This window comes from Rhinolophus ferrumequinum, chromosome 12, assembly GCF_004115265.2.
Source record: "Rhinolophus ferrumequinum isolate MPI-CBG mRhiFer1 chromosome 12, mRhiFer1_v1.p, whole genome shotgun sequence".
Classification (NCBI taxonomy): Eukaryota; Metazoa; Chordata; class Mammalia; order Chiroptera; family Rhinolophidae; genus Rhinolophus; species Rhinolophus ferrumequinum.
In genome coordinates, this window is record NC_046295.1 from 80,381,839 (window position 1) to 80,613,128 (window position 231,290).

At 50.8% G+C, this 231,290-nt stretch overlaps 5 protein-coding genes across 16 annotated transcripts in view; 3 read left to right on the forward strand and 2 right to left on the reverse strand.

The window, feature by feature from the left end:
• Positions 1 to 10,146: 10,146 nt before the first annotated feature.
• AK8 (adenylate kinase 8) lies at positions 10,147 to 125,174 on the reverse strand. Of its 2 annotated transcripts, XM_033123348.1 has the most exons (13): positions 125,040 to 125,174; positions 122,541 to 122,625; positions 116,267 to 116,316; positions 113,950 to 114,048; positions 107,078 to 107,146; positions 82,582 to 82,663; positions 82,000 to 82,071; positions 81,315 to 81,515; positions 77,996 to 78,127; positions 69,506 to 69,595; positions 51,692 to 51,833; positions 11,532 to 11,612; positions 10,147 to 10,450 (listed from the first exon to the last, which is right to left on the reverse strand). In XM_033123348.1, the coding sequence occupies exons 1-13, from the start codon at positions 125,121 to 125,123 to the stop codon at positions 10,213 to 10,215; spliced, it is 1,425 nt and encodes a 474-aa protein (XP_032979239.1). In that variant the 5' UTR covers positions 125,124 to 125,174; the 3' UTR covers positions 10,147 to 10,212. The 2 variants fall into 2 exon arrangements, with proteins under 2 accessions (XP_032979239.1, XP_032979240.1); XM_033123349.1 differs by lacking the exons at positions 82,000 to 82,071; positions 116,267 to 116,316; positions 122,541 to 122,625; positions 125,040 to 125,174 and having other exon boundaries at positions 113,950 to 113,962.
• An 88-nt stretch (positions 125,175 to 125,262) lies between these two features.
• Positions 125,263 to 135,848, forward strand: SPACA9 (sperm acrosome associated 9). 3 transcript variants are annotated; one of them, XM_033124115.1, is made up of 5 exons: positions 125,754 to 125,914; positions 130,945 to 131,125; positions 133,597 to 133,799; positions 134,452 to 134,596; positions 135,444 to 135,848. In XM_033124115.1, the coding sequence occupies exons 2-5, from the start codon at positions 130,982 to 130,984 to the stop codon at positions 135,453 to 135,455; spliced, it is 504 nt and encodes a 167-aa protein (XP_032980006.1). In that variant the 5' UTR covers positions 125,754 to 125,914; positions 130,945 to 130,981; the 3' UTR covers positions 135,456 to 135,848. The 3 variants fall into 3 exon arrangements, with proteins under 3 accessions (XP_032980005.1, XP_032980004.1, XP_032980006.1); XM_033124114.1 differs by lacking the exons at positions 125,754 to 125,914; positions 135,444 to 135,848 and adding an exon at positions 125,263 to 125,594 and having other exon boundaries at positions 134,452 to 135,431; XM_033124113.1 differs by lacking the exon at positions 135,444 to 135,848 and having other exon boundaries at positions 125,750 to 125,914; positions 134,452 to 135,431.
• A 4,562-nt stretch (positions 135,849 to 140,410) lies between these two features.
• Positions 140,411 to 179,553, reverse strand: TSC1 (TSC complex subunit 1). Of its 6 annotated transcripts, none has more exons than XM_033122544.1 (23): positions 179,415 to 179,553; positions 170,082 to 170,144; positions 163,635 to 163,820; positions 162,165 to 162,268; positions 160,982 to 161,134; positions 158,943 to 159,087; positions 157,447 to 157,601; positions 157,009 to 157,082; positions 153,854 to 154,029; positions 153,059 to 153,174; positions 152,634 to 152,745; positions 152,218 to 152,336; positions 150,853 to 150,922; positions 150,317 to 150,421; positions 149,470 to 150,028; positions 148,876 to 148,919; positions 148,077 to 148,243; positions 147,073 to 147,255; positions 146,095 to 146,205; positions 145,221 to 145,343; positions 142,433 to 142,620; positions 142,185 to 142,346; positions 140,411 to 141,748 (listed from the first exon to the last, which is right to left on the reverse strand). In XM_033122544.1, exons 3-23 carry the CDS (start codon positions 163,738 to 163,740, stop codon positions 141,226 to 141,228), a joined length of 3,495 nt encoding a protein of 1,164 aa, XP_032978435.1. In that variant the 5' UTR covers positions 163,741 to 163,820; positions 170,082 to 170,144; positions 179,415 to 179,553; the 3' UTR covers positions 140,411 to 141,225. The 6 variants fall into 6 exon arrangements, with proteins under 6 accessions (XP_032978435.1, XP_032978440.1, XP_032978434.1 ...); XM_033122549.1 differs by having other exon boundaries at positions 148,077 to 148,228; positions 179,386 to 179,471; XM_033122543.1 differs by having other exon boundaries at positions 179,386 to 179,471.
• Positions 179,554 to 197,225: 17,672 nt separating this feature from the next.
• Positions 197,226 to 202,420, forward strand: GFI1B (growth factor independent 1B transcriptional repressor). Of its 3 annotated transcripts, none has more exons than XM_033122185.1 (7): positions 197,227 to 197,370; positions 197,611 to 197,730; positions 198,151 to 198,288; positions 198,700 to 198,971; positions 199,582 to 199,719; positions 200,663 to 200,927; positions 201,599 to 202,420. In XM_033122185.1, the coding sequence occupies exons 1-7, from the start codon at positions 197,319 to 197,321 to the stop codon at positions 201,775 to 201,777; spliced, it is 1,164 nt and encodes a 387-aa protein (XP_032978076.1). In that variant the 5' UTR covers positions 197,227 to 197,318; the 3' UTR covers positions 201,778 to 202,420. The 3 variants fall into 3 exon arrangements, with proteins under 3 accessions (XP_032978078.1, XP_032978076.1, XP_032978077.1); XM_033122186.1 differs by having other exon boundaries at positions 197,230 to 197,370; positions 200,762 to 200,927; XM_033122187.1 differs by lacking the exon at positions 199,582 to 199,719 and having other exon boundaries at positions 197,226 to 197,370; positions 200,762 to 200,927.
• A 19,600-nt stretch (positions 202,421 to 222,020) lies between these two features.
• Positions 222,021 to 231,290, forward strand: part of GTF3C5 (general transcription factor IIIC subunit 5) — a 16,819-nt gene continuing 7,549 nt past the window's right edge. Inside the window, exons 1-4 of one of the 2 annotated variants that reach the window (XM_033123711.1) lie at positions 222,021 to 222,373; positions 224,534 to 224,753; positions 226,082 to 226,280; positions 230,913 to 231,108. In XM_033123711.1, the coding sequence (XP_032979602.1) occupies positions 222,221 to 222,373; positions 224,534 to 224,753; positions 226,082 to 226,280; positions 230,913 to 231,108 (768 nt within the window). In that variant the 5' untranslated portion in view covers positions 222,021 to 222,220. Of the gene's footprint in view, positions 222,374 to 222,529; positions 222,678 to 224,533; positions 224,754 to 226,081; positions 226,281 to 230,912; positions 231,109 to 231,290 lie in introns of those variants that run through there. The other variant, XM_033123713.1, reaches the window with a different exon arrangement.

The following is a 231,290-nucleotide window of genomic DNA, read 5'->3' on the forward strand; positions in this document are numbered from 1 at the left end:
GACCAGCTGGTTGGCCAACCCTCCAGGTAATCAAAGACCATGGTTTTTAGCTTCTTCCCATTTTGGATGCCCCTCAATTGCTCATATGATTCTAGCCCTTAGAGTTTAACAAAGTTGCTGTGAATATCCAGTGCTGTACATAATGGCAGTTTTGTAAATGTGAAATAACCTGACTATCTTGTGTTTTGTATGCAGAGCCACTAGTATTGTTATCTTGGCCACTTTTTTATTCAAAATAAATAAATAACAATTATTTGTATATCGTGTGCATATTTTATCGGGTCTACATGGACTGTGGCAAAGCTTAGAAACATCTTTAGGCCTGACCAGCACCAGCGACGGTAAGTAATGCCCAGGCATGAGCAGGGACAGCAGGCGCTGTGTGTGAGAAATGGCCATTAGCAGCTACTTCGGATGCCTTTGGTGGTTTATTCCAGAAAACATTTGAAGAACGTGAGGGGAATAATCAATAGAGCTTCACTAGCATGTTAGACTATGACTGTTGACATCAGTTAAATATACCTGGTGAGCACTTACACCAACTACTGGTTGCAGGAATTTCGTAACAACACACGTGTAACTCAGACCAATACTCCTGCTGAGAACAACCAGAAAAGCTTGACAAACACCAAACAGGATAAATAAAATGAAAAGCATCCCTGAACATGCCATAGTAAAACGGCTGAAAATCAAAGACAGAAAAAGTTTTGAGCAAAGAAAAAACCCAGTTAGCTTCAAAGGAGCAACAGAGATATTCAGCTGACTTTTTGGTGGTAACCCTGAAAGTGAGAAGGCGGTGGACAGCACCTTCAAAGTAAGTGCTGAAAGACGAGAATACCAAGCTAGAATTCTGAACTCAGCAAAAATGGCTTTTCAGAATGAGAGGAGAGACATTTCCAGACCAATAAAAATGAAAAACAAGGTGTCACCAACAGACCAGCACTAACTGACATTCTGAAGGGTGTTCTCAGGTGGAAGGAAGTTCAGAGGCAGCAGAATTCATGAAGAGAACTGCAAAGACAAAAGCGGTGGAAAAAGCTATGACACGGAAACAGTGTTCGGAGGGACACTTTGTGAGATAAAGCCTGACTCCAAGTCAGGAGTTCTGTAAATCCTCGGGTTGTTTAGAACACGTAAAACTGCCACTCCAAATGACACTTGGATAAGTCAAGTTTTCTCTAGAGTAACCACCTGAAGAATAGCAAGATCCTACACGCTAAGAGGGGGGGGGAACTGAACATTTAGAAAAGAACCCAAAGGGGAAGAAAAGAGGAACATAGAAGGAGATGGGAAAATGAAAGCAAATAGTAAAACAATAGCTGTGCACTTAAATATAACTATTTCATCGAATGCAAATGAACAAACTATTCAATTCAAGCAACGATTGCCAGACGGGTTTAAGAAAACACCCCACTGTTGCTTATAAGTGATAAATATAAAATAGAAGGATGCAGAAAGAGTTAAAAAGAGAATGGAAAGACATACTAACCAAAAGGTAGTTGATACTCCATTTATGTCCCCCAGCCTTCATGCCATATCAGTGTTATATATTTTCCTTTTATATACATGATAAACCCAACATATATAGTTATTTTGTTTTAAGCAGTCACTTGTCTTAGTTCAGGCGACCATAACAAAATTCCATAGGTGGCTTAAACAACAGGAATTTCTTTCTCACAGCTCTGGGAGCTGGGAAGTCCAAGATGAATCATGGCACCAGCAGGGTGGGTTTCGTTCTGAGGCCTCTTCTCTTGGCTTGTAGGTGGCCGCCGTCTCTCTGTGTGCTCACATGACCTCTTGGTGCACGAGTGGGGAGAGCAAGGTCCCTGGGGTCTCTTATAAGGGCGCTAATCCTCTAGTGAGGATGCCCTTTGGCTAAAGCAAAGGAGTGGGTCCTAAGTCAGTGAGAGCTCGGTGGTGGCTGTCCCCAGGCCAGGACCGACAGCAAGGAATTGGAGTTGTATGTGTCGATGCTGGGATTCCAGAATAGCAGAGACCCAGTGGTGGCAGTGAACTGCGACAAATACAGCTACACCACAGGCAAGTGGGAGGAGCCATGGGGTTCTCCTACAGGGCTCTGTGGCCCTGGTTAATAGACCAGGGGCTCTTACGGGGAGAGTTGGGTAGACAATGAGAGTACTGTTGGATTTTAACCAAAAAAGTGGGGGCCAGTGGCCTTGAGAACCCACCCTGTAGGCATTTCCCCAGTCCGAGTTCATATTTGGGATGGTTCTCTGACCTGTGGAGAAAGGGCCAAGCAGAAGCCCCTGAAACGGCTGCCCTGGTAGTAAGCCAGGAGCAGCTGTAACTCAGGTGGAATTATAAAGATTAACGTCGCCCTCAAAGACAGACTGTGGCGGTGCTGGTTGCCATCACGTCTCTGTCTAGAGCACCAGGCTGGCCCGGCAAAGCCAGATGGTCACCACAGAGGACCATTTAGAGTGGGCTACTCGAAACGTAATCAAGTTGTAGCTCAACTGCAGTTTGGTGTCAGATGGAATGTCTACTAGAAGAGACAGGGACAGCTTCTGGAAATTGACTGGTGGTGTATTGATGAGGCAAATGCTTGATTTTCTTTTTTTTTACTTAACTGGCTCAAGGTGAAACACATACTCTTTTTAGATTTTTTAGATTTAGACTTTTTAGACTTTTTAGATCTTTTTAGATTTTTTCAGCTCTATTGAGATATCATGGATATGCGTATACCACATCGTGTAAGTTTAAGGTGTACTATGTATCGATTTGATGCACTTACATGTGGTAGAATGATTGCCACCATTGTTAGCTAACACCTGCATCGCGCCACATAATCACCATTTCTGTTTTGTGATGAGAACATTTAAGATCGACGCTTAACAACTTTGAGGTATATAACATAGTATTATTAATTATAATCACGGTGCTGTACAATGCATTTTAAAAGATTTTTACTAAAATATAGCTAACATACAGTATTATATACCACAAGAAGTGACCACTGTAAGTCCAGCAACCATCTGACACCATACTATGCTATCACCATATTATCAACTATAGTCCCCTGCTCTACTTTATATCCCCATGACTATTTTGGTGCAGACCGTGGGCTTGTCATTCCACAAACATGCCAGTCTGTTATACACATAACAACATCCTGGGGAATATGTTAAGCCGGAGGTGACAACTGCTTGAATTTGGGGCACGTGTGTTGCCAGGAGGGAAATAAATAGTACAATGATTGTGGAGAGATCCAAGATGGCGGAATAAACACTGTGCCTGCGTCCTTCCAAGAACACGTTAAAATTACAACTAAATTATGGAAAGATCAACCTGGAGAACCATCTGAAATCTGGCTGAACAGAAGCTTTATAACCAAAAATATAAAGAAGAAGCCACGTTGAGACTGGTAGGAGGGGTGGAGACGTGGAATGGGCCCCAAACTTCCCTGGGGCGGTTGACAAACCAGGAGGGACACCTTGGCCACAGAGGTTCTCCCCAGAGGAGCAAGGAACCCCAGTCCCCCACCCCAGGCTCCTATCCCAGAGTACTGGTGCTGGGAAAAGGAGCCCCTGCAACATCTGGCTGTGAAAAACAGTGGGGATTCCAACCATCCGGGAGGGACGGAAGCAGCGAGAAACCCAGGTGTCCTCTTAAGCGGCCTGCTCATAGACTCTCTCGCTCGCAAGCACTCACCTTGGGCTCCAGCACAGCGACAGTGACTTGGGGGGCTTCTGAGGCATATGGGGGCAGATGGAGGTCTGTGGCTACAGGGGAAGGACTGGAGGACAGTCAGCATGTTCCCTGTGAGGAGTCCTCCTCCCGAGCAGCCGGCAGGCGGGCGCCATCTTTCCTGTGTTGAGCCCGCCCCCTACACTTACGACCAAATCTGAATCTGATTGGCCGGGTGAGCTCCACAGCTCTGCTCTGCTGACTCAGCTGGACCCCATCCCACCCAACTTGCACACAGCTGGAGGTACTTTCTCCTCGAGCAGCCAACCCCTTCCACACTGCACCCTTTCTTGGAAAACTACCAGAATCCATGGGTCCTAGGCGGGCAGTGACTGGCCTCAGTGTGCTCTGAGACTTTTGCTGAGTAGCTCCAGGCTCAGCACTGGCACCAAACCAGAGTCTACATTAGCCTGGTGACCACAACTCTTCCCACTCTACTTACTCCCTGAGATGCTGCTTCACCCAACTCACATACTACATGAGGTTTTATCAGGGGCTGAACCTTAAGGGAGCTGGCAGATGGCAACAGGCCTCTGGGTGTCCTGGCTTTTTGTGGAATTACCCCAGGCCTGGTACTGGTGGCAGCTGTCCTTGGTTTGCAGCACAGCCTCTCCTACGAGCTTCTAGGGTTAGCGCAAACAACCGCAGATCACTTTGTATCTCCTACCAGGAAGCGCTGGCCAGTCACAGGCAGTGGGTGACCTGGGCCTGCACCAGAGCCCCTCCCAAGAGGCCCCAGAACCAACATACTTGGAGGATGGCTTCAGATCACAGCAGAGCATCACCCAGTTAGCCCCACAGGTGGCACACACACAAAGCAAAGTCTCAACAAACCTTCTGGGGGAAATCCCACTCCATGTGGTAAGCCCCCCAACCGCAGTCCATAAGCTGTGGACAGTCAGCCAATCAGCCTGAAGGTCAATCCCTCCCACTGACATGCCAATAGCAATCAAGGCTCAACTACAACAGGAAGGTACACACAAACCCACACAAGGGACACTCCTGGAACACCTGGCTCAGGTGACCGGGGAGACTGTACCACTGGGCCCCACAGGACACGTATTATATAAGGCCACCCGGCCAAGACTGGGAGACATAGCAGATCTACCTAACACATAGAAACAAACACAGGGAGGCAGCCAGAATGAGGAAACAAAGAAGTGCGTCCCAAATGAAAGAACAGGAGAGAAATCCAGAAAAAGAACTAAATGAAATGGAGCAAGCAACCTACCAGACACAGAGGTGAAAACCATGCTTATTAGGACGCTCAGGGAACTCAGTGAGAACTTCAACTAAGAGGTAGGAAGCATAAAAAAGGACATAGAACCCATAAAAAAGAACCAGTCAGAAGTGAAGAATACAATAACTGAAATGAAGCATGCACTAGACGAATCACCAGCAGACTAGATGAAGCAGAGAATCAAATCAGCGATTTGGAAGACAAGGTAGCATGAAACACCCAATTGGAGCAGCAAAAAACAATTTTAAAAATGAGGATAGTTTAAGAGACCTCTGGGACAACATCAAGCATAACAACATTCTCCTCCGAGGGGTACCAGAAAGAGAAGAGAGAAAGCATGGAATTGAGAACTTATTTGAAGAAATAAAACTTTCCTAACCTGGCAAAGGAAATAGACATACCAGCCCAGGAAGCACAGAGAGTCCCACACAAGATGAACCCAAAGCGGCCCACCCCAAGACACACTTAAAATGGCAAAGGTTAAAGACAAACAGAGAATCCTAAAAGCAGCAAGAGAAAGGCAACTACCAATTTATAAAGGAGTTCCCATAAAATTGTCAGCTGATTGCTCAACAAAAACTTTGCAGGCCAGAAGGGACTGGCACAAAATATTCAACGTAATGAAAAGCAAAGACCTACAACCAAGATTACCCAGCAAGGCTATCATTTAAAATTGAAGGACAGATAAAGAGCTTCCCAGACAAGAAAAAGCTAAAGGAGTTCATCACCACCAAACCAGTATTACAAGGAATGTTAGAGGGACTTAAGACAGAAAAAAAAAAAAATCAAAATTATAATAAAATGGCAATAGCTACATATCTATCAACAATTCATTTCAATGTAAATGAATTAAATGCTCCAATCAAAAGAGACAGGGTGGCTGACTGGATAAGAAAACACAACGCTTACGTATACTGCCTACAAGAGACTCACTTCAGATTGAAAGACACAAAGAAAAGGGATGGAAAAAGATATTTCATGAAAATGGAAATAAAAACAAAACAAAATGCTGAGGTAGCAATACTTATACCACACAAAATAGATTTTAAAACAAAGGCTATAAGAAGAGACAGTGAAGGACCCAGTAATCCCACTTCTGGGCATGTATCTGAAGAAACCCAAAGCACTGCTTTGAGGGGAGCTGTGCATCCATATGTTTGCAGCATTGTTTACAATGGCCAAGATGTGGAGGCAGCCTGGGTGTCCATCAGTGGACGAGTGGATAAAGAGGGGGTACACACACACACAATAGAATATTGCTCGGCCATGGAAGGGAATGGGTTCTCGCCATCTGTGACAACATGTATTTTAATAATAAAAATATTTATAATACAATTATATTTGTTTTTTTAATGGAAGCATGCTCCGTGATCAGCTGACAGGACACTTTCTTTGTCATGTCTCTGAACCTTCCAATGTACCTCAAGACTCAGTTCCCAAGTCACCTTCACCTCCGCTAGTGGGTTGCCCAGGAGTCCTGGCCTCATTTAAGCCCCTCCACCCCCACTCCTACGGCCCCTCCCTGGGCACACCTCTAGACTGGTCCTAACCACACCACTGTGCCCACGAACCTTGTCTGCTGCCCGAGGCCAAAGTGCGGAGCATGCTGGGAAAGTATACGGATGTTTCAAGGGACCCAAGGGTCTCAGGAACCATCAGAAATCAGAAGGTCTCTTATTTTCTCTGTCATTTCTGTCACCTTGGTAAAATGTGGGCCTCATACGGGCAGCGATTTTGCCCTGTTTTCCTCTACTGTCCCCAATGCCAGGCACGTAGTAGGCACCCCATAAATACTTGTTGTGTGAATGAGGTGGGCACATCCCTGCCTCCAGTTCTGTTCTCTCCAGGTTAACTTCTGTGCTGTGCACAGGCCAGACAGACCCCCAATGTCCTCTCCCTCCTGCAAGCCACCAGAAGGTGCCCCCAGTTCTCTTTCCAAATTCCTGGGAGAGAGAGGCTGTTTGGGTCAGCTTGGAGCCACCATCAGGCCTACCCCTGGTCTCATCAGTGGCAGCCACGGGGCAGGGTCCTGCAGGAGAAACACCCGTGGAGGCTGTGCAGTGTGGGGAGGCCGTGGGGGAGACACCCCAAAGGGGCCTCTGCACCATCTGGGTTCTCACTGCCAGGGGAATGGAAAAGGGCGGTCCTGGTACAGGCGCAGATATACCCCAGGGTGACTCGCTGGCAGCCAGGGCAGGGAGAGCTGGTGGTGACAACTTAGGATAAAAGAGGCTGAAAATGAATCAAGGAGCTGCTTTAATGACAACACCGGCGGACGATTTGTTCCCTAGCAGGTTAATCAGACCTCAGTGAACTTCCCGCACAGACGCTGATCCGGAAATTAACCACACGTGGGGCCTCCGGCCACAGGGCTGGGCCTCTCCGGGCCGGGGAGCGCGACCTCCGCGGCGGCGTTTGGATCTGGATGCTAATCCACTCCAGTCCGCCGTCCACTTGGGCCGGAGTTGGAGGCCGGGCTCCAATTAGAAAAGCCTCGTGGTCCCGCGGCCCCAGCCAGGCGCGCGAAGCTTTGCTGTGCAAAGCAGCGGGAGGGGCGGCCGGGCTCGGGGAGGCGATGATTGCCATTTGCTCGCGTCGCGTCCTGGGCAGCGATCTACACGGGCAGCAGCGTGTCGGACCAACCCCAGCGGGCGCCGGGGCCGCCGCTCACCGAGGGGCGCCCGGGACCGCGCGCCCAGCGCGTCTCAATGAAGCCCGCGCTGTCCCCGAGTCACGGCAGCGCCAGAGCCCAACCAACCCCAGACCCCAGGAATCCGGCATGCCAGGGGCCGAGGGGGGCAGTGGGGCCGAGCTCCTGGGGTGCCGGCGTCCTGCAGCTGGCCGTGGCAGGGCTGCCCGGGAAGGCAGGGGCCCCGCAAGCCGCAAGCCGCAAGCCGAATGCCCTCCGCAACACCGACAGTGACAGTGGGGAAAGAGGGTGCCTTCTGGGTCATCACGTGGAGTTCTGGGTCCAGCAGATTTGGGTCCTGACCCCTCTGCTGTGTTGAACAGGGCAGTTCTAGACTCACTCAGCCCTTAAGACTTGTTAGAACCCCTTGGAAGGCCCTTCAGGGTCCGTGGGTATTAGCGCCTCTGGGCCTGCAGAGCCCACAGCACCCAGGAGTGGACGTGGAGGGACAGGACAGTGACACCTTAGGCTGACAGAGCTGATCCTTTTCCATGAGCCCCGCTTACCACTTGCAGCTTTGGGCAAGTTATTCAACACTGAGCCCCACTTTCCTTTAGGGATTAAAAACAGCACTGACCTGGCAGGGAGGTGTGGGAATGACGTGACATCGGTCTCCGAGCGTACACTGTGTGCCCTATTTCAGCCTTTCTATGTGGTAACTCATTTCATCCCACGGTACTTGCTTAGTACCGTCTAGGAGGCAATGACTATTTTGTTCTCATTTCACAAGGATCCCGAGAGGTTAAGTAACTTGCCCAAGGTCCGTTCCACAGCCCAGGCCCTTGTTGGGGACCCCCTGCTTCACAGAGGGTGCAGAGCGGACACGACTGCTCTCGGGCAAGGCGGCAGGTGGGGGAAGAGGAGGAAGAGGAGGGCTGATGCTGTGGGCAGCCCCGCAGTCCGTGGTCCACAAGGTCGGCATTAATATGTTAAATAATGTGTTAGGATGTCTTTGGCTAAGGATTCAATCCAAATGGTGTTTCACTGAGAGTTCCAGTTAAGCGAGGCTACGTTCCTGTCATCTGAAGTGACAAGCAGAGGAGGGGGGGACATAAGAGAGGTGACTTCTAGCCAGGCCGCTGGCCCCCTCCTGAGTCATGGTCTCCTCTGATTGTGGGGCCCTGGATACAGGTGGCCAGAGTCCATGCTGGGTACACAGCATGGGGCGTTTGCAGCCTGGTCTGTGACTGGGACTCCTCCTGGCGCCTCCTGGGGCCCGAGGACGCGTACTGGGCAGCACGCATGGTCAGGGGACTTACAGGGCAGATGCCCTCTTCCCTGTGGGGGGCTGGGAAGAAATGGGGCCTGGGCAGGGGAGGCTCCTGAGGGAGTTTCAGGGGTAGTACCCAGGGCCTGAGAAGGGCAAGGAGAGACGGCCGGGGGCTGCGTGGCCCAGCCCGGCAGAGAGGAAAGTGCAGAGGCTCGGACCACCCTCTGGAGAGAATGCCCGGCCAGCCCCGTGAGAACTGGCTGCAGCCGGCCTGGGGCTCCACCTGCCTGTGGCAGGGGCGGAGGCAGGAGAGCAAGCCCAGGGGGCTGGGCTCCCTGCACTCCCTGCTGGCTCCTGTGGCCGGTGCCAGGGGCAGATCTGCTGGCAGGACTCAGGGCCACCCCAGGCCAGCAGGCGATTTAGTCATCCTAGAGCAGCAGGACACTGGCTTCAGGTCTAGCCATGGATCTGAGTGACGTGGGCCAGTCCCTTACCTTCTGCGGCTTCAGTGTCCTCTTCTGTTGATGAAGGGATCAGCCAAGTACCTTTCTAATGAGGTAGAAGGAAATGAGGGCGGCGGGGGGCGGAGCTTATGGAAGAAGACCCTGTCAGCCTAAGGTGTCACTGTCCCATCATCCTTCTGCCATCCACTCCTCGGCGCTTTGGACTCTGCAGGCCCCAGAGGGGACATTATCCGTAGGACCTGAAGGGGGCCTTCTAAGGGGTTCTCGCAAGTATTAAGAAATGGCTGAGTGTGTCTAGAACTGCCCTGTCCGAGGGTAGCCACCAGCCACATGTAGCTATGTACATTTCAATTAATGGAAATTAAGTAAAATTAAAGCCATCTCGGTGGCACTAGCCACGTCCCAGGGCTTAACAATCACTTGCCGCTGTGGTTGCCGCTCTGGCCAGGGCAGAGAGTGCCCTCATTCCAGAGAGTTCTGCCGGCGGCACTGCTATAGAGACGGTGTTTTGTGAAAGCGTTTCTCGAGCGCTTGTCGTGTGCCATGCACTGTGCTGAGTGCTTTCTCGGCATCAGCTCACTGGACCCACAGCAACCCGTGAGGCAGGTACTGTTCCCACCCCACGTCGGCTGTGAGGAAAGAGGCTCCGAGAGCTGTGACATCCGGGGCACACGACGCGTCGGTGCCGGGCGCAGCTCATCCCAGGTTTGACACCCCCTCCCGCCGCACTCTGCCCTGCTGCCCCCCTGGGCTTCGTTTGTCCTGTGTTCCCAGAGCCCCAAACAAGGCCACCTGCAGCCACCTCACCTACAGGACACACAGCACTGCACCCGGCAATCTTTATTGGCTCTGCTGAGGTTCCAGACGCTAGGGGTGGGGGTGGGGAGTAACTATGTCCCCTTCAGGGGACTTTATTGGGCAGGGGATTAATGATCCCGCTCTCCAGGTATTCAAAGACCGTGTACGGGTCCTGGTCCCCGTTGAGCGTGATGGCCTGCTCGTAGAACTGCTCCAGCTCAGCGCACTTCCTATAGAACTGATCCGTCTGGAGCTTGACTTGTTCTTCCGAATCCTTCGGGTTCTGCAGGAGACGGGCCTGGATCTCCATGGTCGGAGGCGGCTTGTACATGAGGTGGTACCTACAAGAGGGAGAGGAAGCAGGTGGCCCAACGGCCTGCCCAGACGGCAGAGGAGAAGAGGGCCCTCTGTCCTACTGTTGACCAGCAGGTCACCACTGCCACCCATGGGGGAAGGATGCGGTAATACTAGGACAGAACAGAATAATACAGGAAGTGCCACATTCCTCTCTTTCTTTCATTGCTTCCTTTCTTCATCCTTCCAAACAATGTTTATTAGGCATCTGCTATAGGTCTGGCATTATATCTGCTATGACGACACAATGGCAAGCCAGCCAGATGTTGATGCAATGTTTATGGAGCTGAGTGAAATGGGGGAAGGGACACTATAAGAACATTGTGAGCGGAGATGACAGTGCCATAGACGGTCACTGCTGGGAGACCCCCGGGGCAGGGGAAGGCCATTGTGCTTGACACAGGTCCACAAAAGACTGTCCCCTGGCAGCAAGGGAGAGGGAAGACCTCAGGCCTATAGTTTAGAAAACCCTGGTATTTCCTTCCTGCCCCGCCTCACTCTACCTGGAGTGGCCTGGTCACCACGAAACGTGGCCTGGGTCCTGGGGAGGACGGAAGCTCCTACCCCTTGTGATCGAAGGGACTCTGATTGCATTTCGACATGAACACAGTGATAGCACTTGGTCAGACGTCAGAATACAGCTCAGGATGTGCTCCCTGTAACTACGGGAAGGCTCAAAGTGCACTGGTCCCCGTGGGGCTGTGCCCAGCCTCGCGGTGAGAGCAAGGCCCCGTCAAGTGTACAGGTGACACCTGCCCAGTGCAGCCATCTCACAAACTGGGGTCACAGCTGCCGCCCAGGATAGAGTGGGCGAACATTTCAACAACTGCAGAGCCTCGGACATTCATTTCCTGGTCACTATTCCAGAAAAAGAGCGTTGACAGATGCTGCCCAGAGGCGCTGGTTGGATGAAACCCCCTTTCTAGAATCTTCTGTCAGTAGTCACCAGTGTTGATCCGGGAGCAGTCCTGCGTGGCATAGGTCTGCCAGGTGGAGAGAGGAGGCTCCCCCGTGGCTCCTGGCCCCAGAAGCTCTCTGATGGCCAACTACCCGGAGTCACCAACAAACCTTTCTCCGGTGACAGGATCTGTTCTCCTCAGGGTCAGCCTCTCGATGATAGAATCTAATGGCACATTCAGGAAAAATACTCTGCGGGAAAAGAACAAGTACCATAATTAACAGGAGAGAACCCCAGGCTGGGATAGACTCTTGTCACCTGAGACCAGAGTCGCCATCAAGACCTGAAAGCGGCTGGAGCCTCAGAACCATCCATCGGGGGCTCCCGGTACCCTGGGAAGGATGCAGGCAGGGGCTTCCTGCCTCAGCTCTCTGTACCGGATTCAGGACAGCTGCCAGCCCCCATCACTCCTGGGGGATGGGACTTCCGGGGGCATCGTGCAGGTGAGCCGCAGGGGAGCAGATGACCTGTCCTTTGGGGAGGACAGTGTGTCCTGCGGAGTCCACAGACAGGTTAGAATCTCACCTCCACCCTGGACTTGCTGGGTGACCTGAGCCGCTAACACGACCTCTCAGACTCCGTTTCCTCACCGTGAAATGGGGCTAACAGTCGCTGACTGGTGTCGAAGGTCTCCTGAGATGAAGTGTGTGCCGAGCGTAGTGTGGTTTGGTCATTCTCGAAGCTATGATGTCTACTGGGGACCTGCTGCGAGAGTTCAGGCGCCCTGGCTGCCCGAACCCTCCTTGGAGAGGTGGGGTGGGTTGTTCTCAGCTGCCTTTCAAAAAGGAGCCCCGGACCCAAGGGACAGGACCTTAAAAGTCACGAGCCCAGCGGAAAAGACGGAGTGCTCCCTTGTGCCTCGGCTCTCCGACTGGGAATAATCTCCGACACCCTGGTTCAAATGGTTCAATCCCTCCTCTTTAGGCAACGGCACCCTTTCTTTATATAAAACCTGAGGAGAGATGTTCAGTCGGGTGCGATTTTGCCCCCAGAAGACATTTAGCACAATATGGGGACATTTTTGGTTGTCACAACTGGGGGAGGGGTGCCACTGGCTTCTCGTGGGTACAGGCCAAGAACTGTGCTGAACATCCTACAATGCCCAGGATGGCCCCGCCACAAAGAGTTTGCTGGCCCTTGACAGTGACGAATGTTAACAGTGCTGGGTCAGGTGAGCGTGCTGTCGCTCCCTCTGGGGGGGTGGGCAGGGGGGCGAAGGCCCAGGTGTGCATGGCTCCTGCCCACAGACTAACCCAGCATTAAAACATCCTGGCTTGTTTTCACAAATAACTTCTGGAATGTTCCATGGCTCACTTACTGCTTACTCATTCGCCGTGCCAGGCCGGCAGTAAGCTCCCGTGTTACCAGCCCCTCGTACGGAACTGAGATGTGACACTGAATAGAGCCGTCAGCAGTGACATCAGGGTTGGGTGACGGATGTGTGCAACCCGCTGGGGACGACATCAGTGACAGCAAACACTCCCTGTGCACCCAAAGCCTTGTTCAGTTCACTTTCAAGGGAGTAAACTCATGCGAGAGGCACCTCTAAGTGTAAGAAAAATGCACACAAACGAGATTTCCCACCTCAGTCTTAGGGTGGGAGCCTTTTTGGGATGGATATGCTGCCTCCTCCAACTCAGTGAACAAAGAAGCCCCTCACTGTCGTCCCAGGAGTTCACCAGGAGTGTCGAGTGGGCTGCTGAGAGGCCAAGCTCTGGTGGGTCCAGTGGGACACTGGTCCCCATGGGCCGTGGACCAGCCTCTGCGGCCCAGGTGCCACCTGCCAGGGCCAGAGCAATGGCTGACCCTCAGCCAGTATCCTGACACCCAGCACTACCTGGGAAAGACTTGTGATAGAACGAGTCAATGAATGTTTGGTTCCAAGGTCTGTTTCAACTCTCTGCCTGCTGCCTGAGTTGTCCACTCCAGCCAAAAACTGAGCTAACTGTTAGAGCTGACAACGCTGCTACAAGCCCAGGGTGGGAAGAGACCTCACACATGTTCCCTCATTCCCAGGGACCACTGGTATCATAGTCCCCTGGGGAGCCTGTGACTGCGGGATGCCGACTCCCCTGGCCCAGAAATGCTCCTTCTGCAGGTTCTGGAGGGAGCCCAATATTTCCCCAGGGACTGGACCGGGCGGCATCAGAAAACACCTGGGCCTGCGACTCTGCACCAGCGCCCCCTGCAGGTCCTGTGACCCTGGAAATTAGACACAGACTGTGGACTACATGTTTCCTGGGGTGGGGGTGGCGGTGGGGTCCATGCCTCTCATCAGATTCTCAAACGGTGCCAGTTCTTACAAGTGGTTATAGCCGCTGGTCTGAGTCAAAGCCTCATGTTCTCCAAATAGGTGAAGGACGCGGCCACGGCAGACCTCGAGCGGGTGGCAGAGTGGGGCTGCCCAGGCACCACACGCTGTCCTCACACCTTACATGTGAAGGCTGCTGCCTTCTGCTTACACGTGCCCACAGATTCACAGGCACCCAATGCCCGTCCTCCCTGTGACTCATTTGGAGTTAATTCACCCCAGGGCTGTAGGGCTGGGCCTGAGGGAGGCTGGGATGTGGCCAATCTGAGTGCCAGCTCCTCCTGGCCACAGGAATTGGGTCTGGATGCAGGCTGATCCAAGCCAGGCCTGTAGAGCCTGCCCCATGGTTTGCCAGCAGGAAACGGGCATCCATTTTGCTGGGGCTGCCAAACTGATGGTACGGGAGCCTACCTGAGAATGAAACCCATCCGAGAGAGCAGAGAGATGCTGAGAGACACCGGACCCTGGAGCAAGCTATGCCTGAAGCCAACCCACTTGACATGAAACTCTTCCTTCCTTTGCTTACACTGGTTTGAGCTGGGTTTCCTGCAATTGTTACCCAACGGACACCTAATATGTCTAGTTTCTCCAGTACTAGTCTTTGGAAAGTGTGTGAACTTTAAAAGAATGTGAGTCGCTGAGCCAAATGCTCTTTCCAAGGCCACTACCTTTCTTCTCCCTCTCTCATTTTGCCCACGCTGTTTGCTGAGGTTCACATCTGCCCAGTCGCCAGGAAGGCCCTCCCTGGGCCCCCCTGGAAGCTGCAGCCGCCCCACCACAGAGCAGGCCCAACAGTTCCCCCAGCAGCCTGGGCGCCGGCAGCCATGACACCCCACTACTTCCCCACACGTTCTCGGTAATGACTTCCATTCACAACGTGCTGCAAAGTAACAGCCACGAAATAAAACATGCGGGTGGGGCAGCGTCAACCCCGTGAGCGCAGGTGTTCCAACGAGCTTTTATCCTTTACACTCCGAACATGCTGGGCCCCCCATCGCACCCCCGGAACTTGCAAGGCCCAACAGCGACACCAAAACACGCTGTCACCACGGCTGGCGGCTGACGCTGGCACTCCGGACGCCAGTAGAAAGGAAGTCAGTTTGGGATTCCTGGTAATTGATGCTGCTTCATACACAAACAAGCCCCAGTTGAAAGATTTTTAACCACGCAGAGCAAGACCACTTGTCGTCATTCAAGCAAATGGCTTGTGAAAGGCTGGCAAGATCAGAAGCCTGAAGACACCAAATTGGTACTTGAAACACATTGTTGGGAAAAGCCTCGCTGGAGAGGAGCTGTGCGTCCACGCTGGAACCTTCTGATTAGCTAGGCTCATGGCGCCGTGGTTCGTGGGAGAGCCGGGGAGCGGGTGAAGTGCAGAACCCACGTACCTCTGTGGAGATACAGTGCCCTGGCCCGGCCCTCCTGCCCAGGTTTCTCTTTTATGCTCCTCATTTACAATAACACATCCCAGGAAAGGGAGGATGGTGAAAGCAAAGGATACTGAAAGCCTGGAGTGCTGGGCAGACACCGCCAGTGTGTGAGTCGAGCGGGGGGCCTGGACTCACCTGGGGTGGGGGCACGACTCACCTGCCACTTGGACTGCAGAACTTCAGGCTCGTGGCTCCCTCTCTACTCAAAGTGGGGTCTCGGACCGGCAGCATTGCACCGCCTGGGAGCTTAGCTCCACCACCCACCCGCTGAATCAGTCTGTATTTTCAACAAGACCCACAGTGGTTTGTATGCATGTGGGGGTGGAGAAGTGCCTCGCTGACCCCACCCAGGTGTGTCTGACATTGAGAATCATCTGGAAAGCACGTCTAGAATACAGCTTTCCCGGCACCCATCCCAGAGCTACTCAAACCAGCAACTCCAGAGGAGGGGCTGCTAAAACCTGCACTTGTAAACCAACGTGCACAAGCAGGTGTGGGAAGCAGGGCTCATCCTCCAACCATCAGGGAGCCCTGCGAATACCGAGGCCGGGGCCCCACCCTGAGAGATGCTGATACAACTGCCCAAGGGGAGGCCTGGGAATGGATTCTGAAAAGCTTACCAAGCAGTTTAGTATGTAGCCAAGGTTGAGAGTGCTCTGAACCAATCTGCTCAGGGTACAAGATGGGGAAACTGAGTCCCAGACAGGCCAGGACTCAGCCTCTGTCAGCGGGGGCAGGGATGTCAGATACCCAGTGACACCTGGGATCTCTTCATTCACTCTCATCCCGGGGTGCTGTTTGGGGAGCAAAGGAAGCCTTCCTCCTCAAAGGCCCTGAAGCTCGCCCTGATCCAGAGCTAAATTCACTGGAAATTGAAGGGTGGGATATTTCCTGGACCCATGGATAGATCTGACAGGTTGAGAGAGATGACATACAATAACTGACTAATTATGGCATCCAGTCCAGCCCAGAGGCAGGGGCCTGCCCTTGTTAGCCTCTTGGTCTCAACACTGAGCCTCCACTACGTGCAAAACTCAATACAAAGTACTGTGGTGTCACCACAATGACATTCCACTTCACACCCATTGGGATGGCTATTATCAAAACACCAGCAAATAACAAGCGTTGGCAAGGGTATGGAGAAAGTGAAACCCTTGGGAATATAACTGGTACAACTGCTGTGGAATATGGTATGGCAGTCCTCCAAAAATTAAGCATACAGTTACCATATGATCCAGCAATTCCACCTTCGGGTATAAACCAAAAAGACCCGAAGGCAGGGACTTGAGCAGATATTTACACACCAACATTCAGAGGAGCATTATTCACAGTAGCCAAAAGGTGGAAATAACCCAAATGTCCATCGATGGGCAGGCTGAATGAATTAAAAAAAAGTGTATATATACAATGAAATGTCATTTAGCCTGAAAAATGGAGCAGTCCTGACACATACAACATGAATGAAACTTGAAGACATTATGTCAAGTGAAATAAGCCAGACACAAAAGGACAAGTACGATTCCCCTTATATGAGTTCCCTAGAGTAGACAAATTTATAGAGACAGACAGGAGAACGGTGGGTGCCGGGGTCTAGGGGAGGGGAGAATGAGGCGTGAGTGTTTAATGGGGACAGAGTTTCCGTTTAGGAAGATGAGAAAGTTCTGGAGATGGTGGTGATGATATCTGCACAACAACAACTAATGCCATGGAACGGTACAGTTAAAAATGGTTAAAATAGTAAATTTCATGTTATGTGTATTTTACCATAATTAAGAAAAAAAGCACTATGATGTAGTTACTACACATTATGGTGAAGGTTGGGGGAAGGGGTGGCTCTCAAGCCTTGAAAAAACCTATAATTTAATAAAATTCAAAATATATACATGTATATAAATTAATAGATGGAAAAACTATGAACTGCATGGTGTACTAATTAAATCTACAGTAACTGTAATGTCATTGCCACGTAAACTCTTCCAGAAGAGGAGAGAATAGAACTAATTTTATTAGGCAGCCTTTCCCTGGTACCACAAACCAGACAAAGACTTTACAAGGAAACTATAGACTAGTACCCCATATGAATACAGACGCAATAGTACTCAGTAAGATATTAGCAATTTGAATCTAGCAATACATAAAAATAGCACATTACAGCTAAATGGGGTTCAGTCTGGGAATGAAAAGCTGGTTCACCACTCAAACACCAATCAATGTACTTCACCATATCTAAAGAAGAAAACCTATAAAACCATCTCAATAGTTGTGGAAAAAGCATTTGACAAAAATCTTACATCAATTCCTGGTAAATAATTTCCGCAAACTAAAATAGAAAGTAACTTCCTCGATACAATAAAGGGTAGTTATCAAAAAACTACAGCTAACATCATATTTAATGGTGAGCGACTGCCTGCTTCCCCCCTAAGATCGGAAACAAGGCAAGGATGCCCGCTCTCATCACTCCGATTCAAATCATACCAGAAGTCCTGGGTAGGGCCATAAGATAAGAAAAGGAAATAAAATTCATACAAATTACAAAGGAAAAAAAAATTATCTCTATTTGCAGATGACATGATCATCTAAATAGAAGTCCCAAAGAATCTTCAAAAAAGCTACTAGAATAAGTAAATTTAGTGAATTCACAGGGCACAAAGTCAATATACAAAAAAAATAAACAAATCGACTTTGTATATACTAGCAATAAACAACTGGCAATTGAAATTTTTTTTTTTTAAGTTCAAAATTTCAATTGCTTAACACAACAAAGACTTTTTTTAAAAAAAAAATAAATTTTTATTGGGGAATATTGGGGAACAGTGTGTTTCTCCAGGACCCATCAGCTCCAAGTCATTGTCCTTCAATCTAGTTATTGAGGGTGCAGCTCAGCTCCAACTCCAGTCGCCGTTTTCAATCTTTAGTTGCAGAGGGCACAGTCCACCATCCCATGTAGAAATTGAACCGGCAGCCTTGCTGTTGAAAGCTTGCGCTCTAACCAACTAAGCCATCAGGCCGCCCCTCTGGAAGCTCAGCGGCAGCTCGTTGTCTTCAGTCTAGTTGTGGAGGGTGCAGCTCACTGGTCCATGTGGGAATCGAACTGGTAACCTTGTTGTTCAGAGCTCGTGCTCTAACCAACTGAGCCATCTGGCCATCCAGCAATTGAAATTTAAAAGTACCATTTACAATAGTACAAATGTGAAATACTTAGGTGTCAAGCTAACTAAATTTGTGCAAGATCTATATGTTGAAAAACTATAAAACACTGATATAAGAAATCAAAGACTTAAATAAATGGGGAGCTATACCATGTTCATGGACTCAGAGACTCAATATTGTTAAAATGTCACCCCTCCTAATAGACCTATAAATTCAATGCAATCCTAACCAAAATTCTGAAAAGGTTTTTTGAAGATTTTGCACAAGTTAATTCTAAAATTCTATGGAGGGTGTTTCTGGAAGCGAAGTGGAATTGTGACAACAATGTTGAAAAAGAAGAACAAATTGATATCAAGTCTTACCACAAAGCTACAGTAATCAAGATATCATGTTAGTGAAAGGACAGACGCATAGATTAAAGGAATGAATAGAGTCCAGAAATAGACTCATAGTGATATGGTAATTTACTTTTCAACAAAGGTGCCAATGCAGTTCAATGGAGAAAGAATGTGTTTTTTTCACCCAACAGTGAAATAACGATGATAATGAGATGATGTTGTTAATCCTGACTCAGACCTCACACCATATACAAAATTTAAATCAAAATGGATATAGATGCAAATAAAAAACTTAAAGCTATCAAACTTCTAGAAGAAAATCTGTGTCACCTTGAGTTAAAGATTTCCTAGATATGACATCATAACCATGATCCATGAAAGAACAAATTGACAGATTAAATTTCATTAAAAGTCAATTAAAAACTTGTTCTGCAAAAGACATTAAGAAAACGAAAGATGTGCCACAGGCTGGGAGAAAATATTTGCAAAGCACATATCTGATAAAGGATTTGTATCCAGAATATGTAGAAATGTGAACTATATGAACGAGAAACGACAGGCACAGGGAAGCATAAATAGATCCCTTACTACCTTAGTACTTCCAAATTTGATATTCAAATTGGGAAGGTCGGATCTAGGAACACAGTTTCCTAAAAAAGGTTCAAACTGCCTCCTTCTTCCCGCTTCAGAGCCTGGAGGGCTTCACTGCACCTGCTGGAAGGCAGTGGTGCACCGGGCTTTAAAGGAAGACTTGGCCCTGTCACTGGGAGCCCCTTTGGGGGCCGGAACGTACACGCAGAGCGCACTCTTCGAGGCAGGCTTCAGTACATTGCAGGCGTTTTCTCTCAAGGCAAATTGGCAATGACTACCAATGAAGCAAGGAACCAGAAAGCACCAAGAATCACCAAGAAAAATGCAAAAGGACACCATACAGGAACACTTAGAATGTCTGCCCGTGTGTAATGAAAATGTGTGCCCACAACACAGCAGAGAGGTGACATGACGTAGCTGTCGGTGGGGCACTCCTACAGCTCAAAGAGAAGCACTTTCCACAGACTTGTCAGGACAAGACCTCTGGCGAGTCTGAAGGCAGAGAGCGTGGCCTCCGAGTCTGAGACGACCGCGTTTGGGGTGGTGGTGAGGGATGGGCACACTGCCAGAGGACGCTGATCAGAGGAGCAGAAGAAAGGGCATTTCGGAGACACGGGAGAGAAGGTGCAGGCGAATCACACAGACTTTCAGAACTAATGAATGAAAATCAGGTCACCTGCAGAAGGACACACACCTCTGCACACACTAGGGGTGAGCTATCTGAGGACAGAGAGCCTCGCTTCCTTCGGCTTTCAGGGCGGGCATGTGCTCAGTGCTAAATAAACATGCAGTGAACGGCGGCACGTGGGCACGGAGGAGGCCTAACTCCACCTCCGAGAGAAGCGCCCACGAGTCCCCAGGTCCTCTGGCAGGTCCCCAGGCCACAGACGCAGGCTGCAGACTCCCGTGACAGCTGTGGTGAAGACAGCACAGGAGAGCCCGGCGTGGCCGAGTCTGGACGCAAGCCGGCCCTGAGGTGGGGACAAGGCCCTGGCCAGAACTTTAAAATGTTTACGATGTATATTTTTTACTCTGACAAGAGTCCAATTTGCAAACTAAAGGCCAAACATCTCAACCTCATTTTAAAACCCCCCTGCACCGTGCCTCCTGTCCGCAGGTAGCAGCTGCCAAGTTCCATCACGTCCTGCCCCCCACTCCACTCCTTAAAAAAAGGGGGGCTCCCACTGGCCAGTTGTTTAAAACTGCACATAATTGACAGTGGCAGTCCACCTGGCTGGGTGTAAAATCTCCTCAGGGGCAAGAACACTCTCTGACTAGCACTAACTGCTAAATTAGCAAGCACTCCCCGCCCGTGGCTTAAGGAGAATGACCCAGGAATCAAACTCTTGCATAATTAGTCTTCATTTTAAAGTCATCTTAAAATGTCTGCCTCCTTCACCACCGGGAAGAAAGAGAATAATTCCTCTGCACACAGCCACCAGACGCTGCCCAGACAATCATGAAACAAAAGGTTGGAAGCCAGAAAGTTCTACAAACTTTTCCCAAAGAGAAGGCACATGAATTTAAAGCAAAAATGACAGTAGACAGTAGCAAGCGAGCCGGAGCTACACTACAAGACGGGCCAGTCTGTGCCAAGGCATGGTGTCATCTGTGCCAGTGGCTCTCAGCCCGGAGGTGTGGGGACACAGGGCACTCTTTAAAAACTCTGGCCAGGGCCTTCTCCTGGCTCTAGGAAGGCGCCGTGTCAAACTCTCCCCAAATGTCCTCTCCCCGACATCTCTCGAGCCACGCACACTCAGCATGTCCGCCGTCAGTACCGGCCACTCACCTTGGTGGAACCACAATGGCTCTGAGGGGCCACCAGGCACCCGCACTCCCTTGGTTGCCCTTTGCTCCGTGTCTGTGTTTGAGGGGCCTGGCTCCCTCCCCAGCTCACACCACCACGTTCCTGCACATCCTCGGATGCCCAGCGTCTTTTCTGGGCCCTGGCCAGCGGCCACACGACACCTCCCACCTCGTCCTCCGCGTGTTGTAGCTACAGACACAACCTGTGGACACAGGTGCCCTCTGACTGGGAACACCAATCAACAGTGGAGCACGCCTATGTGGACACCAGTTCAGACCCACGGTCTGCAACAGGCTCAGGAGAACATCCGGGCTGGGGAGCACTTTGTCACGGTCCCCTGGTGTGGGGACACCGAGAGGCTCCATGGACCCTCCGTCACGCGTGTGTGGCTCAGCTGTAAGGAGAGTGGCCAGCTGACAGCCTCCAGCACGGAGCATCTTCAGGGGCTCGAACCCTATGCTGTCGTCATACTTACTGAGATAGAATTCACCTCTTAAAGGGGAACAGGCAATGATTTTTAGTGTATTTACAGAGCGGTGCAGCCGTCAACCTGATCTCGGTTTTCATGACACCCAAAGGAAACCCCGCACCCACGAGCAGTCCCTCCCCACCCCCTGCCACCAGCCCACAGCAACCACCACTCTACTTCCTGTTTCCGTTGGTTCTTCCTATTCTGGACATTTCATAGAAATGGAATCATACACCATGTGGCCCCCCAAGTCTCCATTTAGGAGGAGAAAGGGGAAAAAAAGCAGTGCCGTAGAAGGTTATTTTAAGAATTAAACATGCTAATCCCTATAAAGCACTTAACACCCAATAACATGGACTATCGTGTGGGCCTACATCCGGGCATCACTTAGCCTGACGTGTTCAAGGCTCATCCGCATTGTCACAGGGGTCACAGCTTCAGTCCCTCTGTGGCCAAATGGGGTTCCATTGTGTGGATAAACCGCATGTTGTTGATCCATCCACCAGCTGATGATGGACACTTGACCTTGCTTTTGAGCAAGGTCATAGTCCTCTGGGGAAAGACAGTGCCAGGGTCTGGAATTCCTGCCCAGCGCAGCCCTCCCAGGGATTTGCTTTCACATTACTCTGGGTGTGTCTGTGAGAGTTTTGGGATGGGATGAGATGAACATTTAAATCGGGAGCCTGAACGAAGCAGTTGCTCCCCCCGAGTGTGGGTGGGCCTCAGCCAATCAGTCGAAGGCCTGAATAGAACAAAAAGACTGACCCTCCCTGAGTAGGGAGATGTCCTCCTGGCTGCCTTTGAACTGGGACGCTGGCTTTGTCCTGCCTTCAGACTTGAAGGTCTTCTGGCTCTTCCTGGCCTCCAGCCTGTCAGCCTTTGGACGAGAACCACACCACACCCTCCGCTCTCCTGGATCTCCAGCTTGTCATCTCACCCTGCAGGTTTGGGGACTTGTCAGTCGCCACAATCACATGAGCCGATTCCTTGTCTATTTCTGTATATACAGCGTACATCCTACTGGTCGGGTTTCTCTGGAGAACCCTGATGCATACAGTGGCAGAGCTGGGATTTGAACCCAGGCAGCTGGCGCCAATGTCTGTGCAGCAAGCCGCAGCGCTCCACTGTGAATTGGGGAGAAGTCAGGAAGGCGGCCGTGGCGTCCCCCTGCTGAGCACGAACCACAAACCCCAGACATGTGGTTCAGCTGTAGTTCTCTGGGCCTGTGCTGCTCAGTGTCCCGGGTTCAGAGCCAGCAGGAGTCAATGTCATCTTTCTCCACTTGAAACGCATCAGCAGAAAGGGATCCAAGGCAGGAAACGGTGCAGGTGCCAAGGAGGTGTGTGCACGAGCCTCTGCTCTCGGCCCCACCTGTCCCATCAGTACTGCTCGACAGGCAGGCATTTCCTTCAAGGACCAGAGAGGAGGGTGTGCAAGGTCTGGACCCTTGGGCCACGTAGGACACAGGTGCATCTCCTTGTCACCAGTCCCTGGAAGTGGGGAGCAGAGGGCGGGGTAGGTGAATTCCTTGCAAGGTTTCCTTTCTCAAAGGCGGTCTCCATCAGGGACAAATGCAGCATGAAAATCTGGCCCTGGTGAGGAGTTATGTAGGATGTCCCAGTGTCCTCAGCCACGCACCGTCTCTCCCCACTGTCAGAATCGCCACTCGGAACTCTATTTTTTTAAGGTGCAGCGGAGCAACTTGTGTTTAATCCTTTCCACAGCCAGAATTTTCCTCCATGACTATCTAAAAGTGTTTTACTTCTTGGCTTCAGTTTTAATTCTTTGCCTCTCATTAACCATCACCACCACCATCATCATCACCACCACTGCAAACCTTTACATACTACACGACAGGCACTTGTTCTAAGCATATTACACACGGGTGTTGTTGTCCCATTAAATCCTTGCCAGAAGCACACAACCCAGGTCGTGTGGTCATGCCCATTTCAAGGATGGAAACACTCAGGCCCCCATGAGGTTGAGTGCTGCCTCCAGGCTGGGTGCCAGGTCCGCCTGACTCTAGGACGCTCTCTGGCTGCCCTGCTACCTTCCTGTAGGAAAAATAATTTTACTCCATTCGCTGCAGTTGTCAGGGTATTCCTGAAGCCTCTGGTGAGAATCAGGGAATGGAAAGTGAACCCTGAAGCGATTCAGGAGAATGAGTGGGGGGATGGGTAACACCGCGTAGGCATCCCGGTCCTCAGCTGAGGTCCCCGATGGAACCCACCTCAGGCCCCTCAAGCCAAAGCCACAACCTCATCTGTGTCCTCTATCACCTAAGGGACACCTGGCTTTCCCCCCATTGGGACCCCCTGCTCAGTTTGTCTCCCCAGGGACGCCGCGCAAGCTTCCCCTCGGGGTTAAAGATAAATAAGCTGGATTCCAAAAGAGCCTTCATCCCCAACTGCAGCAGCCTTGCCTACAGAACCTGCCACCATGTTTGTTAAACTCACACTTTAATTATGCCCAAATTACGTTAAATCCTTGCATAAACATTGCGGTGGCCTCTTGCAAAGAATTTCATTACTCGAAGTTGGGCTGCTGCCAGAGCTCCCGGTTAAAAAGTAAGAGGAGAACAGACACATGCAAAAAGGATAGATATTGTTTTCAAAATAAAAAGGCAAGGTTATCCTTTGTCAGATCACCCAGGTGTCAAAGACGAACAGTCCCTCCCATTCTACAGACTGAAGGGGAAAAAATGCCCTTCAGCTCTCCAATCTAATAGGTTTTACTTCTCGAAAAGCCTAAATCCGTTTAAATATTAATAACCAGGGGTATTAATTAAGGGGGAAAAGTCCATCAAGAGAACCCCAATATGTTTACAGTGTCCCCGGGAAACTGGGAAAATTCACAATCAAGTGTGTAAATGTTCTAAAAAAGGGCCCTGAATATTTTATGAATATTTGTCATAAAACAGAAATAATAACCACTGTGCAGAGCTATTAGAATTAATATTTATGCTGCCCGCCATGAAATATTCATGGGGACAGAGAAAGGGGGGCCCGTAAGACAAGAATTAATTTACATTGGGCTCGGTTTACCCGCTGGCTTGATGTTTAAAGACGGTTGACAAGCCTCCGTATGCATCCGCCAGTCACTTCCCCCGCAGTCGGTGGAGTGCAGGGGGTGGGGATGGGTCCGGGCTGCTGACAGCTCACAGATTGAGTTTCTGACAGCCCTTAAAAAACCTAAACGGGCCCCCACCGTTTTTTCCTTCTTCCATTGCCCAAGGCGCTCTGTTCTGCCACCGTTCACCCGATCTCCCCTTCCATCTGCTGAAATTAACGAATTAATGAGCGCGATACACTTTACAGTGGGGCCCTATGAATGTTTACAGGCGATTAAATTATAATGCGGGGCGGCTGTATAATTCATGAACCAATTAAAGGAAGTGTTAGTTGATTTGATGGGATGAGGACGTACAAAATGCATTTAACTAATGGGGAGCCACGGGCTGCGAGGGCCGGCTCCCTCTCTCGGATTACCGCGGCTAATTGCTGCACTTTATGGGGCTGTCACTGATAGCCATGCATATTTCATTGTTCTCAAATACTTCAATTGTGTGCGTCCGTGTTGAGGCTGTAATACGGAGAAGCCGGGCCAAACTTGGCTGTAGTTACAGCGGCCCGGCCACGGCCGGCCGGCTTGGAAACCCGAGCTGGGGCGTCGGGTGTCCCCTGCCATTAGGTGATTAAAAGGGCTCAGCATGTGATCGGCTTTTGTTTTACCAACAATTCTGGATGCTGGCTACATGACAGTGGCCACTCCGGGGACCTGACCCCCTTTTGTGTGGGGGAGGTGGGAGAGGAACTCCGAAGCCTCCAGTATTGCCTACCGTGCCGCGTCCAAGGTGCAGGGGTCCCTCGGGTCACCCAGAAGGCCCAGGTTCCCCCAAGGGCAGTTTACCTGGGATGCTTCTGCAGCTAAGGGTTTCCTCCAGGCCTGACTTTGTCTGGCCGCACAATGCGGCCACTGGGGGCTTCATTAAACGTGGTTAGTGGCAAACTTGGACCCAAACTTGAAGCTCTGTCATCAGCATGTTGGCGCGTGCTTGGAAGGAAATCGCAGAGAAGAGCAAACTAACCCGCCCCAAGAAGGAGTAAGATCAGCTGGGAGCTGGAAAACAGAGCGTGCATCCGCGATGCTGTGTGCAGGACAGAGGCAGCAGACATGGCCCAGTCCCAGCTGGAGGACAGGGGTGGCTGGTTCCGAGAGGCCACCTTCATACCAACAGCCCCACTTCACTCTGCGAGGAGGGGGCCGAGTGTCCCCCAGCTCATCCCAGATCGCCCGAGCCCTGCGTCAATGAGCTGCCGACCTCAAACTTGCTCCTCTGTCTTCTAAATCTGGATTCCATACCAGCTAAACACACACACCCTGTTACACTTACACACACACACACACACACACACACACACTCAGTAACTATAATTAAAGCCCTGTGGTTAACACTTTCATTCTCCCAGTGGACCCCTAAGAAAATCTTTTGCTCCCACATTTGCACCCAGAGCTATGACCCAGAAGCCACAGGTTCTCCGTCTCTAAGATGAGGATGGCCGTAGGTGGGGAAGATTAAAAGAGCTAATCCATGTGCCTAGTACTTGGTCTGGCATGTAATGACTGCCCAAATTATTTCAGCTAACACCATTACCATGTGATACTAGCAATTTCAACTTGTGCCATTAAGGAGGCTAAAGTCACCACTTATCAACTCCACAAATGCACACAAGGTCAAGGTCGGCTTCCCGCCATCAACTGCACATTGGATGTCAAGTGAAGCCACTAGTGAAATCTACAAGAAGGCCACGGAGTCAGCAGAACCTCTTGTGACAAGTGCAGGGCGTCTCTGACTAGATTCAGGAGGAAAAGGTTGTAAGAGTCCAAGAACCTCAGGTGAGAAGAACACCCAAATGGTCATCGCTTCAAGGATGGAAGAAGGGCGAATTACAGATGAACAGAAAGAGGGTCGATTCAGCCTAAGATAGCTCCACGGGACCTACGCTGAAGTGCTGACAAGCAGTGGGTAGTCCGGCTGGATTTAATGCATCCTGGTTTAAAATAAAACCAAAGTATCATTTATCAAGTGCTTACTGTGTGAGACCGACTGTCCTAAATATTTTACAAACGTGACTTCATATCATCTTGTGAGGTAAACTTCAGTATTTTCAGTGCGCAAATGGGGAAACTGAGACCTAGAGGAGTGAGCACCTTGGTTCAGGAATTTCCTGAGCAGATACTTGTACATGTGCAAAGGCACATGGGCGAGTTTCCCACGGTTGAGTGACTTATTGTAGCAAAAATCTAGACACAACATAAACGTCCACAAACAGAGGAAGGCTTAACAAATCGCGGCATTTTCTGCAGCTTTTAAAAGAAATCAGGTAGCTCTAGGGTGCAGACAGTGGACAGCATCTAAGATACAAGCTTGAGCTTAAAAAAGAAGTTACCTAACAACATGCATCATATGTGCCTGTTCATGTTTAACACGAGAAATAAAGCTGCAAAGATGTACACCAAACTGGCCGTAAGGATTATTTGGGGGGAGGGATCAGGGGAAATAAAAGGGCTCTTTAATTGAAACATGTCTGCTTATTTTTGTTACGATGAGAATGTATTATTTCTATAATTAAGAAAAACACTCATGATAAAATCACGAGAAAAAGATTATTTTTAAAAAAGGAAAATTGTCAATTTTCAGCTAAAGGACAGGATAATGGTGAGAACACATGATTGGACCAGTTTCTCATGCAGATCACACGATGTGCAGAAGTATAGTTGTAATGAGCCTGACCCCCTGACAGCATCACTGAGTCAGCACTTCACTTCACAAGAGAGGGCGGACCAGAGACAAGGACACAACAGTGGCCACCGACAAGGACAAAGGACAAGTTCCTGTGTGTAGACGGCACCTCTCACCAGGCCTGCAGCCTCCCAGGTGCCCAGGTTCAAGAAGGATCAGGTGAGAATGTGGGAATAGCTCAGTGCAAACCAACGCCTCTTGGTTAGGGAATCAGCTTATCTTTGTTCATTCATTTATTCCACAGATGTTTACGCAGTACCTCCTAGGTCCTAGTTACCAACTGTCCCAGGTACCATGGACCTAGTGGTGAGTGGGCGGACACCTTCCTGCCCTCACTTAGCTAACTACGCAGGCTTAGACACATACGGATAAGGACTACCTGTCCTTGGTCCCTGGGGTTGATCCCGCCATTAAGAGATTAAACATCGTATGGAAAGACCAGCTTGTGACCAGCAAAGAGATGAGATACACGCCTTACTTGGTAAGTGTGATTGGGCAAGGCAGATGAGACGCTCCCTACCATTTTGGGTGAATCATTTGTCGTAAAGGACATGCACTTGGTGCACAAGGCGGTCACACAGGGTGGGCCAGCATCGGCCCACGCATTTGCCATCTTTTTATTTCCTTCACGACCTATTTCCTCCACTTCCTTTGCTTGCAGTATTGACACTCGGCACATTTTTATTGTTTCTACCATGGGCAGGCTTCTGGGGTGGCCCAGGCTCTGCCTGGAAGGCCCTTATGGGGCTCCTGGGTCCGTATGTGCCCCCACCCCCAGGCTGGCCTCCCCACCGCCTCCCGCGGCCTTGTCAGGCTGCCACCGTCTTCATTCCCTTCATGCATCTTCCTCTCCAGCATGGAGGCTATAGAGGCCGGATGGGAGACACCTCTGCGGACTTCCCAATGCAATTCAAATGACTTTCCAGAACATTCCAGCTAAGGGAAATCCCCTCTGAGCTCCACTCCAGGAAGGCCACTCTCAAATTTCCTCCCACATTTCTAAATATGAGAAGACGCTCTTACTTGTGGACTAGCAGAGACATAACTTCGGATTCTGCCATGTCAGATCCCGTCATGACACAGCCCTACCCCATGCGAGCTGCCTCCGAGAGGCCCCCTGAGACCCGTCCCCTCCTGACCCTGCACCTAACTTCACGATGCATTCAGAAACGCGTTGCTAATGGAAGCTAGGTACAAACTGCACCCTGGGCTTGGCTGCAACTGGAGGAAACTTCGATTGGGAGCGATAAAGGACAATTGCCCAAAGCCCAGTGCTATGGCCTGGTGGTGCCAAGAGAAGACTCCCCTAATTGCCCACTGCAAAGAAACCCAGGGTTAAACTGTTTATCTGGTGCTGCTCCTGGGTTAAACTTCGGAAGTGGACCTACCCAGGCGTGAAACCTGAGCTTCTAGATAAAGCTTTTCCACATCCGTGGCTGGGGGCACAGGGCTGCAATTTAAGACTTCTGGGTTTCGATCATTGTCTATGAGGTAAATCTATTATTCGAAGCCAGAAGCCTACCAGTTCTGGTGGAATCTACCCCAGGGCCCCTCCCTGCAATGCCCCTGTGCCTATGCGCTGGGCTGACAGCACGACTGCTCTCAGCGTGCTGTGCAGTCAGTCACTCCACGGGGCTGGGGCAGCGTCTGCGAACATGGACAACGTATTAGGTGGACGATGCGCGTAGTTAAGACCACATTTTTGTAGAGTATCTCCAAACAACGTCAGCACACATATATCAAAATGTTGATATGGGCTATCTCTGAATACCAGAAATATATACTTAGCTACATTTTCTAACTTTTCGACAATAAGTGGATGCCCTGTGTAAGGAAATGTTTGAAACATACATGGACAAAAACCCCACCCCTACCCCCGGCTCTCTGACCAGCTCCTCCGGGGCCTTCCCACGGCCTAGCCCTGGGGTATGACGGGGCTGGATGGGTCTGGCCTGGCTCTTCAGTCTCATCCTGAGCCCTTAGGGCCTCCCCGCTACCCCTCCGCCCGCCACCCCTGCTCTGCAGACCGGCTGCTCTGGGTCAGGCCCGGCTTCCTCCCGCCCCAAGTCCAGAGGGCTCCTCACTTCCTCTTCCCACGCCTGCCCCCTTCCTTTCATTCATGTCTTAGCTTAAACGACCCCTCTTCCTCCTCCGGAGCCTTCCCCAGCCATCGGACCTGCCCCCGCGCCCTGACATCCCCCACAGAGCACGTGATCTTCGTGGGTGTTTTTACTTTGCTCGCTTGGTTACTGTCTGTCTCCTCCGTGGGACTCTTCTCTTCCCTGCTGTAACCCCAGGATCTGGGACAGTGCCTGGCAAAGGGCAGCCCGCCACAGATACTTGTGGGATGGACAATCCACACGTGAAGGCTGCCCCCATTACTAGGTGTAGCAGCTGCCCAGCTGGGCTCCGGGCTGAGCACTGCACGTCGGGGAGTCTCATGGCGTGCCCGTGAGGAGGGAGCAGTATTATTCTTTGCAGCTTCTAGTGATGAGGAGTCCGACGTTCGGTCACCTGCCAGTCACCTCCCAGTGAGTGTTCAGTCCCGCTGGTCGTGGGCCCTCTTCGTCTTGCCTTCCATTGCCGAGACGCCCACCAGTGGGTGAGCCTGGCCCTGCAGGCCTGGGGCTTGGCAGGCAGCAGGCACTGGCCCTCTGCCTGACCCCAATGGCAGGGCCCCGGAATTTCTAGAAGGGCTTGGGGCAGTGGCCTGGTTAGACGTGCTCATGGACTTGTTCAGAGTCCCACATTCTGCTTAGCTGGGGGGTTGGGGCTCGTGGAGGGGAGAGGCTGAAGCCATCCTGGACCCCATCCAGGCATGGACATCCTTGGTAGGGAAGGGCCCCCGGGCATGGGCTCCCACTGGTGGCTCTGGGACTAGCCAGTTTCCATGCTGGAGGACCGGCGGTCATCCTCCCTTACGGGGCCCTGGATGGTGTGGCCTCCCTGCCTGCTGAGGTGGAAAGGGCACCTTTGCTGTGGTGGGACCCCCCCTCCCCCACCCCACCTTTACTCTCAGTGCTCATTCCTGCAGCCTCCCAGGGTGGCTCTAAGGTGCCAGTGGGGACAGTAGGCAGCATACACGGAAGCCCTCTTTGTCGGCTCTGAGTTAGGTACTATTATCAGCTACATTTTATGGTGCAGAAAAGGGGCCGGGAAGTGAAATAACTGGCCTCTGTTTACCCAGCTCACAAGGGGCCGCCAGGTCATGTCCCAGACCTTACACCGCCTTTTCTAAAGGCCCCGCTGCAGGCCAACTCAGTTCAGGGCGCTCTGAGAATCCACTCAGCTCAGCACTAACTCTGAGAAGGAAGAAGCAAGCATACTGACGCCCACCCGGAATCCCTGCAGCAACTGCAGATGGGGGAGCGCGACAGCGGGAAATGGAGAACGCCATGCAGATTACGTCTTTTTGATGTTTCTGAACTACCTCAGCCACAGCAGGCATAATGACGTGTTTCGGTCCAGGACAGAAATGGCTACTTGCACCCTAGCGCAGGACTGCAGGCACAAATGGGCACCGGTGATGGAGCGAAGTCCGCTTACTGCAGTGCAAGCCCAACGTGACACAGTGGCCTTTGAGATAAGACAGCTTGTTACATTTTCCCTGACTCACCAATGATTCTGGATGATGAAGTTTTCCTAGATCGGGAAGCATGCAAATGAGAAAACAGCATCTAGCCCCCACGCTCACCTGATTGGATGCCCAGTGACCAGAAGCCCCGCCCCCTTTCATATCCCCGTTTCCATCACCAAAGGTCAAACTTTCAATCACCTCCCGTTACTGCTGCCGCATCGTTGGCTGACTCGCTCCTGTGGCTGCTCCACAATGGACACATTCACAAAATGCAGCATTTCCTCCTCTCCCTTCCCCCAGCCATGCCTGTCTCACATAACGGTCCAACATTTTCCAACTTGATTCCGTTTTTCTCCAACTACTTAAAGAAAAAGGCCTTACGGCCAAAACATTACCGCTGGCCTGATTAGCCATGTGTTGCTGATATTTTTATCAGCATCTTCCCTTCTTCCAGCTGACAGGAGCGAGCACTCGCTGCCGTGGATATTTGGATTACAACTTGGTTATCTAAAATATTTAACAGGTTTTCATATTTTCCATGTGTCAGGGAACTGGGGCGCCACAGCTTCCTTGGCACTGCGATCCTTATCTCATCCAGGGTCTCTTCCCGTGGTCGCGTGCCCTGCCCCGTACCTCAAGAACTAGGAGAGACAGCTGTCAGTCAGCAGCCTCCAGCCCCTCTGAAAGGCAGACCTCCACGGGGAGGGGACCGTGGAGGGCAGGACCACGGCTCACTCATCTGGGCATATCCAGAGCCTGCACTGTGTGCATGTAACACTCACCACGGGCTCGAGAGTTTGCTGAATGAACGAATGACCTTTGTGGAATGACATCCACAAACCACCAGCTGGGGAAGCAGCAATCCCACTAGCAGTTGGGGTACAGCACCCCGGGATGAAGAGGACCCCAGAAACCTTCCCACTCTGCAGGCAGATTGCCTTAGACTTGCGGTTGATTGGTTCTCAAAGATTTCCAAGGAAAGACGGTTAATCATCAGGCTCCTTTGGGTTTTTTTTTTTTTCCTGTTATGGCCATTTTTACAGACACTACAAAAGTTCTTTTTGGCCAGACTCTGACTGATCCATTTAAATTCTGTTTCCCTCTCATAGAAAATACCCAAACAGCTGCTCACTCCTGTATGGAGAAGAATTATTCTGCCACAAAGAACCTCCCAGATTCTAAAGAGGACACTTCAAGGCCGGCACTGGGAACCCCTCGCCTTCCTCAGCATTTACAGAAAGGATGATGTTTGGTGCAGAGCCCTCTCCTAGAGGGTCCTGGGTGTGGAGCTCTGGCCCGGAAATCAGGGCGGGGGGTGGGGGGCGGGGGGAGAGGCCTAAAACCCACAAAAACATTTGTTAAGTAAACCATTCATATACTTTGAAACTCCCTGTTCTTGGAAACAAACTCCTTTACCCACCTCTCCACCAACCACAAATCCATGTCTTACCACACAGAAGGCAGGGGTGGGTGGGGATCAGCTGCCAGGGGCCACACTCCAAAACAAACTGAACCCAAACCAACTTCCCTCCAGAATCGCCGGCACCCTGCTGGCAGACATCTTTCTGGCCAGGTGAGAGGGGGGCTGGATTATCCCAGTCTGGAGCTCAAAATGTGTTTTTGTGGGCACCAGACACATACCACCTAATTTATTTCTCACCAATCCCTGGGGACCTGTACTGTATCATCATGTCCACTTTAGAGAATATGTAAGTGACCTCCCAAGGTCATGTGGCCAGTAAGTGGCAGAGAGGATTTGAACCTTGGCGGTCTGGGCCCTAAGCTGCCACATCTAGTATGTGGGGCAGGGTCTCTGTCCCACCCACACAGTCACTCTGCCCAGCCTCGGGGACCACAGCAGCTCAGGGGTTCTCCCCCCCGGACAGCTTCCCCATGGACGCCTGGCTGACTTCGGGCTCACTCGGCGCTGTGTACCCGAGGGCATCCAGTAGGCACCCCACAGGCCAGTCGGATCCATTCCCCAGCCGCTGCACCTCTGCCCCTAGATCAGATACCTGAAGGGCAAACAGCTCGAGGCTTGGAGTGAGGCAGCCACGGAGAGCAGTGCAGCTCTCCCTGTGTGTGCTCGTCAAATTAAGGTGTGAACGCCCACAGAACGGCTCACTCACAATCATTACCGACCCTACATACATAACTCACCAGATTGGTATCTAGAGAATTCTGCCTGGCTGATTTTTTCTGCTTCTCTAACTACTCCACAACTAAATGTTTCACAAAGCCATTTCCTCCCCAAATACTTACGTTCTCAAATGTTTATTAGCCTCTCTGTCATGATCAAGATTTTATGAGCACTCTACACCAACTGTGAATTAAATACATAATTTTGGATCCATCAAATGCCAGTTTGGTGCTATGTTTGTCTCTATTATGCCGCAGCAGTTGCCGTGGGCGCCCGGCGGGTGACAACTCAACGCGTTTGTCCAGGGGCAGCCAAGGTGACTGACATTTCAATCCAGAAGCAGCCACAGGGAAAAGTAGAGGAGTTCCCACTGCTCGCTGGCATGACTGGAGGGTCCGGGAGCAAAGGGCCCAGCTCAGGAGGGCTCCCTCCCGGCCTCTCGACCCACCCAGCTCTGGGCAAGGAGGGCCTGCTATCTTGCAGCAAATGGAAAGGACAGAAAAGACAAAAAGAAGGACTGTTCTTTCCTCTGATGACAGTAACAACTCTCACAGAACGACCAGGCTGTGCCCGGGGCTCGTGGGTTACCCCTAGTCCTCTCTGTGCAATCCAGGAGGAACAGTTCACCAAGCTGGAGAAAAAATGGTGACCGCTAGTGCTTCTTATTCACTTATTTGCCTAATTATTCATTATTTACATTTACCTATACGTTATTATACATTTACCTAAACATTGGAACCTGACAGCAACTTGGCACCATGAGCGCTATTAATAGTTCCACTTTCAAATGAAGAAACGGAGGCTCCAAGAGGGGAAGTAACGAGACGGAAGTGGAGTGACTTCCTGTGTCTGGGCCCTCGCCTGACTGTTCTTTCTGCTTGGAATTCACTTCCCTTTGACCTCTCTCACGGCCTCAGAGGTACCTAGAGTGGTATGTGGTACAATGAGTCATTTATTGCTCTTCTCCCCCTCTGAGTGGGGCTCCTACTCGGACGGGAGCTGGCCTGTCCGTCCCGTCCATTGTCCCAGCACATAGCATGTGCTCACTCAATATTTGCCAGCTGATGCTGATTTAAACTCAGGTCTCTTTGACTCCAAACCTCGTGTTGTTAACACTAAACCTACCACTTCTAGAAAATGTCATGGCAGTGCCAGCCAGTAGTCTGTCCCCAGGGGAACCGAGTGGGCCTGATCCCCGGTGGAGCTCTATGTCCTGCTTTCCTGGGGCACACCTGTTCTCACCAAGGACAGACGGACGGTCCTGGCATGTTTCTACCACCAGGCGCCAGGATGAGCAGCCTGAGCTAAGTCGGAGCCCAGAGTGTCCAGGGACTGGCCTTTCTAAAGGCTACACGTTGGGGAGGCCTCCCACCCCCCAGCCACCAGTCAGCTCCCTCACTCTGCGTTCCATTTCTCAAGGAGGCAGCATGGGCCTCATGAGAACAACTTTCTTTCATGGCTGGCCTTTATGTTCATAAGCCTGCCATGTTTTAGTTGTGGCTAGAGGCTCAAAGCACTAAAAATTGAAGTAACTGTCATTACTTAACTATGCTACATGTGAATCAAGAAGTAACTGCTGTGGGCAGTTACAACCATTCTTGAAAGAAAACATTTAGGCATATTTTAAATCCATCATTGATCCTAAGGGGAAAAAAATATGCTCCCTAAAGCATATTAAGGGATGCTTTTCCCTTATTAACTTCTCCCTTAAGTTTCATGGGAGAAGATATTTGCAAACAACACATCCAATAAGAGGCTAATATCCAAAATATATAAAGAACTTGTACAACTCAACAACAACAAAATAAACAATCCAATTGAAAAATGGGCAGAGGACCTGAACAGACACTTCTCCCAAGAAGACATACAAACGGCCAACAGACATATGAAAAGATACTCAACTTCACTAGCTATTAGAGAAATGCAAAACAAACCACAATGAGATATCACCTCACACCTTTCATCAAAAAGACAAATAATAACAAGTGTTGGAGAGGCTATGGAGAAAAAGGAACCCTCATACACTATTGGTAGGAATGCAGACTGGTGCAGCCACTATGGAAAACAGTATGGAGAGTCCTCAAAAAATTAAGAATAGAATTACCATACAACCCAGTAATCCCTCTTTTGGGTATCTACCCAAAAAATCTGAAAACATTTACCTGAATTAATATGTACCCTGATGTTTGTTGCAGCATTATTCACAGAGGCCAAGACATAGAAACAATCAAAGTATCCTTTGATAGATGACTGGATAAAGAACTTGTGGTATATATACAAAATGGAATACTATTCTGCCATAAGAAAAGATGAAATATTGCCATTTGCGACAATATGTATGGATCTTGAGATTATTATGCTAAGCAAAGTAAGTCAGACAGAAAAAGTCAAGAACCATGCAACTTCACTTATATGTGGGATATAAAACTGAAAATAACAAAGGAACAAGACAAACACAACTGATAGACACAGACAACAGGTTAGTGATTACCAGAGGATAACGGGAGGTGGAGGGAGAGGTAGAAGAGGGTGAAGGGGGTCAAATACATGGTGATGGAAGGAGAACTGACCCTGGGTTATGAGCACACAATGTGATATATAGATGACATATTACAGAATTGTATGCTTGAAACCTATGTAACTTTACTAACCTTTGTCATCCTAATAAATTTAAAAATAGGAAAAAAAAAGTTTCATGACGTCAAACATTTCCATGACTTGAGCATGTGCGTGGTGATTCGGCTGAACTGTGCCACAAACCTGGTGGCTGCAGGGGCCATCACTCACACTGCTGGCCAGGTGCCCTCTGCAGTCCTGCAGCATGGTGCCCCTACACTTAAACAAAGCCTTTGTTCCTTGGGTGTTCCAGCTGTTTCCAAAGGCTACTCCCCCTTCCGTCATACACTGCTTGACTCCCACCAGTAGAATTGGATCTCTGGGGGACTTTGGTAGCACCCATCGGAAATAAAAATGCAACTAGAATTCAGCAGTTCCACTCCTAGGGTTTTAACCTGTAGAGACAATCTTGTGACTAAGCGGAGCCATACGTCCAGGGCACTTACTATAGCACGGTTAGCAAAGTGAAAGAAAGGGAGCAGTCTAAATGCTCTTCAACAGGGACCTGGTTACATTCATTACTGTACAGGTACAGGCTGGAATACTACACGGTCACGAACAAGAACAAGGGCCAGAGCTCTTGGTGCTCTGTGAACGCATCGCAAGATACACCGGTAAGAGATAACCTAAAAGCAAGTTACATAAGGATGTATGTCCGATTTAACTCTTTGCAGTCGTGTAGTAGGTCTCCATCTACAGAAAATAAATACATATATTTATCTCTCCTAATGGATGAAGAGAAATTTTGTAGAAGAATACCCAATAAATTATGAACAGTGGTTGCTAAGAAAACTTAGAAGAAAACTTAGTATTTTGCCCTTTTTTTATTAGGAAATATTTTGATATATAAAAATAAGTGATGTAAGATGTAATCATTCAGGCCACCAATATTTACTGAGAACCTACTATGTGCCAGGCTTTATTTTAGGAGTTTGAAATATACCCTGTTTCCCCGAAAATAAGACCTAGCTGGACGATCAGCTCTAAAGCGTCTTTTGGAACAAAAATTAATATAAGACCCGCTATATTATATTATATTATATTATATTATATTATATTGTATTGTATTGTATTGTATTATACTTGGTCTTATAGTAAAATAAGATCGGGTCTTATATTAATTTTTACTCCAAAAGATGCATTAGGACTGATTGTCCAGCTAGGTCTTATTTTCAGGGAAACACAGTATTGGTGAATAAGAGAGATTCTTTTCCTAGAAGAATTTCTATTCTGGTGGATGCTTTCTAATATATATATCATATAAAATTAACCCACCAAAGAAATGTATCACGCCAATACTGAAACCCTCTGGCTGGTCCTAACCAATCCCATCCCACTGTCTATACTCACATTCGAAGAGAACCACCACCAAGAATTCATGGAACTGTGTATGTGTACCTGAACAATACATTGTTTAGTTTTGCTTTTTGGGGGTTATGTTCTTTTACAACTTGCTTTTCCACTTAATATTACTTTTCTATGATTTTTCCATTTTGACGTGTGTGGCTGTAGTTCAGTCACTTCCATCGCTGGATGGTACACCACTGTGTGGCCCTGTTGCGACTCACCCAGCATCTTCACGGTCAACAGTCTGTTTTCGTGTTTTGTGATTGCATTTGGTGCTGCCAGGAGCGATTCTATGCAGGACTGTCAGGGAGCGGAAGACTTTATTCTGATGAGTCAATGAATTTAATGGTTACAACGTATTTAACGATTACAGGACTATTTGGATTTTCTATTTCTTCTGATGTTAACATTGGTAAGACATTTTTTCTGAATTTATTCATCTTGTCTGTTTCCAAATTTATTGTCACAAAAGTGTTCATAATATTTTTCTTATGCTTAAAATTCTGCTCTGTTTATGGATATGTCCCCATTTTATTCCAAATATTGTTTACCTGTGCATTTTCTTTTTTATTGATCAGTCTTGCTAGAGACATGTTAATTTTTTTAATTTTAGCAAAGGACCAACTTTTGACTGTACTGTCATTTTGTTTTCTGCCCCCTGACTTCTGTTCATTTTATCTCTTTCCTGCCATTCTTCGGGTTTATTATTTTTCTAACCTAAGCCTGAGGTTCAGATCATTGATTTTCAGTTGTTCTTCTTTTGAGATTTATTTTTCACTGAGTATTCATGCATTTGTCCTTCAATCTCTGACTCCTTTTAATTAAAAAATAAAAATAAGTTTTTAATTCTGCATACCTGTTAGCTCAGCAATTTCATTTCTATTAATTTTTCCTAAGCAAATGATCAAAACAAATGCATAAAGATGTGTGTGTGTGTCAGAGACATAGAGGAAAATCTGAGGGTTGCTAGATGGGAGGGGGGTAGGGATAACGGAGAAGGTGAGGGGATTAGAAAGCACAGTCGGTGACCACAAGATGCCACGGGGACATGAAAGACAGCGTGGGGAATATAATCAATAATGTTGTAAAGATTTTGTAGGGTGTCGGATGGACACTTGTCTTACTAGGGAGACCACTTCATGGACGGTGTAGGTGCCTGATCACTGCCCTGTACACCTGAGGCTGAAGCTGAATAAAATAATAATCATATATATATCATGTATATATACATACACATATATATATATACATGATATATATATTTTTTTCCCCCACACGATGTGGAGTACAAGGAATAGAGTCAGTGGAACTGTAACAGCTATATATGATGTCAGAGGGGTAGTAGATTGGGGGAGGGGGAGTTATCACTATTAAAGGGGTATAAATATCTAACTATTACATTGTTTTGTACACCTGAAACTAATTTAAAAAATAAAAGGTGTGTGTGTGTGTGTGTGTGTGTGTGTGTGCATATATGCTTGTTGTTACATTGTTTCTAAAAGAAAAAACTGGAAACAAATGTCTGCCAACAGAGGGCATTTAAATACACTACAGCACACCTGGACTGTGTCACGCGTCATTCCCATGTAACAGTCTGCAGTGTGATACTACTATGCAAACATTTCAGGAGTTGTAGCCTTATGTAATGATAAAGATGTCCACAATATTTCATTAAGTGAAAAAGCAAGTTACAGAAGGATGTACACATGATTTTATCGTTGTTAAAAAATTCAATGTTTTAAAATGCATTGGAAAGCAATCTGGGTTTTAGTCCCAGCCACACCACTTGCATGGTTCCTTAGTTGGTTCAAATCATCTACTTACTAAACAGGGAGCACAATACAGTCTCTGCTCACGGAGAAGAAAGAAGCCCGGAGGAAGGCGCAGTGGCCAGCACTGTGTGGGGAGAAGGGAGGGCCACGGGAGCACGTGGGACGGGCTTCCGGCCGAGTTTCCCCAGGAGACAACATCTAAATACTCCAAATACAACCTCCAGCGGTTAATGAAGGAGCCGGAAAGGCAGGACAGTACTGTGCGCAGGGGGCGTAGGGCAGGGCCGGGACCACCAGCCCCACGCTGCTGAGTGACCTCACCCTCCAGGCGTCTGGCCTCTCTGCGCCCCGATGTTTAGGGGGTAAAATAAGAGACCTGAACTGATGATCCCGAAGGATTCTTCAAAGTCTGAAACTCTGCTGACATTCGCCAACTTGAAGGTTGACTCAGTGCTGAATCAAAACCTCTGGGAGAAGCTGGGCGCCTGTAGACAAAGGGAACCGTCTCCACAAACAGTCCCCGGGCAGGGCCCCCAGCCTGGGGTGCTCAGTAAATGTGGGAACGAATACATGAGAGGGGGGATGAATGACAACATGAGAGAAGTACGTGTTCGAAGAAGTGCATAGCAGAAGGGCTCGAGCAAGGTTTGCCAAGTGCCGGGAAGAAAAATCAGCAGAGCAGGCTCCCATCTCTCATTTCCTTCAAATCCAGGCCTTTCTGCCCACTGCCACTCGCCACTCGCCACGCCCGCTAGGTAATCGGATCGTTGTTAATTAATAAAGCTGTCAGGTGAACCATCGTCTCCGGTCATTAGTATCCTTACGGAAAGAGAATCCAGCCATCACCACCCCATCCTACCTACCGGCCTTGCAGCTCAATTAACTTAATGCTATGCAAATGAGAGGCTCTTCCCATCCTTAGCGTATAGCCCACGAATGTTAATCGCATAATTGGGCCTTCAGCAGGGTAATTAGACACGATTTCATCCATTAGTCTTACAAGGCTAATTATTGTTGAGAGGAGAGGGGGGACGCTCCCAGAGCTCCACACGAAGAGGGGGATCTGGTTGAAGCAAAAGGGACGGAACATGGCCAGGTACAAGGGCAGTCACAATCCACTGTCCCCACTCGCCTGGGGACAGGCGGGGGAAGGAAAAGGGGCCACTGGAAGACCTCAGGCGTGGGGTGGGACTGCGGGGTGGGCAACTGCTCACCTGTCCAGGGTGATGGGGTGGAGCAAAAGACTAGGCATCTAAAAGCAAAACAAATGAGACAACGGCCAGCCTGGAGCCAGGAGACCCGCTTTCCGCCCTGCTCACTGACGGGGTGACCTCAGGCAAGTGGCTTCGTCTCTCAGGCCTCAGGTTCTCTCTGCAACTGAGAGGTTGCACTAGATGGCCTCCACAGGCCTTGTGGCTTTGACTTTCAAGGACTGGAATCTGGGAATGAAAAAAGAAAGCTCAGAGCCTTGACAGCGTGCGGGTGGGGAGGGGGCCGATGGAAACCCTGCCAAGGAGTGGGAGCGGGTGCTGGGAGAAGCTGGGCTCCGTGACATGTGCCCTGTGGGCAGGCATGGGGGTCAGGTGGAGAGGCCTGTTAGGATGCTGTATTCGTTAGCTCGGGTTGCCATAACAAAGTGCCACAGAGTCTGTCACCTTGCTGAATGTGTTCTCCAAAATCCACAGGTTGAAGTCCTAACCCCAGGACCTCAGAATGTGAATGTATTTGGAGATAGAGCCTTTAAAGAGGTGATTAAATTAAAACGAGGCCCTTAGGGTGGGCCCTGATCCAATCTGAATGGTGTGTTATAAGAAGAGGGAATTTAGACGCATAGAGAGACACCAGGGGTGTGTGTGCACAGAGAATAGACCACATGAAGAGGCAGCAGCTGCAAGCCAAGGAGAGGCTTCAGAAGAAACCAACCCTGTTGACACCTTGATCTTGGACTTCCAGACTCCAGAACTGTGAGAAAATAATTTTGAGTTGTTTAAGCCCCTCAGCCTGTGGGACTTCGTTATGGCAGCCCGAGCAGACGAACACAGATTCCGAGTCGGCGTCTCAATCTTAAACTGAGCTGGTGGTCCCCCTCAGTCCAGACCTGCTCCTTGTTCCTCCTCCCTGATTGGCAGATGGCCAGTCCATTCTTCCCGATACACCAGCAGAAACTAGAGTTCTTCTTTCTCGTATGCCCGGCATCCAATCTGATTGCATTTCAACCGTGTCTGTTCTACCTTCAAAATACAGTCCGAGCCTGACAGCTTTGTGCCACCTACACGGACACTACCATGGGCCAGGGACCAGCACCCCTCCCCTGGATTATTGCCAATGGCCTCCCTGCTTCTGCCTCGTCCTCCTGCCTACAGTCCATTTCCTCTCAGCAGCCTGAGTAATCCTCCTCAAACATAAGTGAGATCCCATCACTCATCTATTCAAACACCTCCAGTGGCTTCCACCTGACTCAGAGGAAAAGCCTGATTCCGCCTGGGCCTGGAGGCCCATTTGCCTCTGACCTCGCCTCCCACTTTCTCCCTGCTCCATTGGCAACAGCTTCCATGATGCCCTTAACCTGGCCGAGCCCATTGCCACCCACCTTTGTGCCTTTGCACTTGCTGTTCCCAGGCCTAGAAGGCTCTTCCCCAGATCTTTGCCAGATCTTGTCCCCTCTGCACAAATGTCCTCTTATCAGAAAGGCCTTCCCTGGCCACTTCCTACACAACGCACCACCCAACACTCCCTTCCCACTGCCCATCTTCCCTATTCCCTATAGAACCAACATACGAGGTATCTGTTGGTTGTTTATAGCCTTTCTCACCCCAGCTGGAACATAAGCCATGTTATGGCAAGTGTTTTAGGCTTTGTTTCCTTTTGTGTCCCCAGAACATAAGCACAAGAAGATACTGAGGCGCAGGGAGGATAAAAGCTGCCCAGCCTCACACACCCTGTAAGGGGCAAAGCCAGGATTCCACAGCCTCTTGCTTCACCACTGTCCCATTTGGCTGCTTCGTATCACGAGAACAATGCAGAAGGTCCCATGAAGGTGCAGAGCAAGGAGAAGCATCAGGGAAGGCTTCCTGGAGGAGGTGGGGTTCCAAGCCAGGCAGGTCTCGACACATGCCACACTTTCCTAGGATTTAGAACCCACACTTCATGAGACCAAGGGCCAGGAGAGAAAGGAGGGGTAATACTGGAGCCCCAGATGGAGTCTGCCCAGGACCCATATGGGGGGGCGTGGTCGGACCCACCTGCCGGGGTTCAGGGAGGGGCCTGACATCTGCAGAAACCTCAGGGCCTGCAAAGAGGCACTGCCCAGAGCTTTACAATCTCAGAAAACGTAAAGCTGAACTTCTATTTGTGGAAGACTTTTTTAAAAAAGTTTTTTTTTTAATTAAAAAAAATGTCCGTGATATTTAGGAAGGAGAGCTTCCAGCTTTTAGACATCTGCCACCTGAATCTGGCAGAGGCCCAGGCTTTTAAAGCACAATGCCAGGTTCAACAGTTCAGCACTTTATTTATGCCTCTAAGGAAGAGGGAAAATTGAACTACACTCGGATGTGTCGCAAAGTCTCCTACAGGGAAAGAAAAACAAACACGATTTCTCCAAGTCATCTCACCATCTCCGTCCTCTTGCCTTTCTCACGGAAATGAATTTAAGTCAAAGGTCGAGTGTCGCGCCTGCCCAAAATGGGGGCGTCTCCATCAGAGCTGGACTCAAATGCCAACTACCCTGGGCGCTGCTCTGTTAAAGGTCACCTGTCAGTCTCCACCCGAGGAGCAGAGATGGCGCTGAATCTCTCGTCATCCTGTCCGCTGTCTTATTCACCACTGGCTTTGGCCCAACTGTAACCGGTCAATAAAACCCCTTGGACCCCTAGTGAGAGCTTAGAGTCCGAAGGGGGAAAGGAAATTGAGATGTGGTTGGCCAGGGAAGGTGGGGGAAGGGAGGGTCAGGCAGGAGGGGAAATGTTCTGACTGCAAAGGTTATCAGACGCTAAACTAGGAAATCGAGAGAAGCTGGCACTTTCTCCCAAAATCACATTTACTCGGAAGGTGTGCTAAGAGGAGGGCATGGCACACGGAGCCTGGAAATCTTGACTAGACTGCTCGAGATGGCAGGAAGTTCAACCGCCATTGCAGGCAGGACTGGGTGCTCTCAGAAAATTCTTCAGGAAAACATTTTAAATGGTTAATAAATAAACTGAGTTTCAACAAACCACAGCGGGACTATTAGAGTCGGTCCTGAACTATAATAACAAAACTTCTCACCAAGAAAATACCACGCAAATCCCTTGTCGTACGTATGCCCTGTTTCTTCCCAAAGACTGAACTCGCAGATCCTCACACACAGACCGCGTCTCACTCGCTCCCTTGAAGTTTCTGGCCACCCGCACACTGTGCAATGTGCGTTCAGCGTCTTCAGCTGTCCCCCTCCGCTGCCCGTTTGGGACAGTGAAGCTCAGTGTGTGGTGGCCCGGACTTGCTCCCTCTTTGGGAATTCACTGTCCTTTTATACACGACAGATCCTTGAGGCTGCAGGCAAAGAGTGCAGAGAGAATGCACATTTTTGATGTCGTGGCTTCCAAAGTAATTGCTCTTGTGCTCTCAGAGAAAGACGGCAAGTGGAGCAACAGACGGCCACAAACTAAGTTTTAACCCGGGAAAAAAGCAGCGCCGACCTTCCACATTTGCTCAGAATCATCCTCACCAGACTTTTTTCTTGCACAAACATTGGAAATAGGCGATAAAATGTCAACAGTCCCCAGGCAGGAAAAGAACGGGAGAACATCCTTTTTCCACTTCAGCTCTTATTTACTGAAAGATTAAAATGCCACAGCTCCGGGGGCTGTGGGCTGATGGCCCCGTTACCAACATCACTGGCCCCAACCTCAGCCGGGTGACCCCGCCATCGCCTCTGGGAACCACACCACACCTCGGCTCCACCCTCCCAAGAGCCTGCCAAATTCCCATCACTAGGTAGGATTTCTTTGTGCCACAAAGAAGCACCACTCGAGTTCTCAGAGCCAGGTCACACAGGGTGTGCTGTCACAGGGCATCCGTGGCTGGAAGAAGCGTGGTGGAAACTGAGCCGGTGCTGAAGGCACGGCTAGTAAGTCTCGGTTCCTCTTCTCCTGTACTTTGCTAAGCCCACATCCCTCGTGGGGCTCCCACACTCTGTCCGGGGACAGTCCCTACTGCCGGAAGCCCCCAAAATTATTTAAATTAGCCAACCCACAGAGAGCTTGCAAAACCTAGCTGAGCCCCCACCCTTGCCTTCCACAGCTCAGATGCTATAACCTGTTCCCAGGCTGCACCCCCACGTGGCCTAGCCTGCCAGCCGCCTCTCATTTGGAACTGTAAGTAACAAAGAGCCCTGCCTTTCACTTCTCTGAGTGTCACTGTGTTGTGTCCCATCATCAAAAGAATCCTTAAATCTTATAAAACAACAGGAACAGGAGATGAAAATTCCACATCTTTTCAAGACTGACTTCATGGCTCCTAGACAACCTGCCCAGCTACTCTGGTATAAACATGTTCCTGTTTGTCTGGCTCTGTGGCGTCTCCGACAAGAGGGTGATTTTGTCTTTGTCCATTTGCAGAATCAGTCTTCTGCCCCACGTGTCACCAGGTGACAAGGAACTACCCTCCTCTGACAAGACAGAAGAGATCTGCCTGGAGCAGGTGAGGGGCCAGCCTGGGCCACAAAACCTCGCAACTGGCATTTTGGCAGGAAAGTGGTTTGATCTGACCTTTCAGAAGCTCTGATCTCCACGGACAGGCAGGGAGTCCCCAGGATACTAGGAATAAACTAGGCTCCCGCATATGGAGCCCCTGGTGACCCCAAGTGCCGTGCCGAGGGCTTCTCTGGGTCATCTCATCTAATCCTCCCACCTGATGTCCTTGATGTGACTGTCTCTGGTCTTCAGTCGAGGACACGGAGGCACAGAGAGCCTCGTAACCTGCTGCTGGAAACAGTTTTTGATGTTTAACCTGTTGACCTCATCTCGGTTGTAGGGAGCATTTTCCAAATCCAATTCATAAGTCCTGCATGCACACATTTCCCCAGCAGATACACACATGAATCCAGCAAAGGGTGAGGGAGGAAGGGAGGGGTTATGACCCCACCTGACGGTTAAGGAAACTGAGGCTTAGAAAGGTAAGGTGCGCCCTCAGACCTCTTACCCAGGGAGCAGCACAAAACTATCTGGAAACCTTGGGGGCAGGAAGGACAGGTGCAAGAGAGATGGCTGCCAAATGTTGAAAGAAAGAGAAGACCCAGGAGAGACAAGGCGTGGGGCTGCCCCTGCTCCCACCCCAGCATATGCCACGCTTCCTTTTTCACTCTTAATCCCAGACACGTTGTTTAGACAATGGCTGCTTCCTCCAAAGTTCATTTGGAAGCTAAAGCCCTAAACCCACATATACCTCTGCCTAGAGGTGCCCAGAATGATTTTGGGGTCCTGTGCAGAAAGCCTCCCAGTAACTCCACCATTAGGAAGGGTTCTTGCGGCTCACCAGTCTTCGAGAAAGATCTTTCTTTCAAAAACAAAAGGCACCTGGGGAGCACACAGTTGATGATATGTATTCCGGCCCATGTCTGGTAAACCGTCAGATGACGGCAGCAAGGCAGGGTCACGCGGGTTCTATTAGCTCAATTAATGAGGAGTAAGATAAGGCTAACAGCCTGCTCGTCCGGCAGCTCGGCACCGCGCTGGAGTAATGGAGTTATTAACCTCAGTCAGCCACTGGATTCTGCTGCTGAGTCCAAGTCCATTTCCTCGTTCAGGCCTCCATTAATGGGCTGTTTATTATCCCTAATCCACACCAGGCTCAGCTGCAGAAATATGAGCGCTTCCAGGAAGGACCAAGTGATAACACAAAAGAGAGGGCGAGAGAGAGAGGGAAGACACCCTCTCTGCTTTGCATTTTAATTTCTCCTTGGTCCTGCTGCTGGCTCCTAAGAGATGACAGCATCCCTTCTCAGTTTGGGACACATGGGAGATGGCAAAGCCATGACCCAAGGGTTTCACTGTGCTGTCCCCAAGAACAGTGTCATTAGGAATTAAACAGGAACAAGCCTTGAAATCAAATTAGAGAGCTCTGGCATAAAAACGATATGCCAGTTCAGTTTTTACTAGCATGATTTACCTTCATCTTCCATTGTTTACATTTACCACAGTTGAAACCAAGAAATCAAACCAGCACGAGGCAGAATCATTTACCAACATGGTTAAATGCCCTGATGGCAGCTTTCCCATTTGCCTGGTTTCAAGCGGTCCTTCTGGACAAACGGGTGATTTTGTCTTCATCTATTTCATGGTCGTTCTCCTACGCTACGTGCTGCCAGGTGCATAAGGCACCACCTTCCCCAACTCTAAACCCGGGAGTTTTTCTTAGGTAGGTATTAGGATGGTGCAAAAGTAATTGCGGTTTTCGCAATTATTTTTAACCTTTTAAACTGCAATTATTTTTGCACCAACCTAATAAGAAAAGCAAACAGATTGCTATTAGATAAAAAATATTTTTAAAGAGCAGTAAGTTACTTGTACCAGCCCATAATGGCTAGATGCGGCCAGCCCTTCAGAGTATATATGCCATTTTAGCCTCCTTTTATGCAACAGGAATTCAGAATCACATGCATGTCAATCGTAATAAATGTTTTCACACTTCTTAACGTGTAGACAAATGGGCAACGTATCTGAGGGATGTGAGTGTGTAATTTACTGCGAGAGAATAGGAGAGAAGACAAACCCCATCCCACATTTTGAATGAGAGTCTGTCCTACCTGGGGGCGCTCTGTGTATTGGGGAAAAGGGGTCATACGCAGAACGAGCGGAGAGCGTCCCACTGTGTCCAGACAGCACTTGACAACTGTAAGTTACACCCACATATATTTCATTTACTTCCCCCAGCAGTAGTGCTGTTAGGTTAAGAGTAGAGGTTATTGTCCCATCTGACAGATAAGGAAACAGATAAAATGTAGCTTTTTCAAGCCAGCTGGGAGGGAGCAGGGCTAAATGTCAAGGGCATTGCGGAAAAGGTACAAAGGAACAGTGCCAAGAGCTGGGTTCAGGGCTGGTCTCTTCCATTAGCCCCGCAGCAGGGGACCCAAATTCTCCCAGCCCCGGTGCCTTTTACTGAGCAAGCTTACTTGATGGGGCTGTGGAACGGATTAAATGAGGTGTAGTTAGGAACCTAACTGGCACTCAGCATCACGGCTCTCGTCAGGATGATGATGGTGATGATGATGGTGATGGTGATGGCGATGGAGGATGAGGGGCAGGAGGGACAGGAAGAAGAGTGCCTCAGGGCCTCACGTGGGAGCAAGGCAGGACTGGGGCAGAGCACAGTCAGGGAAGAAGACGACAAAGGTATTCCTGTCAGCACCAGAAGCAGCCTGGACGGCCCATTCTGGACCAGCCTCGAGTGGAGATGGCCCAGGCGGGACCACCAGGGCTGTGCCCTAGGAAATCTCAGACGCTTCCAGACCCACAGAGGTGGAGGAGCGGGGCTACCCTAGGGCTGGGATTCCCATCCCCTTCAGGCACAGTACCCATGTTTGCCAGCTAGGGTCCTTTCCTTGGCTCTGCTCTCTGGCTCCCTGGAGGGAAAGGGCCGTGTGTTTAGCGAAAGCTAACGACACACCCAGCACCAACGGGGAGCCGTGTGCAGTGAGAGACCTGTCACTGCTTTCCCAGGGACAACCAAACGCCCTCGGGGCTCCTGTGGATGTGGGACACACAACCATCTGGTTTAAGAAATCATCATAAGTAAAAATTCAAAAACCACCACAGTCTCAAAGGAACTTATAGAGCAGCTTCCAATTTGCACAGAATAACCTGGGATACAAACGAGCTCATCTAAAATATCATCCTTGGCTGATTTCTTCAGAGTCCCCAAATTGAGTGCAATGGGATAGAGAAAGAGAGAAATATTACAGAAAACAACACTAATAAAATCCTGCTGCCACTCTGCTGACTTCCATTGCTACTGGCTCAGGCAGGGTCCCACCCTGTACCCTCTTTCCCAGGGGTTTCTGAGAGACGCAGCAGTGTTGGCGCTGACCTGGGCCTGGGCAGTGGAACGTGCCCTGGACCTTGTCTGTCAGCCCTGCAGCGGGCGCAGCCAGAGGAGAGGACGTTCAAGGCCACGGATTGCCCCGCCCCCTCTTTGCAGCACTGAGGGGAAGGAGAATACAAAAAACAAAATAAAACAAAAAAACAGTCTATCTGATACACTGCAAACCTCCCAACATCAATCAGAATCCTATACTCCCTCTCTATAGTGGACATTAATTTTAAAAGAAAATACCATGCTCCAAACTTGCAGCATGAAATGAATTATTTTACAGCCAGGCAGAGAGGGCAGATTTCTGGATGTAGCCTTGGATAGTTCTTTCTTTCTTTCTTTCTTTCTTCTTCCTTTTTATTTTTTTCATTATTATTACATTTTAACAAACTTTATAGCCCATTTTATTTGTTCTCAAATAACTTTTTCTTCTTCTTTTCGACACATCAATTACTTGGTTTGCTTCCCTCTCTGTGTGAAGCTGGAAACAAGAGATTGATACTGCTCAGCGGGATATAATTTAGTTTATGTGCCATGGCTTTATGAGGTACGAGTTGAGCAAAACATTGCATTCGAACTCGATCCATTTATTAGCTCTAAGAAGAGATTTATATTTGACAAGGAGAGAGTAACTTTGTTTTCTGATAAGCCAAAGAGGTCTATTTCTGTGTCCAATACACAGAGTAGCTTACCCTTCCCCAATAATTCTATTTACTAGTGCGAATATATTTTAATAATAAAATTGATATATATGTAAATTTATTTTAATCTCATTTCATCAAACCCGCCTAAAAAAAGAGCTTTTGGAGATTGTTTTCATATCTGAATTATAGATTTCTGTATCGTATTCCCAGATTGATTTGTAGGCTATAATTCTGTCAAGATTTCTTCCTGGTGTCAAAACCAGCAATACCACAGCTACCATGTTTTATAATTGGCACCACGACTGAACCGGAATCACAGCCCTCATTCAGCCCAGTGCCAGCCAGGTAGGTTCATTTTAGGATGTTTCTCTCTTCCTTAGCCTGGTTTAAACTTGAAGGTTTATGGCTAAAAATCACTTCCTGAATTAATCATTAAAATGTTTCATTGAAAACAAAGCTGGAGGAAATGGAAGATGAAGAAGGAGGAGGGAAAATATACCCTCAGTGATGCGAGAGAAATACAAAAGCGTGATGAAACAGCAGCATACGATTAAATCCACATTGTAAACAAACATCTTTTTTCGCCCTGCTTGTCCTCTGCCTGAGGGTCAAATAAATTAAATTGGCATTATTTACTAAGTCCTTAGAAACTGATTTTTTACTCCGTGGTGAATAGAGAAGTATTCGCTTTCAAGCCTGCCCTAAATCAAAGAGGTTCTTCACTATTCTTCTCTGTATGCTTTTGAATAAACACTGTGGTCTTCCCCTGTTGGTCTTGCGGTCCTGCCACCGTGCAGAGGGGCAATAAATAAAACAGGCAGTCTTTCCCCTAGGGTTCAGGAGAAATGAGCACTAGATTCCTGCCCCCAACCGTGTCAATGACCCCAGCCTTTTAAGTGACTGTTTTGCATTTTCCCGACACCTTTCATCTTCAGGTGGATGGTGAGTTCACACAGAAGCTAAGTATTGACACCAGAAAGCAGAGAGTGGAAACGGCCTCATGGCACTGCAGTCCCTGGAAATTCACCGGCAACGTGGGGAGTAGACAGGATAGTCAGGATGCCTGCTGGGCCCTGCAGCCCTAGAACTCAGCAGACCTTTCAGTCTTCCAGTAGGAAGCTCTCCACCCCCAACTCTAGGGAGGTAAGTAAGACAGAGTGTCCAACAGTGGAGAGCAGAATAATGCCACCCCCGATGCCCACCTCCTGATCCCAGGACCTGTGAGTATGTCCTGGCCACTTGACGTGGCAAAAGGGGCTTTGCAGATGAGATTACAGGAAGGACGCTGGTATGGTTAGATTATCTGGGTGGGCCCAGTCTGATTACCTGAGTCCTTCAAATCTGAGACCTGTTCCGCTCTGGTCAAAGGCGGGTGTGACCACGCCGGGGTCAGCGTGCTGGAGCATGGCCAACTTTGCAGGTGGAGGAAGGGGCCCTGAGCCAAGGACGGTGGGCAGTCTCTAGAAGCTGGAAGAGGCAAGGAGATGGAGTCGTCCCAGAGCTTCCAGAAAGGAAGGCAGCCCTGCTGACACACTGATTTTAGCCTTACAGAACTGTAAGGCAATGAACTGCGTTCTTAAGCCACCAAGTTCGTGCTAATTCATTACAGAAGCCATATGATACTAATATACCGCCTATTTGAAGACAAATGATTTGCAAACTATATCCGCATTAGGAAAAAAAGGTCCTAAAAGTAAAAGGGAGAGAGAATGAATATCCTTTGGAAGAAGAATTACTTATGTTAGGAAACAGAAGGATATTTTAGATAAAGCCTGATCAATGTGCTCAAAATAATTTAGAGAGAACACACTCTAGAAGAAATCAAAGAAAAGGTGATGAGATGACATAAAAAAGGAGATGAAAGAGAGCTGACAAAGTTAAGGAAAAAAAACTAAGGGAAACATAAAAAACCACTATAAAATGAAAAATAAATTAGAAGCAACAAGAAATAAATATGATAAAAAATAAAATTATCATGAAGGACAGATTTGAGAAAATACAGAAAAGGAAAAGATAAAATCCACTAGAAAAAAAGGTTTAATTATAGAAAACAGATGATAAACATCCAACACATACGTAATCAGTCTTCCTGAGTAAGAACACCAAGCAAATGAACCAAAAAATGTTAATATATGTACTAGAAGAAAATTCTCCTGAAATAATGTAAATGGAAAAGATTCATAATGTTCCAGAGAAAAGTAATAAAGAAAACCAAGACTGAGACATGGCCTGCTGAATGTAAATAAACAGAGAGACAGAGACAGAGAGACAGATGTCCTGTGAGCATCCAGACAGAGGAAGCACATTACCTATAATGGGGAAAAATCTCCAAAAGTATTGCAACTCTGAGGTGTCAGAGGACAGTATAGAAACAACATAGGAAACTGCAGGGGGAGGAATGTGTCCGAAGAATTCTTTACTTTGCATGATGTTTACAAAGAAAGATAACAGAAAGACATTCTCAAATATGCAAGACTTTAGGAAGTTTAGCACGCATGATCTTGACCTTGCTGAAAACGACCTCCAATACACTTCCCTAACCAAGTGCATAGGACGCCCCGTTTCTAGTTGGCGCCTCAGCTTCCCCAGGCCCACAGCCTCCATCAGCGCACCCCTGAAAAGCTTCCCTTTTCTGCTCAAATGCTCTCCTGCTTCTCTGCCTGCCTGAGTCTGGGCCAAACGGAGTGACGCTGGCCCACTCCCTTGTCAGAGAAAATTCTGACTTCATAGCCTTTGCTTGTTTTCATTTGGGTGGTCTCTGTTTATTTCCACAATAGCCCCAATTGTGCTGTGCCCTCAAATTCAAGTTAGTGGAGGCAGGAAAGCATATCCAACAAAATTCAACATTGTTTTGAACAAATGGCGCACCACTTGGGGAAATAGAGTTAGACTCGTACTGCATACCCAGGTCACAATAAACATCAGAGGCATCAAAGATTTAAATGTGAAAAACAAAACTGTCAAAATAGTAGGAGAAAACATCCGTTGCTTTGCACAATAATCCCACGAGGACGGGAAGACTGTTTGGTATGTTATGATTTGCTCCATGAGGGAGTTCAGGGCCAGAATGTGGTGACAAAGCCACATTCGAACCCAAGTCTGACTCCAAGTTCACAGGACACAAGCGAAGGCTCTTACAAACTGGACGCTGCCCAATGGATCTTGTCAGCTGAGCCCCAGGGATGGGGCCCCGCCCAAAGGGAATAGCTCACCTGTTGGGCGTGTGGTCCCTGCCGGTCAGCATGCGTGCCTGGTCCACGTCTAGCGGGAAGCCATGCAGCACCCAACCTCTCTGAACGCAGTCGAGTTGGCTCAGGCGCTGGCAGAGCAGCTTCTTGACGACGCCATCAGGAACTGCAGACAGAGGAGGACAGTGATGGACTGGCGCCCTGGGCACTTCTCCTGACCAGACTAGAAGGGAGGGAGGATCTGTGGCCCATGGGCTTCCTGGCTTTACGTGACTGTGAAATAAACTGGTGAAGAGTCGGGTTTAGGTGGACAAGACCCCTTCCTGGGCCCCTCCACAGGAAGAATGTGGCTGCTTGAGATGGTCCAGGGTGACCTTGACCTTCACCTTCCCTGACCTGGATAAGATAACCAGGCCCATTGGCAGCAGGCTAGTTCTCAGCCGTCCAGTAACACGTGGGCTGTTCTCCCCCAAAGATCCAGTCTTTGCAGCAAAGGATGTCCCCAGCTCCTGCAGAGGGTGTCATGCTCCTCAGATGGGACAGCACTGGGGTCCCCTGCTCTTGGCTAATTTGCGATCCACAGGCAACCCCGCCCCCCGCCCCCCGTCCTTCCCGCTCTGTTGGATAGAATCAAGCCCCCAAGGATCTCAGCTCCAGTTATAACCGGAGACTGAAATAAAGTCTTATGGAAAATGAGCTACTGAGAAGTCTCTTGTTTACATTACAATTGACATTTTCCTGAAATTCATCTCTCTCTCCTCAGATTCATTAACTGCCCTATGTTGCTGATGTACTGCGTTCTAGCAATTTGCACTGCATTTCCTGCACTTTGCACTCATTTTTCCAGAAATACTTGGTAAATATTACCACTATTTGCTGTGAATGTGGGCCCCGTGATGAGTTGGTCTCCCAAGGCTGTGACGATGGAGCATTTGGCGGCTTCTCTGGAGACGCCTGGTTCCTCTCCCACCTGCATGCTTGGATCAGGCAAGTGGCCCTAATGCACACATCTGAAACCTCCCCAAGGCCCCCGGGCTGACGGTCAGGTGAACACAGGACGGAGAGGTACAGAAAAATCACTAACATTGGCTTCCCCCATGGCCACGACATGCCGGGTATTCCCTTGTCGCCAAAGAATCATAAAACCTTATTCTAAGTCATCTGCCTTTCTCTGAATTTGTCCTTTCTCATATCTTTCAGCCTTTCTTCCCCAGCCCCCAGGAGAGAACAGAAAAGGGGTTTCACTCACTCGAATGAGAATTGCTGGCTATCTGACATGAATGTGCAGTAAGTAAGCCCATCTCTTGGGCGCTTAAGCCTGCTATGACTCCCCAGTGCTCTAAGGAAAAGAGCTGTCCCCTCCCCATGGCCAACAGGGCTCGCTCCTAGGTGACTCTCCCCCAGACCTTCATCTCCCCCGGACCGCACCCCCCTCCACCCAGAATGTCCTTCCCTCATGTCCGCCTGGGGCAGGGCTTCGCACTCAGCCTTCGGGCCCCAGAGAATGTCTGCTCCAAGGACGGCCCCCACCTGTGCTGCTTCGCTGTCATGGCGCCCTTGTTATTAACTCTTTGGCTAATTCCCCACGTAACGTCTGCCTCTTACAAAGGATGGTGCGTTCCGTGAGGACAAAGGACCACGTCCATGTTATCTTTCCATGGTGAACACAGTGCCCGGCACGTAGTAGGTGCGGAAGAAACACACAGGAGGCTGCCGTTTTCATAAGCTTCACTTCAACTAACCTAACATGTTAGAACCAGCTTGACCAGACTCGGCTGCCCCGGTGGTAGAGAGGAGGGAACATGGGCTGAGGGCACAAACATGTAAGCCCTGCCCGTCCAGGCCGATGGGACTCCAGTTGGTCACACAACCTCTCTGAGTCTCATCTCCCAAAAGAGAATGACAGGACCGGTCACCACGGGGTGGACACTACATACGATTCCAGGCAGGTGGGAACCACGCAACGAGGGTGACAGGTGATGTTCAGCGCAGGAGACGCACACTGGGGGGACACAAGAGCTCGTGAATATTTTCCTGTTTCCCCCACGGTTATGGCGTTCTGAGCACACACAGACTGCTGGCCCCCGGGATAAGGGACGGTCACCTCAAACACGCCTCGGCCACTAAAGACAGAGTGTCCCCTGTCCTGTTTCCATTCCAGGGGTTGTGCACCTGATGAGCTTCCCTCCTCTCCCGGGAGCGGTTTCTGACCCGGGCGGAAGCTGGGAAGAGCCCACCCTGCCAAATGCCCTCTAAGCTCCAAGGGTTACAGTTTTGGGGCTTCTCTCCCGTGCTACCTCCCACAGGGTACACTGGCTCTCCCCACATCGCCTTGGGAGGAACTGGGTGTGGGAAGCCCATGCTGAGATTACCGTATGAATAAATAATGGGTCTGTCTTTAAAAAACACACCAAAAAACCACAACAAAAGAAAAAAATGACAAAAGTAAATAAATACTGAGTCTGTCCCCTGATCCACAAATCTTGTGTTTTCTGTCAGGATAAATAAATGTACATTTAAAACAATGTAGGTGAGAGTCTGCCATAGAGCTTTTCATTGCAGGTCCCCCCCGCAATATTTACAGATATTTTCACCTAACACAGCTCGTCCAGAAACAGGCTTTTCCCAGGAATCGCTCAGTGGGTGGTTATTGCACATCGAGCTGCGCCAGGCGCTGTGCTGGACACAGGATACGCAGGAAGCGAGATGCCCAGGACCCCCCCACCCCCCCATAAGTCTGTCTAGCGGGGGCGGCTGGTGAGCACGGATAAGGAACCGCTTCCAGGAGGCGTAAATACTACGAAGAAAACAAACCGATGACAGGAGGCTGCTGGCTTGACCGGGCCAAGGCCGGCCTTTCCCCTTGGGCTGAGGTCTGGACGGTGAGCCGCAGGAAAACCTGGGGAGAAGCGTGCCAGCAGAGAGGACAGCAAGGCCAAAGGGCCCGTGTGGCTGGAGTCAGTGGGGTCTGGGGACGTGGGGGTGCAGAGCCCAGCCAAGCCTTCAGGAAGGAAGGAGACTGGGCTCACATGAGGCCATCTTGGGAACGGTCAGACGTTGGCCCTCAGTGCGTATTTATTGAATGAACACATGGGAGTTGATCTCAGGACCCGCATTGGAGAAACCGAGGCCTCAAAAGGTTGTGGCTTAAGTGACCGGTCCAAGCCAGTGTCTCTCTCGACAGGAAAGAAATCTGACTCACAGGAGGAATGGAAGACCAGATAGAAACACAAAGAGACTTTTGGGGGTTTTTTGGGAGGGGGATTGCCTGTTAAGTTGGCAAAGATTTCTAGAGGCAATTTCCCAATTTGTATCAGAAGCTAAAATGTACCTACCAATCCTGTTTGTAAGAATTGACACCTAAGATAACAGCATGGATGGCACAAGATGTTCATTCTAGTGCTGTTTATAGTGGTGACAACCGGGAACAGCCTCAAGTGTCACCAGTGGAGGGCAGGTTAAGCAAAGGGTGGGACCTCTGTGCAACTTAACAAATCATCCGTATTTATGTTAACTTGGAACGAGGTCTATGACAGAATGTCAAATGGGAAAAGCTGGTAAATTAATTGTATAATGTAGTCTAATTTACACACACACACACACACACACACACACACACACACACACACACGGGAGAGAAAGGTGAGTGGCCCCCACTGATGCCCCCAAAGTTAGAGCCAATCAGTAATGGAGCTCAGGGTCCTGGAGTTGAGAGACAGGAACACCTGTCAGTAGCATCCCGGCCCGAATGGCACAGGGACATGGAGATGTAGGAAGTGCTGAGGGCTTGGGGGGCGGGGGGGGGGCGGGGAGAGGAGGTGGGGTCGGGGGGAGGTCATGTTCCCAGAAGACTGGCGTAGAAGGTAAAAACTCACACTGATTCGGACTTGGAGCCAAAACCAAAGAAGCCCCTCTGTTTGGGGGTGAAGAAAACACGGCTGCCAAAGGAGCACTAGTCAATTGCGCGTCACTGATTATCAGCGCAGTTAATGCCTGTATTCCCACACCCACCCAGCCCCCAAAGCAGGGACCCCCATAAAGTCAGGCCCATTGCTCTATGCCAGCACCTGGAATTGGGCCGGCACAGGACAGGCACTTAATAAACTTTCTGAATGAGTGAATGAATGAATAGTACCGTTTCCCAAACCCAGAAGTTTCTTTGGTTCCTTAAACGCCTGTGTGCAGTTGTCCCAGACACCAAATCAGTTCCCGTGTGTTAAAAAAAAAAAAACCACGGGAGGCCCTTCCCTGGGTGACCCCTTTCATCTGCACCACAACCTACCCCTGAATTAATAGGCATCAAGAGGATACACGTTGACGCCTGGGATTTGTTTCAAAATAATCCTGTTGGGAGGAGGCTTGGGGTGGGGGTGGGGGGTACCTGAAGATTCACAACTCCATTCTTCTACTTTGTATATATGCTTAAAACCTTCCATTCAAAAAGTGTTTCTTTAAGAAGGAAACTGTTTATATGCCTAAAGGAGGTTGAAAGGCCACTGTGCGAGACCATTCCAAAGGGACAAAGGATGAAATCTCCTCAGGAGGTCAGCCATACTTGCACCCGTAAGTGGCTCTTACTTTGGGGGCACCTGGGTGTTGGGTGGAGCCTTCGTCCTCTTGTGACTCCCCCCACTCCCAGGAAGCCCTGCCCAGAAGCCTGGCATCACGGCTGTTTGCCCAGATCTGCCCTTCCGGGGTCACACTGGGAAAGCTGCACAGGCGGTCCCATGAGGCCGTTCACCTGTCTGCCCCTCACTGTCCAGTGTCAGTCTCACCATTCACAGGGCCTGGGAGGGGCTGCGAGGCTGCGAGCTACGGGGCTCAGTGGTCCCCCCCAGCATGAAAGACTCTGTGTGCGTAACACGAGGGGTCTCCTCTGTGTTCCCCTCGGGGTTGAGGTGAAGGGGACTGGGGAACCGCCGGCGAAGCCTCCAAGGCCACTGACCTTGCCGGTGAGCGGCCCTTCCGAGCCCGGGAGCGGGTCCAGGGCTGAAGCCCACCTGGATCTCCCGCAGGCTGTCCGCTCGGCGCCCTGGTTTTGCTGCTGGCCTTCCTTTCTGCGAGCTACTGACTCACCGCCCAGCCCCACGTGATCTGAGCAGCCTGTTCAGCCAAAACGCCTCTTCTTCACAGCAGCTCCGGCTGGCCTGCCGAGTTCTGCCGAAGTTTAAAGCCTCCCTGACAGTGCTGTCCATTTACCCTTTATCCTCCGCTCAGATAGAGATTTTCAGTGAGGTCTAAAGTCTTTCTCCATCGAGCCAGGTGCCTCAGGCTTGATTCCTGGGCTTGACAGTTAACATCTTAGCCTGCACACAGGCGACTGCCGAGGGCTACCTCTCCTCAGTGTCCTGTCAACCCTAAACTTAGCAAAGTGCAAGATGAGAACACCCTATTATTCCATGAGGCCACACCGCATGGTTTCGGGTCTTTTTTTCCCTCTAGATCTTCCATAAAAGAGGGCAGTCCTCACATCGACCTCGAAGTTATTAAAATCTCAATCCATTCATTTCCTGCTGCTGGGTGTGCTTGGCGCAGGGGTTGATGGGAGCCAGGTCACAGAGGAGAGGTGCCTGAGTCCCACAGCGATCCCACCAGGCCCCCACCTCACCCTGGGCACCTGGCCCACCCTCTGGCCTTACAGCACAGATCCCTGTTTAAAGGACCAGGGCCCAGGGCAAGATCCCTCCTGCACTACAGGACAAAGTGCCAGTGTGAGCCAGGCCACTCTGTGGTGCCCAGACGGGACTGCTCTTCCCAGACGCAGGTCTGATTTCATCCGGTCTTGTCCAGCTCAGAGGGCTGATGTATGGGCGCTGGGCGGGAGGGCCCTGACAGAGCAGCGAGGCCAGCTTCGGATTTTCTAGTGGAAGCGGAGCCCAGGGGCAGAAGGGACTCGCTCCAGGCCCTGCTCCGAGCCCTTCCTGCTCACCAAGCTGTGGCCTGTTGCCCACACCTGTGTTCCTGCATTCAGCCCACCAGTTAGGGCCCCCGACCTGGGCTCAGCTGGGGCGGGGGCCAGGCACGAGGGGCACTAGGCTGCTGGAGTTGGTCCAAAGCACAGGACAGAAGTGGAGCAAAGGAAACAGCTCCCTCAGCCGGTGCTTAAAGGTAAAAAAGATGCAAGGTTGATTGACAGACTCCGAACAAGCCATTTACCTTCCTACCACCCCAGGGCAAATGAGAAAAAGCTGAGCACCTCACCACACACCCCTGCACACTCCTTCCACACACACCCCTACACACACACCCCTACATGCACCCAATACACAGGCACCTACGTAGACACACTACGCACACACTCACACCCGTGCATTCACCTACAACACCCCTACACTACAAAGACGCATGACACACCACTACACACACACCTACCTACACACACACTCCTACACCTCTGCTTTCCTCTGCACACATGCACCTGCACACCTGCAAACACACCTACACACACTACACCACAAACACAATACACACACTCTATACCCCACACACATCTACATACCGTGTTTCCCCCAAAATAAGACCTAGGCAGACCATCAGCTCTAATGCGTCTTTTGGAGCAAAATTAATATAAGACCCAGTCTTATATAGTATAATTTAATAAAAGACCGGGTCTTATATTAATTATATTATATAAGACCAGGTATTATATTATATTATATTATATTATATTATATTATATTATATTATACTGGGCATTATGTTATACTATATTATATAAGACTCGGTATTATATTAAAATAAGACCGGGTCTTATATTAATGTTTCCTCCAAAAGACACATTAGAGCTGATGGTCTGGCTAGGAGCTATTTTCGGGGAAACACGGTATCTCACACACACACACACACACACACACACACACACACTCACGCACCCTGGGACTGCCCCTGTTACTTCTTTCCTTCTTCAAGTCCCCCTTGAAATCAAGGTCAGTGTGACATCTGTCAGGTTCATGAAGACTCAGAATTGGCTTCTCTCCCCCCTTCCCAACCTCCCAACACAGCTCTGGGTCCTGACCCACTCCTGAAGGGGGCCCAGTGGGAGCGCCTGAGGAAAGAACAGGGCTGGGGAGGAGGAAGAGGGCTTGCTTCTGTTTCATTTTCATCTCGTGCTTGAAAGAAACGGGGCTCCCAGCCCCACCCCCACACATCTATTCCCCAGAATGCTGGGGCCTTAGTCCAGGACACAAGTTGGGCCCTTTGAGGTCCCAACTTACTGTCACTGTAATTCGATGAAAGCTAAGCTCCTACCATTTCTGGAAGATTGTCACCCCCCGCCCCCCGGATGACTCCTGGCCCCACAGCTGAGCCTGCAAGCCGTGCTCGCTGAGGGAACCAGAAATCACGGGTGTCCTACAAGGACCTGCAGCACCCACCCAGGACCAGGACCTGGGCCGTGTGCCCTTGGTGATGCTGTTTGTTTATTATTTACTGCCACCTGCTGGTACATCATGGATACTGCGCCCTAAATGAGCACTTGAAATGATAAACATTTCTAAACCCTCTGAGATAATGAGGAGAACCGGGATTCTTCTCATTGGCCGCGCCCGGCAGTTCTTCAGGGGGAGCAAGCCCTGGATCTGGCCTGCCTCCTTGGTAACCTCTAGTCACTTGCCCCAGACAGGCCTCCGTCTCAGCGGGCCTGGGTTTCCCAGGCACAAGATGGAATAGATGTCTTCTAAGACTTCTTTAGGTTCCAAAAACCTGTATTCTAACATCTCTATTGCTTAACAATAGCATTTAAAACTGCTTTGCAGACAATGGTGCCTGGAAATAACAATCTTTTGGATATTGGATTTTTTTTCTAGTCTAGAAAAGTACATTATCCCTGGGGCTCTTACCAATTAGGAGCATATTCTGAGCTGCTCATCCCCAGGGAGCGGCCAACCCTCTTCCTGTCACTTCCGTCGCTCCCCTCTCTGCCTCATGTACTCGGGCAAAGAGCGAAGGTAAGACTGAGTGGCCCACACACGACTGACACGTCGCAGCTGCATGGCAGAGCCCCCCAATGGTGGACACTTCTGTTTGTCTCTCTAATGAAGGTTTAGATAGGAAAGAAAAAAAACCATTTAAAACTAGACATTCTTCCATAAAATAAGGGGTACCTCACTTAGCAAATTAATAAGGCATTTAATAAACATGCTCATGTACCCACACTCTGTGTAACGATTTGATAATTATTCTTTTCTTAGAACACATTTTTCCACCTTGCAGGGGACTCTGAAAGTGTGTGGGAAAACGAGAAGAGGTCAGCCAGTCTGTGTGTGTGTGGACTGGACGGTTTCAAAGTGCAACGGATTCACATGGACTGGACTCTGAAGCTCCAAGAGTTTAAAGAACATGATTTCCTGCCACTTGAATGAATTTGGGGCTCAGACGAGTTATTTCCCCCACATCTCAAGGGCAGCGAGAATGCCGCTGCCCATGTGATCTGTGAGAAGAAAATCCACAACCGCCGGGAAGCTGGGAAGCAACCATGAGCCCAGCTTCCTGGGATGGAAGACGCGATGGTGCATTCATTTAACAAGCATGTGAGCTAAGTGCTTACTGCAAACCGGGCTCCGTTCCAGGCACGTATTTGTTCCAATACAAGTATTAATTCATGTAGTCTTCCTAACAACCCCATTTTGCAGATTAGGAAACTGAGGCACAGAGAGGAAGTAACTTGCCCAAGGCCACACACTAATAGGCAGTGGGGCCCAGATGTAAAGCCAGGCCACCTGGCTCCAGGGCCACTTGCCCAGTCTCTGCTCATTCCCTGCCTTGCAGGCGAAGGAGTGGCGTGAACTCTGCCCCTGGCAGTTCCAAGCATCTCATTCCAGGCTCCAGGCATGGAAATGAAGGCTCCATCTTGGACAAACGAGCTCCCGCACAGGCAACAGGGAGAAGAAGCAAGGAACCAAGCTGCCACCAGAACTGAGAACCAGAGTTGGCCCCAGGTGAACTAGCCCAGTTATCTCCTGCCATTGGATCCACGCCGAGTTAGGCCCAAGTCAGGCTGGAGAGGAAGGGCCATGCCCTTTTTGAGATCCTGGCCCATGGAATCAGGAGCATAAGACAGTTGCCATTTTATGCCACTAGATTGTAGGGCAGGTGCGATAGGTGACTGGAGCACTGCAGGTGTGGGAAAATGGGCCTTTGCCACTTCCCGCTTACCAAGGGGACCTGGCACCCAAAGCAGGTAGCAGTCACAGAACAAGAATAAAATATTTTAAAAATCCAAACATGAAGCATGTAACCACTGCTACTACCATCACTTCTGCTACGATTACAACGATGACAGCTACTGGTACCGTGAAGGACATTAGTGAGTATCCATCCATTGGCCTGGCACGTGCCGTGCACTGCGCTAAACATTTTATAGACACAGTTTCAGCCTGTACATGTTACACACCAATGGCTTTGATACTGGGGAAACTCTGAGAGGCCAGGTGGCTGGCCCACGGTCACACGCCTGGGAGGAAGGTGGCAGAGTCTGAACTGGGGCTTTAAGTGCAGACCTCCAGCTGCTTCCTTGACTACCCAGGAGTCAGCACTGCAGGATTCCTCTCCAGAAACCCGCCACGCTGCCTGCTGCCTGCTATCACCTGTTCTCGCCTTTGTTCCCCCATGACCTTGAAGGGGGTCTCACCCATACAGAATACAGGCAGGGGAGGGCAGCTTCCGGGCCCAGATGCTACAGGGCGGGCCTGCCTGGTACCCCCACACCATGCCGTGTGCTCACTCATTCATTCACAAACATGAGCTGAGCTCCTGCTTTGGCGCTGGGGACGGGGGAGTAGATGATCGGCCAGGCAGACTGAGCCTGAGGGGTGGGGGGCGGGGGGGCGGGGGGGCGTGGACCCTGAGGTAGGGAGGCGTCCCAGAGGAGGTCCGGCTCACCTCCCTGGAACCCAACCATGACCAAAAGTGGGCGGTGAGATCAGAGTTCTAGAGGTCAAGATCACAGGTGGGATAAATCAGACGTGTGCATTCGAGGTCCAAGGCGAGAGGCGAGAAGAAAGGAGTCTCCCTGCTGGCCTGCCGCGACCCCTGGGCGCCACAGGATGGTGGCAGGGAGGGAGGATGGGAACAGATGGAACCGGGCACTTAATACTCTACACTACTCCCACACCTCTCCCCCTCCGCTCCCCTCCGCCCCCACCCGCCAATCACCTCCTCTGCCCCACGCCCACTGTCGCCCCCCACTGTCCCCTTCTCGCTCAGAGCGGTGTGACCGGTGAGAGCTGCGGGGCGTGGGCGCCACACTTCCCCCATCATCCATCACAGCTGTGCATGTTCCCTATGGAGAAGCCTAGTGCCACGTTCTAGCTGACAAAGCCCAGCCAGTCTCACGTCCCTGATCTGTTTCAGGGTCACGGCGACTGTCCGAGGCACAGGGGCTGCAGAAGGTCACCAGGGCATCCTCCCCGTCCACTGACTCCACTCACAGCTCCACGAGGAAGCAGCTGGTGTCAGCTCCCATCAGGGACACTCCCAGCAGGAAAGGGGCTGCAAGCTGCACAGGGCTTGGGGCGTGAGAGGAGCCGCCCAGACGGCTGCAGGGGAGACCTCCCAGCTGGAGGAGAAGGCTGGGCCCTCGGGGTCCCGCCTGTCGCAGCCGATTTCACAGCTGAGTGGGTTGAAAGCCACCGGGGCTGCCCATGAAGGGGGAAATGCTTCCAGAGCTCTGGTCAGAGAGAGAAGGACACCATGCACTTCTGGGCTCACCTCCGACTGGCCAGAAATGTCTGGATTTTGTTTCATTTCATTCTGCGATCTGGAACCTGACACCCGGCAAGCACATTTAGTCCAGCAGAAACATCTGTGGCCGCCCCTCTTTGTGACGCAGCCAGCTGGTAAGGACGGCACTAGGCAAACCCCACTCTGGCTGGGGACAGAGACATTTCATTGAATGGAAGCACGAATGAATCGAGAGCCCCTCCCTGCCTCAGTTTCCCCACTTGACAGGTCATGGAGCAAAAGCTCTGTGACCTTTTGGTGACAGACCTTTGGATGACGCCCAGGTGAAGCATTGTTTTAATAATGTAGAGAGACAACGCACACTTTTCGATGAAAGTCTAGTTTATAAAAAACAAGGAGATGGACTAGACTCTCTAGGGACAGGAATCTGTTGATAAATGGGGGCGCTGACCCCTTTTCTCTATCTGTTCGCATTAACAGGCCCTCTGACCCTCAGAATGCAACAGCTACTCTGAGACCTGCTGCTCTGTTGGGCTCTCTCGGCCACGGCCACGGCCACGGCCACGGCTCTCTCTCCCGCTGAAGACTCGTGCCTCGTTTCCATGAGGAAATCTTTGTAGCAGTCCCAGCAGAAAAGTCAAAAGTTTGACTTGAAAAAAGGAGCTACTTCAAAAGCATTGTCAGACCAAGGTGAGGGTTCCTTTAAAATGCATAAATTACAGGGTTATCCATTACTCAACCGATAGGCAGCCCTGCAGTGGGGGCTCTGGGTGGGGCACCCAAGAGACATGTGGGGACACATCCCAGGCAGGTAAACCGAGTAAAATTCACGTTGAATAAAAGAGTAAATTAATGTGTTTATTACTTACTGCTTGGAGTGTGCGTGTGTGTGTGTGTGTGTGTGTGTGTGTGGTGTGTGTAGAAAAATGAAAGAAAACTGTGGAGTTTTTTTCAATAATAAAAAGGGAGTTGCACTGCAGGGCCCCTAAAGCTTGTGAAAAATTAAACTCGACGGATTCAAACTGTCCTATTTCCACTTCAAAAGGGAAGAGGCACTGAGCTCTTCCCAACTTATCTTCAAACGCCCAGCACCCTAGAAAGTTTCTTTAAAAAAATAAAGGCCCCTGTTCCCCCAAGCACTGCACCGGTTACTGTACCCACTGTCTCTCCCTCTTCTAATTATACCCCTGTGAGTCTATTAATCAACTGGTGAATTATTTAGAGCGTCAGGCGCTGTCTGCAGCTAGTACAAACACACCACATGCAAAGGCTTGCTGAGCGGGCAGAGGTCCCTCAGGGGCCCCCTCCGCCGTAGACGGCTGGCAGCTCGCCGAGGCTGCGGCTGCTGAGAACAGGAGATTGCAGTCCGCTTACCTCCTCAGACGGGAAGCTTTACTTTGGCTTTCAACTCAGCAACTCTTTGCAAGTTTTTAACAAAAGCGAAAAGCTGGTCTATTGTCGCCTCTTTTGTGTGCATTTAGTGATGAGAATATTAATTCCCCCTAAAAAGGGAAGCACTTTGGCTGTGCTCTGATCCAAGCCTCCTGGGATGCCCATGCACAGAAAGCTCTGGAAAACGCTCGTAATCATCCCAATTTGGGGTTGGTTTGGCTTGTTTGTGCTACGAGGTCTGCATTTGCGGTGGGGGGGCCTCATTACCAGAAAGGGTGCAAACGAGAGTGGAAACTCCCTCAAATCTCCCGCCTCTTCGCCGGCTACCTGGGAAAGATACTGCTCTATTAGGCCATGAGGGACCCTCTCCAGACAGAAGTATCGGGGGGTGCAGGAGGGGGCACAGGTAACACTCGGTAATGATCCGTCTTCCACGTTCCCTTCTCCACGTAGCAGGACTTGCGCTTTTAGGGGGAAATTATTATGCTAACTACGAAGGTGTTTTCTCCCCTGCAAGTCAGTCTGTCTGGCGTGTGCACCAGCAATGGGGGCCTTCCTGTAATTGAAGAGTTTCCGCTGTTGGGAGGATGCTGGCCGTGGTGGGGTTGGTTGCAGGGGTGAAGTGCGTTAGTTGCTCATGGTAATTTGGCCAACAAGGAGGGTTGGCAGGTGTTGGGATGCACACTTTTCCCTTCCACCCACAGAAGGGAGACTAACCCCCCACTGCTGGGGACATGCCCTCATGGGTGGTCCCTGACCTGACAACCCCTAGGCGTTCTGAGTGCCACGCGGACAGATCAAGACAAGCAGCTCACACACTCAGAGCAAAGACTTAAACCAACAACGACAAGGCAGACCTCTGGCTGTTACAGTATCTTTCCCAGGTAGCCGGCCACCAGAGAAAGCGCAAGCTGCGTTCGAGAATGAAAACAACCAGCAGCGCTGGGTAGGCCACCCTTCTGTCCCACTAATCAGAACCGGCAGTCTGGAATGAGGCTGTGCCCACTGCCCGGAGCCACGGGGCTGTTTATGGCTGAAATTCCTGGGCGAAGGGCTAAAATGAACGGTGCACATTTCTCCCTCGGGGTGAGCTGAGGCCGGTGAGGAGGGCTCGTTGTCGTATTAAGTGAAAGCCGGGAACCCAGACACGCCAGTGGGCGCTGACAGATGGCTGCTTTCCTCGGGAAGCTGGAGGTCTCCAGGGCCGAGAACTCTTACCTTCCAAGAGGCCCTGGGGTAGGAACGAGCCCTGGGGAAGGAGCCGAGCACAAGTGGAGGTGGTGGCCGCAGGGAGTCGCCCACGATTTCAGCAGAGAATGAGATCCAGACGCTCCTTTACTCGATTTAGGGGAGAAGAAAGCCCATCAGCACACAGCGCCGTAACAGACAGGGGCAGTGAAGGCCATGAGCACCAACCATCGAATTTTACGTGTTGCACAAGCAGCTGAGACGTCGTTTTTCCAAAAGCCCAGCTTAGATTTTTTTACCTGTTTCGTACCCATGTACAGGTGACAGGCGCCTCCCAGCAGCCCAGCCAGCATGATCTCAGCCCCAATGTCCCTTATGGTCATGGAGGTGGCCACATAAGGACGCCGCGTGCAGAAACCCCGGGAATAAATTTGGTCCGCTCACTGTAGCTCGAGTTAGAATGAGTTTCGGAGGTCAGACCTATGTATTTCAAAGTCCAGGGCACCCAGGAAGCATCGCCCCACGCCTCTGTCCACGGTGCTGTTGCCAGGAGCCTAGGATCGAGAGATTTAGCACGAGCTAGGCGGGGCCCTGCAGTCCTTTGCCCAGTAAACGTGGAAAGATGAGAAAACAACAGTTATTAATTTTGCTGCTGATTCGAAAGGAGGTGTTGGCAGCACCCGTGAGGACAAAAAAGAACATAACTAAGTCTGCAGAGGTCACGACGGGGACGTTAACATCCTGAGGCCTCGTGAGGGGAATAAGAGGACGTGGCTCCACAGGGGCAAAGGATGACATCTGATCGATTCCACCGAGCGCGAGGGTAGCCGAGATGCAATAACAAAACCGTCCCGGGGGCGTGCAGCTGCAAGGTGAGTGGAGAGGGCAAGAGCCTGCCCGGCAGGGACCCCAGGGAGAGCCGGGACGTGGCGGAGGCTGCTGGCAGCCAGGAGCACAGGGCAGTGGCCCCAGAGGAAGAGGGCACAGGCTGGCCTGGGGTGTGAGGGTGGGTTTCCACACATGGTCGGATGCTCTGGCCGTGACAGCTGCCCATTCAGAGGTGCCAGGGCTCTGCCCCAGGGTGACAAGTCTCTGTGTCCTTACTAAGGACCTCTGCCCTTTAGTTGAGCTCCCTGAACCATGCAGACTTCTGGATTTTATGTGTGAAAACACGTGCAGGGCGCTGGCCAGTGCTCTCCTGTGTTCCCGGGAATGCTGCTGGCACTGACGGCACAGATATCTGAAACACGTGGAGGATTTTGAAGAGGGAAACCTGAGATGCCTCAATGGGCCCCCAAAAGAAAGACAGCAACCATCGTCTCCATCCTCCAGAAGTCCTGCCAGTGGGTGTGGCGGGGGCTGCGCTGTGCTGCTCTGGCATATTCAGGAGGCGCCTAACGATCCCAGGGCAGCGCAGGGAAGGGGACTTTTGCTGTCCCCTTGCCCTCTGCCTCTGTCCTCAGACAGGAGAGTCACTCATGGGCCAGCCTTGTCCCTCCAGCTCCCAGCCTCCAGCGGGCTGGCCCTCGCCCAGTGTAAGTGGATTCTCTTCCCACTTCTGCCTCTACTCAGCCAGGCTCTTCCAGGGGGAGGCCTGGGGCCAGTCTTCCTGTACCCACCTTCGGGGCATGGCCGTGTACTGGGGAAGGGGCCACATCTGCATCTTCATTGGCCTGTGTCTCGGCCTGGACTTAGAGGCCTGTTGGGAAGCCTAGCTGAGCCCTCGGACCCGTCACACCCTCCTTGCCGCAACCTCGGGGCCTGTCTCTAATGGGTTCAGAGTTCAGGGTGTGGGGAGCTGATGTGGCTGATTAGCGCCCCAAGCCCCAAACATGGCACAGTTCCACCTGGTGCCAGATATCGGCGTTCTGCTTTCGAGGAGCAGTGGGGCTCGGCCGGGCTGCCAGCTGCAGTCATTCAGAGATAAGCCCGGCTGTGGTTGGCGAAGCAGGCTTTCCATGTTCAGTCTGACCTTCTCTTCCAACTGAATTATGAGAATCATTTCCACTTCCTCCTGTTTCAGCTGGTGGAGAAGCGGGCCGCTGCCGACCTGGGTGGTGCCAGCCTCCTCCTCTGCCCACGGACCGCGTTGGTTTCTCTGCAGCTTCTCCACATCCCACTAATGAGACCCTGTTAGTGGTTACGAATGTAAATGCATTCTTTGTTGTCCCTGCGAGGTTGGGATTTGTGAAATGACAGAACTTATTGCTTCTGTTAGTTAGGTATGATATTGGCTGTTGTTGTGTCTTTAATTTTGTAGGAAATATAGAGCTACACAATCTAAGTAAACAAAAGGCTCTAGAGGGAAAACTTAGCACAAAGTGTTGAAGATCGAAGGTCCCGGTCTCGCTAACTTTACAGGAAATTGCGCGCTCAGTCTCCTTTGTAGTCACCAAAACGAAAAACAAAAACAAGAAAACAACTCTGCCTCTCGACCACCACTAGAAAGACTCATTGGGTTTATGTTAAGTGGCCAGAGAGAGAAAGATCGGAAGATGCTACCCTGCTGACCTTGAAGATGGAGGAAGGGACCTCTACAAAGTGGCAAAGCCAAGGAAGCAGCTTCTCCCGGGGGCCTCGGGAAGGAACGCAACCCCGCGGCTCCTTGAGGCGAGGACTTCTGACCCCCAGAACGGTAAGACCACACATTTGTGTTGTTTTAAATCACTAAGCTTGTTTCGGCGGCAATGGGAAATGAACGAGCTGGCCACACGCAGGGGGACAGGGCGTCCACGCATGCTGGCGGCAGGAGTGCACCTCAACACAGAATGACGGGTCAGCGGTGACCGGTCCGTGCATGGACCCTGACAGTCAGGGGGTCACAAGCCTGTGCAGGTCCAAGATCATGGAAGAAGAGCAAATTTGGAAACCACCTAAATAGTTACTTTTTGCAACTTCATTCTGAAAAGAAGAAAACCCAATCACCTCAAAAGTACCGAAAAGTTGCAAGGAGCGAGTCAAAGAGCTCCGGCACCGCTGCCGAGATGCCCCGACTGCCGACACTGCTGCGTGCCCTTGTCTTTCTCTCTGAGCCACTGAATGCTTGTTGGTGGACAAGCAGAGCAGTCATCGTCCAGCCGTGCGAGGGACCACTTCCTACGCAGCACGACTTACGATGATATGAACCTGCTGACTAGCTTCCACACTCACTCACTCCGCCGACAAACGTTCTTTAGGGTGCTGGTCACCCCCCACCCCCATAAACAGCAAGCCGGCCGAGCTGGAGGGAAGCTCTGCCTCAGGTCCCCGTTACTGCTGCTCTGGCTCCGTCTGCTGTCACGCTTTCCTAACAGACTCCAGGCACTGTACACACACCTCACACCCCGTCCACAGGACACCCTGAACCCAGGGGTTTCTGTCTCCATCTCACCGCTGAGAGGCCCAGGGCTCCAGAGGGGCCGGCTGCTCGGGGCAGCCCCAGGGTCTGAGCCAACAGAAAGCACCAAAGCTCGCACTTCATTGCACTGTCACCTGCTCCCTCCTGTGTCCCCCTCATTCTACTTGCCACGCAGAGACTAAGGGATGAGCAGATTCACACACTGGCCTTCCCCTGTGTACGTCACTGACTCTGGGGCACTTGAACTTGACCTCGGGGATCGGAACATCTTAAGGAGGGACTTGGGAGAGCCAGGCCAGGATGCCGCCCCCGGGGAGCTCTCTGAGCAAGCGGCCTGTCCTTCCTGCCTCCTCACCCACTCACTGGGTCCTGGTAGGAGAAGGCAGTGAGCATGTCAGCAGGGGGCGGTGGGGGGGGGTGTGTCCTGGTCGTCACACGCATGGCCCATTAGAACAGGGCTTCTCCCGGGGTCGCTTTTCTTCACACTCAGTATGCTTTCATGTCAGACTTGATAACAGAGCTTGTACTGACTACACAGAGGAGCTGTGGCACTTTACGCGAGAGGACGTGGGAGGGAAACGCACTGCTGAGGAGGAGACAGGGTCTCGAGGAGCCCAGACAGGAGCTGGCTGTGTGGCCACAGCTCATTGGCGGACTCAGGAAACTAGACTCGAATGATCCCAAAGGTGCCCTTCTGGGGGTGGGGGTTGGAGCTGAGGAACGCTTCCAGGTCGTAGACCACACGCGGGTCTGGAAGGATGTGGTCCAGGCTTCCCCGTCAGACAAGGAGCATCTGACCCTCTGAGGACCAATGGCCGGTCCATCATTCCATCTGCAAAGCTGTCTGGACCTTCTGACTCTGACTGGTGATTAAATCAGAATGTGTGCCCATAGTATTTTTATACCCCAAATAACAAAGGATGTGGGCAGGTCTGTAGCCCCTCCTGGCTCTCCTTTTAAGTGCTGTCGGTTACGGAAAGCAAACATTCTTGAAAGCCAGAACCATTCCCAACCATCGGGGATAACACTGCACAGCCACAAACCCCCTCACTGGGGACAGGCGTGGCGGCCAGAGGCCTTACCAGGGAGCAGCAACACAGCCTTTGCTTACTAGAAAGCCCTGTGCCCATTCCCCATTGTTTCCCCCAGTTTGCATTCCCAGGGGCTTGGCGAGCCTTGCAGGCAGCCATGTCTCTCCAGAGCCCATGAGGTTTTGGCAGTTATGGAAAAGTGCGGCCTACCTGCCATCTCCTTTTCGAAAAAGGGCTGGATGACCTCGCCATATTTTGACTTGTCTGCCACAGCCTCTTTCAACAGTTGTCCACAGCAGACTGGAGGGGAGAGGAACAGAAAGATACCCATTAAATTTTAAATCGAAGGAAGAATGAGAAATAAGAAACCCTAGTGCTGCTTGCTGAGGGGAAAAAAAAAGGTCACTGAAAGAAAATATGAAAGAGTTTTTTCTGCGTGTGGGTGTGTGTCCAAGTGAAAGTAAATATCAAAAAGGAGTTGGGAAATAAAAAAAGCTGAGGAGGAAGATGCAGAATGAAAAAGAATACATTTGGCAAAGAACCTGCTAGAAATGGACGGTGTGGGGAAGACAAACTGCAAAGCTGCCACCGCAGAAGCTCCTGCAGGCCCTGGTTTATGCCTGGAATCACCGAGCGGGATCACTGAGCGGGATCAGTGAGTGGGACCACCGAGCGGGATCACTGAGCGGGAATCTGGTCGGGGTTGAGGACTAACATTCAGGTGGAGAACTGCTAGGGCCCAAGCGACGTGCCCCAAGTGAGCTCACGCTCACATGGTTATTACGCAGGGGAGGGTGGGGAAGCTTGTTTCCATTACACCTGGTTGGCAGAGCGTTTCCATGGGACCCTGGGTCCACACACAGGTCCGTTTACAGAGCAGAGGGACTCCGGGGGAACACAGACAGCATACTGGAGTTCCCTGGGCACTGCTGCTAACCCCTTGGATGCCGTCCCTGCAAGCAGGAGCCCGACGGCGTTCCTAGACCCCCGCCATGGCCACACGCACGGGGTGTCAGGCAAGAAGTGTGGAATGAACAACTACAGGCAACCTTCTCCTTGGCTACGAAAGCCCTTCACAGCCAAAGCTGGAAGGTTCAAGCTGTGTTTTCATGAGCTGTTAATTGCACAATCTTTCTTTTCTTAACTTTAAGCCTAAGGAGTTTTCTTCCTATGTTAAAGAAACCAAAAAAAGGGAAAAAATCCTAAAATTAACTGAATAAAGTGAAGGTTTAGGACAACAGCCATCACCAAAGACTTCATCCACAATAATGACGTGCTTCTGTCACTGGAAATGACGGCAGCGACTGTACCCGGAGTGGTGGGCGGCTTCACTCGCTAAGGGCCGCCTAAGGAATACTAAAGGCTGATGGTCCCCGAGACTGTTCAATAGGACAAACCCTGTGTGAAACATGCTCTTACTCGGTCCTCGAGGCAGCCTGTTGTTTTCTAGATAAGGAAACTGAGACTCAAAGAGGTGAAGTCACCTGTTTGTTCCAGGTCAGAGCCAGCAAGCAGCAAAGTTGGGATTCAAACCAGTCTCTGTGACATTCAACCCTTAAGTTCCAGTTCTGGCCATGAAGCAGTCACAGGTATCATATTTACCTTCCGTCATAAAAAGCCATACAACTGAACAAAATATAGGAAGCAACTCTTTTCAGGCCCTGGACGACCGACAGCCAGGGCTGTGATGCTTGACAGAGTCCCACATCCATCCTAGATTTCTACCTATGGCCACTTTTCAAAACACGGCATAGGAGCAGTGGAACCCAAGCAGAGCAGCGGGAAACAAAGATCGGAGTTTGTGGCTCTGGGGGAGCTGGCATTTGTGGAACAGGACAGGGCAGGGCCGTGCAGAGAAGGGGTTCCGGGAACCTGCACGCGGTTCCCTTGAGTCTTTGGCCAATGCACAGCTGTGCATGTGTAGACTCCACGGGTCTGGTAGAGGAAGGCTCCTGAGAAGCTGGGAACTGAGTGGAGAGTGACACAGTGTGGGGAGATGCTGGAGACCTTGCTGAAGCCCCAGACATTTAGCTGAGACTGCAGGGAGGTGTAAGAATACACTAGCCCTGGAGTAAGCACACTAGTCCCACCTTAACAAAACTGAAAACAAGCCTCAACTGGATCAAATGGATCCTCCAGTACTTTAACTTCTTGTCGAAACTCAATGTTCTTAAAGCAGAAGAACATAAACCAGACTCTCAACAGTGTGAGAACCACAATGTCCAGTGTATAATCAAAAAGAAAGGACTTGAGATGCAACAAAAAGACGAATATGTGACCCGATAAGTAGAAAAAACAGGCCATAGAAATCAAATCAAGAGACAATACAGATGTCAGACTTAGCACACAGGACTTTAAAACAGCTATTATAAATATGTTTAAGACTTTAAGGAAAAGATAGTTAAAATGAGTGAACAGATGGAGGGATCTCAGCAGAGAAATGGAAACTGAAAAACAACCAGATGGCAATTCTAGAACTGGATCATACGGTATATTAAATGGAACTCGCCACTGCATGGACTGCAATCAGTGAATTTGAAGACAGGAAAACAGGCAACAGAAAGTATCCAAACTGAAGGCCAGGGGGTGGGGGTGGGGACTGGAAGACAGAATAAAACTTCAGGGAACCACAGGATAATATCAAGTTGTCTAACACACATGTAACTGGAGTTCCAGGAAGGGCGGGAGGGGAGGAGGCAGAAAAAATATTGGAAAAAAAATGGCAGGAGAATTTCAAAATTTGATGGAAAAAAATCAACCCACAGATCCAAGAATCTCTGAGACCCAAGCAGAATAAACACAAGGCAAACCACACCTTAATACATCATAGTTAAATTTCTGACAACTAAAGGTAAAGAAAAAATATTAAAAACAGCCAGAGTGTGGGGAAAGCTGCTGTATCTGTAGAGATACAATGATGAAAATAATCTCTGAGTTCTCATCAGAAGCAATGCAAGCCATAAGACAATGGAATGACATCTTTAAAGTGCTAAGAGAAAAAAAACTGTCATATAGATTTTTATATGCAGCAAAAACAGCCTTCAAGACTGAAGGTGAAATAAAGACATTTTCAGACAGATGAAAGCTGAGAGAATTTGTCACCAGCAGACTTTCACTACAAGAAATGTTAAAGGAATTTCTTTGGGATGACAGAAAATATCAGATGGAAATTTGGATCTAAACAAAAGAGTGAAGAGTGTTGATATGTGGCTGTATATAAAAGGCTTTCTCCCTGCATTTCTTGACTTAAAAAAAAGAAGACTATTTAAAGCTAAAACAATTGCAATGTATTGTGGTGTTTATAACATATGTACAGGTAATATGTATGACAACAAAAGCATAAAGGACAGGAGCAAGGTAAATGGAAATATACTGCTGTAAGGTTCTTACGTTCTACATGAAGATGTATAATATTAATTCAAGATAGACTGGTGTAAGTAAAGGATGCATATTTACTCTCTAGAATAACCACTAACAAAATTAAACAAAGAGACAAAACCAAAAAATCAACAGAGGAAATAAAATGGATTATCGTGTTTCCCTGAAAATAAGACCTAGCCGGACCATCAGTTCTAATGCGTCTTTTGGAGCAAAAATTAATATGAGCCCGGTCTTATTTTAATATAAGACTGGGTATAATATAATATAATATAATACCAGGTCTTATATAATATAATACCAGGTCTTATATAATATAAGACCAGGTCTTATGTTAATTTTTGTTCCAAAAGATGCATTAGAGCTGATGGTCCGGCTAGGTCTTATTTTCAGGGAAACACAGTACTAAAAGATATTTGGTTAACCCAAAAGTTGGTGGGAAAGGAGGAAAAAAGAACAGATAACACGACAAAAAACCAGGGTGGTAGACTTGAAACCACCATGTGAAAAATTACTTTAAATAGAAATGGACTAAACACTTCAATCAAAAGGCAGGAAATGTCAGACTGGATTTGTAAAAAAGCAAGACCCGGGCCGGCCCGGTGGCTCAGGTGTTGGAGCTCCGTGCTCCTAACTCCAAATGCTGCCTGTTCGATTCCCACATGGGCCAGTGGGCTCTCAACCACAAGGTTGCCGGTTCAACTCCTCAAGTCCCGCAAGGGATGGTGGGCTCCGCCCCCTGCAACTAAGATTGAACACGGCACCTTGAGCTGAGCACCTCCTGGATGGCTCAGTTGGTTAGAGCGCGGGCTCTCAAGCACAAGGTTGCCGGTTGGACTCCCGCAAGGGATGGTGGGCTGCTCCCCCTGCAACTAGCAACGGCAACTGGACCTGGAGCTGAGCTGCGCCCTCCACAACTAAGACTGAAAGTTCAACAACTTGAAGCTGAACAGCACCCTCCACAACTAAGATTGAAAGGACAACAACTTGACTTGGAAAAAAGTCCTGGAAGTACACACGGTTCCCCAACAAAGTCCTATAAAAAACAATAAAAAAATAAAAAAAGAAAGACCCAACTATATGTTGTCTACAAGACACATATTTAAAATGTTAAGACACAGACAGTTCAAAAGAAAATGTTTAAAAGTTAAACCATGTAGACACTGATCATAAGAAAGAGTGGTTATATTAATACCAAAGTAGACTTCAAGAAAACAACTATCACTAGAGAGGCAGAGTAACGTTTCCTAACAATAAAAGCGTCATTTCATCAAGAAGACATAACAATCCTCAGTGTATATGCACTTAATAACATAGCTTCAAATTATATGAAGTAAAGACTGGCAGAGAAATAGACAAATCCACAGTCAGTTGGAGATTTTAATGCACCTCTCTCAGCAACTGAAATAATAAGTATAAGTATAAGTAGAGAGAAATCATTAAGGATACAGAAGATTTGAACAACAATATCAAACGTCTTATCCTAATTACCGTGTTTCCCCGAAAATAAGACCTAGTCAGACCATCAGCTCTAATGCGCCTTTTGGAGCAAAAATTAATATAAGACCCAGTCTTATTTTATTATAAGATCGGGTCATAATATAATATAATATAATATAATATAATATAATATAATATAATATAATATAATATAATAATACCGGGTCTTGTATTAATTTTTGCTCCAAAAGACGCATTAGAGCTGATGGTCCAGCTAGATCTTATTTTCGGGGAAACACGGTAACATTTTAGAACAGTATAAACAGCACTAGAATGCATATTCTTTTCAAGGGGAATTCACCAATATACACTGTGTGCTGGGCCTTAAAAAAAGTATCAATAAATTTCAAAGGATTGAAATCATATAGGGTATGTTCTTTGACCACAATGCAATTAAGTTAGAAATCAGGAAACAACAAAGAAAAATCTGGAAAATTCCCAAATATTTGGAAATTAAGCAATACACTTCTAAATAATACACGGGTGAGAAAAGAAACTACAAGGGAGATTACAAAATATTTTGAGCTGAATGATAAAACATATTAAAAATTTGCGAGATAAGTTCCGGTCAAGATGGTGGAGTAGAAAGTTAATGGCAACATATTTGGGAAAAGGGTAGAGATACCTAGAAGATGCTACGACATGATCAGGTAGTTCTGCTTGTAGCTGTTTTCATGTCATAGTCTGTGTTCCTGGTCCTATCTGCTGCTAACAAAGAGTCATTCTTGCAAATAAAATAAATATTATATTCACACACACACAAAAAATGTGAGCTGAAGCTAAAGCTGTGTTTAGAGGAAAATGTATAATGTTAAGTGTTTATATTAGAAAAGAATGCCAAATATATGGTGATGGAAGGAGAACTGACTCTGGGTGGTGAACACACAATGTGATATATAGATGATGTATTACTGAATTGTACACCTGAAACCTGTGTAACTTTACTAACCATTGTCACCCCAATAAACTTAAATTAAAACAAAAAGAATGGTTTAAATCCCCTGCCTAAAACCATCTCGCTCTACAATGGTCTATGAAGAAAACCCAGTAAGTCTCCTCTCTCTAATAATTCAAAGTATTTTGACACCAAAGGCTTTAGACACCATCAGACGGGGAACTACGTGGGGATCAATCCCACCCCACTTTGCTCACTCCCCATCCCCCACCCTGACAGGGCCCAACGGACCCCTAAGTCCCTTTCTTATTTCTTTTTTCACATTTGCCCTACCTGTGTATTCAATAAAGTGCATTGCATATGGCAGGCACTCAATGAGTAATATTAATATTTTAATAAAATTCTTCACAGTAAAATTCATGTTCACTGCAAAAAAAAAAGTCAGAATTGCATAATATACCGCTCTACAGAGATGAACACTTTGGTGTATGGATGTTCCTCCAGATTTTTTTGAGCAAAGACTAACATACTTTTTTAGTCTTTGAACAAAAATGAGACCGTCCCCTGAATACCGCTGAGTAACTTGCTTTCTGCCCTCCCTCATTTAACAATACATCACGGACATTAAGTCGCTCTACAGGTTTCTTTTTAACAGCTACCTTGTACTCCATTGTATGGGTTTATCATAACCTACTTAATTAACCGTCTTATGAACAGAGTGTGGGGTTGCCTCTACTTTTCATTACACACCTTTCACATCTCTTATTGCACAAAGGAGTGTGTCAGAAGAATACAATCCTAGGGGTGAGATCACTGGGCCAAAGGATTTGCAGTTAGCATTTCAATCAGCAGTGGCCTTTCTTCGAAAAAGATGCGCCCGTTTATGAGTGTATTCCCGCCAAGTGTAAGTCTGAGTGTTTCAGTAGACGCCGTTGGAGTGAATGGGGTGGGTTGTTTGTTTGTTTGGAGCTGTTTTCCTGGGACTGGGAGGTTCATATGTGGAGATGGGGACCCAGCCAGGGACCGGCCATGGGGCAGGTCCCAGAGCTCTGGGTGCAGACAGGCCTCTGCAGACACTCACACGCCTGTCTCTGTCAACAGCAGTCCCTTAAGTCGGTTCACTGAAATCTCATGATGTCTTATATTTATCAAGAATGCCTTTGAGTAATACGAACTTTCAGAGTTTGTCTCCAAATGCTCAGTTATCGAAAAGGGCCCCCAAAATGGCTCTGGCCACAAAGCAAAAACCACGAGGAGCTTTTCTATTTTCACTTTTGGAAAAATCTAGCCTGGTCATCTCATCTCTTTGGGATTGGTGTGCCGAAAACAATTTCAATGAAGACGCGCGCTCTTCCTGGATGAGCTGTCTGCATAAACAAAGTAGGACACGGTGACCCTTGTGTTCCACCAAGCCCTGCTGCTGTTTCAGACCCGCCCTCTGCCTTTCAGGCTCCGCTTGCTCTAACTCTTCACGTGCCTTCACATAACAGTAAGTGCAGGAACCTAAACACACACGTGGGTGCAGCTACAGCAGGCTGCGGCTCGTTCCTAACAAAGGAGAGGGAAAAATCAAAAAAGAGAAGGGATGATCTGAATAAGGGGTTTTGTTTTTGTCTTTAAAAAAAACCAAAAACTGGAGCAAGGCAAACAATTTTTTAGCCTAAAGTATCGACTATTTTCCCATACTAATCAAATCCGAATACCACTATTGAGTATTTGTAGTAAAATATTAATATCACTACTTTTAGCATTTTTCCATACTAATCAGAATACCTGCTCAGTTCTCTATCTTCATTTTATGGGTATGATTTTTGTCATTAATTCCTGGCTAGTCTCAGTGGCTTTGGAATTTTAAGTTGCAGGGGACCTAATGGAAAAGCATTTTTATTCAAAATTTGATCCTTCGGAGTTGATATATACCAGGGGTGCCAAAAAAATGTACACAAGTGGACACTTTGGTCAGTGTCGCTCAAGCAGTAGTTTGCCATCATCAGAAGTGTCTGCACACTGATGGGAACCACTCTGAGCACCTCTTGTAATTGCAGAAGTCACAGGTGACTTGTGTTCATCTTTTGCTATCGGTATATGTTATTACAATTTTAATAGTTTTCGTTTCTTAAAATGTGTACACATTTTTTGGCACCCTCTGTATATATTTGTCTGTGTGTATACATGTATATTTGTATGGTGTATATGTATAATTTGGGGTATATATATGCATATTTATATATTTGGGGGTGCAGGTCTCATGTTCCTTAGTAAATAAAGTGCGGTTACTTAGGCTGATGGAACACTGCAGGGGCGGGGGGGGGCAGTGCCTTTAACTCCCTCCAGCCGGCTGTGTGTCTGCTACCGCTCCTTCCTCCTTGCCAGGCCTTTATCCCCCTGAACACAGGCTGGCATCTAAGACCGCCTGGAATCACCCCGGGAAAGACCTGGAGAACTGATTGCAATATTCTCCTCCTGGTAAAATATTTATTGAAACCGTGCTGAGCAAGAAGTCTTCCTCTGGTTCAGAAATTGTCTGCCTGTAAACACGCTGACCTGGGTTGGGGAGCCAAACGAGACGGGAGAAAACAAATACATAGCAGATCCGTATTATGCAGCAGCGGAGGCTTCCAGGAGACTGGAGGGAAGCACGTCTGGAGCAGAGCACAGAACATCACCCTTCCAGAGGATATAAAGATGATAACTAGAAATCATTCCGGCTCTTTGGGCTGCGGACATGTTTTCTTTGGCTAATGTCTTTATGGCAGTATTCTCCAGGAGGAAAAAACCTTATCCTTGCAAAGATGGACTAACTGAAAATTGTCAGAGCAGAGAGCAAGAGAGAGAAGCGATGCCACCCTCCTTCTCACCCCCATAAAACAGGACAGTGTGGGAGGGCAGGGCAGCCTCTGGAAGCAGGGCGGCTGCCGGGCACTCACCGTTGACGAGGCCGTATTTCTGGGCCAGGAGGGCAGCCTGCAGGCTTTTCCCACTGCCCACGGGCCCGCAAAGCAGCACTCTCGGGGTGAATGGGGCGTTTGATTGATGGTTGGTCTGGACGTAGGTCAGAGCTGGAAAGAGAGAACGTGAGGATAATAAACCTGGACCCTAGAGAAAGGGAAACCGGCCCCACAGCACCTGCGCTCGGGTTCGTCTCACACAGGAATTATTCCTCGCCTTTACAGCTCCATGGAAACCCAACGTACCACTGCCGAGCAGGGCGAAGCTGCGGGGGAACTGCTTAGCTTCAGGCCTGGCACCAAGGCAGGAGGGGTGACGAAATGCACAGCAGCCACCCCCCGGCACTGCCCTGAGTGCCGCTAACACCGTGCGGGAATCTGTGCTTCCCTCCCTGTTGTGGGGGGCTGGCTCCGGGACACAGGACACGCACTCTTGGGTTGTGGTATTTCCCAACTGAATCCGGCTGAACCTCTCGCCTGAAGCCCAGGACCAGGCCAGCGTCCTAGTGGCAGAGACTGGCTTTGATGCCCTCATTGGGCCACGCGGGGGCCCAGCACGCGAGGACTTCTAAAGGACTCGGGCACTGGTGGAGAATAATTTGCAGCTGAGCTCTGTGACACCAACTTTGTTGTGAGTCTCCAAAGAGGCAGCCATCCAATAGGTCCCGGGAAAGGGCAGGTGCAGCCGCACAGGCCTGGCCCCTGGTGGCCCTGGCATTTGATGAACAAAGAAGGGGGCACACAGGGGGAGCGTCTCCAACACAGGCGGCCACAGAGAGTGGGGCACTAGATGCCGAGAGCTACTGAACATCAAACCAGGTCACCTCCCACCTGATCATGGAGGGGGAGGGGGTGTGAGAGTGGCTGCAGAGGCGGTTAAGGGACAGCCACTCGGCCCCTGCCAAGGGGAGCTGCCCGCCAGCTGAGCCAAGGCTGTGCCCGTTCCCCCGCTGCCCACATCAAAACTGGGTCTGCCGCCCCAGCCCACTTCCTGCCAGGGACACAGACCATCCAGCGCCAAAGGTCAGCCATGGGTGGCCCTGTGGCACCTTCCTGCCTTCAGATGGATTCCACCCTGGGCAAGGGGCTGAGCCAACACACGCCATCAGGAACCCAGCTGCCCTGAAACCGTTGACAGGTGCAGCAGGGTGGCCCAACTTCACACTCCTGATATTTGGAGCCAAGCGGTTCCCTGCTATGGGGGCCCGTCCTGTGCATTGTAGGATTTGAGCAGCACCCCTGGCCTCTCCCCACCAGGGCCCAGTAGCCCTGTCCCAGTTCGTGACAACCACAAATGCCTCCAGACATTGCCGACTGTCCCCTGGCAGGGACAGGGACAAAATCAAGAACGTCTAGGATATGTATGCTCGTTGTGCAGGGTTTGATCTCTCAAGTCCTGGGGATTTTTCATCGGAAGGATCACCAGGGATACCACCGTTCCCCTCTTCTTTAGAACTAAAGGCAGATAAGGTCATAGACTGTCTATTCAAGGTCATGATAATCACTCTCATCACTAGTACGTATAAGCGCTAAACTAAATACTCGACAGGCATTATCTGGTTTGCTCTGTCGACATGTCTCGTTCCCACTCACAGGGCCAGGGCAACTTTCCCAAGGCCACTGCCATGGTAACATCTGCACCAATGGGCGTGACCTGGAGGAAGCGATGCAAGCAAGGTTCCCTTTCTTCTCAGACCTTCCCATGATCAGCATGTCTGAACTACAGGCAAGGCAGCCTGCTTACAAATGATGCTTCATTTACAGTAAATAACTAAGTTAATTAGAAGTAATGATCCCCCAGACAGTCTCGACATCTAGTTATTCTTTTTAAAAATATGTGGTTGCTAGATGCACTGCAGACAGATTAAAAAAACAACAGAGAGAATTTTGCATTCCAATTTTCAATTTATCTCTCTGCATTATTAATTAATAATAATTAATATATTCAGATGCACATTTTTATTTACAATTCCAGGCATGAATTCTTTATGAACGATCATATGAACTTTTAAATTTAATTAAATAATTTGGAAGTAATTAATGTGTAAATTCAGAATCATGGCCTAAGATAAATGCTGTGGTTGTTTATCGTCAGAGTGTAATGCTTGCTACTAAAGACCCTTCCAAGATGCAAAATCACTGGAAAATTGTAAGCCACCCATTCATCCTGGCGTTTTTTTAAAGTAGCATCAGTTTCTAGACACCCCACCGGTCAGGTGGCTGACCTCTGGCGATGCTCCTGTGATACTCCAGAAGTTTCTGTGCCGTTTCCGGGCTCTCAGGAGAGCAAAGCTGCTTGTACAAGTGCACAGGCAGGTGGGGCCGGTGGGAGGGCCTGCCTGGGGAGCTCAGGACCACCGCCCCACCAAACAAAGCTTCTCTTAAAGAGACTTGAGAGAATATACCCAAAAGAGCCCATGGAAACTGCCAAGCGTCGTAAGACCCTGGTGGTGTTTTTATCATGTCATTTACCTGGCATTGCACAGAAGGGGTAACTGGCCTTGGAGACAATGAAAGCTTGGCAAGATTTTGAAAAGTTCTAATTCAGCTGCTTTGGGATAGAATTACTGTCACTTTCCCTGGCCTTTTGGACAGGCTGTAGAATCATGATGAGAACAACAACGTCTGGCTTGTATCGAGCCGTTTCTCGGCACTGGCCACTGGGTGTGCAGCTGCGGACACACGATTTGCAGAATCCCACATCATCCTCCCCCAAGCCTGGGCAGGGAGGCAGGAGTTTTGTTCCCATTTTGGGGATAGCAAAACTGAAGCTCCGAAGGGCTAAGAGGGTTGCCGAAGGTGGCACAGCAGATGTGGTGGGCTCCAGATTTGAACACAGGTCACCTGGCTCCAAAGTCCTGGGGCTCAACTGACACACACACGCACACGCACACCAGCCTGCTTTAGCCAATTTTTAAGTGGCTTCACGACACTTGAGTTGCGTTGTGGTTTTTTGATGTGGTGGTGGTGGTGGTGGCAATTTGTTGCTGTGTTTTCAGTTTTTATAAATTTTCTCTTCCTTCTCCTTCACCCTCAGGGCAACGCTTCTTGCTGCCATGTCCGTCCCACCCTTTCCCTCGAGTCTGCTCACCCCACCCACCTCACGGTCCAATCTGCTGACCACACAGAGTGGAGACTGTCAGCCCGGCGCTCCCAGGGGCCCCGCAGGGAGCCTGGACCATCTGTGACTTGACTCCCAGGCTCTTGGGCACACCCTGGACACTGGCACTGCCGGATCAGGTGCCCCCGGGGTGAGGAAATCGAAGTGCCTGGGGAGTCTGCTGCCCACAGGGCTTACCCTGGTAGAAGACGTCCACGCACGGCTGGTCAGCACTGATGACTTTCAGGATTTTGGGGTACAAGGGGAGGATCCTGACAATGTTCCTATGATGTTCCAGCAATTTCTGTGCTGTCTCCAGCTCCGAGATGCCCGCGGGTACCACCAGTCGGTCCTGGATTTCAGATTCAGGGGGCCAGTCAAAGGTGGTGTGATAGATCTCTGCAAAGACAGAGGGACGCAGTTGGGGTCACCTGCCCAGTGGTGGGGGTCTGTGGTCCTGAGGCCTGAGCCTGCAAACCCCGGGGCACTGGCCACCCCACCAGTGCAGGCTGCATTCAGTTCTGGGCCTGCTGGGACGTCACTACAACAGTCACAAGACAACGATGACACTCGGACGATGGGAGGGGCAGCGCAACTTTCTGCGCCAGGACTGTCGCAGGCGCACACCTGCACTGTCACTGCATCCTCCACACAGCAGTCGTACCCTAAGTTACGTCTCGGTATTTTCATCCCCATGTACAGATGAGAAAACCGAGTCTCAGAGATGCTGGGCAACCCAGCCCACGTCACACAGCTGGACCTGGCAGAGCCCGGCCCACAGACCCAGGTCCACTTGCCGCCAAAGCCGGAGAGCAAGTGGTGGGAGGGATGCTCTGAGGGGTCCCTGACGCGCCACAGGTGGGGGGGGTGAAGATGGCCGTACCTCCAGTCTGAGGGTCAATTCTCTTCCCCAAGTTCCTCTCAATGAGGACCGTGTCTGGAGCACTCAGGGCGACTGTGCAGAGAAGGAGAGAAGGGGAAGCAGGCACGTCGGGCAGCGGACCCAGGCATGAATCCCGTGGCCCAACAGCTCGCCTTATGTTGCCCTCACTGTGTAATGACATGAAAGCAGCGCCCATTTCCCATGCCTGAGAGTCTTTCACGGCACCAGGACACAGAGGACAAGCTCAGGACCGAGGACAGCGCACACCGACCCGCGTGGCCGGCGGACAGTTTTCACAGCGATAAACAACGCCGCGAGGGACACCTCTGTGCACAACACTTTTGCCACATTTCAGATTATTTCCCCAGAAAGAGTTTCTCAGGGGTGGGGTTCCTGGAACAAGGAACCACCAGGGTCAAAACAAAACCCCACTTTTCTAAGAACAAGTCCCACGTGCATTCAGCTCTTTGAAACGTCTGTCTGTGCTGCCCTCCTTTTTCCCCTTGGGCGGTGCCAGGGCTGAGGGTGGGAACCGGGGAGCCGGGGGCTGCAGCTCTGGGGGGCCCTGCGGGGGCTACTCACCGACGTGTCTGGGGATGATCCCGAGGCTGTGGATCATCAGAGCCTGCTCCCGAGTGGCAGGAATGCCGTCCAGAACCCAGCCCTGGGCAAAGAATTGGAAAGACGCTCATCTGGTTTAATGCTTTTACGTGTTCTTGGAATTAATAAAGGAATCACATAGCTTTACAGAAAGACTGGAACTTTTAAGACAAAAGACAATGAATGCTTCTGAGAGCCACATCCACCCAAAACTAAAAATTACTCTCATGTTTATAGTCCCTTCTGAATTTTACGTTCATGATGATAATCAGAGATGATCATTTATGTCCTGACTTTTCGCACCACACATTTTAGCGACCACAGCGTCTTTTCATATCAGCCCGCCTCTCCTTTGCCCCCATTTTAATGACCACACAATATGCCCACCGACTGAGGTGCCATGGTCCCATGGCCACGTCCCACAACTGAACGTTTCAGCTGCTTGGTCACTGCCCTAAATCGTTACAATTTCACGACCATAAATCATACCACGAGGAACATCTTCGTGCATATGGCTCTTTCCACATTTTGAATTATTTTCGAAAGACAGTTTCGCAGGTGTGGGATTCCTGGGACAAGGAACCACCAAGGTCAAAACAAAACCCCACTTTTCTTAAGAACAAGCCCCAAATGCAACATGAAGAGACCCGAGTTCAAGTTTCTGTTCTGCAGCCAACTTGTCCCAGGGCTGAAACCCCTCGCTCGGCCATCACCCCTTCTGGGAACAGCTCAGGAATTGGTTTGGAAGATTTATTTTTATTAACTCTTTAAGTCCAATTGTGAAAGTCATACACGACCATTGTACACCATGTGGAAAATGCTGAAAAGCTGAAATAACGACGCAAGTCCACTGATAACACCACTGACCTGAACTGACCACTGTGAACATTTTGCTTCTCTCCTTCCAGGCTTCACGTACAGACATCCCTTTTCCCCGAGGGCGGGGGGAATCACACCATACGTACTACTTCGTATGGTCTGCTCTTTTCATATAACAAAAACATTTCATGAACATGTTTCCTATGTCACAAAATGCTCCTCTCCTGGAAGTTTTCAAAGCTGCCGGGCATCATTCCATGAACGAACCTGCCAGCTGTTAACGAGACCCACTTGTTGTCGTTTCATTTCCTTCCAGTTTCTCACCATCATAAAAAACATGCTGTACGAACATCTCAATACACAAAGAATACCCTCAAGATAGATTTCTAAAAGTTGATACCTTCTTTTGTGACTTCTGATACATTTTGCCAGAGCACTACAAAACTGCCTGGCCAGTTTAGGAAACCAGTGACAGACAGCCTGTCTGCCTGCCTGCATCTCGGTCAACGTCAGGCCCTATTGTGGGGGAAATCTGTCCCGCAAAATAGAGTAGAGTGTCACCGCTGTAATTTACATTTCTTTGACATGAATGAGGTTCAATCTTGTTTCCGTATGTTTGTTGGCTATTTGAATTTTTTCTCTTCCAAAATGTCTATTCATGCCATCTCTCCACTTTACCGTTTGGGTTTTATCTTTTTATTTATTTACAAGAGCTCTTTACATATTAAAAATATTAACCCATTTTGGCAAACACTATCACAGACCCTTTGAGGCAAATGTTGCCAGTGTTTTCTGCAGTTTGTCTTTGGCCTTTTAATTTTATGTATGGTGTTGTTTTTAACACACGTGCTTTTGGCCAGATCAATCAGCATTTTCCTCTTTGGATTCTGGCATCGTCTGGATGCACAGAAAATCCTTTCCCACTGCAAAAGTTGATAAACATTCGCTTGCATTTAAATTGTGTTTGCTTAAGGTTTTAGTCTTTACATTTAAACATTTACCAGAACCACATTTTATTGTGAAAATGATGTGACGCTGTGATCTAATTTGTTTCCTTGTGGCTCACTGACTGTCCCAAACTCATCTACAAAACAGCGTATCCTTTCCCTTCTGAAGGTCACTTTTTAGCGCAGTCTAAATGCTGATATGATGCTGGCTCTGACATCTTCCTGCCTGTAGTGTTGTATCCTCCTCACCCCATCTAAATTATTGTTGTTTTATAATTTATTGTTGTGTCTAAGAGGACATGCTCCTCCTTCTTTGTCATTTTTTCAAAAAAAAGAAAATTATTTTTTCCAGGTAAGCAGCAAAAAGATTGTTTTCAAGTTCCAAAACAGAAATTCTACTAGGACTTTGGAATAACATTAAATGTAGAGATTAATTTATGAAGAATCAACATTTTTTACAATATCAAGTCAACATATCATCTTTCCATTGCTTTTGCATGTCCCTCAGCAATGTTCACATCAAACAATTTCTAAAGTCCTTTCAAGTCTCATGAATCAAGTTACACGCACACACACACACACACACACACACACACTGTTTAATACTTTCAGATAAGTTAGGTAAAGTGAGTTTTGGAAGAGTGAACTAAAGCCACAGGTAGCTTCAGATCTCCATTCTGCAGTAAGGGGGGTTCTGACACTGGCTCTCAGAAGGGGACCCACCCTCCGGCCATAGGCCCCTCCCTCTCAGTCATTATGAGAACTTGGCCGCTTAAAGGTCAGAGGATGGACTGATGGGGTGAACTCGGACCCAAGGTCACTCACAACCCATAACAGTTAATTTACAGAACACCATGTGGGTGAGGGCAAGAAATGTCTTTCCGAAAGAAGCAAACAACAAAGAGCCTGTATTTCCTCAATATTGAAATATTTAGGTTCCAACAGCCTCCACTGACAGTTAAAAAAAAAAAAAAAGAGCTAAATAAATTTACAGAGTGAAAGAGGGTGGGAAAATTGGGCGTGTTTTCATTAATTTCTTAAATTATGCAGGAAAACGCGCCGCTGCGGAACCCCTGGCTTCTAAACTAATGGAGCAAAAGTACAAAAAAGATTTTCAACAGCCTTTTGCTCCCTGAAGTCCTTGCTATAACCAGCCAGGCGCCGGGCGGCAGCTGTGAGGAGGAGATGTGAGACGGCCACAGCTTCCAGTTCTGGAAGCGAGCCGCGGCTATTTGAACTTGAGCTCCATTCAGACCCCTGTGCTTCTTTATTTGGAGGGGAGGGGTTGGGAGCCCACTGATTGCTTCTTCTAGGACAAGTGCTGGGGACTGAGTTTCGAGTCACTCTTTGATGCTGAAAAAAGGGTGGAACTCCATCCTCAGTCAGCACCGAGAGAGACCTCTGCTTTTAATATTGCATTACCGAGCAATCATTATCATCTCGCCCATCAATCTGCAGCTGATATCAGTATGTGGTCCAAAGCTTTTAGAACTATTCAGGGGAACAGCTCTCACCGACTTCTCACTGGAGAAAGCGGGCCTTCCAATTACACAGGAAAAGTGCAGCAAAATGGGGAACATCTCCCTAATTAGCCCGGCCTTGCCAGCACACCATTCTGGTGCGGGTGTGAAATTTAAAGAAGAGGACGGTGGAGGGTTCGGAGGTGAATCCCAGGCCACCAGCTTTCCCATCTGCTTTCAGACTCAGAGGGATGGTCCAATCACGCAGGTGCTAGGAAACCAGGGCCGAGGGACCCCTGGGTGCAGCCCCACGCTCTGTGGGAAGGCAGCCATGGGATCCTTCATGCCGTGCCGGCCCAGGTGGGTCCACCTGTCCACCTAGAACGCAGGGGCACAGTGACCAGGCCTCTGCCCTGGGCGTGTTGGTCTCAGGGTATCCTCAAGATGTGAGGCTCCGCTCAGCGCTTGGAGAAGGTCTTTCCCAGAGCGCCTGCATTTATGGAGGTTCTGTGCACCTGCCCAGTTGCAAATGGACTGCACTTTCAAGGGGAAGCAGCAATTTTGGCTGAGAGCAAGTTCACGGCTGCAAAGTCTGGCAAAGCAAGAAGTCATAAATCAGTAAGTAGCTTCCGACCACTGCCATGAGGGGCCCTCGTTAGGGGCCGTGAGGTTCCCGGGTCTGACTTCCAGGAGTGGCTGGATGCAGAGGAAACAGTCAATCCCTAATTAGAATACATTATCCATCCTGCTGACACTTCAGTGAAACGCCTGTCCCACTCTGGAGCGGCAGCTCTGCTCGGAGCAGGTTAATTGATATTCTGAAGCCTCCACTCGCCATACCCCCGCGGCTCGGTTCTGTTTTATCACACATCAAAAAGGCCGTATGCTCAGGGCACCCCGTGCACCAGCGTGGAGCTGGAGGTCTGCACAGCTGCGAGGGGTACGGTATCACAGGAGGGACAAGCACTGAGCAGATGTCACAGATGAGAAGAAAGGAAAGGAAAGCAGCCGGCCGGCCTAGGGAACCTGGCGGGGCCCAGCAGAGCGCGGCCTGACGCGGAGCGGGCCGTGCAGCTCTCTGGGAACACTGGCCTTTCCTGCCCTCCTGACTATTATTAAAGCGCAATTAGCAATTTCACGCAGTAAGACTCTGCCCTCTGGGTCCTCTGCCTTTTTGATGCATTGCCCCGCGTCTCCTCCCCTCTCCTCCAAACACCAGAGCGGGGCGCTCCGCTCGGTTTTCCCACAGGATGCCCCTGATCCAGCTCCCAGCTCCAAAGGCCGGCTCGGGAGGCGTTCCCTGGGGCGCCAAGCTGACTCCTCGGTCCCAGGGAGGCCATCTGAGGCTGAAGATTTGGATTCAATAAATCAGATTCACTCAGCTCAAAGTCTGAGAGGGGGCTGGGGGGGCCTCACAAGAGGCATCGTAGGCCCGCCACCGCCCTCCCTCTTTCCTAATGAACGATTACATGGTTTCCCAACATATAAAAGAGAAGAGATTTTTATCAGCCAGAAAAGAAATGCATCTCATAAGACCAAGTTTGGGAGACTGCTGTGTTCTAGAGGCAGTCGGCGAGAACAATGAGACGAGAGCCGACCCCCGGTATCACGGTATCAGTGGGGGATTGGTTCCAGGACCCCCCTGATTCCACATTCCACAGACGCTCCAGTCCCCTACAGGAGACAATGCACACAGTCAGCCCTCCGCATCCGCGGATTCCCAACCACAGATCGAAAACAGTGCTTTTGATCCACAGGGGGTTGAATCCGCGGATGTGAAAGAAATCCAGGGATATGGAGGGCCGACTGTGTATTTACTGAAAAAGTCCTCGTAGAAGTGGACCCGTGCTATTCAGGTTGTATTTTGATGAACACCAGAAAGGTGACCTCAGATTGCCCCAGTTCCCGTGGTTCATGCAAAAACATGAAAATCTCAGCCAGCCGTATCATCTCAGAAAGCCCTCCACGTTCGGCGCATCTAAAGGTAACTGGCAAGAATTTTCATTTCAAAGTTCAACCTCAAACAATACACCACGCCTGCTGGTATTCCTGACCAGGTTTGCGTATACGAGGGTAGCAGGACCGTTACTCCTTACCTGGCTCCTACCTGCCAGCTCAGCCACCCACCCAGGCAGGCCCTTGGCTCACCCGGCCTTTTGTGTGCATAGCCCAACGACGGTGTGCCCACACAAGGCTGAAATGAGCAGGAGTAATTCTTCTAAATAACAAAACAATGTTGCATTCCACCCTCGCTAATCAGTGACACATGTGTGACGTTTTTATCCAAACATGCAGATCCAGGAGACTCTATACTCCTAGATCTATAGGCTCAAAGCCAGTGACCCCCAAGGTGTTAAAGTTGGGTATCACACAGATGTGAATGTATTCAGGTGGCTTTTTAGTAATTCCCAGATAGCTAAAAAGTATGTTAAAGTCAAATCCGCATCCAATGTCTGCGGTGGCCCCCGAAGCCACTCTGAGGAGGTGGACAGCTTGAAGACCACGTTGTTCTGTCCCCAAACAGACCAGTGCTAGCCCAGCTCTGAGTCTGGAATGACGCTGAGATGACCCCTGCAGAGATAACTCAGTTTGTGGATTCACAGTTCTCAGTTTCAGGCATGATGGACTCTGGTTCAAGGTGAAGGCGTGAATCCAACAATGTCTAGTGAGTGGGTCCATTCCTCTCACACATCTCAGACCATGCCTGTGGTGTAGTCCCACCTCTTCAGAAACAAGACTAGCCCTTTAGGGCGTCAGATGATTGTGGGGTAAAAAGCGGGGACTTTGAAAACAGACTTTGCCTCTTCTGTCAGGCGTATGACTTCCAACCCGTCACCTCAATCTCTCTGGCCCACGCCCTCCTTGTCTGCGACGTGGAGGCAATAATAAGAACCTCCCCCACAGCTGCTGGGATAATGAAATGAGGACCAAGCAAACAAACAAACAACACGTGTAGTGCCCGGCAAGGAAGAAATGGCCAGCCAGCGTTCACCAGTGTTATTGTTGTTATTTGGGAAAGGTGAACGGTGTTCTTTTCCTCTACCTGCTTTCAAGAAGGAATCCTACTTAAGTTTGTAGAACTGACAGGAAGAACTCATTTGAAAAGGCAGTCTCTTGGAAAGAAGAGGGTCTGGCATTCCAGATGTGAACAGAGGAGAGTTTTCTAATGGAAGACGACATGGGAAAACGCGTCTCCATTGAGTGGTTCTGATGGGGTCCAGCCAGGTGTTGCCTGTGACCTGCTCGTCCATCTGCCACCAACGACCAGGACCCTCCTAGAGGAAACCACCGTCAGAAGCCCCCTGGGCAGCCATCCGGGGTCCAGCACATGGGGAAATGACAATCGTGCTGTTACAGTGAGGGAAGCACTTCAGTAGGAAGACCTGGATCCCTTCACTCATTCAGTCCCTCATCAATTCATTAATTCATTGGGGCATTCACCCACCACCCTGTGCGGTGCCCCGTCCTTCCATATTGGATAAGTCAGAAGCGTTGGGCTGGGCCTGGGGGCTTGTCCAGCAGTGAGCACCTGGGGGGTGAACGGTCACTGGTTACTTAGCTGCCTACCCCAAGTCTGGCTTACCCAGCTCTTGCCCCAGCTGGCTGCTTGACTCCGCAAATCATGAATGTCATTTAAAATGAGAGGGTCAGACTGGGTGGCTTCTAAGTCGGGGAACCACAAGATTTATGGTCTAACAGACATTCTGAGAGTGAACGGACACATCTGAATAATTACGTGGGGAAAAGAGGCATGGACCAGGACGAGGGACTGCCCTGCCTCTGGGGTCTTACAACATCACCATTTACTTTCGGTCACGCGGCCTGATTCTCCTACTACAACTGTGCCAGCTCCCTGAAATCATGAAAAGAAGGGGACACCCCGTGGGGTGACACAGGGAGAGGGGCTGACAAGTCACCCAGGTCTGATCAACGACTTCAGTGACTCTTCTCCCGGGGAATTCCCAAGTACGCGCTGAAAGTTTGGGGCTGGCTTCGAGTTGGGGTGCTGATGTGCGCACCAAGCTGCTAGCCTCATTCTCAAAGGCTGCGATGTGCCCAACCCACAGGCCCCGAACGGCTCCTCAGACCTCACTCCCCGCTCTCCTGTCCAAATCCACTGACCCAGGCACAGATCAAAACCCAGGCTGCCAGCCCTGGACTCCTCAACACCCCCTTGAGTTGGGGTTCTGCCCCCTTCATCCTGGGCCGCCCAGGCCTGTCCACCTGGGCCCTGGGGCGGGGAAAGTACTGGTTGTGGATAGTTGTGGCTGAGGCCAAGTCTCGGCTCTAACCCCGGAGCCCTGTCACCTTGAATTACCTAACCCCCAAGTTTCAGTGCCCTATAAAGTGGGGTCAGGGAGACCCACCTATGAGAAAATCACTGAACCTGTCTCGTGAGCTCTTCAATAACAAGTGTGATGATAAGATACTGCTCAGGCATCACTTCCTTTCTCTGTCCTGAAAACAACCGGAGGGCAAGGCCATTTGCATTTCCACAAGTAAAAAGGCTGATCCACAAAGGGATGACAGTACCAAGCTGTCATTTTAGGCCCCCAAGAGGTCGGCAATAACCTGGGCGGACCTGGGCCACACCTTCAGACCATGTCCTGCCTCCCGGTGCGGACACACACTGCTCACCTGCCCCACTGTCCCAGCTGTTGTGTCTGGGTCCCTTCTACTGGAAAACACTTCCACCCTATTCCCTTTCCCAGTCAGACCGGCGTTTTCCCTCCAGCTCAGTTCCCTGGGGGCCCGGGACCACTTTCCACGTCTATTCTCAACTCCATGTCCGGACCAGACCCCTTACACAGCTCCAGGAAAAATCCAACCTGACCAGGTGTTGAAAAGGGGAGTGTGAGGTCTCTCATGTCTGCAGAGAATGAGAACTCATCAGTCTTAATACCAGTGAATTCCCCAGGTCTTAATAAAAGCCATCCCAATAAAATACACATTTGCTCTTGGATTCTAACCAGTACTCTAGTTTATAATTAGTATTAAAGGTCGTTGGGTTATTTACATTAAAAACTGGGGTGATTAATATGTTATGGATTAGAGCTGAAAATCATCCACTGTACTATTCACAGTTCTATCAACTCCTACTGGCCGGTGGCACTGAGCCAGCCGGCGGCCGCTGGGCCCCTACTTATCAGCTGTGGGACCATTTCCTTATCTGGACAATAGGAATACTGTTCACATTTGACAGGGTTTAGGACGAGATGCGACGATGGACGTGAAGGCCCCACAAAGTGTGGCGGAGAGCAGGTGCGGGAGAGACGGGAGCTGCTCACTGCTTCTGCAGCATTCTGGCACACTCCATGCTTCTCACAGCTGACAGACAACTGAGAAATCGACACGGGAGCATAGGAATGGGGGTGAGGGCCTGCGGTCCCTCTGCTCCGTCCCCCCAGGAGGGTTTCCAGCTCTCGGGAGCCAGGCCTCTGCTCCAGCCTCCGAGTCAGCGCCCAACCTGCCGAGGGTGACGCGGTCAGTGGGTGGTTCTGAGTCCAGTCCCGTTTCCACATCGCCGCACCTCTCCGGTACCCTCTGCTGCTCCAAAGTCCACTCACAGCTGCTCAGACATCAGACTCCGTCCTGCATTTCGGCCATCGATTTTTCCTCCTCTACTGCAGTGAAAGGGACCATAGGACACACAGCACACGATTCTGTCACCCACAGGCACATGGAGTGCTGCCTCTCAGCACGCAGACAGGGGCCCACGCGTGCCACGAACAAGTCCTGTATCACGGAACTGGCCAACCCACCAACCATGGCCGTGATGGCAGGGTCCCAGAAACACCCACAAGTGAGGGAGTGATGAGGGTGCACCCACGCGGCCCCCGCTCCCACGTGATGCGAACCATGGGTTTTCTGAGTGGGGGTCAGACCTCCCCTCTGAAGCTCTGCAATCCTAACTGCATTTGTATTAGAGGAACACACAGCCCCGGGCCTCAGCAGAGCTGAGGTTGATCAATACAACCGCACTCCTCAGAGGATTCAAGTGACATCTATAAACCCGTGAGTGTCAAAAGAATGGCAAGAAAATCCTGTATTGCTCCTGTCAGTGGATGAAAGCTGGGTAATTAATGCCAGTCCAATGACACTGCAAGGAGAAATAAAACAAACAGCTGGTGGCTCCATGGACCGGAGTCGGGCTCCTGCACTCCATGAGCACTTCCCCCATAAAACCCGGACTGCGTGGTGGGCAGGGGACCATAAATCCGAGACCAAAACAGGGAGAAAAGAAAAGACAAAGACTCTAGAAAGATGCTGAGTAAATTTTAAAGTCTGGTTCCATAGTCTAAAGTATGCTACATCACCTCCTCCTGCGTCGTGAAGTAACTGAGCGTCTCCGGGATAGTCAATGAGATCAAAAAGAAGTGAATCTGTGAACGCAAAGCATGAGTGTGCATTTTACGTGCACTACAGGAAGCCACCGCCACTGTTAACTGGGGGTGGGTGTGACCCCGCTTCCCGTGTGCGTCACAGACCTGCTTGATGAGGGACTGAGGGGTGCGGTCGAAGTTCAGCAGCAGGGTCCACATTCTTTCCTCAGCTCACGGAGGGCGGTTGTGTGGAGCCAGCCGTCTTGAACTTGGGTTTTTCTTCTAGGCATCGAGCGTATTCCCTTGGACCAGCAGTGGGTTTCTGTGGGAGAAATGCAGCACCTTCCTGCTGCCGCACCGCCAGCTGTGTGCCCACGGAATCCGGCACTCTGTTTCCTTGTTCCCTGTGTCCCTAACATGGCCTAGAACGGTCCCTGGCACACAGGAGGTGCCCACAGGTCTTAGGTGTCGAAGTCCTCATAGGATACTTGTGAGGATTCGGTGAGAAGGTGCCTCAGCGCCACCGCGGCGTCTGGCACACGTGACGTGCTGAGAAATGCGAGCTAAGCATCGTTTGGTCGTATCTTTCTCTTCATGGACCAGTTCTGCTCCCCACCACCCGGCTGTGGGCTTCGCTCGGGCCTTGGTCTGTATCCTTCCCAAGCTTCACTATGACAAGGTCACAGGCCCGATGAGTTGTGGGAAAGCCACTCCTTTGTGACCTGCAGTAGAGGCCTGTTTCCATCCCAGCTAACCGACCACGTGTCCCAGTGGACAGGTCCCGTCTTCCGCTCCTCTGGCTTTGGGGGGGCCATTAGGGAGACTTCCCGACCTGGTCCTGGGATGAGAGGAGATGGTGAGAACTGGTACTGAACGCAGACTGGGGTGGCGTCCTTCCACAGGCTTCCGTCCGGGGTCCCAGAGGAGGATGCAGACACACAGCAGGTCTAGTTGTTTAGTCAAAGTGTGGCTGGCACCCATGTGGGGGCTCCGAGCAGCATGGTTTGGGAAGCAGAAGATGCTGCAACACACAGCAGGGAGGCAGGAGCTATGGCCCAGCCGGTGAGCTCCAGGGAGCCAGCTGCTGCCGCGGCCACACTAAGGGTCTCTGCGCAACAGCCCAGCTCAGCCTGCAAAGGGGGAGCCGCATTCTGGGCCTGGGCTTCTTGCCTTATCCTCTGCCAGCCTCTAAACCAGTGCTGACCTCCACAGCACTGCCATTGGATCCCAAGTGGAAGCTCGCAGAATGAAAGAAAAACCAAGGGAAATGGACAGAGGCAGGGGAGGCAGGCTGCAGCTGGCTTTGAAACGTCATGTTATACTACACGTAAAAGACTGCTAATCCTCCTCCTTCGGCTTGTGGGGATGTCCCAGAGCTCGCTGGAGCAATGATTCCAAACGCGCACTGTGCGGCCCGCAGGCAGGTGACAGGCCGACCCCAGAAGTGCCCAGGGCTGTCACACCCACTGTGAAGTGCGCAGAAGCTGTTTCCCCGCGGCTCCTAAGAGACCCTAACTGCTTCACCTGCTCATCTCGCGTGGGAAAAGTTAACCCTGCCCACATGGACCTCGGGGCCGGGCCCAGTGCTAAGCACTCAGCTTGGACGATCTCCTTCAATCAGGACAGAGAGACAGCCTTACTTCAGACCAGGCACTGCGCGTCTCCAGAGCCACGTGGCCTGCCTGCACTTACAGGGGCTCCATGTGGAGGTTCATCGAGGCCTCGGCACCTCTCAAAACCGGTCCTTCCGCCTTTTCCCAGCTGCAGATATGCTGGCTCAGGCCCGCAGAGGGGACCCCAGCCACCGTGGAGACCACAAGTCACGTCCCTGCTGCCTGGAGGCCTCTGCCTGTGCGCAGGTGATAATACTCCCACCATCTGACAAGCCATCGTAATCGGGCTGACAAGCCTGTCCTTCTCCCCCCTAGTAGAGGGGGTGACCACCCATGGAAACATTGCTTCTCTTTCTCTTAGCCAGTATTTTCCTGCCCATGATATTCCAAGTGAATCTGGTTCTGGTGACACAAAAATGCCTTTGTCAAAGGGGCTGGCACAAGATCACGGAGTCCTCAACTAAAGCCAGGCCTGGCAGCCAGGGAGCAGCGAAGCTCGGCGGGGTGGCAGGTAAAACACCCGCGGTCCTGGCCCACTGCCCTCCGACCGAGGCTGAGGCCCTTCCTCCACCCGGGCCTCGGTTTCCCCTTTCCTGAAAGGTTTTAGGCAGGCTGATTTCTAAAGACAGTTGTTTTTGAAAAAATTGGTAAGACACCTTGGACTTCGTCCCCAGACACAGTCACTATTACAGCGCGCTTTTACTTAATATTTTAAAATCCAGCGTCCTGATCGTTGAGCCTTGTTAGTCAATTAAAGGAAGGAAGAGGGAGGACACAGGAAGTGCCAGGGCACAGGGCACCACGAGCACATCAGAAGACCAGCTGTCAAACACCTGAACCCTGTGTCTTGGGGTACCACGCCACCCTCAGGGTGCAGCAGTGAACTTGGTCAAGCTGTAGGTGGCGGAGGCCAAACGGAAACCTTGAAAGCACTAATAACGGGAAACAAGTTTAAGATGTGATGAGAACGGTCACTAAACACGTGCCCACAATTCACACAAGAGCAAGCCTGGGAGGGCAACAGCCTTTAAAAAGGGTCTCCCCAGGGAGGCCTCAGGGCAGATGCGTTCCTGCTGCTGAAACCGCCATGAGGACGTTCAGATTGGCTTGCGTAGTGCTGGGTTTTAGACACCATTCCTTCCTTGGGTCAAGAGCAAGTCGGAACAGGATCTCTTTGCCACGTTGGTGCAGCACTGGGGAGTTATCCGACGGCATTCATTCATTTCATAAATATTTCCTGAGCTAGAGTCAGTGCCAGGTACCATGTGAGAGTCTGCAGAATGGGACAGGTGGGGCCCTGCCCTCACAGAACTCACATTCCTCATCCCAAGTGTGGACGTGCAAAGGAGGAGAGCAGGATGCTGGGAACTCACCTAACAGGAAACCCAGGCCAGGGGGCCTCCCTGAAGATGGGACTTTCACCTAAGACTGAGCAATGAGCAGTGGGGGCAGCTCAGGCAGTGAAAAGAGCACGTGTGTCTGCCTTCTGTGGCTGCGTATCAGATGACCACAATCGCAGCGGCGTAAAACACCACACTTACGATCTCAGTTTCCGTGCAGGCGGCAGGACTGTGAGCCCACCCGGCTCGGCCCTCTGCTCAGGGCCTCACGGGGCAGCCTCACGGGGTCAGCTAAGCTGCATCCTCCTCCGGGGGCCTGAGGCAGAACTGCTTCAAAGCCCCATGAGGCTGTGGGCAGGATTCACATCCATGCCGGTGCCTGCCTGACGGCTCTGGCTTCTTGCTGGCTGGAGGCTGGAGGCTGCCCTCAGGGCCCACGGGCTGCCCACGAGGGAAGTCTCCAACATGGCAGCTTACCTCTCCAGCCAGGACAGGGGAGCGCTCTCTGGTCTGCTAAGGCGGCGTCTCAGATCATGCAATGCCATCAGGGGGTGATGCCTCACCATCTTTGCCCTATTCTGTTTGTCCTGCCCCCACTGAAGGGGAGGGGTCCATAAGGCCTGGACTCCAGGAAGAGGGGAACCTCTGGAAGCCCTGTGGGGTCTGCCCACTGCAGTGTACAAAGGCCCGGAGTGGGGCAGGTGCAGGCTAATTTGGAGGAGGTCCGGACGCAAGGCAGTGGGGCCAGAGGCACGGAGAAGAGAGGCAGAGGGCTGAAGCTGGGCCACAGGCCAGCCCAGACCTGGGGGGCTTTGCGCAGGGAGCCAAGAAGGATGGCAAGCCAGGAAGGTTCTCAGGAGTGGAGGGACACAGTAAGATTGACTCTAAAAAGCCCCATGCTTCTCTACGTGCAAAATGTTCTTTCCAGGGGGTGTCACCACGAGCTGCCTCCAGGGGAGGGAACCTGGTATCTGGGGGATAGGCGTGCAAGGAGGATTGGGTACCTTTTGAATTTGAACCATGCGAATGTATTGCAGTCGACAAATAAATTCATTCCGTTTTTTAACAGCGATCCCTCTGGCGGCAACATGAAGAAAGGACCAGGAAGCAGCGAGGGCCGCAGCAGAGAGATAGAGCGGGTGCCACAGAAAGGAAAGGACTCTCAGTAATTCAAAAACATGGAGAGCACGCATGAAGATAAGATTTAGAATCTCTTCGGCATTGAGCCCTTCCCCAAATTTCCCCGAACTCGCTGCTTCATTTCTTAGCCTCCCTTTGCCCTAGAGGTGTGGTCTGAAGAACGGGCACTCTCAGAATTCAAGAACTTGGCTGCCCCTAAGAAATGGGTCCCCAACACGCAGAGCCCTCCTCCTTTTCATACATCCAACAGAAAGTGTTGATTTCTCTTCCTCTAATGCATTTGACGGTCACTTCAAAGACATTCTTCAAAGAGACTGTGTTACACCAAAACAGCAAAAAAAGGAGAAAACCCAGCATTAACTACAGGACCCCGATGGGTTCTGATTGCGTGGTTTTTCCCTGAACACTACCCCCTGCGTTCTTTCTGTGCTCTCAATTACCAATTCTAGTCCCTGTGTAGCTAAATAATAATAATTACCATATAAATGAATATGCATATGTGTCAGTTTTCTCTCTAAAAGCAAGAACGCCTGTTTACTTTGGATGAGGGTCTGTTTTGTTTCTGAACAACCAAAGCACATCATTAGGAGCTTCACCTCTACTCCTGAAATCCTGTCTCCACCGGGAAGAAATGGAAAAGGTACTGGCTGCCCCTGGAGGCTCAGGAGACATTTTAAAACAAATTAAAGGAGAGATTTCTCTCCTGTCCAGGTAACAGGGCTTGGACACGATCAGAATCAGGACTGGAAGGCCAGAAGGTGCTTCGATGCTCAGGTCCACCCCGTCGTTTTACAGACAGCAGGAAGGGAGGCACTGCCCTGCCCCGAGGGACACGCTGGTAAGACAAGAGTGGCCAAAAGCACAGCTCCGTGTGTGCCACTCGGTTCTGGGACTGACTGTGGGACCTTGAGCGAGACTCTGCAAGCCTTAGATTCTGCGTCCCTGAAACAGAAGTGACAACAGTCTGCCACCATCGGGCTGGTGTACAGGTGAAATGAGATCACGGATGCCGCCCCTGGCCCTAAATGCCCGATCAGTGTTCACCGTCAGCCGTGTAATGAGCACGGCCCCTGTGGTGTGGTGGACAAAGGGCTCACTCAGGGTCCCCCATCGTCGCGCGTCAGTTTGTAACACCATCATCAAAATAGTAACAGTAACGATAATCGATAGCATTATAAGTATCAATATAAATGGTATTCATTCAACCACTAGTATTAATTACAGCGCACGATATGGTCATATAGTACAATGAAAGAATAATGTCACTTATAATTAATTGATAACACTAATAAGAAATGTGATTACCGTTTTGATATGGTGGTAGCAGTTGGCAAGGCCTTGCGATGCCGAGTCTCATACTTTGTCCACACTACCGGCGAGAGGCTGTGTGGACCGAGCTTTTAGATAAGCCCAAGAATGGTTTACAGGAGTTAAATGCACGTTGGAGAGACTATGCGAGACCACCAAGGGGAAGTTCAGGATTCCATCAGCTCACTGCGAACAGTTTGAGGTCCGAGGAAAACACACTGCTCAAGTCAGATTCTGAAACCCACACGACAGCTCATCTCCTCTCTCGTGAGTCCCACCCACGTGGCTGAGGACCACACAGAGTGAGCCTCTGAGAACTCTTCCTGTTCACCAGAGCACTGGGAAGATGCCCGGGTTATCTGTCCAGATTTGAGCCTCTCAATCCATTTTTAAGCAGAAAGAGAGAGACAGAGAGAGAGAGAGAGAGAGAGAGAGAGAGAGAGATATTAAACACACACAAGTTCCAGCTCTGGGCAAGGAGTACACACACACTATCCTGTCACTTCACTGAAAGCAGCTATGTTATAAAGACAGAATGCACGGGGCAGCTGTTTGGAGACTCAGGAAAGTCTGCAGTAGCAGGTGACTTGGGGAAGAAGACCAGAATTCAAACCAGCAGCAAACCAGTATCCGACAGCCTGGTCTTCAGGCAGCCTGCGGCCTGAGATGGGCAACAGGCATGGACAGAGGCGGGGCCAGGGGCAGCCTCTGTCTGGCTTGGGCAGTGGGAAAGGGGGCTCCAACAACCACGGAGTGGGAAAATCTCTGTGTGTGTGTCTTTTCTGTTTCCTTACCCTCCAGTCCCTGGCAATCCTGCTGCCGTGGCAGTGACAAAAGGAGCCTGAAACTCTGAGGAGACCACGGATGCTTCCTTACCAGTCCCAACAGAATGAAACAAAGCCCCGTTAATTTTTCCTCTTGCTGTCCTCCTGTTTCTTGGCCCTGGCTGCAGGTGTAGTCACAGGAAGCCTCTGGCGGAACAGAATAAATAACATCCCAGCTTTCTGGCAGAAACCAAAAGGAGGACCACCAGGGAATGAGAAGTAACCACGGGGAGGGGAGCTCAGGAAAGTAAGCAAATGAAGCTGGTTCTGGACTCAGGGCTCACCTCCAAGCTTTGCATGCATAAGTCTGACCCTCAGCAGACTTCTGACACTGAGAAATAAACTACAGCACGGCCACTGCCAGGCCCCCAGGTGGCACACACACAGCACGGCCTCTGCCCACGCCCCCGAGTGGCACACACAGCACTGAGCTGGAGAGCACTGCACAGCACTGCAAACCTTTGAAAACAGAAGTGGGACCAAAACCACCACCCAGAGAAGGCAGTTGACACTTGTGACCTGAGCCCAACTGAGTCAGCTGCCTGTGAAGACAAACATATCAACATGCAACACAGGACTCAGACAAGACCGAGCCTCAGCGGGATTTAAAATGCCCCAGACAGACAGGGATCCAAGATGGCAGAATAAACGTGGCGCCTGCTGCCTTCTGTGAACACATTAAAATTACAACTAAATTATAGAACATTCCACCTGGAGAACCATCTGAAGTCTGGCTGAACAGAAGCTTTATAATCAAAAATATAAAGAAGAAGCCACGTAGAGACTGGTAGGAGGTGCGGAGACGCAGAACGGGCCCCAAACCTCCATGTAGTGGTTGAGAACCAGGAGGGACACCTCAGCTGCACAGGTTCCCCCGGGAGAAGCAAGGGACCCCACCCCCCACAAGGCTTCCCAGCCCAGAGCACTGGTGCCAGGAAGAGGAGCCCCCACAACACCTGTCTGTGAAAAACAATGGGGAGTCCGACCTCCAGGTGGGATGGAAAACTGCGGAAAACGTAGGTGTCCTCTTAAATGGCCCACACACGGACTCACTCACTCACTCACCTTGGGCTCCAGCGGAGGGACGGTGACTCAGGGGACCTCAGAGACATACGGGGGCCACAAGGAGGTGTGTGGCTGCCAAGTGAGGGCTGGAGGACAGTCGGCATTTTCCCTGTGAGGAGTCCTCCTCCCGAGCAGCCGGCAGGCGGGCGCCATCTTTCCCGTGTTGAGCCCGCCCCCTACGCTTACGACCAAACTGAATCTGATTGGCCGGGTGAGCTCCACAGCTCTGCTCTGCTGACTCAGCTGGACCCCATCCCACCCAACTTGCGCACAGCTAGCGGCACTTTCTCCTCGAGCAGCCAACCCCTTCCACACTGCACTCTTTCTTGGAAAACTACCAGAGTCCATGGGTCCCAGGGCGGCAGTGACTGGTCTCGGTGTGCCCTGAGACTTTTGCTGAGTAGCTCCAGGCTGAGCACTGGCACCAAACCAGAGTCTACATTAACCTGGTGACCACAACTGTTCCCCCTCTAGTGACTCCTTGAGACCCTGCCTCACCAACTTGCTTACCATAGGAAACTTTATCAGGGGCTGAACCTTAAGGTAGCCAGCAGGTGGCAGCAGGCCTCTGGGTGTCCTGGCATTTTGTGGAATTACCCCAGGCCTGGTACTGGTGGCAGCCGTCCTCAGTTCGCAGCGTGGCCTGTCCCACATGCCTCCAGGGTTAGTACAGGAAACGAACAACACGGATCATTTTGAAGCTCCTACCAGGAAGTCCCCAGGCAGTGGGTGACCTGGGCCTGCACTGGAGCAGAGGAGCCCCAGAACAAACATACTTGGAGGTTGGCTTCAGATCACAGCAGAACACCACCCAATTAGCCCCACAAGCGGCATACACAAAGAGTGGTCTCAACAGGCGTGAGAATCCCACTCAGTAGGGTAAGCCCTCTGCATAGCACCCCGTAAGCTGTGGCTGTGGCCAAACCCCACAGCCAGTCATCCTGAGGGTTAATCCCACCTACTGATGTGCCGATAGCAATCAAGGCTCAATTATAACAGGAGGTCACACACAACCCATATAAGGGACATCCTGGAGCACCTGGAGCAGGTGGCCAGGGAGACCTATTACATAAGGTCACCTGGCCAAGACTGGGAGACATAGCAGATCTAGCTAATACATAGAAACAAACAGAGAGACAGCCAACATGAGGGAACAAAGAAATAAATCCCAAATGAAAGAACAGGAGAAAACTCCAAAAACAGAGCTAAACAAAGTAGAGGCAAGCAACCTACCAGAAACAGAGTTCAAAACCATGGTTGTTAGGATGCTCAAGGAACTTAGTGAGATCTTCAACAAAGAGATACCAAGCATAAAAAAGGACATAGAATTCATAAAAAAGATTCAGTCAGAAGTGAAGAATACAATAACTGAAATGAAGAATGCACTAGAAGGAATCACCAACAGACTAGATGAAGCAGAGAATTGAATCAGCAATTTGGAAGACAAAGTAGTAGAAAATATCCAATCAAAATAGCAAAAAGAAAAATGAATTTTAAAAATGAGCCCAGTTTAAGAGACCTCTGGGACAATATCAAGCATAACAACATTTGCATCATATAGGTACTAGAAGGAGAAGAGAGAAAGCAAACGATTGAGAACCTATTTGAAGAAATAATGACTGAAAACTTCCCTAACCTGGCAAAGGAAATAGACATACAAGTCCAGGAAGCACAGAGAGTCCCAAACAACATGAACCAAACAGGCCCACACCAAGACACATTATAATTAGAATTTCAAAGGTTAAATACAAAGAGAGACTCTTTTTTTTTTTTTTTAATTTATTTTTAATTTATTGGGGTGACAATTGTTAGTAGAATTACATAGATTTCAGTTGTGCAATTCTGTATCACATCATCCATAAATCACATTGTGTGTTCACCACCCAGAGTCAGCTCCCCTTCCATCACCATACATTTGATCCCCCTCACCCTCATCCCCAAAGAGAGACTCTTAAAAGCAGCAAAAGAAAGGCAACTAGTAACTTACAAGGAAGCCCCCATAAGATTATCAGCTGATTTCTCAACAAAACTTTGCAGGCCAGAAAGGATTGGCACAAAATATTCAACGTGATGAAAAGCAAGGACCTACAACCAAGACTACTCTACCCAGCAAGGCTATCATTTAGAATCAAAGCATAGATAAAGAACTTCCCAGACAAGAAAAAGCTAAAGGAGTTCATCCTCACCAAACCAGTTTTTTGTTTGTTTTTTTAATTTATTGGGGTGACAATTGTTAGTAAAATTACATAGATTTCAGGTGTGCAATTCTGTATCACATCATCCATAAATCACACTGTGTGTTCACCACCCAGAGTCAGCTCCCCTTCCATCACCATACATTTGATCCCCCTCACCCTCATCCCCCACCCCCACCCCCCTTACCCTCTGGTAACCACCAAATTACGTTCCCCAGATTAATTTTCAAACCCGTGGCCATCCTGTGGTCACCGACTGCCCTCCAATCCCCTCACCCTCCCCCCCACCCCCCACCCCTCCCGCCCATCTAGCAACCCTCAGTTTTTCCTCTTTGTCTCCAAAACTGTTTCTGATTAGTTCATTCACTTATTCTTTTCTTTAGAATCCGCAAATAAGTGAGATCATATGGTACTTATCTTTCTCTGTCTGACTTATTTCACTTAACATAATGTTCTCTAGGTCCATCCATCTCACCAAACCAGTTTTATAAGGAATGTTAGAGCGTCTTCTTTAAGACAGGGAGAAAAAAAAAAATCAAAATTATGAAATAAGAAAATGGCAATAGCTACATATCTATCAATAATTACTTTCAATGTAAATGGATTAAATGCTCCAATCAAAAGACATAGGAGGGATGAAAGGGTAAGAAAACAAAACCCTTACATATGCTGCCTATAAGACATTCACTTCATGTTGAAGACTCATACAGATAGAAAGTAGAGATGGAAAACAATATTTCATGAAAAAAAAAGCTGTGGTAGTAATATTTATACCAGACAAGATAGACTTTAAAACAAAGGCTATAACAAGGGACAAAGAAAGCCCCAGTATTCCCACTTCTGGGTATTTGTCTGAAGAAACCCAAAGGCTACTTCAAGGGGACGTGTGCATCCGTAGGTTCACTGCAGCATTGTTTACAATGGCCAAGATATGGAGGCAGCCTGGGTGTCCATGGATGGAAAAATGGATAAAGAAGAGGTGGTACATAGATACAACGGAATATTGCTCGGCCATGGAAGGGAATGGGTTCTCACCATCTGCCGCAGCATGAATGGACCTGGAGGGTGTTGTGCTGAGTGGAGTGTGTCAGACTGAGAAAGACAGATGCAATGTGATTTCACTTATATGTGGAATCTAAGGAACAAAATAAACAAAATAGAAACAAACTCATAGGTACAGAGGACATACTGATGGTTGCCAGATGGGAGGGGAGTGGGGGTGAGTGAAAAACCGGAAGGGATTAAGAAGCACAAACTGGTTATTACACAGGAATCAGGATATAGCATAAGGAATATAGTCAATGATACTGCAATAACTATGTGTGGTGTCAGATGGGTGCTAGATTTGTTGGGGTGATAGATGGGAGGATGTTGGGGGGCAGGGTGAAAGGTGAAGGGATTAAAAAACACAAATTGGTAGTTAGTTACAAAATAGTCATGGGGTGTAAAGTAAAGCACAAGAAATATAGTCAGTGATATGGTAATAACTATGCATAGTGCCAGGTGGGCACTAGATTAGTCAGGAGGATCACTTCTTAAATTACATAAATGTCTAACCACTATTGATGTATGCCTGAAATTAATATAAAACAATATTGAATGTCAACTGTAATCGATACATTTAAAAGGGGGTGGGGGAAGAGGAATAAGAGGTCCAAATGTCCAGGTATAAAACAAATAAGTCACGGGGATGTAATGTACAGCGTGCGGAATATAGTCAATAACATTGTGATAACGTGGTACAGTGTCAGGTGGCTGCTGGACTTCTCATGGTGATCACTTCTTTAGGTGTATAAATGTTGAATAACTATGGTGTATACCTGAAACTAGTATAATATTGTATGTTCGCTATATTTTCATTAAAATCTAAATAAATAAATAAATAATGTCCAGGATACAGAATTACTCAGCACAAGGAGAACAAGGGAAATCTCAGCCCACCTGGGGGAAGATATGAGACATCACCACCGACGACATGACTCGTGAATTGGAATAATCGGACCAGCCTCGGAAGCAGCTGTTATTAAACAATGATAACAAAGCTCCAACGAGTACAGCTGACCCTTGAACAACGAGGAGGGTTAGAGGTACCAAGCTCCCCCACAGCTGAAATCCATGTATAATTACACTTGGGGTCTGCACACCCCAATTCCCAACAGTGAAACTGACCCTTGAACGACACGGGTTTGAACTGCATGGGTCAATTGGAAAATATCCACATACAAGTGGAGCTGCATAGCTCAAACCTGTGTTGTTCAAGGGTCAGCTGTAAATGGATGGACACATGGAAAGCCTCGGCAAAGAAATAGTAGAAAGAAGAACCGAATGGAATTTTTAGAACTGAGAAATGCAATAATCAAATTTTAAAACTCACTGGATGGGCTCAATAGTAGAATGGAGATGGGAGAGGAAAGATTCAATAAGTCTTTATTGACTTATTAAATAAGACAATAAGAGAGTTCAAACAAATCATCAAATCTTATCAACACAGGGGAAAAAGAAAAGAACTTCAGGGACCCGTGGGGAAATACCAAAGGGTCTGATATTCATGTCATTGGTGTCTGAGAGGGAGAGAACAAGAAAGGTGCAGAAAATTATTTGAAGAAATAATGGCTGAAAACTTCCCAAGTTTGGAGAAAACCATTAACTTATAAATTCAAGGAGCTCAGCAAACCCCAAAAAGAATAAATTCAAAGAAATTCATGTCAAGACATTTATCATAATTTAACTGCTGAAAACTGAAAGCAAATAAAATCTTGAAAGTAGCAAGAGAAAAATGACGCATTACTTACAAGGGTTTGAGTGACTGGATTTTCCATCAGAAACCATACCGGTCAAAAGTAAGTGAAACAGGCCCGGCCCGGTGGCTCAGGCGGTTGGAGCTCCATGCTCCTAACTCCAAAGGCTGCCCGTTCGATTCCCACATGGGCCAGTGGGCTCTCAACCACAAGGTTGCCAGTTCAATTCCTCGAATCCCGCAAGGGATGGTGGGTTCTGCCCCCTGCAACTAAGATTGAACACGGCACCTTGAGCTGAGCTGCCGCTGAGCTCCCGGATGGCTCAGTTGGTTGGAGTGCGTCCTCTCAACCACAAGGTTGCCGGTTCAATGCCCACAAGGGATGGTGGGCTGCGCCCCATGCAACTAGAAAACGGCAACTGGACCTGGAGCTGAGCTGTGCCCGACACAACTAAGACTGAAAGGACAGCAACTTGAAGCTGAACGGCACCCTCCACAACTAAGATTGAAAGGACAACAACTTGACTTGGAAAAACAGGCCTGGAAGTACACACTGTTCCCCCAATAAAGTCCTGTTCCCCTTCCCCAATAAAATCTTTAAAAAAAAAAAAAAAGTAAGTGAAACATTTGTAATGTGCCAAAAGAAAACATTTTCAATCTAGAATTCTAAATCCAACAAAAAATATCCCTCAGCAATGAAGGCAAAATAAAGGCATTCTCCGCTGAAGGACAATCAAGAGAATTCATTGCCTGCATACCTGCTCTAAAAGAATTGCTGGAGGGCGGCCAGGTGGCTCAGGTGGTTAGAGCGCGAGCTCTGAACAACAGGGTTGCTGGTTCGATTCCCACATGGGCCAGTGAGGTGAGCCCTCCACAACTAGAGTGAAGGACGATGAGTTGGAGCTGATGGGCCCTGGAGAAACACACTGTTTCCCAATATTTCCCAATAAAAAAAATTTCAAAAACCTTTAAAAAAATAAAATAAAAGATTGCTTTATTAAAAAAACAATAGTTAAAACAAGTTTTTCAGACAGAAAGAGGCATTTGGATCATCAGGAACGAAGGGAAAAGCAACAGAATGGTAAACACCCAGGTAAACATAATAGACTCTTCACCTCTGGAGTTCTTTAAAATATAATTGATGACTGAAAGCAAAAATTGTTAACATTGCCTGATGGGGTTTTCAATGTATATAGATGTATACATAAGACAATCACAACATGAAGGGGAGAGGAAAGGGACCTAATATTGCACATTCTGCTTGAAGTGGTAAAACACTGACTCTAAATAGACTGTGAAAACGTAAGCCTGTACATTGTAATTGCTAGATCACCCACTAAAAAATAAAAATAAAACTATACAAAGAGATATAACAAAAAAAACAATCGCTAAATTAAAATGGAGTATTAAAAAAAGTTCCAATAACTGATAAAGTGGACTTCATTAAAATTAAAAACATCTGCTCTGTACAAGACACTCGTATGAGAACGATGAGATCACCTGCGGACTGTGGGGGGAGACTGGGCCTCAGTTTTCTCATCTTTAAAATGGGGAAGTAATGGTGTTGACCAAATAGGGTTCCTCAGGAGCCCGTGGGGGAAAAGCACTCACGCAGCATCCATCGGTGCACAGCAGTCAGTCACTGTGCCTGCTGTCCCTCTTTTGCCACTCCACATCCTCCCACCCTCTCCACTCTTCTTTTGGATTCCGGTCACCAATTCCAGTGTGTGTGTGGCGGGTGGTTCCTACACCACCAACAAGCAATTCTAGGACATCACCTGGTGTCTTTCCTGCAACTCAACTCATTTCTGACATTATCTCCTGAGAGATAGCATCAGATTCCACAGGTTGAGGGCTCGGTCCTACTTCAGACGCCAGTCACAAGTCCAGATTGTCACCTATGCTTCTGACCAACTGGCTATAAACCAGAGGTTCCCAGGACCCCCTCCTCGGGCTCAATTAATTTGCTAGAGCAGCTTACAGAACTCAGAGAAACATTGTACACACTAGATCATGGGTTTTCTATAAAATGATATAATTCAGGAACAGCCAGGCGGAAGTGATACATAGGGCAAGGCATGTGTGAAGGGGCATGGAGCTTCCACGTCCTCTGGCGGTGCCACTCTCCCACCACCCCCACATGTTCACCAACTTGGAACGTCTCCAAACCCAGTCCTATTGGGTTTTTATGGAGGCTTCACTATACCAGCATGGTTGATTAAATCATTGGCCATTGGCAATTGATTCAACCTCCAAAGGGGGCACTGGCCAATCAAAGGCTGGAAGGAGAGTTTGGGGTACCCCGTTCTCCTTCTGCCCCTCCAGGTCCAGGGGTGTCCAGCTCCCCACACTATGGGTCTCAGGTCACTTCACCAGCACTGGTTGGTTGCCTTATCTACAGGCTCCCCCCATTCCATAGCTGTCCTATTGTTAAACGCTCTCCTGTGAGCCCCTGGGACAGGCCGCTCTTCTCCTACAGGTGCCTCAGTGGACACCCCAGATTCCACCAGGTTCCATCCAAGGTGAAATCCACAGCCACAGGCTGACCTTCACTGAGTTCCAACTTGTCTGTTTTACCCTCCTCTGAAGGCCCGTGGTCTTCTTCACTCTAGGACATGGACGGACACACGCCCCTCACCCTCCTTTACCCAGTCACCCAGCCCCCATGTCCGCGGGAGCCATGCTGGCTCCACGCAGGCTTTCTTACCCGCTTGACACAGTCCTCCGCACGAAGGCGCTCCTGAATCAGCCTGCTGAGCAGCACGCTGGGCACTGACTGCGGGAAAGAGGACAAACGGTGAGGGCCTGAACCTGCCTGCTGAGCTGGCAGGACACAGCTGGCAGCCCTGGGACTCGGCGGAGACCTGAGGACCCAGCCATGTGGACACCAAGCTTCTGCAGGAGCCTGGCCAATGCCCCATGGCTTCTGCAAAGCCCAGGCCCACCTTCCGGGATGGGCTGCCCCCCTTTCCCTCTCCCTCTTGCTTACCAGTGCCCCCACCCAGATGCTCTCCCCCTGCCCCACCCGAGCGCCTCCAGGCTCCCTCCGAGCCTCCACCCCGAGCACTGCTGCCTCTCCTCAGGCTGGCTTGGCATATGAAGGTGGGATGAAGGACATCCTTGGGGAACACGGCATCCCGTACCCAGCTCCCAGGAGAGGGCCAGGAGCGAGGTAGGACAGAAGGCTGGAGGTCTCTGGTCTCAGGAGGAAGACAGGCCAAGTGGGGAAAGACAGATCCCAGGGAGACCCTTGGGGGCCACTGTGTCAGCCAGGGACTCAGACGACCATGGTTTGGGCCCTGGCCACCCCGAGTGACCCTGGACAAGTGCCTTCAATGCTCTGAGCCTCGGTGTCCTCACTCGTAAATGAGATGAAGACAATGAGCTTCCAAGAGTTGCCGTGAGGATTAGATGACATGATACATGTGATGAGCTTGGGACGTGCCTGGTCCCCAGCGAGGACTCAGTGCTGTGGCAATTATTGCTCCTGAGTACCCTTAATACACCCCACACGCTCCTTCCGTGGTGGGGGTCTGGAGAAGCAGCAGCTCTGCCAGGGGGCCACGGACACCTGGTGGGTGTCGCCTCCCCTTGTAGTACACAACCAGGGGCCAAAAATCTCTCCCAACTCCCACTCACATCTCCGATAAAGGCTATGGGAGGTCGGAATACATTCCAAACGCTAAGTCCCATTGCTGAGGGTGGGGGATTCATGGAACAGCCTTTCTTACTCGTGGCGACAGAATGACTGCTACAGCTCCAGCCAGCTCGGTGATCTTGGGCTGGTCTTGACCTCTCCAGGCCTCACACAACTTGCCAGAAGAAATGAGCAACAGTGCTATAATTTTTGCTTTTATTTTCTGCCCAGCATCCATTCACCCCACCTCCAGTAACACAGACCCCAAAGTTCCTTTGAGGAGTCGCCCTCTTGCCCTTCCATTGATATCATTTCAGTGGGGTCAAACCCACCCTCAGACCCAGAGGAGGGCTCTGATTAGTGCCAGCTGATCAGCATATCTCACTCCTAGCCACTGAGATCGCTTCAGAGGCTGTCCATGACCCAATCCCAGCCAGTGAGAGGCAGGCCCAGGACATGGGTGCAATCTTCAGGGACAGGCACCCTTGCTTTGCACTGGATCCAAAGCTGAGAGGATGTAAGAGCTGGAGCTGCAGCAGCCCCTGTGCAGGCATGAGGGGAATTTGAGAGAATGAAGCCAGAATAAAGGGAGAGAGAGAAACCTGGTCTCTCAACCCCAGAATGGTCTTTCCAGGGATACGCAATTAGAAGAGGAAGACAGCAGACAATGAGAGGATGAGGAAGAGGGAGCCTCTGATGGGAACCAGACTTGTAACGTGTCCACTTGAAAGTTATGGGGCTACAATGGCTTCTACTAAGTGCACAGCAAAAGTCAAGAGCAAGAGTGAGCAAGAGAGAATGAATGAATGAATGAATGAATGAATGAATGAATGACACGTATTGAAAAGAGGCCAGAGAGACAAGAAGGAGGCTAGCCAGCATCAGTCCCTGGTTCCAGCCTCTCCTAAGACACCTGTGTCCTTCCACCTGTCCTGTCCCCCACCTTGCTAATTTCTTGCTTAAGCCAGGTGTTCTCAACTTGAACGTGCATCCTGAAAGAGCTTGTTAGAGCACAGATCACCGTCCCCATCCCAGAGTTTCTGACTCAGCAGGTCTGGGGTGGAGTTGAGAATCTGCATTTCTAACAAGTTTTCAGGTGAGGCTGCTGGTCTAGGAGAACCCGTCTTAGCAAACTCAAGCACTCAAGGGCCCTACCTCACGAGGGAAGTTCCTGGAGGGAGGGTGTCTCTCTGCCCGTGGCCATATCCTCCCAGTGATCCCAGGAAACTTTCCCAGGCTGGCAAGGGTAGGGGTTGGGCAGCCCTGCCCCCACCCTCCTCGCCCCCTCCTAGCCTTTCCTGACCCCTCGTGACCCTCTTGCCTTCAGGTAGAGCCAGTTTCCACCCTGAGGCCAGTTTCTCCAGATTCGTTTCCCTTCCCTAACAAGACCTATTCAAGAGACAGCATTCAAACAGGTACTAGAACCCCGAGACTGGGTTGGGGGGAGACAGGGAGGGGATGCAAGCCAGTCAGAGAACAAGGGTTTGGGTAGATAGGGCACAGCGCCCCCTGCAGTCTGCACAGTGGGGGACAGGTCGGTGACTTTGAGCTCTACCCCTCCTGGGTGCCCCCTGCCGTGGTGCTGTCCTGATGCCAGCTTTGATGTGTCATGTCTGGGGGGGTGGGGGGAGCGAGGCTTCTCAGAGCTCTGCCAAGCTGTCTTTGCAGGAATCTGGCTTCCTCCTTCCCGAGCCCTGCCATGCTCTCCCACACCAGCCCCAAAGCCTAGCTTCTTGGGGAGAACCAGGGACAAACTGATGGAGCCGAGTGAAGCCCTTGCTGGTCACAGAGAAGGCCCGGCCCAGGCCCCTGGCCCCTCAATCTCCCGGTGAGCGGCTCGGTGACAATGGAACACGCAGCCTGCTTCCTTGCTGTCAAGGGCAGAATCAGCTGTGTTGGCTCCAATATGGGCCTTTCTTCCCCTGCCAGCTCCCGGGGCCCGGGGCCCGGGGCAGAACCCTGAGGTGCTAACCTCGGAGGTGTCTGCTGCAGTTCAGAGGCATCCAGGGTTGCGGGTTCAGACCCTGGCTCTGCCACCTAGGGCGCCTCACTTAACTTCTCCAAGACTGGCTTCCTCACCGGGATGACACGAGCCAGCGTGGTCCCATCCCCAGGCCCCACTGTCAGGGCCCCTAATGTCCCTGAGTCACCTTTGGGTGACGTTCGCTCAGGAGCCATAGGCATTTTGATCTGCAATATGAGCTTCCATCCAGAGCAGAGTCTGAGGGGAACCGTTGTAACTCCTGGTCTCCGACTCCCCCCCCCTCCCCCCCAAAGGGGCTCCTGGTGGGGAAGGAAGCCCAGCACTTGGACTTGAGCTCAGGTCAGAACTGATCAGAGAATCCTTTCAAGGCAGCTCTCACTTCAAAGTTTCTGCTGCTTCTCAGGGTTGTCAGGGAGGGTATACATGGGAGGAACTCTCCAGGTTCCGAAAGGCAGCAGGGGGTGGGGTGGCAGGAGACCAGAGGAGGAAGAGGAGACAAGACTTTGAAGGGAGCACATAGACCCCCCTACCCCCACGCCCACCCACCCCTGGCACCCAACAGGCCCGCAGAGGGAGGTGGCCTGGAAGGGAGGCCCTAAGGTGGGAACGGCCACTTTACAAGGAGCTTGAGTCTGGGCCTCGGGCTTCTCTGTCACCATCCTGGGCTGTAATTACCTCCACTACCCCAAACCTCCCAAAAAGGCCTGTCCCACACCACTGCCTTGCGTGGCTGACGGGGAACATAGAGCATATACATTTTTACAGTAGTTTAGGGTAAACAGTCAAAAACAAAAAAAGCTCTTTCCAATCCCTGGTCACCTGGAACCCAGCATGCTCAGGCATATCCCTGCCTACATGGGTTTGGTGGCCCTCTGCCTGATTCTGGAACCTTCCACTCGCGAGCATCACAGTTATGCCTTTAGGAGGCTCTGCTTAGCGTGACCGTGGTTATGGCTCCACGGAGCCCCTAAATCCTGTCGCCTGTACACTCTTCCCAGCCCAGAGGCAGCCTGGGACCCAGGAGCTGCTTAGGGAACAGCTCCTGAGAAACGAATCACCAGTCAAGCCACCGGCGGCCTGAGGCTTCCTGGCCCCAAATCCAGGGTTGTGCTCAGTTTTATGGCGCCCTCAGTCTCCCCACTGGCCAGAAGTTCCCAGGGGCAAGGAGAAGGCGCGTCTTGGGCTCTCCCCTGGCGCTGCCGGAGAGCACTTGGCAAACAGCAGGTGACTAGGAAGCACTTCAGAAACCGTTTGGAAATGCCTGCAGCACAGGCGTGTTGGTTAACAGCAGCAACCTAAGACGATTCTGCATAGGTGGGCGGAGCCAGGATTAACAGGAGAAAATTAGGCATCTGAAGGTGCTACTGCTACTTGCAAAGAACTGTAAGGGGTCCAAATCAGCGGATGATTTACAGACGACACTTAATGAGGGGACTGCCTGGCGGGCGGCCATCTGCGGCAAGGCCACGCGCAGCGGCCCAACTCGCACCCACTTGTGTTCTTCTGAACCTTTCACTCCTTCATCAGTCCTGACGTCCGCGCCTTTCATCTTCCCTCCCGCCCCATCCCCCCGTGCTTCCCAGCAAAGAACCCCAACAAGACACCCTTGAAAGCACTTCGATGTGGTCTGAAATACACTGATAATTAGCGTAATGAAACCCAGGAGGAATTTCCTGAAACTCCCTCCTCTCGTTGAATGTTATAAACCTAATAAAAGCATCTTTATCCTAGAAATAAGCCTGCCTCCCTCCTGCACCCTGAGAAGCTTATCTTCTGCACAAAATGAGATAATCCACTTCTTTCTAACACCATATTCCCACCCCCAAAAGCTGGTGTCCCCCCAAACTACAACCGCACACCCCGACTCCTGCAGGACTGTGGACTGGGAGGGGTAGAGCAGGGGGCATCACATGCCCCCCACCCCGTGGTTCCCCGCCAGGCCACATGGGGGCAGGAAGTGCTCTGGATTAAACAGTTTTAGAATTGGTTCCCTGCGGGGGTGGATGACCTTGGGGGTCTCCTTCTCTTCTATCCAGTTGCTGCAATCAGTAAACTCGGGTGGGGGGGTCTGCCTGGGTCACACCCGCGATGCGAGAACCGCTCACCTCACCAGGGCCCTCCCAGCCACGTCCGCGTTGCATGGCCTCGCCGAGCCCTCTGTCCATATCCCTCCCAGAACTGACCGGGCCCTGGGGACACCTGACCAGCTGGCCAGAGCTGATTCCCTTTCCTGAGAATTGGGCCTTGGAGCTACCTCTGTGGGTGGTCTGAACCCAGGAACAGGATGGTGGTCATGAGTGGCCTAGAAAGACAGAAGAGAGAACCATGGAGAGAATGGAGATGAAAGACGAAGTGGCCTCAGAGAGACGGAGAGAGGCCCAGGGTGGCTGCCCGATTCCTGGCCCACAGCCCACGAGGTGGTGCTTCCTCTGTCCAGGTCCCAGGAGCCAGTGTATCTCCCTTCTGATCCTCCTTTCTGCCCTGAGCAACCAAGGGCTGGCCAGAACAGTTGTCCCACCGGCCACCATTCACCGGAGGCCCATGGGGCCTGGAAACTCCTTCCAAGTTCAGTGACCAGGAAGAGCGACCACACAGCCACGTGGTAAAGACCTCGCCCATCGAAACACAGATGAAGCTGGGCCACTGGCTCCCAGCGCAGCCTGCAGCCCTGCAGAGGCTGCTGGGGCCAAGTTAGGGGGTCCCCAGGCCCGAACCCCGCCCTGGCCCTGGGCAATTCCTTTATCTCCACAGGCTTTTGAGTAGGGAGATGAGGGGGGGAACGCGGAGGCCCAGAAAGCGCCCAGCACACACTCAGGACTCAGCAGACACAAGGTCCTCACTGCTCTCAGCTGTCTCCCCTCACACACAGGGTGCAGCCTGGGTCTTGTGAATGTGCACGAGACCCTGCGGCTGTGCCCTGAATGTCTGTGGCCCCTGCAGCCCAATCATGTGTTGAAATGTCAACCCTCACAGTGACAGTATTGGAAGGCGGGGCCTACGGAGGTGATGTGGGTGGAGCCCCGTGAATGGGGGTGGTGCCCTCGTACAAGGGGCCCCAGAGAGCTCCCTGGCCCCTTCTGCCATGTGAGCACACAGGACAAGACGACCGTCAGCAGACGCTGAATCTGCTGGCGCCCTGATCTGGGACTCCAGCTTCCAGAACTGAGAGATAGGACTTGTCCTTTGCAAGACACCCAGCCTGTGGTATTTTGTGAACGCTGCCCGACAAGACTGACGCCTGCTTATGCTCCAAGGGGGATTTTAAAGAAACATTTTAAAGTTTCTATTTGCATTAAAGAGAAGCAACATGATGAAGCCCTATATTTCCCTTTTGATAAAAAAATGTCTTTCAAATACAGGGTGGGTGGGATTTTGGAAACAGAACACCCGTCCTTTATGGGATGTGTGTGAGAGGGACAGCGTGGGCGGGGCTGCCTGACCCCGCCCACCAGGAGGGCGGCCCCTGTGCTCAGGCAGCCCTGCCGTGCTAGCCCTGAGGTGCTGTGCGTGCGTGGGGTCTTTCCACCCGGGAGAGCGCTGGATTTCCGCGCTTTCAGCTGCCGCCCAGCTCAGCTCTCACGTCCTGGCACAGGCCAGCAGGTGCACCAGCTGTAGGACGGAGCCCCTGCCCGCCCCCATCCTTACCCCCACACACATCCACGCCCACCTGATTTAACCAGAAGAGAAGGAACAAGCCTGGGCCCCTCGGTCAGTACAAAAATGGCCTCCTCACTCCACTGCTGATTCTTTCCCACCAAAAACTCCTCACCCCAGTACCCACCAGCATATATGCGTCCTGCTTAAGAATTCTCTCCTTCCTTCCATCACCTCCTGCCTGTATCTCATCTTACCCCAGCACTTGCTCTCATTTAATCCAACAGGAAATGGAAATTAACAGGGGGGAGGGGCAGGTGATGGGGGAGCCTTGGGAACTCTCACTCCCCGGGGCCAGTCCCACCTTCATTTTCTGGTAACACGCCAGAGAGGAAAAGTCTTTTGCTATCAAGTTCTCCATGGTGAGAAGATTGCTTTTCAGATGTTTGCAAAGCCACATTGCCTGAAGAAAGAAAAGAGGAAAAGAAAATTTCAGTGAAAGCTATAATTAAGCGAACTCCATCATACTGCTTAGGCCTTCCCATACTCTACTAGAACAGATGGGCCACAGGGAAACATCATTATTTCTGGCAGGAGGAAGACCACCCAGGGAGACAAACCCATAAAGTAACCCTCAGCCTAGGAATTCTGCTCCCGTGCTCTCTCCCCTTCAACTAGCCACTGGCTCCTAACGGAGCTGGAAAACCCACAAAGGGGCGATGCTTTAGCTGTCCTGGGCATACCTTTCCAAGCTCTGTGGACAATGAGTTTGTAATGCAAGAAAGCCTTCTAACAGGAAATGCAGGGCTAGGACCTACATATGGGTCACAACCACACTCTTAAAGGTTGGGAGGTGACCTATTCTGGCCAACTGTGCATTTAGTTAATTCATGACTATTATTTACACAAGGGAATAATGAACTTGAAGGAATAACAATGCATAAAATGTTCTTAATACCAAGATTATATTGATGACCATTTTGGTGTCAGGATGATTCCGAGGGCCCTGAAGGTCCCCGGGCAGGTACGAACCTTACTTCTCTCTGTTCCTCAAGCTGGGACATGTCGATGACGCCATCAGGAAAGAGCCCTGTGGGGTCCTCATTGGGACTCTACTATGTATCATCTTATTGTGACATTAGGTTCTGCGTGTCTGCATAGAGCAGTCAGGGGCAGGGACAGCGAATTCACCAAAAGGTGACAAGCTACAAGCTGCAACACCAGCTAAGCGCTGTCGGGCCCTGACTTTGGCCAAGTTGGGACTTGACAGAAGACGGTCTCTGCTCTGAGTCACAAGTGCTTCATGAATTCAACCCTGTGATCAGAGAAGAGCCAGAGCCAGGAAGGAAGCAAGGTGGTCCAAGAGTATCCTTCACCAAATGATAGCTCTCACGCTGAGCAACCCGGCTCTGCTTTTACACAGCTCCCTGAGCCTGTCTGTCGGGGTGCAGAGGCTACCACCCTACTTCCCAGGGTCAGAATCCCCCTCGGAAGCTGGTCAACCAGCTTCCTGGGCCTCCCCAGGGGACTCTGATGAGGCGAACCTGGTGGGGAGTCGGGAACCTGCGTTTTCCAAAGCACCCTGGTAACGCTCGCTTGTGCTGGCCAGGTCTGGGAGCCCCAGTAAAAGAGCAATTCTAACAGCAAAACAGCGGCTCAGGCGGGAGGACTGCAGATAGGAGTGAAAGCTGACAGCCTGGTCCTGCAGATCAAAGTAGAAAAACTGCAGAGAGAGACTGACAGATGGATAGAAAGACAGACAGGTGCACAGAACAGGGAGGGACACTAACTCTGAAGCAGAGCAGAGGCAGGTTATTTTGTGCAAGGATCGGCCATCTTAATTCCTTTGCAGAATAAAGCAAAATGCCAGCTAATCAGGGAAACAGCCTGCTACATTCTCCAGGGCTGGGACAAGGGCTCAGCAATGACAGTCACCCAGGGAGGGGTACCCGGCTTTTAAAAGACACAAAGAGTCCCATCTCAGATGACTGAAGTGTTAACAAAATTTGGGCACTTCAGAAAAAGGCGCTTAAAGATTAAAACCGCAGGTAGGATGAAGCACACCGTTTCAGGGACAGGGGTCTCCTCCAAGGAGGGAGAGACAGAAAAGGGGTGAGATGGGATGCCGTGTTCTCGGTGTATTTAAAGTTGGCTTTCAAATGGAAAAAGGGTCATCAAAACGAGTGCGGCAAAATGATAGGTTCCTGTAACCTCTGGGCGTTTCTATGCTTTTCTGATTGGCTGAACTAGTTCATAATTAAAACTTGAAGAGCAAATCTGGAGATTCCATGCCAAAGGTCTTTGACATGTGTACGCTGTCTGACCCAGCACTCTGACTTCCAGGGCTTTCTCCTTAGGTTAATACTAAGGCTGTGCAAAGACACAGTCCTGTCGCCATGAGAAACCCCTGCAAGGTAGATCCCAAAATGTTCAAATAAGGCTTATCTCTGGATGGTTGAAGAATTATAGTTTCTGGGTTTTGTTGTTTTGGTTTTGTTTTTTTAGTATTTTCTAGGTTTTCTACCATGAACACATACTGCCTCTTGCAGTAAGAAAATAAGAAGCCAGAGGAGAATCAGCAAAGCTCAGCAGTGCTGAAATCAGGGACGCGCAGTCTCATCCCAGCTCTGCAGCCTAAGTGACAGATGACAGCATCACAACACTTCATACAACACACTTACGATAGTTGTTTTCCCCGCGGCAGGTGGACCTAACACCACAATCTTCGGCACTGTAGAATAGAAAGATTTGAATGTCACTGCACCATGTGACAAAGCAACCTCCCACGTCTGTGCTGCTCTGGGTGCATCATTTCTTTCCTCCCCAGATTTCATTTTCTGCAAGTGACACGGTCGTTTGTAACCCAGTGCTTCAGAGACCCTCTCGCCATACAACATATTCTCTGTGTTTAGAGAGGTAAGTGATCACGGAGCTGGTTTATTTTTCTGTCTCTGAGGGGACACGGACATGGTAACTTGTTTGCTAAACTAATAAATATCAAGAACAATTGAGATTTCAAACACCATAAAGCATTTTAAACAGGGACTTCGTCTCGGGGACACGCTCTCAAATAAAGCTGTATTTTATGTAAATCGACCTTTGAGGCTTGGTTTTTTTAAAATATATTTATGCCTTTTTATTTAGCAAATTGTATTTCCCCATCATTTTACGGAGGCAAATAATGGAGGAAAGCCGGCAGTGTATGGGCCAGATTTATAAAACCCCAGCTAGGAAAATCTAGGTTTTCAAATATGGGCATTTTGATGCAAATAGAAACACCGGCTGCTTGCTTCACCCTGAGACTCGTGGCTCCGGCAGGCTTTTGGCCACGCAGAATTCTTGAAGTGGCTACCGGACCACTGAGTGGGTGCTGGCTGCTGGAAAAGACCAGCATCTCAAGAAGAGTGTGGGAGGTGTGTGCACTTGGGTCAAAATAAAGGAAACAGAATGTGGCACCTGCACAGGGGATGCGCTGACGGCTACCTTGATCGTGTCACCCTTCCCCCTAACTACGGGGGTGGGGAGGGGCGCAGAACAGCCACTGTCAGGCAGGGCCCTGAGCCCGGCCCCCTGAGCCCGGCCCCCTGAGCCCCTAACGTCTGCAAGCAGAGCCCATTCCTGCCAGGCCACCGGGAAAGAACCCATCCATGCAGAGACCTGATCTGGCGGTGAACACTGAGAAGGAACTAGAGTGTCCACGACGTAACGACCAGCCAGACTGCTTGCGTTTAAATTCACAGCTCCGTCTGGTTTTCAGGGAACACATGGAGGAAAAGTTCAAGATAATTCAGTGATTCACTCCACACAACTCACTGAGCGCCTCTTCTGTGCTCAGCACTGGGCTGCATGCTGCCGAGAGAGTAAGGTGGGCCACAGGCCCTGGTGACAGTCGAGAGGTGACGCGTTCGACGAGCCCCGACAGGGAGCAGTGGTCCTGTGCCCGCCTCCAACGACGGAACTGCTCTCCCCGGAACACGAATGACATGGGACACAGGTCATGGCCTTCTGCTTTACTTGGTTTTGACGTGTCTCCAATAACTGCTTTAGGACACTGTTGTTTTCTACATCTCTCAACATTTGTGAGTCTGGTTCATGGCCCTGTCAATGTGTGAAACATGGGTAACTTGCGTCTTGCCTGTGGAGGCTGATGTGAACTAACAGGAGCGTGGGGGCCGGAAGGCCGAGGACGGGGTGGGCCAGGGGCACCTCCTGCCACCTGGCCAACGGCCGGGACACGCGCGACACCCCAGTGCAGCACACGTCTGCACGCACTCCTCTCAAGGCTCGGCTGTACTGCGTCCTGCCCTCCTCAGTATGGCAGACTCAGCTTCCAGTTTTCTTCTGGCCAAAGGGCTCTGTGTCCCTTTATGTCCTCTTGGTCCCGGAGGGGCACGACCTCGATAGCAGGCTGGGACGTGTCCTGCTCACGCGAACAGCCTCGCCTCGCTGGGGACCCAGAACACAACCTGGCAGCCCTGAGCAATCCTCTCCCTTGACCTGGAGCTTCCCTTTTCCTCCTGAAGATGTTTTCCATGTTCCTACCTTGTCACTTGTCATCTCCACATCAAGAATGCCCCCCTCACCCCAATCCAGCCTCACCCACCCAGCCCCACTGGCTTCCTTCCCTACTCATGACCAAGAGGCTGGCTGCTACTTACTGGTCGCCTTGGGAAGGTTTGTGCCACAGCTGGGCAGCCGGTGGCAGCACGATGCCCCACCAAATGAACGGCAGGCTCCCTGAAGGCAGGGACCAAGTCTCATCCTCCTTTCCAGCAGCCAGGACAGCAAGGAGCCATGCACAGAGCAGGACCTGCAGTGGCCTCCTCGGCTGTCCCCTCCCTTTCTGTGGTTACTGAGGTTTTGTCACCTTTGTCACCACCATTACTTCCTCCAGACAAAGATGCCCTCTGCCACTTGGCATTCTTCGGTCCATCTCGCAGGAACCAGATGCAGCCGAGTGGAGCAGGGGGGGTGTTTACTCAAAGGCCAGCGTGGCTCACAGAATCCTGCACAGGCAGGAACCAGGCCCAGGGCCACCGCACCAGGAACAATGCCCCACGTAAGGCCGCCGAGTGGTGCAGGGCATGTAGCACCGATGCACTGGGTGCCAGACACTGCAGCCGGTGCTGTAATGACACTCACGTTTGGGGGTTAGGGGGCTGCCACCGGTCACGCCAACACTGTCACTAGGAGCCAGGCCCTGCAGGGTGGCCAGGGACAGCGCCTCCCAGACCATGTCCAGAGTCTGGGCTCACCTGGCCGGGGAAGCTCAGGACTCATGTCCAGGGAAGGCATTTCAGCTGCTGGGCCGGGAGCTAGGGCAGGGACTCCCAGGCCGTGCTCTGCAAGACCTTGAACCTGGGGCAGCGCCTTCCGGGCTCCCAACCTGGATGAGAGAAGCCATAGCAGGTGGAAAATACTGCTTACAGGATGAGTGTGGAAATGAGGTGGCTTTGGGGACACTTGGTTGGCTGAGATGATAAGGGAAGCTTGGAACTAGGGTGCCACGGAAGGTTTGGGGGAGGGGTAGCGTTCGAGCAGCAGGGAGGGTGGTCGAGGGCAGAAGGGCCTCGTGCACTGAAGCAAAGAGCTTACTCGGACATGACGAGAAGGCCTGTTTGCCAAAGCCAGAGTGGGGGTGCAATGGGGGACGGGGTCTGGCTCGTGTGCCCATCTCCTGGCCGCCTCTCTAACCACAGGCCTCCACCGAAGTTCCTCAGAACCTGGGCTGGACCCAACAGGGCTGAGGGCCTGCAGAACCCAAGGAGAAGGGAGACGCACCTCTGCAAGAGCGGTCAGGGAACGACACCCAAGTCACACATTCGTCCTGACCAAGTGACAGCGTTCAAAGGCTACTGGGAAACCCCTCCCCCTTCCGGGCTACTATAAGTGGCGCCCAAATTGTACACAGCTGTGGAAATGCTTCAAAAGGGGAACGTCCACGGCCTCCCCCACAATTTCTCGCACACATTTATGTGTTTAATTTCAGTTTCTTAAAATCTAACACCTTGAAACTCCAGCCCTGCTCATGAGTAATTATTTATAAACAGTGTCATAAAGGCTGCTTGACTGCCAAGAGTAATCAACTTCTTCCAACCACTTCAAAGGAAATCAAAAAACCTTTCCATCCACAGATCCTTTTGAGGTTTAACTAGGAGCATGATTTAAAATTCACAAGAAAACCCTTAGGTATTGGAGTTCTAATACACAGCTTTCTTGGACAAACGTTTGATAAAAACCGAAACATACCATAATACACACCGTCGCCTGCTCTAATATTGCCCAGGGCTACTGTAAATGCTCACTTTGTACTAAATCTGCTTTTCTCACGGTGAAGGGGCTGCCAGCCTAAGTGCGGGTGGCTCCCCTAGTTCCCTGTGTGCTTGCTCACTCACCGGGAGGAGTCTGGAACCTTCTCTCCCTCTGCACCAGCCACTGGGCCTGTCGCTGTGAAGCCCGGACCACCCAACACCCATGCCCAGGAAGCAGAGGGTCGAGAGCCGAGAGCCGGCTTCGGTAACAAAGGCCACTGTGTGACTCATGACTCGACAGAGGCGTGACAATCTAACCCAGGGCAGGGGAAACGCTCGCTGAGTGACAGGGGACCTCTCCGTGCCTGCTGTCCGACTTCTAGAACACATGGGGGTTGGGCTAAACCGTTTCCAGCTTCCCCGCACTCCTAGAAAAAGCACAAAAGTGTGGTCCTCTCCACTGCCTCCCCTCCACCTTCTCGTTTTTGCTTCACTTGTAGGTGGAGGGCGGGGCACGGGGGGAAAACCCACAGATGTCCCTCTGTTCTTTTCACTTAAGTGAGTGGGGCTTGAGCCAAAGGGCCAAGATGCTCCAATGTCCATAAAAGCTCTCAGCCAAAGGCCTGAGAGTGTGGGGACAGATCAGCACCCCAATGACTCTGCTCCCTGTGACAGAGCATGTGGCCCAAACCTCGCCTCCTCTATCCAAGAGGACAAGTAGGAGGCCGGCCCCAGCTGGAGCTGACCCAAGCAGGTCCAGATGCTTCAGCCAACTTGAGAGCAACAGAGCGGGGTAACGTGGAGAAAGGGGCCCAGGCTCCATGGAGGGCAGCCTTGGAAAGCCACGAGACCCATGAATGACAGGGGGGCGGGAGGTAGTGAAGGACGCACGGAGGCGGCCGCACTGCGTCCAAAGCAGAAAAATGAGGTTTGAATTGAAACACTCTGGTGAAGTGGATAGTTGGACACTGAAAATATCTGCACACAGAGGAGCAAGATCAAAACATAAAGATGGAACTGGTCTCAAATACCAGGCTCTTGAATTTCCAGCCGGGCAGACTGGCTAAGCTCCGAGGTTCAAGGTGAACACACAGCGTGGCACATTCACCCCTAATCAAGACGTTTCAAACCATCACAATGCTACTTGGGGTTCAAAGTTATAGTTTTGTCAAGTGCAATTTTAATTTCGAAAGATCTCATTAAGCTTTTCACAGGTGGAAGCTCTAACATTGCCCCACCTGAAGCTCTGAGTGAGTGTCGGGGCCCTGCCATTTCCACAGCCCACCCGTGTCTGAGGCATCCTTCCCGTGGCTGCCGCCGACCAGTCACCAGAGACCATGCCAGAGCTTCGCCACCTCCATCTCAGTCTGTCTGGTAACCAAACATGCCCATTTTACGAATGAGGAAACCAAGGCCAAGAGAGCAGAGCCCTCTCACCATTTCTTTACATGTTCACAAGTTGAACATGGGCGGAAATGCTCCCAGCAGCCCTCACACAGCAGAGCCCCAGGGCAGGGGGTTTGGGAGGCTGGGGGGTGGGGTGGGGGGTAGGGAGTAAGCAGTGCAGTGTGCAGCAGGCCCCCAGGAAGAAAGGAAGGTGGCTTAACACCCACCCTGCAGAACAGGAGACCCTCCCACCCGCATGAACCAGAGACTGTAGGCCTCTTGAAAGGGTCTTTGTGGGGCAAAGTGAATCACGGCGGGAGGCAGAAAGGCAGGGTGAAGGTCCCCTCCTGGGACCCCTGGGGTCACGGCTCTGTGCCCACTGGGGCTTACGGGCTCACAATCAATGTCCATTCTCAATTCTGGCCATCTAGAGGCTCAGAAAAAGGCACTGCTGGGGCTCTCTTTGGACAACCTTGCGGAGGTCTGTGAACCGGCTCCTCCACGCTCTGCACCAAGCCTGACACTGCATGGGGGCTGCAGGCAGAGCTCCCAGAAAAGGCCAGGTGCGCAGGGCTCCCCTGTGAGGGGGAGCTCTCCTCTCTCTTACTGACTTTTTAAACTACTTAGTGTCCTTTCTCATCTCGGGCTTCTGAGCCCCACACTGGCATATCAGGTCTGCATCCCTCTCAGCTGCACCAAGCGCTAATTTCACTGGTGCCTGGTAGCTCCTTCAAAGTGGTTAGTGCTCCAATGAAAGAAACATCAAAGCTCCGAGAGCCCAGTTCTCCTGGCAGCTCCTGGGATGCAATGACCCTCCGTCACGTGGCAAATCCCGTGGAAGGGAGCCGCTTCTCCCCACTCCCTGGGTTTGGGCTCTGGCTTTGGGTCCGGCTGACCTGCACTCGGGCCAAGATGTGGGGAGCTCTGGAACTGATTAACGGGCACTGATAATGAGACCATCAGGAAAATCCAAATGCTGCCTGTCTAGGTAGACCAGAAACCAAATTTACACCTGACAAGTGGAATGATCACAGAGCTCAAACCCAACAGGCGACATCAGATGGGCTGTGCGAAAGCATTAATAATTGATTCCATGGGCCATTCTGAGGTTTTCATTTTCATAACTTGGCAAGAGAATTTTTATTAGCTGTACTAATAAGAAATTAAGGCATTTTTCAATTAACCACCACCCCAAGTTGCCAAAACCCCTGCCCACCCTGTTCTGACATCCTTTCAGACACAGGAGTGCAGAGTGGGTCACAGCTGTTCCCAGGAGAAGGGGGCGCCCCCCACCCCACCCCCCGCCTCTCGTGCTCACCATTATCGTTGTTTTGGTATAAGTAATCAATCATGAACGGGATGGGCTCCTCGGGCCGGTGGATCAGTAGTTGCTCCAGCATGTTCTGTGGGCACAGGGCAGACACCCAGGTGGTTAACACCTGCAGGGGCACCCATGACCCCAAGCTCAGGTGGCCCAGGACCTGGTCACTATGGCCTAATCACTGCACCTCACCAATATACCTTCAACTTGGGACCTAGCACCTGCCCCAGCTGGCAGCTGCTTGCATGCCATGAGCACAGGCATGCGGGAGGGGCCGTGTAGTACTGCTGGGGAGGCGGCGGGAGGGACCATGCCCGACTCAGTCGGGCCAGGGCCTGCTCCCCTCCGTCCCTTTGTACTTCCCAGACCAGTCTTCTCTCTCTCTCGGTTCCTTCTCATGCATCCCAGAGCCTTAGCAAACGCTGCTCCCTCATCTTGGACTGCGTTTCCTCAGTCCTCAGGTCTCAATGGAAAAGAACCTTCCTGCTCACACTCACTAGGTAAATCCTGCCACTTGCGCCTGCAGCCCGTGCGTACCGCTACTGCCTCGCCCTTGTCCCAGTGCTGGCACAATCACAGCAGGTGTCCAGTGCAGATGTCTGCAGAGGGACATGGCCCTCACTGCTACCGGTGTCCCTCCACAGGGGGACAGAATATTTACCAGCCAAATATCTAACCAATCCTGGGATAGCCTGGCCATTTCATTCCAAGAGAAAGAGCTTCCACGGTCCCAGAACAAAAGGCACAGAAATGAACCAGGTAGCTGAGAGGAGCTCGGCTGGTACAATAGGGCACCCTTTCACCCTAGGGACAAGCAGGGAGGGTCTTTAGCCCTGGGAGCGCAGAGGGAGTGTGGGGCAGTAAAAAGAGCACTGAACTGTAGGAAGTCCTAGCCCCGCTCTGTCTCACCAGCAAGCCCCTTCCCTTCTCTGGGCCTCAGCTTCCCCACCTGTTAAATGGCACGTTTGGATGAGGTCGTTGGTCATATATCACTGGTGAGATGGTGTGAGATGACTTTAGATGGTTCACAGATGAATATTCTTAATTTCACTTTTAAATAGCTGTATATCAAATGTGTGTATTAGAAAAATACATCAAACCTATGATTTCAAGGATACCGTTTAGGACGAAGCAGAATAAGTTACTCAATTTTTAAAAAGTGGGTTGATTTAAAGAAATAATTAGGTTAAAATGGCAACGTGGTGGTAGTTACATGAATCTATACAGGTGATAAAATTTCATAGAACCATAAACACACAAAAAAAACGAGTGCAGGTAAAAATGGCTGAAATCCAGTGAAAGCCTATAGTCTAGTTAAGTCTTGTACCACCCTCAGGGTCCCGGTTTTCACAATGTACTGGTTATGTTAGATGTATTCCTGGGGGGATTTGGGGGAAGGACACACCAGAACATCAGACTATTTTTGTAGCATTCTGTGGGTCTGAAATTATTTTAAAATTTAAAGTGTAAAAAGCAGAAATGGTAAAACAAACAAACAAACAAACAAACAAACAAAAACCATGGAGGGAACACACCAATGACTGCAGACAGGAAATACTGGACTAAACGTTTTCCGGGACTGCTCCTTCTAGCAAGCACTCTGAGATCCACCTGGTTGTCTAGAGCAGACCACAGAGCCCCTAGGAGCTCCCCCATCCCGCTCACCACCCATTTTCTTTACTTTGATTGGCCACTCGGTTTTAGAAATTTTTCTCTCTTTTCCTCTATCAGTTAACACTTTCTAAAGGAAACATGTTTGCTAGAGCAATGATGCCCGTGGGAGTGGGGCAGAGCCCGAGGAGCAGACAAATGCTCTGGAAGCTGGGCTCCTGGGTCCCCCTGGCCCTCAGAACCTGAGAGGCTAGACAGCTCCTGAAAGCCTTTACCTCTAGGTGCAGAAGGGACACCAGCAGAACACCTGGGGTGGGGCTCTGCCTAAGGTCACACAGGGAGTGGGGGCCAGTCAGGTCAGGTACCCAGGAGGAGAGCTTGGGAGCTCCTGGCTCCAGGGAGGAAGAGCCAGGGGAGAAATGCTGCTGTCCAGACCACAGGGCTGCTGTCTCAGGAGGAGGCCATCTCAGAGGATGGGGATGCCACCTTGATCACGGACAATCCCCAGCTCTGAAACCAACACTACAGACCTCCGGGGAACGGTCAGCGCCGCATGAGACCCCTGGAGAGCACCTCTTGCATCCCGGCATTTCACAGACGGGGGAACTGAGCAGAGGGAGGAACTTGTTCCAGGCCATCCAGCCGGCTGGCGCGGAGCCAGGACCAAATCCTGGTCAGGAGAGCCTACCCCCAGAGTGAGGGATCCTTCGGGGTCACAGCGGAAGAGGAGTCAGACTCCCCAAGTTAGGCAATCTCGTGGGTTAACAAACGTGGCCCCCCAGCTGCAAGATCACCGGCGCGGGGCCTGATTGTCACCCTGGTACCGCGACAGAGGTTCCCCGGCCGCCGCCCCGTGTCGCGACAGGGCGGGGCTGCCCGGGTCACCTGCATCATCTCGAAGACGTGGTTCGCCTCCCCGTACTGGGGCATTTCCGGGGGGATGCGATGCGGGGCTGTGGTCGCGTCCATGCTACCACTGTGCAGGGCGGCCGTTCCCTGGTGACCGCGTCGCTAGGGGCGCCGCTCCTTGACGTCATCGGCGCGCGCCGCCCCTAGTGACTGCGGTCGCTAGGGGCGCCACTCCTTACGTCATCGGCGCGTGCCGCGCCCAAACGCCCTCCGGGGCGGCTGGCTCCCCGCCTGGGACAAGTGGTCTCCCACCCCTCCCTCGCTGTCCCTTCTGCGCCTCTCAGCGGGGCGCCACAGGTCACTTCCAGCTGTTGCCTTCTAGGAACAGACGTGCCCCCGGTTGGGGGACCCCGCTGTGCTGAGACACCCGACAACACCCCGAGGGCACGTCGGCCCCCCGGAGAGGGCGGGAGGCGGATCCTGCTTCTGGTTCCGCCAACACGCCCTGGCCCGGGCGTTAGGAGTTCCGTGGGCCAGCCCCGGCTCCTCTCTCTGGGCCTCAGTTTCCCCATCTTCAAATGAAGAATAGAGGTAGGAGAATATATTTGATGAGGGAGGGGGTGTCCATGGGGCCGACCGGAGGGCGGACGACACCTGGAAACCCACGGCCTGACTCGCAGCTTCTGGCCCCTGGACACCCCGCCGCTCGCTCCCGGGGTGAGGCAGGGCTGCCATGTGACCCGGTTGCTATGGCATCTGCGGTAACAATCAGGCCCCGCCCCTTCTCACGCCAACTTCCCCACCCCAAGCCCTGGGAAGGGCCTCCCCGCCCCTCGGGGGCCCCAGACACCCACGGAGGCACACCAGCTTCAGGGAGCTCTGTGAGTGAAGGCCGCTCTAGGACAAGCAAGGTTAGAGCCCCGCGCTCGGAAACTGGGGTGGGGGGGTGGAGCAGAGAGTGCAAGGGACCGCCGCTGCTGCCCCGGGAGGACGAGGGGACTGGGGTGGGACGTGGCGGGTGTCGTTTTCATCCCCAGTGGGACGAGAGCAGCCAGGTGTCGGACGCAACTGAATTGGGAGCTGTAGTTCTCGCTGCCATTCTAAGCAGGAGCTACTGATTTTGAGCTCTCTGTGCGTTCAACTGTGGTGTTTGTGTCCATTACGGAGCGGGAATATGGCGTAGTCAGTACAGATTGCTCAGAGTTCGAATGCTGACTGCACTCTGACTAGCTGTGTGACCCTTTCCTCCCCTGTGAAGTGGGGTTATGGAAGGATGCCATGAGTTAATAGAGCTGAAGTATCAGACAGTAACTGGCATCTAGTAAGGGCACAATACATAGGGGCTATATTATTATCATATTTAATCTTTGCACCAACTCAGAAATACGTACCTTCATTCCCATTTTACAGATGAAAATTTGGAGGAGCAGACTGGTGAAAAATAGTTGGATGAGTGACTTTGGGCAAGTCATTTCCCCTTTCTGGGCCCCTTTCCTCATTAGTTGTTGATCACAAAGCGTTAGAATCCAAAAGCCCCTTGAAGAGCCTCTAATCCAGACTCCCTCATTTTATAGATGGATAACCTGAGGCCCAGAATGGAGGAAATTCTTGGCCAAGGTCACTTGTTCATCCGAGGCAGAGCCAGGACTGGAACTAGGTGTTCTGACTCCTAGTAAAAGCCTTTTCCCCCAGGCACCAGCCCAGAGACACGCCCTCCAACAGTAAAAGGCGGAGTTCTGCCTCCCCCTTAGAACTGCTTCCTCAAAGCCGCAAACCTTGGTAGGCTTGTCAAACCCAACTGCAAAGACAGCTGGGGAAGAACAGCAAGCTGCCTCCCCCAGAACAAAGAACACAACCACCAAGCCTGCAGTTTGCACTGGAGAGGCTCAGTTTGCTTCCTGGACGTTTCTGAAATGACTTGCCTCCTCCTCGTTTATTTTAAGCCCCAGGCGCTTTTCATACCGCGATTGAATGTTCTTTAGCAGCCTGGAAAAATACAAATCAATTACAGCCGAAAACCCATTGGGTAATCATTTTTTTCTATCCTCCTCCCCCAGACCGAGGAGTGCTCCACCCTGTGCCTTTCATCCCAACTAATTTGGCTGCAGTGACTCTGGTTCAAGGGACGATCACTTTGGATAGCTTATTACAGCTCTTCTCACGACATTCCTGGCACGCATGTCACTAGGATCAAGGCCCGAGTCAGTTTTTCTCTCGGGGGCTCTTGGGGCCACCAGCATAGGTAGGGCTGTATCCCTGGAGAACTTGGCAGCCCCAGGAAGCCCCAGGAGGGTCGCAGGGAGCCAGGCATACGGGGCAGCCTCTGAATGCTAGTCCTCATTGTTTTGGGATGGGGGACAGAAGAGTCTCATGGGAGTGGAAGCAAGGTCCAGGGGTCCAGCTAGTATGACCCCGAGGAGCACAGCTTTGCAGGCCCTTGTGTCACCCAACCCCCAAGCAGTCAAGCTGTCTGGCGTGTTTGTCTCTGGACCATCACAGAGGGAAAGAAGGAGATAACTTAAGAGCCCAGACTTTATAAAGTCAGGCAGAGGTGAAAGAGAAACCCTGGCTTGCCCACTTCCTGGCTGTGTGATCTCAGCTTCATCCTCTGTCGTGTGGGGATAATTGTGGGTTCACAGGGCTGGTGGTCATGCGTGTCCACGGTTTTCCCAGAGCCCCATCAAGTAACCTGCTGTAGGCAGGATTGGGGTGAGCTATCCAGGACCTCGTTGAGGCAGGAGCGTGGCTCGCTCCGCTCCACACCCACCCACCTCCTGCCAGTGGCCCTCTTGCAGACGGTAGCCCCTTGTCCCTGAGGTCCCATCCCACTTCCCCGCAGCGTTTTCTCTTTAGCTGTGCCCCAGCTCAACCGCTCTTCATTCACTTACGCCTCTTGTCCGCCTTCCACTTGAAAAGACAGTTCCTCCAGGGTATGGAACCTTGTCTGTTTTGTTCAATGTCATCTAGCCCAGCACCCTGAATAGGTCTGGCATGTGGTAGGCACTGCAGTATGAATGAATGAATGAACGAGTGAATGAATGCAGGAAGTGCTTTTCACCTCCTTGGCTTAGGCGCCTTCAGGGCTTCGTCTCATAGCTTTGCCTGACACCTGGGGTCACTCAGCCTCCCCCGTCTGTTGCTTTCTGCACTTGCTCACAATATTCCCACATCTCCACCTCCCAACCTGTAGCCCAGCGTTCCTCCAACCCCCCAATCCCCCTCCCCCGTTCTCTACCTCTCCAAAGCCTGCTTTCAAACCTTCCCTCCTCCAGGAGGTTAAGCCCTCAGCAGCCTCTGCTTCTTTTGGGGTGCACACCATACCCGTGTGGCACTCCGCCAGCATCATATGTGCACTGTTTAATAATCGCAGTGGCTTTGATTGCTCTGAGAACCAGGCACTGCCGCGTTCTGGGCTCTGAGCTCCACACCTTACACCTGCTGTCTCACGCAATGCACGTTAGGACTCGGGGCTCCGAGGATGAGCCGCTTGCCAAGGCCAGCAAGAAGTGGTGGGAGAAGGATTTGAACCTAGGACTACGTGACTCCAGAGTTCAGGTTCTTAACCACCAACCACAGCTCTGAGCACGACCCCAAGCACCCACCTATGTGCTGCACTCTAGGTTTCAACTCCTGAATCATTTGTAAGCCCTGATCCCCACTAGGATGAGGCAAGTGAGGCAGTTTGCCTCGGTGCGAAGGGGGCGCCCCAAACCTCAGTCATCAAGATACGTAATATGTTAATGCTGTATTTTCAAAGATCAGAATTAATGCCTAAAGTCCATTTAGAATAAACTACCACAAATTTTAAAAAGACAGGGTATTACTGATTTTCCCTTCCGCCTCAGGCTCCAATATGGCAAGACACAGCCCATCCGTCTTTCTTTAAAATTCTGACACTTTCTTTGTGGACTTTTTGGTGTTAACTTTTATTTTTTTTAAGTAGTGCATTAAATATTCTTACCTATCTCAATTGCTGAGTTTTCTGGCGCCTCTTAAATTTTGCACCGAGGTGAGTGCCTCACTTGCCTCACCCTAGTCTGGGCCCGGGTGAGCCTGACACCAGGGAAGGCGCAACAGAAAACGCTGTGCCCTAAGTTTCCCATGGGCCATTTCTGCCTCCAGGAGGGCGGTGGGGGAAACCTCGGCTGGATACGGCAGGTGTTCAACAAACAGTGGGCCTCTACCACCTCGCCACAACCCCAGCTCCCCTCCCAGCTTGCCCACTTGAGATGGGGGTGGGGGGGTAGGGAGGCTGAGTAGGGAGGGGGTTGAGCTGGAAGGAGGCCGCCCACCTGCCTGGCCCTGGACCAGGCCAGTCCCCAGGGAAGCTGCCCTGCTCTGTTGGCAGACAGGCGCCATGGCTCCCAGGGGCAGCCTTAGGACGCTGCCACTGAAGTAAGTGAGCTCCATTAAATTTACAGTCAACCCACTCAGGTTTATGGGGCGCAATTGTCAGGGTCCCTTCTGGCCCAGCTCTTTTATGGCAACCGGGCTGCGTTTCAGCTCCCAGCCCAGGACTTGCATTCCATCTCCCCAGCCCTCCCCAAGTTCTCTGATTTACCACTCCCATCAAGTCCTGGAGGCCACCCTCTGGTCTGTTCCCCTTGCGTTTCCTTTCATCCCCCTGATGCCAGTTCTTCTTGTCATGGAGACGCCCTCCCAGGCCCCAGCCCTGCTCTGGGCTCAGGGAGCTGAGGGACACACAGCAGAAAGAAATGCCTCCCGGTTCCATCCTGTTCTCATTCTCCGCCTGGGACCTGCCAGGAAGCCTGGATGTGGCTTTCCCCACCGTCCTTGCCAAGTGTTCTGGCCCCTTCCCCTCGCAGCGTCTGGCTTGGACCTCGCCTCCCTCAGCGCAGCCTCCTCTGACCCACCCCCCAACCGCCCTCACAGGGGGCGTGTCCAAGCCTGCACTCCAAGCGTGCTGTTGCCTGAGGTGTGGGGGCAGCCAGCTGGGGCAGCTCCAGGACGCTGTTTAGACTGCACCTAGGGGGTCTCCGGCACAAGCTTGCTGTGACACCCAGCCCCTGGGAAGTTAAGGGGAATTGATCTGCTGGGGTCCCGCCAGCTCTAACATTCCATAAATCTGTGACCTGGAGTATTTTGCCTGTGCTTGGCAAAATTGTGATGTCACGGAGGGCAGAACCCATAGCTTTTCTGCTCCCAGAGGAGATTCTAGACCAGTTGTGGACCACCGGACTCATACTGAGACAACCTGTGAGGCACCAAAGAAGAGTACTCCCCATGGTGTCCCTGTTTCCAATCAGGGTCATCCTGTAATTAACGGGAAGGCAGGGAGGAGTGGCCAGCGACCAAGCCCCCCCAGGAAGGGGCAAACCTGAAATCAGGGCCCCTGCCACAAACGCAGCTGTGTCTTCTCAGACTGGACAGTCCAGAGCAGACTCATCCCCTGCTTGGTCCACTGGAAAGAATGCCACCAACTGCAGAGTGGCAGGTGTTTTAAAACAATTTGGTCCAAGCTGATAAAATCAAATTTTACATGCTGTGGCACATTCCTTGATCCCAGCTTTTGCTGACACCACAGGGAGGCCCTGGAGGGTGTGTGTGTGTGTGTGTGTGTGTGTGTGTGTGTGTGTGTTAAATACAGAGAACTTATTGGCCACCGTGGAGGGAAGTAAGTCCTATTTTATGGCAGAGAATGTGTCCTTGGAGGATAAATGGCTTGGGTCAGGCTCAGCTCTGTCATGGATAGCCTGGGGGAGCTTGAGCAAGTGTGTGGCCTTCTCGGGCCTCATTCCCTCTGCTGCAAAAGAGATGACAACAGTCCCTGTCCCCTTCTACCCACCCCCCCCAGGGTTGCAGGGAGCCACTTAGTGCAACGCTCCACCAAAAGGGGCCGTGGGTGGTGTCCTGTTGACTCCAGAGCCGGGTCCGTGGTCCGGGCCCTGGGGCCTCAGCGCTCTGTTCTTCCTCCCCACAGACCCCTCTTCTCCTATAAGTGACCACTGAGCAAGACAATGAACGAGGTGAAAGAGTCTCTTCGAAAGGTCGAGCAGAAGTACAAGCTCTTCCAGCAGCAACAGTTCACTTTCATCACTGCGCTGGAGCATTGCAGGGAGACCGCCCACGACAAGATCCGGCCAATCACCAGCATTGAACAGGTCGAGCCACAGGGGGGGGGGACGGGACGGGGGTGGGGGGGGGGGGGTGGGGGGGGTGGGGGGGGTGGGGGGGGTTGGGGTGGGGGGGCTGGCGGCGGGCGAGGGTTGGGGATCTCCGGGACCTTCCAGACCCAGAGATGCCTGGGCAGCACCAGGCCCTGTCCCTTGCTTGGAAGATGAAAAAAACAAAACAGGCCCAGAGAGGGGAAGCACGATTCTGCCAGAATCAGGACTCCGATCCTACCTGGTGGAAAGAGCCATCCATTCTTCCCTCAGCACGTGGGAGTGAATAACAAAGTGGTGAAAAACATGGACTCAAGACTCAGCCGGCCAGGGCTTAAGTCCCAGCTCTACTGCAGGCCACCTCTGCCCTTGGGCCAGAGATTTGCCTCTCTACGCCTCAGTTTCCTCATCTGTCAAGTGAGAAGAGCAGCACACACCTCCCCGGAGCTGAGTGCGAATTACATGAGGTCATCGGAGGAACACACTCAGCCCGGGTCCGGCCAGCCGTATATGCAGGCCCCAGGCTGAGTACTGGGGATGTATCGAGGGACAGACGCATAGGGCCCCAGTCGTGGATTCCACTGGGGTTCGAGAAACTCAGCATGCCAAGCACACTGACGTTTCCATGTAACCTGTGTCTCCTCGTGGATTAGCGGCTGTGTCAGTTTGTTCTGCAGGAGTCAGAGGACTCAGCACCCAGCCGGCCTTCCAGGAAGTCACGGGCACACGCGCAGGCCCCCACCCCACCCCAGCCGTGGAGAACAGCAACACTTCCTGGCAGCACCCTTTTCAAAATTCGTTTTTCTAATTTTTATAAAAATTTTTCCCAGTTTTTTAACTCGAAAACTTCTAAACCTATGGAAAACGAACACCCAGGTAAACTTCACCTAGATACACGAATTTGTAATAAGTGACCAGGTTCCCACGCTCTCTCCAGACACACACCCTTTCCCCTGAACTATTTGAAAGTCAATTGGCTGTGGCCTTTTCAGCCCATCCTTCAAAGGCTCAGACGTCCAAAGGCACTGGACAGGCTTTCCGTATCAGGAAGGAGCACCGGCGCACCGCCACCTCTGCTCACAGTACTGGTACTTCGCTGCGGAGTGATCACTGCCCAGATCCTCCAAGCGTAAGGGTGCGGCCTCTTCCTGAGGTTCCGCGAAGGCTCTCGGAACAGAACAGCGGCCCCACATTCTGCCTCCCCGTCTGAAGTGTTGACTCTCAAGCCTCACCTGCCCTCCCTGGACCAGATGCGTCCAGCGTTACCCGCACACACACCGGGTAGCCCGGCGACGCTGCTCTGTTGTAGTTACACCACAGTGCAGGCCCCTGGGCCTCGTGCATGGTGGGCGGGCATGCGCAGTGGGTGCGAAGCCTCTCCCTCTCCCCCCGCGCCCTGCAAAGCTACTGTACTTTGGAAGGAACCACTTGGGATTGCTTAGGAAGGCATTCCCTGGCAACAAAAAGGCAACCGGTGGCAGCAGGGAAACCCTGGTTCAGACTTAGAACTTTATGGGTGGTGGAGAGGGTAGTGATGCCCCTTCCGGCAGATGATGGAGGGTAAGAGAACCATCTGACTGGGAGATGCCTCGGGGATCCTGCCTGGACCCGAGCCAGGCCCTCCACAGCACAAGGCCGACCTCAGACCCAGAGGCATTGGGCGGCACTGACCCGGCCGGGGAGGACCCCCACTGCTCCCCAGGGAAAGTTGTTGGAAGTAGATCAGCACCTTGTTTAAGAAAGTTTCCCTGGTCCCCCGGCCACAACACACCTCGGAGCCGTACTGTGGTTTTGGCATTTAGGCGCTTCATCTTCCCAGAGGTGATGCTTGTCTGTGGCATGAGGTAGAGACTTTTTCTTTCTCCTGTGGACAGTCATTTTCCCCATTCCACTGACTGACGTGGCCCTCGTTTGTCTGCCTTGGACACACAGGGCAATAGTGCAAAGGACTCTAGTTCCTTCTGTTTGCTCCTCAGCCGGGTGGCCTCACCCAGCAGTCCTCTCAGCGGGACGGTGGCCTGAAAAGTCGGGGACCAGCCCTCCTTGCTTTAGGCATCGACTTAGGTGTATGGGGACTAGTGACAGGTACCGGCTCGGAGCCGCTTTGCTGGGTGTGCAATCCAGCTGCACCACTTCCGGTGGTGCCCAAGGCGGTGACGTCACCTCTCTGAGCCTCCGGCATTCACCTGTGAAATGAGGATTTAAAAGCTACCCAGCGTGTGGGGTTTAGGTGAGGATGAAGTGAGACAGGCCTGCAAAGCATTCCGCGTGGCACCCGGGACCCTTAGTGGCGTTAGCTCTACGTAGCGGTCTGTGCAGTGAAATGCACCAACGTTACTGGCATCTCGACTCTGAGAGGCCGGAACAGGCAGGATGGTGGGTGCCCTGGAACGTTTGCCCCAGGAAGCAGCCAGGCCGCGCTGGTACCTCCCAGCTGAAGTCACACTGCCGTCACACGGTTTCTGCAGGTACAGAGCTACATGGATCACCACTGCAACAACTCCACAGACCGGCGCATCCTGCTCATGTTTCTGGACACGTGCGCCGAGCTAAACAAGCTCTGCCAGTGCTTCGAGGCCCTGCACCCGGGCACGGCGGTCACCAATAACCTCCTCGATAGATGCAAAACCCTCGTGAACCAGAGCAACGACCTGAGCAGCCTGCGAGCCAAGTGAGTCCCCCTGAGGCCTCGGCACTTGCGCAGGCGGGGAGGGGGCGGAGACCCGCAGAGGCTCCTCTGCGGCCGGACTGGTGAAGCCGCTGGACGATCCTAGGCCCGCTGGTCTATTGGATTGACTGACCCCCAAAAGGTGTTAGTGAAAACCAGGGCTCCTGAGGCCCCAGGTACAGTGGGGCACAGACCCTGGCCCTGGAGCAGGGAGGGGCTCACAGAGCAGTGGTTCCCAGAAGCCCAAAGCAGCGGGGTGTCTGGCGCCAGTGGGGTTCCCTACTTCGGAGCCCCGGGGAATTCACAGCACAAAGTGCCACATTCGCAAGGAAGCTGTTTACTATTCTGGCAAGAAAGGTCGAGGGGACTAACAGCATGTTTTTGAGCAGTGACAGCAGGTTTCCACAGCCCCCCGTCCAGGTTTCTACACACCTTTTGCACCAGGGTTACCTGGGGCCCTCGACCCCTAAACCTGCCCACCCACAGTGTCCCTAACAGGGAGGCTGGCGCGTGCAGCCACAGTTGTGAAACCTCCCCAGGGGATTCAACGTGTGGTCAGGAGGAGGGCTCCCTGCCCCACGTCTGGAAGTCGCATGCCAAAGCGTGGCGAGTCCCCGCAGTGGGGACTCACCCGGCCCCCTCTCCTGCCCTGCAGATACCCTCACGACGTGGTGAACCACCTCAGCTGTGACGAGGCCAGGAACCACTACGGAGGCGTGGTCAGCCTCATCCCCCTCATCCTGGACTTAATGAAAGAATGGGTGGCCCACTCGGAGAAGCTGCCCCGTAAAGTGCTGCACGTGAGTGAGCCCAAGGCATGCCGGGAAGCCACCGCGGGAACCGCTGGCCCCTCCCAGACCGCAGGCACCCGGCCTGGGTCACGAAAACACCAGTGTAGGCAGCTTAGAAAAGACAACCTCCAACCAGGGGGGAGAGACAGAGGCGGTCCAAAACCTCCCTGGAGACCACCTGGTGGGAAACTGTAACTCAAGACCCGTGACGTGCTCACGGCCGGTGCCGCCCCGTGGGGCGCCTTTACTACACTTGGTCTCCACGGGTCCATCCATTGTCATTGGCACCACAGCCCCTGCCACTCCTCAACCCCAAAGGGCCACCCAGCGTGTTACTGAGACCCTCTCTCGCTCTCCTGCTTCAACTTCTAACTTTTCTCGCCTCTAAGCAGCAGGCTCTGTGCCCATGAAGAGAGTGTTGGGGAGGCTGGGAACGAGCTATGGCACTGCCTGCCTGGCCCAGGTCCCCTTCGAGCTCCCACCACCGCTCTGCCAGGCTCGCCCAGTGCAGGCCCAGCTTTCCAGGCGGAGCCACCCAGCCGGAGGCGGCCGCAGCGGCAGCGGTGGGCAAGGCGCCTGTGTGTGGGAGACGGCTGCTCCCACGGCGCGGGCCGCGGCGGCTCCACAGGGCACCATCCTCAGTGCGAGCAGGTCTCCGCACCGCAGCCGAGAGGACCGGGCGCCTCTCCTGTCCTGTACTTGCGACCTGGACACTGAGAACAACTCCGGTCGTGTGGCTCCTGTACAAGGACGATGCCCTGGTTTTCACAGCCTAAGCGAGGCCCAGGATTGTAAGATGTGCCCCTGGCTTCTGAGCTTGCCAGAACTGTCTGACCTTTGGTTTTTCCCTTCACAGGGGGCGCCTTAGCTTCTGTATTCTTGCTTCTTCCGGGGCGACAGTCAAGAATAAAAGTGTTCTACCACCATTGCCTGGCTTGGTTTCCTGGGATGTATCCCTCAGAGAAAAGCACGTGTATCCTAAGACATCAGAGGCCACGGGGCAGCAGCCTCACGGCAAAACCACTAGCACAGAGCAGCCACTTCAGGCAGGAGTACGCCGGCTCCAGAAAGTTCGCTTCGAAGGTCCTGGCCAAGACCCACAGGAAGGGGCGCAGTAACCCCTCGTGTGTGACACCTACTCAGATGAGTGCCTGGATTTTCCAGACAATTCCAAACTGCCACCTCTGAGTCTTTGAATCAAAGCTGCTCCCATCCTTCAAAGGAGCCGAGTTTACCAGTTTCCGGGGAATAACTGAAAACCACATTGCAAATGGCACTCGTTGTGTCGAGTTCTTTCCCAGTGCGTCCCCAGCAAGAGATGGGAGGCGAGGGTGGTCTAACAATCACGTAGAGAGGGTCCTGCCTTCTTCCAAACACCTGACGGCACCTGGGAGGTGCTTGTGCTGGCTGCACCTGTTCCTTCACACTCACAAAACCACCGGCGAGGCTCACAGTCAGTCAGCTCTCCACAAGTTCAGTGTCACTTGGGCTGTATTAAACCCATCGTGCCGGCCAACCCCTAGGAACACAAGCGCGCACGAATACTAAGTCTGGATGGCAGTGCAGACCCGGCAGGCCGCCTGCTTTTGAGAGCTTTCTGGAAGGCAGGAGCCAAGGGACCTTTCCCACACCACCAGGACCCTCTTTGGGGAAAGGGTATGAATTTGCCATGAATTTGCAGATCAATCTGGCTGTTTGCCAGATGTTTTGGCAGAACAAAAAGGATCTTAGAGACTAAAGCCAGGTTCCACACCAACCCACCCAGACCCTGAGGTTTTTCCATCTTGGACCAGTCCCTACCCTACTCTGCCCAAAAGCCCCTCAGGGGCTGACAGGAGTCACTTCATGGCAACACATCAGAGTAGTGCAAAACGATAAATTTTTATTTGTTCACAGTTAAACACAAGCAACTGCCTTGACATTTGAGAACATTCTAAGGACAGCAAACCCTCGTGATTCCAATCCCCACTCACTAAGATTGTACCATTTTCTCTTGTAGTTCATGTTTATGGCATCTTACGTGGATCGTGTGACATGCTTTCAAGATTGAGGCAGGAAGGTTTCAACTTTCTGACAAGAGATGACTTTTTAAAATTGAACTAAAAGCAGTCAGTTTAAAAATTCTGTTTTTCACTGATGGGACCCCTTTAAACTGCAAGCTAGCCGGCTACACTTGATCCATGATTAAGAACTCAGTTTATGTCGGCGAAACCTGTTCCTCCGTGATAATGTCCTCGTGGTCCCCAGACGTCTTCCGAAGTGATCACTGATCCTTCCTAGTGCAAAACGCCGGCTGCCTCCTTGATCAGCCCGAGTGTCTGCTGCGCCGAGTGGTACCCTCTGTCCAAACACTGTGTGGGGGGCAGGGGGTGGGTCTGGGAGGGTCTCCAACTCTCAGGGGTCTCCTCTAAAATGGTCCAATAGCCTACTGAGCCCAGAGGAAGGACAATTTTGTGGCACCGGGAAAGTAAGTGGGGGAGAAAGGTCCTCTGCCTTCATTAACTCGTTCCAAGGCCAAAAGCAGTCGTGGGCACAGGGGCCCATGCAGCCAGCCACCCCTCTCAGACGGGCATGTACAGACTGCAGAAAAGATGGGAACACCGCTCTCCCTGGGCATGTCAGAGTCATGGACAGGGAAATGAGCCACCAGGGACAAGGGTCACAGCAGCAGCCTAAGGGCCAGGCCCCGACCTCAACTGGTTCTGTCATCCTAGAGAAAAGCTTAATCAAGTGCAATCGGTTTCTTTGCATGGGGAGGGGACGGGGGAGAGAGGGCAGAGGCGTGTGTCACAGAACTCTGGATGTAAACAGATACACAAACATCTTCAGACCGAAACCTTTTCCAATACCCACTGCTGGTCAGTTTTAAAGCATGTACCTCAAAGAGTGAAAATACAGCAGAGTAAGATGTGCTGATGGGTCATTCTGCAAAAGTCAGCCCTCTCCCCCACGGGAGACATGCTCCTGCGTGCGACCGGGCTTCTCTGAGTCTGCACGAGGCAGGGGCACAGCCCCGGACTGCAGCTCCGGACGGAGCCTTCACTCTGCCCACATCGTCCTTACACCTGTTCACACTTCCTACCACCTTAGTGCTCTCGCTTAGGAAAACTACGCGGTACTTTCATTCGTTCTTCAGTTACTTCTTTCTGGCTTCAAGTGGTATGTTCTAGTATTTGGTGAAATTCACATTGGCTAATCACAGCACACTGTTACATTCTCTACACAGAAACACCCACTGCTCTGTGGCCCAGCTCACAGATCCTCTCATTGCCACGACTATTTTATTCATTCTCTTCTAGACAACTGCTAGTTTGCTCTTTCTCGACAAAAACACCGGAAACTCCACGAGCTGCTATAAGTGGGGACGGCCCAGAGCCTGCAGCTTTGTTTCCTGTTGTCCTATCTGCCCAGTAGGGTGCTGGCCTCTCTGGCCGCGGTGGCTTGCTGGGCTAATTTTTCCAATTGTCAGTGGCTTTCCAGGACCTTGTCCTGGATTCTAACAGTTTACCTTTTAAGAAGAGTTTGGACTATTTCCCCCTAAAGACAGTACATATATTCTGGCTCACAAAGTAGCTTATCTAGCATTTCTCTCTCCACTCATAGAGCCTAATAAGAGCCTTCAGCAGCTTATTCCCAAAGGTTAGGCAGTTTTCCCTCCTGAAAAACTGCTGACAAACCCAGGGAGGTCACGTCTGCCCAGCCGCCTTCTGAGGCTGGTCATCTCATCCCCAAGGAGAACTCTTAAAACCTCTTGACCCAAGAAATGGCCTTTATCTCCTACCTTTGGATTTCAGCCAGTTTTCTGATTCCTGACCAGGTATTTCTTCCATCTCATAGTAACAGTTTTGATAGACGTTAGGGCAGAACCTTGTCAAAGCTTTTTTGTAAATTCATGAAAGTTCTGTCTGCTACAGATCCATGTGCTAACTGAGCTGTAGCAGGTTCAGGAACTCACTTTCCCTGTGGAGACCACGCTGCCATCTCCCTTCCCCCTCCCTCCCCCCCACCCCCACATGATACTGTAGTGCTCCTCTTAGAAACAAACTCCACGCTGCCCAAGAAGCAGACTCGTCTTCTCAGGGTCTGTGCCACCCTGTTAGTGTCAGGTAGGGATCAGGATTTGCCCCCCCACTGAGGCAGGCGGGTGCCCAGAGTGACTGATGGAGGTCCCCCAGCCCTAACACATCAGCGCCGCACTGCGTGGGACCCCAACTGTTCCCAGGCCGGGATTCTCTCAGGACCTTCCTCTACTGTCACCTCTCCATCCTTAAAAACGCTTGCTGCAGCATGATCAGGTGACCCGTGGACTCTTGGCAGGTTTATCAATTTCAAAACCAAACAAAATCTGACTATTGACCCAAGTCCTTTGCAACAGAAAAGCCTCCATTTTCAGGCTGGGTAACTTCAACATGCCTCCTGGTCTCGCCACCCCCCAGCCTGGGCTGAATGCAGCCCGTGGCCTCCTACCACCCAAAGGAATCTGAGTGCGGTGCCTCTGCGCAGCTGTGGAGGCAAAGCTGAGCGAGTGGACGCCCCAGCCGGAGGTGCCCCGGCTGCAGGCCCCGAGGCCGGCCAGGGCGCGCGCGAGCTCAGCTCGGCTGCGGTGCACTCACTCGCCACCCTTCTTCCCTACACCTGCACCATCTGCCTGTTTTTAAAAATGTTTGCTTTCTTTACAGTGGCCTCCTTGCCCTTGTCAGTTAGGGAAAAGGCTCCGATTAAATCGCCTGGCGTCACGGTCTGTGGCAGATCTCCTGGGCGTGGGGAGGGGTCAGCTTCTAGAACAGCTTTCAATAGTCATCCGGTAACATTTTTCTTTCCTTTCTGAATTTGTCTGTTTTCGTTTTCTAAACCTGAACTAGGAAACTGGAACGCATTCAACGTGAAGCTTTCCTTTGGACAAAGCTGAGTTAAACGTCTGGTGTTATTAATACCCTCCCTGGGACATCCAGCGGTCACTGCCGGCGCAGTGCAAGGCTGCGAGCAGGTGGGCACACACCCCTCAGGCTGGGAATAGGTCAGCCAGGCCTGCAATCCTGTCCCAAGGAGGACCTCTGTCCCACGCCACGGTGACGCTGTCTCGTGATCTGGCTCCTTTGGGTTAAGATGCCAGACTATTTATTGCCACACTTTAAAAAAGAGACTTCGACCCTGACCTGCTGGAAGCTTCCATATGCAGTAAGATTTCGTACCATTAGTTTCTTTTCCCTCTTCATGGCTGAACCCTTCTATACTTTTAACTGAAAGAAGAGAAAGAGAACAACCAAGTTCATTGGCTCTTTCCTACCAGTCTCTCCTTGCCTCAGCTGGAACACCAGGCAAGAATTCTTAGGCTTCTAGCACTTATTTCAGGAGCACGTGCTGAGTCCCGATTCTCTGCCACCGCCAGTGTTCTGACTGGTGTCACCTCTGAGCCCAATGGGTCCCCATCAGTCAGCCTGTGGCAACAACACTCTCCAGGACTCTGCCTTAAAATGCTCTGCCATCACTAACGTGTGGGAGGGTAGCAGCAGTCAGGCTCCCTGGAGTCGGCCCCTGAAAATCAGAACTGTTGTGACAAAGGTGACACCTTTTCGGTGGCCTAGAACCTACTATAGTGAGGCGACTCTAACAGCCTGAGAACAATGGTCATAGAAACTGAGAAGAGACACTCTGGACCTTCCGAGCCATCCTGCTGCAGTGTCACAAAGAAGCTGGCATCAACGAGAGGCGCGTGGGAACACCGAGGCACAGACCAGACTTGGGCAGCACGGCCCTGCCTGGAGGACCGGTTCCTCACCCACGAGCGCAGTGCCCCTCGGCTAAGGGCTCCCATCACCACCCTTCCTTCCGTCGTGCAGGGAGCAGGCTTCCCACTCACACACCAGCCTGAGGTCGGAACAGTACCAGCGTTCGAGCAAACACCAAATAAATAAGAGGTAGTGGGGAAGGGGATAAGCATTCCCAAAGGGGAGGGTGGTCTCCACAGTGCCAGCTCCAGACTTTCCAAACAACGGATGTCTGTTCGCATAGAACTTTCTAGGAAGCTTATGAGAACCGCCAAAAGAATGTAAGGGTGACCAAACCATTGTTTTTCCAGACCTGCTGCTTTACATGCTAAACTTCAGAACCAAAAGCAGCGAAGAAATCTCATGGAAAAGCTTCCACATGAAGGGGGACAGCTTTGCATGCTATGTCCTCCCGGAAAAGGAGAAAAGCAGACTTACCTGCAGTACCCCCAATCATCTGGGCTCACGGGGAGCCAACCCAGTTATCTGAGCTTCAGGAGAGAGTGGTGTGTTAGACTCAGAGATTAAATTTGGCCTCATATTGCACTGGTTCAAAGGACGCGACCATTTGGGGGGGAAAGGAAGAAAATAAAACTACTGAGGAATGCAAACTGGCCCTCGGATTAGTACACACTGCTAGGTAAATGAGAGAGAGGTTTGGGGGTGGGTCGAGGGAAAGGTTAAGAGGCATTTCAATGCCAGATCCAAAAACCGTTCCGCATTCAGTCAACTGTCAAAAGGACCTCCATCCCATTTCCACTGCGTGAGCTAGCCACTCAAACCCTGGAAACAGGAAAGCTTTGAAACGTGCGTCCACACCTCCTGTTCTATGTCAGCAATACGCAAGTTAACACTGATGGGCCAGCAGCCTTAGCTGTGTTCATGATGGGTCTCGTTGTAGTCCATGATACGGAGCTGTCCAACACTGTCCGGGGTGGGGGGGGACGGGTGCGGGCCGTCCACGGTCAAGGCAGGCTTGGCTTCTACGCCCGCGTCTTTGCCCAGTTCTGTCTTTAGGGCCTCAGGAAGGCTACTGATGGTCATGCCGTCCTCATCGCACTGACTCTCACTCTTATTCCGAAATAACTCTCGCGCCTTCATGCCCAGGAAGCTTTTGGAACTGGGAAGTGAGCCGACAGTCGCAGGGATGCTGGAAGACGGCTCGCCCATGGCCGACTCCCACCGACTGCTGAACGGGCCCGCCCTCTGGCTGGGGGGCTTCTCAGGGGTGGAAAGCTCACTGCTGCTGCTGCTGCTGCCGCCGCCGCCTCTACTCCCACTGCTGCCCCGGGCGATGCCAGGCCTGGGGGGCTTGGCCTCCCCGTTGTGGCCAGATGCCTCTTCACTGTGCCCTGTTACGGAATCCGAGCAGCCGTCATTACAACAGTCGAGCCTGTAAGAAATCCAGGGAGGAGAAAAGCAGGTGGTGATTGCAGCGCCCGGGTCTGGGAGGCGTGGGGTTGCACGGACGCTCGCTCACACTGACAGTGGACTCTGCCAGCCTGCTCTGTGTGTTATCACAGAAGACTTGAGCATGAGCTCCCACCAGGAGAACCTACAAGAAGGGACAGCACATGGCAACCTGAAATACGGATGCACCCTGTGACCACATGGAGTGATTCGGGGCCACGGAGGAAGGAACGTGGGCCGATCACTGGGCATTCTGAGGACAGGGGTTTGCGGTGGCTCTGAAATGGAGGCAGCTGCAAGCTGCGGCCCTGTCTGATCAGGCTGTCATTGCTCCCACGTACCAGCTCCTGAGCAGGCCCTGCTCTGTGAGTGGCAGCTCAGTGAGAAAGAAGGCCATGATGCCAACTCTTTGTTCCTACCTTTCTTCTGCCGCTTCAGCTGCTTCTGTTTTTTCTTCTTCAAGTTTTTTCAGGAGGCCATCTTTCTCCAACCGGCTGTATAAGTCTAAAACCTCCAATTCAAACACTTGGGTAATCCTTTTCTGAGCCTCATACCTGCTCTCTGCAGCCTGCAGCTGTCCTCTGAAAGATACAGACCACCCAGAATGTGGGCAATTCCACTTCGCCAAGAACACATCACTGCAGAGAGCTTTCCCCATGGAAGTTACCTTGCCTGTAGTTTGACATCCTCTAAATACTTCTTCTGTTCCAAAAGAAGGTGGTCTTTCTTGGCCAGATGAGATTCCAGTTCCAAAATCCTTTTTTGGGAGGTGTCAAGCCTCTGATTCTGCTGGAGAACGTGGCTTCTGTTTTTTTCTAGTTCTTTCCGATACGCAGCTTTCATCATTTCTACTTCCTAAAAAAGGGACTGAAGTTAGTACTTTCAGAAAATGAACACGCCATATCCGCTCCGAAAAACCCAGATATTAGCACGGAGAAGGTCCTTTAGAATACTGCTAGTGGAAATATAAACCAGTACAACTTTCTGGAAAGGAAGCTGGCGGTAAGTATTAACCTAGTAACGCTTCCTGAAGCCTATCCCTGAGGAAATCATTTGTAACCTGAAAAGATACTTTGGCACAAAAAATTATCATAGTGTATTTAGAAGAGCAATAAAAAGCTAGAAATACTGTTCGACCTGATGTCAGGGAAACGAGTAAATTAAAGTACATCTTGTAAGTTTTTTAAAAAAATGATACATATCAGTAAAAAGATAAAAAAGCAGACTATAAACCCTGTGACTAGATGATCGACTATGTAAACATACCCGTTCACATGACAATACGCCCATGTCCCACTGTCACTTGGGCACAGTGTATTTATTGTGGGCCATTTGTTTTCTTTTCTATCCTTCTCCCTCTCCTGATGCCCGCTGAGGTAAAGCTCGAGAACGCTACAGAACGAGTGGCTTTGCTCAGGCAAAGCAGCACCTCAGACTGGGTGGCCCGACAAGCAAAGGGCCTGCCTGCCTGCTGATGGATCGAAACAGCTTAAAACCCACAGCAAAGACACGGTAACACTCAGAAAAGCGGTCAAAGCACACGTCCGTAACAAGCACGTGTTCATTATTCCATTTGTGTTGTCTGTTTTTATTGGGGTAAAATACACGTAACAAAACTGACCCCACGTTTGTGTTTTTAAAAAGATCAGAAGCCGTAAGGAGCGAGCAGATGAGCTTCCACCGAGGCTGACCAATGAACCTGGTGCTTTCTCGGTGTAGAACGCGACAGACTGAAACTCAGCACTGGGCGCCCGGGAACGCCGCCATTCCGGCTGTGCCAATGGCTCCACACGTCCGCACAGAACAGGTAAGCACATCGGACCTCTGTCATAAATGACAGCAGCTACTTACGGAGAACCAAACAAGGTACGAGATAGGAACGTCCATGTGCTTTCACCAAGCCTCACAACCACCGCATGCGGCGCTGCCGCCAGCACCTACCGGCCGTTCCCTGCCTGGTTTTTAGATACCCGCTCCCCTTCCACCCCCAACACACACACTTGACTGAACAGGAGGAAGCCAGCTCAGTCCAGGGGCAAATCCTGACAGGGGCAAGGCCACGCCTGGCTCCCGATGGGCACACGACACTCCTGGCCAATGACAAGCGTGGGGATCTGGGGGAGGGTTCCTGGGAAAGGGGTCTCGGCTGACGGGCCTGCAGGGAGCGACGCTCTCCTCTTGCACAGGACACCATGGCATCTACCTGGGACAGCGCCCCCCTCGGCACACGGCCTGCACCATGAGCACAGCTCCCGGCCCCAGGACAAGGCCGACAGAACAGGTCAGGCGGTGCAGGCTCCCGAGGCTGTTCCTAGATTGCGCACTTGCTCGGTCTGGAACTGCCTGCCTCGGGACTTCTTCTCAAGTGCAGTCATGGAGTGACTTCCTGGTAAGCCAGCTTAGTCTGGATTTTGTTGCTGCTCACGAGGAAGGCCTCCTGTGACCAGCTTTATAAACAGAGGTCAGCTGGCTTGCCCGAGGCCCCAAGTGTCCGAGTGCCAACCATGAGACGCGCCAGAAGGAAGGCCGTCTCCACCCATCTCAGGGGACGTCAGGATGCATCTAAGCGACTGTCCCAGAGATCCTCTTGGCCCGTAGGTCTCTTTTCCCCTTTTTTCCTCCAAAGCTATTATACTTCCAAAATCAGTGAGACCTGGTTTCTAGAGAAAGCTCCACTTTTAACATCCTTCTAAAGGGAGTCTGCATCTGAGAGCTGAGAGGAGCTGAGAAGTAAGGAATAACTCCATTATAAAAATCACATCTGTGGTTCTAAGACTACTCTCTCCATTTGGCCAAAAAAGATGCTTTACAAAGAAAGCCCAGGTGTGATGGAGAAGTTAGTGACAGGAAACATCTGAGCATTTACTGTTCAAGTTCCATTCCCGACTCTTTCACTAACGTTACCCGAGGCTATTTATAAAGTGACACAAAACTTCCGCTTCCACACCACTGGGGAGGCGCTAATTAACGTCAGATCATCCTGTTACTGGCCTTGTTGCCAGGAGTGAACCTCCGTCTGCTGAAATTAAACTCAACATGAAAAGGGAGAAAAAATACGCATCTCAGTCCTGAGTTACGTTTAACAGAAGTGGCTGCCCGTCCCCCCTCCCCCCCCCCCCCGTCCCCGGTACCCCCCCATTCCTCCCCCACCCACGCACACCTGGTGTGGGTAAGAGATGGGAAATACTTTCATCACCTACTCTGTACCAATTACCATGAGGTACTTTCACTGATACCTGACTTAACTTCAAAGCCAGCCAGCCAGCTAGGGAAACAAGCTCATGTGAAGTGACACGAGGGCTGAGTGCCTGGATGGCCAGGCCGGGGACAGGTGGGGATGGGTCCCAGGACCGGGCACCATCTTTCAGGAAACGACTCGGAGAGCCATCCTGCATGACACCCCCGGGTCCTGAGCGCTGCCCAGCTGGAGCGTGGCTGCCGGTGCGCCCGCATACCTTTGTGGTGTCTGAATGCTTGTTCTGCAGTTGCTCCAGATACAGCTCGTTGACCTCCCCGAGAACCAGCAGCTGCCTGTTCAGGAACTCCATGTGCTGCTGGACCGACTCACTGTTTGAGAGCTGACCAAAGACACACAGCGAAGTAAAGGAGCCGACAGTGCAAAGCTGGCACGTGGACCCAGACAGGGAACCAGCTGGGTATACCAGTCAGTGCGAGGGCAGAAGCAACAGCTCCGGGGTTCAACTTCCCTACCACAATGGCTGCTGGGGAGGGAGGTGTCCAAGAGCGATGAAAATGGGCAGAAATGCACTTCCAAACAGTGCTAGGTGGAGGGGCGGAAGTGCCAACGTGCTCCACGGAGCTGGCTCCGCCCAGGACACCTGGAGAAGGTGGTGACGCACAGGCCTACCATACCAGGAACGGCAGGGCCAGGGGCATTCGGCCCCAGGGAAACTCACCGTTCCTGAGTAAGGGACTTCTAGCAAGTGCCGTGCATCCCAGAGAGAGGGACCACGGCTCAAAGGCCCGAACAAACTGCATATTTACCTACACAAGGCATGAAGCGCGAGCTCCCCAAGCTACACAAAGCACGGCTCAGGCTGGGAGGTGGGTCCCTGTCATGGAGACCGCCCTGTGCACTCAGGCTGCTTAGCAGCACACTGGCCCCTGCCCACTTCATGTCAGTAGCACCAAAAATATCAACCCAAAGTGCCCCAAATGTCCCCTGGAAGGGAGAGGGCAGACTCACTCCGTGCTGGGAACCCCTGGCACAGATACACGAGTAGCACCTTTGCCCGTCTGAAGGGAGTGTGGGCCTGCGCTGTGCACACAACCCAGCCCGCCGCCCGCCCCCGCCCGCCTGTGTCTCACCTTCTGAGAGACCTGGCTGAGTAGAAGCTCCGTGTGACACACCTTGCTGTTCGCCTTCTTCAGCTGCAGGCGCAGCTCGGCCACCATGTTCCTGCAGTCCTCCAGCTTCGTCTGCGACAGAGACGGGTGCAGGGGGTGAGGGCACGCCAGGCCGGCCACAGAACGACCGGGCCCAGGTCCTCAGCTGCTCTACTACTCTTGGACCCAGAATTTAACTTCATAGTTTGAAAAAGTAAGTTAGGGTTGATTTCTGAATTCCTGATTTGTTTAACAAAAGGAAAAAAGGCCTTAGGCCCACAGTTCCCAAACTGTGCCCCAAAGAGCCCTGGGGCTATGGAGCAGAAAGCAGCCAACTCGCGGATGCTGCGGGTTATCTGGTTTCTGAGGGGCGCACAGCGACATCTGTTGGTCATCGTGTGCACTGCTAACCAGAGGCCGTCCAGTTTCCGTCTGAGATGCACTCCCTCCCTGCCTGTGGGTAACGTGGTGTCTTTGCAAAGCTGGGCTTCGGGTGGTTGTGATAAAAAGCACCAGGCGTTTTGAAAGCCAGTGGGAAACAGGAAATGAGGGTGTCCGTGTCCGATCTGATTCCAGGGTCTGAGACTCTGTGCAGTGCCCAGGAGGTCACACACAGTGTTGGTTAAGTCATTGCCACCGTTTAAAAAAAGGAATTCTTTTTTTGAAACTTATATGTATATTTTCAAACAGCTACTAAGTTGTCAGGACACACAAACCACTAAGTTGTTTAGATCTACTTAATAAGCAGAACTGTCAGGTGTTTGTTTTGGCTGCGGAATGCCAGGAAAAGATTACGGAAACTCTCAGGGAACTAGGCACCGAGAGAGCTGGGGACCCTCTGCCCTAAATAAAACGCGTGTGCCAGGAGGTGGACCGGCCGCGGTTTCAGCCAAAGCGGTCTGCTCGTCTTAGCTAAGAGGCAGGAGGTGCTTCACGCCCTCGCCTGCTCGCGGTCCGTACCTGTAACTCCTGGCTCTGGTTGTAGAATTCTTCTCGGTCGTGCTGCAGCTGTCGGACCTGACTGTGGAGCTGGGTGACCACTGTGTCCCGCTGCTCCTGCAGCTGACTGTATCTGGCTTGTTCTCTCTGCAGACTGACCTTCCATATCTGGATGTCTTTCTCTTGTAACTTCAACTGGTCTTTCTAGCAGAGACCAAACATGCCATCATTTTAGCTGCCTCCCGCCATGGGCAGTGACACGCAAGTAGCACACAGGCTGCGACCATTTCATGGGACTCATACGCTGCCCTGGAACTGTAGCTACAGGCCCACAGCCTGATGGCTCGCTACTGCCTAAGCTCAGGGGTTATCAAACTTCACATGAGCCAACGATCAGAACTGCTTAAAGAGCTTTTCTCAGGGATCCACCTGTCCTGATACCTTCACGAGTCCTCACCGCCAGCACTGGAATGCGACCTCTGCTATGGACAATCTTACGGTCGCAAAAGCGATGAACATTTCCTGAATGCCTCCCCCGCGCCAGACGCTGAGCAAGCACTTACGACATGACGACTTCTAAGCAGCACAGTTAGGAACAGGTGCTGCTATTATTCTTCCCATTTCACAGGACAGGTGACAGGCTTCCGGGGGCTAATTCCTTTCCTACATGGCAGAGCCAAGGTCTAATCTCCAGGTCTAACTGCCTTCACAACTGAGCCACAAGTTCTGGGCCACAGAATAGCTTCAGGAGAGCTGGTTTCTCGGGCGGAGAAACAAAGGAACCTTCTCACCCTGTCAGCATCACAGGCAATCACAACAGAAAGACTCACTGGTCCCGACGGTCTGCAAGGGAGCTCAGAGGCCTGAGGCTCACGCCTAAGCTCGCAGACGGCCCAGGGGGCCTGTCCCCAGCCACCCAGTGAGCAGAGCGAGGCTGGGGAGCTCTGCCCTCGACGCGGGCCACTTGTCACACGCTCTCATGCTGACTGAAAGCCAGACAGCGCCCTGCCGCCCCGCCCGCTCACCATGGCTGCGTTGTGCTCCTCCAGGGCCGCGGCTCGGATCACCTTCCTGAGCAGCCGTCGGTTCCGGACAGCATGCTGCTGCCTCTTAAAACGCTCATAGAGCAACTGATTGTGCAGTAAAAGCAGCTGGTTACGGAGGCTGCGGATCTCATCTGAGGGAGGAGAGCCTGATTTTAAAGCAGAGGGAGGGTAGCAAAGATGCCTTTTATGTAAACGTTATGTAACGTTTATGTGAACGACACTTGAGCCCCCGCCCATGGTTTGTTAGCTTAGGAAACAGAATTCTTTAGGGACCAAACCACCGCCACGCGGCCCACGATCACTGGGTTCCCAGCGATAGTCTTTCATGAGGAGAGGGGCTCTCGGCAGCTACCTCCCTTTGAAAGGACCGCAAAGGGGCGTGTGGTGGGATGATTCTTTGAGAGCTTTGTTGATTTTGCCCCACAAACCTGAGCCACACGTGTGTATTTTTAAGACTCCTTTTCTCCCTTCACTGCTGTGCTGTCCCTACTGCCCTCCCAGTACCATTTACTGCACGCGGAAATTTGCTAGGGAAGCCGGGCATGAGTTAGGTCCACACTTTTTGCAATTCTACTGGCAAGTGCATGGTTCTTGCCACTTTTTGAAAATCGGAAATGCTGACTTTGCAACCCTTGAGATACTCTTTAGTGGAGAATCTGGCTGAAGCAGCAGTAAGGGGAAGAGGTTTCCTGTAGGGCACCTCCCTCAAGGACAGAAAAGGCGACAAGCAAGCAGGATCCATAACGGCTGTATTTGGAGCTGAAATTAACAACTTTACCTCCAAAGTGGGTCCAGTCCACAGACTTGCTCGGTAAAGACAACCTAGGAAGAAAGATTTTGAATAACAAAGTTACCGATCTTACCTACAAAAAAAAAAAAAAAAAAAAAGTCTCCGGACTTTTAATCGCAACAAGGGGCCAGCCCAGTGGATCAGGTGGTTGGAGCGCGGTGCTCCTAACGCTAAGGTCACCGGCTCGATTCCCACATGGGCCAGTGAGCTGCGCCCTCTACAGCTAAGACTGTGAACAACAGCTCTCCCTGGAGCTGGGCTGCTGTGAGCAGCTGGAGGTTGGCATGAGCTGCCGTGGGCTGCCATGGGTTACCGTGTGCCACCGTGAGTGGCCAGCAGCACCTTATGAACTACGTTACCAAAATAGGGGGGAAAATCTGCAGCTAGAGAGATACCATGACAGATATTCCTGTATTTGAAATACCATAACGTCATCTTCCAATTCTGAGAGCAAATGTGGAAGCATCTGAACTTCCTCACAGAATAGTGGCACAAACGGCACATTTATGAAAAGGCAACAGCCTGGAGGGCCGCCTGACCACACAAAGGGGAACCAGGTGCCTCTGGATGGGAGCGCCTTACTTGTTCAGCTCCCTGCTGTGTGCGTCTGCTCCCTGTTGGATCAGCCTGTCCAGCACCTCCACCGGGGAGCTGCAGGGCCTGTAGTCTTCCGCGGTGTGTCCTTTTGCTTTCTGTAGTAGTTCCTCGGTCTTCTTGCTGACAAAATGATGGGCCGTCTTTGGCAACGCCACCTCAAACAGGTGATCGTACGGGGGAGGCTGCCCACTTCCAAAGCCGGCGCCCTTCTGAGGTGGGATTTTACAAGGGCTGGGAGTGAGGATACTGGTCTGCAGAGAAGTCTGGCGCTCCCTGTTCCCGGCAGGGCTGCCCTCGGCGCCCCCACAGGGCAGGTCGATGGGAGTAAACGCTTGCTTTGGTGTGTCAGGCCCAAGCTTGTCCAGGGAGGAGTTCAAAGGCTCAGCATTCACACTGGCACCCTGAGCACCGCAGGCAGCGGAATGGGTCTTCCTCGGACAGCCCGGGAGGCTGTCTCGGTAGAAGGGAGAGTCAAAGCCTCCTCGAGGAACCAGGGGCTCAGCATCGGCCGTCGTGATCTCAGAAAGTTCTTTAGATATTGCCGCTGTGGGGGAGGGACAAGACACAGCACAGTAAACAGGCCACCTGGGGAAGGCCAGGCAGTGTGGGGCTGCGTGCTGCCATGTGCTGCGTGCCGCCCAGACAGACACAAAAAACCACCTCTTTGCCTGGCATAGGAGCCGGAATAAAACTCCCATCGTTTCCTCCCAAGAGAAGAAAAACCAGGTCAGCCTGGGAGCGTTGACACTAAATCCCGATTTTAGGGCAGGACGGGGGTTCTATCATCTCACAGCACCTCGTATAAATAAGCCCAGGGTCCCACGTCTGTTACCTTCTTCTTTGTCTTTTTCTATGCTGTCTTCTTCAAAGGCCAGGTTACCGAGAAACACCTGAAGGTCACTTAGAGTGACAGAACCTTTGCTGCCAGACAGTTCTTCTGAGGAGAGACAAAAACCGCTCAAGTCAAAGAAAGACACCGCACACTGCTTCCGCTGCAACAGAACACATCTGTAAAGACGCTTCCTGCCGGGTGGAGAAGGCTGAAGTGCTTCTCCTGGGGCGACTACAGAACACTAAAATCTTATAAATAATCTAATTAAAGGTGCCAAGAAATAATCCCACAGAAAAGAAAATTCTCCGTTCTTCACGTCTCAGAGAACACATAAAACCAGAGCTTGAATGGCTCAAAACATAGGTCCTTCACTGCAATCGCTTAAAAGCCATTTTCGCTGTTACTAAGTTGCTTTTAGAATGAAGTACATTCATGTTTAATTATTTCTAGGCTTCAGTCTTTTACAGAATTTCCCTGTTTCCAGATAACCCAACAGGAGGAGACAAACAAGGTCTATGGTCACTCCGAGATTTTACCTGGTCCCCTGTCATTCGGAAGATGGTGTTGTCTCTGCAGACACGGCCTCGCAGAGTCTGTTCTCTCCTCCTGAAAAGACAGAGACCGTTTCCCTCACAAGGCAAAAACCATGTACATGGCCTCGACGCAAGAGAAAAATCCTAAATATCTAAATTTTCAGCATGTTATAAAGGAGTTGAAAGGTTAGCCCAGTGGTTCTCAAGCTGTTTGCTCTTAGGATGTCTTCATAATCTTAAAAATTATTGAGACTCCCAAGAGCTTTTATTTATGCAGTTATATCTCTTGGTAGTTACTGTATTAGAAATTAAAACACATTTTAAAATACTCATTGATTCACTTAAAAATAACACACCCATTACATGTAAACATAAATAACATATTTTTCTGAAAAATATCTGTATTTCCCAAAACAAAAATAACTTAGTGAGAAGAGTGGAGCTGTTTTCTATTTTTGCAATCTCTTTAATATCTGGCTTAACAGAAGAAAGCTGGATTCACACGTCGGCCTCTGTATTCCATCTGTTGCAGTATTTGTTTTGGCTAAAGTATATGAACAAAATTCTGGGCCCCACACATATGTAGTTGTAAGAAGTAAACGTATATTAATAGACTTTTCAGCTAACTGTGGAGAACCATCTTTGATATTACACCCAAACTGGAGAAGGGGTAATTTCTTAAAGGTTACAGTCCTAAGAAACTGCCTGCCACTGACTCCGGCCTGAAGAACCGTAGTGTGTGCGTGGTGCTCCATGAAAGAAAGCACCCAGGTCGCCTCTCAGCTCAGACAATCGCACAAGTGCTTGAGATTTCCACCACACTTTGGAATGCAATAAAGTGCTTTGTGTATATTTCCTTTTTTATCACAGAGAATGTGACACATACACGTTCTCAAGAGCCAAGACTTCGTAAAATTAGTAACTTTTACTGCTTTTTTCTACAGAACACTCTTAAGTTAGGTTTTTGGTTTTTCTTTTCTTCTTTCAAACTGAAAGAGCATGTCAAGGAAGAAGGATGCAGTGCCCACCGGAGTTGGGTGTATGCCTCGATTCGTGCTAAGGGGCCAGCCATTTACCCGCCATTGTTGCTGTAGCACGAGTGCAAATGCCAACAGAGTCCAAGGGCAAAGAACAGCTTAGCATTACCATGAAAGCAGTCCCAACCTAGTGGGTTCCCTGCAAGGGTTTCGGGACCCCTGGGGTCAGCAGATCACACTTTGAGAGCTGCTGATTAGTCTATTTTCAATAGTTCTGCTTCCAACCGTCCCATTTTAGGGCAGAATTCTCTCTGGCATAATAGGCTTCCCCCGGTGAGTCTGCCAGCGGGTCACTGTGCTTGGCAGAGGGGCACAGACGGGCCGAGCATACCTTCCTGGGGGGTACAGCTGTGGCCTGCGGGAGTGAAATGTGCACGTAGTCATCCGAGTGGCAGAGCGGGGCTGGAGGGGGTGAGGTCGCCGGGGTTCCCAGAGGAGTCCCTTTCCCACCTGCTCAGAGATAAGAACAGAACACACAGGCACTGAGCCTAACTAGTAGAACAATGGCCAAATTATCTTCAGCCTAACTGCTACTGCAAAGAATGCTGCTTTCTGGGCATCGAAATCAACCTTTTTTTTTTAAGGTTCACTTTACATGTTCTGAAAGCCCCCGAGGTTTTGAAGTGTCAAAAACGGGTTCACTGCTGCAAGTGACCCCCAAACTCACTGTAAGATCTGAGAGACAGTTCCTGGTCACGAAAGGCAGGCCCCAACCGACCGACCCACCCCAACCTAAGACACACGTACCAGTTGTACCGAAGACTTTACTGTAAGGGTGTGACAAATCGGGTGGGACATTTCCGGGAGACGTTGGAGGAGTGGTCATACCACAAACCACAGACGGGCTCCAAAAGGTAGCCTGCGAAGTCAAGAAGGCATATCAGCAATGAGGAGTGAATCCTGTATCATCCCACGGTTTATACCAGGACCAATGGTCACTGTTAACTGGAAAAAGGTATCTTATTAAAGCTTTACAAAGAGACAAATCCCCTTTGGTAAGTCTAGATGCCAAGAGAAACCCAAGTGGCCTTTGTTAATATCACATATCCTTAAAAATGACTCCTTTGGAAATGAGCAGTGTGAGACTTTCCCAGACCATACGCTCAATTCTGACCCAATGGTCAGCTTCAGCAGCAGGCAGAGGAGAAAGCAGGCACTATTTGACACCATACTTGTGGCGGTTCAGTTAACGGCCGTGTCGACGGGGCGCTCAGAGTCGGAGGCAGCTGCCCTGGCGAGCTGAACGACGACAGCCGGGATGTGCAGTAAGGGGTGGAGGCAGCAATCCCTGGAATGAAAGGGAAAGAGCACACGGGCTGAGTGAGGGTTCTGCTGACTCCCACCACCAGTATGGGCCTCTAGACCCGTCAATTCGATTCAGTTCTCTGTACTGAAAAAACCCGAGGGGACTCCTGCCACCCCTGAGGACAAAGTCACATTCACAAGGTTCCCTAGACAAAGCTCAGTCAGGTTTGCTGTCCAGCTAAGATTCAGGACCACTTGAATAGACACACACTGGACGACAACTTCAGTGGGTGCTGCCTGCAGGGAAGCCTGGACATTTCTCCGAATGCAGCTCTAAACTGTCCACACTGGCTCACACGGTGTGAGTTCTACAGCCCACACGGGCTCACTGGACGTGTCTGAAAAGCAGAAAGGTTCCCTCAGGAGGGGGAGCCCACAAGTCAAATCTTTCAATCCATTTTCTTTTTTAAGCACTAAAGGCACATCCACGTGTGTTGGCATATGATCAGGGAGGAGACCAAGGGCATGGGACTAAATTCAACTTGAAGAAGGAATTCACCAGAAGTAAATGGAGGTAAATTCAAATTTTAAATATTTGGGAAACAGCTCCTAGGAGCTGAACTAAGTCTTATTCTAGGAAAAGAAAATAAAATCAACAAAAATAAACAATGCTTTCCAGAGACAAAGTGATAAAGCAGATAAGTACCAAAGTCAGTTTTTACCATAGCTATTCTGTGTGTCAACATAAGGGCTTGTGGTGACATCGGCTGAACGATGAGGAAAGCGGGCTGAGTTTTGGTGAGACACAGAATAGCCGTCTTCATAGGAGGCTTCTGTAGGGTCCAGAGAGATTTTGGCACACTCTATCACAACATCATGTGTTTCTAATTTCTTCCACCTGGAAAAGGCAATGAAAGTCAAGAAATGCATGTTGTAATCCATTTAATCAAATAGTCAAATATGTAAGAGTGCTAACTCAATGCCAGCGCTGAGCTAAGGCTAGCACAGATCAAGGCAGAACCATGCCAGCCCATATAGTAATTAGTACTAATTAGTACTACCAAAGAAAGAAATTAGCTATTCATGTCACAAACCTGTAACATCCCTATTTCAAACGGTTATAGCAAGTTATCAGAAACTAATCCGATAACTTCATCAACAAGAGACTAGGCCTAGCCTCAAAACAGAAACGAACTATGCAGAGCAGTGACTCACCAGGGGAAAATCCCCTTTGGAACGAAGGTAATCAAAGAACAGGGAGACCCAGAAACTGCCAGGTAACTGAGGCTGATTTAAGATTTCCTACCAAAGCCTTGGGATTCTAACCCATCCCTAGACCACAAATATAGTGAGAAAGCCCACGATGACATGTAAGGAATTGTCTAAAAATTGCTGTTATGGGATCCACAGCTCCACTTCGAAGAATTTAGCCTATGGAAACATGTACATTAAGACGTACAATGACCAGCACAGCTTGTAACAGAAAAAGAAGAAGCATAAAACCCGAAGTCCAACCAAACAGCTATATTCTACGGAAGAAAAATGATTACACACCAAAAAAAGCATGCTTTCAGCAGATCAATGGCTGCCAAGAGTGAGGGGGCCTGACAAAGGGCAAGGAGGACTTTCTGGGCAATGAAACATTCTTTTACGTGATGGTCAAAACTTAATAAAATTGATGAATTTTATTGTATCATCAATAAAATTGATGAATTTTATTGTATCTAAAGTGCCTCTTACTAAAGTTGGTTTTAAAAATCATGGTTTCAAAGATCAAATGACATAAAATGCTCAGGATATGATCCTACATGAATAAAGGATACAAAACTACGCAGAGATATTCCATAAATAGAGATGACCACACTAAGAATTCAAATGAAAAGACCTGAAGTTTTGGGTGATGGTTTCTTTTCCCTGATGCTTCAGTATTTGCCAAATGTTCTACAAAGTCCTAACAATTAACATAACATTTACCTGCTCCATTATCCACTTACTTTCTTTCAGACGATACAATTTTGGTAAGTGAGGACGCAGGTCACTTTCATACATCCTTTTCCCTCCTTCCCAATGCTTTCAAACATATCATTGTTTTATTCTTTTTCAAATTGATTTTCAACAATTATGACTACATAAGTACTATTCAGGACTGAGCCAAAGTCATACTGCAACAATATTTCCTTTTTTTCTTGATTTAGTTTGTCCTGGAGTATGAATTTTTCTGCTCCTTTTCCTCAGTCTTCTGTATATCCATTACTAATTCTTCTTAAACTTACTCTAACAGCTTTGAAATAATGCGTAATATAATCTTTACATAATGAAATGCAAATAGCCTACCGGGATTAATCACCCCCTCCCGAAAGAGCCTCCTGCTGGGGCCCTCTCACCCCCACTTCAGTCTGGACTGCTTGTTCTCAGCACTGCCACAGTGTTATCCCAAGACTCCCCTGGACCATGATCCTAAGTCAGGTGCATTGTTTCCTGGACTGTGGGTCTTCCTAGATTTTACTCCGTTTCGGTGAAACACACGTTCCGGTGCTTAGCTGAGAGAGCGTCTATGAGATAAATTTGAGTCCTTGCTTATCTAAAAATGGCTCATACTTGATAGGCAATTTGGCTGGGTATAGAATTATAAGTTGAAAATCCCTCTCTCTCAGTTTTGAAGGTGTTTCAGAAACTAACACCATTCTGATTTCTGATCCTTACTGTTTTGGACTTTTCTCTCTCTAAAAGGTTTATCCCTAAGTCTCAAATTTCACAGTATTGAGACTTAGCAGCACTCTTTCTCATTCATTAAGCTGAGCACTAAGGAAACCCCTTCAATCTGGAAAGTTATATCTTCCAATGATTGCATTATGTGTTTTCTTGTATTATTTGTACTTGTATTGGAAATTTTCTTCTATTATTTCTCTCACAATTTCTTCCCCCACCAAAGCTTTCTCCTCTCTTTTTAAAACTCTTTGTTATTGCATGTTGGGCTTCCTGCACTAATTATTTGAAATTTCTCATCCTTCTTCCCATATTACTTATCTTGAGCCTTTGATTATGCTTCCTGAGACATTCTAGGTTTTATCTTCCAATTCTTTTACTGAAATGTTTTTTATGGATATGATTTTTACATTTTTCAAGAGTTCTTTCTTTAGTCTGACTGTCCCCTTCTGTGGTATCCTGACCTTCGTATATATGCACAAATACTTCATCTCTGTAGCTACTGCAGACATTTTCTACTGCTCTCTGTATTATCAGTTTCTAGCTCCCTTTTCTCTTCTTTACATTGGTCTCTTATCTTTTGTGTTAGAGCTTTCTTCAAAAGCCAGATAACCTCTGCCAATCAAAGTGAGTGAAGTTCTGGAGGTTGTCCCAGGAGGCTTCTAAGTTAATCGAGTAGACTGAACATACACATCCAATTGTACCACCTCCCAAAACCACTAAAAAAACCCAACTACAACATTCTTAAAGATATGAGAGCTTGCATCCATGAAACAGAAACTGGCTACTATAAAAGTAACATTCAGAGAACTAAAGAGCTCTTAGGTATTGAAAACATGGTGGTAGAAATGAAACTATAATAGAAAGATTAAAAACTAAAGATAAGAACATCTTCAGGAAATAGAAAAGAGCAGAGAGAAAAAACAGGCGCACAAAGAAAAGCAGAGAACCACTCCAAGAGGTCCTAATTTGAAAACTAGGAGTTCTAGAAAAAAGACAGCAACAATGGAAAAAAGGAAAGTTTTCACTGCACAAGTCCTTCAAAATGGAATGATCCTATGAGCAGAAGAACCTGTATTCCCAAATAAGGCCCCAGAGGGGCAATTCCTGGACCACACTTTCAATCTCCCATGAGATTCTCTAAAATGCTGTGTCACTACAGTTTCCATACCTCCGAGGGTCCAGTTCATGGTCCTTGGATCCAGTCACTAATTCCGGATGAATTCGCACGTGTTCCATCATTGGCTAGAAGAGTTTGGGTTGACAAATTATAAAAGGCTGAATTTCTGTGGTATCTCCATACAACGGAATTACTATCTGACAATAAAAAGGAATGAAGTACTCATACGAGCTGTAACATGGATGGACCCTGAAACACTGCTAAATGAAAGAAGTCAGTCACGAAGAGCAGACATTATGATTCCATTTATGTGAAATCTTCACTATAGGCAAGTCTACAAAGGCAGAAAGTGGATCAGTGGTTGCCTAGGGCTGTGGGGGGGGAGAGCAGCGGAACTTCTTTTCAAAATTCCTGTCTACCATTTAACACAAAAGTCATAAATGCAGCTTGTCTACACAGTTATCAAATAAATGAGTGGTTCGCGCTTACCTTGACCACTTCCTCAAAAGTCTCCAAGTTCTCCTTCATACTGTAGTGAGACCGCAGAAAAGAGACAAAGTTGCAAGGGTACATTCCATAGAGGCGATGAAAGAGAGCATACACACTGGCGTGGAGATGGACAAGGTAGATTTCTGTCACGTGGCCTAAAAAAGAAAACCATTGGGAGGAGACTCTTGGCTGGACACGAGATGGGTGTGTGCAGAAGAGACATGAACCCGAGGCCGTCAGCCTGACTTTGGGCATACAAACATTCCCAGCTTGCTCCAAAGATAGCCAGAATGGTTTTCTAAAGCGCAGGTGCGGACACACCAGTCCCCTACTGAAACCCACCAGTGGCTCCCTCCAACCTTCAGACGAAATCCAATCTACTCCGAATGACCCACAAGGCTCTGACTGATCAAACCTCTGCCCTGTTGTCCAGGCAGCCCTTCAAAAGGACCCCAGACAGTCTCACAATACTGAACTGCCTGTATCATGAGGGTCGCTCGCTTTCCCTGACATTAGTAATTACACTTCTCCATTGCCCTATGGGCATCTGGCTCCTCAAAATGGCACTGTCGTGCCCACCTCTGTACTCCTAGTGCCTGGGACTGAGCTTGGTGCACAACCGGCATTCAAATTTGGGGAACGAATGAATGCATGAGAACCTTTGAAAATCACTATGTAGTTTTAGCTATGCAGATTTGTAATTAGAGTGAAAAAAATTCTTCTTCTGAAATTAACTTAAAGAGCTAAAAGTGGGAGAAAGAAAACTGAGTTAATCTCGCCTGCCCTAGACCCCCAAGTGCACAGTATACAGAGAGTTCCTTGTATAATGGGCAGACCATCCCTTCGCCACAACAAGAGCCCACTGAATAAGCCAGTGTCACATGAGCCTGTGCTGTACTTCATCCTGCATTGGAAGCCACAGGGCTCCCACACGCCATCCTTTCATGCTGGGATCACCACAAGATCCCGAATGTCACATGCGTCTAGCTTCCGAATCGCTCCGATAGACCTGCGCTACCTGCCGAGATGGAGAAACATCCCACTGCCCTGGAGACGAGAATGCTAATTAATTAGCACATCCTGCGTTTTCCCTCCTCCTCCTCCTGGTCCGCATGCACTGAACGGCTTCTGAGAACCAGCAGTGTATGTTCTGCCCCAACAGACCGGCGGGGGGCAAAAATGTGCGCAAGCTCACGCTTAGACTGCTACAGCACAGATACTGAAGTTGTTTTTCACTTTACTGAAAATCAGGAAGTTCTACATCCTACCTGAAAACGAATCCTTTAAGCCCACAGGACCCGAAGGTATCTTAATAGTCATGCTGCCCATTTGTGACTCCGAAGGACGCATCCCAAGTATTTCCTCACCTGACTAGTGACAACCACCCATCTCAGCTGTCAAATCCAACCCATCGTTCCCTTCCAGCTCACGACCTGTTTGTCAATAACGGAAGCATTCACCTGGTGGAGTGCGATAGGCACACAGCAGAGCTTTACCTGGTTTCTTGAGGCACCACGACGAAAGACGGCCAAAAATGTCAAAGAAGTCGTGCAGGTGCTGCTTCCCTGACTGTGGGATCATTGGCAGCATAGTTATCAGCACTAAGACGCCTGTGGTGAGGACGATGACATCAGTGTCCATCTGCAGAAGAAACACGTGTCAGGCGCGGCACTGGGGTCAGCGTGACGGCACACGGAGGGTCTAGATACCAAGGGGATCACCAGTGAGAGGTCTGTCCAGACGCCCTTCCCTGCCCATAAATCCCTCAGGGATTTGGAGGGACAACACTGAAACAGGCTCAGCAGAAAAAGTATGAGGACCGCTCCATGCCCCTGGATACCATCGTCTGGGAAAGGAACTTAAACTTGGCTTGGTGATGCCCAAGTCCCAAAGCCTGAGAATGTCGTATAGACTGCACGTGGAGGAAGGACGAGAAGGCACTTTTTAACAGAACAAAGGAATGCTGCTGCTTTTGTTCATTCAACCAAATCCTAAAATAGTTACCTTTTAAAAGTCAATTTTAAAAAACACTACACACTGACAAGTAATGCCACTACTCTTTAAAGGATTGCAACGTAACAAGAAATTAGTACAGCACTAACAAGTCTACTTCATGGCTCACCTTGGTGGCAGTGTTTAGAAATCAGCAAGTGAAAGAAGGTATGGTGACCTCCGACCATGGCTACAGTTGAAATATCAAGTCCTATAACTTTATGCTAATTAAAGACACTTAATACCCAATGGATAATGAATCAACTAGACGAGCTACAGTAGCTCACCTGACCCATAATTAAATCATGAATGTTTGCCAAGTAACCGGAATTCAGATTTAAGAAACAAGATAGTAATCAAAAGACTTCCACAGACACTAAGACATTCATTATTCCTATTGAAAAAGGAATCTATGCGTCTGGAAATCAAGTTTTAAATATGTTTAGTTTTTACATCAAGCACCGTATCTTTTGTTATGGCAGATATCTAGTAAGAACATAAAATATTGGTAGGAGAATCAAGAATACATGAGTTCCAGTAAAAAGGACTAATCCTAATTTTATAACATTCTAGCCGAAGGCTTGGGTAATAGTCCACAAGTGATTTTCAAGGCTTGTCCTTTGGGAAAAGATAAGTAGTTTTGCAATCTGAACTAAGTGGTGTGACTCCAAATTGAATTACATTCTCATCAAGCCATTCGCTTAAAAAATTAAGTTGTTAAAATTGTTCCTGTTTTTTAACATTACATGCACGTTATATGACCCCCCTACCACTGTGACTCCTTGGAACCCACCTCTAGGGATAATAAAAGTTACGCTTTTGGCAGAGACAAAAATCAATTTGCACAGTGCTGTATCAGATGAACCCAAAGGTACTGCCATCCGGGAACAAATACTACTGGACATTTTCATGTCTCGGTGAGGTACAGGCAGTTAATATTAACCACGTTTTCTCATTTTATAGATAGGAAACAAGTCCAGGAATTAAAACAGATTAAGCAAATAGCCCTGAGTATTTCAGGAAGCCACTGTCAAAACGAAAACCTTAAAGTTCTATTTAGGCTTTGCCTCCCAATGTAGAAAGACGCGCTAAGGTTAGTGCAGGAAAGTAGAATGCAACTCAGTAGGCACCTTCCTTAGAGCTGGAACCAGACATGCTCCTAAATGGTTAAGAGCCTGTTAGCCCTTTTTCTGTTAGCTAAGAGGGAACTTAGAAATGGAGCTTCCCCCAAGACAAACCAGCATATTTTTAACTGAGGGAAGGCTAGACGATGATGAAATCGGAGAGGGCTGGGACGACGAAATGTTGAACCGATCTGACTGAAATGGTATCGTTTGTGCTTGGACAAAAGATACCCGACGGTCACAGTGACGCACTGAGAATGTGCCCACTAAATCCCAACTCTGGTGTTGAGTGAGAAAAGCCAAATGCCTAGGAGTCTTCCAACTCGTAAAGTTAAAACCTAGCTTGCTTGCTTTAAACTACTCAACATTTCAGAAACGATATTCACAGTCATTTCGTTGGAATCCTTATAACACCGTACCTTGAGACATTTTAGTAAAGAAGGCAAAAGAGGTGCTTGAGAGAGCTTATGCTTCCAAGATGGCTGCAGCCTTATGACGTGCCCCAGCAGGGAGAGGGTGGATAACCGAGAGGCGGCTTTGCCCACGTACTCATTCATTTTGTCCAAGAGGTGCTAAAAATGTGAAAGAACAAGGAAATATGTCTCAATAAAGCTGGAGGTGGGGGTCAAGGGAACCCAGGGAAATCCTCCTATGAGTGTATGAGGTTCACACAAATAACCAGCAGTGAGGTACTCCAGGCCCACAAGTCTTCCCTCTCATGTGAAGTTAAAGGTCATGCAGGTAAAGAGGTCAAAGTCAAGGTTTTATAAACCACGTGGGAAAACAGCAGTGTTGCATTTGGCCTGAGAGGGCAGCCAGTTTGCAATTCCTGAGAAAGGATCCCCTTACACAGGCCTGCCTGTGGGAGGACACCCGCTCTGAAGTCCCAGCAGGCCACTGGTAACCATAACCACTGGGCTCCAGCCTGTGTGGGGGGTGGAAGCTGTGAGGGGATCCCGCTGGAAGCAGCGATTGATTGCCCACATGATTGGCCCCAAATATAAATCAGGTAGGAGCAGAAGTTAAAACTCAGCCCAGAGTAAAAATCAAACAGGATGTCCCGTAAGAAGCAGCCAATGACAAGGCCTTCAAATCGGAGTCACGTCACTGGCACACGAGCTCCAGACCTCCCCAGTCTGCCACTACAGTGCCTTGTTGGCTATTTACCACCAACAGAAATAAGAGCAAAAAACAAAACAGAAGGAACCGTCCAAGGGCCTTGTGCCAGGCAACGGAGCTTGTCAGGTAGCCCCATTAGTTACCTGCACGTACACACTTTCCCATATTGATTACAAGTTTATGGCTTCAAAGAGAGGTGCCTTATGGATCCAATTGTCATTGCACAGTTATAGTATTGGGATTACAGGATTGCTTTAAACAGCAAGAGCTTCAAAAGCCTCTGAAGTGTTTTATTTTGTAAACTTTTCATGAAACACAGGTCCTGCAAATTGTTTTTACATGTGGTTATAACAACATCCTCTACGGCACACACAGCTGGCAGGAGTAAGCTCTGGGCGGACTGCACAGTGGGTTTGCACAGACGCTGCCACACTACTTGTGGAGACGGTGCTGAATGCCTTACTCGTACATGCCAGCAGTTACCTTATCGTGTGGCTCTTGCAAGGTCGTCAGGATCTGCAATACCGGTTGAGAATTGGTTTCCAGGTAATAATCCACCAAGGTGTTTACAAGCATCGGACCACGGTCTGAATAAAGAAAAGGGCAGTCGGTAACAGTTATTTCCTTTAACATTCTAAACTTCCCGCAAATAGGTGCCTGTCACAAAATCCAGAATGTGTTTCTTCAGATGCTACCCAAAGCTTTATGAAGCATTACATTTCTGCCTCCTTACATTAATTTAGGTTTGACAATAGGATAATACCAAGTTGATTTGCCTAAATATCCATAAAAGCACATGGAACACTATCTTTTTTATTTACAAAAATAATTTCTGCCTATTGTTAACAATTCAGACTGTAAGAAAACACATAAAAGGAAAGTGAAACTCCCCTTACCACCTGCCTCCCAAGCCACTCTGCAGAAAACACCCTTGCGTTTGGTACGTGTCCTTTCAAATCTTTTCCTGCTGCACAATCTTGCACATACATGCGCGCACGCACAGTCCCACGTCCATACGCCCATAGCCTGTGCGCGTTTTCCCCTTAACAAGATGCTGCCGACACCTTCCCATGGCAGCACCTACGACCTTCCTGACCTCTTCTTCTCACATAATTTAACCATCCATCTACTGAAGGACAGTTGGCTTTTTCCAATTTTTCACTGTACTTCATTTAAGGCTACAATGAAATACAGATTCTTACGAGTGGGCCAGATGGTACATGCTTTTGAATTGATGATAGATACTCCCAAAAGGTTAAACAATACATTCTCCTGCTAACAACATCCATTTCTATGATCAACATCGGATTTTTTTACTAACCTGGTAAGCAAAAAAGGGTACTATTTAAATTTGTATTCCTCTGATTAAAGAAAGATTAAGCATTTTTCATATTAAAAATCACATATTTGATTTACAGTAAAATGACATATCTGGGATTTGCTTTAAGACATTGGGTGGGAGAGAGTCCAGGAGGTTAAGAAAAAAGAATGGCAGAAATGTTGGCGCTGAGTTTGTGGGGTTAGTATTCTTATGTCTATATTTGGGTATTTGAATATTTCCACAATTAAAAGCTAAAACCACATATAGAGTGAATCCAGCAGTGTGTGGTCTTTACTGGTGGTTTTAAAGACTCCTTAGAACAGGGGTGTCAAAACTGCCGCCCGTGGGCCAACTGGCCCGCAATCCATTGTTAATTGGCCTGCAGCAAATTCCAAAAATATATTTAGTTTACTTAAATAAACAGGTGAGGCAATACGTACTTCACCTCGAGTGAGTGGCCCGGCTGTTTGTGTATTTTACCGCATATGGGCCTTGGTGAAAAACGCTGAAAACAGTTTGGACACCGCTGCCTTAGAAGATGAAAACCAGAATTCATCGGCACCGTCCTAGTCCCCTCCAGGCCAATCTCCTCTGATTAGCAGATAAGCTGGAGACAATATGGTCTTGCTCACCGGCAGTGAGATTCTCTTTAAAGACAGCTGTGACGTCATCACGCACACTCAGCACGGAGGAGTCCAGCATGGAGAGCAGCTCCCCGATGTTCGCTTGTTGGGCCATTATCTTACACGGATGTGCTGTGCCGGGTCCAGGACGTTCGTTAAAGATTCTGAAGGCTTTTCATTGGTGCCACTACCAGACTGAGGAAAAGCAACAGGACAGTGTAACAAAACAGTCCCATTTTCCCCTACAAAAAACTACCTGCAGGACAAACCAGAGCATGTGTTCAGTGCCGTGAAAAGTTTCTCCAGAACTCTGCTGATAAAGGCAGCTAGGGTGTGTGAGTAATTCTATCTTTGACAAATTTCTGAAGAGGCGCTCTATGGAATGGAACCATCAGAGAGAAACCTACAAAACTGCCACCAGTCAGAACCGATCATCACAGCAACTTAACACAAGGACCAAAGCCAAGTTCCATTCCTACTTCTGATTCTACCTTGGGCTTTGGCTAAGATTATGTGTATGTTTCAAATCACCGATCTAAAAAGTAGATGAACTATTTTCAGAAAAAGGACTAAAAGCATCCTATTTTCTTCTTGACAATCGCGTCGGTGTCTGCAAGTTAGTATAGCTGCTGGGATCACAAGTCCCCAAGGTCGATACCCAGTTTGAACCAGCGGTCATTTCTCCATTTTCAGCGTATACTCCTCATTCTAGGCCGTGGGTTACTGAAGCAGCAGGAGCGCCAGGGAGTGCCTTCACCTTCCAAACTCAGTTCTTTACGGCAGTGGAGCACCGGCCTCATCTTCACATACAAAGCACAGCTCACCCTCCCCCCCCACCCACCCCCCCGTGTGGCTACGCAAGCCTACACTTAGGCATTTCTCTCCACTTTGGGCTCAAGCGCTCTATTTTCAAAAACAAGTAGCAACAACTACCGTTTATCAGACAGGCACTACACACCTTTCACGAAACCATCGAATATACTTCTTATACTAGTACCGTGGGATTGGTCTTTTGGTCCCGATTTTATAGGGATAGAAACAATGACCCCAAGCCATTTGGGGCTTGGGGTCACGAAGCTAGCAAAAGGCAAAGCCAGGGGAGAACTGAAATCTGAGCCCAGATTTGCTTCGGTCCAAAGCCCTTAAATGTGACATTAAGCTAGCTTGTGGTTTTGACCCTCATAACAACTCTGTGAGGTAAGTAGATATTATCTTTATTTTACAAGTGAGAACATGGATGCTCCAAAACGATAAATAATTGTGCCAAGGTCACATAGTAAAGCAGAACATCGGCGGCCCAGCTCCCAGGCCAATGAATGCACACGTCATTTGCAACCGTATTAAAATATATTCTTACTTTCTATGTTCTTTTCTTTGAGTAAGCTAAATTAGCAGTTCTCAAGCAACAGTGTCTACCAAAACACAGGTGGGACGCTCGTCAGAAATGCAATTTCCTGGGCCCATTCTAGAACTGAATTTGGGGCTCAGGAATTGGTCTTTTAATAAACACCCCAGGTAATTCTTACACGGGTGATATATAAACCCTGTTTGAGAAACACTAGGCTAAAGAGTCAAGCTCCTCCTGCAAGGATGCCAAATTTAAAGTAGCAATGACCCCCAAAACTGGCAAGTATTAACTTCCTACTATCTCTGCTCTTACTTAATTATAACCTGGAGATATTCACTGCTTTGGCTCTCGGTGAATCAAACGTTCATTAGCCAGAAAAATCAATTAAAATGTCTAAAGGCATTTTTCATAGCAAATCGTGATGTAGGAAGTTGCTGGGTCACCCCTATAAATACAAACCTTACAGGCAAAGGGTTCAGAAATGTGAGGCTTCAACTGGTAAGATTTTATCAGAAAAGAGTTCAAAACTGAAGAGAGAAACAAATTTCACCTTGTTGTGAGTTGGATTAAATTAAATTTATAAGTGAAGATAACACCAATCTGTCAGGATTTAGTCTTCTTTGAGAGGATTAAATGAGATAATATATGTCACACACTTAGCACAATACCCGGCACAAATAAATAGTCACTGAGCAGCACCTGTATGCTATCGGAAAGAATTCTAATAAAAACCTTTGGGCTACCACTTTCAAGATGACATTTTAATAGCACATTTACTTTCCTAGCCCCACGTACATTTCTACTCCAGATAAATCTCAAAATGATTCTCAAATGTAAAAGCATTTGTCCCCAAGTTTGGTTTTGTTCCCAAAGCACTACTACTTACCTAGCATCAATCAGCCTGGTGAGACTGCGTTTCTCTCTCGTGTATTCAGAAGACAAGCGTGTCAGAGCTGTTCCTCCAAATGCAGGCAGCCCAGAACTCAGAGTGACATGAGCTCATTTCTAAACAAAGATGGCGCCCATCCAGTCAACTTGGCGATAGTCAGGGCTGACCGGCTTGGAATATCTAGGTTGTTTTCAGTTTGTACATATAATTTAGGTGTAAAAGTCTGGTTTCTGAAGCCTACTCTTTCCAAATGCTTTACAGAAGAAAAAATAAGGTTTTTATCTAAAACACATTAGAACATTTTTGGCAACAAGCTTTTCTCTGTGATTCTAAAACTCTGCCTTTAACCACATTTTCTAATCCCCAGAAAAACATATAAATCTTGGGCTTTGTATAATATTCTTCATTTAAGTGACCCAAGTTCAAGGATTTCTGATATTCGAAAAGCCCTCACAAGACTTAAATCATAAGCTTTTGGAATCAGTGACTGGAATATCTGTGTTTATACTCATTCAAATGTTTCTTGAGGGCCCAACTGCAGGGTGCTATGCAGAGAAGGCGGACTTAGCGAGTGCAGTGAAGAATTATGCGTGCACGAGTAGGAAATGGCCATGGTTCAGTGCGTGCACAAAGGAAGGAAGGGAGCAGCTCACACTGGACTTGGTGGGTGAGGCGCACACGTTAGACACACCTCACAGCCTACAGAAGACTGGCTAGAAGAAGTCACTTAAAGGTTAGCACCACAGGCACGTGAAACATCTGCTTAGAGCCGTGCAAGTCTCTCTTCCATTTTGGAAACAACCAAGTATAGAAAACAGAGGAGACAGAAGCAGCCAAAAGTCGGTATCTGAGTTAATGCAGTTCTGTACCTACATGCCAAAGCAACATTCCATCTACTTTAATATTATCTTCAGCGGCCGCATGCCACAGCACAGTGCTATAGAAGATGCTATTTATACTAAGAAGCCGTGACTTTCAACACCCACCAAACCCTGTCACTCTGCCAGTCTTCTGGGTCTCAGTAAAAGGCACGACCGTCAGTCTAGAGCAAACATCTAGGTGACACCTTTGACGCTTCAATCACTCCTCCCCTCACATCTCATCCGTCAGCAACCCCCCTCCTTCGCTACCCCTCCTGTTGTCGGCTGCGTCCAAGCCCCCATGGTGTCCCCTTGGAGACAAGGCGGCGGCAGCCTCCTGCACTTGTATTCCTGACCCCCTACCATTCAGGTGCCACCAAACAACCACAAGAGACACTGAAATATGGAAATCAGAATCCATCACTGCCGTGTAAAATCCTTCCGTGGCTTCGCAGGGAGCTAATAAGAACTAAACTCACAAGTGGCCCCTAAGGCTCCACGTTGATTTGGCCATTTACGACTCCCACGTTCCGTCTCTTCTCGTCTCTTCCTCTTCATCGCCCTGCTCTAGTTTCACCTTTCTCAAACCCGGGACAGCAGGTTCTTGCTCGATGGCTTTGTACTTCCTGTTCCCTCCATCCCTGGAATGCTCTGAATAATCACTTTCAAATAAGGGTAAAACATTCTAGAAGTAACGTCCAAGTTTTGTATTTTATAAGTGGAAATTCTGTCAGTTTAAGTATAAATGTTTACTCATAAAAATAGAAGCTTCAGTTCATGATGTGATTTTTATACTTAAAAACAATTACGAACTTCCAGGGTCGGCCGGGTGTCTCAGGTGGATGGAGCCCCGTGCTCCTAACGCCAAGGTTGTCGGTTCGATTCCCACATGGGCCAGTGAGCTGCGCCCTCTACAGCTAAGACTGTGAACAACAGCTCTCCCTGGAGCTGGGCTGCTGTGAGCAACCAGAGGTTGCCATGAGCTGCCACGAGCCACCGTGGGCTGCTAAAGGCTGCAGCGGGCTGCTGTGAGCAGTGACAACCGACTGCCTCAGCCAGGGGAGCGCAAGGCTCGTAACACCAGCATGGGCCAGGGAGCTGTGTCCTACAACTAGACTGAGAAACAACGGCTTGAACCAGAGTGGGCGGGGAAGAGAGGGCGGCGGAAGGGGGGAAAAAAAATTACAAACTTCCAAATAGTTAAATATGTTAACTAATAATATAAATATTAAGAGGGTAGCTTAGCTAGATACTTTTATAAATAATAGTAATTACTCTGAGTCAAATATTTACCAAATTTTAATACCTGGCTAGATGACATGAATCAAATTATATTTTCATTTTAACTTCCATAGGATTGTTTTGTAGCATTTATTATAAGATAACCTTAAGAACTGCATTTAATTTGTAGTCTTTCAAGAAAAAGTCATGTTTGGGAATAATTCACATCTTGTAAGGATAAATTAAAAACAAAATGTCTACCTTCATCTCAATTTTAAGACACAAAAAAAATTCAAAATCACACTCAACAATATCCATGACAGTCTTCAAGCCAAACATAAAAAAATAGACTATGAAGAAAACAATGTTAAGAAAAAAATAAAATACTCAAAAACACATTTTGTACTCACTAATCAAATTTCATACTTTATAAAAACGCTTTACAGAGACAATTTCTTGGAGTTTTGCACCTATGAAGGCTAAAAATTTCAACGAAAAGCTTGTCAAAATGACCGCCAATGATTTCCAGTAGCTGAAGATGAAGGATCTTTGAAGCTTGCCCGAGCTATGAATCCCAGGTACAGTTCCTTCCAGAAAACAACCTACGAGAAACTCTCCTGAATTTTGGACCTGCTTTGTCCAAAAAGATCAATGATGGGACCACATGTGGCAACTAAAGATGGTTGTTTATTCGGTGACACACACACAACCACAGTGGCCGTAGGAGCAATCCAGCAGCTGGCAGTGCTGGCAAAGTATTAGCCCCGCATTAAAATTTCAAACTTTAAAAAAAAAAAAAAAAAAAAAAATTTCAAACTTTAAAAATCTGGCTACTAAAATGTGATACAATTGTAGTAATGAAAAATGTTTCATAAAACTTGAGATTTAGGTTGTGTGGTACTCAGTCTGGGCCTGAAGGACATGAACAGCTGACCATTTGCCACTGGGTTCAAATTCATATTCAGTGGCTCTCTACAAAAGGGACAGTGTTAAGTACGCACAAAAAATTCAAAAATGAAAAGTCAATCTTAGAAAGCCTTCCGTCCTTGTGAGAGAACCATGTTTCCACCTCCTTAGGCGGTCTACCACCTATATTAAGTCCTTGTTTGTGAACAGACATTGGTCTTTAAGGCAAAAATCCCTCCTTATTTCACAGTTCTTAGGCGGTAAGGTGAGGCAGTGACAGAATACAGTAAATGGCCACCAGTGAGCCATTAAATGAAGCCCATTAGCTGTCTGTGTATAAAGAGCAGAGCCAAGCCCTTCCCTGCCTCCTTCCCATGTGGCTGCACTGGGCATTCCTGCTGTAAACTCAGAATTACAGCTCAGCGCCCAGTCAGATCGCCAGGACGAAACCCATCCCCATGGAAATGCCAGGGCCTCAGGGTTTATGAAGGATACATCCGGGGACTCAGAATCCTGCAATTCCTAAAAACGATTCCAGCATATAATTCAGCCCAGAAAACTAATTAAGACAATCAACAGATAAAGCTGTGTGAAGACGTAAATGCTAAGTCACTAGCTCGGGGGTTCTCAGCCCAGGATGCACCTCAGTCACCTGGACAGTTTACACAATCCCAACGCCCAGGCCCCACTGCAGAGAGGGGGATGGGTCAGGGTCCATGGAGTGCGCTTGGTTTACACTACAGTTACCTTTACAGACCCAAGTGCATTTCTAAGACAGGCTGGGCTGAGAATGTCTGCACTAGTTAAGTGATTTGCTCCAAAACACAGGCTTCAACTTAAGTGAGTGATGAAAACCAAACGCTGCTGCTAGACAGAACTCTCTGAGTCCTGGGTCCACCAAGTACCAGCCTCGTGACCTTAGGAAAAGTGGGGAACATCTCAGAGCCCGAGTCTGCATCTGTGAAATGGGGCTACACCAAACGCGTGGTTGTGAAGAAGAAAATAAGTAACATTAACAATGCATTTGACAGTGCCTGGCACTGAATAAGCAATTACTAAATCATCAGGAGTTTGACCAGTTACTTCATGCCACAGAAGGTCCAGCTCCAGGCAAGCAGCTAAAATCACCGATGTTAAATCCTGAATGCAGAGAAACATGGATGCACAACCATAGACAAGACGGCCAATTCCCTTCCGTCCTCCCCCAACCAGAGGACTAGCTGATGCCTTACCTGACCTGGGGACACTTGGTAATTCAGTTTCCAGTGCTGTCAACCTGGTGTCTTTCATGGTCACTGAAGGGAAGAAAACACACGTGTCAACATGTATTCATCCTACAGCGAAGTGAACCCAGACGCAGGAGAGGGAGTTCAGGGTTCGTCTGGTTCAACCTCCTTCCTACTCTGTCCCTTACAGGTGGCCGCCTGCGCCCCACTGGAATGAACACTTACAATCATTGGGCGCACGTGCCTCTCCCTGTCTATGTGTCTGAACAGCTGGGTGCTGGAAAATGCTTCATATTGTGCTGAACTTGGAATCTCTGCCTTTTGTTAACTGCCTGTTTATTAGAGCTATAAACAAACGGGCAGTAAATGGTCAGGACCAGGCCCTAGAACCAGAGGGTTCCGAGTTGAAATCCAAGCTCTGCCACTTTTTAGCTGGGTAACTTTTGGCTATTTAAGTCTCTAATGTCTACCCTTAAGTTACGCCATGTGTAAAGCGAGGAGAGCCATGGCCTCTTCCTCATAAGGCTGTGGGGGGGTTACAGGAGAGAGTGCGTGCCACAGCCTGGGGCACAGCGTGTGGCAGAGTCCTCACCCAGGAGCCCCGTGAGGCGGGCCCCAGAGCAGGGCCAGGGCCAGGCACCACGCACCTAGTGGGCCTGCATGGCCCAATCGGCCGCCCCAGTCCCTTGCCCCCACCGGCCTCAGCCAAGCCACCTCGTCCCCACTGCAGGATCATGTCCCTGCTGTCCCTGTGCCTGCGACTCTACCCGTGCCCCTCCCGCGATCAGTCTTCACCTAATCTCTCAGCTTAAACGTTCCCCTCATCAGAGAAGCAAGCCTTCACTTCTTCCACCCCACGTCCCAGACGCTCTCTTAGTTATACGCTCTTAGCAGCCTCTACTTCTCTGCGTCTCTTACCACAACCCAATCAAATAAGTGTAGTTAGTTACTGAACGTGTCTCCCGCACTAGAACAGAAGTTACAGCCAGGGAGGGAAAGGAGCTTATTCAGTCTCTAGCAGCTACCAGTGTCCGGTACAGCAGGTCCTCGAAAAATGTCGTTATTTCGTTCAACACCCTTTCGTTGTAACGTTGATGAGATGCCATAGGCACAGAACCTATTGACAATGTTAAGTGAGGATTTACTGTACTTGTTGACTGAATGACTAGGAGTTACCATATTTCTTAAATAAATTTACAAAGCCAAATTCTGCCTTCAAAACAGCACAACCTTCATCTACTTCTTCTACATGACAAGCATAAACATCTATCATCTCTCTACTTTCTTCCTCCTTCTGTCCAAATGATCTCATATTAAATATCTATGTTAAATATGAGCATGTATAAATACATACATTCTGGGTTGCTTTTACAATGTGAGCCCTTCAAAATCTACTTGGGTATAGGCTGATCACGAGACTGCAAGCTCCACGAGGACAGAGAGCCCTGGCCCACCAATGGGCACCCAGGGCCGATTTCAGCTCTGGCACCCAAGAGGCAAATACACCCTGTTTAGATGGGCAAAGGTTTCATCAGCTTATCTGGTAACCATTCCAGGGTTGAGTATGGAGTATGAAAGCTGAGCCTCATATACCGTGTTTCCCCGAAAATAAGACCTAGCCGAACAATCAGCTCTAATGAGCCTTTTGGAGCAAAGATTAATATAAGACCCGGTCTTATAGTAAAATAGACTGGGTCTTATATAAGACCGGGTATAATATAATGTAATATAATATAATACCCAGTCTTATATTAACTTTTGCTCCAAAAGATACCTCAGAGCTGACCGGCGAGGTCTTCTTTTCGGGGAAACGCGGTACATACACCCAATTCCACTGAGCACAGAAAAGCTTGGAAACAAGCCCTTGAACAGCCTGGTCAAAGTCGAATGGTGGGTTGAGCCACTCCCTGACAATTGCGACCTCCTGCTCCAGATGTCAAGGGGATTACACTCCTCATGGGTGACACTCAGGGCATCCCCTACCAATGGTCCTCGGTGGCACATGCAAACGTGTGTGCAGTGCCAGGAGGCGGGCTGGCCTTTCGGAAGGCCCACCAAACCATTCAGACAGGGACACGGTCACTCAGCCAAGCAGAGCTGGAATTAAAACATGGGAGCCTCGGGGCGGCCGGATGGCTCAGTTGGTTAGAGCGCGAGCTCTGAACAACAGGGTTGCTGGTTCGATTCCCACATGGCCAGTGAGCTGCGCCCTCCACAACTAGATTGAAGACACGAGCTGCCACTGAGCTTCCAAAGGGGTGGCCCGGTGGCTCAGTTAGAGCACGAGCTCTCAACAAGGTTGCCGGTTCGAGTCCCACATGGGACGGTGGGCTGTGCCCCCTGCAACTGAAGATTGAAAACAGCAACTGGACTTGGAGCTGAGCTGCGCCCTCCACAACTAGATTGAAGGACAACTTGGAGCTGATGGGCCCTGGAGAAACACACTGTTCCCCAATAATCCCCAATAAAAATTTTTTTAAAAAACTTTAAAAAAAACAAAAACACACGGGAACCTCTCATCTTCAGAATCTTACAATCAGCTGTTAGTCCAATGAGTCATGTAGACTTCCTCTTGCAATTAATCCCAGTTGGATCTTTTACCTGAATAGGAATATCTAAGGCAAGGGTAAAATTAGAATATATCCAAGATGAGATCTCATCCCGCCCAGCCAAGATCACTGTCCTAGATAAAGGCCCTGGCACAGGAAATTAGAAGGGCTTCTGTCCAATGCTCAGCAGTAAGGCTTCTGAGCGTCTTGAGCACTACACTAAAAAATGGTAATGCTAACCAATCCGCATCACTGTCATGTGGCCATGTCAAAGGCCACCTGCCATCACTTACGATTTGTAAGCGTTTATTCACGTATTAATTTATATTTAAATCCTGCCCTATGGAAGTACCACTGGGTGGACTCATTCTGGTCAGCAAAGTTTCATGTGACCTGCGAACTTCCTGTTCAGCAGTGCCGAATGGAGAAGACCCTTCTCCAAGATGTGTGCGCCCCCCTAAGGGTATGGACGGAAATGCTGGTCAGAGCATAACAGGGTCAATCCATGTTCTCAGATTCAAAAGCCAAATAAAACACAAATGCTCCCAAATCTCGATTTTTCCTCTGTGATAGTATGAAGCTGTGCTCTCACCTAAATGCAGCGTTGCAATTGCACTTCCACGAGCAGTGTTTCTGAATAAAAACAAAAGGTAGGTCTGAGGGAGAAGATGAGGGCTCCGTGCGTTAGTATTTTTTAGATCAAACAAAAGGAACATGGGTCCGTTTGTTATCCCAGTTCACCTTAGTTTATTTCATTCTGAAGGTGTTGACAGATCGGCGGCTCGTACACCCGGGATTACACACGAACCCCCACATAACAGCCACGTAGAGCTGACATCAGCAGGGCCCACACACATTTTTTCACCTATCTCTGCCCTTGGCAAGATGCATTACGAGCTGTGGGAGGGCTAAAAACTACGCACACCTTTCTGAACGTGAGGGGCGGGTACCTAAAATGCTTTGAGAAAGTCTTTTATCTGACAATATCAGTTGACTATTCAGACTTTTGGAAACCAGTGTTGTGTGTGACCATGCACGTCCTAGGAGCCCCAAAACTTCAAATCACAGAACACATCACTGCAAATCGTATCGCCTAAGGTCACTGTGCACACACTGGTCTACGGTGAAAACCACAACAGCAGGTGTAAAATGAAGGCAGATATCGCTTCACTATAACTTGTTTTCTATATTCAGGTTTTTATCTAAAAAAATTCAAAGACAATTCAGACACAGGTTCAGGCATAGATTGGACTATTTCATTCCGTAAAGCACAACTATTACACTGCTACGTGTAATAGTACAGATAACATATATTAGTAATACAGGTAACAGTGTTATGTTAATAAGACAGTTATACTATTACGTTCACCTCTGAGGTGATTTCCTAGAGTAATAGTCTATCAAGTGAACAAAGGTGCCTTCAGCAGAAATGCATCCAAAAAGGGTAAGATCGTCCTAGCTCCAATTCGTTCTTCCTACCAATGAGTAGAAGAAAGAGAAAGGGGTAGGAAATACTATTTAGTATGTGAGTAAAACAGCTGATGGCAAAACCTGCCCAAATGTGTAGTCATGTGGGACTGAAACGGGCTCAGCAGTTGTGGTTCCTCTCAAGGTCATATAAGCCGGGACAGGAGAGCTCCCGATTCTCCATTCAGAATTCTGCCGTTAGTGACCCTGATGGACAATTTGCTGAAGCTTATATCCCATTTCAAAGGTGAATCCTTTAGTCACTTGCCTGAGGAGAGAGAGCTTGATTTTGGTAAGGTACACCACTTCTATAAATAATGTTTCCTACGTTCCGACTTCCTATTAGCATAACCAAAATTATGTACCAAGAAAATACAGGCGAGACAGATACCACGTATGTTTCAAAAAGTCACCATACAAAACTTCCCTTAAAAGGAATCTGAGCAAACTGTAAGATTTCTTTAGGTTTCAAGTTCATAGAACTAAAACAGAAATATCCATGGAACGAAGGCACAGGGTTGGATGGTCTAGGCCAGGGATTCTCAGACGTGGGGCTCACACCAGCAACTTCAGCATTACCGGGGATTCGTTAGAAATGCAAATTCTTGGGCCTTGCCCCGGACCTCTGAATCAGAAACTTTGGGATGGGGTCCTCTAGCTGATCTGATGCCCACTAAGGTTAAGACCACTGGTCAAGGAAGAAGGATGAAGCCAAGAACATTAAATAACTATATGTATTATATATAGACTTTGAGGTTCAAAGGGGAAAAAAATAGTGCATAAACCTTGGGGAAAATCCCACTGAAATTCTGCCAGGTGCTGAAGGTACCAGCACAGACTGAATGCCAAGCGTGACAAGCATTTAGCAAGTTCTATACTGAGTTCTCCACTTCTGATTTTTTTTTCTCTTTAAAACGTGGCACCTAAAGTTGAATTCCCAGTGAAGTGGAAAGAATCTTTCAATGTAAAAGTTGAACAAAGTGATTTATAATACAAACATAGGCTCATCTTTTAAAAACTTGGGCCTTTCCTACCTACTGGTTAAAAAAAGAAAAAGAGCGTTTTTCATAAAGCCCGAGTCCATTTTTAAGAGCATTAACCTATCTAGAATGATCAGCCAGGCTCAAGTGGTCCATGACATTCCTGAAGCCATACCCAAAATTTCGTACTGTATGAATTTTTTTGGTGGTGATGGGATGGGAAGGGATATTTGGTCCAGTTTCCCATGGATTTTCAGAAGGGAAATGAGCCCCCCCAAAAAAGTTAAGAACCACGGATCTATGAGTTAGTTTATGAGAGAGCAACTCAAGGCAACTTAACACAGTGAAATACTAAATTTGGGGGCTCTGGAGTCCACCAACGGGGTTCAAATTCCAGCTCAGCGACTGAATGAGTGACTTGAGGCCTCCGTCTCCTGACCTCCTTACCCTGTCTCTTCAGGTTGTGGGAAGAGTTAATAGGCTCATGTGTAAAACATTTAGCACAACATTTGGCTCCTAAGTACTCAATAAATATAAACTTTATTATAACAATATTACTACTCAACAAAATGTATGAATGGGTACCTCGGCCTCAGCAGTCTAGCCATTTGGCAACTTGCATTTGAAACACTGACAAAACATTCTATAACTTAGAATGGATACACTTTATGTTTGTTCCTGTGCTGTGTGAACTACTGAAGCAGCACAGGTCTTGACCGCAGGCAGTAAGGTCACTCACTACACCTTTTCTTCTTGATCACACTCCTCACTGTGGATGCCATCACCAATAGAGGGGCAACCTTGTCCCTCGTGACTCAAATACTTCGTGGCCTCTGCGGCCGTTATCCTTACAAAGCGACCTGTGAGTTCTAGGCCAGTGGCTATCATGCCTTGTTTTGTATCAAAGCTTGGTTTTTAAGGCACTTTACTCATTAGATGACTATCTGAATTCATTCAACCTGAAAAAGTATTCTGTTACCTTTTGCTACTTCCCTGTATAGAACAAAAGTTAGCGCTGCACAAGAGAAGGGACAAGAAAAATTAGCAAGGTCCTGAGAATGAATGGATATATATACACAGATATTGATAAAATACAGCAGTATTTTTTATTCTCCCCCTAAAAAGATGTTAGACATTAAATTACTAATTTCTAGTAATTATAGGCTTTAAAAGTAAATCAGAAAAAGAATAATCTCCAATTACTGACGGTAGACCTCTTTCAAACCAATTTAAACAGAAGAACATGGGTATTTCATGCAAACTAAATTATATTAAACACGAGGGAACAACTCAGTGTTTGCATATATATAAAACGTGTATGTATAACACACATACAAACACACACACACATATTTAAGCAAAACACTACAGGTTTGAATGCTACTGAGGATACTTTTCTTTCTCTCATGATTGTAGCTACTTACATGACAGACAAAACTAATACAAATAAAACTAATCTTTCAAAGAGAGATTTATACTGAGGAACTCACAGGAAATTTCTTTAAAAAAATAATGTGATATAGGGCAAAAGATCAACAGTTCAGGCTGAAAGTCACCAATTTGCTAAGTTATTATAAAGCCATTAACACTTTGATTCCGTCAATTTAATCAGAATGTTTAACTGAAGCCCCAGGAAGACTTTAAATCACAGAAATTTAGACTTAGAAATACTCTAATTTACAACCACATGAAGAACCTGAGGCTCAGAGAACTTAAATGACTTCTTCAAAGTTGAAAGCTATTTGACTTTTAGAAAAGCTTGCAATGGTTGATAATATTGCTGTATTTGGCCCATCTGCATCTGAGAACATCCAATCAATTCCAGGAGAAGCTAATTTTAGTCCACTACTGGTCCTGGAACCCAGAAAAGAACATACCTGTATCCTAACAAACTCTGAAAGAAGACAGAGCTATAAGATCAAGTCAGCTGTACTTCAGAGTCCAAAATTCACCCACCACTATACACATCAGAGGTTAGAAGCTATTTTAAGAAATGCTTCTGCAATAAATTATAAATTAGAAGAAAAAAGCCAAATTGAAACTTTAAGCCACTGGTCCACAACCTCTGGTGCATATCCAAATCACCTCTGACTTCTTCCAAAATATATACCCAGGGTGTCTGCAAAGACCAAAAATGCACGTCTACCTACTACGGGGTCTGACGGAGGTTCCGAGATCACTTCTTTCAGTAATTTCATTATCCTGTAAACACCCCATAGACAGGTATGTATTTGATTTGTCCTACTAAGACATCTCACAAATGAAACCAGGCGTGCACAGAAGAAGGGATCATATTACACCACAACAGGAGCGATTTCAGAGGTCTTTGGCTGAACAGTGAGGAAGAGTACAACTGAGTCACAGGATTGAAGATACTCCAATTTTAAGGAAAACAAGTCAGAAGGCCTGTAGCCACCTCTCGGAATCTGTCTAACGAGAAATTTAGGAACATACCACGTTTGTATAACACCAGGAAATGCATGAAGCAAAGAAAGCTTTCATCATCCGCCCTTCCAGGCACGTGAGGTAAGAGTGTTTTAGATAAGATATTAACTTTAGTAAGAGGATATTTTCCATTTACATCTTCTACAAGTACCTCTTAAGTTTATACCAGGTGCTTAAAAGAAGATTCTGCAGCTCCCCACGGCAGCAGAAAGGACCACTGCAGTGTTTCTGAGGAGCCTCATTTGCCTGATGCATGACTGTGAAAAGTCCATTTGGCTGCACTAAATCAGTTTTCACATTTGCATACTCCAGGTTTACTCAGGAATGTTGAACTTAAAAATCACAGGTGGTTGCCCCGTAAATCAAGGGCTCCCAGAAGATCCGCTTCTATAATGCTTCTTGAAATTTAGAGCTCCGCTTTGCCGGCCTGTTTGAATTCAGATGACTCCAAGTTGATCCCAAAATTATAAATCAAAGTATCTCAGAAGAGTATTCTTCTATTTTAGTACTTTTACAGCTTACTCCATGTAAAGTGAAGTGCTATTTCGATAAAAAATCCAGCGAGGGTTTCAGCAGGACTTCTTTCTGCAGTAAACTCATCCGTTTTCTAAAGCCTCAAACACTTTCCAGCCTAACGTAGACTAACATGCACAACAGTACCATCCAAACAAAAGCTAAGACACGTAGGCAAGTTTACCATCTTTTCAAAATCAAGAGCCTGCGCACGGACCTGTGCACAAACCTTGGTCCACTGAGCCATCCTCATCACTTAATTAGAATGACAGGCCAACTTTGATCAAATCACAGGTAAATAAGAGAGTCACGTGAGTATAAATAACGACAGGTCCACGGTCTTGGAATCAGTCAGACCCCAGTTCCAGTCCTGGCTCAAATACTGCTCGAGGTGTCACCGTGGGCACATTACCCTCTCTCTCCAGGCCTCAATGTCTTCATCTGAGAAATGGACGGATTAGTAGCTGCTTATTCCCTCTGTCCCGAGGACTAAAGGAGATGATGACAGCAAAGCTCATCCAGAGTGAGTGGAACTCCATAAACATGAGCTGTTGGCATTTAGGAGGACTGAACCCCCTCTCAACCCCCCCAAAAAAGAAACCACAAAACACAGCGAGGCAAACTCTACCAGGAAACACAATGGGCTGTGATGCTAAAAGGTGTCTCGGGCTGCAGGCGCTTCGTCCTCCAGTTCCTCAAATGAATGAATGAGAGTCTAGGAGCGGCTCTGCACATAGCTGTCTCTTCAGAATCACCTCTGCGGACTTGAGGTAACTGTCTTTCACCGTCAATTAACCACCCACAGCACAGCCGGAGCCAGGCGCTCCAGTCATGCAAATTTCAGCAGAGACACAGAGTCCAGGCGACACCTGGATGCCCACAGGCTGCCTCCATTCATTCTCCCCCCACCCGACCCCGCTCCCCAAGCCCCGGGACTAGCCCACCCCACCCCCGACCCGTACCCTCCGGCCGAGGGTCTCTCCCCTCCCCTCCGCTCCCCACGGGAACCTGTCACCCCACCAGGAGCGGGGTTGGCGAAGGGGCTCCCCTCACCCCTGCCCTCGACACCGCGGCCCGAGCGTGCATCCGTCCGCCGCTCAGCCGCCGACGAGCGGCGAAGTGACAGCCCGGTCCGCCTCTCCAACCCAGGGACGCGCCAGCTCTGCCGGGCCCCACCGGAGATAGCGCATAATAAGAGGGAGGGGAAAGCTTTCCGAACCCCCCTTCCCGGGGTCCCCTCCCCAGCAAGCGAGCCCCTGGCCCCAGCCCCCCAGGGCCGCCCCGACTGGGGTCATGGTGCCAGGGCTGCGCCGAGAAGCCCCCGTGAAAAGGCGGGGGCGACACCCCCATACTCACCCACCGTCTCCTCCCCCTCAGCTGTTTACCTCACAGCTCCTCCAGCCTACAGGGCGCCGCCATCTTGGACGTACAGCACCTCCCCCGTCGTGAAACGTCCGCGACCGGCGGCAGCCTCCGCCACGAAAAAGAGTTCCCAGCGGGGTCTCGCCTCCCTCTCGAACCCAGTGATAGATGACAGCGGTAGGCAGTCCCGATGGACGCAAGAGGCCATTTCGCTCATTACGGGTAATGCGAACTGGTCGAGGGGAAAAAAAACACCAAGGAGAGTTTATAAGGTGGGGGGCGGGGACGGGCGGAAGGATCCCGAAAGGAGGCTGCTGAGAGATCTTGTGACTCCGAAGGAGGCAAAAAGAAGGGCCGGCGTGGCGGGAGGAGCCACGCGAGAGAGTGAGGGGCGGGGCGGCGGTCACGTGTCCGGGCCGGGCGGGAGGGGCTGTGCAAGAGGCGTAAACAAGTTGGACCGGCTGGGTGTGGTTGGGGTGCCTCCTGCCTTCCCTGGGCTTCTGCGTAGCAGACCCGGCCAGAGAGGTGGGATCCTGTTTCCCACAGAGCCCCTGGGACTCGCGTGGGTGAAGGGGCTCCTTCGCAGCCTTAGAGGAGTGGCAGCTCACCTAGGAAAGGAGAGAAACGCGGCCCAGGGCAACCTTCTTCCCTTTGCAGAGTATTTGTAAAAGCCCACATCTGGAACTGCGAAGAACCGCTGGCTTCTGCTCTCAGGTTGCCAACGCTGCAGACCCGGTCACGACAACTCTGGAAACCGCTCTCATCAAAGCAGGCGGCTTTGAAATCAGAACCTCTTAATTCAGTTCCTTAATTCAGTGCTACCTCCTAGCTGTGCAAACCTGGACAAAGTCTGGAAGGCCTCTGAGCCTCAGTTTCTTTCTCTGTGAAGTGGGCATAATAATATTCATAAAGATTCAGGAAGATCAAGTAGGGAGAGTGTTTAGCGCAGTGTTCCACGCAGAGTACCTTAATAGATGACGGTCCTCATCAGAGGCAGGACAGAAGTGTTATGACAAACAGTGAGGGAGGTGACAGAGGGTGACATGAAGTCTAACTGGTGTCTGAAAGGCTTTTAGGACTGGGCATCCGCCTGGGTTTTCAAGGAAAGGTAGCTTTTATGAAATAGAAATGGGACAGGTGGTTGGGAAGAGAAAGGCGTTCCAGGCCTAGAGAACCAAGGCAAAAGCCTGGAAGCAGGAAAATGCTGGGTGAGTTATGGGAAGAACAAGTTTGGGAACCAATTGGATCACGGTGCAAGACAGAGCATGATTTAAGGGGCCTGGTGTATAGGAGTGGCCAGCGTGGTGGGTTTTGTCAGGATTCCAAGAGGCGCAGCGTGGTCTGGGACAGGGCTGCTGCTAGCAGGTGTGGTGTATTTGTGAGTTAGAAAAAGGTCCTCCCTTGGCCCAGAGCCCAGGTGAACAGAGCCCAAGCGTATTTCAGTCCCAACTCACCTGCAGCTCTCCTGGGGGCCCTTGAGCAGTGCACACCACCTTTATGCCCATGCTGGCTTGTGGGGGCGGGGGGCATGGAGTCATGGAGGCAGTTGGGAGAAGCCAAGAGTTCTTGATTCAAACAGACCAGAGTTAGAATGTCGGTTCCTGCGATCCTACTAACTGGGTGAGCCTCCGTCGCCTTACCTACAACGTAGGGGTAATAATAATGCTTACCTAATGGGGATTTGGGGTGAATTCAGTGAGATATTAAGCTATAACTAGTGTAGAGCTTAGTTCGATAAATGTTAGTTTTGTTACGGTGTTAAGTACGCTCACAGCAGGATCCGTCACTGCCAGGAATCAGTTCACCAAATTCCAGTTCACCAAATAACCTCTGTGTAGCCACCCAAGCAGAGTCAGCTTGGGGTCCAGAGATGGAAAGGTTGGGGGAGACGGGGGAGTGTCTGGGTTCTCCCACTTCCTCCAGTCCACAAACCATGTCCAGAACCGGCCCCCACCTTTGCATTCACACCGGGGCAGGAACTCAAGTGCATTCAGGGATTTCTAAGACCACCAGGGATGGGGAGAGCCCAGGTTAAGGGGGAGAGTCGGGGAACAGGCACTGCTCCAGAGCTCTGACCCAGGAACCCCCCTTTCAACCCCTAACTTTCCTTGGCTGACCTCATCCTGCTGGAATTCTGTCCTCGCTGGAAGGGAGCAGTGATACACGGAGCTCGTCAGCGCCTGGCCCTCAGGGGGCTATACACACATTGCTACTGTTTATACAGTGTCTGGAAGAAGTATGGTAATTGTTCTCTCAGTATGGACCACCAGGGGCTCATGAGAAGAGGCTGGGAAGAACAGGCCGAGGCAGCCCTGCCACCATCTCTGGCCACTGCCCAGTCTGGGCTGCCGAGACATTTTCTGCTTCTCTGGGGTTGATTGTTGTCACTTGCTAAATAGATGTTAATGAGACCAGTACCTTCGCGCACCACCCTGGAGCCTCTGTGTGACAGGGGCGTCCCCACCTTGTAAGCAGGTGGTACTGACTCGATGTATGGGATGTACATCCATTGCGTTGGTCCATTTAGCATCTCCCGTTCCCCTTCCTGGGGACAAGCACCGTGCCACCACCTCAGGCCACAGGCACCTACCTGGACCAGGCCTTGCCCATGGGGGATCCCCAGCATCTAGCCACACTGATTGGCCCGCATTTGGCTATGTGGCTTGAGCTGGGCCAACTAGTGCCCTTCCCTGGGTCTGTATGATATGGATGCTAAAAAAGAGATGTTTGTCTTTCCTCTGGGGTCACTAAACTGGGGTGAGAAGGCCCTGACGCTTTCCCTCTGCTCTGCTACATCAAGCTCTATAAGAAGTCCGGCCAAAAGATGGAAAAGACACAGAGATGGTAGAGGAAATAGGAAGACATTTTGGTGACATTCAGGACATCAAGGGTAATACGACGACAGCTCTGATGGCCATTCCAAAAAAGAGTTCCAAAAATTGCTCTGAAGGGTGGACTAGACGGTGGCGTCGGTGCATAGCTGCCCAAGGGGAGTGCTTTGAAGGTGACCGTAGTGATATTCAGCAATGAGGTGTGTAGCACTTTTTCTAGGATGAGTTCACGAACTCAATTGTCTGGCCATGTAGATCATCAACTAGACAAATCCAGAATGGCAGGACTTCCTACCAGACTGGTCTGGACTCTCGGTGGGGGGTGAGAAAATCGATGTCAAATGAAAAGAGTAGAGGGCACTGTTCTGTCACGTAGGGGACTAAAGAAGCAAATGCAATGCTCGAACTTGGCAGGGTTCTGATTCTAAAAGAGCACCCCTAGAAGAAAACTGGCGAAATTGCAAAAATGCGAATAGAAACTGGATATTCCAGAATATTGGGGAATTACTGACAATTTTCTTAGGTCTGATAATGACACCATAGTTAGGTGATGATGTAAGAAATGCCCTTATTTTTAGGAGACAGAGGCTCAAGTATTTATGGGTGAAGTATCGTGATGTCTGCTATATACTTTCAAAACGTTTTACCAAAACAAAACACGTATACGTAGACGTACAAGTATGTGCACATAGGGAGCTAAAGCACGTTTGTCAAACAGTAACTAGTGTTGAATACAGGTAGTGGCTAACGGTGTTCATTAGACATTTCCTTGGTTTTCCTCTTTAAAAGTCTTCATAATTAAAACTTGGAAAAGTATTTGAAGATCAAAAAATAACTGGAATCCGTAGTGAAGGAAATGCTTAAATCCTGGTCACGAGGTGGCGAGTCCCTCAGCTTCCAGGGGAGCCTTACCTTCCTGCACGTCCGCTTTCCCACCTGTGGAAAGGAAGCACTGGGCGAGATGGCTTGTTTGAGACTGTGGGCAAATATACAGACCGTCCTGACCCTTAACAAGTGTGCAATTCTGCGGCATTAAGGACATTTACACGGTTGTGCGACCGTCACCACCGTCCACTCACAGAACTTTTCCACCTTCCCAAACTGAAACTCTGTCCCTACAAATAACTCCTCATTTCCCCTCCCCTCCCAGTCCCTTGGCACCTGTCATTCTGCTTTGGCTCGCTGATTGTGACTTCTCCAGGTCCCTCAGGTGAGTGGAATCATAGAGTATTTGTCCCTCTGTGGCTGGCTTATTTCACTTAAAAATACCTTCAGGTTTCATCCATGGTGTAGCAGGCATCAGGGTTTCCCTCCTTCTAAGGCTGAATAATATCCCATTGTATGGATATACTATATTTTGTTTACCTATTCTTCTGTCTATAGACACTTGGGTGGCTCCCGCCACGTGGCTGTGGTAAACACAGCCGCTGTGAAGAGGGACATACAGATACCTCTTTGAGTCCCCTTTTCTGATGCTCTCTGGGACAGCCACAGAAGTGGAATGGCTGGGTCTGGGCTGGATGCTTTGTAAAGGACCCTTTCCTGCTTTCCAAATGAGCTTATTACACGTGTCTTTTAAAAACTACAAACCACTCATCCTGCAGAAAAGCGCGGACAGATCACTTTTCCGGGCTGCACGGACTGTGAGCACAAGACCACCGGTTCTCCCTCTGTCCCCAGCACCGCCACTGTTGTCTTCTTCTAATGTTCGGCAGAGGGGACCTCCCTGGTGGCTCATGGGTTGATAAGAAGCAACAGAGGAGAAACATGCTGGTTCTTCAGGGGACTCTGATGAAATGGAGACCTGAAAACCTCTGAAGACCGTGGGAACATGCAAAGCGGATGTAAATTGGGTGCAGAGCCTGGCGGGTGGGAGTGTTGACTGCATCCAGCCCTCTTGCAGGCAGGACACTCCTGGTGCCCAGCAGCAGCGAGACACAGCCCCCGGTGCCAAGAGAGAGGGCTCTTTCCCAGATGGGTTTGTCTTTCTAGTCCTCCGAGAAGGGGTGTGCGTCCTCCCAAATGTCCGCATTGTTTTGCATTCATTTCGGGCTCTGCTTCCTGGGTCTGGGGTCTGAAGCCAAGCCCTAGTCCTGGAGCCCCCTGACCCAAGTAGGGGTGGGGGAAGGGAGGGCCGTGCCCGCTCAGCAGCCACAGGAAACTCCTGTCTGCTCAAACTACCCAGGTCCCAAGGCCATCCGCCTCTGGGGGTGCTGCTCCATGAGGCCTGACTGGGGAGGTGAGGACCCACTGGGAGATGTTTACATGCCTAAGGCTGGCTAATGAACACACACACGCACACATGCATGCACACACGGTGCACACGTACACAGCTTGTTGGGAAAACACAGACTTACCTTTGTGCATCGCACACTTACTGGTCCTGTGATGTGCTAGGCCTGGGGCTGGGAAAGACTGGGGAGCGAAGGGGGGGTCCATGCCTAGTGGATGGGGTAGATGCCCCCACTACCACTGTGTGGACTTGGGCCCGCTGCCAGCCGCCTCTGGAAGTTGGTACTTGGTTTCCCATCACACGGTTGGGAATTCCAAGTGACAAAATGCTCCCTCGGACTAAGAGACGAGGCCTGTGAAGCACCACCCCCCCATGTGGCCCAGGGTACATGTTCACAGAACTTCCGTTCCTTCCTCCTCCATCTGTGCAGCCTCCAAGTGGGCTTCCTGTGAGGGTCCAGAGAGAACACAAAGGAGGAAGTCCCTTGGCAGTTCATGCAGCAGGAACCAAATGTAGGTGTTTCATTAATAATCAACCTGCCATGGAAATGAGCACAGCCCCCTGAGGAGAAGCAGGCTGACCCCACCCTGGGTTTGGGGGGTGTTTTCTCCCCAGCAACTAAGGCTGCTCTTGACCTTCTGAAGAAAGAGAGAGCAGAGTTTGTTAGTCGGCTATGGGATATTTCTGCTGAGAAAGAGTAACTCATGAATTGAAGTGTTTTCACATTTATGAAATGTTTTTGCATGCATTACCTCATTTGCTACCTACAACGACCCCAAGGGAAGCACGTCCTTAGCCCTGTTTGACAGATGTGAAGTTAGGGTCTCAGGGGAGACCTGGTCCCGATTATGCAGCTGGTGTGTCAACCTGTGCGCAGTCCCAGGCCGGAGCGTAGGAGCGAGTCTTCCATTCCACCAGGCCACCCTGGAGAACTAGACGTTCCCCGCTCTGTGAATCACCATTGGGCATTTACGCTTTATAAAACAGATGAGATACGCAGATTGAGGCAATAAAACAACGGCCACCATCATGAGGGGCTTTCAAAGAGAGTTAGGAGGCCAGGGTCCCAGTCCTGAGTCTCCTTCTATCATGCAGGGTGTCATGCGGGGTCTCAGCTCCCGCTCCCCACATAAGAACACAGGATATGCTGAGGCCAAAAAGGGACTCCCACGGAGCCATAGATAGGGGAGTCATACCACTATATTCTTGCTGGCGGCTGGTTTGGAGAAACGGAGCAAACATCTGTCAACACTCCAACAAGGGGTCTTCCTGCACCCCACTCTCTCTGGCGGCCGGGCGAGACAAACGTAGGAAGTAGGATCCACACGATCTGCAATCCGCCGTCCACTTTTCTGCCTGCCCACCAACCCAACCAGCGCAGCCACGGCAGCTATATCAGTGGCTAATCGGCTAACTAGTAACACCCAGCCACAGCTGACGGCCATCTACTACCCGAGCCAGCACCTTTCCACATGAGGCCGAGAGCCTGGAAACCGCTCTCTGGGGCTCTGTCCCCACACCTTCTCAGAAGCCGTGTGCCCTTGGCAAGTCTCTCTCTGGGCCTCAGTTTCCCCTTCTGCAACCTCAGGTGGGTGAACTGGGGGTCTGCCGTCACCCTGCCTCTCAGGTCTTCACGGGCCTCCTGCCAGAAGGTTTCATGTTTACCTGAGGAGAACTGGTGGAGACTTTTGAAGAGGAGAAGTCTGAGAAGCTGAGAAGTCTGTCGGGGTAGAAGGAGCAGAAGGGCTTCTTCACCATCTTGGTATTTCCTAAACCTCGAGGCGGGGTCCCCGGGTACCGGTTTGACGCCCCCGCTGGGGTGGCTAGGAGCCATTGGGTAGGAAGGCAGGATCCTGGCCAAGCACCGCTGCTTCCCCACCCCATTTCTCTGCGCCCCTCTTTCATGTCCTGCTCCTCTGAGGCCCCCAATCATCTTGTGACGGGAACGCCCCGGGGTCTTCCTCCAGGATGTAGCCCGCCCCCTCTGAGGGTCATGGAGGCCAGAGGACTGAGGGTCGCACTCTCAGGTTGGGGGAGATCCTGCCTAACTCTGTGGGCCTCAAAGCAAAGGGTCAATCAAGATTTGTCTGAATTCAAAAACGTTATATGCACATGCACACATGCATATGGGTGGGGGGGAAAAGAAAGAGGGGAGAGGGGACGAAAGAGAGGGAGGGAAAAAGAGAAACTAAAAGAATACAGACCGGGACAGAGGTGCACCTTCTGTTTTTTCTTCTTTCTACTCTGATTATATATCATTCTTGTAATTTAAACGGTAGTTAGATAGGTGATGATAGATAGTGATGATAGATATAGATAGATCGATCAATAGATAATAGATATATACGGATGGATGGATGGATGGATGGATGGATGGATGGATGGATGGATGGATATAGGTAGATAGGTAGGTAAGTAGAATTTTTAGTGTTTTCAGTCTGGTTTATGCCAGAGGAAAAGTAGGTAGGAGCGCCACCGCGTGGCTACACTGTGAATTGCGTCCTCCCGCGGAGCGCAGGCGCCTGGGCCGTGAGGCGGTGACCCCGCAGGGCAGTGCCATGCCCCAGTGCCAAGCAGCGTTTCCCGGCAGGGTTCCCTCCACCTCAGCTGCTTGTGGCTCCTGGCAAGAAGCCTGGGCTTGGAAAGAGCTCCGCAATCTCCCTGAAGGACTGTCTCAGCGGGACAGCGGTTGAGTGCTTTTTCTGGCACCTCAAGAGGCAGGTAGAGAAGGGTAGCCCCGGAGCTCAACCACTCGCTAGGAGCCCCCTCACCCCCACCCCCACCCCCAGGGCAAGAACCACCCAGTCTACGCTTGCCGTTCCTGGGCTGATGGACTCAGTTCATGTTTGTTTCATTCCTAATTCTGTGGCCATTCTAAGCCAAGGCCGGAAACGTGCCCAAGGTCACATAGCCAATGCCAGCTGGTGATGGGACCAGCCTGGACCCTGCCACCCACCCAGCACAGCTCATTCACCGCCCTCACCTCCCCCCACACACAGCTTCCGGAACCACCTCTACTTGCCTGAGATGTCCCCACAGAGGGCAGGGGACTCTGCACACTGTCCACTGCCCAGCCCTTAGTGACAGTGGTGCCCATTTATTCAGTCTGATCACAGTCCCCGCAGGCCCTTGTTACTGGGTCAGCTTGTGTCCGTTGCCTGCTGAGAGAGGACTTCCCAGTGTTCTTACCCGCAGATAACTTGTTGATCTCATTGAGAAACAGCTGAGTAACCACGACTGACGAAGCAAGACAAGAACCCACAGGTTGTCCTGGGTGGACCAAACCCTTTAGACCACAGGTGACCCCAGGGGTTGTGGGAAGTCTGGGAAGGCTTCCTGGAGGAGTTGAGGCTGAATTAGGTTGTTAAGGAGGAGATTGAAGAGAAAGAACATTGAATTGGGCCAATTAGAGACCCATATCTCTCCCCCTGGCCAAAGTGATGGGTGCAGGGATGGGCGTGTGACTAGGTTGGACCAATCAGAGCCAACCCCAGGCCTCTTATGGAAACTATTGAGAAAGGGGCTTTTTTTCCACTGGAGTTTCTAAGTTCATAGACTACAGCTGGTAGTGTTGGTGATCTCAGCACCAAGATAAAACCAGTACAGAATAAAGCACAGTTGAGAGATGGAGAGAGAGGTATTCATTCATTCATTCATTCATTCATTCTGTAAATGCATCATCAGTGCCAAAGCCCTGGAGATTCATCTGTGAGCCAGGCACACACAACACCTGCTCTAGTAGTGTTTCCATTCCTTGTGGGCAGTCAGGCCAATAATAAATAAATAAATAAGCAAATAAATAAATAAAAAGGTAATATGTCGACAAGATATTCTCAGATAATTATGAATGCCTAAAAGAACAAAGGGTAGGCTAATGAAGCAGAAAGTGACAGGAGTGGGAAGTCCTGCTTTAGTTGATGGCCAAGCAGGTTCCTCTGCGGAGGTGACATTTCACTTGAGACCTGAATGACAAGGAGGTAGCCATGGGAAGCTCTGGGAGTTAGGCCATCTAGGCAGCGGTGACAACACACGCAAATATCCTGAGGCAGGAATGATTGTGATCCAGATAATATCCTTTGAGCACCTGGATCCGGCCACGCCTGAAGCTGAAACTTTTCAGTGACAGTGAATGAATTGGTTTGCTGTTGTTATTAAACTAATCTAATTGGGGTTTCTTCAACATGCATCTGAAAAAGTGCTGCCATGTGAAAGAGCTCTGACACTGTGGAAACCATTCATCTCTGAAACTGAGAATTGGTCCTGTTAGGCAAAGGGAGATCACGGACGGTTTTTCCACCCGCGGGGACCCTTCCTGACCTTGCTTCTTTTCTCTCTAGGCTCTTCTCTCCCATCCTTCCCTCCCCTTCAGTCTCTACCCTCCACCCACATTGAACTTGGCTGCTGTCAGTTCCCTGAAGGTCCTGAGCTCCAGCCCTTCACCTGTGGTGTTCCTCTTTTAGACATTCTTCCCTACTTTCCTTCTCCCAACGAACCCAGTCTGGCATCATAGACATCACTTCCTTCATTAAGTCTCCAAGTCTGGGTCCGTCTCCCCAGGCCGCATGCTCCTCTGCATACTGTGTCTACATCACAGCACTTTCACCCCAAATTAGAAATTTCAGGGTATTCTGTCCCACCTGCAGGACCAAGAAGGAGCTCATGAGGGTTCCTGTCTGGTTCGTATGTGAAAGCCCAGCATCTGGTACCTACTAGCCACTCAGTCAGCATGGACTAAATGTCTATGTCCCCCTCTAATTCATATGCTGAAGCCTGCCCCCAATGTGGAGCTATTTGGAGGTGGGGCCTTGGGAGGTAATTAGGTGTAGACGAGGTCCTGAGGGTGGGGCCCCCATGATGGATTAGTGTCCTTGTCAGAAGAGGAAGAGATACCAGAGCTCTCTCTCTGCTGTGTGAGGTCTCTTCGAGAAGGTGGCTGCCCGCGAGTCGGAAAGCTTGTCCTCACCAGAAACTAAATCTGCTGACACCTTGATCTTGGACTTCCCATCCTTTGTGAGAAACGAATGTTAAGGCACGCAGTCTACGGTATTTTGTCATGACAGCCGAGCTGACTAAGACAGGGAGCCAGGCAGGAGGGAAGAAGGAAGAAGAAGGACCCTGGTATATGAAAAGTACCAACAGTAACTAGAATGAATGAATGAGCACATGGATGCTGAAGTGATTTTGCCCTTGGAGCAGGCTAATGAACGCCCTTCATTTCCAGGGCTGCTTGCTAAGTGGAGTAGGGTGGGCTCTGTGGGCATCCCTGGAGGGCATTGATCCAAAGCTGGGAGGTCTCAGCTGCAAGGGCCTACGTGACACAGCCCCGGGGCTGGAGGCCTGGACACTGCTCTCCCATGGAGGGGGTCTCTGGGCGGCTCCAGGGAAGGCCTGCCTTGACTTCCAGGCTGGAATCCTGGTCTAGGAGGGTCCTAAGTTGGTTACTCAAGGGGAACATAAGGACCCCAAAGTGGGCTCCCAGCCTTAGGACAGCAGCTAAACTGCACAGACCCCATATAGCAGCTTTACACTAGAAAATATCCCAAGAACTAAACACCCCAATTGATGAAGTGGTCGGTAAGGTAAACCAGGGAGAACTGAAATATGTTAATAAAAGCCCCAAGAAAATCCAGGAGGGATTTCAATAAAATAACATTCGGTGGGAGAAGACCCACCAGTTTACAATAGCAAACTATGGATGTGTGCGTATGATGAAGTGAGAACATGAAGGAATGGGGACTGTCAAGTTAGGGGAGACTTTTTTCTTGGTGTCGTTGAAGTATTTTCTAAGTTTTCTGCATAATGACAAATGGTTACGCCCGACTGTTGGCAATGTGCAACATCTAAAGAATATTCTAGATGCTTCCACTAATCCCTCTCTGGCAAGAAGAGAGACCCAGGGCTGGGGTCTCCTGTGAGCAGCCTGGGGTTGCGCCCTGAGCCCCGCGGCCTCTCGCGGGCCCAGATGACAGCCAGGCTAGCACTCACTGAAGGGCTGGACTTAGCTGGGACAGACCTCGCGTGAAACCCCATGAAACCCCGTTTCTCTTCCATCGGACCTTGGACTTGCAGTTTAAGTTGGGGCTTTCTGTCGCCACACTTGATTTCTTTATAAGGGAAACATAATCTCTCCAGCACTAGGCTGGACAAGCATGCAAATCAGCCTAACAGTGCAGTGTTTTGTGAGTTCTTGTCTTATGCAAAACCTCCTCCTGAAATAAATTAATCATCCTGTTAGCCAGCGGACGAGGAGGAGAAGGTGTGGGGTGTTGGGGATGGGATGAGCGGCTGGGGCTCCGTGTCCAATGGGATGAAGTGTTTGAGACTGGCTGTCCCTGCTTTCCCCCCGGTGACCGGGGTCACGCTGGAGGCCCCATGGACCTCCGCTGGTCTCCTCTGCGGCCAGCAGATGGCGACACAGGCCCTGGGACCCAAGGGCAGCCTGCCTGTGGGCCTGCGCCGGCTGAGGGTCTGGCTGACTGTTGGCGCTACCATACCCGACTGCTCCTTCACCCCTTCTAGGGTCAAGTCCGGGGATGCATGAATTTGACCTTTCTTCTCAAGGGTGACCTCTGCAAGGAAAAGAGAGACCTCTCTAAGAGCCACTTGCTAGCTAGCCAAGTTCTTGTAGCAGAGTGTTTCTGGCTGGAAATGGTAAACCAGTGCAGGGAGAGAAGGAGGGAGGGTGAGAGGGAGAGAGAGAGGAGGGAAGAAGGAGGGAAGGACGGAGGGATGGAGGAAGGGAGGAAGGAAAGAAAAGAAAGAAAAACTAAAGATAGTTATAAGTGTCTATACAAAATCAGGTTTATAAGTAAACCATTCCATTTTGTTTTAACTTTCATTTTTAAAATATACTAATTCAGCCATCACTTTCTTTTCATCTAGATGTTACTCAAAATTTCCGGGAGAAAAGAGTGCAGCTCCAGGAGCCCAGGGTTAGAAATGAATGGGCGCCCTGAGCCCTGGGAAGCTTTGATAAGCAAATGCAGGCCCGCGCTGCCGCTCTCTATTGGTTGGCCCTTCACCGCCAGATTTTGACACAAATAATCAGATTGAAAATCAGGGAGGGGAACAGAAGAGGGGGGAGAGAGAGAGAGAGAGAAAAGGAGAAGTATCTATTTGTGCAGAGAGTCACAGAATTGACCTAGTTGAGCCAGTCCCCAGAGAGTGGCTGGGAAGTCCCCACTGCAGGACCAGGACCGCAGTGAGTGCTCCGGACAGGTGAGTGCTGTGGACTCGTCCCTGCCTCTTCTTTTCCATTTGCATGTCTCACTTAGATTGTTTCCAGGCAGGTTACCGAGTCCCTTTTGCACTTCTAGGAAGAATGAGGTGGGCTGGCAATCTCTCTTATGGGATGTAGCTTTCAGCCCTTGAAGCGGGAGAAGCAGGGCTGAGGAGACAGTATGCGAGATGCTGTGTGCCTGCTTAGGAATTACGCCTCCCGGCGAGAGTACATAAACACCCTTTTCAAAACTCATTCAAAACTGGATGCACAGATATCACCTACACGCACGGTGTGATACCCACACCCCAGCTGTCCCAGGACCTGGGCAGAGAGAGAGAGGCATGACACACGCTGAGGAGCCCGAGTTGGAGCTCTGTCCCGGGGCCACTCTGACCCCTCTTTGTCTATAAAGTAAGAGAGTGGGATTGAGACAACTCTGAAGGGAGTTCCAGCACCAGCGTCCATGGTCCCAGATGACCATCACCAAAGTTCCTGGGACCCCGAGAGTGAGACGCCCTCCCGTCCAGAGCCTACTGACGGGAGCGGGGAGGCTGCCCTCTCCACTGCACTCTCCACAACCTCTGGTGGTGTCACAGTCTTTTCTACCTTTTTGGGGGGCGAAAAAGCAAGTTAGAGACAGGGTGTTTGGGGTAAGGTGCTTTAAAATAGGGCTTCTATTTTAAAAGGGGGGACTATTTTAAGGGGGGACTGTCCACGAAATTGCCGTGAGTACATTCTCCTGGGGAGAAAGTCCACAGCTTTCATGAGCTGTGTGTGGGTTTCGTTTGCGGTCTCTGGACGTGGACCTGAGCTGTATCTGCCCTCCAGGGCTCCTGGCTCCTGCACCCTGCTTCGTGGGCAATGGGCAGATTTCAGTCTTGGTGGAGTGGCAGGTTTCTTGTCCTTAGAGCTGGCACAGAAGAGATTCTCGGATAAGGAGACGAGGTCTCTTCCAACTCAGATTTGGGGGTCAGTATATACGCTGGTTCCCTTGCAGAAAGTTCTTGGGGAACATCAGAAAGCTACCGGGGTTAGTTAGATTGGATTGAGGGAGTCACTCAAAACCCGTGCAGACCATTTTCTGGAGGTTTCAGGAGGTGGGCTTGGGGGTGCCTATTGGAGAGCACGAGGGCTCTGAGGCAGATCACCCCAGATCACCCCCCCGGGAAAATAGCCTGATCACATGCGATGCTTCACTGGGACATAACCTCTTAACCCTTTTCAGGAACAATAGAAAACCTTACCACTCTCCTCCTTAGTCTAGAGGGAGGGTTTTGTTCATTTGTTTCCAGGAATTCAAGCCAACGGGAGCTGCTTTAGTCTCTAATTCCGAAATGCTCGGGAAATGTCTTGTTCACTCATTTTTGTTTTTACTAAGATAAAATATACATAACATGCAACTGACCATTTTAACCGCTGGAAGCGTATAGTTCAGCGGCATCAAGTGCATTCAGGTTGTTGTGCGACCATCACCGCCATCCATTTACAGGACTTTTTCATCTCGCAAAACTGTCCCCATGAAACACTAACTCCCCATTCCCCAGCCCCAGCCCCTGGCACCCATAATTCTATTTTTGGTTCCTATGAATTTGTCCACTCTAGGGACCTCATATAAATGGGATCATATGGTATTTGTCCTTTTGTGACTGGCTCATTTCACTCGTAATGTCTTCGTGGCCATCTGTGTTGTAGCAAGTGTCAGGATTTCCTTCCTTTTTAAGGCTGAATAGTATTCCATTGTAGGTATAGATCACATTTTGTTTTATTTATCCATTGATGAACACTTGAGTTGCATCCATCTTTTGGTATTGTGAACACTGCGGCTGTGAACGAGGGGGTACAAATATCTGTTCAAGTCCCTGCTTTCGATTCTTGTGGGGGTACACCCAGGAATTGATTCACTGGCTTTTGACGTTGCATTCTCTGAACGTAGGAGACCTTTGAGACCTCCTTCCCAGTTTCAAATAAAAATAATGACCACTCTCTGCTCCGGCCCCTAAAATGACCCACGCTCACTTCCTCTGACTCCTACGTGGAAAGATTTTTTTTTCTTTGTTTGTGTTTCCCTTTAAGTCACATCTTTAAACATAAAGGAAGTCCAAAGGGTCCTCGGTAGCCGACTCTGAGAAACAACGGAGTCTTACCCAACCCTCCCAAAAAGGGAACCCAAGTGATGAGTTTCTCAGTCAAGGTGGGTCAGTCCCGCGCTCAAGGTCAACGAACTGTGCATGGGATTTTAGAGCAAAAGGGAAGTGTAGAAATCTTAGTCCAACCGTCCCTTCTGAGAGATAGGAAAACCAAGGCCCAGGTTGGTGGCTGATGTGGTGAAGCTCAAGGTCACAGAAGCAGATAGCCCTACGGAAGCCTGCCCGAGGCACCTCTGTGTGTAGGAAAATCACAGACATGCTGCTCCAACTCCACCTGGACGTTGGGGTGCAGGGTCGCTCCCTCACTTCAAAAGATTCAGCTGAGATTCTGACTCAGGGTCAGGGGACCCTCTATCAGGATTGGGGGTTTTTGAAGAGATGTTAACAGTGAGTCTCTTTCCGGAGTCCGATACCATCAAGGTCTCTGTTTTATGAAGAAATCTTCAGCTTCTTTCATAATCTCTGCTCTTAGCTCTTTCTCAGAACGGGTTTATGTGAATCAAAACGGTGTGGTTGTAAATTAACTACCATCTAGGTGATTGGTTCCTGTTTTTTTTGTTTGTTTTGTTTTGTTTTTTAAACTCCACTAACAGAGTCCAAAAGGAAGTTCTGTGGGTGCAGGTGGCCCCCACGGTGAGCTCATGAACCTGAGAGAGGGTTATTGTGTGTGGTCCTGAGTTTGAATCAGCAGACGTCTAGGGTCTCCTCGGGATCTAAGCCCAAGGGAAGACCAAAGCTTCCCAAAGGAAGTCTGTTCTCTCACCAAAACACTTCAAGGATTGCTGTCGGGCCTCCTGGATTCTGGAAAAGAGGCAAAACTCAGGGGGATTTGGGTTTCTCACCCTTTTGCCCCCACAACCAGCCTCCCCTCCCTGCTCCAGGCAGGCTGTCTTCATCCAGTGTTCAAAGGACCACAGGGCGATGAGCCCAGCACGGGGCCAGAGGTCAAGTTCGCACAGGATGGGCACTGGCCTGGCTCGGCTATAAGACTCTGGCAAACCCCTGTCCTCTCTCGGCCTTGTGTCCCCCGTGACCTGGGAAGGCAGTCACGGCTTCTCTTAACTCCAGTAGGGGTTGGATTTAGATTCGATGACATAACACACCAGGGAGCTTTAAATGCCCCATTTTCCTCCTTAGCATGTCAGCTCAGTTCCCTCCAAACTAAGTGCCCACCCCGTGGTCTGGCGGTCACGAGCCTGGAGGCCTGGGTGACTGAATCCCGCTCTGCCCTGGGACTGTGAACCAGTCTCTCGGTCTCAGTACCTCCTCCATAAAATGGGGTGGTAGGGGCTCAGCTCACTGCCAGGACTAAGACAGCTGGGACGAAGCAGAGAACAGCTGCAAGGATTTCCTAGAGTTTGGGCACAGCGGCTTCCATACCTGCCTTTGGTTCTGGTTGATTTACTAATAAAATACCATGTAAAAATAAAAAAATTCATCTTTTGCTAGAGAGCCCATGGCCCTTGGAGGGCCCCCAGGACAAAGGGCGAGGGGAACCCAGCTCCCTAGCTCTCTCCCAGTGGGTAGGGGTCTCCTCTCAAACTGCCCAGGGTCTGGCCTCCCCATGGGGTTCCTGAAGCCAAGAGCTAGAAGGGGGAAGGAAAGGGACTGTGGGGAACCCCCACAGTGAGGGGGGGTGGCAGGAAAAAGAATGTCCCAGGGAGATAAGGCCACTGTGGTTGCCTGGCAAGCCTGGGGAGGACAGCAGGGCCGGCGAGCCTGTGAGGTCAAAATCTGACAGCTGGACGGGACCCCACCCCCATTTCAGAGCCCAGAGGGGCAAGGGCCTGGAGCACGTCCCTGCTCCTGGACCAGGGCTTGTTCCCATCCTTAGAATATGGGCTGACATAGCGCCATTGCTCAGTGCTCCCTGCAGCCCAGGCACCATGGGAGCACTTCACACCCTCATTGGTAATAAATGAAGGTCCTTTCTTCCCCCAGCAATCTCGGGGGGTTGGGCGGTGATCTGGACACTGAGCTGCCGCAAGGAGGGCCAAGCCTGGGCCGGCCCCCAGGCAGAGTGGCCTCAGCCCACACTCCAGATGCCCCTGGGTCCCTCTTCTGCCGGACTCTGGGTCATCCCCTTGGGGAATGGGTGACTCCCAGCCCTGCTCCAAAGGCAGAGCTCCAAGCTGCCCTCTGTAATCTCCCTCCTCCAGTGGCCTTATCTCCCAGGCCCTCGCTGTTGTTCAGAAGCAGCCGTGATCCCTTTCCCGCGCTTAGCCCTATCACCCCTGCAGCCCTGCATGGTGGCCGGCCTCAGGCACGAGGGAGTCCTCTGCGGCCTGGGGAGCGAGACCAGCAGGGAAGCCGAAGGGACGCCCGGCTGAGCATGTCCTCCCAGCTTCTTCCTAAGGCTCAGCGGCATGGGGGTGGGGAGGAGAGAGAACCACCAGAAGATGCTGTCTGGGAACAGGGATGTGAGACGTTTTGGGCGGCAGGAGACGCGCCATGCCCCAGAGCGCTCTGCAGGGGAAGCAGTGGTCCGCGTGGTCCAGCCCCTCGGGACAAAGGGCAGGTCTCTTCACTGATTGGGTCCTCGGTGTCCTCCTGAAGCCCCTGCACAGTAGGTTTGGTGATGGGGCTTGGCTGGCCGGCCCACTGCTCAGCTCCTGGAGTTGGGGACATTGGCCTCTTCATCCATAGCTACAGAGACTGCAGGCCTCCCGGTGGGGTGGACTGGGGATCCTCTCAGCCTTGAGCCACACACACAACTCCAACCCTCCCCTTATCCCCAGAGAGAGAGAGAGAGAGAGAGAGAGAGAGAGAGAGAGAGAGATCTCCTCCCTCTCTGGGGACCAGACGCTGGGTAGGGGCCAGTCAAGGGGCAGCGTGCTCTGGCTGTATCAGCTTCCAGCTTGCAGAGCGACGTGGGTTTGTGATAGAGGCGGCCTTCCTGCTGCAGCTTGCCCACCAGGCCGCCCTTTGACAGGCAGCCGCACATAGGATTCTCTCGCCAGTACTACAAGCCTGGAAGCCCCACTTGGCAGAAGAGGGACTAGAGAGGCCCAGAGAGGTTAAGTGTCTGCCCCAAAGTGCACAGCAGGTGACCTGGGATTCTAACTCATGAGCCTCTGACTCCACAAGCTGAGCTGAGACCACCCCTCACCAGCATCCAAAGGCCCATCCAACAGGATGCAAATGCAGGTTTCCAGATGCAGGGTCCCCAATGTGTCACATATGGAGACCCCATTCCCTTCCTTCTCTGGGGTATGCAGGCAGGAGCAGGCTGGCCCCGAGGTTTCCTAGAGGTTGCTGTATTCATTTCCTAGCCTCCCTAGTGAGGGAGGTTAGGATTTAGTTGCCATAACAAAGTACCACAAACTGACTGGCTCACAACAACTGAAATGTGTTCTCTTGGGGTTCTGAGGTCTCTGAAACCAAAATCAAGGTGACAAGTCAGGTCGGTTCCTTCTGCAGGTTCTGAGGGAGTGTCTGTTCCCGGCCTCTCTCCTACTTTCTGGCGGTCTCCAGCAAGCCTTGGCTTCCTTGGCATGTCGCTGCACTACTCCAGTCTCTGCCTCCACCTCCACGTGGATTCCCCCTGTGCGTCTGTGTCTGCGCCCAAATTCCCCTCTTTTTATAAAAAGGGTGGACCCAGTATGATCTCATCTTAACTTGATCACATCTGCAAAGACCCGATTTCTAAATAAGGTCACAGTCACAGGTTCTGGGTGGCCATGAACATTTGGGGGACGCATCTCCACCAAGGACAGTGGATTCAGACTTCAGGAGGACAGATGTCCTCTGGTCCCTCCTAACCGTTCTCTCCCTGCCCCCTTGTAGGCGTGAGGTGCGCGCTGACAATGCCACGCTCCTTCCTGGTGAAGAGTAAGAAGGCTCACAGGTACCACCAGCCCCGCGCCCAGGAGGATGAGCTAGTCTGGCCTCCTGCCCTGAGCGACGGTGAGTCAGAGAGCCGGCTGGCCCCTCGGGGCTCCCCGCCTTGCCCCCGTGATGAAGATGCAGTAGCAGCTCACTGGCAATAGCCCCCCTTCCAGGCGTGGGAGCAGGAGGAGCTCAGCCCGTGTTGATTGAATGAATGTACCCATGTGGGACAATGCACCCATGTACCCATCAGAGTGGAGCTGGTCCAGCTGAGGACATGGAAGACCTGGTGGGGGGCCGATCTAGGGCCAAAGTCTGGTGTTAGGGAAAAGCGAGACTGGTCGAAGAGTTCTCCAAGGGAACTGGCCTCCACCCACTTCCCCCATCCTGGCAGAGCCCCTGAGTGTCAGCAGCCAGAGGCAGCAACAAGGGGGAGAGAGTCCTCCCCCTGACTCCCCAGGGCTGGAGCAGGTTGCTGATGGTCCTGTCTCCCCACAGCAGCCAGAGACCAGGGCCTGAGCAACGCTCCTGCTCTCAGCACCCTGTTCCCGAACCAGTGCCTGGACTGGGGCAACCTCAAACGGGAGCCGGAGCCGGAGCTGGAGCCGAGCTTGACCAGGATGGCCTCAGCACCAGGTACGTGGCCCCAGACCGCTGGCCGTTGCCCAGCAAGCACAAGGGGAACAGAAGGTGAACGGGCTCCTGGAGGCAGAGACCCTTGGAGTGGAGGAATCAGGAAGGACCAACAAGGTCGCCTGGATGCAATCTGGGTCTCAGGCTTCTGCTTGGACCCCTCCTGGATGGGAGCTCATTTCCAGACGAGACTCCAGTGTGGGGTTCAGAGGGCAGGCCGACGAAGTGGGTGAGGTGGGCACTCTGGGGTGGGGACACTTTGGGTCGGGAAACGCTGAGGAGCCACAGTCAGGACCCACATCCCCCCACAGCAAATGTTTGAGACTCAAACACTGAAATCCTAAGCACATAGTGGGGAGTGGGTACCCGATTTTTAAATGAGTCACCACCAGGCCTGTGTCCCACTCTCCACAGAGGGTCCTGCTGTGATGTCCCGGCCCCAGGATGGGGACTTGCCACTCTCCGACTCACCCCCGTTCTACAAGCCCAGCTTCTCCTGGGATGCCCTGGCCTCGTCCTACAGCCACAGCTACCGGCAGGCCCCCTCCACCATGCAGTCCGCCTTCCTGGAGCGCTCCGTCAGCCTGTACGGCAGCCCTCTGGTGCCCAGTGCCGAGCCGCCCTTGGACTTCAGCCTCCGCTATTCCCCAGGCATGGACACGTACCATTGCATCAAGTGCAACAAGGTGAGCAGGGGGTGCAGGTGGGCTCACGGACCCTGCTCTGCATCCCATCCCTGGCACGTGGGCAGCAGTGGGTGTTCATAGCTGGGTGTCCCCTGTGCTGTGCGTCTTGGGATGTCAAGGATTCACAATGTGCGGCATCACCGCTCACTGATCCCTGACCGTGTATGTGCCTGGTCCAATGCTAAGCACTTGACATGCATAAGCCCCGGGAGGTGGAAAAGGGGCTAAGGTTCAGAAAAGCTGAGTCACTTGCCCAAGAACACACAGCAAGTAGGTATCAGAACCAGCGTTCCACCTGGCTCTGGCCAATTCCAGTTCTTAAAAAGTAGGGTATTCAGCTACCAGATAGGGCTGGAGGGAAGGGGGTGGTGGCTTTCAGGTTCCCCTAGCCCCCACCCCATTTTATAGAGAGGAAATCCAGCCACAGAGAGAGAAAGGCACCTTTCCAGGACACACAGCACATACCCCAGAACTAGCAATTCAGGGCCCCTTCTCCTATACGCCCATCTGTGCCTGGAGCTGGGCACGGAGTGGGGGTGGAGTGGCCATGGGACCCCGGCCTGGCTCCCTCTCTCCCCCCAGTGGCCTCACGCTCTGCCCCTGCCCCCAGGTGTTCTCCACCCCACACGGGCTTGAGGTGCACGTCCGCCGCTCCCACAGCGGGACCCGGCCCTTCGCCTGTGACGTCTGCGGCAAAACCTTCGGCCACGCTGTGAGCCTAGAGCAGCACACGCACGTCCACTCCCAGGTGGGCAGCTGGACAAGCACAGCACCCCCATTCCCTCCCCTGCTCTGTGTTCCTCCCAGGAAGCCCCGGGGACTCTGGCTGCCCCTGAGGGTGACACAGGTCGGGGGTCGCTAACGATCTGCCTCCCGGTCTGGGTCCCCAACACCCACTCTTAACGCACTTGGCTTCACACACTATTGGAAGAGACTCTTGGCTCAGGTGGGATTTCGGGGGCTGCACGATGTCTGTGCCGCTCAGAAACGGCTCCACCCCTGGGCTTGAGGCCCCGAGTCTTAGAATCCCGGAGTCAGGCTTAAACATTCGTCTCATCCCACTTGGCCCTACTTGAGGCAGAAGCCCCTTCTCTAGTATTCCATTCCGGGAAAGCATCTGCAGCTGACCTGAGGTGCTAACAGCTGGGTAAATATAAAAGCTCAGGTGGGAAAAGCAGAAAATGAATGCGAGAGCCTCCATTCGTGAACACGTGCCCATTTCCGGCCCAGTTCTCTACCCCCAATCCTCCCGACGGCCTTTTGAGGTCATTTCTGTTACAGACGAGGAAGCTGAATCTCAGGGAGGTTAAGTGACTTGCCTTCCACCAGGTGGCTAGTAAGAGGCGGAAGCCAAAACTGGGCCCCCATAATCCAGACTCTTAACCAAACCACTGTGCAGCCCACGCCCATCCCTGTGTCAGAGAACTCACTCTGGGTTAAGGGATGTGAAATGTGAACCCCGAAAAAAACTCCTAGGTCACTTGGTCCATCAGTCAGTCAACAAACATGCATTGAGGCTTATTGTGTTTGGGAGACTGTGAAAGTTACAAGGAAAAATTCCACAGGCGGCCACGCAAGCCCCAAGCCTCAGCCCCTCCTGGGAGGCAGGAACGGGGTGGGGGGGGCATGCTCTGGGTCCTGTTCCTCCAGTTGTCCTCGAGGCCACCCCAATGGAGTGTCCTGTTCCTCAGGGGATTCCGGCCGGGTCCAGTCCTGCGCCCAGCTTGGCAGTCCCGGGTCGCGAAGCCCCGCCTGCGCCTGACCCCCCGGGGCCTCGTTTCCTCCGGCAGGAGCGCAGCTTTGAGTGCCGGATGTGTGGCAAAGCCTTCAAGCGCTCGTCCACGCTGTCCACCCACCTGCTCATCCACTCGGACACCCGGCCCTACCCCTGCCAGTTCTGTGGCAAGCGCTTCCACCAGAAGTCGGACATGAAGAAGCACACCTACATTCACACAGGTCAGGCCGCCGGCCCAGCACTGCACCCCACCCGGCCCAAGTCCCCGGGCCAAGCCCCCCAAGGCCAAGCCTGTCCAGGGCCCAGGCATAGCCTCTGGGCACCCCTACCTTTCACTGTTAAAAGGTCCCAGCTTTAGGAGGAGGGTGGGATCGAGTTACACGGTGAGGGCTCCCTTCCAAGAGGGCTGGATGCACTGTGTTATTTACGTTCACTTAATGCGTAGAAAAAAAACTGGAAGGAAACAGCACAAGTCAACACTGGTGCTCTCTGGGTAGAAGTGACACCAGCCGGTGAATTGTTCATTCGTTCATTCATTTCCTCATTCATTCACTTCTTTATCCATTCATTCCTCGGCTGTTTTGCACCAGACCTGGTGCCAGGTGCTGGGTTATATTGATAAACAGGACGGGTTATTGATAACCCGTTATCAACCCGGGTTACATTGATAAACAAGATGTACCTAATCCGGGTACTAACCAGTGTGTGTGGGGGAGGTGGGGGGGGGTCAGAATTGAATTTTTTGCTTGTCTCCCTTTTCTATTGGTTTTCTAAAGTGAATGTGGGTTGGCCATGAGATAAAAACATAATCAAGTTTTGCAGAACAAAAGCAGGGCATCGGGGCAGCAGGCCCGGTGCGGACGGCTCTGACCCGGTCCTTGCTACCCCACAGGTGAGAAGCCACACAAGTGTCAGGTGTGTGGGAAGGCCTTCAGCCAGAGCTCCAACCTCATCACCCACAGCCGGAAGCACACGGGTTTCAAGCCCTTCAGCTGTGAGCTCTGCACCAAGGGCTTCCAGCGCAAGGTGGACCTGAGACGGCACCACGAGAGCCAGCACAACCTCAAGTGAGGCTGTGCCCGCTCCGGGCTCCTGGCCCGCCTGTCCTGACGTCCCATCACCTGGAGAGAGGCCAGCTTCATGCACCCAGATCCCCAGTCTCCTGGAGGCAGCACTGGATGGGAGTCTTTCAGCTTGTGTTCAGACTTACAAAAGTGCTGTGTGACCTTGGGCAAATCGCTTTCCCTCTTTGGATCAACATCTCTGCTGCCAAGTGTGGGAGCTGGGTTGGGTCTTTTCTGAGCTGAAGTTGTCTATAGGTGTAAAAATTTGGGTGCCTTCCCCAGGGCAGAGCCCAGAAGGCCGGAGTAGCCCCAGGTGGACAGGGGTGCCAAGAATAAACCAGTGCTGGGACCCACAGAGAAATCCCTCCCCCTGCCTGCTGCCCACCATGCTGGGGCTTGGTCCCCTTGGTTTTTAGCGGGCCTCTTTCAGACTGCCACGGACGACGGGCAGAGCTGCCTCCTGCCCCAGTGGGAGGCCTAGCACCCCTCTGCTTTAGCCAGACATGCTGGCTGTGCCCCACTGCACTCAGCTGGCCATGGGGAGCGGTCTGTGTGGGGATAGTTCTGCTGTCTGAGCATGGGGCTGGAGAAACCAGAAGTTATTGCTGTCCAAAGCCTCTTCCCCTCAATTGCTGTAAATGGAAATAAAGACACAGATTTCTTTACATTTGACCAGTATTTATTAAGTGCCTCCTGCGTGCAAGCTAGTGGGTGAGGCTTTGGAGAGGGGTGGTGGAGAGCTTTGAAAGCAGAGAAAGCTAGGCAGTTGCTCTCAGACGAGTTGGGAGACATGTGCCCAGAGCAAACGGGGACGGGCTGGACCAGAAGCATAAAGCGTCGGTGCAGCAAGACCGCAGGGAAAGGCAAGGTTATGTAGTTGGAGGCTGTGTCCATTTCCTGTGGCTGCTGTGACAAATCACCACAAACTTAGTGGCTTCAAACAACACAAATCTATCATTTTACAGTTTGGCGGTCAGAAACCCAAAAGGGGGTTAAATTCAAGGTGTCAGCAGGGTGCATTCCCTCTGGAGGGAGACAGTTTCCTCCGTCTTTTTGGACTTCTAAGGCCTCCGCATTCCCCAGCTTGTGGCTGCTTCCTCCGTCTTCAAAGCACATCACTGACATCTGCTTCCGTCATCCCGTCTCATCCTGGGCTCACCTTCTTGAAAGGACCCTTGTGATCGGGGCCCCCCCTGGCTGACCCAGGCTAAGCTTTCCATCTCAAGGTCCTAACGTCACCACTGTGGCAGCCTGCATAATGGCCCCCAAAGAGGGTCCCTGGATCCTGCGGGTGTTACATGAAATGGCAAAAGGGGCTTTGCAGACGTGACTAAGTGAGGCCTGCTGCCGCCCCTCGCTAGCTGTCTGACTTCAGGTTGAGCTCCCTCCCCTGTAAAATGGTGAGTCCCTTCCGGTGGGTTGTGGGGAGGACTCCCTGAGACCGTATGGGATGAATAGCAGCGAGCAGGGCCCAGAACCCTCCTGGGTCACTCCAGCCACAAGTTCTTCTCCTGTCCCTGAGCACTGAGCTCCTTGGGCTCCTTACTTACGGCTCAGGACCCACTGAACCTGGACTGGCAGTTATCTCTGGCAACTTTCCCCGCTGCTAGAAGGGATCCTCTCTGGGCTCCAGCCCTCAGCACCAAGCCTGGGCCTGGACCACAGGAACGGATACTTCTAAACCTGTTACTTCTGGATACCAAGCTGGTTTCTATCCATTCTCTCTAACTTGTGCAAGGAGGTATCATTATCCCATTTTAATAGGTGGCAACTGAGGCTCAGCGAGGTCAGCCAACTTGCCCAAAGTCACACAGAGGGCAAGTGCAGACCCGGGATCAGGGTATCTGCTTCCAAGTCTTCTTCGAGCCTCCATTTACCCTTTCTCTCAATGACAAGCACAAACGATTCCGCTAGTCCTCACCTTGGCTGTGAACCTATGGGGTTCCGAGGCCCCTTAGAATGGGGACTCCCAAGCTCTGGGTTTGGCTGGGCAGGACCCCGATGGCACATTTCATTCCAGAGGCTCTTCCTGTTTACCTTAGCCAGAATTCCCCTGAACAAACCTGTCCGGGGTGCAAAGGGTGGGGTGGGGGTTCGAGATTTGCAGAGGAAGGTGGTCTGGCCTCCTCAGCCACCTCCCAGTTCATGACCTGGAGGCCCCACTCCTGGGCCTCGAGCAGCCAGCACACCAGAGCCAACAAAGCCTTGGAAACCCCCTGCTCCCTTCCTCCTCCTGCCCATGGAGATGTGAAGCCCAGAGAGGGAAGGGACTTGCCCAAAGCCACACAGCCAGGCCTGGAATGAGCTCCTGATCCCTGTGTAAGCGACCTCGCCCTGCACCTCCTAGGTCTGGGGAAGTGTGAGGGTGGGTGCTGGGGACGCACTTACATACATACACGCGTGCACACACATGAAGGAGCTGCTTTGCATGCTCCTTGTTTGCTAAACAAAACCACACCAATATCAGGATTTTAGCTACTTCTGCAGTAGGGCGGGACCATGAGCTAGACAATGGGCCTTTCTTCATCTGCTGAGGTTCAAGATCAGGATTTAGCTTGGGGCCCCTCCACAGAGTGCCCACAATGGCGTGTGTGTGTGGGGGCACTGCAGCCTCAGAGAGTGGGGTCTGGCACCCCATTTGCACATTGCAGAGAAAGGGGGCCAGTGGGCAGGTATGGGGGGCTCCATGAAATCTGCTTCCCCAGGAGGAGTCAGCACTGTATGGAAGGGGCTGGCTTGGGGGTCCCCCTCCTGTTTCCCCCACACACACACAAGGCAGTCATTGGGGTGGGGGGCTACTCAGAGTGCGCCCAGCTCAGTCACCCTGTTGCGCCTTCCCCGCCCCCACCCGCCCCAGGCTGTCCCAGGAAAGATGGCCTTCATAAGCAGAGCTACAGACCCTTGAGAAGGCCCTGGATGGCGTCGGCCCACAGCTAGTAGGAGCAGAGCTCCCTGCCAAAGTTCTGTCCTTTTCAGGATGTGGGGTCCGCGCTCATCACACTGGGATGGAGGGGACAACTCAGTAGGTGCAGTGGGGCACCACCCAGCTGCTGTCTGTGGTCGCGGGGGTTCAGGCACCCCGTTTTCCATTTCCCATCCTTCCACCTCTGAAATTCCCGCCATCTGAGTCGCAGTCTGTGAACTGGAAGGCTCGGTCCAGCCCTGTGAAAGGACATGGCTTCCCTTTGCCACCCCAGGGCCCTGGGCCCAGAGAGGGGAAGTGGTGGCCCCCGTCACAGCTCCTGTTAGCAGCAAGGTCACACGGAATCCAGGTTTTCTGACTCCCCGTCCAGTGGCCTTTCCCCCAGGATTGATTGCATGACACCAGCGGACTCTGTACATAGAATACGGCACAAATGGTGGCCACTGAAATTGCATGAGATGGAGGGCTGCCACACTTCTTAGACTGCCACACTGACCTCACCGCTGAGGGCTGGGTGGGTGTGGAGGGGGCACGTGAGACTTCAGGAGGGTGCCAGTAACGCCACCCCATTGTGTATCAGCCTACTCAATGGTAAATAACAAAACCAGTCTTTTGCTATTAAACCGGCCACGTTAGGGCGCAGAATGCAACTTTTGGATGAAAGGTCGGGTCAGCAGCTTCAGGCTACATCCCAGCCTCCACTCTGCGTCCCCCTGGAAGGGGGAGAAGCCCTGCCCCAGAGCAGGCCACACCCCAGCAGGGTCGCCAGGCCCTACCAGCAGCTCCAGGACCAGGTTCACTGAGGCACAAGCTGGAAGATGCCCAGAGGTCTCCATGGAAATCACTGACCAGGATGGAAACGCGTCTCCCAGGGTTGGCCCAGGCATTTGTGTGTGTGGCTGAGCTGTCCCCATCAGCCGGTGCCCAGAGTAGGGTATGTTGGCCCGGAAGGAATGGATGATGGAGCAAGGGGAGGAGGCAGGGCCGAGGGGGCAGTGGAAGGCTGTAGGGTTCCGGATTATGCAGAATAGGACCTATTCTGAAAGCTCCCTAGAGCCCAAATGTGGCTCCCCCTGCCCCCATCACCTAAAGACTCAAGTCCCAACAGCTGTGACCTAACCTGCACTGCCCTAGACGGGATCCCACTGGGTGTGAGTGCAGGCTTCTCAAAGGGAAGGGGCAGGACAAATAAGGGGTGGCTATAGGGACGACCAGAGAATGATGAAGAATCTGGACTGGCCAGAAGTGTACGAAGCAGTGGGGCAGAGCATGGGGCGGGCTGGGGGCAGCGGGACAGCCAGGCCCAGCAGTCTTCTAAAGGCTCCGAGCCATTGCCTGCTTTACGGACCAGGGGAGGAGCTGAAGAGACATCAGAGCTGAGCTTTAGAAAGACGATCCGTGGGGTGCACGGTGTGGCCTGGGGAGCAGGGGGGAACCCTGGGGGTTGGGGGCCTGAGTCAGTATCAGAAATGCCTGCCGCACCTGATGTCAACTGAGCTTGTCCCCGGCTCCCTGCCAAGGCTGGTCAGGGAGGGGAGGGCCCCCCAGGAAGGGAAGACACACAGAACCTCAAGGTGGAACCTTCCCACTTCCCTGGGATTCTGTCTCTCCCGTTATTTCCCCAAAAGGCCTTTAGGGAATTCTCCATGCCATTTCTCACCCTCACGCCTCCCCCTGGAATGCCCTCTTCCCTCCCCTGAACCCTTGAAACCAAGCTCAAGTACCTAAATACTCAACTTGTGCTCTCCCTATGACTCCATCCCACTCCTAGAAATTTGAGCTAAAGAAATAGTCATGGACGGGCACACAGACCGGCTACAGGGCCACCTCCTGAAACCCCTGTGAATGGGGAAAAAACTGGAACCACGCTAAACTCTCGTGAGAGGAGACTGGCTATGAGGCTGGCTGGTGAGTCAGACGGTGGCGGTCCACAAAGCCACTGAAAGGACAGGGTGTGCTTTACAAGGACCGACCTGGAAGGGGCCTGGCGCTGTGTGGAGTGAAAAACGCTTTTCACGGTAGCGTGCCAGTTCTGTAAAAACAGCACAAGGTACATTTGCCGATGCCTAGAGAAACAAATCTGAAGAAAGTCCACCAAACCATTGATAGCAGTTGTTTCTGGGGGCCGGGAAGGCGGGTTGGGTTTCACCCCCAATGCTATCTGTAAAAGAGACGTGGATTTGTGTGTGTGTGTGTGTGTGTGTGTGTGTGTCACTGAAAAAAATGGAAGAGAAAATAGACTTTGCAGAATAAATGTGTCAAAATAGGAAGCTGTTCATGATATCTTAAGTGAAAAAGTGGTTTAAAAAATCAGTAGGCACCATGTGATTCCATTTTGTTAGTTACACACACATGGAAGGAAGCTTGCTAGGATAAAGGAGCAGCATATCAACAGGGGCCGTTGCTGAATAAAGGGGGTTGTGCGCATTTTTTTCTCCTTATTTTTCAGTATATTTTTCTGTAGTGGGTATGCATGATAACATTATCACTGGTATTAAAAAAAGCCTCCCTCTACACAAACACCATTTCCCTGCCTTGCTGTCTCCCCCCACCCCACCCCACCCCACCCCGCCCCAGCTGCTGGCCCTCCAGGTGTCCACGCACAGTGCCACAGGCAGCTTCCTTCCTCCTGCACAAGGGCTGGCTCCAATCCTTTGTGTCCTAACACTTAGCGAGGGCCCAGCCCCTAGTAGGTCCCCAATAAGTCTAGGATGGATGGACAACGCCCTCAGGGCCCCTGGCGCCTCCTTGGCCGGTGGGGGGGACCCCTGAAGTGGAGCCCCTGTCTTGAGAGCAGTGGGATGGATGCTGGACATGCACTTCTTGGCCCGGGCCGTGGTGGAGGGCTCCTCTCTTCCACCGCCCTGGTGTCCAGCTGGAGCCAGGCAGAGCCCAGAGTTCCAAAGCTTTGGGGGGGGGCGGGCTGCAGGAAGGCAGGAGGAGGCAAATCTGAGGCAGGGACATGGGCTGAGCGGCCGTGCTCAGGTTTGGCCTGATAAGTTTATCAAATGGTGCCGGCTGCCAACCGTCAGCATGGAGCAGGCCAGTGGGCTTGGGCAGGAGGCCACTCCCGAGCCGATAGCGCCTTCCAAGTGTTATCAGGGGCCTGGTGGCCCAGAGAGCGGGAGAAGGGGAGCAGGACAGAGAGAGAGAGAGAGAGGCTTCCAGCCACTTCACCCCAACACAAGAGCAGTGAGGAGGCGGCCTCTGAGGTTCCTTGGGTGGGGGCGGGGGGGTTGGGGGTGGGGCTTGACATCCCAGCCACACGAGCAAATGTAGCTGGGAATTCGCTCTGTGGGGGCACAGGCTCAAGACCCCATTTCTCCCTGGTCACAACCTTCCAGGCCATGGAATGGAGCCGATGCTTCCCAGCTCTTCCTCAAAGCCAAAAGAAAAAGTCTCCTTTTCTGGAAGTTTCCATGCCCCGGAACGCATGAGGGAAAGCATGTGGGAGAAAAGGGGAAGGCACTTCACCATTCGTTTCCATTCTAGCTTTTTCTCTCTCTGCTCCTGTGGTCTTGGGGTGAGGACTCAGTTCTCATTTAGAGCCCCTGAACGTCCATCCTGGCACTTGTCCCAGGAATCACTCCTCAGCCGTCGGGTACATTATCTTCCCTGCCTTACGAATGAGGAAACTGAGTCTCAGAGTGAGTGAAGATGAGGGGCAGATGGCTGAGGACCCAGGAGGCCAGGAGTGGGAAGAGCAGAAGAAGGGACGGGAGGCTGAGGCCTGGCTGCCACCCCCAGGGCTGGAGGTTCTAGAACAAGTGCCTGTGGTCTACTAGGGGAGCCGTGCCCGAGGCCCACAGCACAGCTGCTGCGCAGGCGGCCTGACCTGGGTGGTGCGAGCCCACCTGTCGGAGGGAGCGCCTCAAGGTCCAGAGGGCTATCTTGGGGGAGAGGTGGCATCATGGAGGATTTTTAAAATTCCTTTTTTAGACATTCTCTGGGTTTCCCATGATTTTTTTGTAACAACAATGTAGAGCGTTTTGGGGGAAGGAGGGGGAGAAAGGTGATTTGTTTAACAGGGAGAGAAGGAGAGGGTCCCGGGCAGGGTCGCTGGGGGGCTGGGAACACGGCTGGGCCTTCCCGCCCAGGGCAGTCTGTCCGCACCTGCCTCTGCTCAGCCTGAGACGCGCACAGAGGGCCTGGGCTGCCGGGCTCTGCAGAGCCCACAGCTGTGTCCCCTGGGCCCCCTGTGACAGCCTGGGCCCTGCACACCTCCAGAGGTACGAAGCTCACCCTAATGGGTTAGAAAAACATTCATTCATCATCTCATTTATCAAGCGCCTGCCACATGCCCGGCACCATCCCAGGTGGTGAGGATAGAGCAACGAGGAAAACAGACAAAATGCCCACTCTGTTGGAGCTCCGTGGGGACACAGAGGGAAAACAGTCAGGAGAGACGATGCAGAGAGGGGGGTGGTGTGTCCACGTGGGGGTCAGCATTTTTATGGGTGGCCAGGGCCTCAGTGAGAAGCCCTGAGGTGTTCCCTCCCACAGGAGAGAGTTGGGGAAGGAGAGAGCTGTGGACAGGGTGCTGGGAGGCTGGAATGTCATTCTGGTCCCCACGACTTTCAGGTGACTTTCAGGCACTTCCCTCTGGGTCTCAGCATCTGTCTGTAAGACACCTGTGGTCTTTAGAAATCTCTAGATTCAGCCTGTGTGCACCTGGGTCCCAAGATTTCCTTCCATGAATTCTTGAACAAGGGAAGGGAGGGTGGGGTGGCGTCTGGGTGGGGGCGGGGGCGGGGGAGGGCGAGAATGGAGAATGCACGTCTGCGGGCCTGCGGCGCACAGGCGTGCAGCTGAGAGTCCAGACGTGGAGCGTGCTGTGAAACTGAGGAGGACAGAAAAGTGGGGCCCAACGCATTTTGGCAGCTTAGACCTCTGCTCGGCATTCCTGATAACAGACGACTACGCGAATCTAATATGTGTTGAGGGCTTACGAAGAGCCGGCCCCGTCCACACCTCTCGACCTGGACCCTCTGCTCTTTCCACACGTTGCACAAAGTGAGTGTAGCTGTTATTATCAGTGTCAGTGGCTCTGACCGTGGTGCACAGGCCCTGGGCTGGATGGCCCGGACGGTGTCCTCCCTGCCGCTGCGGATCCACACGACACTGATGCGCAGCTGACAGCTGGAGCCACAGGCGCCAGGCTGAGGCTCGGAGCTATTTCTGCAAAGGGTGACTTGGGACTTCCTCCCGGATCTCTTAAAAATAAAGGGGTTATCGTGGCGCTCAGGCTCCTTCCTCCACATGAGGAACCCTGGCATGATTTCGGGGGAAGGCCAGAGCCCCCAGGTCTCTCTCTGCCCAGTGAGGACTTATCTCTAAACTCAGTTGAACAGCAGGAAGGCAGTGAAGCGACCACCGTGGGCAGCTCTTCCTGCCCCAGAAGTCCCTTTTGGGAGCAGCAGGGGATGTGGCCACTGACTCAGGGGCGTCAATCACCCCTCTTCGCCGGGGCTGTGGTTGCCCACCGGACTCTGGGGGGGCTCAGAAATCAGGGGGCAGAGAGCATCCTGGGAAGCCCCCACCCAGCCAGCCTGGCCTCTGCCCCGAGCCCTCCCACTGCACCCAGCCCCACCGACCCTGTGTCTATATGTGGCCACCACCATGCAGCGCGCGGGGGAGGGACATCTGTCTCCCCTACAGCCACCACAGGGGCGGAGGCACTAGGCACCTGAAGGTCAGGCCACCCTGCAGGGAGACTGAGGGTGACAGCCCAAGGAGGTAGAGGCTGTGGAAAGGCAGGGCAGGCCCGGGGCTGGGGACATCTCTTCCTGCCAGTGGGTCCGCTCTGCAGCAGAGAGGAGCCCTGGGGGTCAGTCTGCCCCCTCTGGGGATTTCTTCCCATCTTGCAGGCCACAGACATTTAGTCCCAATGTAAGGCAACTCTTCTCAGGTTTGTGAGGAGAGAATCCCAGAACCCCATTCAACAAGCATTAGCTGGGTGTCCAATGCCGGCTGAGCCCTGATGGGTCAAGACTCAGGAGAGGGACACCTGGGGGATACTGGGAGGCTAATGGGTCACCAAGCCCAACCCCGGGATCAGGGAAGTCTTCCTGGAGGAAGCAGACATCTGAAAGATGAAAAGAATTTGATCTGTCAAAAGTGGAAAGGGCAGCCCCTCGCCAAGGAAACGGGCTGCAAAGGCCCCGGGGAGACAAAAGTCCTCTGGTCTGCCCCCCAGCTCCGCACCCATCCAGCTGAGGGTCAAGGGGCCAGCCAGTGCCCCCGCAGGAGGGCAAGAGGCAAATGTGGAAAGCTAGAGTGACCTAGTAGGGTCCCCGGAGCCGTCCTGGGGGGTCTCGGTGCCCAGCCCCTTCACCCCGGCTCTCTGCAAGCTCTCAGGGCCCCTGCTGCCAGTCCTTGCTGGCTCCTCGGGTGCCCACCTGCGGCCCGGCCCGGCCCGGCCCTCCTCGGGACTGCTCTGGGGGGCAGGTTAAGGTCCCTGAGCTGAGTGTCCCCAGAGCAGTTCTGCAGAACAGCAATCTTAGCTGGAAACCGTCACAGTTCGGGGTTTCCTCTCCAGCGCCCCTCAGCCGGCCTCAGACTTATCACTGCCCTCCAGCTGCCTCGCCCCCAGCCCCTCCAACCACCTCCCCCGGTGAGTCAGCAAATCTTCCCTCCCTGGGGGGAAAAAACAAGGGTGAAAAAATCACAATGTCAGATTACAAAGCCCCAACTGTAGGGCAGGCCCCTGGCAGGGAGATAAGGGTCCCCTCTCCACCCTCAAAGCCCCTCTGGCAGATAAACTTTCTAAAGTGGCAGAGGGCTGCTGCACATGTGGGTGCCGAGGCCTGGCCCCGAGGAAGTCTAGCTGGAGAGACAGGCCGTTGGGTAGCCCTGCCAGATCTGAGGGCCTGGGCCCGGCCACCGTGCAGCGAGCTGGGCACAAAGAGGAAGCACCCGTGGCGGGCACTAGTGTTGCCATCCCACTCCCCCACCCCGGAGGTTGAAAGAGAAGGGCGGGGGCCTTCTCAGAAAGTTGGGTGGGAGGGTGCCCACAAATGCCTTCCACCCCGTCCCTGTGCCAGCTCGGCCTGCAAGCCATGCTCTGCGCAGGGCCCCGCTGTGCTGAGGAAGTGAGGGTGCTGGTCCTCAGGCAGCCCTGGAGGGGGGCGGAACGGGGGGGGGCCACCCCAGGCCAGCAGCCTCCCAGCCGGCTCAGCCAGCCCAGGCGGAATCCTGGCTCTCCAGGCTGGAGTTGGTGGAGACTCGCCCTGGGGCCCCCACTTCTCCTTAGGAGACCTCTGGACATTGGAGGGAGCTGGGGAGTGAGGCCTGTGGACCGCCTCCACCGATAGAGACAGAGTCAGAATGATGGGCCTGAAGTTAGACTTTGGGCAGAGTTCTGTCACCCTACACGAGTCATTTCTCTACTCTGGCCACCTTGCTTGTCTGTAGAAAGAGAGAGTGATAATAACACCCCTGCCCCAACACACACACACACACACACACACACACACACACACACCCCCCACAGGGCTGAGTGGCCCCAGACAGTCTCTGGGGGTCAGCATCAGGTTGGAATGGGGGTGCCTGGCACACAGGGCCATGTGTCTGGCTGCCTCTCCTTTATCTGGGGAAGCTTCCTGGGGTCATTTCTCAGGAAGCCGTGAGGTTGGCTAGAGTGGAATAAGTGACAGAGAGAGTATGCTCCAGGCCCGGGCCTGGTGCCAAGGGCCAGGGCCTTCTGTCCCCAGCAGCTTCGGAGCTCCTCAAACCTCCGCTGTGACTCCTGGGAGGCGCTTTCTTCCTCTGGGGCCTCCAGATGCGAAAGGAAGACCGCCGGTCAAGACGAGGTCTACAGCCCCTTCAGACCTTTGCAAAACACCTCACTGGGTGTGTGCTTGGCCCAAGGTGCTGAGCCAAAGAGGCAAGAAAAGCCAGCCGCACACAGCAGCCAAAGGGGAAGTAGCGTCAAGTGTCCACCACTGGATGGAGGGAAAACCAAAGGACTCCGCACCATGGAGCACTGTCCAGCCTTAGAAAGGAAGGAAATCCTGACACCGGCTACGACATGCGTGGGCCTCGAGGACATGATGCTAAGAGAAATAAGCCGGACACAAAAGGACAAATCCTGTGTGATTCCACTTATGTGAGGTCCCTCGAGTAGGCAAATTTAGACACAGGAAGTAGAACGGGGGTTACCGGGGGCTGTGGGGAGGGAGGAACGGGCAATTATTGTTTAGTAGGTAGAGTTTCAGTTTTATAAGCTGCAAAGAGCTGTGGAGATGGATGGTGGTGACGGTCCCGGCGTGAATGTACTTTTAATGCCACTGAACTCTACACCTAAAAATGGGTAAAATGGCAAGTTTTATGTTATGTATATTTTGGTACCACACACACACACACACACAAAAAGCTGGTAGGTACATGTGATCTTGGTGTTTGCTGAACGAAGGCTTGAGAACCAGAGCCCAGCCGCAAACAGCTCACAGTCCAGGGCGGACAATGCCCCTTGACTGAGGCCACAGTGCCAGGAGCCCAGCTCTGGGCTGCAGCCGGGAGGGGCCACTTCTCCGTAGGGTAATCGACTGGGCACCCGCCAGGCAGCCAGGATCTCCCTCCGGGAGTGCCTTTGCCTGCCTCTGGGCTTCATGGAATGCTGTCCCCTTTGCCCGAAAGGTGGCTCCCTCAATTCTCCACCGGGCTCGCCCCTTCTTCATTGTCGTTTCAGCCCACTTGTACCTTACAAGGAGGCCTCCCCTCGCCAGGTACAGCCCTCAGTGACTGTCACTGCTGATGCCATCATAATTGTCATTAAATAGCTGGCCCACTGTCTGAACACATTCCATGAAGGTCTCCACTGCTTCCCCAGCACCCGGCAAATAAACTGTTCAATGGCTGGACAGTGGGTGGCCAACTAATGGGCCTGACCCCTCCCCACCCCAAAGGACCCAGGGCTAGGTAGTGGGTGGGGCTGGGGGCCTGGGGCTTTCTGACCTTCTCTCTAGGATGGTGTACTGCAGTTCAGAACCACAGTCCGTCCTACTGAGCCGGGTGGTTGCTGGACCTGTTTGAGAACTCCCTCCCCTGGCCTCAGTGAGAAAATGACAGGGACCCCAGCTCAGAGCTGCACCTGGAGAACAGCACCCACTCCACTCCCCACCCGAAGGACGAGTCCTCATCTGCTCTGACCACCGTGGAAGGCCAGTCACCCTCCACACTGAGCACTTCCCATGTAAATAGTGGGTGCCGGGGATTCTGGCTTTACAATGTGGAAACTGAGGCACCCCTTACCAAAGTTGGACTGGACTTTACAGAACCTCTGCCCAAAGGCTTTTTAATCCGAAGGTAATCCCTGCCCACGAATCCAGGGTTCATCCTGGCCCTGTGGCCGACTCTCCTCCAGACCCCCAGCCTGAGGCGCCAAGTTCACACTGGGCAGCAAGAGGTCGGGAAGGATGGAGGAGGACGGAGTCTGGGGCGCTGCCAGTGCCCGGATGCTCGCCCCGCCTATTCTCCCTCTTCACCTCCCCCATCCACCCCCTTCCCTCCTCTTCCTCCTCCCCATGTCCCTTTCCTCTTCCTAGCCGAAAGTAGGGTCATGGCCTGGAAAGCGTTGAGGCCCAAACTGCTGAACTATGTGATTATTCGGGTCATTCATCCCGCTTCTCGCCTTCCCCGAGTGCCCCTTTGCAGCAGGGACCCCAGCCCGGTATGTCTGCGTGGGGGTTGCCACCACTGACCCAGGTCCGCGCCCACCTCCAGCCCGGCGCTCGCGGAGCCGAGAGGGTCGGAGTGGGGACGGCGCCCCCTGGTGGCGGCGGCCGAGGGCGCTGTGGAGGGCCGAACCCGCGGGTGCGGTTCCCCCCTTCGCTGCCGACGCGCCCATTCGCCATCATCGATTAGGTGTCCGTCTGTGAAAGGCGCCAGAAACCCGCCAAAGAGACCCGCCAACAATCCAGCGGGAAACTGAGGCACCAGCTTACCAAAGCGGCGACAGCAGGTGTGCCGCGTGCAGAGGCCTCTTCAAAGTGGGGGGAGGACAACCCTTCTCAGGTTACCCTGAGCTGACCGGGACAAAGGCAACGAGACCCTGGGGGAACCATGGAACCGCAAAGTTAGGAATTTGGGGTTAGGAGAACAGATCCCTCAGAATCTCTGTTTAAGGGTTTGGGCCCCCTTCCCCCCACCCCAGCAACGGGGAGCCGTGGCAGTTCTGAGGCCTTTTGCGGGATAGGGGGTTAAGGCAAACACAAAGCCCCGCGAAGGTGAAGCCCCGAACCAGAGAAGTGGGGGCTGCGGAGGGAGTGGGACAGCCCCCGAGATGAAACACGTCTCAGGCCAGGGCTGGAGGATGGCCTGGGGCTCCGGGGGCCCCTGTGACCCGGCTTCATTCGGAGAGAGATTATAAATGGTTGTGGCCCCAATGGGGGAACATTTAGTGACGTCTAACAAAATCACAGACGCACATACCCTTTGACCCAACAATGCTTTCCAGATATCTAGCCCAGGTGTGAAATGACATACAACAGTGATTCATGGCTCCATTGTATTTGCAGAAGGTTGGAACGACCCAAGTGTCCCTCGCAGAAAGCTGATAAATAAATCATTGTCCAACCATACAGTGGAATTGCGTGCGACTGTCAAAAACAATGAGGAAGCACTGTATGAACTGATGCGGAGTAATTTCCATGATATATTGTCAAGTGAAAAAAGGAAGCTATGGAAGGGAGTGTATCCTAAGGTACCATTTGTGGTCAACTTCTTTATAGTCGACTTTAATAGATTGAAGAGTCATATTATCAACTCCAGGGAAGCCAATAAAAACCTGTGCAACCATTTATTAGAGGGGAAGTAGAGTAATAAACCCTTTTGTGGGTTAGCTGTTCACTTTTTTTAACGTGGATGGGAACACATGTATGATTTTGCTTTTAACTATGGAGATTATCTCCAGAGGGATAAGCAAGAAACAGGTGACATGAGTCACCTCCAGGGAAAAGCTGATCCTCATGTCTGGGGAAAGGCGTGGGAGGGAGACCCTGTCACCATCAGGTTTTGGTGTCTCTTGGATTTTGAACCACGTGTGTCTAGTTAGCCATCCACCTGAAATAAAAACGTAAGTGGGTGTGAGAGATCCGTTGGGAAACCAGGTGCTGCAGTCAAGGTGAAGGGTGGGGTGAGCTGAGTGCAGTGGGGGTGATGGAAGGCGTGGGAAGAGAAGATGACTCCTGGTTTAGGCGACGGAGGGGACCCTCAGCAGTGGATGACGAGGCTGGGGAGGGTGGGACTCCAGGGTGACTGACACCCAAGTTCCCGGAGAAAGGGAATCCTAGAGGAGGGGGGCTGGGGGGCAGCTTGCGGTGGAGGCAGCAAGAGTGGACTTTAGGCAGCACTCGTCCTTTTCCCCTTTGACTGTCTAGGCCCCCCCCACCTCGTGGGAGGTCCCGGGGCGTAGCATTAAAATTGAATTTTAAATCATTTAGATTTTGGACTAAGTTAAATCGGAAGCCCTGGGCTCACCGAGGGCTGCTGGTTGCAGTTACCGCACATGCATAAGTAGCAAGAAAGATCCCCAAACGCCTTTGAAAAAGCGCTCAGAGCCTCCTCTGTCACCTGGCAGAGCTTTGCGCCCCCTCCTGTTGCCCGGACTGGTGGGGTGGCTCACTGCAAGGGGAACTGGGCAGCGCCTTGGGTGGGTGAAACCTTCTGTATCACGACTGAGGAGATGACCGCATCCATATGTGTGTCAGCTCGTCTAACTACACACTTCAACTGGGTGTATTTTATTGCATGTAAATTGTACCTCAATAAAGGTGATTTAAAAGTATATATATTAGGTTGGTGCAAAAGTCATTGTGATTTAAAAGGTTAAAAATTGCAAAAACCACAATGACTTCTGCACCAAACTAATATATATATACCCCTAGTATAATATATAAATTATAATATATAGTATTATATATTATATGATTTTTTATATATATATATATATATATATATATATATATATATTATACCGGGGGTGCCAAAAAAATGTATACAAGTGGACATTTTAGTCAACGTTGCTCAAGCAGTAATTCACCGTAATTGGAAGTATCTGGAAGCTGATGGGAACCACTTTGAGCACCTCTTGTAACTGCAGAAGTCAAACGTGACATATATTCATCTTTTATTATCGGTATATATTATTACAATTTTAATACAGTTTTCCTTTCTTAAAATGTGTATACATTTTTGGCACCCTCTGTATATATACACACACCATATATATTCATATATGACATGATAATAGTTGCTCAAAAGTCAAGAAGCAAGAGGGGTCTAAATGTGTCTTTGCTTTGTCATGGACATGGTAAAGGTACTAATTTATATTTGACTTTAATAGATCAAGGATTCATATTATAATCTCTAGGGTAACCATTAAAATGAAAATAGAGTAATAAAATATAATGAGTATAAAAGAGGAAGAGAAAGGGGAAGAAAAGGACAGAGAGAACAGATAGAACAAATAGAAAAGCAATAGTAATATGAAAAGATTTAAATATATCAGCATTACATTAAATATAAAACAATTAAATACTCCACTTCAAAGACAAAGGATATTAGACAGGAGGGAAAAACCCACAACATCCTGCTCACTAGAGACAGATTTAAAATATAAGGATACAGAAGGATTGAAAGTGAAAAGATAGAAAAAGATACATATGAAATAAGTCAGAAGGGAGGAGAACAAATACCACATGATCTCACTTATACGTGGAATCTAAAGAACAAAATAAACAAACAAACAAAACAGAAACAGACTCATAGATACAAACAACAAACTGATGGTTGCCCGAGGTGGAGGGTTGGGAGCTGGCTGAAAAAGGTGAAGGGATTAAGAAGTACAAATTGGTAGTTACAAAACAGTCACACGGCAGGATGTAAATACAGCACAGAGAACACAGTCAATAATATGGTAATAACAGTAACCATGTATAGTGCCAGGTGGGTACTAATGACGGGATCACTGCATAAATAATATCAATGTCTAACCACTATGCTGTACACCTGAAACTAACAAAAAATAATATTGAATGTCAACTGTAACTGAAAGAAATTTTTTTAATGGATATATATCGTGAAACATTAACCAAAACAAATCTCTTGTAGCTATATTCGTATCACACAATTTAGACTTTCCTAGAGATAAAGAGGAACGTTTCCTGGTGATGAAAGAGCCATTTACCAAGAATATGCAGCACGTCTAAGTTTATATGTACATATACGTACATAACGGCCTCAATTGTAAACAAAGGGAAATTGACAAAGCTACAAGAGAAGCAGGGAAATTTGCCATCATAATGGGAAATTCTAACACAGCTCTCATAGAATGAGCAGAGACACACACACACACCCCGGGAAGGATACAGGACATTGCACCTGACACCTGCAGAACACACGTTTTTTGCTGATGTACCTGGAACGCTTACTTAATAAGCCTGACTACATGTTGGGCCATAAAGCTAGTCCTCATCAATTTCAAAGGAAGGATTGAAATCACACAGAATATGTTATCTGACTATAGTGAAATTAAGCTAGAAGTCAGTAACAGGGAGATAATTGTAAAATTCCCCAATTTGGGGATATTAAGCAATAGGCTTATAAATAACCCACATATCAAAAAAAAAAAAGAATCATAATGGCTGTTGGAAAATACTTTCCACGGAGGGGAGTGCACTATGTCAGGGAGCAAAGCCATGAAAAAGACCCTAAGAGAAACTTCACCTTCCGTTATGGTGCAGGAATCGTGTGAAACAGCTGCTCCCACCACAACAAACTCAAGATGAACCCAAAGAAAACACTCAAGATGAACTAAAACTCACCGTAACAATGAAAAAACACGAGATGAACTAAACCGAAGCTTCCAGAAGAAAATATTTTCATGAACTTCAGATAGGAAAAGATTTCTTAGAACACCGTAAAAGGCACCATAGTCATAAAAGGAAGAGGAGGCTTGCTGCTCAGATCCAGACAAGGGAGGTTCCAGTTCCGGTTCTTGGTCTGGGTGCCAGCTCCACAGGTGTGTTCACCTGGGAAGGCTTCACCAGGATGAGCACTTGTCACGTGCTTTCTGACCTGGAGGTTATCCTTCAACCAAAGAGTTCATTTTTCAAAAAGAGAGAGGGGTCACCGACACCCATGGAGGGAGGATCAGAGAGGCTGTCCCACACTCCTGCGGGAAGAAGGGAGAAGGTGCTGGGGTGGGTGGGGGAGCGCCTTGCTGTCAATATACCCTGTCTGTTTCCTTCTTTTCTGCCTCCGCCACCAGTCCTCTGCCTGGTACCGGGGACAGTTCCGAGATTTGGGGGAATTAACGCTTATACAATTTTAGAGTCCTTCTTTATGCCCCCAAAGACAACAACAAAATTGAGAAAACAACATTAGGTGTAAAAGCAAGAAGCAATTTACGATGAGAAAAGAAATCGTAACACATGTTAAATTCTATATGACAAATACACAAAAAATCCAGAAGTTCAGAAAAAAATGTGTATTAATTAATGGCCAGACATCTCTTTTTCGTACCTTTTCCCTACATTTTTGTCTACATACTCTTTGCTCACCACCTCACATGACAATGATTTTGTAACATCATTTTCTACAGAGAAAACAGAAAGATAATGGAGTCTTGAGCAGGGTCGATGAAAATTTGGCTTTTGTCATTGCTAGTTAAGGGCATTTTTTCCCCAGCTTCTCAACTTAGTGAGAACACTGTGGTAAGATACGATCACATATGGAGCAAATTAGGGAGCATAAAACACGCTACTTTGCACCCAGGGGTACCGGCCACCTGTAGCGCCGCCATGGAGTTGGACCCTACACAGACTTCTGATGCATTCTGTTTTGTGCGAATCCTATTAAAACCCCCCAAAAGTATGGTGCATTTCTACTTGCATACTCTGCACTATCAGATTTATTCCTGATTGTCGATGAGAACCAAATCCTTTGCTTAGTTTTTTAAACACATGTGGTGAAATACACATAACGTACAATTTACCATCTTAACCATTTTTCAGTGTGCAGTTCAGCCGTGTTAAGTACATTCACACTTTTGTACAAGCGTCACCACCGTCCATCCCTAGAACTTTTTCACCTGGAAAAACTGCAACTCTGTGCCCATTAAACACTTCTTTTCCCCTCCCCCAGCCCCCGGCACCCACCATTCTACTTCCTGTCTCTATGAATTTGTCTACTCAACGGACCTCAGGTAAGTGGATTCATACAGTATTCGTCCTTTTGTGACTGGCTTCTTTCATTTAGCACGATGTCCTCAACGTTTATCCACGCTGTAGCAGGTGTCAGGATTTCCTTCCTTTCTAAGGCTGGATAATATTCCATGGTGTGGAGGGACCACATTTTGTTTATCCATCATCTGTCAGTGGACACGTGGGTTGCTTCTACCTTTCCGCTATTGTGAATAATGTTGTTACAAATAATGGTGTATAAACGTGTCTTTGAGAGTCTGCTTTTTGATTCTGCTGGTTATATACTCAGAAGTGGATTTGCTGGATCATATGGTCATTCTATGTTTAATTTTTTGACAAACCGCCATACTGGTTTCCACAGCGGCTGTACCATTTTACATCCCTCTGCTTCCAATTTTACGTCTGCTGATTGGAGGAGTTTTCCAGACTGGCTGGCTCTGAGTGCAATACTACCTTTGGGCCTGGACCTTCCCGTCACAACACCAGAAACTGTCACAGAGAGCGGCAGGAGTGTGTACTCTTGGAAACCAGTGCTACGCAGGGTGTAACTTCACGCCACACAGAAGTGGCTGCAGACTGCACACGCGCATCCCACTCAACCTCAGCTTCCCCTCAGTCCAGACCCTTCAGCACCGGGGACCACTGCCGCCCAAAACAAGGGAAGTGTGACAGAGGGCAAGCTGAATGAGAAGAGGCGAGAGTCGTAACCAATCACAGTTAAAATACTTTACTTTTTCAATTTGTAGAAAAAGTATGCCCATGTGAACACAATAACAAGGCACCTGCAATGGAGGGGGCTTGGTACGTAAATGCTGTTAGTTTCATTGTAAACTGGCCTGTGCCTGGCTCATGTTTGAAAATATTTAACTTGGCAACACATAAACTCTATTTTTGAACAACCTTTGCAGTTCTGTCCTATATGGATTTACTTTTGTTTTGGAATGACAAGTCGACTAGGAAGGCCGATGTCCTTGGGAAGAAAACCGTTAAACCTCTGTACAAACACTACTCCCCAGGCCCCCGTCACTTGCCACGACCTAGCGGTGGGATTGTGTGGCGGGATTGTTGGATCTGGGCGTGCGCGTTGGTGTGTAGCGGGGGAGAGGTGTGCCACGCCTCCCAGTGGTCGCACCAGAGAAGGAGCAGGCTGCTGACCCCGGCCCGGCGCATGCGTACCTCTTAGGAGGGAGGCTCTGCTCCCTGCACCCCCGGCACATTTCTCTTCCTTCAGCGGCCACTTCGCCCTTTCTTCCAGGTGTCATGGGCACTGATGACCACCAGGTGGCGATGTTGCCCGCGAGGACTCTCTGTCGCCCCCTCGTGGCCGAAAGTGAACACTACGCCTCCTCGCCCGCCCTTGGGGTGCAGAGAGAATCCAGTCCCTGCTGGAGAATATTCAAGTCACACTGTGCTACATAGACTTGACCGGCAGCCCAGGCAGGAATACTCAGATTCTGTGGCCGAAAGAAAACCTCTTCCAAAGCCCTCCTTGCCCTCGGTTAATAGAGGATCAGTAACCCCCCACCTCAGGTCCCCCCATAGTAGGGGCTCCCCAGCCAGTATTCACTATTCAGAGCCTGGATCGGAGTCAGACGTGGGGGTTGTGGGGTGGCCAGGGAAGTCCAGGCGCTCCTCTCCTGTTAGGTTCTGAGTAGTGCCCAGCACACAGTAGGTGCTTAATAAGTGTCTAAGAAACGAAGGACCCACTCGCGCATTCTGTCCAGAACTTCCCCTCCCCACACACACCAAGGACGCTTGGGAGTTTCCTGTGAGTGGAGGTGCGCTAGAAACCCCGTGCTGCTGGGGACGCTGGCAGCAGTGGGAATCCGAGCCCCCAGGAAGCCGCTGAGGGGACTCTGCGCCGGGGGATCCAATTCATTGCTGCGACTTCCCCCACAGGGGAAGGCGGCCGGAAGTCGGCCTAAGCTCCCGGGGAGGAGGGATGGACCCTGGCTTCCGCCTGACTGTTCATTGGCTAAGTCTCGGCTCGGCCCGGTTTTCATTGGCTGTAGTCACCCGGCGGTGTCCTACGATGCTCCGAGTTCCCCGCGGGTTGGTAGGAGACACAGGCTTTTGCCCCGCCCCTCGGGCAAACCCCTTCATTTTAAACTAAGTTGAGGACAGGGTGGCCCTTTACCCCGACGCCTAGGGCTCTCCCTTGGGCATTTGCTCCCCGAAGCCTGCGAGTCTTATTGAGCGCAGGGATTTAGAGAGACGTGATCGGTGAGTGAGGCTGGAACGAATCCTTCGCGGAACCATTGACGCGAGGCCTCTGGGAGCGCGTAGAGGAACTGACTGCGGCGGGCCGGGCCAGACCCGCGGGGATGGCAGCGGGGTCGGGCGACGCGGGGCTGGGGGTCGCCATCCCAGTGGAGCTGCGGCGCGAGAGGCGCATGGTGTGCGTGGAGTACCCAGGCATGGTGCGTGACGTGTCCAAGATGCTGACGACCCTGGGCGGCGAAGAAGGCGTCTCCCGGGTGAGGATCGGGGAGTCTCCGCCACCACCGGGGAGGGACGGAGTTGTGGGACTACGGCAAGAGGGGCGGGACGTATAGGTTTCCATGGCAACGGAGCTTGAGGCAAGCGCTGGGGCGGACAGTGGGCGGGGCTTTGCTTTGGGAGACTGCCGGGAATGGACCGTTTTTTCCTGGGAGCAGAGGAAAAAGGACTGTAGGGGAGACGAGGGAGTGGAGGGGGTGTCCTTTCCATCCCGTCCTCGGAAGAGCCGCAGTCTCGGCATCGCTGCCAAGAACGCAGTTCGCCTGCAACCCCGCAGGATGTGTGAGTTGTCAAGTCCTATTTTCACGGAGGAAAAACTGAGGCACAGCGAGATTAAGAATCGTTGACCTACATGAAAGGGGGACGAAGTGTTCTGTTTTCAGGATTAAAGGTCGTAATAGCTAACAACGGGTTCGGTACGAGGCACAGTTCTAGGTGCTTTACTTACATTCAATCCTCATTAGAACCCTGCCAGGCAGGGACTGTCATTGTCTGCATTTTACAAGGAAACAGAGGCAACTTGTTCAAGGTCACCAGGAAATAGGGGAGCTGGGATGAATTCTTACCTTGTGCCCAGCTTTGTGAGCGCTTTATGTGCACCAGATCTTGAAATGTCTCTTCTCTAGAGAGGCTTCACTAACTGCCCTAACTAAAGTGGCCTCTAGCAGTTGATACCTGTCCACAACCTGTAATTCCAGACTGAAATTATGTTTTAGTGTGTTTATTGCCTGTCTTGGCCCCAATTCTGTAAATCCCTGTCTCTCTTGTTCATTGCTGCAATCCTAACACCCATCACAGTGCCTGCTTCCAAAGTATTTGTCACGTGCATGACTGAGTTCTCACTACAATCTAGTGAGCTAGATACCCTTGTTACTCCCACTTTTCAGGTAAAGACACAGGTTAGAAAGGTTGTGTCAAACAAGCTGGTACATGGTGCAGTGGGGATTTGAACTCATGCATGCTCCCCCTCTGAAGTCTGAACTCTTCATTGCTCCGCACCCTTTATGAATATTGAAAAACCTGTCGTTAGGCACCGGATGCCTGTGGTGGCCCCATCCGTCATGCTTTGCTCTTTCATCCTGACTGACTCACTTTCCTGTGGCATTGACAGGACTCGTACTCTCACTAGCCCCACGGATATTTGTACCCGACTACAATGTGAGCCCCTTGGGAACAGACTGGTCCTTCATTCCTTTCATGTTTCTTGAGCAGTTCCTGTGGGCCAGGCCCACCCTGGAGTCATTCCCCCCCCAGCAGGCTCAGAGGCCTGTGTTTCATGAGAAGTGATTCCTGAGGGTTGGGGCTCCTTTGAATCTTCTTCTTTTCCTAGGTGTTTCCTGAGCACCTACTAAGGGCCAGGCCCTGTCCTGGGTGTTGGGGAGTCAACAATAGATAGCCTTGGACCGGTGGGCATTACTGGTGCTTTCATATGCACACAGTAGACAAGTCGTGTGGGACAAGCATTCATATGTAGGTGACGCGTGTTGAGTGTCTACCTCGAGCTGGGTGCTGCGCTGCTTTACACATACTTTCATTTAATCATCATAACAATTCTCTTAGTAGGTGCTCTTATTATCTCCATGTTAAGAAGGAACGAAGGCTGGGAAAGAATAAGTAACAACTAGTCAGAGCCACACTGCTTATTACTGATCGATTTAACCTCCTTTGAACCTAGAAACACTTGTATATGATACTGAATACCAAGACCCTTGGGGTGAGTAGTTCCTAGAATAGGAAGCCCTGGACAAGTCCTTCAACCCCCCAGCCTCAGTTACCTCCATGGTAAACTCAGGTCATAATACCTCCGGGAAGTGCTGCCAGAGGATCACGTGACTTCCTACACTGAATGGACCGGCCCGTGACAGATGATGGCATTACTGAACTGGCAGTTATTCTCTCCCGCTTCACAACCCCTTAGAAGGCAGAGACGATCCTCATTTTCCCTGCCAGATAAAAGCTAAGATACTTGGTTTGAACAGTGAGTCTTTTGGGAACTAAGAGCTCAGAAAGAAACATGAGCTTCCTGGCCCTCCCCCGGTCACCTGGGTCACCCCCAGGCTGTTGTGGAGAGAGGAGCGGTTCCCTGCCGGCTGCTCAGCTGGTCACTGCTTCATCCGTCTCCCTTGGCCTCACCACAGATCTACACAGACCCCTCCAAGAGGCTGGAGCTGTACTTCCGGCCCAAGGACCCCTACTGCCACCCTGTGTGTGCCAATCGCTTCAGTACCAGCAGCTTGCTGCTCCGGATCAGGAGGAAGACAAAACGGCAGAAGGGGGCGCTGGGACCCGAGGCCCAGCCCAAGGTCACCTTGGACATGGAGATCCTCGGCATTGTCTCCACCATTTACAAATTTCAAGGTAACTGCCAAATGCAGTCTTCCTACGCGGGGTCATTCCAGGGCCTGTGTCCCAGCTGCCGGCAGAAGCCTTGTGGGTCGTGTGCACAGTGAAGGGGGCCAGGGTGTGCCCAGGCGTGGGGGCAGGAGATGAGGGAGCCTCCTCCCCGCAGCCAGCAGCTCCTACGGCCTCTGGGCTCATTGCCACTGGTCTGCATTCTTAGGAGAAGCTCGAGTTCCATGAGAAGAGTCCTAATGTTTAAAGACATTACGTGGAGCCAAAGAAAACTGGCCGGCAGGCCTCCAGTTTTCAACCCCCAGTGTTTTGGAACCTTCTCTTGGCTGTGACTGCTGCTGGTCTTGCCTCCCCTCTGAAGCCTTCCCAGATCGCCTCAGCCCCTTGGGACTTCGTGTTCTTTTGAACTCTTAGCCAATGGGATGTCTCTGGTGGGGTCCTCAGTTCAGTTTGCTACTCAAAGGGAGCCCCAGTGAGGAGGCTGTAGGAGGGGGGCGGGGCGGGGGAGTGAGAAAGAATGCAGACTTTGGAGCTGTGCAGGCCTGAGCGCTGCGCGGTTCTTGGTGCGTTCGCTCAGTTGGCCTCTCTGCGTCATCTCCTTGTCTGGATGGTGGGCCCCGAGTTCGTTAAGTCCTCAGCGAAATGATGCCCTTTACGGGGCCTGCGCATGCACATGGGTGCACTTAGAAATGTCTGGAGCTGCAGCTGCAGTTCTCAGAATCTGAAGAGAATCAAGACTGAGAAAGGAAGAGGTGGTAGAAAGAGAAAAGTGAAAAGAAACTAAAGCAGGACCTGGGAGCCCAGGGGTTGGGCATTTTGAATGTCAGTCATTCTGGTGGCATGTGGCATTCACCACAGAGGGTGGTCCTTGCTTGGACAAGGCTTTCCCAGTGACTGTTTTCTCTCTCTAATGGAGCCAGCACCTCACCAGTCATTGTGTGTCTCTGGACCAGTGGCATCTGCCTCACCCGGGAGCTTGTTAGAAATGCAACATCTCAAAGTCTGCATTTAGCAAGATCCCAGGTGAGTCACGTGTACATGACATTTTGAGAAGCGCACAGCTGGGCGTTATTGTCACATTTCACATAAACCCTCCCCCCCAAATTATATTCAAGTGACTTGGGGTGCATGAAGCCAAGTTCATGGCAGCATTTTGGAAGGGTGTGGTTTCAGCTCCTGCCACCATGGCCCGGCAGCCTGCACCGCATGGCTCGCTCAGCACCTCCCCAAGAAGACCTGAGCATGGGCACATGGCAGGTGCCAGTTTCTGGGCAGGTGTAATAGGGGGGTTGTCCAGGCTGCAGCGTCTGCCATCTGTCTGCCTCTCTTTCCAGGAATGTCCGACTTCCAGTACTTGGCAGTGCACACGGAAGCGGGCAGTGGTCACACATCAATGTATGACAAAGTGCTCATGCTGAAGCCCGAGAAGGAGGCTTTCTTCCACCAGGAGCTGCCGCTCTATATCCCCCCGCCCATCTTCTCGCGGCTGGACACCCCGGTGGACTACTTCTACCGCCCGGAGACGCAGCACCGGTGAGCCCCGCCCCCACAGCTGTGGGGCACAGCTAGGGCCCTGCGGCCAGCGGGCCTCGTCTGAGGCCCCATCCGCCCCCCAGGGGAGAGAGGCCTCGGGCACACCATTAGCCTCTCTGAGCCTTAGCTCCCCGTCTAAGACGGGATAGCAGGAGGACCTCCCCAACAGAGGCGTGAGGGTTAAATCTAAAAAGCACGAGGAGTTACAGCACAGGGCAGTACAGAGCGCACCGTCGGTGAATGGTGGCCTGTGTGCTCACGAGTTTGCGGTCCCTGAAAGACAGAGAGCCTAGTGCTAGGACTTGGTTCCTGCCGAGAAATGGCTGTTTTAGCTGAGTCCCCGGTCCTTGCTGGACCTTGCTGTCACCAGTAATGATACAACCGAAGAAATGCCGTCTTCACATGTCCCCCTCTGAAGTCTCCCCACCACCTCCATCCCCTCCTGCCTTGCTGTCCCCATCTCTGGCAGTGACTTCATGGCCATCTGTATAATTCCTCCTCGCTCTGCCCGTCTCCCTTTGCCACAGTCGCCTCCCAACCACAGCCCGGTTTGCCCAGCTGTGTGCCATCTCCCGGCGCCCTCCCTCAGGCTGGCTCTGACAGTGCTCGGTTACGGTCCGTCTGCTCCGGAGAGCACGGGCGCTCGCCCCTCCTGACTCAGGTGGTTTCTCTCACACGGAGCAGAAACGCCAGACGGACGTGTCATAGTCTGTATCACAGCCCGTCCCCACCCCGCCCCTGCACGCACCCCAGTGAGACCACGTGCCAGGGCTGGGTTTGCATAAATGAAATAAATTCTTTCATTTACACAATCTCGACAATAGGAGAGACCCCGGGGGTCGTAGGCAAGACAGGCCTGGGCATGTCACGTGTTTACACTGGAGACCAGCCCCACAGTGACACGACGGAATGGAATTTCCTTTGTATAAGAACCAAGACTGAATAGTACAAAAAAGAAAACATGCATTTGACAATACCCAGTGGGAGACGAACACGGCCACCTCCACAGCCAGTGACCTAGCAGTCCTGTGGGGGAGGTGCCGTGCGTGCGTTTGCTCTCCAACCTGTGGAGGTTCCCCGTTTCTGTCACCCCCATTTGACACATGGGGGAGGTGGGACTCACGGTCAGTGACTCATCCAGGGCACACGGGTATCCCCCAGGCCTTGCACGGTGCCGCACCGTTCTGTTGTTGCATGCTTTCCTTTTCCAGATTACACACAAGAAGACAAATTGTTTTTAAAATGTCTCAATTGCAACGTAAGCTCCCCGGAGGTAGCGATTTGGCTTCTTCTGTGCGCTGTCATAATCCTGGTGCTTAGAACAGAGCCTGGCCCATGAGAGGCATTCAGCAAGTACCTGTGCCCCCAGTGAGTGGAGATTTGGGGTAGCAAGAGTAGGAAAAACAGATAAGCACAAGGAAAAAGACAGCTTGGAAAATGGCCAATAGGTGGTGACATTTGTTAAAGAATTATTCCACAGCATGTTTGAAGCTTCCCAAAATGGAGTTTCAGCACCTGCTGCCTTGGGCGGCCGAGGGTCACCTCCCCTCTCGCTGGGCAGGGGCTGCCAGCTGTGCCCAGGCCCCTGGCTCCAGTGCCTTCTGAGGCAGAGCAGCTGGTGACAAGAGTGTCAGGATCCAGCCCTGGTCCCTGACCCCTCCCGGAGGCCTTGCTCAGAGCTGGTCCCACAGCAGGAGAGTGAATCGGGGTGTTGACTTTGGACTTGAAGACCCGTCCCCCAAAGCATGCACCTCACGAGACAGAGAGACAGACACCGTCCTACTGAAGGGGCACCAAGAATGAGGGCAGCTTTTTTGGAGAGCAGTTTGGCAATATCTGTTCTGATTTTAGATGTTCTTTCCTGTTGGCCTGTAGCAGTCCCACTTAGGACTTTATCCCACAGTGACTGTCACCTAAGAGCTCAAAGATATACTTATGAGAGTGTCTACTGGTTAATTGTTGGCAGCAGCAAGAAACTGAGAGCCTGGTGTGGTGGGAGAGCCCAGACTGGTGCCAGGAGCCCGCATTCAGGTCCTGGCACTGCCACAATGTGCCACCGTGTGTGAGCCCCGACCTCTCCGCACTGCGTCCCCACCGTAAGGGAGGTGACAATAGCGCACACCTCCTGCATTGTTGGGAGAGCTAAAAGACAAGGGTTTTGGAATACTTACAATAGTAAGCACCTGGCAGAGTTTGAGAAAATAAATAAGGGTCAGTCCCTTAGTAGAGACGTGGTTAGTTCAATTACAGCCTGTCTGTGCCAGGGAGCAGTCTTTTACAGAGCGAGCTGGGGAGTGGGAGGGGGGAGGGCCTTTCAGACCCCGGCAAGGGGCCTTGATCGTGTTCCAAGGAGAAGGTGTATTCTCTTCCTTTAAAAACAAAATACGGAAAGTTGCAAACATACCCCAAAGTAGAGAGAACTGTGTCCTGGGCCCCCACCCACGTCGCCAGCTGCAAGGACGAGCAGCCGTGTGCTGCTCACCTCGTCTCACCCCCTTCCCCAGCCCAGCTTCACAGCACGTCCACAAGAAACAAGTCAGTGTGTGTGTCTAACAGGAAAGGACTTGTTTTTAGAAACACAACTGCAGTGCTGTCACCATAGCAAGCAAGGTTAACAATATTCCTTAATGGCGTCCAGTACCCGGCCCTCGTTCTGTTTCGCCCTCGTCTCACGGGGCCACACGGGGTGCTGTGATTGACGTCTCAGGCCCCTGTTGGGTCCCTGTCACCATCCCCAGGCCGCTTTTCTGACTGCAAGAGTAAATCGTGCTTGTTAGAAAGAACAAACATCATAGAAAAAAACATAGAAACGTGTGACTAAAAGAATCAGGTCCCATCCCTTCCTGCTGAAACCCTTGCACATGGAAAGATATTTCTGTGTGGATATTATAGTTAGTACAGTTGAGTTTTAAGCAGAGGTTGATATGATCCATTTAAAAATTTTACATATTTCTGAAATGTTTCGATTATTTTCCCCCCACAAGGATTTTACTCTTATAGTTGGAAACAAACAAAAATACATAGAAGAGAATAGAGCCCCCAATGCACTGCTGGCCCTGGCACCAGTGACAGCGTCTGAGTCACTTCTCTGTCCTTCGGGGCCAGCAGGCAGCTGTTCTCCAGCCCCTGGGACGAGGGCAGGGAGGGGGGCCGACTGCCCTTGGGAGGCCGGTTTTCCTCCCTATGTGGTTTTGTAGAAAGAACCTGCCTTTTCTCCCAGGGTTGCTATCAATCTTTGTGCTCTGCTGGCCTTCCTGGGGACACACTGATTGGCAGGGAGGAGGCCTGGCTGCCACCTTGCAGGCCCTCCCTGTCCAGGGAGGTTGAGCTTCCCACAGGACAGGAGGGCTGAGGAGAGGCGAGGAGGTGGCCTGAGCGGGGCCTCTCCTTGAGGACGCTGGTGGGGGTGGGGCACGCTTGCCTTGCAGTGAGCTACTTTCCTTCGTGGGGGCGTCCGGGGTTTTGAAAACAGGGTAATGCTGCTCCTGTCAGACGGTTTCTGATGGAGTCGCTTTTTGTTTTAAAAAAGGTACACATTTGATCCTGTCTTTGTAATTTTATTTCTCAATGTGAAAATCACCTTGTCCTTTATAAATATGCAGGTGGTATGTACTCATGTAGAAAATTAAGGTAAAATGGAAGCAAATGTAAAAGGTAATAGTGACCTGAATGAAATTATATGATGCCCAGGACATACTTTAAAATGTCCTCGAAATAATTCAGTGGGTTTGGGGTGGGTTACGGATGGAGTGAAACTAACCACGTGACGGTACTTGTTGAAGCTGCTGATGGGCCCCTGGGGGTCTTTGTACTGCTCTCCCTGCTTCAGTGCAGGTTAGACGCTTCTGACACCCGCCGTAAAGTGGGGCCACTCTGGGCACCTGGGGCTCCCCCGCCTGGGTGCGCTCTGTGCCAGCATGGAGAGAGACCCACGGGTCTGAGAACCTGTGCTTTTACCCTCAGCCGTATGGCCACACCATTTGGTAATATCCCTTGTTCCTTCATCTTTGTATTGTCCGGATGCCTCCGGGCTGGCGGTTCGCGGCTGGCCCCTGGCTGGCCTCCCTGGGTGTGAGTCCCGGCTCCATTATTATGAGCTCTGACTCGGCAGGTTTCTAACCCCTGTGGCCTCAGTTACTTCCGCATTCCTTCCTCGCAGGTGGTTCAGAGGGTTGAATGCCTGAATCATCAAAGTCAGTGAGCGTGGCTGTTGTCTGACAGCAGCTCGATCACGTCCTGTTTGACTGTGCTAACTGATTTCATCGCTCCTGCCTGAGGGGCACTTAGGTTGTCGCCAGCAAGCCGGTGCCATGCAGGACTCAAAGCAGTCATGAAGCCACCAGCCTCGTGGCAGAGCCCTTCCCCACCCCCCAGCCTCTGGCGCCTTTTGGCCCCAGCTCAGAGCCTGAGGTGTCTGTGGCATTCGCTGCCCCTTCTCCCGGTGGTCAGCCCGAGAACAGACTCCTGCCTTTAGCAAGCGACCGGAGACCCTCTCCCTAACCCAGAGTCCAGGGGAAAGCACAAAAACGTGGGCAGCTGGCGTCACAGGCCTGGTGGGCTGCCGCCCGTCCAGCAGGGCCCAGCTGGGGTCGTCCTCGGCGCGCGGCCCTCACTGGCCCTCTCTGCCCCCAGGGAAGGCTACAACAACCCCCCCATCTCCGGAGAGAACCTGATTGGCCTGAGCAGGGCCCGGCGCCCCCACAACGCCATCTTTGTCAACTTCGAGGAGGATGAGGTGCCTGTGCAGCCGCTGGAGGCTGCCGTCCAGACGTGGAGGAGGATCTGCACCAACCCCCTGGACCGCAAGGTGGAGGAGGAGCTGCGGAAGGTGAGCGGAGCCTCCCCCGCCTCCTGTTGACCCAGCTGGGCCCGCCCTCATTGGCTGCACTGACTTAAACCGGTTCATTAGCACGTGGCAAGGTCTCACCTCCAGGTGCCACGTGGAAAAGCCGTGCCAATCTAAGCCCTGATTCCCAAGGTTGAAAATACATGGAATTCTCCAAGGCGTCC

Bases quoted from the DNA above. Each gene is read 5' to 3' on its own strand.
- AK8 (XM_033123348.1), bottom strand. From the start codon at position 125,123: ATGGACGCGACCACAGCCCCGCATCGCATCCCCCCGGAAATGCCCCAG. The intron at 116,317-122,540 runs GTGAGCACGAGA...TCTATTCTACAG, and splicing joins ATACCAAAACAACGATAATG to TGCCGAAGATTGTGGTGTTA. The intron at 69,596-77,995 runs GTGAGTGCCCGG...TCTCCCCTCCAG, and splicing joins GAAATACGGCCTCGTCAACG to TCTGCTGTGGACAACTGTTG.
- SPACA9 (XM_033124114.1), top strand. From the start codon at position 130,982: ATGAACGAGGTGAAAGAGTCTCTTCGAAAGGTCGAGCAGAAGTACAAG. The intron at 131,126-133,596 runs GTCGAGCCACAG...CGGTTTCTGCAG, and splicing joins CAATCACCAGCATTGAACAG to GTACAGAGCTACATGGATCA. The intron at 133,800-134,451 runs GTGAGTCCCCCT...CCTGCCCTGCAG, and splicing joins CTGAGCAGCCTGCGAGCCAA to ATACCCTCACGACGTGGTGA.
- TSC1 (XM_033122544.1), bottom strand. From the start codon at position 163,740: ATGGCCCAACAAGCGAACATCGGGGAGCTGCTCTCCATGCTGGACTCC. The intron at 150,923-152,217 runs GTATGCTCGGCC...CTGTCTTTTCAG, and splicing joins CAGCTGTACCCCCCAGGAAG to GAGGAGAGAACAGACTCTGC. The intron at 142,347-142,432 runs GTAACTTCCATG...TGTATCTTTCAG, and splicing joins GATGTCAAACTACAGGCAAG to AGGACAGCTGCAGGCTGCAG.
- GFI1B (XM_033122185.1), top strand. From the start codon at position 197,319: ATGTCGCTGCACTACTCCAGTCTCTGCCTCCACCTCCACGTGGATTCC. The intron at 197,731-198,150 runs GTGAGTCAGAGA...GTCTCCCCACAG, and splicing joins GCCTCCTGCCCTGAGCGACG to CAGCCAGAGACCAGGGCCTG. The intron at 198,289-198,699 runs GTACGTGGCCCC...CACTCTCCACAG, and splicing joins CAGGATGGCCTCAGCACCAG to AGGGTCCTGCTGTGATGTCC.